Consider the following 276,617-nt stretch of genomic DNA (forward strand, 5'->3'; position numbering starts at 1 on the left):
CTCTTCCAAAGGCCTGTGAAACGCAGTTTCTTTGCAGGCCCGATCTGGCTGAAGTAGGACTTCTGCTCTGGGTGTGCTACTTTGCCCTAGAGCTGAAAGGCACAACGTGCAGGCTTCTTTCCAAAGGGCGAGTTGGGCCCCACAGCATCTTGCTTCCAGCTCTTTGGGAAGCTAAGAAACAACTCGCTCTGCACAGTGCTCTTACAGCCTACCGGGAACATCTCTTCCAAAGGCCTGTGAAACGCAGTTTCTTTGCAGGCCTGATCTGGCTGAAGTAGGACTTCTGCTCTGGGTGTGCTACTTTGCCCTAGAGCTGAAAGGCACAACGTGCAGGCTTCTTTCCAAAGGGCGAGTTGGGCCCCACAGCATCTTGCTTCCAGCTCTTTGGGAAGCTAAGAAACAACTCGCTCTGCACAGTGCTCTTACAGCCTACGGGGAACATCTCTGACAAAGGCCTGTGAAACGCAGTTTCTTTGCAGGCCTGGTCTGGCTGAAGTAGGACTTCTGCTCTGGGTGTGCTACTTTGCCCTAGAGCTGAAAGGCACAACGTGCAGGCTTCTTTCCAAAGGGCGAGTTGGGCCCCACAGCATCTTGCTTCCAGCTCTTTGGGAAGCTAAGAAACAACTCGCTCTGCACAGTGCTCTTACAGCCTAGTGGGAACATCTCTTCCAAAGGCCTGTGAAACGCAGTTTCTTTGCAGGCCTGATCTGGCTGAAGTAGGACTTCTGCTCTGGGTGTGCTACTTTGCCCTAGAGCTGAAAGGCGCAACGTGCAGGCTTCTTTCCAAAGGGCGAGTTGGGCCCCACAGCATCTTGCTTCCAGCTCTTTGGGAAGCTAAGAAACAACTCGCTCTGCACAGTGCTCTTACAGCCTAGTGGGAACATCTCTTCCAAAGGCCTGTGAAACGCAGTTTCTTTGCAGGCCTGATCTGGCTGAAGTAGGACTTCTGCTCTGGGTGTGCTACTTTGCCCTAGAGCTGAAAGGCACAACGTGCAGGCTTCTTTCCAAAGGGCGAGTTGGGCCCCACAGCATCTTGCTTCCAGCTCTTTGGGAAGCTAAGAAACAACTCGCTCTGCACAGTGCTCTTACAGCCTAGTGGGAACATCTCTTCCAAAGGCCTGTGAAACGCAGTTTCTTTGCAGGCCTGATCTGGCTGAAGTAGGACTTCTGCTCTGGGTGTGCTACTTTGCCCTAGAGCTGAAAGGCGCAACTTGCAGGCTTCTTTCCAAAGGGCGAGTTGGGCCCCACAGCATCTTGCTTCCAGCTCTTTGGGAAGCTAAGAAACAACTCGCTCTGCACAGTGCTCTTACAGCCTAGAGGGAACATCTCTTCCAAAGACCTGTGAAACGCAGATTCTTTGCAGGCCCGATCTGGCTGAAGTAGGACTTCTGCTCTGGGTGTGCTACTTTGCCCTAGAGCTGAAAGGCGCAACGTGCAGGCTTCTTTCCAAAGGGCGAGTTGGGCCCCACAGCATCTTGCTTCCAGCTCTTTGGGAAGCTAAGAAACAACTCGCTCTGCACAGTGCTCTTACAGCCTAGTGGGAACATCTCTTCCAAAGGCCTGTGAAACGCAGTTTCTTTGCAGGCCCGATCTGGCTGAAGTAGGACTTCTGCTCTGGGTGTGCTACTTTGCCCTAGAGCTGAAAGGCACAACGTGCAGGCTTCTTTCCAAAGGGCGAGTTGGGCCCCACAGCATCTTGCTTCCAGCTCTTTGGGAAGCTAAGAAACAACTCGCTCTGCACAGTGCTCTTACAGCCTAGTGGGAACATCTCTTCCAAAGGCCTGTGAAACGCAGTTTCTTTGCAGGCCTGATCTGGCTGAAGTAGGACTTCTGCTCTGGGTGTGCTGCTTTGCCCTAGAGCTGAAAGGCACAACGTGCAGGCTTCTTTCCAAAGGGCGAGTTGGGCCCCACAGCATCTTGCTTCCAGCTCTTTGGGAAGCTAAGAAACAACTCGCTCTGCACAGTGCTCTTACAGCCTACGGGGAACATCTCTTCCAAAGGCCTGTGAAACGCAGTTTCTTTGCAGGCCTGATCTGGCTGAAGTAGGACTTCTGCTCTGGGTGTGCTACTTTGCCCTAGAGCTGAAAGGCACAACGTGCAGGCTTCTTTCCAAAGGGCGAGTTGGGCCCCACAGCATCTTGCTTCCAGCTCTTTGGGAAGCTAAGAAACAACTCGCTCTGCACAGTGCTCTTACAGCCTACAGGGAACATCTCTTCCAAAGGCCTGTGAAACGCAGTTTCTTTGCAGGCCTGATCTGGCTGAAGTAGGACTTCTGCTCTGGGTGTGCTACTTTGCCCTAGAGCTGAAAGGCACAACGTGCAGGCTTCTTTCCAAAGGGCGAGTTGGGCCCCACAGCATCTTGCTTCCAGCTCTTTGGGAAGCTAAGAAACAACTCGCTCTGCACAGTGCTCTTACAGCCTAGTGGGAACATCTCTTCCATAGGCCTGTGAAACGCAGTTTCTTTGCAGGCCTGATCTGGCTGAAGTAGGACTTCTGCTCTGGGTGTGCTACTTTGCCCTAGAGCTGAAAGGCACAACGTGCAGGCTTCTTTCCAAAGGGCGAGTTGGGCCCCACAGCATCTTGCTTCCAGCTCTTTGGGAAGCTAAGAAACAACTCGCTCTGCACAGTGCTCTTACAGCCTACGGGGAACATCTCTTCCAAAGGCCTGTGAAACGCAGTTTCTTTGCATGCCTGATCTGGCTGAAGTAGGACTTCTGCTCTGGGTGTGCTACTTTGCCCTAGAGGTGAAAGGCACAACGTGCAGGCATCTTTCCAAAGGGCGAGTTGGGCCCCACAGCATCTTGCTTCCAGCTCTTTGGGAAGCTAAGAAACAACTCGCTCTGCACAGTGCTCTTACAGCCTACCGGGAAGATCTCTTCCAAAGGCCAGTGAAACGCAGTTTCTTTGCAGGTCTGATCTGGCTGAAGTAGGACTTCTGCTCTGGGTGTGCTACTTTGCCCTAGAGCTGAAAGGCACAACGTGCAGGCTTCTTTCCAAAGGGCGAGTTGGGCCCCACAGCATCTTGCTTCCAGCTCTTTGGGAAGCTAAGAAACAACTCGCTCTGCACAGTGCTCTTACAGCCTACGGGGAACATCTCTGACAAAGGCCTGTGAAACGCAGTTTCTTTGCAGGCCTGATCTGGCTGAAGTAGGACTTCTGCTCTGGGTGTGCTACTTTGCCCTAGAGCTGAAAGGCACAACGTGCAGGCTTCTTTCCAAAGGGCGAGTTGGGCCCCACAGCATCTTGCTTCCAGCTCTTTGGGAAGCTAAGAAACAACTCGCTCTGCACAGTGCTCTTACATCCTACGGGGAATATCTCTTCCAAAGGCCTGTGAAACGCAGTTTCTTTGCAGGCCTGATCTGGCTGAAGTAGGACTTCTGCTCTGGGTGTGCTACTTTGCCCTAGAGCTGAAAGGCGCAACTTGCAGGCTTCTTTCCAAAGGGCGAGTTGGGCCCCACAGCATCTTGCTTCCAGCTCTTTGGGAAGCTAAGAAACAACTCGCTCTGCACAGTGCTCTTACAGCCTAGTGGGAACATCTCTTCCAAAGGCCTGTGAAACGCAGTTTCTTTGCAGGTCCGATCTGGCTGAAGTAGGACATCTGCTCTGGGTGTGCTACTTTGCCCTAGAGCTGAAAGGCACAACGTGCAGGCTTCTTTCCAAAGGGCGAGTTGGGCCCCACAGCATCTTGCTTCCAGCTCTTTGGGAAGCTAAGAAACAACTCGCTCTGCACAGTGCTCTTACAGCCTAGTGGGAACATCTCTTCCAAAGGCCTGTGAAACGCAGTTTCTTTGCAGGCCTGATCTGGCTGAAGTAGGACTTCTGCTCTGGGTGTGCTACTTTGCCCTAGAGCTGAAAGGCGCAACTTGCAGGCTTCTTTCCAAAGGGCGAGTTGGGCCCCACAGCATCTTGCTTCCAGCTCTTTGGGAAGCTAAGAAACAACTCGCTCTGCACAGTGCTCTTACAGCCTACGGGGAACATCTCTTCCAAAGGCCTGTGAAACGCAGTTTCTTTGCAGGCCCGATCTGGCTGAAGTAGGACTTCTGCTCTGGGTGTGCTACTTTGCCCTAGAGCTGAAAGGCACAACGTGCAGGCTTCTTTCCAAAGGGCGAGTTGGGCCCCACAGCATCTTGCTTCCAGCTCTTTGGGAAGCTAAGAAACAACTCGCTCTGCACAGTGCTCTTACAGCCTAGTGGGAACATCTCTTCCAAAGGCCTGTGAAACGCAGTTTCTTTGCAGGCCCGATCTGGCTGAAGTAGGACTTCTGCTCTGGGTGTGCTACTTTGCGCTAGAGCTGAAAGGCACAACGTGCAGGCTTCTTTCCAAAGGGCGAGTTGGGCCCCACAGCATCTTGCTTCCAGCTCTTTGGGAAGCTAAGAAACAACTCGCTCTGCACAGTGCTCTTACAGCCTAGTGGGAACATCTCTTCCAAAGGCCTGTGAAACGCAGTTTCTTTGCAGGCCCGATCTGGCTGAAGTAGGACTTCTGCTCTGGGTGTGCTACTTTGCCCTAGAGCTGAAAGGCGCAACGTGCAGGCTTCTTTCCAAAGGGCGAGTTGGGCCCCACAGCATCTTGCTTCCAGCTCTTTGGGAAGCTAAGAAACAACTCGCTCTGCACAGTGCTCTTACAGCCTACGGGGAACATCTCTGACAAAGGCCTGTGAAACGCAGTTTCTTTGCAGGCCTGATCTGGCTGAAGTAGGACTTCTGCTCTGGGTGTGCTACTTTGCCCTAGAGCTGAAAGGCACAACGTGCAGGCTTCTTTCCAAAGGGCGAGTTGGGCCCCACAGCATCTTGCTTCCAGCTCTTTGGGAAGCTAAGAAACAACTCGCTCTGCACAGTGCTCTTAAAGCCTACGGGGAACATCTCTGACAAAGGCCTGTGAAACGCAGTTTCTTTGCAGGCCTGATCTGGCTGAAGTAGGACTTCTGCTCTGGGTGTGCTACTTTGCCCTAGAGCTGAAAGGCACAACGTGCAGGCTTCTTTCCAAAGGGCGAGTTGGGCCCCACAGCATCTTGCTTCCAGCTCTTTGGGAAGCTAAGAAACAACTCGCTCTGCACAGTGCTCTTACAGCCTAGTGGGAACATCTCTTCCAAAGGCCTGTGAAACGCAGTTTCTTTGCAGGCCTGATCTGGCTGAAGTAGGACTTCTGCTCTGGGTGTGCTACTTTGCCCTAGAGCTGAAAGGCACAACGTGCAGGCTTCTTTCCAAAGGGCGAGTTGGGCCCCACAGCATCTTGCTTCCAGCTCTTTGGGAAGCTAAGAAACAACTCGCTCTGCACAGTGCTCTTACAGCCTAGTGGGAACATCTCTTCCAAAGGCCTGTGAAACGCAGTTTCTTTGCAGGCCTGATCTGGCTGAAGTAGGACTTCTGCTCTGGGTGTGCTACTTTGCCCTCGAGCTGAAAGGCGCAACTTGCAGGCTTCTTTCCAAAGGGCGAGTTGGGCCCCACAGCATCTTGCTTCCAGCTCTTTGGGAAGCTAAGAAACAACTCGCTCTGCACAGTGCTCTTACAGCCTAGTGGGAACATCTCTTCCAAAGGCCTGTGAAACGCAGTTTCTTTGCAGGCCCGATCTGGCTGAAGTAGGACTTCTGCTCTGGGTGTGCTACTTTGCCCTAGAGCTGAAAGGCACAACGTGCAGGCTTCTTTCCAAAGGGCGAGTTGGGCCCCACAGCATCTTGCTTCCAGCTCTTTGGGAAGCTAAGAAACAACTCGCTCTGCACAGTGCTCTTACAGCCTACGGGGAACATCTCTGACAAAGGCCTGTGAAACGCAGTTTCTTTGCAGGCCTGATCTGGCTGAAGTAGGACTTCTGCTCTGGGTGTGCTACTTTGCCCTAGAGCTGAAAGGCACAACGTGCAGGCTTCTTTCCAAAGGGCGAGTTGGGCCCCACAGCATCTTGCTTCCAGCTCTTTGGGAAGCTAAGAAACAACTCGCTCTGCACAGTGCTCTTACAGCCTACGGGGAACATCTCTGACAAAGGCCTGTGAAACGCAGTTTCTTTGCAGGCCTGATCTGGCTGAAGTAGGACTTCTGCTCTGGGTGTGCTACTTTGCCCTAGAGCTGAAAGGCACAACGTGCAGGCTTCTTTCCAAAGGGCGAGTTGGGCCCCACAGCATCTTGCTTCCAGCTCTTTGGGAAGCTAAGAAACAACTCGCTCTGCACAGTGCTCTTACAGCCTACGGGGAACATCTCTTCCAAAGGCCTGTGAAACGCAGTTTCTTTGCAGGCCCGATCTGGCTGAAGTAGGATTTCTGCTCTGGGTGTGCTACTTTGCCCTAGAGCTGAAAGGCACAACGTGCAGGCTTCTTTCCAAAGGGCGAGTTGGGCCCCACAGCATCTTGCTTCCAGCTCTTTGGGAAGCTAAGAAACAACTCGCTCTGCACAGTGCTCTTACAGCCTAGTGGGAACATCTCTTCCAAAGGCCTGTGAAACGCACTTTCTTTGCAGGCCCGATCTGGCTGAAGTAGGACTTCTGCTCTGGGTGTGCTACTTTGCCCTAGAGCTGAAAGGCACAACGTGCAGGCTTCTTTCCAAAGGGCGAGTTGGGCCCCACAGAATCTTGCTTCCAGCTCTTTGGGAAGCTAAGAAACAACTCGCTCTGCACAGTGCTCTTACAGCCTACCGGGAACATCTCTTCCAAAGGCCTGTGAAACGCAGTTTCTTTGCAGGCCTGATCTGGCTGAAGTAGGACTTCTGCTCTGGGTGTGCTACTTTGCCCTAGAGCTGAAAGGCACAACGTGCAGGCTTCTTTCCAAAGGGCGAGTTGGGCCCCACAGCATCTTGCTTCCAGCTCTTTGGGAAGCTAAGAAACAACTCGCTCTGCACAGTGCTCTTACAGCCTAGTGGGAACATCTCTTCCAAAGGCCTGTGAAATGCAGTTTCTTTGCAGGCCTGATCTGGCTGAAGTAGGACTTCTGCTCTGGGTGTGCTACTTTGCCCTAGAGCTGAAAGGCACAACGTGCAGGCTTCTTTCCAAAGGGCGAGTTGGGCCCCACAGCATCTTGCTTCCAGCTCTTTGGGAAGCTAAGAAACAACTCGCTCTGCACAGTGCTCTTACAGCCTAGTGGGAACATCTCTTCCAAAGGCCTGTGAAACGCAGTTTCTTTGCAGGCCTGATCTGGCTGAAGTAGGACTTCTGCTCTGGGTGTGCTACTTTGCCCTAGAGCTGAAAGGCGCAACTTGCAGGCTTCTTTCCAAAGGGCGAGTTGGGCCCCACAGCATCTTGCTTCCAGCTCTTTGGGAAGCTAAGAAACAACTCGCTCTGCACAGTGCTCTTACAGCCTACGGGGAACATCTCTTCCAAAGGCCTGTGAAACGCAGTTTCTTTGCAGGCCCGATCTGGCTGAAGTAGGACTTCTGCTCTGGGTGTGCTACTTTGCCCTAGAGCTGAAAGGCACAACGTGCAGGCTTCTTTCCAAAGGGCGAGTTGGGCCCCACAGCATCTTGCTTCCAGCTCTTTGGGAAGCTAAGAAACAACTCGCTCTGCACAGTGCTCTTACAGCCTAGTGGGAACATCTCTTCCAAAGGCCTGTGAAACGCAGTTTCTTTGCAGGCCCGATCTGGCTGAAGTAGGACTTCTGCTCTGGGTGTGCTACTTTGCCCTAGAGCTGAAAGGCACAACGTGCAGACTTCTTTCCAAAGGGCGAGTTGGGCCCCACAGCATCTTGCTTCCAGCTCTTTGGGAAGCTAAGAAACAACTCGCTCTGCACAGTGCTCTTACAGCCTAGTGGGAACATCTCTTCCAAAGGCCTGTGAAACGCAGTTTCTTTGCAGGCCTGATCTGGATGAAGTAGGACTTCTGCTCTGGGTGTGCTACTTTGCCCTAGAGCTGAAAGGCACAACGTGCAGGCTTCTTTCCAAAGGGCGAGTTGGGCCCCACAGCATCTTGCTTCCAGCTCTTTGGGAAGCTAAGAAACAACTCGCTCTGCACAGTGCTCTTACAGCCTAGTGGGAACATCTCTTCCAAAGGCCTGTGAAACGCAGTTTCTTTGCAGGCCTGATCTGGCTGAAGTAGGACTTCTGCTCTGGGTGTGCTACTTTGCCCTAGAGCTGAAAGGCACAACGTGCAGGCTTCTTTCCAAAGGGCGAGTTGGGCCCCACAGCATCTTGCTTCCAGCTCTTTGGGAAGCTAAGAAACAACTCGCTCTGCACAGTGCTCTTACAGCCTACCGGGAACATCTCTTCCAAAGGCCTGTGAAACGCAGTTTCTTTGCAGGCCTGATCTGGCTGAAGTAGGACTTCTGCTCTGGGTGTGCTACTTTGGCCTAGAGCTGAAAGGCACAACGTGCAGGCTTCTTTCCAAAGGGCGAGTTGGGCCCCACAGCATCTTGCTTCCAGCTCTTTGGGAAGCTAAGAAACAACTCGCTCTGCACAGTGATCTTACAGCCTAGTGGGAACATCTCTTCCAAAGGCCTGTGAAACGCAGTTTCTTTGCAGGCCTGATCTGGATGAAGTAGGACTTCTGCTCTGGGTGTGCTACTTTGCCCTAGAGCTGAAAGGCACAACGTGCAGGCTTCTTTCCAAAGGGCGAGTTGGGCCCCACAGCATCTTGCTTCCAGCTCTTTGGGAAGCTAAGAAACAACTCGCTCTGCACAGTGCTCTTACAGCCTAGTGGGAACATCTCTTCCAAAGTCCTGTGAAACGCAGTTTCTTTGCAGGCCTGATCTGGCTGAAGTAGGTCTTCTGCTCTGGGTGTGCTACTTTGCCCTAGAGCTGAAAGGCACAACGTGCAGGCTTCTTTCCAAAGGGCGAGTTGGGCCCCACAGCATCTTGCTTCCAGCTCTTTGGGAAGCTAAGAAACAACTCGCTCTGCACAGTGCTCTTACAGCCTAGTGGTAACATCTCTTCCAAAGGCCTGTGAAACGCAGTTTCTTTGCAGGCCTGATCTGGCTGAAGTAGGACTTCTGCTCTGGGTGTGCTACTTTGCCCTAGAGCTGAAAGGCACAACGTGCAGGCTTCTTTCCAAAGGGCGAGTTGGGCCCCACAGCATCTTGCTTCCAGCTCTTTGGGAAGCTAAGAAACAACTCGCTCTGCACAGTGCTCTTACAGCCTAGTGGGAACATCTCTTCCAAAGGCCTGTGAAACGCAGTTTCTTTGCAGGCCTGATCTGGCTGAAGTAGGACTTCTGCTCTGGGTGTGCTACTTTGCCCTAGAGCTGAAAGGCGCAACGTGCAGGCTTCTTTCCAAAGGGCGAGTTGGGCCCCACAGCATCTTGCTTCCAGCTCTTTGGGAAGCTAAGAAACAACTCGCTCTGCACAGTGCTCTTACAGCCTAGTGGGAACATCTCTTCCAAAGGCCTGTGAAACGCAGTTTCTTTGCAGGACTGATCTGGCTGAAGTAGGACTTCTGCTCTGGGTGTGCTACTTTGCCCTAGAGCTGAAAGGCGCAACTTGCAGGCTTCTTTCCAAAGGGCGAGTTGGGCCCCACAGCATCTTGCTTCCAGCTCTTTGGGAAGCTAAGAAACAACTCGCTCTGCACAGTGCTCTTACAGCCTAGTGGGAACATCTCTTCCAAAGGCCTGTGAAATGCAGTTTCTTTGCAGGCCCGATCTGGCTGAAGTAGGACTTCTGCTCTGGGTGTGCTACTTTGCCCTAGAGCTGAAAGGCACAACGTGCAGGCTTCTTTCCAAAGGGCGAGTTGGGCCCCACAGCATCTTGCTTCCAGCTCTTTGGGAAGCTAAGAAACAACTCGCTCTGCACAGTGCTCTTACAGCCTACCGGGAACATCTCTTCCAAAGGCCTGTGAAACGCAGTTTCTTTGCAGGCCTGATCTGGCTGAAGTAGGACTTCTGCTCTGGGTGTGCTACTTTGCCCTAGAGCTGAAAGGCACAACGTGCAGGCTTCTTTCCAAAGGGCGAGTTGGGCCCCACAGCATCTTGCTTCCAGCTCTTTGGGAAGCTAAGAAACAACTCGCTCTGCACAGTGCTCTTACAGCCTAGTGGGAACATCTCTTCCAAAGGCCTGTGAAACGCAGTTTCTTTGCAGGCCTGATCTGGCTGAAGTAGGACTTCTGCTCTGGGTGTGCTACTTTGCCCTAGAGCTGAAAGGCACAACGTGCAGGCTTCTTTCCAAAGGGCGAGTTGGGCCCCACAGCATCTTGCTTCCAGCTCTTTGGGAAGCTAAGAAACAACTCGCTCTGCACAGTGCTCTTACAGCCTAGTGGGAACATCTCTTCCAAAGGCCTGTGAAACGCAGTTTCTTTGCAGGCCTGATCTGGCTGAAGTAGGACTTCTGCTCTGGGTGTGCTACTTTGCCCTAGAGCTGAAAGGCGCAACTTGCAGGCTTCTTTCCAAAGGGCGAGTTGGGCCCCACAGCATCTTGCTTCCAGCTCTTTGGGAAGCTAAGAAACAACTCGCTCTGCACAGTGCTCTTACAGCCTACGGGGAACATCTCTTCCAAAGGCCTGTGAAACGCAGTTTCTTTGCAGGCCCGATCTGGCTGAAGTAGGACTTCTGCTCTGGGTGTGCTACTTTGCCCTAGAGCTGAAAGGCACAACGTGCAGGCTTCTTTCCAAAGGGCGAGTTGGGCCCCACAGCATCTTGCTTCCAGCTCTTTGGGAAGCTAAGAAACAACTCGCTCTGCACAGTGCTCTTACAGCCTAGTGGGAACATCTCTTCCAAAGGCCTGTGAAACGCAGTTTCTTTGCAGGCCCGATCTGGCTGAAGTAGGACTTCTGCTCTGGGTGTGCTACTTTGCGCTAGAGCTGAAAGGCACAACGTGCAGGCTTCTTTCCAAAGGGCGAGTTGGGCCCCACAGCATCTTGCTTCCAGCTCTTTGGGAAGCTAAGAAACAACTCGCTCTGCACAGTGCTCTTACAGCCTAGTGGGAACATCTCTTCCAAAGGCCTGTGAAACGCAGTTTCTTTGCAGGCCCGATCTGGCTGAAGTAGGACTTCTGCTCTGGGTGTGCTACTTTGCCCTAGAGCTGAAAGGCGCAACGTGCAGGCTTCTTTCCAAAGGGCGAGTTGGGCCCCACAGCATCTTGCTTCCAGCTCTTTGGGAAGCTAAGAAACAACTCGCTCTGCACAGTGCTCTTACAGCCTACGGGGAACATCTCTGACAAAGGCCTGTGAAACGCAGTTTCTTTGCAGGCCTGATCTGGCTGAAGTAGGACTTCTGCTCTGGGTGTGCTACTTTGCCCTAGAGCTGAAAGGCACAACGTGCAGGCTTCTTTCCAAAGGGCGAGTTGGGCCCCACAGCATCTTGCTTCCAGCTCTTTGGGAAGCTAAGAAACAACTCGCTCTGCACAGTGCTCTTACAGCCTACGGGGAACATCTCTGACAAAGGCCTGTGAAACGCAGTTTCTTTGCAGGCCTGATCTGGCTGAAGTAGGACTTCTGCTCTGGGTGTGCTACTTTGCCCTAGAGCTGAAAGGCACAACGTGCAGGCTTCTTTCCAAAGGGCGAGTTGGGCCCCACAGCATCTTGCTTCCAGCTCTTTGGGAAGCTAAGAAACAACTCGCTCTGCACAGTGCTCTTACAGCCTAGTGGGAACATCTCTTCCAAAGGCCTGTGAAACGCAGTTTCTTTGCAGGCCTGATCTGGCTGAAGTAGGACTTCTGCTCTGGGTGTGCTACTTTGCCCTAGAGCTGAAAGGCACAACGTGCAGGCTTCTTTCCAAAGGGCGAGTTGGGCCCCACAGCATCTTGCTTCCAGCTCTTTGGGAAGCTAAGAAACAACTCGCTCTGCACAGTGCTCTTACAGCCTAGTGGGAACATCTCTTCCAAAGGCCTGTGAAACGCAGTTTCTTTGCAGGCCTGATCTGGCTGAAGTAGGACTTCTGCTCTGGGTGTGCTACTTTGCCCTCGAGCTGAAAGGCGCAACTTGCAGGCTTCTTTCCAAAGGGCGAGTTGGGCCCCACAGCATCTTGCTTCCAGCTCTTTGGGAAGCTAAGAAACAACTCGCTCTGCACAGTGCTCTTACAGCCTAGTGGGAACATCTCTTCCAAAGGCCTGTGAAACGCAGTTTCTTTGCAGGCCCGATCTGGCTGAAGTAGGACTTCTGCTCTGGGTGTGCTACTTTGCCCTAGAGCTGAAAGGCACAACGTGCAGGCTTCTTTCCAAAGGGCGAGTTGGGCCCCACAGCATCTTGCTTCCAGCTCTTTGGGAAGCTAAGAAACAACTCGCTCTGCACAGTGCTCTTACAGCCTACGGGGAACATCTCTGACAAAGGCCTGTGAAACGCAGTTTCTTTGCAGGCCTGATCTGGCTGAAGTAGGACTTCTGCTCTGGGTGTGCTACTTTGCCCTAGAGCTGAAAGGCACAACGTGCAGGCTTCTTTCCAAAGGGCGAGTTGGGCCCCACAGCATCTTGCTTCCAGCTCTTTGGGAAGCTAAGAAACAACTCGCTCTGCACAGTGCTCTTACAGCCTACGGGGAACATCTCTGACAAAGGCCTGTGAAACGCAGTTTCTTTGCAGGCCTGATCTGGCTGAAGTAGGACTTCTGCTCTGGGTGTGCTACTTTGCCCTAGAGCTGAAAGGCACAACGTGCAGGCTTCTTTCCAAAGGGCGAGTTGGGCCCCACAGCATCTTGCTTCCAGCTCTTTGGGAAGCTAAGAAACAACTCGCTCTGCACAGTGCTCTTACAGCCTACGGGGAACATCTCTTCCAAAGGCCTGTGAAACGCAGTTTCTTTGCAGGCCCGATCTGGCTGAAGTAGGATTTCTGCTCTGGGTGTGCTACTTTGCCCTAGAGCTGAAAGGCACAACGTGCAGGCTTTTTTCCAAAGGGCGAGTTGGGCCCCACAGCATCTTGCTTCCAGCTCTTTGGGAAGCTAAGAAACAACTCGCTCTGCACAGTGCTCTTACAGCCTAGTGGGAACATCTCTTCCAAAGGCCTGTGAAACGCAGTTTCTTTGCAGGCCCGATCTGGCTGAAGTAGGACTTCTGCTCTGGGTGTGCTACTTTGCCCTAGAGCTTAAAGGCACAACGTGCAGGCTTCTTTCCAAAGGGCGAGTTGGGCCCCACAGAATCTTGCTTCCAGCTCTTTGGGAAGCTAAGAAACAACTCGCTCTGCACAGTGCTCTTACAGCCTACCGGGAACATCTCTTCCAAAGGCCTGTGAAACGCAGTTTCTTTGCAGGCCTGATCTGGCTGAAGTAGGACTTCTGCTCTGGGTGTGCTACTTTGCCCTAGAGCTGAAAGGCACAACGTGCAGGCTTCTTTCCAAAGGGCGAGTTGGGCCCCACAGCATCTTGCTTCCAGCTCTTTGGGAAGCTAAGAAACAACTCGCTCTGCACAGTGCTCTTACAGCCTAGTGGGAACATCTCTTCCAAAGGCCTGTGAAACGCAGTTTCTTTGCAGGCCTGATCTGGCTGAAGTAGGACTTCTGCTCTGGGTGTGCTACTTTGCCCTAGAGCTGAAAGGCACAACGTGCAGGCTTCTTTCCAAAGGGCGAGTTGGGCCCCACAGCATCTTGCTTCCAGCTCTTTGGGAAGCTAAGAAACAACTCGCTCTGCACAGTGCTCTTACAGCCTAGTGGGAACATCTCTTCCAAAGGCCTGTGAAACGCAGTTTCTTTGCAGGCCTGATCTGGCTGAAGTAGGACTTCTGCTCTGGGTGTGCTACTTTGCCCTAGAGCTGAAAGGCGCAACTTGCAGGCTTCTTTCCAAAGGGCGAGTTGGGCCCCACAGCATCTTGCTTCCAGCTCTTTGGGAAGCTAAGAAACAACTCGCTCTGCACAGTGCTCTTACAGCCTACGGGGAACATCTCTTCCAAAGGCCTGTGAAACGCAGTTTCTTTGCAGGCCCGATCTGGCTGAAGTAGGACTTCTGCTCTGGGTGTGCTACTTTGCCCTAGAGCTGAAAGGCACAACGTGCAGGCTTCTTTCCAAAGGGCGAGTTGGGCCCCACAGCATCTTGCTTCCAGCTCTTTGGGAAGCTAAGAAACAACTCGCTCTGCACAGTGCTCTTACAGCCTAGTGGGAACATCTCTTCCAAAGGCCTGTGAAACGCAGTTTCTTTGCAGGCCCGATCTGGCTGAAGTAGGACTTCTGCTCTGGGTGTGCTACTTTGCCCTAGAGCTGAAAGGCACAACGTGCAGACTTCTTTCCAAAGGGCGAGTTGGGCCCCACAGCATCTTGCTTCCAGCTCTTTGGGAAGCTAAGAAACAACTCGCTCTGCACAGTGCTCTTACAGCCTAGTGGGAACATCTCTTCCAAAGGCCTGTGAAACGCAGTTTCTTTGCAGGCCTGATCTGGCTGAAGTAGGACTTCTGCTCTGGGTGTGCTACTTTGCCCTAGAGCTGAAAGGCACAACGTGCAGGCTTCTTTCCAAAGGGCGAGTTGGGCCCCACAGCATCTTGCTTCCAGCTCTTTGGGAAGCTAAGAAACAACTCGCTCTGCACAGTGCTCTTACAGCCTAGTGGGAACATCTCTTCCAAAGGCCTGTGAAACGCAGTTTCTTTGCAGGCCTGATCTGGCTGAAGTAGGACTTCTGCTCTGGGTGTGCTACTTTGCCCTAGAGCTGAAAGGCACAACGTGCAGGCTTCTTTCCAAAGGGCGAGTTGGGCCCCACAGCATCTTGCTTCCAGCTCTTTGGGAAGCTAAGAAACAACTCGCTCTGCACAGTGCTCTTACAGCCTAGTGGGAACATCTCTTCCAAAGGCCTGTGAAACGCAGTTTCTTTGCAGGCCTGATCTGGCTGAAGTAGGACTTCTGCTCTGGGTGTGCTACTTTGCCCTAGAGCTGAAAGGCACAACGTGCAGGCTTCTTTCCAAAGGGCGAGTTGGGCCCCACAGCATCTTGCTTCCAGCTCTTTGGGAAGGTAAGAAACAACTCGCTCTGCACAGTGCTCTTACAGCCTACCAGGAACATCTCTTCCAAAGGCCTGTGAAACGCAGTTTCTTTGCAGGCCTGATCTGGCTGAAGTAGGACTTCTGCTCTGGGTGTGCTACTTTGCCCTAGAGCTGAAAGGCACAACGTGCAGGCTTCTTTCCAAAGGGCGAGTTGGGCCCCACAGCATCTTGCTTCCAGCTCTTTGGGAAGCTAAGAAACAACTCGCTCTGCACAGTGCTCTTACAGCCTACCGGGAACATCTCTTCCAAAGGCCTGTGAAACGCAGTTTCTTTGCAGGCCTGATCTGGCTGAAGTAGGACTTCTGCTCTGGGTGTGCTACTTTGCCCTAGAGCTGAAAGGCACAACGTGCAGGCTTCTTTCCAAAGGGCGAGTTGGGCCCCACAGCATCTTGCTTCCAGCTCTTTGGGAAGCTAAGAAACAACTCGCTCTGCACAGTGCTCTTACAGCCTAGTGGGAACATCTCTTCCAAAGGCCTGTGAAACGCAGTTTCTTTGCAGGCCTGATCTGGCTGAAGTAGGACTTCTGCTCTGGGTGTGCTACTTTGCCCTAGAGCTGAAAGGCACAACGTGCAGGCTTCTTTCCAAAGGGCGAGTTGGGCCCCACAGCATCTTGCTTCCAGCTCTTTGGGAAGCTAAGAAACAACTCGCTCTGCACAGTGCTCTTACAGCCTAGTGGGAACATCTCTTACAAAGGCCTGTGAAACGCAGTTTCTTTGCAGGCCTGATCTGGCTGAAGTAGGACTTCTGCTCTGGGTGTGCTACTTTGCCCTAGAGCTGAAAGGCACAACGTGCAGGCTTCTTTCCAAAGGGCGAGTTGGGCCCCACAGCATCTTGCTTCCAGCTCTTTGGGAAGCTAAGAAACAACTCGCTCTGCACAGTGCTCTTACAGCCTACCAGGAACATCTCTTCCAAAGGCCTGTGAAACGCAGTTTCTTTGCAGGCCTGATCTGGCTGAAGTAGGACTTCTGCTCTGGGTGTGCTACTTTGCCCTAGAGCTGAAAGGCACAACGTGCAGGCTTCTTTCCAAAGGGCGAGTTGGGCCCCACAGCATCTTGCTTCCAGCTCTTTGGGAAGCTAAGAAACAACTCGCTCTGCACAGTGCTCTTACAGCCTAGTGGGAACATCTCTTCCAAAGGCCTGTGAAACGCAGTTTCTTTGCAGGCCTGATCTGGCTGAAGTAGGACTTCTGCTCTGGGTGTGCTACTTTGCCCTAGAGCTGAAAGGCACAACGTGCAGGCTTCTTTCCAAAGGGCGAGTTGGGCCCCACAGCATCTTGCTTCCAGCTCTTTGGGAAGCTAAGAAACAACTCGCTCTGCACAGTGCTCTTACAGCCTAGTGGGAACATCTCTTCCAAAGGCCTGTGAAACGCAGTTTCTTTGCAGGCCTGATCTGGCTGAAGTAGGACTTCTGCTCTGGGTGTGCTACTTTGCCCTAGAGCTGAAAGGCATAACGTGCAGGCTTCTTTCCAAAGGGCGAGTTGGGCCCCACAGCATCTTGCTTCCAGCTCTTTGGGAAGCTAAGAAACAACTCGCTCTGCACAGTGCTCTTACAGCCTACCAGGAACATCTCTTCCAAAGGCCTGTGAAACGCAGTTTCTTTGCAGGCCTGATCTGGCTGAAGTAGGACTTCTGCTCTGGGTGTGCTACTTTGCCCTAGAGCTGAAAGGCACAACGTGCAGGCTTCTTTCCAAAGGGCGAGTTGGGCCCCACAGCATCTTGCTTCCAGCTCTTTGGGAAGCTAAGAAACAACTCGCTCTGCACAGTGCTCTTACAGCCTACCGGGAACATCTCTTCCAAAGGCCTGTGAAACGCAGTTTCTTTGCAGGCCTGATCTGGCTGAAGTAGGACTTCTGCTCTGGGTGTGCTACTTTGGCCTAGAGCTGAAAGGCACAACGTGCAGGCTTCTTTCCAAAGGGCGAGTTGGGCCCCACAGCATCTTGCTTCCAGCTCTTTGGGAAGCTAAGAAACAACTCGCTCTGCACAGTGATCTTACAGCCTAGTGGGAACATCTCTTCCAAAGGCCTGTGAAACGCAGTTTCTTTGCAGGCCTGATCTGGATGAAGTAGGACTTCTGCTCTGGGTGTGCTACTTTGCCCTACAGCTGAAAGGCACAACGTGCAGGCTTCTTTCCAAAGGGCGAGTTGGGCCCCACAGCATCTTGCTTCCAGCTCTTTGGGAAGCTAAGAAACAACTCGCTCTGCACAGTGCTCTTACAGCCTAGTGGGAACATCTCTTCCAAAGTCCTGTGAAACGCAGTTTCTTTGCAGGCCTGATCTGGCTGAAGTAGGTCTTCTGCTCTGGGTGTGCTACTTTGCCCTAGAGCTGAAAGGCACAACGTGCAGGCTTCTTTCCAAAGGGCGAGTTGGGCCCCACAGCATCTTGCTTCCAGCTCTTTGGGAAGCTAAGAAACAACTCGCTCTGCACAGTGCTCTTACAGCCTAGTGGGAACATCTCTTCCAAAGGCCTGTGAAACGCAGTTTCTTTGCAGGCCTGATCTGGCTGAAGTAGGACTTCTGCTCTGGGTGTGCTACTTTGCCCTAGAGCTGAAAGGCACAACGTGCAGGCTTCTTTCCAAAGGGCGAGTTGGGCCCCACAGCATCTTGCTTCCAGCTCTTTGGGAAGCTAAGAAACAACTCGCTCTGCACAGTGCTCTTACAGCCTAGTGGGAACATCTCTTCCAAAGGCCTGTGAAACGCAGTTTCTTTGCAGGCCTGATCTGGCTGAAGTAGGACTTCTGCTCTGGGTGTGCTACTTTGCCCTAGAGCTGAAAGGCGCAACTTGCAGGCTTCTTTCCAAAGGGCGAGTTGGGCCCCACAGCATCTTGCTTCCAGCTCTTTGGGAAGCTAAGAAACAACTCGCTCTGCACAGTGCTCTTACAGCCTAGTGGGAACATCTCTTCCAAAGGCCTGTGAAACGCAGTTTCTTTGCAGGACTGATCTGGCTGAAGTAGGACTTCTGCTCTGGGTGTGCTACTTTGCCCTAGAGCTGAAAGGCGCAACTTGCAGGCTTCTTTCCAAAGGGCGAGTTGGGCCCCACAGCATCTTGCTTCCAGCTCTTTGGGAAGCTAAGAAACAACTCGCTCTGCACAGTGCTCTTACAGCCTAGTGGGAACATCTCTTCCAAAGGCCTGTGAAATGCAGTTTCTTTGCAGGCCCGATCTGGCTGAAGTAGGACTTCTGCTCTGGGTGTGCTACTTTGCCCTAGAGCTGAAAGGCACAACGTGCAGGCTTCTTTCCAAAGGGCGAGTTGGGCCCCACAGCATCTTGCTTCCAGCTCTTTGGGAAGCTAAGAAACAACTCGCTCTGCACAGTGCTCTTACAGCCTACCGGGAACATCTCTTCCAAAGGCCTGTGAAACGCAGTTTCTTTGCAGGCCTGATCTGGCTGAAGTAGGACTTCTGCTCTGGGTGTGCTACTTTGCCCTAGAGCTGAAAGGCACAACGTGCAGGCTTCTTTCCAAAGGGCGAGTTGGGCCCCACAGCATCTTGCTTCCAGCTCTTTGGGAAGCTAAGAAACAACTCGCTCTGCACAGTGCTCTTACAGCCTAGTGGGAACATCTCTTCCAAAGGCCTGTGAAACGCAGTTTCTTTGCAGGCCTGATCTGGCTGAAGTAGGACTTCTGCTCTGGGTGTGCTACTTTGCCCTAGAGCTGAAAGGCACAACGTGCAGGCTTCTTTCCAAAGGGCGAGTTGGGCCCCACAGCATCTTGCTTCCAGCTCTTTGGGAAGCTAAGAAACAACTCGCTCTGCACAGTGCTCTTACAGCCTAGTGGGAACATCTCTTCCAAAGGCCTGTGAAACGCAGTTTCTTTGCAGGCCTGATCTGGCTGAAGTAGGACTTCTGCTCTGGGTGTGCTACTTTGCCCTAGAGCTGAAAGGCGCAACTTGCAGGCTTCTTTCCAAAGGGCGAGTTGGGCCCCACAGCATCTTGCTTCCAGCTCTTTGGGAAGCTAAGAAACAACTCGCTCTGCACAGTGCTCTTACAGCCTAGTGGGAACATCTCTTCCAAAGACCTGTGAAACGCAGTTTCTTTGCAGGCCCGATCTGGCTGAAGTAGGACTTCTGCTCTGGGTGTGCTACTTTGCCCTAGAGCTGAAAGGCGCAACGTGCAGGCTTCTTTCCAAAGGGCGAGTTGGGCCCCACAGCATCTTGCTTCCAGCTCTTTGGGAAGCTAAGAAACAACTCGCTCTGCACAGTGCTCTTACAGCCTAGTGGGAACATCTCTTCCAAAGGCCTGTGAAACGCAGTTTCTTTGCAGGCCCGATCTGGCTGAAGTAGGACTTCTGCTCTGGGTGTGCTACTTTGCCCTAGAGCTGAAAGGCACAACGTGCAGGCTTCTTTCCAAAGGGCGAGTTGGGCCCCACAGCATCTTGCTTCCAGCTCTTTGGGAAGCTAAGAAACAACTCGCTCTGCACAGTGCTCTTACAGCCTAGTGGGAACATCTCTTCCAAAGGCCTGTGAAACGCAGTTTCTTTGCAGGCCCGATCTGGCTGAAGTAGGACTTCTGCTCTGGGTGTGCTACTTTGCCCTAGAGCTGAAAGGCACAACGTGCAGGCTTCTTTCCAAAGGGCGAGTTGGGCCCCACAGCATCTTGCTTCCAGCTCTTTGGGAAGCTAAGAAACAACTCGCTCTGCACAGTGCTCTTACAGCCTACCGGGAACATCTCTTCCAAAGGCCTGTGAAACGCAGTTTCTTTGCAGGCCTGATCTGGCTGAAGTAGGACTTCTGCTCTGGGTGTGCTACTTTGCCCTAGAGCTGAAAGGCACAACGTGCAGGCTTCTTTCCAAAGGGCGAGTTGGGCCCCACAGCATCTTGCTTCCAGCTCTTTGGGAAGCTAAGAAACAACTCGCTCTGCACAGTGCTCTTACAGCCTAGTGGGAACATCTCTTCCAAAGGCCTGTGAAACGCAGTTTCTTTGCAGGCCTGATCTGGCTGAAGTAGGACTTCTGCTCTGGGTGTGCTACTTTGCCCTAGAGCTGAAAGGCACAACGTGCAGGCTTCTTTCCAAAGGGCGAGTTGGGCCCCACAGCATCTTGCTTCCAGGTCTTTGGGAAGGTAAGAAACAACTCGCTCTGCACAGTGCTCTTACAGCCTACCAGGAACATCTCTTCCAAAGGCCTGTGAAACGCAGTTTCTTTGCAGGCCTGATCTGGCTGAAGTAGGACTTCTGCTCTGGGTGTGCTACTTTGCCCTAGAGCTGAAAGGCACAACGTGCAGGCTTCTTTCCAAAGGGCAAGTTGGGCCCCACAGCATCTTGCTTCCAGCTCTTTGGGAAGCTAAGAAACAACTCGCTCTGCACAGTGCTCTTACAGCCTACGGGGAACATCTCTGACAAAGGCCTGTGAAACGCAGTTTCTTTGCAGGCCTGATCTGGCTGAAGTAGGACTTCTGCTCTGGGTGTGCTACTTTGCCCTAGAGCTGAAAGGCACAACGTGCAGGCTTCTTTCCAAAGGGCGAGTTGGGCCCAACAGCATCTTGCTTCCAGCTCTTTGGGAAGCTAAGAAACAACTCGCTCTGCACAGTGCTCTTACAGCCTACGGGGAACATCTCTTCCAAAGGCCTGTGAAACGCAGTTTCTTTGCAGGCCTGATCTGGCTGAAGTAGGACTTCTGCTCTGGGTGTGCTACTTTGCCCTAGAGCTGAAAGGCACAACGTGCAGGCTTCTTTCCAAAGGGCGAGTTGGGCCCCACAGCATCTTGCTTCCAGCTCTTTGGGAAGCTAAGAAACAACTCGCTCTGCACAGTGCTCTTACAGCCTAGTGGGAACATCTCTTCCAAAGGCCTGTGAAACGCAGTTTCTTTGCAGGCCTGATCTGGCTGAAGTAGGACTTCTGCTCTGGGTGTGCTACTTTGCCCTAGAGCTGAAAGGCAAAACGTGCAGGCTTCCTTCCAAAGGGCGAGTTGGGCCCCACAGCATCTTGCTTCCAGCTCTTTGGGAAGCTGAGAAACAACTCGCTCTGCACAGTGCTCTTACAGCCTAGTGGGAACATCTCTTCCAAAGGCCTGTGAAACGCAGTTTCTTTGCAGGCCTGATCTGGCTGAAGTAGGACTTCTGCTCTATGTGTGCTGCTTTGCCCTAGAGCTGAAAGGCACAACGTGCAGCCTTCTTTCCAAAGGGCGAGTTGGGCCCCACAGCATCTTGCTTCCAGCTCTTTGGGAAGCTAAGAAACAACTCGCTCTGCACAGTGCTCTTACAGCCTACGGGGAGCATCTCTTCCAAAGGCCTGTGAAACGCAGTTTCTTTGCAGGCCTGATCTGGCTGAAGTAGGACTTCTGCTCTGGGTGTGCTACTTTGCCCTAGAGCTGAAAGGCACAACGTGCAGGCTTCTTTCCACATGGCGAGTTGGGCCCCACAGCATCTTGCTTCCAGCTCTTTGGGAAGCTAAGAAACAACTCGCTCTGCACAGTGCTCTTACAGCCTACAGGGAACATCTCTTCCAAAGGCCTGTGAAACGCAGTTTCTTTGCAGGCCTGATCTGGCTGAAGTAGGACTTCTGCTCTGGGTGTGCTACTTTGCCCTAGAGCTGAAAGGCACAACGTACAGGCTTCTTTCCAAAGGGCGAGTTGGGCCCCACAGCATCTTGCTTCCAGCTCTTTGGGAAGCTAAGAAACAACTCGCTCTGCACAGTGCTCTTAAAGCCTAGTGGGAACATCTCTTCCATAGGCCTGTGAAACGCAGTTTCTTTGCAGGCCTGATCTGGCTGAAGTAGGACTTCTGCTCTGGGTGTGCTACTTTGCCCTAGAGCTGAAAGGCACAACGTGCAGGCTTCTTTCCAAAGGGCGAGTTGGGCCCCACAGCATCTTGCTTCCAGCTCTTTGGGAAGCTAAGAAACAACTCGCTCTGCACAGTGCTCTTACAGCCTACCGGGAACATCTCTTCCAAAGGCCAGTGAAACGCAGTCTCTTTGCAGGCCTGATCTGGCTGAAGTAGGACTTCTGCTCTGGGTGTGCTACTTTGCCCTAGAGCTGAAAGGCACAACGTGCAGGCTTCTTTCCAAAGGGCGAGTTGGGCCCCACAGCATCTTGCTTCCAGCTCTTTGGGAAGCTAAGAAACAACTCGCTCTGCACAGTGCTCTTACAGCCTACGGGGAACATCTCTGACAAAGGCCTGTGAAACGCAGTTTCTTTGCAGGCCTGATCTGGCTGAAGTAGGACTTCTGCTCTGGGTGTGCTACTTTGCCCTAGAGCTGAAAGGCGCAACTTGCAGGCTTCTTTCCAAAGGGCGAGTTGGGCCCCACAGCATCTTGCTTCCAGCTCTTTGGGAAGCTAAGAAACAACTCGCTCTGCACAGTGCTCTTACAGCCTAGTGGGAACATCTCTTCCAAAGGCCTGTGAAACGCAGTTTCTTTGCAGGCCCGATCTGGCTGAAGTAGGACTTCTGCTCTGGGTGTGCTACTTTGCCCTAGAGCTGAAAGGCACAACGTGCAGGCTTCTTTCCAAAGGGCGAGTTGGGCCCCACAGCATCTTGCTTCCAGCTCTTTGGGAAGCTAAGAAACAACTCGCTCTGCACAGTGCTCTTACAGCCTACGGGGAGCATCTCTTCCAAAGGCCTGTGAAACGCAGTTTCTTTGCAGGCCTGATCTGGCTGAAGTAGGACTTCTGCTCTGGGTGTGCTACTTTGCCCTAGAGCTGAAAGGCACAACGTGCAGGCTTCTTTCCACATGGCGAGTTGGGCCCCACAGCATCTTGCTTCCAGCTCTTTGGGAAGCTAAGAAACAACTCGCTCTGCACAGTGCTCTTACAGCCTACAGGGAACATCTCTTCCAAAGGCCTGTGAAACGCAGTTTCTTTGCAGGCCTGATCTGGCTGAAGTAGGACTTCTGCTCTGGGTGTGCTACTTTGCCCTAGAGCTGAAAGGCACAACGTACAGGCTTCTTTCCAAAGGGCGAGTTGGGCCCCACAGCATCTTGCTTCCAGCTCTTTGGGAAGCTAAGAAACAACTCGCTCTGCACAGTGCTCTTAAAGCCTAGTGGGAACATCTCTTCCATAGGCCTGTGAAACGCAGTTTCTTTGCAGGCCTGATCTGGCTGAAGTAGGACTTCTGCTCTGGGTGTGCTACTTTGCCCTAGAGCTGAAAGGCACAACGTGCAGGCTTCTTTCCAAAGGGCGAGTTGGGCCCCACAGCATCTTGCTTCCAGCTCTTTGGGAAGCTAAGAAACAACTCGCTCTGCACAGTGCTCTTACAGCCTACCGGGAAGATCTCTTCCAAAGGCCAGTGAAACGCAGTTTCTTTGCAGGCCTGATCTGGCTGAAGTAGGACTTCTGCTCTGGGTGTGCTACTTTGCCCTAGAGCTGAAAGGCACAACGTGCAGGCTTCTTTCCAAAGGGCGAGTTGGGCCCCACAGCATCTTGCTTCCAGCTCTTTGGGAAGCTAAGAAACAACTCGCTCTGCACAGTGCTCTTACAGCCTACGGGGAACATCTCTGACAAAGGCCTGTGAAACGCAGTTTCTTTGCAGGCCTGATCTGGCTGAAGTAGGACTTCTGCTCTGGGTGTGCTACTTTGCCCTAGAGCTGAAAGGCGCAACTTGCAGGCTTCTTTCCAAAGGGCGAGTTGGGCCCCACAGCATCTTGCTTCCAGCTCTTTGGGAAGCTAAGAAACAACTCGCTCTGCACAGTGCTCTTACAGCCTAGTGGGAACATCTCTTCCAAAGGCCTGTGAAACGCAGTTTCTTTGCAGGCCCGATCTGGCTGAAGTAGGACTTCTGCTCTGGGTGTGCTACTTTGCCCTAGAGCTGAAAGGCACAACGTGCAGGCTTCTTTCCAAAGGGCGAGTTGGGCCCCACAGCATCTTGCTTCCAGCTCTTTGGGAAGCTAAGAAACAACTCGCTCTGCACAGTGCTCTTACAGCCTAGTGGGAACATCTCTTCCAAAGGCCTGTGAAACGCAGTTTCTTTGCAGGCCCGATCTGGCTGAAGTAGGACTTCTGCTCTGGGTGTGCTAATTTGCCCTAGAGCTGAAAGGCACAACGTGCAGGCTTCTTTCCAAAGGGCGAGTTGGGCCCCACAGCATCTTGCTTCCAGCTCTTTGGGAAGCTAAGAAACAACTCGCTCTGCACAGTGCTCTTACAGCCTACCGGGAACATCTCTTCCAAAGGCCTGTGAAACGCAGTTTCTTTGCAGGCCTGATCTGGCTGAAGTAGGACTTCTGCTCTGGGTGTCCTACTTTGCCCAGAGCTGAAAGGCACAACGTGCAGCCTTCTTTCCAAAGGGCGAGTTGGGCCCCACAGCATCTTGCTTCCAGCTATTTGGGAAGCTAAGAAACAACTCGCTCTGCACAGTGCTCTTACAGCCTAGTGGGAACATCTCTTCCAAAGGCCTGTGAAACGCAGTTTCTTGGCAGGCCTGATCTGGCTGAAGTAGGACTTCTGCTCTGGGTCTGCTACTTTGCCCTACAGGTGAAAGGCACAACGTGCAGGCTCCTTTCCAAAGGGCGAGTTGGGCCCCACAGCATCTTGCTTCCAGCTCTTTGGGAAGCTAAGAAACAACTCGCTCTGCACAGTGCTCTTACAGCCTACCGGGAACATGTCTTCCAAAGGCCTGTGAAACGCAGTTTCTTTGCAGGCCTGATCTGGCTGAAGTAGGACTTCTGCTCTGGGTGTGCTACTTTGCCCTAGAGCTGAAAGGCACAACGTGCAGGCTTCTTTCCAAAGGGCGAGTTGGGCCCCACAGCATCTTGCTTCCAGCTCTTTGGGAAGCTAAGAAACAACTCACTCTGCACAGTGCTCTTACAGCCTAGTGGGAACATCTCTTCCAAAGGCCTGTGAAACGCAGTTTCTTTGCAGGCCCGATCTGGCTGAAGTAGGACTTCTGTTCTGGGTGTGCTACTTTGCCCTAGAGCTGAAAGGCACAACGTGCAGGCTTCTTTCCAAAGGGCGAGTTGGGCCCCACAGCATCTTGCTTCCAGCTCTTTGGGAAGCTAAGAAACAACTCGCTCTGCACAGTGCTCTTACAGCCTAGTGGGAACATCTCTTCCAAAGGCCTGTGAAACGCAGTTTCTTTGCAGGCCCGATCTGGCTGAAGTAGGACTTCTGCTCTGGGTGTGCTACTTTGCCCTAGAGCTGAAAGGCGCAACGTGCAGGCTTCTTTCCAAAGGGCGAGTTGGGCCCCACAGCATCTTGCTTCCAGCTCTTTGGGAAGCTAAGAAACAACTCGCTCTGCACAGTGCTCTTACAGCCTACGGGGAACATCTCTGACAAAGGCCTGTGAAACGCAGTTTCTTTGCAGGCCTGATCTGGCTGAAGTAGGACTTCTGCTCTGGGTGTGCTACTTTGCCCTAGAGTTGAAAGGCACAACGTGCAGGCTTCTTTCCAAAGGGCGAGTTGGGCCCCACAGCATCTTGCTTCCAGCTCTTTGGGAAGCTAAGAAACAACTCGCTCTGCACAGTGCTCTTACAGCCTAGTGGGAACATCTCTTCCAAAGGCCTGTGAAACGCAGTTTCTTTGCAGGACTGATCTGGCTGAAGTAGGACTTCTGCTCTGGGTGTGCTACTTTGCCCTAGAGCTGAAAGGCGCAACTTGCAGGCTCCTTTCCAAAGGGCGAGTTGGGCCCCACAGCATCTTGCTTCCAGCTCTTTGGGAAGCTAAGAAACAACTCGCTCTGCACAGTGCTCTTACAGCCTACGGGGAACATCTCTTCCAAAGGCCTGTGAAACGCAGTTTCTTTGCAGGCCCGATCTGGCTGAAGTAGGACTTCTGCTCTGGGTGTGCTACTTTGCCCTAGAGCTGAAAGGCACAACGTGCAGGCTTCTTTCCAAAGGGCGAGTTGGGCCCCACAGCATCTTGCTTCCAGCTCTTTGGGAAGCTAAGAAACAACTCGCTCTGCACAGTGCTCTTACAGCCTACGGGGAACATCTCTGACAAAGGCCTGTGAAACGCAGTTTCTTTGCAGGCCTGATCTGGCTGAAGTAGGACTTCTGCTCTGGGTGTGCTACTTTGCCCTAGAGCTGAAAGGCACAACGTGCAGGCTTCTTTCCAAAGGGCGAGTTGGGCCCCACAGCATCTTGCTTCCAGCTCTTTGGGAAGCTAAGAAACAACTCGCTCTGCACAGTGCTCTTACAGCCTACGGGGAACATCTCTGACAAAGGCCTGTGAAACGCAGTTTCTTTGCAGGCCTGATCTGGCTGAAGTAGGACTTCTGCTCTGGGTGTGCTACTTTGCCCTAGAGCTGAAAGGCACAACGTGCAGGCTTCTTTCCAAAGGGCGAGTTGGGCCCCACAGCATCTTGCTTCCAGCTCTTTGGGAAGCTAAGAAACAACTCGCTCTGCACAGTGCTCTTACAGCCTACGGGGAACATCTCTTCCAAAGGCCTGTGAAACGCAGTTTCTTTGCAGGCCTGATCTGGCTGAAGTAGGACTTCTGCTCTGGGTGTGCTACTTTGCCCTAGAGCTGAAAGGCACCACGTGCAGGCTTCTTTCCAAAGGGCGAGTTGGGCCCCACAGCATCTTGCTTCCAGCTCTTTGGGAAGCTAAGAAACAACTCGCTCTGCACAGTGCTCTTACAGCCTAGTGGGAACATCTCTTCCAAAGGCCTGTGAAACGCACTTTCTTTGCAGGCCCGATCTGGCTGAAGTAGGACTTCTGCTCTGGGTGTGCTACTTTGCCCTAGAGCTGAAAGGCACAACGTGCAGGCTTCTTTCCAAAGGGCGAGTTGGGCCCCACAGAATCTTGCTTCCAGCTCTTTGGGAAGCTAAGAAACAACTCGCTCTGCACAGTGCTCTTACAGCCTACCGGGAACATCTCTTCCAAAGGCCTGTGAAACGCAGTTTCTTTGCAGGCCTGATCTGGCTGAAGTAGGACTTCTGCTCTGGGTGTGCTACTTTGCCCTAGAGCTGAAAGGCACAACGTGCAGGCTTCTTTCCAAAGGGCGAGTTGGGCCCCACAGCATCTTGCTTCCAGCTCTTTGGGAAGCTAAGAAACAACTCGCTCTGCACAGTGCTCTTACAGCCTAGTGGGAACATCTCTTCCAAAGGCCTGTGAAACGCAGTTTCTTTGCAGGCCTGATCTGGCTGAAGTAGGACTTCTGCTCTGGGTGTGCTACTTTGCCCTAGAGCTGAAAGGCACAACGTGCAGGCTTCTTTCCAAAGGGCGAGTTGGGCCCCACAGCATCTTGCTTCCAGCTCTTTGGGAAGCTAAGAAACAACTCGCTCTGCACAGTGCTCTTACAGCCTAGTGGGAACATCTCTTCCAAAGGCCTGTGAAACGCAGTTTCTTTGCAGGCCTGATCTGGCTGAAGTAGGACTTCTGCTCTGGGTGTGCTACTTTGCCCTAGAGCTGAAAGGCACAACGTGCAGGCTTCTTTCCAAAGGGCGAGTTGGGCCCCACAGCATCTTGCTTCCAGCTCTTTGGGAAGGTAAGAAACAACTCGCTCTGCACAGTGCTCTTACAGCCTACCAGGAACATCTCTTCCAAAAGCCTGTGAAACGCAGTTTCTTTGCAGGCCTGACCTGGCTGAAGTAGGACTTCTGCTCTGGGTGTGCTACTTTGCCCTAGAGCTGAAAGGCACAACGTGCAGGCTTCTTTCCAAAGGGCGAGTTGGGCCCCACAGCATCTTGCTTCCAGCTCTTTGGGAAGCTAAGAAACAACTCGCTCTGCACAGTGCTCTTACAGCATAGTGGGAACATCTCTTCCAAAGGCCTGTGAAACGCAGTTTCTTTGCAGGCCTGATCTGGCTGAAGTAGAACTTCTGCTCTGGGTGTGCTACTTTGCCATAGAGCTGAAAGGCACAACGTGCTGGCTTCTTTCCAAAGGGCGAGTTGAGCCCCACAGCATCTTGCTTCCAGCTCTTTGGGAAGCTAAGAAACAACTCGCTCTGCACAGTGCTCTTACAGCCTAGTGGGAACATCTCTTCCAAAAGCCTGTGAAACGCAGTTTCTTTGCAGGCCTGATCTGGCTGAAGTAGGACTTCTGCTCTGGGTGTGCTACTTTGCCCTAGAGCTGAAAGGCACAACGTGCAGGCTTCTTTCCAAAGGGCGAGTTGGGCCCCACAGCATCTTGCTTCCAGCTCTTTGGGAAGCTAAGAAGCAACTCGCTCTGCACAGTGCTCTTACAGCCTAGTGGGAACATCTCTTCCAAAGGCCTGTGAAACGCAGTTTCTTTGCAGGCCTGATCTGGCTGAAGTAGGACTTCTGCTCTGGGTGTGCTACTTTGCCCTAGAGGTGAAAGGCACAACGTGCAGGCTTCTTTCCAAAGGGCGAGTTGGGCCCCACAGCATCTTGCTTCCAGCTCTTTGGGAAGCTAAGAAACAACTCGCTCTGCACAGTGCTCTTACAGCCTAGTGGGAACATCTCTTCCAAAGGCCTGTGAAACGCAGTTTCTTTGCAGGCCTGATCTGGCTGAAGTAGGACTTCTGCTCTGGGTGTGCTACTTTGCCCTAGAGCTGAAAGGCACAACGTGCAGGCTTCTTTCCAAAGGGCGAGTTGGGCCCCACAGCATCTTGCTTCCAGCTCTTTGGGAAGCTAAGAAACAACTCGCTCTGCACAGTGCTCTTACAGCCTAGTGGGAACATCTCTTCAAAAGGCCTGTGAAACGCAGTTTCTTTGCAGGCCTGATCTGGCTGAAGTAGAACTTCTGCTCTGGGTGTGCTACTTTACCCTAGAGCTGAAAGGCACAACGTGCTGGCTTCTTTCCAAAGGGCGAGTTGGGCCCCACAGCATCTTGCTTCCAGCTCTTTGGGAAGCTAAGAAACAACTCGCTCTGCACAGTGCTCTTACAGCCTAGTGGGAACATCTCTTCCAAAGGCCTGTGAAACGCAGTTTCTTTGCAGGCCTGATCTGGCTGAAGTAGGACTTCTGCTCTGGGTGTGCTACTTTGCCCTAGAGCTGAAAGGCACAACGTGCAGGCTTCTTTCCAAAGGGCGAGTTGGGCCCCACAGCATCTTGCTTCCAGCTCTTTGGGAAGCTAAGAAACAACTCGCTCTGCACAGTGCTCTTACAGCCTAGTGGGAACATCTCTTCCAAAGGCCTGTGAAACGCAGTTTCTTTGCAGGCCTGATCTGGCTGAAGTAGGACTTCTGCTCTGGGTGTGCTACTTTGCCCTAGAGCTGAAAGGCACAACGTGCAGGCTTCTTTCCAAAGGGCGAGTTGGGCCCCACAGCATCTTGCTTCCAGCTCTTTGGGAAGCTAAGAAACAACTCGCTCTGCACAGTGCTCTTACAGCCTAGTGGGAACATCTCTTCCAAAGGCCTGTGAAACGCAGTTTCTTTGCAGGCCTGATCTGGCTGAAGTAGGACTTCTGCTCTGGGTGTGCTACTTTGCCCTAGAGCTGAAAGGCACAACGTGCAGGCTTCTTTCCAAAGGGCGAGTTGGGCCCCACAGCATCTTGCTTCCAGCTCTTTGGGAAGCTAAGAAACAACTCGCTCTGCACAGTGCTCTTACAGCCTAGTGGGAACATCTCTTCCAAAGGCCTGTGAAACGCAGTTTCTTTGCAGGCCCGATCTGGCTGAAGTAGGACTTCTGCTCTGGGTGTGCTACTTTGCCCTAGAGCTGAAAGGCACAACGTGCAGGCTTCTTTCCAAAGGGCGAGTTGGGCCCCACAGCATCTTGCTTCCAGCTCTTTGGGAAGCTAAGAAACAACTCGCTCTGCACAGTGCTCTTACAGCCTAGTGGGAACATCTCTTCCAAAGGCCTGTGAAACGCAGTTTCTTTGCAGGCCCGATCTGGCTGAAGTAGGACTTCTGCTCTGGGTGTGCTACTTTGCCCTAGAGCTGAAAGGCACAACGTGCAGGCTTCTTTCCAAAGGGCGAGTTGGGCCCCACAGCATCTTGCTTCCAGCTCTTTGGGAAGCTAAGAAACAACTCGCTCTGCACAGTGCTCTTACAGCCTAGTGGGAACATCTCTTCCAAAGGCCTGTGAAACGCAGTTTCTTTGCAGGCCCGATCTGGCTGAAGTAGGACTTCTGCTCTGGGTGTGCTACTTTGCCCTAGAGCTGAAAGGCACAACGTGCAGGCTTCTTTCCAAAGGGCGAGTTGGGCCCCACAGCATCTTGCTTCCAGCTCTTTGGGAAGCTAAGAAACAACTCGCTCTGCACAGTGCTATTACAGCCTACCGGGAACATCTCTTCCAAAGGCCTGTGAAACGCAGTTTCTTTGCAGGCCTGATCTGGCTGAAGTAGGACTTCTGCTCTGGGTGTGCTACTTTGCCCTAGAGCTGAAAGGCAAAACGTGCAGGCTTCTTTCCAAAGGGCGAGTTGGGCCCCACAGCATCTTGCTTCCAGCTCTTTGGGAAGCTAAGAAACAACTCGCTCTGCACAGTGCTCTTACAGCCTAGTGGGAACATCTCTTCCAAAGGCCTGTGAAACGCAGTTTCTTTGCAGGACTGATCTGGCTGAAGTAGGACTTCTGCTCTGGGTGTGCTACTTTGCCCTAGAGCTGAAAGGCGCAACTTGCAGGCTTCTTTCCAAAGGGCGAGTTGGGCCCCACAGCATCTTGCTTCCAGCTCTTTGGGAAGCTAAGAAACAACTCGCTCTGCACAGTGCTCTTACAGCCTAGTGGGAACATCTCTTCCAAAGGCCTGTGAAATGCAGTTTCTTTGCAGGCCCGATCTGGCTGAAGTAGGACTTCTGCTCTGGGTGTGCTACTTTGCCCTAGAGCTGAAAGGCACAACGTGCAGGCTTCTTTCCAAAGGGCGAGTTGGGCCCCACAGCATCTTGCTTCCAGCTCTTTGGGAAGCTAAGAAACAACTCGCTCTGCACAGTGCTCTTACAGCCTACCGGGAACATCTCTTCCAAAGGCCTGTGAAACGCAGTTTCTTTGCAGGCCTGATCTGGCTGAAGTAGGACTTCTGCTCTGGGTGTGCTACTTTGCCCTAGAGCTGAAAGGCACAACGTGCAGGCTTCTTTCCAAAGGGCGAGTTGGGCCCCACAGCATCTTGCTTCCAGCTCTTTGGGAAGCTAAGAAACAACTCGCTCTGCACAGTGCTCTTACAGCCTAGTGGGAACATCTCTTCCAAAGGCCTGTGAAACGCAGTTTCTTTGCAGGCCTGATCTGGCTGAAGTAGGACTTCTGCTCTGGGTGTGCTACTTTGCCCTAGAGCTGAAAGGCACAACGTGCAGGCTTCTTTCCAAAGGGCGAGTTGGGCCCCACAGCATCTTGCTTCCAGCTCTTTGGGAAGCTAAGAAACAACTCGCTCTGCACAGTGCTCTTACAGCCTAGTGGGAACATCTCTTCCAAAGGCCTGTGAAACGCAGTTTCTTTGCAGGCCTGATCTGGCTGAAGTAGGACTTCTGCTCTGGGTGTGCTACTTTGCCCTAGAGCTGAAAGGCGCAACTTGCAGGCTTCTTTCCAAAGGGCGAGTTGGGCCCCACAGCATCTTGCTTCCAGCTCTTTGGGAAGCTAAGAAACAACTCGCTCTGCACAGTGCTCTTACAGCCTACGGGGAACATCTCTTCCAAAGGCCTGTGAAACGCAGTTTCTTTGCAGGCCCGATCTGGCTGAAGTAGGACTTCTGCTCTGGGTGTGCTACTTTGCCCTAGAGCTGAAAGGCACAACGTGCAGGCTTCTTTCCAAAGGGCGAGTTGGGCCCCACAGCATCTTGCTTCCAGCTCTTTGGGAAGCTAAGAAACAACTCGCTCTGCACAGTGCTCTTACAGCCTAGTGGGAACATCTCTTCCAAAGGCCTGTGAAACGCAGTTTCTTTGCAGGCCCGATCTGGCTGAAGTAGGACTTCTGCTCTGGGTGTGCTACTTTGCGCTAGAGCTGAAAGGCACAACGTGCAGGCTTCTTTCCAAAGGGCGAGTTGGGCCCCACAGCATCTTGCTTCCAGCTCTTTGGGAAGCTAAGAAACAACTCGCTCTGCACAGTGCTCTTACAGCCTAGTGGGAACATCTCTTCCAAAGGCCTGTGAAACGCAGTTTCTTTGCAGGCCCGATCTGGCTGAAGTAGGACTTCTGCTCTGGGTGTGCTACTTTGCCCTAGAGCTGAAAGGCGCAACGTGCAGGCTTCTTTCCAAAGGGCGAGTTGGGCCCCACAGCATCTTGCTTCCAGCTCTTTGGGAAGCTAAGAAACAACTCGCTCTGCACAGTGCTCTTACAGCCTACGGGGAACATCTCTGACAAAGGCCTGTGAAACGCAGTTTCTTTGCAGGCCTGATCTGGCTGAAGTAGGACTTCTGCTCTGGGTGTGCTACTTTGCCCTAGAGCTGAAAGGCACAACGTGCAGGCTTCTTTCCAAAGGGCGAGTTGGGCCCCACAGCATCTTGCTTCCAGCTCTTTGGGAAGCTAAGAAACAACTCGCTCTGCACAGTGCTCTTACAGCCTACGGGGAACATCTCTGACAAAGGCCTGTGAAACGCAGTTTCTTTGCAGGCCTGATCTGGCTGAAGTAGGACTTCTGCTCTGGGTGTGCTACTTTGCCCTAGAGCTGAAAGGCACAACGTGCAGGCTTCTTTCCAAAGGGCGAGTTGGGCCCCACAGCATCTTGCTTCCAGCTCTTTGGGAAGCTAAGAAACAACTCGCTCTGCACAGTGCTCTTACAGCCTAGTGGGAACATCTCTTCCAAAGGCCTGTGAAACGCAGTTTCTTTGCAGGCCTGATCTGGCTGAAGTAGGACTTCTGCTCTGGGTGTGCTACTTTGCCCTAGAGCTGAAAGGCACAACGTGCAGGCTTCTTTCCAAAGGGCGAGTTGGGACCCACAGCATCTTGCTTCCAGCTCTTTGGGAAGCTAAGAAACAACTCGCTCTGCACAGTGCTCTTACAGCCTAGTGGGAACATCTCTTCCAAAGGCCTGTGAAACGCAGTTTCTTTGCAGGCCTGATCTGGCTGAAGTAGGACTTCTGCTCTGGGTGTGCTACTTTGCCCTCGAGCTGAAAGGCGCAACTTGCAGGCTTCTTTCCAAAGGGCGAGTTGGGCCCCACAGCATCTTGCTTCCAGCTCTTTGGGAAGCTAAGAAACAACTCGCTCTGCACAGTGCTCTTACAGCCTAGTGGGAACATCTCTTCCAAAGGCCTGTGAAACGCAGTTTCTTTGCAGGCCCGATCTGGCTGAAGTAGGACTTCTGCTCTGGGTGTGCTACTTTGCCCTAGAGCTGAAAGGCACAACGTGCAGGCTTCTTTCCAAAGGGCGAGTTGGGCCCCACAGCATCTTGCTTCCAGCTCTTTGGGAAGCTAAGAAACAACTCGCTCTGCACAGTGCTCTTACAGCCTACGGGGAACATCTCTGACAAAGGCCTGTGAAACGCAGTTTCTTTGCAGGCCTGATCTGGCTGAAGTAGGACTTCTGCTCTGGGTGTGCTACTTTGCCCTAGAGCTGAAAGGCACAACGTGCAGGCTTCTTTCCAAAGGGCGAGTTGGGCCCCACAGCATCTTGCTTCCAGCTCTTTGGGAAGCTAAGAAACAACTCGCTCTGCACAGTGCTCTTACAGCCTACGGGGAACATCTCTGACAAAGGCCTGTGAAACGCAGTTTCTTTGCAGGCCTGATCTGGCTGAAGTAGGACTTCTGCTCTGGGTGTGCTACTTTGCCCTAGAGCTGAAAGGCACAACGTGCAGGCTTCTTTCCAAAGGGCGAGTTGGGCCCCACAGCATCTTGCTTCCAGCTCTTTGGGAAGCTAAGAAACAACTCGCTCTGCACAGTGCTCTTACAGCCTACGGGGAACATCTCTTCCAAAGGCCTGTGAAACGCAGTTTCTTTGCAGGCCCGATCTGGCTGAAGTAGGATTTCTGCTCTGGGTGTGCTACTTTGCCCTAGAGCTGAAAGGCACAACGTGCAGGCTTCTTTCCAAAGGGCGAGTTGGGCCCCACAGCATCTTGCTTCCAGCTCTTTGGGAAGCTAAGAAACAACTCGCTCTGCACAGTGCTCTTACAGCCTAGTGGGAACATCTCTTCCAAAGGCCTGTGAAACGCAGTTTCTTTGCAGGCCCGATCTGGCTGAAGTAGGACTTCTGCTCTGGGTGTGCTACTTTGCCCTAGAGCTGAAAGGCACAACGTGCAGGCTTCTTTCCAAAGGGCGAGTTGGGCCCCACAGAATCTTGCTTCCAGCTCTTTGGGAAGCTAAGAAACAACTCGCTCTGCACAGTGCTCTTACAGCCTACCGGGAACATCTCTTCCAAAGGCCTGTGAAACGCAGTTTCTTTGCAGGCCTGATCTGGCTGAAGTAGGACTTCTGCTCTGGGTGTGCTACTTTGCCCTAGAGCTGAAAGGCACAACGTGCAGGCTTCTTTCCAAAGGGCGAGTTGGGCCCCACAGCATCTTGCTTCCAGCTCTTTGGGAAGCTAAGAAACAACTCGCTCTGCACAGTGCTCTTACAGCCTAGTGGGAACATCTCTTCCAAAGGCCTGTGAAACGCAGTTTCTTTGCAGGCCTGATCTGGCTGAAGTAGGACTTCTGCTCTGGGTGTGCTACTTTGCCCTAGAGCTGAAAGGCACAACGTGCAGGCTTCTTTCCAAAGGGCGAGTTGGGCCCCACAGCATCTTGCTTCCAGCTCTTTGGGAAGCTAAGAAACAACTCGCTCTGCACAGTGCTCTTACAGCCTAGTGGGAACATCTCTTCCAAAGGCCTGTGAAACGCAGTTTCTTTGCAGGCCTGATCTGGCTGAAGTAGGACTTCTGCTCTGGGTGTGCTACTTTGCCCTAGAGCTGAAAGGCGCAACTTGCAGGCTTCTTTCCAAAGGGCGAGTTGGGCCCCACAGCATCTTGCTTCCAGCTCTTTGGGAAGCTAAGAAACAACTCGCTCTGCACAGTGCTCTTACAGCCTACGGGGAACATCTCTTCCAAAGGCCTGTGAAACGCAGTTTCTTTGCAGGCCCGATCTGGCTGAAGTAGGACTTCTGCTCTGGGTGTGCTACTTTGCCCTAGAGCTGAAAGGCACAACGTGCAGGCTTCTTTCCAAAGGGCGAGTTGGGCCCCACAGCATCTTGCTTCCAGCTCTTTGGGAAGCTAAGAAACAACTCGCTCTGCACAGTGCTCTTACAGCCTAGTGGGAACATCTCTTCCAAAGGCCTGTGAAACGCAGTTTCTTTGCAGGCCCGATCTGGCTGAAGTAGGACTTCTGCTCTGGGTGTGCTACTTTGCCCTAGAGCTGAAAGGCACAACGTGCAGACTTCTTTCCAAAGGGCGAGTTGGGCCCCACAGCATCTTGCTTCCAGCTCTTTGGGAAGCTAAGAAACAACTCGCTCTGCACAGTGCTCTTACAGCCTAGTGGGAACATCTCTTCCAAAGGCCTGTGAAACGCAGTTTCTTTGCAGGCCTGATCTGGCTGAAGTAGGACTTCTGCTCTGGGTGTGCTACTTTGCCCTAGAGCTGAAAGGCACAACGTGCAGGCTTCTTTCCAAAGGGCGAGTTGGGCCCCACAGCATCTTGCTTCCAGCTCTTTGGGAAGCTAAGAAACAACTCGCTCTGCACAGTGCTCTTACAGCCTAGTGGGAACATCTCTTCCAAAGGCCTGTGAAACGCAGTTTCTTTGCAGGCCTGATCTGGCTGAAGTAGGACTTCTGCTCTGGGTGTGCTACTTTGCCCTAGAGCTGAAAGGCACAACGTGCAGGCTTCTTTCCAAAGGGCGAGTTGGGCCCCACAGCATCTTGCTTCCAGCTCTTTGGGAAGCTAAGAAACAACTCGCTCTGCACAGTGCTCTTACAGCCTAGTGGGAACATCTCTTCCAAAGGCCTGTGAAACGCAGTTTCTTTGCAGGCCTGATCTGGCTGAAGTAGGACTTCTGCTCTGGGTGTGCTACTTTGCCCTAGAGCTGAAAGGCACAACGTGCAGGCTTCTTTCCAAAGGGCGAGTTGGGCCCCACAGCATCTTGCTTCCAGCTCTTTGGGAAGGTAAGAAACAACTCGCTCTGCACAGTGCTCTTACAGCCTACCAGGAACATCTCTTCCAAAGGCCTGTGAAACGCAGTTTCTTTGCAGGCCTGATCTGGCTGAAGTAGGACTTCTGCTCTGGGTGTGCTACTTTGCCCTAGAGCTGAAAGGCACAACGTGCAGGCTTCTTTCCAAAGGGCGAGTTGGGCCCCACAGCATCTTGCTTCCAGCTCTTTGGGAAGCTAAGAAACAACTCGCTCTGCACAGTGCTCTTACAGCCTACCGGGAACATCTCTTCCAAAGGCCTGTGAAACGCAGTTTCTTTGCAGGCCTGATCTGGCTGAAGTAGGACTTCTGCTCTGGGTGTGCTACTTTGCCCTAGAGCTGAAAGGCACAACGTGCAGGCTTCTTTCCAAAGGGCGAGTTGGGCCCCACAGCATCTTGCTTCCAGCTCTTTGGGAAGCTAAGAAACAACTCGCTCTGCACAGTGCTCTTACAGCCTAGTGGGAACATCTCTTCCAAAGGCCTGTGAAACGCAGTTTCTTTGCAGGCCTGATCTGGCTGAAGTAGGACTTCTGCTCTGGGTGTGCTACTTTGCCCTAGAGCTGAAAGGCACAACGTGCAGGCTTCTTTCCAAAGGGCGAGTTGGGCCCCACAGCATCTTGCTTCCAGCTCTTTGGGAAGCTAAGAAACAACTCGCTCTGCACAGTGCTCTTACAGCCTAGTGGGAACATCTCTTACAAAGGCCTGTGAAACGCAGTTTCTTTGCAGGCCTGATCTGGCTGAAGTAGGACTTCTGCTCTGGGTGTGCTACTTTGCCCTAGAGCTGAAAGGCACAACGTGCAGGCTTCTTTCCAAAGGGCGAGTTGGGCCCCACAGCATCTTGCTTCCAGCTCTTTGGGAAGCTAAGAAACAACTCGCTCTGCACAGTGCTCTTACAGCCTACCAGGAACATCTCTTCCAAAGGCCTGTGAAACGCAGTTTCTTTGCAGGCCTGATCTGGCTGAAGTAGGACTTCTGCTCTGGGTGTGCTACTTTGCCCTAGAGCTGAAAGGCACAACGTGCAGGCTTCTTTCCAAAGGGCGAGTTGGGCCCCACAGCATCTTGCTTCCAGCTCTTTGGGAAGCTAAGAAACAACTCGCTCTGCACAGTGCTCTTACAGCCTAGTGGGAACATCTCTTCCAAAGGCCTGTGAAACGCAGTTTCTTTGCAGGCCTGATCTGGCTGAAGTAGGACTTCTGCTCTGGGTGTGCTACTTTGCCCTAGAGCTGAAAGGCACAACGTGCAGGCTTCTTTCCAAAGGGCGAGTTGGGCCCCACAGCATCTTGCTTCCAGCTCTTTGGGAAGCTAAGAAACAACTCGCTCTGCACAGTGCTCTTACAGCCTAGTGGGAACATCTCTTCCAAAGGCCTGTGAAACGCAGTTTCTTTGCAGGCCTGATCTGGCTGAAGTAGGACTTCTGCTCTGGGTGTGCTACTTTGCCCTAGAGCTGAAAGGCATAACGTGCAGGCTTCTTTCCAAAGGGCGAGTTGGGCCCCACAGCATCTTGCTTCCAGCTCTTTGGGAAGCTAAGAAACAACTCGCTCTGCACAGTGCTCTTACAGCCTACCAGGAACATCTCTTCCAAAGGCCTGTGAAACGCAGTTTCTTTGCAGGCCTGATCTGGCTGAAGTAGGACTTCTGCTCTGGGTGTGCTACTTTGCCCTAGAGCTGAAAGGCACAACGTGCAGGCTTCTTTCCAAAGGGCGAGTTGGGCCCCACAGCATCTTGCTTCCAGCTCTTTGGGAAGCTAAGAAACAACTCGCTCTGCACAGTGCTCTTACAGCCTACCGGGAACATCTCTTCCAAAGGCCTGTGAAACGCAGTTTCTTTGCAGGCCTGATCTGGCTGAAGTAGGACTTCTGCTCTGGGTGTGCTACTTTGGCCTAGAGCTGAAAGGCACAACGTGCAGGCTTCTTTCCAAAGGGCGAGTTGGGCCCCACAGCATCTTGCTTCCAGCTCTTTGGGAAGCTAAGAAACAACTCGCTCTGCACAGTGATCTTACAGCCTAGTGGGAACATCTCTTCCAAAGGCCTGTGAAACGCAGTTTCTTTGCAGGCCTGATCTGGATGAAGTAGGACTTCTGCTCTGGGTGTGCTACTTTGCCCTACAGCTGAAAGGCACAACGTGCAGGCTTCTTTCCAAAGGGCGAGTTGGGCCCCACAGCATCTTGCTTCCAGCTCTTTGGGAAGCTAAGAAACAACTCGCTCTGCACAGTGCTCTTACAGCCTAGTGGGAACATCTCTTCCAAAGTCCTGTGAAACGCAGTTTCTTTGCAGGCCTGATCTGGCTGAAGTAGGTCTTCTGCTCTGGGTGTGCTACTTTGCCCTAGAGCTGAAAGGCACAACGTGCAGGCTTCTTTCCAAAGGGCGAGTTGGGCCCCACAGCATCTTGCTTCCAGCTCTTTGGGAAGCTAAGAAACAACTCGCTCTGCACAGTGCTCTTACAGCCTAGTGGGAACATCTCTTCCAAAGGCCTGTGAAACGCAGTTTCTTTGCAGGCCTGATCTGGCTGAAGTAGGACTTCTGCTCTGGGTGTGCTACTTTGCCCTAGAGCTGAAAGGCACAACGTGCAGGCTTCTTTCCAAAGGGCGAGTTGGGCCCCACAGCATCTTGCTTCCAGCTCTTTGGGAAGCTAAGAAACAACTCGCTCTGCACAGTGCTCTTACAGCCTAGTGGGAACATCTCTTCCAAAGGCCTGTGAAACGCAGTTTCTTTGCAGGCCTGATCTGGCTGAAGTAGGACTTCTGCTCTGGGTGTGCTACTTTGCCCTAGAGCTGAAAGGCGCAACGTGCAGGCTTCTTTCCAAAGGGCGAGTTGGGCCCCACAGCATCTTGCTTCCAGCTCTTTGGGAAGCTAAGAAACAACTCGCTCTGCACAGTGCTCTTACAGCCTAGTGGGAACATCTCTTCCAAAGGCCTGTGAAACGCAGTTTCTTTGCAGGACTGATCTGGCTGAAGTAGGACTTCTGCTCTGGGTGTGCTACTTTGCCCTAGAGCTGAAAGGCGCAACTTGCAGGCTTCTTTCCAAAGGGCGAGTTGGGCCCCACAGCATCTTGCTTCCAGCTCTTTGGGAAGCTAAGAAACAACTCGCTCTGCACAGTGCTCTTACAGCCTAGTGGGAACATCTCTTCCAAAGGCCTGTGAAATGCAGTTTCTTTGCAGGCCCGATCTGGCTGAAGTAGGACTTCTGCTCTGGGTGTGCTACTTTGCCCTAGAGCTGAAAGGCACAACGTGCAGGCTTCTTTCCAAAGGGCGAGTTGGGCCCCACAGCATCTTGCTTCCAGCTCTTTGGGAAGCTAAGAAACAACTCGCTCTGCACAGTGCTCTTACAGCCTACCGGGAACATCTCTTCCAAAGGCCTGTGAAACGCAGTTTCTTTGCAGGCCTGATCTGGCTGAAGTAGGACTTCTGCTCTGGGTGTGCTACTTTGCCCTAGAGCTGAAAGGCACAACGTGCAGGCTTCTTTCCAAAGGGCGAGTTGGGCCCCACAGCATCTTGCTTCCAGCTCTTTGGGAAGCTAAGAAACAACTCGCTCTGCACAGTGCTCTTACAGCCTAGTGGGAACATCTCTTCCAAAGGCCTGTGAAACGCAGTTTCTTTGCAGGCCTGATCTGGCTGAAGTAGGACTTCTGCTCTGGGTGTGCTACTTTGCCCTAGAGCTGAAAGGCACAACGTGCAGGCTTCTTTCCAAAGGGCGAGTTGGGCCCCACAGCATCTTGCTTCCAGCTCTTTGGGAAGCTAAGAAACAACTCGCTCTGCACAGTGCTCTTACAGCCTAGTGGGAACATCTCTTCCAAAGGCCTGTGAAACGCAGTTTCTTTGCAGGCCTGATCTGGCTGAAGTAGGACTTCTGCTCTGGGTGTGCTACTTTGCCCTAGAGCTGAAAGGCGCAACTTGCAGGCTTCTTTCCAAAGGGCGAGTTGGGCCCCACAGCATCTTGCTTCCAGCTCTTTGGGAAGCTAAGAAACAACTCGCTCTGCACAGTGCTCTTACAGCCTAGTGGGAACATCTCTTCCAAAGACCTGTGAAACGCAGTTTCTTTGCAGGCCCGATCTGGCTGAAGTAGGACTTCTGCTCTGGGTGTGCTACTTTGCCCTAGAGCTGAAAGGCGCAACGTGCAGGCTTCTTTCCAAAGGGCGAGTTGGGCCCCACAGCATCTTGCTTCCAGCTCTTTGGGAAGCTAAGAAACAACTCGCTCTGCACAGTGCTCTTACAGCCTAGTGGGAACATCTCTTCCAAAGGCCTGTGAAACGCAGTTTCTTTGCAGGCCCGATCTGGCTGAAGTAGGACTTCTGCTCTGGGTGTGCTACTTTGCCCTAGAGCTGAAAGGCACAACGTGCAGGCTTCTTTCCAAAGGGCGAGTTGGGCCCCACAGCATCTTGCTTCCAGCTCTTTGGGAAGCTAAGAAACAACTCGCTCTGCACAGTGCTCTTACAGCCTAGTGGGAACATCTCTTCCAAAGGCCTGTGAAACGCAGTTTCTTTGCAGGCCCGATCTGGCTGAAGTAGGACTTCTGCTCTGGGTGTGCTACTTTGCCCTAGAGCTGAAAGGCACAACGTGCAGGCTTCTTTCCAAAGGGCGAGTTGGGCCCCACAGCATCTTGCTTCCAGCTCTTTGGGAAGCTAAGAAACAACTCGCTCTGCACAGTGCTCTTACAGCCTACCGGGAACATCTCTTCCAAAGGCCTGTGAAACGCAGTTTCTTTGCAGGCCTGATCTGGCTGAAGTAGGACTTCTGCTCTGGGTGTGCTACTTTGCCCTAGAGCTGAAAGGCACAACGTGCAGGCTTCTTTCCAAAGGGCGAGTTGGGCCCCACAGCATCTTGCTTCCAGCTCTTTGGGAAGCTAAGAAACAACTCGCTCTGCACAGTGCTCTTACAGCCTAGTGGGAACATCTCTTCCAAAGGCCTGTGAAACGCAGTTTCTTTGCAGGCCTGATCTGGCTGAAGTAGGACTTCTGCTCTGGGTGTGCTACTTTGCCCTAGAGCTGAAAGGCACAACGTGCAGGCTTCTTTCCAAAGGGCGAGTTGGGCCCCACAGCATCTTGCTTCCAGGTCTTTGGGAAGGTAAGAAACAACTCGCTCTGCACAGTGCTCTTACAGCCTACCAGGAACATCTCTTCCAAAGGCCTGTGAAACGCAGTTTCTTTGCAGGCCTGATCTGGCTGAAGTAGGACTTCTGCTCTGGGTGTGCTACTTTGCCCTAGAGCTGAAAGGCACAACGTGCAGGCTTCTTTCCAAAGGGCAAGTTGGGCCCCACAGCATCTTGCTTCCAGCTCTTTGGGAAGCTAAGAAACAACTCGCTCTGCACAGTGCTCTTACAGCCTACGGGGAACATCTCTGACAAAGGCCTGTGAAACGCAGTTTCTTTGCAGGCCTGATCTGGCTGAAGTAGGACTTCTGCTCTGGGTGTGCTACTTTGCCCTAGAGCTGAAAGGCACAACGTGCAGGCTTCTTTCCAAAGGGCGAGTTGGGCCCAACAGCATCTTGCTTCCAGCTCTTTGGGAAGCTAAGAAACAACTCGCTCTGCACAGTGCTCTTACAGCCTACGGGGAACATCTCTTCCAAAGGCCTGTGAAACGCAGTTTCTTTGCAGGCCTGATCTGGCTGAAGTAGGACTTCTGCTCTGGGTGTGCTACTTTGCCCTAGAGCTGAAAGGCACAACGTGCAGGCTTCTTTCCAAAGGGCGAGTTGGGCCCCACAGCATCTTGCTTCCAGCTCTTTGGGAAGCTAAGAAACAACTCGCTCTGCACAGTGCTCTTACAGCCTAGTGGGAACATCTCTTCCAAAGGCCTGTGAAACGCAGTTTCTTTGCAGGCCTGATCTGGCTGAAGTAGGACTTCTGCTCTGGGTGTGCTACTTTGCCCTAGAGCTGAAAGGCAAAACGTGCAGGCTTCCTTCCAAAGGGCGAGTTGGGCCCCACAGCATCTTGCTTCCAGCTCTTTGGGAAGCTGAGAAACAACTCGCTCTGCACAGTGCTCTTACAGCCTAGTGGGAACATCTCTTCCAAAGGCCTGTGAAACGCAGTTTCTTTGCAGGCCTGATCTGGCTGAAGTAGGACTTCTGCTCTATGTGTGCTGCTTTGCCCTAGAGCTGAAAGGCACAACGTGCAGCCTTCTTTCCAAAGGGCGAGTTGGGCCCCACAGCATCTTGCTTCCAGCTCTTTGGGAAGCTAAGAAACAACTCGCTCTGCACAGTGCTCTTACAGCCTACGGGGAGCATCTCTTCCAAAGGCCTGTGAAACGCAGTTTCTTTGCAGGCCTGATCTGGCTGAAGTAGGACTTCTGCTCTGGGTGTGCTACTTTGCCCTAGAGCTGAAAGGCACAACGTGCAGGCTTCTTTCCACATGGCGAGTTGGGCCCCACAGCATCTTGCTTCCAGCTCTTTGGGAAGCTAAGAAACAACTCGCTCTGCACAGTGCTCTTACAGCCTACAGGGAACATCTCTTCCAAAGGCCTGTGAAACGCAGTTTCTTTGCAGGCCTGATCTGGCTGAAGTAGGACTTCTGCTCTGGGTGTGCTACTTTGCCCTAGAGCTGAAAGGCACAACGTACAGGCTTCTTTCCAAAGGGCGAGTTGGGCCCCACAGCATCTTGCTTCCAGCTCTTTGGGAAGCTAAGAAACAACTCGCTCTGCACAGTGCTCTTAAAGCCTAGTGGGAACATCTCTTCCATAGGCCTGTGAAACGCAGTTTCTTTGCAGGCCTGATCTGGCTGAAGTAGGACTTCTGCTCTGGGTGTGCTACTTTGCCCTAGAGCTGAAAGGCACAACGTGCAGGCTTCTTTCCAAAGGGCGAGTTGGGCCCCACAGCATCTTGCTTCCAGCTCTTTGGGAAGCTAAGAAACAACTCGCTCTGCACAGTGCTCTTACAGCCTACCGGGAACATCTCTTCCAAAGGCCAGTGAAACGCAGTCTCTTTGCAGGCCTGATCTGGCTGAAGTAGGACTTCTGCTCTGGGTGTGCTACTTTGCCCTAGAGCTGAAAGGCACAACGTGCAGGCTTCTTTCCAAAGGGCGAGTTGGGCCCCACAGCATCTTGCTTCCAGCTCTTTGGGAAGCTAAGAAACAACTCGCTCTGCACAGTGCTCTTACAGCCTACGGGGAACATCTCTGACAAAGGCCTGTGAAACGCAGTTTCTTTGCAGGCCTGATCTGGCTGAAGTAGGACTTCTGCTCTGGGTGTGCTACTTTGCCCTAGAGCTGAAAGGCGCAACTTGCAGGCTTCTTTCCAAAGGGCGAGTTGGGCCCCACAGCATCTTGCTTCCAGCTCTTTGGGAAGCTAAGAAACAACTCGCTCTGCACAGTGCTCTTACAGCCTAGTGGGAACATCTCTTCCAAAGGCCTGTGAAACGCAGTTTCTTTGCAGGCCCGATCTGGCTGAAGTAGGACTTCTGCTCTGGGTGTGCTACTTTGCCCTAGAGCTGAAAGGCACAACGTGCAGGCTTCTTTCCAAAGGGCGAGTTGGGCCCCACAGCATCTTGCTTCCAGCTCTTTGGGAAGCTAAGAAACAACTCGCTCTGCACAGTGCTCTTACAGCCTACGGGGAGCATCTCTTCCAAAGGCCTGTGAAACGCAGTTTCTTTGCAGGCCTGATCTGGCTGAAGTAGGACTTCTGCTCTGGGTGTGCTACTTTGCCCTAGAGCTGAAAGGCACAACGTGCAGGCTTCTTTCCACATGGCGAGTTGGGCCCCACAGCATCTTGCTTCCAGCTCTTTGGGAAGCTAAGAAACAACTCGCTCTGCACAGTGCTCTTACAGCCTACAGGGAACATCTCTTCCAAAGGCCTGTGAAACGCAGTTTCTTTGCAGGCCTGATCTGGCTGAAGTAGGACTTCTGCTCTGGGTGTGCTACTTTGCCCTAGAGCTGAAAGGCACAACGTACAGGCTTCTTTCCAAAGGGCGAGTTGGGCCCCACAGCATCTTGCTTCCAGCTCTTTGGGAAGCTAAGAAACAACTCGCTCTGCACAGTGCTCTTAAAGCCTAGTGGGAACATCTCTTCCATAGGCCTGTGAAACGCAGTTTCTTTGCAGGCCTGATCTGGCTGAAGTAGGACTTCTGCTCTGGGTGTGCTACTTTGCCCTAGAGCTGAAAGGCACAACGTGCAGGCTTCTTTCCAAAGGGCGAGTTGGGCCCCACAGCATCTTGCTTCCAGCTCTTTGGGAAGCTAAGAAACAACTCGCTCTGCACAGTGCTCTTACAGCCTACCGGGAAGATCTCTTCCAAAGGCCAGTGAAACGCAGTTTCTTTGCAGGCCTGATCTGGCTGAAGTAGGACTTCTGCTCTGGGTGTGCTACTTTGCCCTAGAGCTGAAAGGCACAACGTGCAGGCTTCTTTCCAAAGGGCGAGTTGGGCCCCACAGCATCTTGCTTCCAGCTCTTTGGGAAGCTAAGAAACAACTCGCTCTGCACAGTGCTCTTACAGCCTACGGGGAACATCTCTGACAAAGGCCTGTGAAACGCAGTTTCTTTGCAGGCCTGATCTGGCTGAAGTAGGACTTCTGCTCTGGGTGTGCTACTTTGCCCTAGAGCTGAAAGGCGCACCTTGCAGGCTTCTTTCCAAAGGGCGAGTTGGGCCCCACAGCATCTTGCTTCCAGCTCTTTGGGAAGCTAAGAAACAACTCGCTCTGCACAGTGCTCTTACAGCCTAGTGGGAACATCTCTTCCAAAGGCCTGTGAAACGCAGTTTCTTTGCAGGCCCGATCTGGCTGAAGTAGGACTTCTGCTCTGGGTGTGCTACTTTGCCCTAGAGCTGAAAGGCACAACGTGCAGGCTTCTTTCCAAAGGGCGAGTTGGGCCCCACAGCATCTTGCTTCCAGCTCTTTGGGAAGCTAAGAAACAACTCGCTCTGCACAGTGCTCTTACAGCCTAGTGGGAACATCTCTTCCAAAGGCCTGTGAAACGCAGTTTCTTTGCAGGCCCGATCTGGCTGAAGTAGGACTTCTGCTCTGGGTGTGCTAATTTGCCCTAGAGCTGAAAGGCACAACGTGCAGGCTTCTTTCCAAAGGGCGAGTTGGGCCCCACAGCATCTTGCTTCCAGCTCTTTGGGAAGCTAAGAAACAACTCGCTCTGCACAGTGCTCTTACAGCCTACCGGGAACATCTCTTCCAAAGGCCTGTGAAACGCAGTTTCTTTGCAGGCCTGATCTGGCTGAAGTAGGACTTCTGCTCTGGGTGTCCTACTTTGCCCAGAGCTGAAAGGCACAACGTGCAGCCTTCTTTCCAAAGGGCGAGTTGGGCCCCACAGCATCTTGCTTCCAGCTATTTGGGAAGCTAAGAAACAACTCGCTCTGCACAGTGCTCTTACAGCCTAGTGGGAACATCTCTTCCAAAGGCCTGTGAAACGCAGTTTCTTGGCAGGCCTGATCTGGCTGAAGTAGGACTTCTGCTCTGGGTCTGCTACTTTGCCCTACAGGTGAAAGGCACAACGTGCAGGCTCCTTTCCAAAGGGCGAGTTGGGCCCCACAGCATCTTGCTTCCAGCTCTTTGGGAAGCTAAGAAACAACTCGCTCTGCACAGTGCTCTTACAGCCTACCGGGAACATGTCTTCCAAAGGCCTGTGAAACGCAGTTTCTTTGCAGGCCTGATCTGGCTGAAGTAGGACTTCTGCTCTGGGTGTGCTACTTTGCCCTAGAGCTGAAAGGCACAACGTGCAGGCTTCTTTCCAAAGGGCGAGTTGGGCCCCACAGCATCTTGCTTCCAGCTCTTTGGGAAGCTAAGAAACAACTCACTCTGCACAGTGCTCTTACAGCCTAGTGGGAACATCTCTTCCAAAGGCCTGTGAAACGCAGTTTCTTTGCAGGCCCGATCTGGCTGAAGTAGGACTTCTGTTCTGGGTGTGCTACTTTGCCCTAGAGCTGAAAGGCACAACGTGCAGGCTTCTTTCCAAAGGGCGAGTTGGGCCCCACAGCATCTTGCTTCCAGCTCTTTGGGAAGCTAAGAAACAACTCGCTCTGCACAGTGCTCTTACAGCCTAGTGGGAACATCTCTTCCAAAGGCCTGTGAAACGCAGTTTCTTTGCAGGCCCGATCTGGCTGAAGTAGGACTTCTGCTCTGGGTGTGCTACTTTGCCCTAGAGCTGAAAGGCGCAACGTGCAGGCTTCTTTCCAAAGGGCGAGTTGGGCCCCACAGCATCTTGCTTCCAGCTCTTTGGGAAGCTAAGAAACAACTCGCTCTGCACAGTGCTCTTACAGCCTACGGGGAACATCTCTGACAAAGGCCTGTGAAACGCAGTTTCTTTGCAGGCCTGATCTGGCTGAAGTAGGACTTCTGCTCTGGGTGTGCTACTTTGCCCTAGAGCTGAAAGGCACAACGTGCAGGCTTCTTTCCAAAGGGCGAGTTGGGCCCCACAGCATCTTGCTTCCAGCTCTTTGGGAAGCTAAGAAACAACTCGCTCTGCACAGTGCTCTTACAGCCTACGGGGAACATCTCTGACAAAGGCCTGTGAAACGCAGTTTCTTTGCAGGCCTGATCTGGCTGAAGTAGGACTTCTGCTCTGGGTGTGCTACTTTGCCCTAGAGCTGAAAGGCACAACGTGCAGGCTTCTTTCCAAAGGGCGAGTTGGGCCCCACAGCATCTTGCTTCCAGCTCTTTGGGAAGCTAAGAAACAACTCGCTCTGCACAGTGCTCTTACAGCCTACGGGGAACATCTCTGACAAAGGCCTGTGAAACGCAGTTTCTTTGCAGGCCTGATCTGGCTGAAGTAGGACTTCTGCTCTGGGTGTGCTACTTTGCCCTAGAGTTGAAAGGCACAACGTGCAGGCTTCTTTCCAAAGGGCGAGTTGGGCCCCACAGCATCTTGCTTCCAGCTCTTTGGGAAGCTAAGAAACAACTCGCTCTGCACAGTGCTCTTACAGCCTAGTGGGAACATCTCTTCCAAAGGCCTGTGAAACGCAGTTTCTTTGCAGGACTGATCTGGCTGAAGTAGGACTTCTGCTCTGGGTGTGCTACTTTGCCCTAGAGCTGAAAGGCGCAACTTGCAGGCTCCTTTCCAAAGGGCGAGTTGGGCCCCACAGCATCTTGCTTCCAGCTCTTTGGGAAGCTAAGAAACAACTCGCTCTGCACAGTGCTCTTACAGCCTACGGGGAACATCTCTTCCAAAGGCCTGTGAAACGCAGTTTCTTTGCAGGCCCGATCTGGCTGAAGTAGGACTTCTGCTCTGGGTGTGCTACTTTGCCCTAGAGCTGAAAGGCACAACGTGCAGGCTTCTTTCCAAAGGGCGAGTTGGGCCCCACAGCATCTTGCTTCCAGCTCTTTGGGAAGCTAAGAAACAACTCGCTCTGCACAGTGCTCTTACAGCCTACGGGGAACATCTCTGACAAAGGCCTGTGAAACGCAGTTTCTTTGCAGGCCTGATCTGGCTGAAGTAGGACTTCTGCTCTGGGTGTGCTACTTTGCCCTAGAGCTGAAAGGCACAACGTGCAGGCTTCTTTCCAAAGGGCGAGTTGGGCCCCACAGCATCTTGCTTCCAGCTCTTTGGGAAGCTAAGAAACAACTCGCTCTGCACAGTGCTCTTACAGCCTACGGGGAACATCTCTGACAAAGGCCTGTGAAACGCAGTTTCTTTGCAGGCCTGATCTGGCTGAAGTAGGACTTCTGCTCTGGGTGTGCTACTTTGCCCTAGAGCTGAAAGGCACAACGTGCAGGCTTCTTTCCAAAGGGCGAGTTGGGCCCCACAGCATCTTGCTTCCAGCTCTTTGGGAAGCTAAGAAACAACTCGCTCTGCACAGTGCTCTTACAGCCTACGGGGAACATCTCTTCCAAAGGCCTGTGAAACGCAGTTTCTTTGCAGGCCTGATCTGGCTGAAGTAGGACTTCTGCTCTGGGTGTGCTACTTTGCCCTAGAGCTGAAAGGCACCACGTGCAGGCTTCTTTCCAAAGGGCGAGTTGGGCCCCACAGCATCTTGCTTCCAGCTCTTTGGGAAGCTAAGAAACAACTCGCTCTGCACAGTGCTCTTACAGCCTAGTGGGAACATCTCTTCCAAAGGCCTGTGAAACGCAGTTTCTTTGCAGGCCCGATCTGGCTGAAGTAGGACTTCTGCTCTGGGTGTGCTACTTTGCCCTAGAGCTGAAAGGCACAACGTGCAGGCTTCTTTCCAAAGGGCGAGTTGGGCCCCACAGAATCTTGCTTCCAGCTCTTTGGGAAGCTAAGAAACAACTCGCTCTGCACAGTGCTCTTACAGCCTACCGGGAACATCTCTTCCAAAGGCCTGTGAAACGCAGTTTCTTTGCAGGCCTGATCTGGCTGAAGTAGGACTTCTGCTCTGGGTGTGCTACTTTGCCCTAGAGCTGAAAGGCACAACGTGCAGGCTTCTTTCCAAAGGGCGAGTTGGGCCCCACAGCATCTTGCTTCCAGCTCTTTGGGAAGCTAAGAAACAACTCGCTCTGCACAGTGCTCTTACAGCCTAGTGGGAACATCTCTTCCAAAGGCCTGTGAAACGCAGTTTCTTTGCAGGCCTGATCTGGCTGAAGTAGGACTTCTGCTCTGGGTGTGCTACTTTGCCCTAGAGCTGAAAGGCACAACGTGCAGGCTTCTTTCCAAAGGGCGAGTTGGGCCCCACAGCATCTTGCTTCCAGCTCTTTGGGAAGCTAAGAAACAACTCGCTCTGCACAGTGCTCTTACAGCCTAGTGGGAACATCTCTTCCAAAGGCCTGTGAAACGCAGTTTCTTTGCAGGCCTGATCTGGCTGAAGTAGGACTTCTGCTCTGGGTGTGCTACTTTGCCCTAGAGCTGAAAGGCACAACGTGCAGGCTTCTTTCCAAAGGGCGAGTTGGGCCCCACAGCATCTTGCTTCCAGCTCTTTGGGAAGGTAAGAAACAACTCGCTCTGCACAGTGCTCTTACAGCCTACCAGGAACATCTCTTCCAAAAGCCTGTGAAACGCAGTTTCTTTGCAGGCCTGACCTGGCTGAAGTAGGACTTCTGCTCTGGGTGTGCTACTTTGCCCTAGAGCTGAAAGGCACAACGTGCAGGCTTCTTTCCAAAGGGCGAGTTGGGCCCCACAGCATCTTGCTTCCAGCTCTTTGGGAAGCTAAGAAACAACTCGCTCTGCACAGTGCTCTTACAGCCTAGTGGGAACATCTCTTCCAAAGGCCTGTGAAACGCAGTTTCTTTGCAGGCCCGATCTGGCTGAAGTAGGACTTCTGCTCTGGGTGTGCTACTTTGCCCTAGAGCTGAAAGGCACAACGTGCAGGCTTCTTTCCAAAGGGCGAGTTGGGCCCCACAGCATCTTGCTTCCAGCTCTTTGGGAAGCTAAGAAACAACTCGCTCTGCACAGTGCTCTTACAGCCTAGTGGGAACATCTCTTCCAAAGGCCTGTGAAACGCAGTTTCTTTGCAGGACTGATCTGGCTGAAGTAGGACTTCTGCTCTGGGTGTGCTACTTTGCCCTAGAGCTGAAAGGCGCAACTTGCAGGCTCCTTTCCAAAGGGCGAGTTGGGCCCCACAGCATCTTGCTTCCAGCTCTTTGGGAAGCTAAGAAACAACTCGCTCTGCACAGTGCTCTTACAGCCTACGGGGAACATCTCTTCCAAAGGCCTGTGAAACGCAGTTTCTTTGCAGGCCCGATCTGGCTGAAGTAGGACTTCTGCTCTGGGTGTGCTACTTTGCCCTAGAGCTGAAAGGCACAACGTGCAGGCTTCTTTCCAAAGGGCGAGTTGGGCCCCACAGCATCTTGCTTCCAGCTCTTTGGGAAGCTAAGAAACAACTCGCTCTGCACAGTGCTCTTACAGCCTACGGGGAACATCTCTGACAAAGGCCTGTGAAACGCAGTTTCTTTGCAGGCCTGATCTGGCTGAAGTAGGACTTCTGCTCTGGGTGTGCTACTTTGCCCTAGAGCTGAAAGGCACAACGTGCAGGCTTCTTTCCAAAGGGCGAGTTGGGCCCCACAGCATCTTGCTTCCAGCTCTTTGGGAAGCTAAGAAACAACTCGCTCTGCACAGTGCTCTTACAGCCTACGGGGAACATCTCTGACAAAGGCCTGTGAAACGCAGTTTCTTTGCAGGCCTGATCTGGCTGAAGTAGGACTTCTGCTCTGGGTGTGCTACTTTGCCCTAGAGCTGAAAGGCACAACGTGCAGGCTTCTTTCCAAAGGGCGAGTTGGGCCCCACAGCATCTTGCTTCCAGCTCTTTGGGAAGCTAAGAAACAACTCGCTCTGCACAGTGCTCTTACAGCCTACGGGGAACATCTCTTCCAAAGGCCTGTGAAACGCAGTTTCTTTGCAGGCCTGATCTGGCTGAAGTAGGACTTCTGCTCTGGGTGTGCTACTTTGCCCTAGAGCTGAAAGGCACCACGTGCAGGCTTCTTTCCAAAGGGCGAGTTGGGCCCCACAGCATCTTGCTTCCAGCTCTTTGGGAAGCTAAGAAACAACTCGCTCTGCACAGTGCTCTTACAGCCTAGTGGGAACATCTCTTCCAAAGGCCTGTGAAACGCAGTTTCTTTGCAGGCCCGATCTGGCTGAAGTAGGACTTCTGCTCTGGGTGTGCTACTTTGCCCTAGAGCTGAAAGGCACAACGTGCAGGCTTCTTTCCAAAGGGCGAGTTGGGCCCCACAGAATCTTGCTTCCAGCTCTTTGGGAAGCTAAGAAACAACTCGCTCTGCACAGTGCTCTTACAGCCTACCGGGAACATCTCTTCCAAAGGCCTGTGAAACGCAGTTTCTTTGCAGGCCTGATCTGGCTGAAGTAGGACTTCTGCTCTGGGTGTGCTACTTTGCCCTAGAGCTGAAAGGCGCAACGTGCAGGCTTCTTTCCAAAGGGCGAGTTGGGCCCCACAGCATCTTGCTTCCAGCTCTTTGGGAAGCTAAGAAACAACTCGCTCTGCACAGTGCTCTTACAGCCTAGTGGGAACATCTCTTCCAAAGGCCTGTGAAACGCAGTTTCTTTGCAGGACTGATCTGGCTGAAGTAGGACTTCTGCTCTGGGTGTGCTACTTTGCCCTAGAGCTGAAAGGCGCAACTTGCAGGCTTCTTTCCAAAGGGCGAGTTGGGCCCCACAGCATCTTGCTTCCAGCTCTTTGGGAAGCTAAGAAACAACTCGCTCTGCACAGTGCTCTTACAGCCTAGTGGGAACATCTCTTCCAAAGGCCTGTGAAATGCAGTTTCTTTGCAGGCCCGATCTGGCTGAAGTAGGACTTCTGCTCTGGGTGTGCTACTTTGCCCTAGAGCTGAAAGGCACAACGTGCAGGCTTCTTTCCAAAGGGCGAGTTGGGCCCCACAGCATCTTGCTTCCAGCTCTTTGGGAAGCTAAGAAACAACTCGCTCTGCACAGTGCTCTTACAGCCTACCGGGAACATCTCTTCCAAAGGCCTGTGAAACGCAGTTTCTTTGCAGGCCTGATCTGGCTGAAGTAGGACTTCTGCTCTGGGTGTGCTACTTTGCCCTAGAGCTGAAAGGCACAACGTGCAGGCTTCTTTCCAAAGGGCGAGTTGGGCCCCACAGCATCTTGCTTCCAGCTCTTTGGGAAGCTAAGAAACAACTCGCTCTGCACAGTGCTCTTACAGCCTAGTGGGAACATCTCTTCCAAAGGCCTGTGAAACGCAGTTTCTTTGCAGGCCTGATCTGGCTGAAGTAGGACTTCTGCTCTGGGTGTGCTACTTTGCCCTAGAGCTGAAAGGCACAACGTGCAGGCTTCTTTCCAAAGGGCGAGTTGGGCCCCACAGCATCTTGCTTCCAGCTCTTTGGGAAGCTAAGAAACAACTCGCTCTGCACAGTGCTCTTACAGCCTAGTGGGAACATCTCTTCCAAAGGCCTGTGAAACGCAGTTTCTTTGCAGGCCTGATCTGGCTGAAGTAGGACTTCTGCTCTGGGTGTGCTACTTTGCCCTAGAGCTGAAAGGCACAACGTGCAGGCTTCTTTCCAAAGGGCGAGTTGGGCCCCACAGCATCTTGCTTCCAGCTCTTTGGGAAGGTAAGAAACAACTCGCTCTGCACAGTGCTCTTACAGCCTACCAGGAACATCTCTTCCAAAAGCCTGTGAAACGCAGTTTCTTTGCAGGCCTGACCTGGCTGAAGTAGGACTTCTGCTCTGGGTGTGCTACTTTGCCCTAGAGCTGAAAGGCACAACGTGCAGGCTTCTTTCCAAAGGGCGAGTTGGGCCCCACAGCATCTTGCTTCCAGCTCTTTGGGAAGCTAAGAAACAACTCGCTCTGCACAGTGCTCTTACAGCCTAGTGGGAACATCTCTTCCAAAGGCCTGTGAAACGCAGTTTCTTTGCAGGCCTGATCTGGCTGAAGTAGAACTTCTGCTCTGGGTGTGCTACTTTGCCATAGAGCTGAAAGGCACAACGTGCTGGCTTCTTTCCAAAGGGCGAGTTGAGCCCCACAGCATCTTGCTTCCAGCTCTTTGGGAAGCTAAGAAACAACTCGCTCTGCACAGTGCTCTTACAGCCTAGTGGGAACATCTCTTCCAAAAGCCTGTGAAACGCAGTTTCTTTGCAGGCCTGATCTGGCTGAAGTAGGACTTCTGCTCTGGGTGTGCTACTTTGCCCTAGAGCTGAAAGGCACAACGTGCAGGCTTCTTTCCAAAGGGCGAGTTGGGCCCCACAGCATCTTGCTTCCAGCTCTTTGGGAAGCTAAGAAGCAACTCGCTCTGCACAGTGCTCTTACAGCCTAGTGGGAACATCTCTTCCAAAGGCCTGTGAAACGCAGTTTCTTTGCAGGCCTGATCTGGCTGAAGTAGGACTTCTGCTCTGGGTGTGCTACTTTGCCCTAGAGGTGAAAGGCACAACGTGCAGGCTTCTTTCCAAAGGGCGAGTTGGGCCCCACAGCATCTTGCTTCCAGCTCTTTGGGAAGCTAAGAAACAACTCGCTCTGCACAGTGCTCTTACAGCCTAGTGGGAACATCTCTTCCAAAGGCCTGTGAAACGCAGTTTCTTTGCAGGCCTGATCTGGCTGAAGTAGGACTTCTGCTCTGGGTGTGCTACTTTGCCCTAGAGCTGAAAGGCACAACGTGCAGGCTTCTTTCCAAAGGGCGAGTTGGGCCCCACAGCATCTTGCTTCCAGCTCTTTGGGAAGCTAAGAAACAACTCGCTCTGCACAGTGCTCTTACAGCCTAGTGGGAACATCTCTTCCAAAGGCCTGTGAAACGCAGTTTCTTTGCAGGCCCGATCTGGCTGAAGTAGGACTTCTGCTCTGGGTGTGCTACTTTGCCCTAGAGCTGAAAGGCACAACGTGCAGGCTTCTTTCCAAAGGGCGAGTTGGGCCCCACAGCATCTTGCTTCCAGCTCTTTGGGAAGCTAAGAAACAACTCGCTCTGCACAGTGCTCTTACAGCCTAGTGGGAACATCTCTTCCAAAGGCCTGTGAAACGCAGTTTCTTTGCAGGCCCGATCTGGCTGAAGTAGGACTTCTGCTCTGGGTGTGCTACTTTGCCCTAGAGCTGAAAGGCACAACGTGCAGGCTTCTTTCCAAAGGGCGAGTTGGGCCCCACAGCATCTTGCTTCCAGCTCTTTGGGAAGCTAAGAAACAACTCGCTCTGCACAGTGCTATTACAGCCTACCGGGAACATCTCTTCCAAAGGCCTGTGAAACGCAGTTTCTTTGCAGGCCTGATCTGGCTGAAGTAGGACTTCTGCTCTGGGTGTGCTACTTTGCCCTAGAGCTGAAAGGCAAAACGTGCAGGCTTCTTTCCAAAGGGCGAGTTGGGCCCCACAGCATCTTGCTTCCAGCTCTTTGGGAAGCTAAGAAACAACTCGCTCTGCACAGTGCTCTTACAGCCTACGGGGAACATCTCTGACAAAGGCCTGTGAAACGCAGTTTCTTTGCAGGCCTGATCTGGCTGAAGTAGGACTTGTGCTCTGGGTGTGCTACTTTGCCCTAGAGCTGAAAGGCACAACGTGCAGGCTTCTTTCCAAAGGGCGAGTTGGGCCCCACAGCATCTTGCTTCCAGCTCTTTGGGAAGCTAAGAAACAACTCGCTCTGCACAGTGCTCTTACAGCCTAGTGGGAACATCTCTTCCAAAGGCCTGTGAAACGCAGTTTCTTTGCAGGCCTGATCTGGCTGAAGTAGGACTTCTGCTCTGGGTGTGCTACTTTGCCCTAGAGCTGAAAGGCGCAACGTGCAGGCTTCTTTCCAAAGGGCGAGTTGGGCCCCACAGCATCTTGCTTCCAGCTCTTTGGGAAGCTAAGAAACAACTCGCTCTGCACAGTGCTCTTACAGCCTAGTGGGAACATCTCTTCCAAAGGCCTGTGAAACGCAGTTTCTTTGCAGGCCTGATCTGGCTGAAGTAGGACTTCTGCTCTGGGTGTGCTACTTTGCCCTAGAGCTGAAAGGCGCAACTTGCAGGCTTCTTTCCAAAGGGCGAGTTGGGCCCCACAGCATCTTGCTTCCAGCTCTTTGGGAAGCTAAGAAACAACTCGCTCTGCACAGTGCTCTTACAGCCTAGTGGGAACATCTCTTCCAAAGGCCTGTGAAATGCAGTTTCTTTGCAGGCCCGATCTGGCTGAAGTAGGACTTCTGCTCTGGGTGTGCTACTTTGCCCTAGAGCTGAAAGGCACAACGTGCAGGCTTCTTTCCAAAGGGCGAGTTGGGCCCCACAGCATCTTGCTTCCAGCTCTTTGGGAAGCTAAGAAACAACTCGCTCTGCACAGTGCTCTTACAGCCTACCGGGAACATCTCTTCCAAAGGCCTGTGAAACGCAGTTTCTTTGCAGGCCTGATCTGGCTGAAGTAGGACTTCTGCTCTGGGTGTGCTACTTTGCCCTAGAGCTGAAAGGCACAACGTGCAGGCTTCTTTCCAAAGGGCGAGTTGGGCCCCACAGCATCTTGCTTCCAGCTCTTTGGGAAGCTAAGAAACAACTCGCTCTGCACAGTGCTCTTACAGCCTACGGGGAACATCTCTGACAAAGGCCTGTGAAACGCAGTTTCTTTGCAGGCCTGATCTGGCTGAAGTAGGACTTCTGCTCTGGGTGTGCTACTTTGCCCTAGAGCTGAAAGGCGCAACTTGCAGGCTTCTTTCCAAAGGGTGAGTTGGGCCCCACAGCATCTTGCTTCCAGCTCTTTGGGAAGCTAAGAAACAACTCGCTCTGCACAGTGCTCTTACAGCCTACGGGGAACATCTCTGACAAAGGCCTGTGAAACGCAGTTTCTTTGCAGGCCTGATCTGGCTGAAGTAGGACTTCTGCTCTGGGTGTGCTACTTTGCCCTAGAGCTGAAAGGCACAACGTGCAGGCTTCTTTCCAAAGGGCGAGTTGGGCCCCACAGCATCTTGCTTCCAGCTCTTTGGGAAGCTAAGAAACAACTCGCTCTGCACAGTGCTCTTACAGCCTAGTGGGAACATCTCTTCCAAAGGCCTGTGAAACGCAGTTTCTTTGCAGGCCTGATCTGGCTGAAGTAGGACTTCTGCTCTGGGTGTGCTACTTTGCCCTAGAGCTGAAAGGCACAACGTGCAGGCTTCTTTCCAAAGGGCGAGTTGGGCCCCACAGCATCTTGCTTCCAGCTCTTTGGGAAGCTAAGAAACAACTCGCTCTGCACAGTGCTCTTACAGCCTACGGGGAACATCTCTTCCAAAGGCCTGTGAAACGCAGTTTCTTTGCAGGCCCGATCTGGCTGAAGTAGGACTTCTGCTCTGGGTGTGCTACTTTGCCCTAGAGCTGAAAGGCACAACGTGCAGGCTTCTTTCCAAAGGGCGAGTTGGGCCCCACAGCATCTTGCTTCCAGCTCTTTGGGAAGCTAAGAAACAACTCGCTCTGCACAGTGCTCTTACAGCCTAGTGGGAACATCTCTTCCAAAGGCCTGTGAAACGCAGTTTCTTTGCAGGCCCGATCTGGCTGAAGTAGGACTTCTGCTCTGGGTGTGCTACTTTGCCCTAGAGCTGAAAGGCACAACGTGCAGGCTTCTTTCCAAAGGGCGAGTTGGGCCCCACAGAATCTTGCTTCCAGCTCTTTGGGAAGCTAAGAAACAACTCGCTCTGCACAGTGCTCTTACAGCCTACCGGGAACATCTCTTCCAAAGGCCTGTGAAACGCAGTTTCTTTGCAGGCCTGATCTGGCTGAAGTAGGACTTCTGCTCTGGGTGTGCTACTTTGCCCTAGAGCTGAAAGGCACAACATGCAGGCTTCTTTCCAAAGGGCGAGTTGGGCCCCACAGCATCTTGCTTCCAGCTCTTTGGGAAGCTAAGAAACAACTCGCTCTGCACAGTGCTCTTACAGCCTAGTGGGAACATCTCTTCCAAAGGCCTGTGAAACGCAGTTTCTTTGCAGGCCTGATCTGGCTGAAGTAGGACTTCTGCTCTGGGTGTGCTACTTTGCCCTAGAGCTGAAAGGCACAACGTGCAGGCTTCTTTCCAAAGGGCGAGTTGGGCCCCACAGCATCTTGCTTCCAGCTCTTTGGGAAGCTAAGAAACAACTCGCTCTGCACAGTGCTCTTACAGCCTAGTGGGAACATCTCTTCCAAAGGCCTGTGAAACGCAGTTTCTTTGCAGGCCTGATCTGGCTGAAGTAGGACTTCTGCTCTGGGTGTGCTACTTTGCCCTAGAGCTGAAAGGCACAACGTGCAGGCTTCTTTCCAAAGGGCGAGTTGGGCCCCACAGCATCTTGCTTCCAGCTCTTTGGGAAGGTAAGAAACAACTCGCTCTGCACAGTGCTCTTACAGCCTACCAGGAACATCTCTTCCAAAAGCCTGTGAAAAGCAGTTTCTTTGCAGGCCTGACCTGGCTGAAGTAGGACTTCTGCTCTGGGTGTGCTACTTTGCCCTAGAGCTGAAAGGCACAACGTGCAGGCTTCTTTCCAAAGGGCGAGTTGGGCCCCACAGCATCTTGCTTCCAGCTCTTTGGGAAGCTAAGAAACAACTCGCTCTGCACAGTGCTCTTACAGCCTAGTGGGAACATCTCTTCCAAAGGCCTGTGAAACGCAGTTTCTTTGCAGGCCTGATCTGGCTGAAGTAGGACTTCTGCTCTGGGTGTGCTACTTTGCCATAGAGCTGAAAGGCACAACGTGCTGGCTTCTTTCCAAAGGGCGAGTTGGGCCCCACAGCATCTTGCTTCCAGCTCTTTGGGAAGCTAAGAAACAACTCGCTCTGCACAGTGCTCTTACAGCCTAGTGGGAACATCTCTTCCAAAAGCCTGTGAAACGCAGTTTCTTTGCAGGCCTGATCTGGCTGAAGTAGGACTTCTGCTCTGGGTGTGCTACTTTGCCCTAGAGCTGAAAGGCACAACGTGCAGGCTTCTTTCCAAAGGGCGAGTTGGGCCCCACAGCATCTTGCTTCCAGCTCTTTGGGAAGCTAAGAAGCAACTCGCTCTGCACAGTGCTCTTACAGCCTAGTGGGAACATCTCTTCCAAAGGCCTGTGAAACGCAGTTTCTTTGCAGGCCTTATCTGGCTGAAGTAGGACTTCTGCTCTGGGTGTGCTACTTTGCCCTAGAGCTGAAAGGCACAACGTGCAGGCTTCTTTCCAAAGGGCGAGTTGGGCCCCACAGCATCTTGCTTCCAGCTCTTTGGGAAGCTAAGAAACAACTCGCTCTGCACAGTGCTCTTACAGCCTAGTGGGAACATCTCTTCCAAAGGCCTGTGAAACGCAGTTTCTTTGCAGGCCTGATCTGGCTGAAGTAGGACTTCTGCTCTGGGTGTGCTACTTTGCCCTAGAGCTGAAAGGCACAACGTGCAGGCTTCTTTCCAAAGGGCGAGTTGGGCCCCACAGCATCTTGCTTCCAGCTCTTTGGGAAGCTAAGAAACAACTCGCTCTGCACAGTGCTCTTACAGCCTAGTGGGAACATCTCTTCCAAAGGCCTGTGAAACGCAGTTTCTTTGCAGGCCTGATCTGGCTGAAGTAGAACTTCTGCTCTGGGTGTGCTACTTTACCCTAGAGCTGAAAGGCACAACGTGCTGGCTTCTTTCCACAGGGCGAGTTGGGCCCCACAGCATCTTGCTTCCAGCTCTTTGGGAAGCTAAGAAACAACTCGCTCTGCACAGTGCTCTTACAGCCTAGTGGGAACATCTCTTCCAAAGGCCTGTGAAACGCAGTTTCTTTGCAGGCCTGATCTGGCTGAAGTAGGACTTCTGCTCTGGGTGTGCTACTTTGCCCTAGAGCTGAAAGGCACAACGTGCAGGCTTCTTTCCAAAGGGCGAGTTGGGCCCCACAGCATCTTGCTTCCAGCTCTTTGGGAAGCTAAGAAACAACTCGCTCTGCACAGTGCTCTTACAGCCTAGTGGGAACATCTCTTCCAAAGGCCTGTGAAACGCAGTTTCTTCGCAGGCCTGATCTGGCTGAAGTAGGACTTCTGCTCTGGGTGTGCTACTTTGCCCTAGAGCTGAAAGGCACAACGTGCAGGCTTCTTTCCAAAGGGCGAGTTGGGCCCCACAGCATCTTGCTTCCAGCTCTTTGGGAAGCTAAGAAACAACTCGCTCTGCACAGTGCTCTTACAGCCTAGTGGGAACATCTCTTCCAAAGGCCTGTGAAACGCAGTTTCTTTGCAGGCCTGATCTGGCTGAAGTAGGACTTCTGCTCTGGGTGTGCTACTTTGCCCTAGAGCTGAAAGGCACAACGTGCAGGCTTCTTTCCAAAGGGCGAGTTGGGCCCCACAGCATCTTGCTTCCAGCTCTTTGGGAAGCTAAGAAACAACTCGCTCTGCACAGTGCTCTTACAGCCTAGTGGGAACATCTCTTCCAAAGGCCTGTGAAACGCAGTTTCTTTGCAGGCCCGATCTGGCTGAAGTAGGACTTCTGCTCTGGGTGTGCTACTTTGCCCTAGAGCTGAAAGGCACAACGTGCAGGCTTCTTTCCAAAGGGCGAGTTGGGCCCCACAGCATCTTGCTTCCAGCTCTTTGGGAAGCTAAGAAACAACTCGCTCTGCACAGTGCTCTTACAGCCTAGTGGGAACATCTCTTCCAAAGGCCTGTGAAACGCAGTTTCTTTGCAGGCCCGATCTGGCTGAAGTAGGACTTCTGCTCTGGGTGTGCTACTTTGCCCTAGAGCTGAAAGGCACAACGTGCAGGCTTCTTTCCAAAGGGCGAGTTGGGCCCCACAGCATCTTGCTTCCAGCTCTTTGGGAAGCTAAGAAACAACTCGCTCTGCACAGTGCTCTTACAGCCTAGTGGGAACATCTCTTCCAAAGGCCTGTGAAACGCAGTTTCTTTGCAGGCCCGATCTGGCTGAAGTAGGACTTCTGCTCTGGGTGTGCTACTTTGCCCTAGAGCTGAAAGGCACAACGTGCAGGCTTCTTTCCAAAGGGCGAGTTGGGCCCCACAGCATCTTGCTTCCAGCTCTTTGGGAAGCTAAGAAACAACTCGCTCTGCACAGTGCTCTTACAGCCTACCGGGAACATCTCTTCCAAAGGCCTGTGAAACGCAGTTTCTTTGCAGGCCTGATCTGGCTGAAGTAGGACTTCTGCTCTGGGTGTGCTACTTTGCCCTAGAGCTGAAAGGCACAACGTGCAGGCTTCTTTCCAAAGGGCGAGTTGGGCCCCACAGCATCTTGCTTCCAGCTCTTTGGGAAGCTAAGAAACAACTCGCTCTGCACAGTGCTCTTACAGCCTACGGGGAACATCTCTGACAAAGGCCTGTGAAACGCAGTTTCTTTGCAGGCCTGGTCTGGCTGAAGTAGGACTTCTGCTCTGGGTGTGCTACTTTGCCCTAGAGCTGAAAGGCACAACGTGCAGGCTTCTTTCCAAAGGGCGAGTTGGGCCCCACAGCATCTTGCTTCCAGCTCTTTGGGAAGCTAAGAAACAACTCGCTCTGCACAGTGCTCTTACAGCCTAGTGGGAACATCTCTTCCAAAGGCCTGTGAAACGCAGTTTCTTTGCAGGCCTGATCTGGCTGAAGTAGGACTTCTGCTCTGGGTGTGCTACTTTGCCCTAGAGCTGAAAGGCGCAACGTGCAGGCTTCTTTCCAAAGGGCGAGTTGGGCCCCACAGCATCTTGCTTCCAGCTCTTTGGGAAGCTAAGAAACAACTCGCTCTGCACAGTGCTCTTACAGCCTAGTGGGAACATCTCTTCCAAAGGCCTGTGAAACGCAGTTTCTTTGCAGGACTGATCTGGCTGAAGTAGGACTTCTGCTCTGGGTGTGCTACTTTGCCCTAGAGCTGAAAGGCGCAACTTGCAGGCTTCTTTCCAAAGGGCGAGTTGGGCCCCACAGCATCTTGCTTCCAGCTCTTTGGGAAGCTAAGAAACAACTCGCTCTGCACAGTGCTCTTACAGCCTAGTGGGAACATCTCTTCCAAAGGCCTGTGAAATGCAGTTTCTTTGCAGGCCCGATCTGGCTGAAGTAGGACTTCTGCTCTGGGTGTGCTACTTTGCCCTAGAGCTGAAAGGCACAACGTGCAGGCTTCTTTCCAAAGGGCGAGTTGGGCCCCACAGCATCTTGCTTCCAGCTCTTTGGGAAGCTAAGAAACAACTCGCTCTGCACAGTGCTCTTACAGCCTACCGGGAACATCTCTTCCAAAGGCCTGTGAAACGCAGTTTCTTTGCAGGCCTGATCTGGCTGAAGTAGGACTTCTGCTCTGGGTGTGCTACTTTGCCCTAGAGCTGAAAGGCACAACGTGCAGGCTTCTTTCCAAAGGGCGAGTTGGGCCCCACAGCATCTTGCTTCCAGCTCTTTGGGAAGCTAAGAAACAACTCGCTCTGCACAGTGCTCTTACAGCCTACGGGGAACATCTCTGACAAAGGCCTGTGAAACGCAGTTTCTTTGCAGGCCTGATCTGGCTGAAGTAGGACTTCTGCTCTGGGTGTGCTACTTTGCCCTAGAGCTGAAAGGCACAACGTGCAGGCTTCTTTCCAAAGGGCGAGTTGGGCCCCACAGCATCTTGCTTCCAGCTCTTTGGGAAGCTAAGAAACAACTCGCTCTGCACAGTGCTCTTACAGCCTAGTGGGAACATCTCTTCCAAAGGCCTGTGAAACGCAGTTTCTTTGCAGGCCTGATCTGGCTGAAGTAGGACTTCTGCTCTGGGTGTGCTACTTTGCCCTAGAGCTGAAAGGCGCAACTTGCAGGCTTCTTTCCAAAGGGCGAGTTGGGCCCCACAGCATCTTGCTTCCAGCTCTTTGGGAAGCTAAGAAACAACTCGCTCTGCACAGTGCTCTTACAGCCTAGTGGGAACATCTCTTCCAAAGACCTGTGAAACGCAGATTCTTTGCAGGCCCGATCTGGCTGAAGTAGGACTTCTGCTCTGGGTGTGCTACTTTGCCCTAGAGCTGAAAGGCGCAACGTGCAGGCTTCTTTCCAAAGGGCGAGTTGGGCCCCACAGCATCTTGCTTCCAGCTCTTTGGGAAGCTAAGAAACAACTCGCTCTGCACAGTGCTCTTACAGCCTAGTGGGAACATCTCTTCCAAAGGCCTGTGAAACGCAGTTTCTTTGCAGGCCCGATCTGGCTGAAGTAGGACTTCTGCTCTGGGTGTGCTACTTTGCCCTAGAGCTGAAAGGCACAACGTGCAGGCTTCTTTCCAAAGGGCGAGTTGGGCCCCACAGCATCTTGCTTCCAGCTCTTTGGGAAGCTAAGAAACAACTCGCTCTGCACAGTGCTCTTACAGCCTAGTGGGAACATCTCTTCCAAAGGCCTGTGAAACGCAGTTTCTTTGCAGGCCCGATCTGGCTGAAGTAGGACTTCTGCTCTGGGTGTGCTACTTTGCCCTAGAGCTGAAAGGCACAACGTGCAGGCTTCTTTCCAAAGGGCGAGTTGGGCCCCACAGCATCTTGCTTCCAGCTCTTTGGGAAGCTAAGAAACAACTCGCTCTGCACAGTGCTCTTACAGCCTACCGGGAACATCTCTTCCAAAGGCCTGTGAAACGCAGTTTCTTTGCAGGCCTGATCTGGCTGAAGTAGGACTTCTGCTCTGGGTGTGCTACTTTGCCCTAGAGCTGAAAGGCAAAACGTGCAGGCTTATTTCCAAAGGGCGAGTTGGGCCCCACAGCATCTTGCTTCCAGCTCTTTGGGAAGCTAAGAAACAACTCGCTCTGCACAGTGCTCTTACAGCCTACGGGGAACATCTCTGACAAAGGCCTGTGAAACGCAGTTTCTTTGCAGGCCTGATCTGGCTGAAGTAGGACTTCTGCTCTGGGTGTGCTACTTTGCCCTAGAGCTGAAAGGCACAACGTGCAGGCTTCTTTCCAAAGGGCGAGTTGGGCCCCACAGCATCTTGCTTCCAGCTCTTTGGGAAGCTAAGAAACAACTCGCTCTGCACAGTGCTCTTACAGCCTAGTGGGAACATCTCTTCCAAAGGCCTGTGAAACGCAGTTTCTTTGCAGGCCTGATCTGGCTGAAGTAGGACTTCTGCTCTGGGTGTGCTACTTTGCCCTAGAGCTGAAAGGCACAACGTGCAGGCTTCTTTCCAAAGGGCGAGTTGGGCCCCACAGCATCTTGCTTCCAGCTCTTTGGGAAGCTAAGAAACAACTCGCTCTGCACAGTGCTCTTACAGCCTAGTGGGAACATCTCTTCCAAAGGCCTGTGAAACGCAGTTTCTTTGCAGGACTGATCTGGCTGAAGTAGGACTTCTGCTCTGGGTGTGCTACTTTGCCCTAGAGCTGAAAGGCGCAACTTGCAGGCTTCTTTCCAAAGGGCGAGTTGGGCCCCACAGCATCTTGCTTCCAGCTCTTTGGGAAGCTAAGAAACAACTCGCTCTGCACAGTGCTCTTACAGCCTAGTGGGAACATCTCTTCCAAAGGCCTGTGAAATGCAGTTTCTTTGCAGGCCCGATCTGGCTGAAGTAGGACTTCTGCTCTGGGTGTGCTACTTTGCCCTAGAGCTGAAAGGCACAACGTGCAGGCTTCTTTCCAAAGGGCGAGTTGGGCCCCACAGCATCTTGCTTCCAGCTCTTTGGGAAGCTAAGAAACAACTCGCTCTGCACAGTGCTCTTACAGCCTACCGGGAACATCTCTTCCAAAGGCCTGTGAAACGCAGTTTCTTTGCAGGCCTGATCTGGCTGAAGTAGGACTTCTGCTCTGGGTGTGCTACTTTGCCCTAGAGCTGAAAGGCACAACGTGCAGGCTTCTTTCCAAAGGGCGAGTTGGGCCCCACAGCATCTTGCTTCCAGCTCTTTGGGAAGCTAAGAAACAACTCGCTCTGCACAGTGCTCTTACAGCCTACGGGGAACATCTCTGACAAAGGCCTGTGAAACGCAGTTTCTTTGCAGGCCTGATCTGGCTGAAGTAGGACTTCTGCTCTGGGTGTGCTACTTTGCCCTAGAGCTGAAAGGCACAACGTGCAGGCTTCTTTCCAAAGGGCGAGTTGGGCCCCACAGCATCTTGCTTCCAGCTCTTTGGGAAGCTAAGAAACAACTCGCTCTGCACAGTGCTCTTACAGCCTAGTGGGAACATCTCTTCCAAAGGCCTGTGAAACGCAGTTTCTTTGCAGGCCTGATCTGGCTGAAGTAGGACTTCTGCTCTGGGTGTGCTACTTTGCCCTAGAGCTGAAAGGCGCAACTTGCAGGCTTCTTTCCAAAGGGCGAGTTGGGCCCCACAGCATCTTGCTTCCAGCTCTTTGGGAAGCTAAGAAACAACTCGCTCTGCACAGTGCTCTTACAGCCTAGTGGGAACATCTCTTCCAAAGACCTGTGAAACGCAGATTCTTTGCAGGCCCGATCTGGCTGAAGTAGGACTTCTGCTCTGGGTGTGCTACTTTGCCCTAGAGCTGAAAGGCGCAACGTGCAGGCTTCTTTCCAAAGGGCGAGTTGGGCCCCACAGCATCTTGCTTCCAGCTCTTTGGGAAGCTAAGAAACAACTCGCTCTGCACAGTGCTCTTACAGCCTAGTGGGAACATCTCTTCCAAAGGCCTGTGAAACGCAGTTTCTTTGCAGGCCCGATCTGGCTGAAGTAGGACTTCTGCTCTGGGTGTGCTACTTTGCCCTAGAGCTGAAAGGCACAACGTGCAGGCTTCTTTCCAAAGGGCGAGTTGGGCCCCACAGCATCTTGCTTCCAGCTCTTTGGGAAGCTAAGAAACAACTCGCTCTGCACAGTGCTCTTACAGCCTAGTGGGAACATCTCTTCCAAAGGCCTGTGAAACGCAGTTTCTTTGCAGGCCCGATCTGGCTGAAGTAGGACTTCTGCTCTGGGTGTGCTACTTTGCCCTAGAGCTGAAAGGCACAACGTGCAGGCTTCTTTCCAAAGGGCGAGTTGGGCCCCACAGCATCTTGCTTCCAGCTCTTTGGGAAGCTAAGAAACAACTCGCTCTGCACAGTGCTCTTACAGCCTACCGGGAACATCTCTTCCAAAGGCCTGTGAAACACAGTTTATTTGCAGGCCTGATCTGGCTGAAGTAGGACTTCTGCTCTGGGTGTGCTACTTTGCCCTAGAGCTGAAAGGCACAACGTGCAGGCTTCTTTCCAAATGGCGAGTTGGGCCCCACAGCATCTTGCTTCCAGCTCTTTGGGAAGCTAAGAAACAACTCGCTCTGCACAGTGCTCTTACAGCCTACCAGGAACATCTCTTCCAAAGGCCTGTGAAACGCAGTTTCTTTGCAGGCCTGATCTGGCTGAAGTAGGACTTCTGCTCTGGGTGTGCTACTTTGCCCTAGAGCTGAAAGGCACAACGTGCAGGCTTCTTTCCAAAGGGCGAGTTGGGCCCCACAGCATCTTGCTTCCAGCTCTTTGGGAAGGTAAGAAACAACTCGCTCTGCACAGTGCTCTTACAGCCTACCAGGAACATCTCTTCCAAAGGCCTGTGAAACGCAGTTTCTTTGCAGGCCTGATCTGGCTGAAGTAGGACTTCTGCTCTGGGTGTGCTACTTTGCCCTAGAGCTGAAAGGCACAACGTGCAGGCTTCTTTCCAAAGGGCGAGTTGGGCCCCACAGCATCTTGCTTCCAGGTCTTTGGGAAGCTAAGAAACAACTCACTCTGCACAGTGCTCTTACAGCCTACCGGGAACATCTCTTCCAAAGGCCTGTGAAACGCAGTTTCTTTGCAGGCCTGATCTGGCTGAAGTAGGACTTCTGCTCTGGGTGTGCTACTTTGCCCTAGAGCTGAAAGGCACAACGTGCAGGCTTCTTTCCAAAGGGCGAGTTGGGCCCCACAGCATCTTGCTTCCAGCTCTTTGGGAAGCTAAGAAACAACTCGCTCTGCACAGTGCTCTTACAGCCTACGGGGAACATCTCTGACAAAGGCCTGTGAAACGCAGTTTCTTTGCAGGCCTGATCTTGCTGAAGTAGGACTTCTGCTCTGGGTGTGCTACTTTGCCCTAGAGCTGAAAGGCACAACGTGCAGGCTTCTTTCCAAAGGGCGAGTTGGGCCCAACAGCATCTTGCTTCCAGCTCTTTGGGAAGCTAAGAAACAACTCGCTCTGCACAGTGCTCTTACAGCCTACGGGGAACATCTCTTCCAAAGGCCTGTGAAACGCAGTTTCTTTGCAGGCCTGATCTGGCTGAAGTAGGACTTCTGCTCTGGGTGTGCTACTTTGCCCTAGAGCTGAAAGGCACAACGTGCAGGCTTCTTTCCAAAGGGCGAGTTGGGCCCCACAGCATCTTGCTTCCAGCTCTTTGGGAAGCTAAGAAACAACTCGCTCTGCACAGTGCTCTTACAGCCTAGTGGGAACATCTCTTCCAAAGGCCTGTGAAACGCAGTTTCTTTGCAGGCCTGATCTGGCTGAAGTAGGACTTCTGCTCTGGGTGTGCTACTTTGATCTAGAGCTGAAAGGCACAACGTGCAGGCTTCTTTCCAAAGGGCGAGTTGGGCCCCACAGCATCTTGCTTCCAGCTCTTTGGGAAGCTAAGAAACAACTCGCTCTGCACAGTGCTCTTACAGCCTAGTGGGAACATCTCTTCCAAAGGCCTGTGAAACGCAGTTTCTTTGCAGGCCTGATCTGGCTGAAGTAGGACTTCTGCTCTTGGTGTGCTACTTTGCCCTAGAGCTGAAAGGCAAAACGTGCAGGCTTCCTTCCAAAGGGCGAGTTGGGCCCCACAGCATCTTGCTTCCAGCTCTTTGGGAAGCTGAGAAACAACTCGCTCTGCACAGTGCTCTTACAGCCTAGTGGGAACATCTCTTCCAAAGGCCTGTGAAACGCAGTTTCTTTGCAGGCCTGATCTGGCTGAAGTAGGACTTCTGCTCTGGGTGTGCTGCTTTGCCCTAGAGCTGAAAGGCACAACGTGCAGGCTTCTTTCCAAAGGGCGAGTTGGGCCCCACAGCATCTTGCTTCCAGCTCTTTGGGAAGCTAAGAAACAACTCGCTCTGCACAGTGCTCTTACAGCCTACGGGGAACATCTCTTCCAAAGGCCTGTGAAACGCAGTTTCTTTGCAGGCCTGATCTGGCTGAAGTAGGACTTCTGCTCTGGGTGTGCTACTTTGCCCTAGAGCTGAAAGGCACAACGTGCAGGCTTCTTTCCAAAGGGCGAGTTGGGCCCCACAGCATCTTGCTTCCAGCTCTTTGGGAAGCTAAGAAACAACTCGCTCTGCACAGTGCTCTTACAGCCTACAGGGAACATCTCTTCCAAAGGCCTGTGAAACGCAGTTTCTTTGCAGGCCTGATCTGGCTGAAGTAGGACTTCTGCTCTGGGTGTGCTACTTTGCCCTAGAGCTGAAAGGCACAACGTGCAGTCTTCTTTCCAAAGGGCGAGTTGGGCCCCACAGCATCTTGCTTCCAGCTCTTTGGGAAGCTAAGAAACAACTCGCTCTGCACAGTGCTCTTACAGCCTAGTGGGAACATCTCTTCCATAGGCCTGTGAAACGCAGTTTCTTTGCAGGCCTGATCTGGCTGAAGTAGGACTTCTGCTCTGGGTGTGCTACTTTGCCCTAGAGCTGAAAGGCACAACGTGCAGGCTTCTTTCCAAAGGGCGAGTTGGGCCCCACAGCATCTTGCTTCCAGCTCTTTGGGAAGCTAAGAAACAACTCGCTCTGCACAGTGCTCTTACAGCCTACGGGGAACATCTCTTCCAAAGGCCTGTGAAACGCAGTTTCTTTGCATGCCTGATCTGGCTGAAGTAGGACTTCTGCTCTGGGTGTGCTACTTTGCCCTAGAGGTGAAAGGCACAACGTGCAGGCATCTTTCCAAAGGGCGAGTTGGGCCCCACAGCATCTTGCTTCCAGCTCTTTGGGAAGCTAAGAAACAACTCGCTCTGCACAGTGCTCTTACAGCCTACCGGGAAGATCTCTTCCAAAGGCCAGTGAAACGCAGTTTCTTTGCAGGCCTGATCTGGCTGAAGTAGGACTTCTGCTCTGGGTGTGCTACTTTGCCCTAGAGCTGAAAGGCACAACGTGCAGGCTTCTTTCCAAAGGGCGAGTTGGGCCCCACAGCATCTTGCTTCCAGCTCTTTGGGAAGCTAAGAAACAACTCGCTCTGCACAGTGCTCTTACAGCCTACGGGGAATATCTCTTCCAAAGGCCTGTGAAACGCAGTTTCTTTGCAGGCCTGATCTGGCTGAAGTAGGACTTCTGCTCTGGGTGTGCTACTTTGCCCTAGAGCTGAAAGGCGCAACTTGCAGGCTTCTTTCCAAAGGGCGAGTTGGGCCCCACAGCATCTTGCTTCCAGCTCTTTGGGAAGCTAAGAAACAACTCGCTCTGCACAGTGCTCTTACAGCCTAGTGGGAACATCTCTTCCAAAGGCCTGTGAAACGCAGTTTCTTTGCAGGTCCGATCTGGCTGAAGTAGGACATCTGCTCTGGGTGTGCTACTTTGCCCTAGAGCTGAAAGGCACAACGTGCAGGCTTCTTTCCAAAGGGCGAGTTGGGCCCCACAGCATCTTGCTTCCAGCTCTTTGGGAAGCTAAGAAACAACTCGCTCTGCACAGTGCTCTTACAGCCTAGTGGGAACATCTCTTCCAAAGGCCTGTGAAACGCAGTTTCTTGGCAGGCCTGATCTGGCTGAAGTAGGACTTCTGCTCTGTGTCTGCTACTTTGCCCTACAGGTGAAAGGCACAACGTGCAGGCTCCTTTCCAAAGGGCGAGTTGGGCCCCACAGCATCTTGCTTCCAGCTCTTTGGGAAGCTAAGAAACAACTCGCTCTGCACAGTGCTCTTACAGCCTAGTGGGAACATCTCTTCCAAAGGCCTGTGAAACGCAGTTTCTTTGCAGGCCCGATCTGGCTGAAGTAGGACTTCTGCTCTGGGTGTGCTACTTTGCCCTAGAGCTGAAAGGCACAACGTGCAGGCTTCTTTCCAAAGGGCGAGTTGGGCCCCACAGCATCTTGCTTCCAGCTCTTTGGGAAGCTAAGAAACAACTCGCTCTGCACAGTGCTCTTACAGCCTACCGGGAACATCTCTTCCAAAGGCCTGTGAAACGCAGTTTCTTTGCAGGCCTGATCTGGCTGAAGTAGGACTTCTGCTCTGGGTGTGCTACTTTGCCCTAGAGCTGAAAGGCACAACGTGCAGGCTTCTTTCCAAAGGGCGAGTTGGGCCCCACAGCATCTTGCTTCCAGCTCTTTGGGAAGCTAAGAAACAACTCGCTCTGCACAGTGCTCTTACAGCCTACCAGGAACATCTCTTCCAAAGGCCTGTGAAACGCAGTTTCTTTGCAGGCCTGATCTGGCTGAAGTAGGACTTCTGCTCTGGGTGTGCTACTTTGCCCTAGAGCTGAAAGGCACAACGTGCAGGCTTCTTTCCAAAGGGCGAGTTGGGCCCCACAGCATCTTGCTTCCAGCTCTTTGGGAAGCTAAGAAACAACTCGCTCTGCACAGTGCTCTTACAGCCTAGTGGGAACATCTCTTCCAAAGGCCTGTGAAACGCAGTTTCTTTGCAGGCCTGATCTGGCTGAAGTAGGACTTCTGCTCTGGGTGTGCTACTTTGCCCTAGAGCTGAAAGGCGCAACTTGCAGGCTTCTTTCCAAAGGGCGAGTTGGGCCCCACAGCATCTTGCTTCCAGCTCTTTGGGAAGCTAAGAAACAACTCGCTCTGCACAGTGCTCTTACAGCCTACGGGGAACATCTCTTCCAAAGGCCTGTGAAACGCAGTTTCTTTGCAGGCCCGATCTGGCTGAAGTAGGACTTCTGCTCTGGGTGTGCTACTTTGCCCTAGAGCTGAAAGGCACAACGTGCAGGCTTCTTTCCAAAGGGCGAGTTGGGCCCCACAGCATCTTGCTTCCAGCTCTTTGGGAAGCTAAGAAACAACTCGCTCTGCACAGTGCTCTTACAGCCTAGTGGGAACATCTCTTCCAAAGGCCTGTGAAACGCAGTTTCTTTGCAGGCCCGATCTGGCTGAAGTAGGACTTCTGCTCTGGGTGTGCTACTTTGCCCTAGAGCTGAAAGGCACAACGTGCAGGCTTCTTTCCAAAGGGCGAGTTGGGCCCCACAGCATCTTGCTTCCAGCTCTTTGGGAAGCTAGCAAACAACTCGCTCTGCACAGTGCTCTTACAGCCTACCGGGAACATCTCTTCCAAAGGCCTGTGAAACGCAGTTTCTTTGCAGGCCTGATCTGGCTGAAGTAGGACTTCTTCTCTGGGTGTGCTACTTTGCCCTAGAGCTGAAAGGCACAACGTGCAGGCTTCTTTCCAAAGGGCGAGTTGGGCCCCACAGCATCTTGCTTCCAGCTCTTTGGGAAGCTAAGAAACAACTCGCTCTGCACAGTGCTCTTACAGCCTAGTGGGAACATCTCTTCCAAAGGCCTGTGAAACGCAGTTTCTTTGCAGGCCTGATCTGGCTGAAGTAGGACTTCTGCTCTGGGTGTGCTACTTTGCCCTAGAGCTGAAAGGCACAACGTGCAGGCTTCTTTCCAAAGGGCGAGTTGGGCCCCACAGCATCTTGCTTCCAGCTCTTTGGGAAGCTAAGAAACAACTCGCTCTGCACAGTGCTCTTACAGCCTACCAGGAACATCTCTTCCAAAGGCCTGTGAAACGCAGTTTCTTTGCAGGCCTGATCTGGCTGAAGTAGGACTTCTGCTCTGGGTGTGCTACTTTGCCCTAGAGCTGAAAGGCACAACGTGCAGGCTTCTTTCCAAAGGGCGAGTTGGGCCCCACAGCATCTTGCTTCCAGCTCTTTGGGAAGCTAAGAAACAACTCGCTCTGCACAGTGCTCTTACAGCCTACCGGGAACATCTCTTCCAAAGGCCTGTGAAACGCAGTTTCTTTGCAGGCCTGATCTGGCTGAAGTAGGACTTCTGCTCTGGGTGTGCTACTTTGCCCTAGAGCTGAAAGGCACAACGTGCAGGCTTCTTTCCAAAGGGCGAGTTGGGCCCCACAGCATCTTGCTTCCAGCTCTTTGGGAAGCTAAGAAACAACTCGCTCTGCACAGTGATCTTACAGCCTAGTGGGAACATCTCTTCCAAAGGCCTGTGAAACGCAGTTTCTTTGCAGGCCTGATCTTGCTGAAGTAGGACTTCTGCTCTGGGTGTGCTACTTTGCCCTACAGCTGAAAGGCACAACGTGCAGGCTTCTTTCCAAAGGGCGAGTTGGGCCCCACAGCATCTTGCTTCCAGCTCTTTGGGAAGCTAAGAAACAACTCGCTCTGCACAGTGCTCTTACAGCCTAGTGGGAACATCTCTTCCAAAGTCCTGTGAAACGCAGTTTCTTTGCAGGCCTGATCTGGCTGAAGTAGGACTTCTGCTCTGGGTGTGCTACTTTGCCCTAGAGCTGAAAGGCACAACGTGCAGGCTTCTTTCCAAAGGGCGAGTTGGGCCCCACAGCATCTTGATTCCAGCTCTTTGGGAAGGTAAGAAACAACTCGCTCTGCACAGTGCTCTTACAGCCTAGTGGGAACATCTCTTCCAAAGGCCTGTGAAACGCAGTTTCTTTGCAGGCCTGATCTGGCTGAAGTAGGACTTCTGCTCTGGGTGTGCTACTTTGCCCTAGAGCTGAAAGGCACAACGTGCAGGCTTCTTTCCAAAGGGCGAGTTGGGCCCCACAGCATCTTGCTTCCAGCTCTTTGGGAAGCTAAGAAACAACTCGCTCTGCACAGTGCTCTTACAGCCTACGGGGAACATCTCTTCCAAAGGCCTGTGAAACGCAGTTTCTTTGCAGGCCTGATCTGGCTGAAGTAGGACTTCTGCTCTGGGTGTGCTACTTTGGCCTAGAGCTGAAAGGCACAACGTGCAGGCTTCTTTCCAAAGGGCGAGTTGGGCCCCACAGCATCTTGCTTCCAGCTCTTTGGGAAGCTAAGAAACAACTCGCTCTGCACAGTGCTCTTACAGCCTAGTGGGAACATCTCTTCCAAAGGCCTGTGAAACGCAGTTTCTTTGCAGGCCTGATCTGGCTGAAGTAGGACTTCTGCTCTGGGTGTGCTACTTTGCCCTAGAGCTGAAAGGCACAACGTGCAGGCTTCTTTCCAAAGGGCGAGTTGGGCCCCACAGCATCTTGCTTCCAGCTCTTTGGGAAGCTAAGAAACAACTCGCTCTGCACAGTGCTCTTACAGCCTAGTGGGAACATCTCTTCCAAAGGCCTGTGAAACGCAGTTTCTTTGCAGGCCTGATCTGGCTGAAGTAGGACTTCTGCTCTGGGTGTGCTACTTTGCCCTAGAGCTGAAAGGCACAACGTGCAGGCTTCTTTCCAAAGGGCGAGTTGGGCCCCACAGCATCTTGCTTCCAGCTCTTTGGGAAGCTAAGAAACAACTCGCTCTGCACAGTGCTCTTACAGCCTAGTGGGAACATCTCTTCCAAAGGCCTGTGAAACGCAGTTTCTTTGCAGGCCCGATCTGGCTGAAGTAGGACTTCTGCTCTGGGTGTGCTACTTTGCCCTAGAGCTGAAAGGCACAACGTGCAGGCTTCTTTCCAAAGGGCGAGTTGGGCCCCACAGCATCTTGCTTCCAGCTCTTTGGGAAGCTAAGAAACAACTCGCTCTGCACAGTGCTCTTACAGCCTACGGGGAACATCTCTGACAAAGGCCTGTGAAACGCAGTTTCTTTGCAGGCCTGATCTGGCTGAAGTAGGACTTCTGCTCTGGGTGTGCTACTTTGCCCTAGAGCTGAAAGGCACAACGTGCAGGCTTCTTTCCAAAGGGCGAGTTGGGCCCCACAGCATCTTGCTTCCAGCTCTTTGGGAAGCTAAGAAACAACTCGCTCTGCACAGTGCTCTTACAGCCTAGTGGGAACATCTCTTCCAAAGGCCTGTGAAACGCAGTTTCTTTGCAGGCCTGATCTGGCTGAAGTAGGACTTCTGCTCTGGGTGTGCTACTTTGCCCTAGAGCTGAAAGGCGCAACGTGCAGGCTTCTTTCCAAAGGGCGAGTTGGGCCCCACAGCATCTTGCTTCCAGCTCTTTGGGAAGCTGAGAAACAACTCGCTCTGCACAGTGCTCTTACAGCCTAGTGGGAACATCTCTTCCAAAGGCCTGTGAAACGCAGTTTCTTTGCAGGACTGATCTGGTTGAGGTAGGACTTCTGCTCTGGGTGTGCTACTTTGCCCTAGAGCTGAAAGGCGCAACGTGCAGGCTTCTTTCCAAAGGGCGAGTTGGGCCCCACAGCATCTTGCTTCCAGCTCTTTGGGAAGCTAAGAAACAACTCGCTCTGCACAGTGCTCTTACAGCCTAGTGGGAACATCTCTTCCAAAGGCCTGTGAAATGCAGTTTCTTTGCAGGCCCGATCTGGCTGAAGTAGGACTTCTGCTCTGGGTGTGCTACTTTGCCCTAGAGCTGAAAGGCACAACGTGCAGGCTTCTTTCCAAAGGGCGAGTTGGGCCCCACAGCATCTTGCTTCCAGCTCTTTGGGAAGCTAAGAAACAACTCGCTCTGCACAGTGCTCTTACAGCCTACCGGGAACATCTCTTCCAAAGGCCTGTGAAACGCAGTTTCTTTGCAGGCCTGATCTGGCTGAAGTAGGACTTCTGCTCTGGGTGTGCTACTTTGCCCTAGAGCTGAAAGGCACAACCTGCAGGCTTCTTTCCAAAGGGCGAGTTGGGCCCCACAGCATCTTGCTTCCAGCTCTTTGGGAAGCTAAGAAACAACTCGCTCTGCACAGTGCTCTTACAGCCTACGGGGAACATCTCTGACAAAGGCCTGTGAAACGCAGTTTCTTTGCAGGCCTGATCTGGCTGAAGTAGGACTTCTGCTCTGGGTGTGCTACTTTGCCCTAGAGCTGAAAGGCACAACGTGCAGGCTTCTTTCCAAAGGGCGAGTTGGGCCCCACAGCATCTTGCTTCCAGCTCTTTGGGAAGCTAAGAAACAACTCGCTCTGCACAGTGCTCTTACAGCCTAGTGGGAACATCTCTTCCAAAGGCCTGTGAAACGCAGTTTCTTTGCAGGCCTGATCTGGCTGAAGTAGGACTTCTGCTCTGGGTGTGCTACTTTGCCCTAGAGCTGAAAGCCGCAACTTGCAGGCTTCTTTCCAAAGGGCGAGTTGGGCCCCACAGCATCTTGCTTCCAGCTCTTTGGGAAGCTAAGAAACAACTCGCTCTGCACAGTGCTCTTACAGCCTAGTGGGAACATCTCTTCCAAAGACCTGTGAAACGCAGTTTCTTTGCACGCCCGATCTGGCTGAAGTAGGACTTCTGCTCTGGGTGTGCTACTTTGCCCTAGAGCTGAAAGGCGCAACGTGCAGGCTTCTTTCCAAAGGGCGAGTTGGGCCCCACAGCATCTTGCTTCCAGCTCTTTGGGAAGGTAAGAAACAACTCGCTCTGTACAGTGCTCTTACAGCCTAGTGGGAACATCTCTTCCAAAGGCCTGTGAAACGCAGTTTCTTTGCAGGCCCGATCTGGCTGAAGTAGGACTTCTGCTCTGGGTGTGCTACTTTGCCCTAGAGCTGAAAGGCACAACGTGCAGGCTTCTTTCCAAAGGGCGAGTTGGGCCCCACAGCATCTTGCTTCCAGCTCTTTGGGAAGCTAAGAAACAACTCGCTCTGCACAGTGCTCTTACAGCCTAGTGGGAACATCTCTTCCAAAGGCCTGTGAAACGCAGTTTCTTTGCAGGCCCGATCTGGCTGAAGTAGGACTTCTGCTCTGGGTGTGCTACTTTGCCCTAGAGCTGAAAGGCACAACGTGCAGGCTTCTTTCCAAAGGGCGAGTTGGGCCCCACAGCATCTTGCTTCCAGCTCTTTGGGAAGCTAAGAAACAACTCGCTCTGCACAGTGCTCTTACAGCCTACCGGGAACATCTCTTCCAAAGGACTGTGAAACGCAGTTTCTTTGCAGGCCTGATCTGGCTGAAGTAGGACTTCTGCTCTGGGTGTGCTACTTTGCCCTAGAGCTGAAAGGCACAACGTGCAGGCTTCTTTCCAAAGGGCGAGTTGGGCCCCACAGCATCTTGCTTCCAGCTCTTTGGGAAGCTAAGAAACAACTCGCTCTGCACAGTGCTCTTACAGCCTAGTGGGAACATCTCTTCCAAAGGCCTGTGAAACGCAGTTTCTTTGCAGGCCTGATCTGGCTGAAGTAGGACTTCTGCTCTGGGTGTGCTACTTTGCCCTAGAGCTGAAAGGCACAACGTGCAGGCTTCTTTCCAAAGGGCGAGTTGGGCCCCACAGCATCTTGCTTCCAGCTCTTTGGGAAGCTAAGAAACAACTCGCTCTGCACAGTGCTCTTACAGCCTACCAGGAACATCTCTTCCAAAGGCCTGTGAAACGCAGTTTCTTTGCAGGCCTGATCTGGCTGAAGTAGGACTTCTGCTCTGGGTGTGCTACTTTGCCCTAGAGCTGAAAGGCACAACGTGCAGGCTTCTTTCCAAAGGGCGAGTTGGGCCCCACAGCATCTTGCTTCCAGCTCTTTGGGAAGCTAAGAAACAACTCGCTCTGCACAGTGCTCTTACAGCCTACCGGGAACATCTCTTCCAAAGGCCTGTGAAACGCAGTTTCTTTGCAGGCCTGATCTGGCTGAAGTAGGACTTCTGCTCTGGGTGTGCTACTTTGCCCTAGAGCTGAAAGGCACAACGTGCAGGCTTCTTTCCAAAGGGCGAGTTGGGCCCCACAGCATCTTGCTTCCAGCTCTTTGGGAAGCTAAGAAACAACTCGCTCTGCACAGTGCTCTTACAGCCTACGGGGAACATCTCTGACAAAGGCCTGTGAAACGCAGTTTCTTTGCAGGCCTGATCTGGCTGAAGTAGGACTTCTGCTCTGGGTGTGCTACTTTGCCCTAGAGCTGAAAGGCACAACGTGCAGGCTTCTTTCCAAAGGGCGAGTTGGGCCCAACAGCATCTTGCTTCCAGCTCTTTGGGAAGCTAAGAAACAACTCGCTCTGCACAGTGCTCTTACAGCCTACCGGGAACATCTCTTCCAAAGGCCTGTGAAACGCAGTTTCTTTGCAGGCCTGATCTGGCTGAAGTAGGACTTCTGCTCTGGGTGTGCTACTTTGCCCTAGAGCTGAAAGGCAAAACGTGCAGGCTTCTTTCCAAAGGGCGAGTTGGGCCCCACAGCATCTTGCTTCCAGCTCTTTGGGAAGCTAAGAAACAACTCGCTCTGCACAGTGCTCTTACAGCCTACGGGGAACATCTCTGACAAAGGCCTGTGAAACGCAGTTTCTTTGCAGGCCTGATCTGGCTGAAGTAGGACTTCTGCTCTGGGTGTGCTACTTTGCCCTAGAGCTGAAAGGCGCAACTTGCAGGCTTCTTTCCAAAGGGCGAGTTGGGCCCCACAGCATCTTGCTTCCAGCTCTTTGGGAAGCTAAGAAACAACTCGCTCTGCACAGTGCTCTTACAGCCTAGTGGGAACATCTCTGACAAAGGCCTGTGAAACGCAGTTTCTTTGCAGGCCCGATCTGGCTGAAGTAGGACTTCTGCTCTAGGTGTGCTACTTTGCCCTAGAGCTGAAAGGCGCAACGTGCAGGCTTCTTTCCAAAGGGCGAGTTGGGCCCCACAGCATCTTGCTTCCAGCTCTTTGGGAAGCTAAGAAACAACTCGCTCTGTACAGTGCTCTTACAGCCTAGTGGGAACATCTCTTCCAAAGGCCTGTGAAACGCAGTTTCTTTGCAGGCCCGATCTGGCTGAAGTAGGACTTCTGCTCTGGGTGTGCTACTTTGCCCTAGAGCTGAAAGGCACAACGTGCAGGCTTCTTTCCAAAGGGCGAGTTGGGCCCCACAGCATCTTGCTTCCAGCTCTTTGGGAAGCTAAGAAACAACTCGCTCTGCACAGTGCTCTTACAGCCTAGTGGGAACATCTCTTCCAAAGGCCTGTGAAACGCAGTTTCTTTGCAGGCCCGATCTGGCTGAAGTAGGACTTCTGCTCTGGGTGTGCTACTTTGCCCTAGAGCTGAAAGGCACAACGTGCAGGCTTCTTTCCAAAGGGCGAGTTGGGCCCCACAGCATCTTGCTTCCAGCTCTTTGGGAAGCTAAGAAACAACTCGCTCTGCACAGTGCTCTTACAGCCTACCGGGAACATCTCTTCCAAAGGACTGTGAAACGCAGTTTCTTTGCAGGCCTGATCTGGCTGAAGTAGGACTTCTGCTCTGGGTGTGCTACTTTGCCCTAGAGCTGAAAGGCACAACGTGCAGGCTTCTTTCCAAAGGGCGAGTTGGGCCCCACAGCATCTTGCTTCCAGCTCTTTGGGAAGCTAAGAAACAACTCGCTCTGCACAGTGCTCTTACAGCCTAGTGGGAACATCTCTTCCAAAGGCCTGTGAAACGCAGTTTCTTTGCAGGCCTGATCTGGCTGAAGTAGGACTTCTGCTCTGGGTGTGCTACTTTGCCCTAGAGCTGAAAGGCACAACGTGCAGGCTTCTTTCCAAAGGGCGAGTTGGGCCCCACAGCATCTTGCTTCCAGCTCTTTGGGAAGGTAAGAAACAACTCGCTCTGCACAGTGCTCTTACAGCCTACCAGGAACATCTCTTCCAAAGGCCTGTGAAACGCAGTTTCTTTGCAGGCCTGATCTGGCTGAAGTAGGACTTCTGCTCTGGGTGTGCTACTTTGCCCTAGAGCTGAAAGGCACAACGTGCAGGCTTCTTTCCAAAGGGCGAGTTGGGCCCCACAGCATCTTGCTTCCAGCTCTTTGGGAAGCTAAGAAACAACTCGCTCTGCACAGTGCTCTTACAGCCTACCGGGAACATCTCTTCCAAAGGCCTGTGAAACGCAGTTTCTTTGCAGGCCTGATCTGGCTGAAGTAGGACTTCTGCTCTGGGTGTGCTACTTTGCCCTAGAGCTGAAAGGCACAACGTGCAGGCTTCTTTCCAAAGGGCGAGTTGGGCCCCACAGCATCTTGCTTCCAGCTCTTTGGGAAGCTAAGAAACAACTCGCTCTGCACAGTGCTCTTACAGCCTACGGGGAACATCTCTGACAAAGGCCTGTGAAACGCAGTTTCTTTGCAGGCCTGATCTGGCTGAAGTAGGACTTCTGCTCTGGGTGTGCTACTTTGCCCTAGAGCTGAAAGGCACAACGTGCAGGCTTCTTTCCAAAGGGCGAGTTGGGCCCCACAGCATCTTGCTTCCAGCTCTTTGGGAAGCTAAGAAACAACTCGCTCTGCACAGTGCTCTTACAGCCTACCGGGAACATCTCTTCCAAAGGCCTGTGAAACGCAGTTTCTTTGCAGGCCTGATCTGGCTGAAGTAGGACTTCTGCTCTGGGTGTGCTACTTTGCCCTAGAGCTGAAAGGCAAAACGTGCAGGCTTCTTTCCAAAGGGCGAGTTGGGCCCCACAGCATCTTGCTTCCAGCTCTTTGGGAAGCTAAGAAACAACTCGCTCTGCACAGTGCTCTTACAGCCTACGGGGAACATCTCTGACAAAGGCCTGTGAAACGCAGTTTCTTTGCAGGCCTGATCTGGCTGAAGTAGTACTTCTGCTCTGGGTGTGCTACTTTGCCCTAGAGCTGAAAGGCACAACGTGCAGGCTTCTTTCCAAAGGGCGAGTTGGGCCCCACAGCATCTTGCTTCCAGCTCTTTGGGAAGCTAAGAAACAACTCGCTCTGCACAGTGCTCTTACAGCCTAGTGGGAACATCTCTTCCAAAGGCCTGTGAAACGCAGTTTCTTTGCAGGCCTGATCTGGCTGAAGTAGGACTTCTGCTCTGGGTGTGCTACTTTGCCCTAGAGCTGAAAGGCGCAACGTGCAGGCTTCTTTCCAAAGGGCGAGTTGGGCCCCACAGCATCTTGCTTCCAGCTCTTTGGGAAGCTAAGAAACAACTCGCTCTGCACAGTGCTCTTACAGCCTAGTGGGAACATCTCTTCCAAAGGCCTGTGAAACGCAGTTTCTTTGCAGGACTGATCTGGCTGAAGTAGGACTTCTGCTCTGGGTGTGCTACTTTGCCCTAGAGCTGAAAGGCGCAACTTGCAGGCTTCTTTCCAAAGGGCGAGTTGGGCCCCACAGCATCTTGCTTCCAGCTCTTTGGGAAGCTAAGAAACAACTCGCTCTGCACAGTGCTCTTACAGCCTAGTGGGAACATCTCTTCCAAAGGCCTGTGAAATGCAGTTCCTTTGCAGGCCCGATCTGGCTGAAGTAGGACTTCTGCTCTGGGTGTGCTACTTTGCCCTAGAGCTGAAAGGCACAACGTGCAGGCTTCTTTCCAAAGGGCGAGTTGGGCCCCACAGCATCTTGCTTCCAGCTCTTTGGGAAGCTAAGAAACAACTCGCTCTGCACAGTGCTCTTACAGCCTACCGGGAACATCTCTTCCAAAGGCCTGTGAAACGCAGTTTCTTTGCAGGCCTGATCTGGCTGAAGTAGGACTTCTGCTCTGGGTGTGCTACTTTGCCCTAGAGCTGAAAGGCACAACGTGCAGGCTTCTTTCCAAAGGGCGAGTTGGGCCCCACAGCATCTTGCTTCCAGCTCTTTGGGAAGCTAAGAAACAACTCGCTCTGCACAGTGCTCTTACAGCCTACCGGGAAGATCTCTGAGAAAGGCCTGTGAAACGCAGTTTCTTTGCAGGCCTGATCTGGCTGAAGTAGGACTTCTGCTCTGGGTGTGCTACTTTGCCCTAGAGCTGAAAGGCACAACGTGCAGGCTTCTTTCCAAAGGGCGAGTTGGGCCCCACAGCATCTTGCTTCCAGCTCTTTGGGAAGCTAAGAAACAACTCGCTCTGCACAGTGCTCTTACAGCCTAGTGGGAACATCTCTTCCAAAGGCCTGTGAAACGCAGTTTCTTTGCAGGCCTGATCTGGCTGAAGTAGGACTTCTGCTCTGGGTGTGCTACTTTGCCCTAGAGCTGAAAGGCGCAACTTGCAGTCTTCTTTCCAAAGGGCGAGTTGGGCCCCACAGCATCTTGCTTCCAGCTCTTTGGGAAGCTAAGAAACAACTCGCTCTGCACAGTGCTCTTACAGCCTAGTGGGAACATCTCTTCCAAAGACCTGTGAAACGCAGTTTCTTTGCAGGCCCGATCTGGCTGAAGTAGGACTTCTGCTCTGGGTGTGCTACTTTGCCCTAGAGCTGAAAGGCGCAACGTGCAGGCTTCTTTCCAAAGGGCGAGTTGGGCCCCACAGCATCTTGCTTCCAGCTCTTTGGGAAGCTAAGAAACAACTCGCTCTGCACAGTGCTCTTACAGCCTAGTGGGAACATCTCTTCCAAAGGCCTGTGAAACGCAGTTTCTTTGCAGGCCCGATCTGGCTGAAGTAGGACTTCTGCTCTGGGTGTGCTACTTTGCCCTAGAGCTGAAAGGCACAACGTGCAGGCTTCTTTCCAAAGGGCGAGTTGGGCCCCACAGCATCTTGCTTCCAGCTCTTTGGGAAGGTAAGAAACAACTCGCTCTGCACAGTGCTCTTACAGCCTACCAGGAACATCTCTTCCAAAGGCCTGTGAAACGCAGTTTCTTTGCAGGCCTGATCTGGCTGAAGTAGGACTTCTGCTCTGGGTGTGCTACTTTGCCCTAGAGCTGAAAGGCACAACGTGCAGGCTTCTTTCCAAAGGGCGAGTTGGGCCCCACAGCATCTTGCTTCCAGCTCTTTGGGAAGCTAAGAAACAACTCGCTCTGCACAGTGCTCTTACAGCCTACCGGGAACATCTCTTCCAAAGGCCTGTGAAACGCAGTTTCTTTGCAGGCCTGATCTGGCTGAAGTAGGACTTCTGCTCTGGGTGTGCTACTTTGCCCTAGAGCTGAAAGGCACAACGTGCAGGCTTCTTTCCAAAGGGCGAGTTGGGCCCCACAGCATCTTGCTTCCAGCTCTTTGGGAAGCTAAGAAACAACTCGCTCTGCACAGTGCTCTTACAGCCTACGGGGAACATCTCTGACAAAGGCCTGTGAAACGCAGTTTCTTTGCAGGCCTGATCTGGCTGAAGTAGGACTTCTGCTCTGGGTGTGCTACTTTGCCCTAGAGCTGAAAGGCACAACGTGCAGGCTTCTTTCCAAAGGGCGAGTTGGGCCCAACAGCATCTTGCTTCCAGCTCTTTGGGAAGCTAAGAAACAACTCGCTCTGCACAGTGCTCTTACAGCCTACCGGGAACATCTCTTCCAAAGGCCTGTGAAACGCAGTTTCTTTGCAGGCCTGATCTGGCTGAAGTAGGACTTCTGCTCTGGGTGTGCTACTTTGCCCTAGAGCTGAAAGGCACAACGTGCAGGCTTCTTTCCAAAGGGCGAGTTGGGCCCCACAGCATCTTGCTTCCAGCTCTTTGGGAAGCTAAGAAACAACTCGCTCTGCACAGTGCTCTTACAGCCTAGTGGGAACATCTCTTCCAAAGGCCTGTGAAACGCAGTTTCTTTGCAGGCCTGATCTGGCTGAAGTAGGACTTCTGCTCTGGGTGTGCTACTTTGCCCTAGAGCTGAAAGGCGCAACGTGCAGGCTTCTTTCCAAAGGGCGAGTTGGGCCCCACAGCATCTTGCTTCCAGCTCTTTGGGAAGCTAAGAAACAACTCGCTCTGCACAGTGCTCTTACAGCCTAGTGGGAACATCTCTTCCAAAGGCCTGTGAAACGCAGTTTCTTTGCAGGACTGATCTGGCTGAAGTAGGACTTCTGCTCTGGGTGTGCTACTTTGCCCTAGAGCTGAAAGGCGCAACTTGCAGGCTTCTTTCCAAAGGGCGAGTTGGGCCCCACAGCATCTTGCTTCCAGCTCTTTGGGAAGCTAAGAAACAACTCGCTCTGCACAGTGCTCTTACAGCCTAGTGGGAACATCTCTTCCAAAGGCCTGTGAAATGCAGTTCCTTTGCAGGCCCGATCTGGCTGAAGTAGGACTTCTGCTCTGGGTGTGCTACTTTGCCCTAGAGCTGAAAGGCACAACGTGCAGGCTTCTTTCCAAAGGGCGAGTTGGGCCCCACAGCATCTTGCTTCCAGCTCTTTGGGAAGCTAAGAAACAACTCGCTCTGCACAGTGCTCTTACAGCCTACGGGGAACATCTCTGACAAAGGCCTGTGAAACGCAGTTTCTTTGCAGGCCTGGTCTGGCTGAAGTAGGACTTCTGCTCTGGGTGTGCTACTTTGCCCTAGAGCTGAAAGGCACAACGTGCAGGCTTCTTTCCAAAGGGCGAGTTGGGCCCCACAGCATCTTGCTTCCAGCTCTTTGGGAAGCTAAGAAACAACTCGCTCTGCACAGTGCTCTTACAGCCTACCGGGAAGATCTCTGACAAAGGCCTGTGAAACGCAGTTTCTTTGCAGGCCTGATCTGGCTGAAGTAGGACTTCTGCTCTGGGTGTGCTACTTTGCCCTAGAGCTGAAAGGCACAACGTGCAGGCTTCTTTCCAAAGGGCGAGTTGGGCCCCACAGCATCTTGCTTCCAGCTCTTTGGGAAGCTAAGAAACAACTCGCTCTGCACAGTGCTCTTACAGCCTAGTGGGAACATCTCTTCCAAAGGCCTGTGAAACGCAGTTTCTTTGCAGGCCTGATCTGGCTGAAGTAGGACTTCTGCTCTGGGTGTGCTACTTTGCCCTAGAGCTGAAAGGCGCAACTTGCAGGCTTCTTTCCAAAGGGCGAGTTGGGCCCCACAGCATCTTGCTTCCAGCTCTTTGGGAAGCTAAGAAACAACTCGCTCTGCACAGTGCTCTTACAGCCTAGTGGGAACATCTCTTCCAAAGACCTGTGAAACGCAGTTTCTTTGCAGGCCCGATCTGGCTGAAGTAGGACTTCTGCTCTGGGTGTGCTACTTTGCCCTAGAGCTGAAAGGCACAACGTGCAGGCTTCTTTCCAAAGGGCGAGTTGGGCCCCACAGCATCTTGCTTCCAGCTCTTTGGGAAGCTAAGAAACAACTCGCTCTGCACAGTGCTCTTACAGCCTAGTGGGAACATCTCTTCCAAAGGCCTGTGAAACGCAGTTTCTTTGCAGGCCCGATCTGGCTGAAGTAGGACTTCTGCTCTGGGTGTGCTACTTTGCCCTAGAGCTGAAAGGCACAACGTGCAGGCTTCTTTCCAAAGGGCGAGTTGGGCCCCACAGCATCTTGCTTCCAGCTCTTTGGGAAGCTAAGAAACAACTCGCTCTGCACAGTGCTCTTACAGCCTAGTGGGAACATCTCTTCCAAAGGCCTGTGAAACGCAGTTTCTTTGCAGGCCCGATCTGGCTGAAGTAGGACTTCTGCTCTGGGTGTGCTACTTTGCCCTAGAGCTGAAAGGCACAACGTGCAGGCTTCTTTCCAAAGGGCGAGTTGGGCCCCACAGCATCTTGCTTCCAGCTCTTTGGGAAGCTAAGAAACAACTCGCTCTGCACAGTGCTCTTACAGCCTACCGGGAACATCTCTTCCAAAGGCCTGTGAAACGCAGTTTCTTTGCAGGCCTGATCTGGCTGAAGTAGGACTTCTGCTCTGGGTGTGCTACTTTGCCCTAGAGCTGAAAGGCACAACGTGCAGGCTTCTTTCCAAAGGGCGAGTTGGGCCCCACAGCATCTTGCTTCCAGCTCTTTGGGAAGCTAAGAAACAACTCGCTCTGCACAGTGCTCTTACAGCCTAGTGGGAACATCTCTTCCAAAGGCCTGTGAAACGCAGTTTCTTTGCAGGCCTGATCTGGCTGAAGTAGGACTTCTGCTCTGGGTGTGCTACTTTGCCCTAGAGCTGAAAGGCACAACGTGAAGGCTTCTTTCCAAAGGGCGAGTTGGGCCCCACAGCATCTTGCTTCCAGCTCTTTGGGAAGGTAAGAAACAACTAGCTCTGCACAGTGCTCTTACAGCCTACCAGGAACATCTCTTCCAAAGGCCTGTGAAACGCAGTTTCTTTGCAGGCCTGATCTGGCTGAAGTAGGACTTCTGCTCTGGGTGTGCTACTTTGCCCTAGAGCTGAAAGGCACAACGTGCAGGCTTCTTTCCAAAGGGCGAGTTGGGCCCCACAGCATCTTGCTTCCAGCTCTTTGGGAAGCTAAGAAACAACTCGCTCTGCACAGTGCTCTTACAGCCTACCGGGAACATCTCTTCCAAAGGCCTGTGAAACGCAGTTTGTTTGCAGGCCTGATCTGGCTGAAGTAGGACTTCTGCTCTGGGTGTGCTACTTTGCCCTAGAGCTGAAAGGCACAACGTGCAGGCTTCTTTCCAAAGGGCGAGTTGGGCCCCACAGCATCTTGCTTCCAGCCCTTTGGGAAGCTAAGAAACAACTCGCTCTGCACAGTGCTCTTACAGCCTACGGGGAACATCTCTTCCAAAGGCCTGTGAAACGCAGTTTCTTTGCAGGCCTGATCTGGCTGAAGTAGGACTTCTGCTCTGGGTGTGCTACTTTGCCCTAGAGCTGAAAGGCAAAACGTGCAGGCTTCCTTCCAAAGGGCGAGTTGGGCCCCACAGCATCTTGCTTCCAGCTCTTTGGGAAGCTGAGAAACAACTCGCTCTGCACAGTGCTCTTACAGCCTAGTGGGAACATCTCTTCCAAGGCCTGTGAAACGCAGTTTCTTTGCAGGCCTGATCTGGCTGAAGTAGGACTTCTGCTCTGGGTGTGCTGCTTTGCCCTAGAGCTGAAAGGCACAACGTGCAGCCTTCTTTCCAAAGGGCGAGTTGGGCCCCACATCATCTTGCTTCCAGCTCTTTGGGAAGCTAAGAAACAACTCGCTCTGCACAGTGCTCTTACAGCCTACCGGGAACATCTCTTCCAAAGGCCTGTGAAACGCAGTTTCTTTGCAGGCCTGATCTGGCTGAAGTAGGACTTCTGCTCTGGGTGTGCTACTTTGCCCTAGAGCTGAAAGGCACAACGTGCAGGCTTCTTTCCAAAGGGCGAGTTGGGCCCCACAGCATCTTGCTTCCAGCTATTTGGGAAGCTAAGAAACAACTCGCTCTGCACAGTGCTCTTACAGCCTACCGGGAACATCTCTTCCAAAGGCCTGTGAAACGCAGTTTCTTTGCAGGCCTGATCTGGCTGAAGTAGGACTTCTGCTCTGGGTGTGCTACTTTGCCCTAGAGCTGAAAGGCACAACGTGCAGGCTTCTTTCCACATGGCGAGTTGGGCCCCACAGCATCTTGCTTCCAGCTCTTTGGGAAGCTAAGAAACAACTCGCTCTGCACAGTGCTCTTACAGCCTAGTGGGAACATCTCTTCCAAAGGCCTGTGAAACGCAGTTTCTTTGCAGGCCTGATCTGGCTGAAGTAGGACTTCTGCTCTGGGTGTGCTACTTTGCCCTAGAGCTGAAAGGCGCAACTTGCAGGCTTCTTTCCAAAGGGCGAGTTGGGCCCCACAGCATCTTGCTTCCAGCTCTTTGGGAAGCTAAGAAACAACTCGCTCTGCACAGTGCTCTTACAGCATACGGGGAACATCTCTTCCAAAGGCCTGTGAAACGCAGTTTCTTTGCAGGCCCGATCTGGCTGAAGTAGGACTTCTGCTCTGGGTGTGCTACTTTGCCCTAGAGCTGAAAGGCACAACGTGCAGGCTTCTTTCCAAAGGGCGAGTTGGGCCCCACAGCATCTTGCTTCCAGCTCTTTGGGAAGCTAAGAAACAACTCGCTCTGCACAGTGCTCTTACAGCCTAGAGGGAACATCTCTTCCAAAGGCCTGTGAAACGCAGTTTCTTTGCAGGCCCGATCTGGCTGAAGTAGGACTTCTGCTCTGGGTGTGCTACTTTGTCCTAGAGCTGAAAGGCACAACGTGCAGGCTTCTTTCCAAAGGGCGAGTTGGGCCCCACAGCATCTTGCTTCCAGCTCTTTGGGAAGCTAAGAAACAACTCGCTCTGCACAGTGCTCTTACAGCCTAGTGGGAACATCTCTTCCATAGGCCTGTGAAACGCAGTTTCTTTGCAGGCCTGATCTGGCTGAAGTAGGACTTCTGCTCTGGGTGTGCTACTTTGCCCTAGAGCTGAAAGGCACAACGTGCAGGCTTCTTTCCAAAGGGCGAGTTGGGCCCCACAGCATCTTGCTTCCAGCTCTTTGGGAAGCTAAGAAACAACTCGCTCTGCACAGTGCTCTTACAGCCTACGGGGAACATCTCTTCCAAAGGCCTGTGAAACGCAGTTTCTTTGCATGCCTGATCTGGCTGAAGTAGGACTTCTGCTCTGGGTGTGCTACTTTGCCCTAGAGCTGAAAGGCACAACGTGCAGGCTTCTTTCCAAAGGGCGAGTTGGGCCCCACAGCATCTTGCTTCCAGCTCTTTGGGAAGCTAAGAAACAACTCGCTCTGCACAGTGCTCTTACAGCCTACCGGGAAGATCTCTTCCAAAGGCCAGTGAAACGCAGTTTCTTTGCAGGCCTGATCTGGCTGAAGTAGGACTTCTGCTCTGGGTGTGCTACTTTGCCCTAGAGCTGAAAGGCACAACGTGCAGGCTTCTTTCCAAAGGGCGAGTTGGGCCCCACAGCATCTTGCTTCCAGCTCTTTGGGAAGCTAAGAAACAACTCGCTCTGCACAGTGCTCTTACAGCCTACGGGGAACATCTCTGACAAAGGCCTGTGAAACGCAGTTTCTTTGCAGGCCTGATCTGGCTGAAGTAGGACTTCTGCTCTGGGTGTGCTACTTTGCCCTAGAGCTGAAAGGCACAACGTGCAGGCTTCTTTCCAAAGGGCGAGTTGGGCCCCACAGCATCTTGCTTCCAGCTCTTTGGGAAGCTAAGAAACAACTCGCTCTGCACAGTGCTCTTACAGCCTACGGGGAATATCTCTTCCAAAGGCCTGTGAAACGCAGTTTCTTTGCAGGCCTGATCTGGCTGAAGTAGGACTTCTGCTCTGGGTGTGCTACTTTGCCCTAGAGCTGAAAGTCGCAACTTGCAGGCTTCTTTCCAAAGGGCGAGTTGGGCCCCACAGCATCTTGCTTCCAGCTCTTTGGGAAGCTAAGAAACAACTCGCTCTGCACAGTGCTCTTACAGCCTAGTGGGAACATCTCTTCCAAAGGCCTGTGAAACGCAGTTTCTTTGCAGGCCCGATCTGGCTGAAGTAGGACTTCTGCTCTGGGTGTGCTACTTTGCCCTAGAGCTGAAAGGCACAACGTGCAGGCTTCTTTCCAAAGGGCGAGTTGGGCCCCACAGCATCTTGCTTCCAGCTCTTTGGGAAGCTAAGAAACAACTCGCTCTGCACAGTGCTCTTACAGCCTAGTGGGAACATCTCTTCCAAAGGCCTGTGAAACGCAGTTTCTTTGCAGGCCCGATCTGGCTGAAGTAGGACTTCTGCTCTGGGTGTGCTACTTTGCCCTAGAGCTGAAAGGCACAACGTGCAGGCTTCTTTCCAAAGGGCGAGTTGGGCCCCACAGCATCTTGCTTCCAGCTCTTTGGGAAGCTAAGAAACAACTCGCTCTGCACAGTGCTCTTACAGCCCACCGGGAACATCTCTTCCAAAGGCCTGTGAAACGCAGTTTCTTTGCAGGCCTGATCTGGCTGAAGTAGGACTTCTGCTCTGGGTGTGCTACTTTGCCCTAGAGCTGAAAGGCACAACGTGCAGGCTTCTTTCCAAAGGGCGAGTTGGGCCCCACAGCATCTTGCTTCCAGCTCTTTGGGAAGCTAAGAAACAACTCGCTCTGCACAGTGCTCTTACAGCCTAGTGGGAACATCTCTTCCAAAGGCCTGTGAAACGCAGTTTCTTGGCAGGCCTGATCTGGCTGAAGTAGGACTTCTGCTCTGGGTCTGCTACTTTGCCCTACAGGTGAAAGGCACAACGTGCAGGCTCCTTTCCAAATGGCGAGTTGGGCCCCACAGCATCTTGCTTCCAGCTCTTTGGGAAGCTAAGAAACAACTCGCTCTGCACAGTGCTCTTACAGCCTACCGGGAACATGTCTTCCAAAGGCCTGTGAAACGCAGTTTCTTTGCAGGCCTGATCTGGCTGAAGTAGGACTTCTGCTCTGGGTGTGCTACTTTGCCCTAGAGCTGAAAGGCACAACGTGCAGGCTTCTTTCCAAAGGGCGAGTTGGGCCCCACAGCATCTTGCTTCCAGCTCTTTGGGAAGCTAAGAAACAACTCGCTCTGCACAGTGCTCTTACAGCCTAGTGGGAACATCTCTTCCAAAGGCCTGTGAAACGCAGTTTCTTTGCAGGCCCGATCTGGCTGAAGTAGGACTTCTGCTCTGGGTGTGCTACTTTGCCCTAGAGCTGAAAGGCACAACGTGCAGGCTTCTTTCCAAAGGGCGAGTTGGGCCCCACAGCATCTTGCTTCCAGCTCTTTGGGAAGCTAAGAAACAACTCGCTCTGCACAGTGCTCTTACAGCCTACCGGGAACATCTCTTCCAAAGGCCTGTGAAACGCAGTTTCTTTGCAGGCCTGATCTGGCTGAAGTAGGACTTCTGCTCTGGGTGTGCTACTTTGCCCTAGAGCTGAAAGGCACAACGTGCAGGCTTCTTTCCAAAGGGCGAGTTGGGCCCCACAGCATCTTGCTTCCAGCTCTTTGGGAAGCTAAGAAACAACTCGCTCTGCACAGTGCTCTTACAGCCTACGGGGAACATCTCTGACAAAGGCCTGTGAAACGCAGTTTCTTTGCAGGCCTGATCTGGCTGAAGTAGGACTTCTGCTCTGGGTGTGCTACTTTGCCCTAGAGCTGAAAGGCACAACGTGCAGGCTTCTTTCCAAAGGGCGAGTAGGGCCCCACAGCATCTTGCTTCCAGCTCTTTGGGAAGCTAAGAAACAACTCGCTCTGCACAGTGCTCTTACAGCCTAGTGGGAACATCTCTTCCAAAGGCCTGTGAAACGCAGTTTCTTTGCAGGCCTGATCTGGCTGAAGTAGGACTTCTGCTCTGGGTGTGCTACTTTGCCCTAGAGCTGAAAGGCACAACGTGCAGGCTTCTTTCCAAAGGGCGAGTTGGGCCCCACAGCATCTTGCTTCCAGCTCTTTGGGAAGCTAAGAAACAACTCGCTCTGCACAGTGCTCTTACAGCCTAGTGGGAACATCTCTTCCAAAGGCCTGTGAAACGCAGTTTCTTTGCAGGCCTGATCTGGCTGAAGTAGGACTTCTGCTCTGGGTGTGCTACTTTGCCCTAGAGCTGAAAGGCGCAACTTGCAGGCTTCTTTCCAAAGGGCGAGTTGGGCCCCACAGCATCTTGCTTCCAGCTCTTTGGGAAGCTAAGAAACAACTCGCTCTGCACAGTGCTCTTACAGCCTACGGGGAACATCTCTTCCAAAGGCCTGTGAAACGCAGTTTCTTTGCAGGCCCGATCTGGCTGAAGTAGGACTTCTGCTCTGGGTGTGCTACTTTGCCCTAGAGCTGAAAGGCACAACGTGCAGGCTTCTTTCCAAAGGGCGAGTTGGGCCCCACAGCATCTTGCTTCCAGCTCTTTGGGAAGCTAAGAAACAACTCGCTCTGCACAGTGCTCTTACAGCCTACGGGGAACATCTCTGACAAAGGCCTGTGAAACGCAGTTTCTTTGCAGGCCTGATCTGGCTGAAGTAGGACTTCTGCTCTGGGTGTGCTACTTTGCCCTAGAGCTGAAAGGCACAACGTGCAGGCTTCTTTCCAAAGGGCGAGTTGGGCCCCACAGCATCTTGCTTCCAGCTCTTTGGGAAGCTAAGAAACAACTCGCTCTGCACAGTGCTCTTACAGCCTAGTGGGAACATCTCTGACAAAGGCCTGTGAAACGCAGTTTCTTTGCAGGCCTGATCTGGCTGAAGTAGGACTTCTGCTCTGGGTGTGCTACTTTGCCCTAGAGCTGAAAGGCACAACGTGCAGGCTTCTTTCCAAAGGGCGAGTTGGGCCCCACAGCATCTTGCTTCCAGCTCTTTGGGAAGCTAAGAAACAACTCGCTCTGCACAGTGCTCTTACAGCCTAGTGGGAACATCTCTTCCAAAGGCCTGTGAAACGCAGTTTCTTTGCAGGCCTGATCTGGCTGAAGTAGGACTTCTGCTCTGGGTCTGCTACTTTGCCCTACAGGTGAAAGGCACAACGTGCAGGCTCCTTTCCAAAGGGCGAGTTGGGCCCCACAGCATCTTGCTTCCAGCTCTTTGGGAAGCTAAGAAACAACTCGCTCTGCACAGTGCTCTTACAGCCTACCGGGAACATGTCTTCCAAAGGCCTGTGAAACGCAGTTTCTTTGCAGGCCCGATCTGGCTGAAGTAGGACTTCTGCTCTGGGTGTGCTACTTTGCCCTAGAGCTGAAAGGCACAACGTGCAGGCTTCTTTCCAAAGGGCGAGTTGGGCCCCACAGCATCTTGCTTCCAGCTCTTTGGGAAGCTAAGAAACAACTCGCTCTGCACAGTGCTCTTACAGCCTAGTGGGAACATCTCTTCCAAAGGCCTGTGAAACGCACTTTCTTTGCAGGCCTGATCTGGCTGAAGTAGGACTTCTGCTCTGGGTGTGCTACTTTGCCCTAGAGCTGAAAGGCACAACGTGCAGGATTCTTTCCAAAGGGCGAGTTGGGCCCCACAGCATCTTGCTTCCAGCTCTTTGGGAAGCTAAGAAACAACTCGCTCTGCACAGTGCTCTTACAGCCTAGTGGGAACATCTCTTCCAAAGGCCTGTGAAACGCAGTTTCTTTGCAGGCCTGATCTGGCTGAAGTAGGACTTCTGCTCTGGGTGTGCTACTTTGCCCTAGAGCTGAAAGGCACAACGTGCAGTCTTCTTTCCAAAGGGCGAAATGGGCCCCACAGCATCTTGCTTCCAGCTCTTTGGGAAGCTAAGAAACAACTCGCTCTGCACAGTGCTCTTACAGCCTAGTGGGAACATCTCTTCCAAAGGCCAGTGAAACGCAGTTTCTTTGCAGGCCTGATCTAGCTGAAGTAGGACTTCTGCTCTGGGTGTGCTACTTTGCCCTAGAGCTGAAAGGCACAACGTGCAGGCTTCTTTCCAAAGGGCGAGTTGGGCCCCACAGCATCTTGCTTCCAGCTCTTTGGCAAGCTAAGAAACAACTCGCTCTGCACAGTGCTCTTACAGCCTAGTGGGAACATCTCCTCCAAAGGCCTGTGAAACGGAGTTTCTTTGCAGGCCCGATCTGGCTGAAGTAGGACTTCTGCTCTGGGTGTGCTACTTTGCCCTAGAGCTGAAAGGCGCAACTTGCAGGCTTCTTTCCAAAGGGCGAGTTGGGCCCCACAGCATCTTGCTTCCAGCTCTTTGGGAAGCTAAGAAACAACTCGCTCTGCACAGTGCTCTTACAGCCTAGTGGGAACATCTCTTCCAAAGGCCTGTGAAACGCAGTTTCTTTGCAGGCCCGATCTGGCTGAAGTAGGACTTCTGCTCTGGGTGTGCTACTTTGCCCTAGAGCTGAAAGGCACAACGTGCAGGCTTCTTTCCAAAGGGCGAGTTGGGCCCCACAGCATCTTGCTTCCAGCTCTTTGGGAAGCTAAGAAACAACTCGCTCTGCACAGTGCTCTTACAGCCTACCGGGAACATCTCTTCCAAAGGCCTGTGAAACGCAGTTTCTTTGCAGGACCGATCTGGCTGAAGTAGGACTTCTGTTCTGGGTGTGCTACTTTGCCCTAGAGCTGAAAGGCACAACGTGCAGGCTTCTTTCCAAAGGGCGAGTTGGGCCCCACAGCATCTTGCTTCCAGCTCTTTGCTAAGAAACAACTCGCTCTGCACAGTGCTCTTACAGCCTAGTGGGAACATCTCTTCCAAAGGCCTGTGAAACGCAGTTTCTTTGCAGGCCCGATCTGGCTGAAGTAGGACTTCTGCTCTGGGTGTGCTACTTTGCCCTAGAGCTGAAAGGCACAACGTGCAGGCTTCTTTCCAAAGGGCGAGTTGGGCCCCACAGCATCTTGCTTCCAGCTCTTTGGGAAGCTAAGAAACAACTCGCTCTGCACAGTGCTCTTACAGCCTACGGGGAACATCTCTTCCAAAGGCCTGTGAAACGCAGTTTCTTTGCAGGCCTGATCTGGCTGAAGTAGCACTTCTGCTCTGGGTGTGCTACTTTGCCCTAGAGCTGAAAGGCACAACGTGCAGGCTTCTTTCCAAAGGGCGAGTTGGGCCCCACAGCATCTTGCTTCCAGCTCTTTGGGAAGCTAAGAAACAACTCGCTCTGCACACTGCTCTTACAGCCTACGGGGAACATCTCTTCCAAAGGCCTGTGAAACGCAGTTTCTTTGCAGGCCTGATCTGGCTGAAGTAGGACTTCTGCTCTGGGTGTGCTACTTTGCCCTAGAGCTGAAAGGCGCAACGTGCAGGCTTCTTTCCAAAGGGCGATTTGGGCCCCACAGCATCTTGCTTCCAGCTCTTTGGGAAGCTAAGAAACAACTCGCTCTGCACAGTGCTCTTACAGCCTACCGGGAACATCTCTTCCAAAGGCCTGTGAAACGCAGTTTCTTTGCAGGCCTGATCTGGCTGAAGTAGCACTTCTGCTCTGGGTGTGCTACTTTGCCCTAGAGCTGAAAGGCACAACGTGCAGGCTTCTTTCCAAAGGGCGAGTTGGGCCCCACAGCATCTTGCTTCCAGCTCTTTGGGAAGCTAAGAAACAACTCGCTCTGCACAGTGCTCTTACAGCCTAGTGGGAACATCTCCTCCAAAGGCCTGTGAAACGGAGTTTCTTTGCAGGCCCGATCTGGCTGAAGTAGGACTTCTGCTCTGGGTGTGCTACTTTGCCCTAGAGCTGAAAGGCGCAACTTGCAGGCTTCTTTCCAAAGGGCGAGTTGGGCCCCACAGCATCTTGCTTCCAGCTCTTTGGGAAGCTAAGAAACAACTCGCTCTGCACAGTGCTCTTACAGCCTAGTGGGAACATCTCTTCCAAAGGCCTGTGAAACGCAGTTTCTTTGCAGGCCCGATCTGGCTGAAGTAGGACTTCTGCTCTGGGTGTGCTACTTTGCCCTAGAGCTGAAAGGCACAACGTGCAGGCTTCTTTCCAAAGGGCGAGTTGGGCCCCACAGCATCTTGCTTCCAGCTCTTTGGGAAGCTAAGAAACAACTCGCTCTGCACAGTGCTCTTACAGCCTAGAGGGAACATCTCTTCCAAAGGCCTGTGAAACGCAGTTTCTTTGCAGGACCGATCTGGCTGAAGTAGGACTTCTGTTCTGGGTGTGCTACTTTGCCCTAGAGCTGAAAGGCACAACGTGCAGGCTTCTTTCCAAAGGGCGAGTTGGGCCCCACAGCATCTTGCTTCCAGCTCTTTGCTAAGAAACAACTCGCTCTGCACAGTGCTCTTACAGCCTAGTGGGAACATCTCTTCCAAAGGCCTGTGAAACGCAGTTTCTTTGCAGGCCCGATCTGGCTGAAGTAGGACTTCTGCTCTGGGTGTGCTACTTTGCCCTAGAGCTGAAAGGCACAACGTGCAGGCTTCTTTCCAAAGGGCGAGTTGGGCCCCACAGCATCTTGCTTCCAGCTCTTTGGGAAGCTAAGAAACAACTCGCTCTGCACAGTGCTCTTACAGCCTACGGGGAACATCTCTTCCAAAGGCCTGTGAAACGCAGTTTCTTTGCAGGCCTGATCTGGCTGAAGTAGCACTTCTGCTCTGGGTGTGCTACTTTGCCCTAGAGCTGAAAGGCACAACGTGCAGGCTTCTTTCCAAAGGGCGAGTTGGGCCCCACAGCATCTTGCTTCCAGCTCTTTGGGAAGCTAAGAAACAACTCGCTCTGCACAGTGCTCTTACAGCCTACCGGGAACATCTCTTCCAAAGGCCTGTGAAACGCAGTTTCTTTGCAGGCCTGATCTGGCTGAAGTAGGACTTCTGCTCTGGGTGTGCTACTTTGCCCTAGAGCTGAAAGGCGCAACGTGCAGGCTTCTTTCCAAAGGGCGATTTGGGCCCCACAGCATCTTGCTTCCAGCTCTTTGGGAAGCTAAGAAACAACTCGCTCTGCACAGTGCTCTTACAGCCTACCGGGAACATCTCTTCCAAAGGCCTGTGAAACGCAGTTTCTTTGCAGGCCTGATCTGGCTGAAGTAGCACTTCTGCTCTGGGTGTGCTACTTTGCCCTAGAGCTGAAAGGCACAACGTGCAGGCTTCTTTCCAAAGGGCGAGTTGGGCCCCACAGCATCTTGCTTCCAGCTCTTTGGGAAGCTAAGAAACAACTCGCTCTGCACAGTGCTCTTACAGCCTAGTGGGAACATCTCTTCCAAAGGCCTGTGAAACGCAGTTTCTTTGCAGGCCTGATCTGGCTGAAGTAGGACTTCTGCTCTGGGTGTGCTACTTTGCCCTAGAGCTGAAAGGCGCAACTTGCAGGCTTCTTTCCAAAGGGCGAGTTGGGCCCCACAGCATCTTGCTTCCAGCTCTTTGGGAAGCTAAGAAACAACTCGCTCTGCACAGTGCTCTTACAGCCTAGTGGGAACATCTCTTCCAAAGGCCTGTGAAACGCAGTTTCATTGCAGGCCCGATCTGGCTGAAGTAGGACTTCTGCTCTGGGTGTGCTTCTTTGCCCTAGAGCTGAAAGGCACAACGTGCAGGCTTCTTTCCAAAGGGCGAGTTGGGCCCCACAGCATCTTGCTTCCAGCTCTTTGGGAAGCTAAGAAACAACTCGCTCTGCACAGTGCTCTTACAGCCTAGCGGGAACATCTCTTCCAAAGGCCTGTGAAACGCAGTTTCTTTGCAGGCCTGATCTGGCTGAAGTAGGACTTCTGCTCTGGGTGTGCTACTTTGCCCTAGAGCTGAAAGGCACAACGTGCAGGCTTCTTTCCAAAGGGCGAGTTGGGCCCCACAGCATCTTGCTTCCAGCTCTTTGGGAAGCTAAGAAACAACTCGCTCTGCACAGTGCTCTTACAGCCTACCGGGAACATCTCTTCCAAAGGCCTGTGAAACGCAGTTTCTTTGCAGGCCCAATCTGGCTGAAGTAGGACTTCTGCTCTGGGTGTGCTACTTTGCCCTAGAGCTGAAAGGCACAACGTGCAGGCTTCTTTCCAAAGGGCGAGTTGGGCCCCACAGCATCTTGCTTCCAGCTCTTTGGGAAGCTAAGAAACAACTCGCTCTGCACAGTGCTCTTACAGCCTAGTGGGAACATCTCTTCCAAAGGCCTGTGAAACGCAGTTTCTTTGCAGGCCTGATCTGGCTGAAGTAGGACTTCTGCTCTGGGTGTGCTACTTTGCCCTAGAGCTGAAAGGCACAACGTGCAGGCTTCTTTCCAAAGGGCGAGTTGGGCCCCACAGCATCTTGCTTCCAGCTCTTTGGGAAGCTAAGAAACAACTCGCTCTGCACAGTGCTCTTACAGCCTACGGGGAACATCTCTTCCAAAGGCCTGTGAAACGCAGTTTCTTTGCAGGCCTGATCTGGCTGAAGTAGCACTTCTGCTCTGGGTGTGCTACTTTGCCCTAGAGCTGAAAGGCACAACGTGCAGGCTTCTTTCCAAAGGGCGAGTTGGGCCCCACAGCATCTTGCTTCCAGCTCTTTGGGAAGCTAAGAAACAACTCGCTCTGCACAGTGCTCTTACAGCCTAGTGGGAACATCTCTTCCAAAGGCCTGTGAAACGCAGTTTCTTTGCAGGCCTGATCTGGCTGAAGTAGGACTTCTGCTCTGGGTGTGCTACTTTGCCCTAGAGCTGAAAGGCGCAACTTGCAGGCTTCTTTCCAAAGGGCGAGTTGGGCCCCACAGCATCTTGCTTCCAGCTCTTTGGGAAGCTAAGAAACAACTCGCTCTGCACAGTGCTCTTACAGCCTAGTGGGAACATCTCTTCCAAAGGCCTGTGAAACGCAGTTTCTTTGCAGGCCCGATCTGGCTGAAGTAGGACTTCTGCTCTGGGTGTGCTACTTTGCCCTAGAGCTGAAAGGCACGACGTGCAGGCTTCTTTCCAGAGGGCGAGTTGGGCCCCACAGCATCTTGCTTCCAGCTCTTTGGGAAGCTAAGAAACAACTCGCTCTGCACAGTGCTCTTACAGCCTAGTGGGAACATCTCTTCCAAAGGCCTGTGAAACGCAGTTTCTTTGCAGGCCCGATCTGGCTGAAGTAGGACTTCTGCTCTGGGTGTGCTACTTTGCCCTAGAGCTGAAAGGCACAACGTGCAGGCTTCTTTCCAAAGGGCGAGTTGGGCCCCACAGCATCTTGCTTCCAGCTCTTTGGGAAGCTAAGAAACAACTCGCTCTGCACAGTGCTCTTACAGCCTACCGGGAACATCTCTTCCAAAGGCCTGTGAAACGCAGTTTCTTTGCAGGCCTGATCTGGCTGAAGTAGGACTTCTGCTCTGGGTGTGCTACTTTGCCCTAGAGCTGAAAGGCACAACGTGCAGGCTTCTTTCCAAAGGGCGAGTTGGGCCCCACAGCATCTTGCTTCCAGCTCTTTGGGAAGCTAAGAAACAACTCGCTCTGCACAGTGCTCTTACAGCCTAGTGGGAACATCTCTTCCAAAGGCCTGTGAAACGCAGTTTCTTTGCAGGCCTGATCTGGCTGAAGTAGGACTTCTGCTCTGGGTGTGCTACTTTGCCCTAGAGCTGAAAGGCGCAACGTGCAGGCTTCTTTCCAAAGGGCGAGTTGGGCCCCACAGCATCTTGCTTCCAGCTCTTTGGGAAGCTAAGAAACAACTCGCTCTGCACAGTGCTCTTACAGCCTAGTGGGAACATCTCTTCCAAAGGCCTGTGAAATGCAGTTTCTTTGCAGGCCTGATCTGGCTGAAGTATTACTTCTGCTCTGGGTGTGCTACTTTGCCCTAGAGCTGAAAGGCGCAACTTGCAGGCTTCTTTCCAAAGGGCGAGATGGGCCCCACAGCATCTTGCTTCCAGCTCTTTGGGAAGCTAAGAAACAACTCGCTCTGCACAGTGCTCTTACAGCCTAGTGGGAACATCTCTTCCAAAGGCCTGTGAAACGCAGTTTCATTGCAGGCCCGATCTGGCTGAAGTAGGACTTCTGCTCTGGGTGTGCTACTTTGCCCTAGAGCTGAAAGGCACAACGTGCAGGCTTCTTTCCAAAGGGCGAGTTGGGCCCCACAGCATCTTGCTTCCAGCTCTTTGGGAAGCTAAGAAACAACTCGCTCTGCACAGTGCTCTTACAGCCTAGTGGGAACATCTCTTCCAAAGGCCTGTGAAACGCAGTTTCTTTGCAGGCCTGATCTGGCTGAAGTAGGACTTCTGCTCTGGGTGTGCTACTTTGCCCTAGAGCTGAAAGGCGCAACTTGCAGGCTTCTTTCCAAAGGGCGAGATGGGCCCCACAGCATCTTGCTTCCAGCTCTTTGGGAAGCTAAGAAACAACTCGCTCTGCACAGTGCTCTTACAGCCTACCGGGAACATCTCTTCCAAAGGCCTGTGAAACGCAGTTTCTTTGCAGGCCTGATCTGGCTGAAGTAGGACTTCTGCTCTGGGTGTGCTACTTTGCCCTAGAGCTGAAAGGCGCAACGTGCAGGCTTCTTTCCAAAGGGCGAGTTGGGCCCCACAGCATCTTGCTTCCAGCTCTTTGGGAAGCTAAGAAACAACTCGCTCTGCACAGTGCTCTTACAGCCTAGTGGGAACATCTCTTCCAAAGGCCTGTGAAACGCAGTTTCTTTGCAGGCCTGATCTGGCTGAAGTATTACTTCTGCTCTGGGTGTGCTACTTTGCCCTAGAGCTGAAAGGCGCAACTTGCAGGCTTCTTTCCAAAGGGCGAGATGGGCCCCACAGCATCTTGCTTCCAGCTCTTTGGGAAGCTAAGAAACAACTCGCTCTGCACAGTGCTCTTACAGCCTAGTGGGAACATCTCTTCCAAAGGCCTGTGAAACGCAGTTTCATTGCAGGCCCGATCTGGCTGAAGTAGGACTTCTGCTCTGGGTGTGCTACTTTGCCCTAGAGCTGAAAGGCACAACGTGCAGGCTTCTTTCCAAAGGGCGAGTTGGGCCCCACAGCATCTTGCTTCCAGCTCTTTGGGAAGCTAAGAAACAACTCGCTCTGCACAGTGCTCTTACAGCCTACCGGGAACATCTCTTCCAAAGGCCTGTGAAACGCAGTTTCTTTGCAGGCCTGATCTGGCTGAAGTAGGACTTCTGCTCTGGGTGTGCTACTTTGCCCTAGAGCTGAAAGGCACAACGTGCAGGCTTCTTTCCAAAGGGCGAGTTGGGCCCCACAGCATCTTGCTTCCAGCTCTTTGGGAAGCTAAGAAACAACTCGCTCTGCACAGTGCTCTTACAGCCTACCGGGAACATCTCTTCCAAAGGCCTGTGAAACGCAGTTTCTTTGCAGGCCCGATCTGGCTGAAGTAGGACTTCTGCTCTGGGTGTGCTACTTTGCCCTAGAGCTGAAAGGCACAACGTGCAGGCTTCTTTCCAAAGGGCGAGTTGGGCCCCACAGCATCTTGCTTCCAGCTCTTTGGGAAGCTAAGAAACAACTCGCTCTGCACAGTGCTCTTACAGCCTAGTGGGAACATCTCTTCCAAAGGCCTGTGAAACGCAGTTTCTTTGCAGGCCTGATCTGGCTGAAGTAGGACTTCTGCTCTGGGTGTGCTACTTTGCCCTAGAGCTGAAAGGCACAACGTGCAGGCTTCTTTCCAAAGGGCGAGTTGGGCCCCACAGCATCTTGCTTCCAGCTCTTTGGGAAGCTAAGAAACAACTCGCTCTGCACAGTGCTCTTACAGCCTACGGGGAACATCTCTTCCAAAGGCCTGTGAAACGCAGTTTCTTTGCAGGCCTGATCTGGCTGAAGTAGCACTTCTGCTCTGGGTGTGCTACTTTGCCCTAGAGCTGAAAGGCACAACGTGCAGGCTTCTTTCCAAAGGGCGAGTTGGGCCCCACAGCATCTTGCTTCCAGCTCTTTGGGAAGCTAAGAAACAACTCGCTCTGCACAGTGCTCTTACAGCCTAGTGGGAACATCTCTTCCAAAGGCCTGTGAAACGCAGTTTCTTTGCAGGCCTGATCTGGCTGAAGTAGGACTTCTGCTCTGGGTGTGCTACTTTGCCCTAGAGCTGAAAGGCGCAACTTGCAGGCTTCTTTCCAAAGGGCGAGTTGGGCCCCACAGCATCTTGCTTCCAGCTCTTTGGGAAGCTAAGAAACAACTCGCTCTGCACAGTGCTCTTACAGCCTAGTGGGAACATCTCTTCCAAAGGCCTGTGAAACGCAGTTTCTTTGCAGGCCCGATCTGGCTGAAGTAGCACTTCTGCTCTGGGTGTGCTACTTTGCCCTAGAGCTGAAAGGCACAACGTGCAGGCTTCTTTCCAAAGGGCGAGTTGGGCCCCACAGCATCTTGCTTCCAGCTCTTTGGGAAGCTAAGAAACAACTCGCTCTGCACAGTGCTCTTACAGCCTAGTGGGAACATCTCTTCCAAAGGCCTGTGAAACGCAGTTTCTTTGCAGGCCTGATCTGGCTGAAGTAGGACTTCTGCTCTGGGTGTGCTACTTTGCCCTAGAGCTGAAAGGCGCAACTTGCAGGCTTCTTTCCAAAGGGCGAGTTGGGCCCCACAGCATCTTGCTTCCAGCTCTTTGGGAAGCTAAGAAACAACTCGCTCTGCACAGTGCTCTTACAGCCTAGTGGGAACATCTCTTCCAAAGGCCTGTGAAACGCAGTTTCTTTGCAGGCCCGATCTGGCTGAAGTAGGACTTCTGCTCTGGGTGTGCTACTTTGCCCTAGAGCTGAAAGGCACGACGTGCAGGCTTCTTTCCAGAGGGCGAGTTGGGCCCCACAGCATCTTGCTTCCAGCTCTTTGGGAAGCTAAGAAACAACTCGCTCTGCACAGTGCTCTTACAGCCTAGTGGGAACATCTCTTCCAAAGGCCTGTGAAACGCAGTTTCTTTGCAGGCCCGATCTGGCTGAAGTAGGACTTCTGCTCTGGGTGTGCTACTTTGCCCTAGAGCTGAAAGGCACAACGTGCAGGCTTCTTTCCAAAGGGCGAGTTGGGCCCCACAGCATCTTGCTTCCAGCTCTTTGGGAAGCTAAGAAACAACTCGCTCTGCACAGTGCTCTTACAGCCTACCGGGAACATCTCTTCCAAAGGCCTGTGAAACGCAGTTTCTTTGCAGGCCTGATCTGGCTGAAGTAGGACTTCTGCTCTGGGTGTGCTACTTTGCCCTAGAGCTGAAAGGCACAACGTGCAGGCTTCTTTCCAAAGGGCGAGTTGGGCCCCACAGCATCTTGCTTCCAGCTCTTTGGGAAGCTAAGAAACAACTCGCTCTGCACAGTGCTCTTACAGCCTAGTGGGAACATCTCTTCCAAAGGCCTGTGAAACGCAGTTTCTTTGCAGGCCTGATCTGGCTGAAGTAGGACTTCTGCTCTGGGTGTGCTACTTTGCCCTAGAGCTGAAAGGCGCAACGTGCAGGCTTCTTTCCAAAGGGCGAGTTGGGCCCCACAGCATCTTGCTTCCAGCTCTTTGGGAAGCTAAGAAACAACTCGCTCTGCACAGTGCTCTTACAGCCTAGTGGGAACATCTCTTCCAAAGGCCTGTGAAATGCAGTTTCTTTGCAGGCCTGATCTGGCTGAAGTATTACTTCTGCTCTGGGTGTGCTACTTTGCCCTAGAGCTGAAAGGCGCAACTTGCAGGCTTCTTTCCAAAGGGCGAGATGGGCCCCACAGCATCTTGCTTCCAGCTCTTTGGGAAGCTAAGAAACAACTCGCTCTGCACAGTGCTCTTACAGCCTAGTGGGAACATCTCTTCCAAAGGCCTGTGAAACGCAGTTTCATTGCAGGCCCGATCTGGCTGAAGTAGGACTTCTGCTCTGGGTGTGCTACTTTGCCCTAGAGCTGAAAGGCACAACGTGCAGGCTTCTTTCCAAAGGGCGAGTTGGGCCCCACAGCATCTTGCTTCCAGCTCTTTGGGAAGCTAAGAAACAACTCGCTCTGCACAGTGCTCTTACAGCCTAGTGGGAACATCTCTTCCAAAGGCCTGTGAAACGCAGTTTCTTTGCAGGCCTGATCTGGCTGAAGTAGGACTTCTGCTCTGGGTGTGCTACTTTGCCCTAGAGCTGAAAGGCACAACGTGCAGGCTTCTTTCCAAAGGGCGAGTTGGGCCCCACAGCATCTTGCTTCCAGCTCTTTGGGAAGCTAAGAAACAACTCGCTCTGCACAGTGCTCTTACAGCCTACCGGGAACATCTCTTCCAAAGGCCTGTGAAACGCAGTTTCTTTGCAGGCCCAATCTGGCTGAAGTAGGACTTCTGCTCTGGGTGTGCTACTTTGCCCTAGAGCTGAAAGGCACAACGTGCAGGCTTCTTTCCAAAGGGCGAGTTGGGCCCCACAGCATCTTGCTTCCAGCTCTTTGGGAAGCTAAGAAACAACTCGCTCTGCACAGTGCTCTTACAGCCTAGTGGGAACATCTCTTCCAAAGGCCTGTGAAACGCAGTTTCTTTGCAGGCCTGATCTGGCTGAAGTAGGACTTCTGCTCTGGGTGTGCTACTTTGCCCTAGAGCTGAAAGGCACAACGTGCAGGCTTCTTTCCAAAGGGCGAGTTGGGACCCACAGCATCTTGCTTCCAGCTCTTTGGGAAGCTAAGAAACAACTCGCTCTGCACAGTGCTCTTACAGCCTACGGGGAACATCTCTTCCAAAGGCCTGTGAAACGCAGTTTCTTTGCAGGCCTGATCTGGCTGAAGTAGCACTTCTGCTCTGGGTGTGCTACTTTGCCCTAGAGCTGAAAGGCACAACGTGCAGGCTTCTTTCCAAAGGGCGAGTTGGGCCCCACAGCATCTTGCTTCCAGCTCTTTGGGAAGCTAAGAAACAACTCGCTCTGCACAGTGCTCTTACAGCCTAGTGGGAACATCTCTTCCAAAGGCCTGTGAAACGCAGTTTCTTTGCAGGCCTGATCTGGCTGAAGTAGGACTTCTGCTCTGGGTGTGCTACTTTGCCCTAGAGCTGAAAGGCGCAACTTGCAGGCTTCTTTCCAAAGGGCGAGTTGGGCCCCACAGCATCTTGCTTCCAGCTCTTTGGGAAGCTAAGAAACAACTCGCTCTGCACAGTGCTCTTACAGCCTAGTGGGAACATCTCTTCCAAAGGCCTGTGAAACGCAGTTTCTTTGCAGGCCCGATCTGGCTGAAGTAGGACTTCTGCTCTGGGTGTGCTACTTTGCCCTAGAGCTGAAAGGCACAACGTGCAGGCTTCTTTCCAAAGGGCGAGTTGGGCCCCACAGCATCTTGCTTCCAGCACTTTGGGAAGCTAAGAAACAACTCGCTCTGCACAGTGCTCTTACAGCCTAGTGGGAACATCTCTTCCAAAGGCCTGTGAAACGCAGTTTCTTTGCAGGCCTGATCTGGCTGAAGTAGGACTTCTGCTCTGGGTGTGCTACTTTGCCCTAGAGCTGAAAGGCACAACGTGCAGGCTTCTTTCCAAAGGGCGAGTTGGGCCCCACAGCATCTTGCTTCCAGCTCTTTGGGAAGCTAAGAAACAACTCGCTCTGCACAGTGCTCTTACAGCCTACCGGGAACATCTCTTCCAAAGGCCTGTGAAACGCAGTTTCTTTGCAGGCCTGATCTGGCTGAAGTAGGACTTCTGCTCTGGGTGTGCTACTTTGCCCTAGAGCTGAAAGGCACAACGTGCAGGCTTCTTTCCAAAGGGCGAGTTGGGCCCCACAGCATCTTGCTTCCAGCTCTTTGGGAAGCTAAGAAACAACTCGCTCTGCACAGTGCTCTTACAGCCTAGTGGGAACATCTCTTCCAAAGGCCTGTGAAACGCAGTTTCTTTGCAGGCCCGATCTGGCTGAAGTAGGACTTCTGCTCTGGGTGTGCTACTTTGCCCTAGAGCTGAAAGGCACAACGTGCAGGCTTCTTTCCAAAGGGCGAGTTGGGCCCCACAGCATCTTGCTTCCAGCTCTTTGGGAAGCTAAGAAACAACTCGCTCTGCACAGTGCTCTTACAGCCTACCGGGAACATCTCTTCCAAAGGCCAGTGAAACGCAGTTTCTTTGCAGGCCTGATCTGGCTGAAGTAGGACTTCTGCTCTGGGTGTGCTACTTTGCCCTAGAGCTGAAAGGCACAACGTGCAGGCTTCTTTCCAAAGGGCGAGTTGGGCCCCACAGCATCTTGCTTCCAGCTCTTTGGGAAGCTAAGAAACAACTCGCTCTGCACAGTGCTCTTACAGCCTACGGGGAACATCTCTGACAAAGGCCTGTGAAACGCAGTTTCTTTGCAGGCCTGATCTGGCTGAAGTAGGACTTCTGCTCTGGGTGTGCTACTTTGCCCTAGAGCTGAAAGGCACAACGTGCAGGCTTCTTTCCAAAGGGCGAGTTGGGCCCCACAGCATCTTGCTTCCAGCTCTTTGGGAAGCTAAGAAACAACTCGCTCTGCACAGTGCTCGTACAGCCTAGTGGGAACATCTCTTCCAAAGGCCTGTGAAACGCAGTTTCTTTGCAGGCCTGATCTGGCTGAAGTAGGACTTCTGCTCTGGGTGTGCTACTTTGCCCTAGAGCTGAAAGGCACAACGTGCAGGCTTCTTTCCAAAGGGCGAGTTGGGCCCCACAGCATCTTGCTTCCAGCTCTTTGGGAAGCTAAGAAATAACTCGCTCTGCACAGTGCTCTTACAGCCTACCGGGAACATCTCTTCCAAAGGCCTGTGAAACGCAGTTTCTTTGCAGGCCTGATCTGGCTGAAGTAGGACTTCTGCTCTGGGTGTGCTACTTTGCCCTAGAGCTGAAAGGCACAACGTGCAGGCTTCTTTCCAAAGGGCGAGTTGGGCCCCACAGCATCTTGCTTCCAGCTCTTTGGGAAGCTAAGAAACAACTCGCTCTGCACAGTGCTCTTACAGCCTAGTGGGAACATCTCTTCCAAAGGCCTGTGAAACGCAGTTTCTTTGCAGGCCTGATCTGGCTGAAGTAGGACTTCTGCTCTGGGTGTGCTACTTTGCCCTAGAGGTGAAAGGCACAACGTGCAGGCTTCTTTCCAAAGGGCGAGTTGGGCCCCACAGCATCTTGCTTCCAGCTCTTTGGGAAGCTAAGAAACAACTCGCTCTGCACAGTGCTCTTACAGCCTACCGGGAAGATCTCTTCCAAAGGCCAGTGAAACGCAGTTTCTTTGCAGGCCTGATCTGGCTGAAGTAGGACTTCTGATCTGGGTGTGCTACTTTGCCCTAGAGCTGAAAGGCACAACGTGCAGGCTTCTTTCCAAAGGGCGAGTTGGGCCCCAGAGCATCTTGCTTCCAGCTCTTTGGGAAGCTAAGAAACAACTCGCTCTGCACAGTGCTCTTACAGCCTAGTGGGAACATCTCTTCCAAAGGCCTGTGAAACGCAGTTTCTTTGCAGGCCCGATCTGGCTGAAGTAGGACTTCTGCTCTGGGTGTGCTACTTTGCCCTAGAGCTGAAAGGCGCAACTTGCAGGCTTCTTTCCAAAGGGCGAGTTGGGCCCCACAGCATCTTGCTTCCAGCTCTTTGGGAAGCTAAGAAACAACTCGCTCTGCACAGTGCTCTTACAGCCTAGTGGGAACATCTCTTCCAAAGGCCTGTGAAACGCAGTTTCTTTTGCAGGCCTGATCTGGCTGAAGTAGGACTTCTGCTCTGGGTGTGCTACTTTGCCCTAGAGCTGAAAGGCACGACGTGCAGGCTTCTTTCCAAAGGGCGAGTTGGGCCCCACAGCATCTTGCTTCCAGCTCTTTGGGAAGCTAAGAAACAACTCGCTCTGCACAGTGCTCTTACAGCCTAGTGGGAACATCTCTTCCAAAGGCCTGTGAAACACAGTTTCTTTGCAGGCCCGATCTGGCTGAAGTAGGACTTCTGCTCTGGGTGTGCTACTTTGCCCTAGAGCTGAAAGGCACAACGTGCAGGCTTCTTTCCAAAGGGCGAGTTGGGCCCCACAGCATCTTGCTTCCAGCTCTTTGGGAAGCTAAGAAACAACTCGCTCTGCACAGTGCTCTTACAGCCTACCGGGAACATCTCTGACAAAGGCCTGTGAAACGCAGTTTCTTTGCAGGCCTGATCTGGCTGAAGTAGGACTTCTGCTCTGGGTGTGCTACTTTGCCCTAGAGCTGAAAGGCACAACGTGCAGGCTTCTTTCCAAAGGGCGAGTTGGGCCCCACAGCATCTTGCTTCCAGCACTTTGGGAAGCTAAGAAACAACTCGCTCTGCACAGTGCTCTTACAGCCTAGTGGGAACATCTCTTCCAAAGGCCTGTGAAACGCAGTTTCTTTGCAGGCCTGATCTGGCTGAAGTAGGACTTCTGCTCTGGGTGTGCTACTTTGCCCTAGAGCTGAAAGGCACAACGTGCAGGCTTCTTTTCAAAGGGCGAGTTGGGCCCCGCAGCATCTTGCTTCCAGCTCTTTGGGAAGCTAAGAAACAACTCGCTCTGCACAGTGCTCTTACAGCCTACCGGGAACATCTCTTCCAAAGGCCTGTGAAACGCAGTTTCTTTGCAGGCCTGATCTGGCTGAAGTAGGACTTCTGCTCTGGGTGTGCTACTTTGCCCTAGAGCTGAAAGGCACAACGTGCAGGCTTCTTTCCAAAGGGCGAGTTGGGCCCCACAGTATCTTGCTTCCAGCTCTTTGGGAAGCTAAGAAACAACTCGCTCTGCACAGTGCTCTTACAGCCTACGGGGAACACCTCTGACAAAGGCCTGTGAAACGCAGTTTCTTTGCAGGCCTGATCTGGCTGAAGTAGGACTTCTGCTCTGGGTGTGCTACTTTGGCCTAGAGCTGAAAGGCACAACGTGCAGGCTTCTTTCCAAAGGGCGAGTTGGGCCCCACAGCATCTTGCTTCCAGCTCTTTGGGAAGCTAAGAAACAACTCGCTCTGCACAGTGCTCTTACAGCCTACCGGGAACATCTCTTCCAAAGGCCTGTGAAACGCAGTTTCTTTGCAGGCCTGATCTGGCTGAAGTAGGACTTCTGCTCTGGGTGTGCTACTTTGCCCTAGAGCTGAAAGGCACAACGTGCAGGCTTCTTTCCAAAGGGCGAGTTGGGCCCCACAGCATCTTGCTTCCAGCTCTTTGGGAAGCTAAGAAACAACTCGCTCTGCACAGTGCTCTTACAGCCTACCGGGAACATCTCTTCCAAAGGCCTGTGAAACGCAGTTTCTTTGCAGGCCTGATCTGGCTGAAGTAGGACTTCTGCTCTGGGTGTGCTACTTTGCCCTAGAGCTGAAAGGCACAACGTGCAGGCTTCTTTCCAAAGGGCGAGTTGGGCCCCACAGCATCTTGCTTCCAGCTCTTTGGGAAGCTAAGAAACAACTCGCTCTGCACAGTGCTCTTACAGCCTACCGGGAACATCTCTTCCAAAGGCCTGTGAAACGCAGTTTCTTTGCAGGCCTGATCTGGCTGAAGTAGGACTTCTGCTCTGGGTGTGCTGCTTTGCCCTAGAGCTGAAAGGCACAACGTGCAGGCTTCTTTCCAAAGGGCGAGTAGGGCCCCACAGCATCTTGCTTCCAGCTCTTTGGGAAGCTAAGAAACAACTCGCTCTGCACAGTGCTCTTACAGCCTACCGGGAACATCTCTTGCAAAGGCCTGTGAAACGCAGTTTCTTTGCAGGCCTGATCTGGCTGAAGTAGGACTTCTGCTCTGGGTGTGCTACTTTGCCCTAGAGCTGAAAGGCACAACGTGCAGGCTTCTTTCCAAAGGGCGAGTTGGGCCCCACAGCATCTTGCTTCCAGCTCTTTGGGAAGCTAAGAAACAACTCGCTCTGCACAGTGCTCTTACAGCCTATTGGGAACATCTCTGACAAAGGCCTGTGAAACGCAGTTTCTTTGCAGGCCTGATCTGGCTGAAGTAGGACTTCTGCTCTGGGTGTGCTACTTTGCCCTAGAGCTGAAAGGCACAACGTGCAGGCTTCTTTCCAAAGGGCGAGTTGGGCCCCACAGCATCTTGCTTCCAGCTCTTTGGGAAGCTAAGAAACAACTCGCTCTGCACAGTGCTCTTACAGCCTACCGGGAACATCTCTTCCAAAGGCCTGTGAAACGCAGTTTCTTTGCAGGCCTGATCTGGCTGAAGTAGGACTTCTGCTCTGGGTGTGCTACTTTGCCCTAGAGCTGAAAGGCACAACGTGCAGGCTTCTTTCCAAAGGGCGAGTTGGGCCCCACAGCATCTTGCTTCCAGCTCTTTGGGAAGCTAAGAAACAACTCGCTCTGCACAGTGCTCTTACAGCCTAGTGGGAACATCTCTTCCAAAGGCCTGTGAAACGCAGTTTCTTTGCAGGCCTGATCTGGCTGAAGTAGGACTTCTGCTCTGGGTGTGCTACTTTGCCCTAGAGCTGAAAGGCACAACGTGCAGGCTTCTTTCCAAAGGGCGAGTTGGGCCCCACAGCATCTTGCTTCCAGCTCTTTGGGAAGCTAAGAAACACCTCGCTCTGCACAGTGCTCTTACAGCCTACGGGGAACAACTCTTCCAAAGGCCTGTGAAACGCAGTTTCTTTGCAGGCCTGATCTGGCTGAAGTAGGACTTCTGCTCTGGGTGTGCTACTTTGCCCTAGAGCTGAAAGGCACAACGTGCAGGCTTCTTTCCAAAGGGCGAGTTGGGCCCCACAGCATCTTGCTTCCAGCTCTTTGGGAAGCTAAGAAACAACTCGCTCTGCACAGTGCTCTTAGAGCCTAGTGGGAACATCTCTTCCAAAGGCCTGTGAAACGCAGTTTCTTTGCAGGCCTGATCTGGCTGAAGTAGGACTTCTGCTCTGGGTGTGCTACTTTGCCCTAGAGCTGAAAGGCACAACGTGCAGGCTTCTTTCCAAAGGGCGAGTTGGGCCCCACAGCATCTTGCTTCCAGCTCTTTGGGAAGCTAAGAAACAACTCGCTCTGCACAGTGCTCTTACAGCCTAGTGGGAACATCTCTTCCAAAGGCCTGTGAAACGCAGTTTCTTTGCAGGCCTGATCTGGCTGAAGTAGGACTTCTGCTCTGGGTGTGCTACTTTGCCCTAGAGCTGAAAGGCACAACGTGCAGGCTTCTTTCCAAAGGGCGAGTTGGGCCCCACAGCATCTTGCTTCCAGCTCTTTGGGAAGCTAAGAAACAACTCGCTCTGCACAGTGCTCTTACAGCCTAGTGGGAACATCTCTTCCAAAGGCCTGTGAAACGCAGTTTCTTTGCAGGCCTGATCTGGCTGAAGTAGGACTTCTGCTCTGGGTGTGCTACTTTGCCCTAGAGCTGAAAGGCAAAACGTGCAGGCTTCTTTCCAAAGGGCGAGTTGGGCCCCACAGCATCTTGCTTCCAGCTCTTTGGGAAGCTGAGAAACAACTCGCTCTGCACAGTGCTCTTACAGCCTAGTGGGAACATCTCTTCCAAAGGCCTGTGAAACGCAGTTTCTTTGCAGGCCTGATCTGGCTGAAGTAGGACTTCTGCTCTGGGTGTGCTGCTTTGCCCTAGAGCTGAAAGGCACAACGTGCAGGCTTCTTTCCAAAGAGCGAGTTGGGCCCCACAGCATCTTGCTTCCAGCTCTTTGGGAAGCTAAGAAACAACTCGCTCTGCACAGTGCTCTTACAGCCTACGGGGAACATCTCTTCCAAAGGCCTGTGAAACGCAGTTTCTTTGCAGGCCTGATCTGGCTGAAGTAGGACTTCTGCTCTGGGTGTGCTACTTTGCCCTAGAGCTGAAAGGCACAACGTGCAGGCTTCTTTCCAAAGGGCGAGTTGGGCCCCACAGCATCTTGCTTCCAGCTCTTTGGGAAGCTAAGAAACAACTCGCTCTGCACAGTGCTCTTACAGCCTACGGGGAACATCTCTGACAAAGGCCTGTGAAACGCAGTTTCTTTGCAGGCCTGATCTGGCTGAAGTAGGACTTCTGCTGTGGGTGTGCTACTTTGCCCTAGAGCTGAAAGGCACAACGTGCAGGCTTCTTTCCAAAGGGCGAGTTGGGCCCCACAGCATCTTGCTTCCAGCTCTTTGGGAAGCTAAGAAATAACTCGCTCTGCACAGTGCTCTTACAGCCTACCGGGAACATCTCTTCCAAAGGCCTGTGAAACGCAGTTTCTTTGCAGGCCTGATCTGGCTGAAGTAGGACTTCTGCTCTGGGTGTGCTACTTTGCCCTAGAGCTGAAAGGCACAACGTGCAGGCTTCTTTCCAAAGGGCGAGTTGGGCCCCACAGCATCTTGCTTCCAGCTCTTTGGGAAGCTAAGAAACAACTCGCTCTGCACAGTGCTCTTACAGCCTACCGGGAACATCTCTGACAAAGGCCTGTGAAACGCAGTTTCTTTGCAGGCCTGATCTGGCTGAAGTAGGACTTCTGCTCTGGGTGTGCTACTTTGCCCTAGAGCTGAAAGGCACAACGTGCAGGCTTCTTTCCAAAGGGCGAGTTGGGCCCCACAGCATCTTGCTTCCAGCACTTTGGGAAGCTAAGAAACAACTCGCTCTGCACAGTGCTCTTACAGCCTAGTGGGAACATCTCTTCCAAAGGCCTGTGAAACGCAGTTTCTTTGCAGGCCTGATCTGGCTGAAGTAGGACTTCTGCTCTGGGTGTGCTACTTTGCCCTAGAGCTGAAAGGCACAACGTGCAGGCTTCTTTCCAAAGGGCGAGTTGGGCCCCGCAGCATCTTGCTTCCAGCTCTTTGGGAAGCTAAGAAACAACTCGCTCTGCACAGTGCTCTTACAGCCTACCGGGAACATCTCTTCCAAAGGCCTGTGAAACGCAGTTTCTTTGCAGGCCTGATCTGGCTGAAGTAGGACTTCTGCTCTGGGTGTGCTACTTTGCCCTAGAGCTGAAAGGCACAACGTGCAGGCTTCTTTCCAAAGGGCGAGTTGGGCCCCACAGCATCTTGCTTCCAGCTCTTTGGGAAGCTAAGAAACAACTCGCTCTGCACAGTGCTCTTACAGCCTACGGGGAACATCTCTGACAAAGGCCTGTGAAACGCAGTTTCTTTGCAGGCCTGATCTGGCTGAAGTAGGACTTCTGCTCTGGGTGTGCTACTTTGGCCTAGAGCTGAAAGGCACAACGTGCAGGCTTCTTTCCAAAGGGCGAGTTGGGCCCCACAGCATCTTGCTTCCAGCTCTTTGGGAAGCTAAGAAACAACTCGCTCTGCACAGTGCTCTTACAGCCTACCGGGAACATCTCTTCCAAAGGCCTGTGAAACGCAGTTTCTTTGCAGGCCTGATCTGGCTGAAGTAGGACTTCTGCTCTGGGTGTGCTACTTTGCCCTAGAGCTGAAAGGCACAACGTGCAGGCTTCTTTCCAAAGGGCGAGTTGGGCCCCACAGCATCTTGCTTCCAGCTCTTTGGGAAGCTAAGAAACAACTCGCTCTGCACAGTGCTCTTACAGCCTACCGGGAACATCTCTTCCAAAGGCCTGTGAAACGCAGTTTCTTTGCAGGCCTGATCTGGCTGAAGTAGGACTTCTGCTCTGGGTGTGCTACTTTGCCCTAGAGCTGAAAGGCACAACGTGCAGGCTTCTTTCCAAAGGGCGAGTTGGGCCCCACAGCATCTTGCTTCCAGCTCTTTGGGAAGCTAAGAAACAACTCGCTCTGCACAGTGCTCTTACAGCCTACCGGGAACATCTCTTCCAAAGGCCTGTGAAACGCAGTTTCTTTGCAGGCCTGATCTGGCTGAAGTAGGACTTCTGCTCTGGGTGTGCTGCTTTGCCCTAGAGCTGAAAGGCACAACGTGCAGGCTTCTTTCCAAAGGGCGAGTAGGGCCCCACAGCATCTTGCTTCCAGCTCTTTGGGAAGCTAAGAAACAACTCGCTCTGCACAGTGCTCTTACAGCCTACCGGGAACATCTCTTGCAAAGGCCTGTGAAACGCAGTTTCTTTGCAGGCCTGATCTGGCTGAAGTAGGACTTCTGCTCTGGGTGTGCTACTTTGCCCTAGAGCTGAAAGGCACAACGTGCAGGCTTCTTTCCAAAGGGCGAGTTGGGCCCCACAGCATCTTGCTTCCAGCTCTTTGGGAAGCTAAGAAACAACTCGCTCTGCACAGTGCTCTTACAGCCTATTGGGAACATCTCTGACAAAGGCCTGTGAAACGCAGTTTCTTTGCAGGCCTGATCTGGCTGAAGTAGGACTTCTGCTCTGGGTGTGCTACTTTGCCCTAGAGCTGAAAGGCACAACGTGCAGGCTTCTTTCCAAAGGGCGAGTTGGGCCCCACAGCATCTTGCTTCCAGCTCTTTGGGAAGCTAAGAAACAACTCGCTCTGCACAGTGCTCTTACAGCCTACCGGGAAGATCTCTTCCAAAGGGCAGTGAAACGCAGTTTCTTTGCAGGCCTGATCTGGCTGAAGTAGGACTTCTGCTCTGGGTGTGCTACTTTGCCCTAGAGCTGAAAGGCACAACGTGCAGGCTTCTTTCCAAAGGGCGAGTTGGGCCCCACAGCATCTTGCTTCCAGCTCTTTGGGAAGCTAAGAAACAACTCGCTCTGCACAGTGCTCTTACAGCCTAGTGGGAACATCTCTTCCAAAGGCCTGTGAAACGCAGTTTCTTTGCAGGCCTGATCTGGCTGAAGTAGGACTTCTGCTCTGGGTGTGCTACTTTGCCCTAGAGCTGAAAGGCACAACGTGCAGGCTTCTTTCCAAAGGGCGAGTTGGGCCCCACAGCATCTTGCTTCCAGCTCTTTGGGAAGCTAAGAAACAACTCGCTCTGCACAGTGCTCTTACAGCCTAGTGGGAACATCTCTTCAAAAGGCCTGAGAAACGCAGTTTCTTTGCAGGCCTGATCTGGCTGAAGTAGGACTTCTGCTCTGGGTGTGCTACTTTGCCCTAGAGCTGAAAGGCACAACGTGCAGGCTTCTTTCCAAAGGGCGAGTTGGGCCCCACAGCATCTTGCTTCCAGCTCTTTGGGAAGCTAAGAAACACCTCGCTCTGCACAGTGCTCTTACAGCCTACGGGGAACATCTCTTCCAAAGGCCTGTGAAACGCAGTTTCTTTGCAGGCCTGATCTGGCTGAAGTAGGACTTCTGCTCTGGGTGTGCTACTTTGCCCTAGAGCTGAAAGGCACAACGTGCAGGCTTCTTTCCAAAGGGCGAGTTGGGCCCCACAGCATCTTGCTTCCAGCTCTTTGGGAAGCTAAGAAACAACTCGCTCTGCACAGTGCTCTTACAGCCTTCCGGGAACATCTCTTCCAAAGGCCTGTGAAACGCAGTTTCTTTGCAGGCCTGATCTGGCTGAAGTAGGACTTCTGCTCTGGGTGTGCTACTTTGCCCTAGAGCTGAAAGGCACAACGTGCAGGCTTCTTTCCAAAGGGCGAGTTGGGCCCCACAGCATCTTGCTTCCAGCTCTTTGGGAAGCTAAGAAACAACTCGCTCTGCACAGTGCTCTTACAGCCTAGTGGGAACATCTCTTCCAAAGGCCTGAGAAACGCAGTTTCTTTGCAGGCCTGATCTGGCTGAAGTAGGACTTCTGCTCTGGGTGTGCTACTTTGCCCTAGAGCTGAAAGGCACAACGTGCAGGCTTCTTTCCAAAGGGCGAGTTGGGCCCCACAGCATCTTGCTTCCAGCTCTTTGGGAAGCTAAGAAACAACTCGCTCTGCACAGTGCTCTTACAGCCTAGTGGGAACATCTCTTCCAAAGGCCTGTGAAACGCAGTTTCTTTGCAGGCCTGATCTGGCTGAAGTAGGACTTCTGCTCTGGGTGTGCTACTTTGCCCTAGAGCTGAAAGGCAAAACGTGCAGGCTTCTTTCCAAAGGGCGAGTTGGGCCCCACAGCATCTTGCTTCCAGCTCTTTGGGAAGCTGAGAAACAACTCGCTCTGCACAGTGCTCTTACAGCCTAGTGGGAACATCTCTTCCAAAGGCCTGTGAAACGCAGTTTCTTTGCAGGCCTGATCTGGCTGAAGTAGGACTTCTGCTCTGGGTGTGCTACTTTGCCCTAGAGCTGAAAGGCACAACGTGCAGGCTTCTTTCCAAAGAGCGAGTTGGGCCCCACAGCATCTTGCTTCCAGCTCTTTGGGAAGCTAAGAAACAACTCGTTCTGCACAGTGCTCTTACAGCCTACGGGGAACATCTCTTCCAAAGGCCTGTGAAACGCAGTTTCTTTGCAGGCCTGATCTGGCTGAAGTAGGACTTCTGCTCTGGGTGTGCTACTTTGCCCTAGAGCTGAAAGGCACAACGTGCAGGCTTCTTTCCAAAGGGCGAGTTGGGCCCCACAGCATCTTGCTTCCAGCTCTTTGGGAAGCTAAGAAACAACTCGCTCTGCACAGTGCTCTTACAGCCTACGGGGAACATCTCTGACAAAGGCCTGTGAAACGCAGTTTCTTTGCAGGCCTGATCTGGCTGAAGTAGGACTTCTGCTGTGGGTGTGCTACTTTGCCCTAGAGCTGAAAGGCACAACGTGCAGGCTTCTTTCCAAAGGGCGAGTTGGGCCCCACAGCATCTTGCTTCCAGCTCTTTGGGAAGCTAAGAAACAACTCGCTCTGCACAGTGCTCTTACAGCCTAGTGGGAACATCTCTTCCAAAGGCCTGTGAAACGCAGTTTCTTTGCAGGCCCGATCTGGCTGAAGTAGGACTTCTGCTCTGGGTGTGCTACTTTGCCCTAGAGCTGAAAGGCACAACGTGCAGGCTTCTTTCCAAAGGGCGAGTTGGGCCCCACAGCATCTTGCTTCCAGCTCTTTGGGAAGCTAAGAAATAACTCGCTCTGCACAGTGCTCTTACAGCCTACCGGGAACATGTCTTCCAAAGGCCTGTGAAACGCAGTTTCTTTGCAGGCCTGATCTGGCTGAAGTAGGACTTCTGCTCTGGGTGTGCTACTTTGCCCTAGAGCTGAAAGGCACAACCTGCAGGCTTCTTTCCAAAGGGCGAGTTGGGCCCCACAGCATCTTGCTTCCAGCTCTTTGGGAAGCTAAGAAACAACTCGCTCTGCACAGTGCTCTTACAGCCTAGTGGGAACATCTCTTCCAAAGGCCTGTGAAACGCAGTTTCTTTGCAGGCCTGATCTGGCTGAAGTAGGACTTCTGCTCTGGGTGTGCTACTTTGCCCTAGAGCTGAAAGGCAAAACGTGCAGGCTTCTTTCCAAAGGGCGAGTTGGGCCCCACAGCATCTTGCTTCCAGCTCTTTGGGAAGCTGAGAAACAACTCGCTCTGCACAGTGCTCTTACAGCCTAGTGGGAACATCTCTTCCAAAGGCCTGTGAAACGCAGTTTCTTTGCAGGCCTGATCTGGCTGAAGTAGGACTTCTGCTCTGGGTGTGCTGCTTTGCCCTAGAGCTGAAAGGCACAACGTGCAGGCTTCTTTCCAAAGAGCGAGTTGGGCCCCACAGCATCTTGCTTCCAGCTCTTTGGGAAGCTAAGAAACAACTCGTTCTGCACAGTGCTCTTACAGCCTACGGGGAACATCTCTTCCAAAGGCCTGTGAAACGCAGTTTCTTTGCAGGCCTGATCTGGCTGAAGTAGGACTTCTGCTCTGGGTGTGCTACTTTGCCCTAGAGCTGAAAGGCACAACGTGCAGGCTTCTTTCCAAAGGGCGAGTTGGGCCCCACAGCATCTTGCTTCCAGCTCTTTGGGAAGCTAAGAAACAACTCGCTCTGCACAGTGCTCTTACAGCCTACGGGGAACATCTCTGACAAAGGCCTGTGAAACGCAGTTTCTTTGCAGGCCTGATCTGGCTGAAGTAGGACTTCTGCTGTGGGTGTGCTACTTTGCCCTAGAGCTGAAAGGCACAACGTGCAGGCTTCTTTCCAAAGGGCGAGTTGGGCCCCACAGCATCTTGCTTCCAGCTCTTTGGGAAGCTAAGAAACAACTCGCTCTGCACAGTGCTCTTACAGCCTAGTGGGAACATCTCTTCCAAAGGCCTGTGAAACGCAGTTTCTTTGCAGGCCCGATCTGGCTGAAGTAGGACTTCTGCTCTGGGTGTGCTACTTTGCCCTAGAGCTGAAAGGCACAACGTGCAGGCTTCTTTCCAAAGGGCGAGTTGGGCCCCACAGCATCTTGCTTCCAGCTCTTTGGGAAGCTAAGAAATAACTCGCTCTGCACAGTGCTCTTACAGCCTACCGGGAACATGTCTTCCAAAGGCCTGTGAAACGCAGTTTCTTTGCAGGCCTGATCTGGCTGAAGTAGGACTTCTGCTCTGGGTGTGCTACTTTGCCCTAGAGCTGAAAGGCACAACGTGCAGGCTTCTTTCCAAAGGGCGAGTTGGGCCCCACAGCATCTTGCTTCCAGCTCTTTGGGAAGCTAAGAAACAACTCGCTCTGCACAGTGCTCTTACAGCCTAGTGGGAACATCTCTTCCAAAGGCCTGTGAAACGCAGTTTCTTTGCAGGCCTGATCTGGCTGAAGTAGGACTTCTCCTCTGGGTGTGCTACTTTGCCCTAGAGCTGAAAGGCAAAACGTGCAGGCTTCTTTCCAAAGGGCGAGTTGGGCCCCACAGCATCTTGCTTCCAGCTCTTTGGGAAGCTGAGAAACAACTCGCTCTGCACAGTGCTCTTACAGCCTAGTGGGAACATCTCTTCCAAAGGCCTGTGAAACGCAGTTTCTTTGCAGGCCTGATCTGGCTGAAGTAGGACTTCTGCTCTGGGTGTGCTGCTTTGCCCTAGAGCTGAAAGGCACAACTTGCAGGCTTCTTTCCAAAGGGCGAGTTGGGCCCCACAGCATCTTGCTTCCAGCTCTTTGGGAAGCTGAGAAACAACTCGCTCTGCACAGTGCTCTTACAGCCTAGTGGGAACATCTCTTCCAAAGGCCTGTGAAACGCAGTTTCTTTGCAGGCCTGATCTGGCTGAAGTAGGACTTCTGCTCTGGGTGTGCTACTTTGCCCTAGAGCTGAAAGGCACAACGTGCAGGCTTCTTTCCAAAGGGCGAGTTGGGCCCCACAGCATCTTGCTTCCAGCTCTTTGGGAAGCTAAGAAACAACTCGCTCTGCACAGTGCTCTTACAGCCTAGTGGGAACATCTCTTCCAAAGGCCTGTGAAACGCAGTTTCTTTGCAGGCCCGATCTGGCTGAAGTAGGACTTCTGCTCTGGGTGTGCTACTTTGCCCTAGAGCTGAAAGGCACAACGTGCAGGCTTCTTTCCAAAGGGCGAGTTGGGCCCCACAGCATCTTGCTTCCAGCTCTTTGGGAAGCTAAGAAACAACTCGCTCTGCACAGTGCTCTTACAGCCTACCGGGAACATCTCTTCCAAAGGCCTGTGAAACGCAGTTTCTTTGCAGGCCTGATCTGGCTGAAGTAGGACTTCTGCTCTGGGTGTGCTACTTTGCCCTAGAGCTGAAAGGCACAACGTGCAGGCTTCTTTCCAAAGGGCGAGTTGGGCCCCACAGCATCTTGCTTCCAGCTCTTTGGGAAGCTAAGAAACAACTCGCTCTGCCCAGTGCTCTTACAGCCTAGTGGGAACATCTCTTCCAAAGGCCTGTGAAACGCAGTTTCTTTGCAGGCCTGATCTGGCTGAAGTAGGACTTCTGCTCTGGGTGTGCTGCTTTGCCCTAGAGCTGAAAGGCACAACGTGCTGGCTTCTTTCCAAAGGGCGAGTTGGGCCCCACAGCATCTTGCTTCCAGCTCTTTGGGAAGCTAAGAAACAACTCGCTCTGCACAGTGCTCTTACAGCCTACCGGGAACATCTCTTCCAAAGGCCTGTGAAACGCAGTTTCTTTGCAGGCCTGATCTGGCTGAAGTAGGACTTCTGCTCTGGGTGTGCTACTTTGCCCTAGAGCTGAAAGGCACAACGTGCAGGCTTCTTTCCAAAGGGCGAGTTGGGCCCCACAGCATCTTGCTTCCAGCTCTTTGGGAAGCTGAGAAACAACTCGCTCTGCACAGTGCTCTTACAGCCTAGTGGGAACATCTCTTCCAAAGGCCTGTGAAACGCAGTTTCTTTGCAGGCCTGATCTGGCTGAAGTAGGACTTCTGCTCTGGGTGTGCTACTTTGCCCTAGAGCTGAAAGGCACAACGTGCAGGCTTCTTTCCAAAGGGCGAGTTGGGACCCACAGCATCTTGCTTCCAGCTCTTTGGGAAGCTAAGAAACAACTCGCTCTGCACAGTGCTCTTACAGCCTACGGGGAACATCTCTTCCAAAGGCCTGTGAAACGCAGTTTCTTTGCAGGCCTGATCTGGCTGAAGTAGGACTTCTGCTCTGGGTGTGCTACTTTGCCCTAGAGCTGAAAGGCACAACGTGCAGGCTTCTTTCCAAAGGGCGAGTTGGGCCCCACAGCATCTTGCTTCCAGCTCTTTGGGAAGCTAAGAAACAACTCGCTCTGCACAGTGCTCTTACAGCCTAGTGGGAACATCTCTTCCAAAGGCCTGTGAAACGCAGTTTCTTTGCAGGCCTGATCTGGCTGAAGTAGGACTTCTGCTCTGGGTGTGCTACTTTGCCCTAGAGCTGAAAGGCACAACGTGCAGGCTTCTTTCCAAAGGGCGAGTTGGGCCCCACAGCATCTTGCTTCCAGCTCTTTGGGAAGCTAAGAAACAATTCGCTCTGCACAGTGCTCTTACAGCCTACCGGGAACATCTCTTCCAAAGGCCTGTGAAACGCAGTTTCTTTGCAGGCCTGATCTGGCTGAAGTAGGACTTCTGCTCTGGGTGTGCTACTTTGCCCTAGAGCTGAAAGGCAAAACGTGCAGGCTTCTTTCCAAAGGGCGAGTTGGGCCCCACAGCATCTTGCTTCCAGCTCTTTGGGAAGCTAAGAAACAACTCGCTCTGCACAGTGCTCTTACAGCCTACCGGGCACATCTCTTCCAAAGGCCTGTGAAACGCAGTTTCTTTGCAGGCCTGATCTGGCTGAAGTAGGACTTCTGCTCTGGGTGTGCTACTTTGCCCTAGAGCTGAAAGGCACAACGTGCAGGCTTCTTTCCAAAGGGCGAGTTGGGCCCCACAGCATCTTGCTTCCAGCTCTTTGGGAAGCTAAGAAACAACTCGCTCTGCACAGTGCTCTTACAGCCTACCGGGCACATCTCTTCCAAAGGCCTGTGAAACGCATTTTCTTTGCAGGCCTGATCTGGCTGAAGTAGGACTTCTGCTCTGGGTGTGCTACTTTGCCCTAGAGCTGAAAGGCACAACGTGCAGGCTTCTTTCCAAAGGGCGAGTTGGGCCCCACAGCATCTTGCTTCCAGCTCTTTGGGAAGCTAAGAAACAACTCGCTCTGCACAGTGCTCTTACAGCCTACCGGGAACATCTCTTCCAAAGGCCTGTGAAACGCAGTTTCTTTGCAGGCCTGATCTGGCTGAAGTAGGACTTCTGCTCTGGGTGTGCTACTTTGCCCTAGAGCTGAAAGGCAAAACGTGCAGGCTTCTTTCCAAAGGGCGAGTTGGGCCCCACAGCATCTTGCTTCCAGCTCTTTGGGAAGCTAAGAAACAACTCGCTCTGCACAGTGCTCTTACAGCCTACGGGGAACATCTCTTCCAAAGGCCTGTGAAACGCAGTTTCTTTGCAGGCCTGATCTGGCTGAAGTAGGACTTCTGCTCTGGGTGTGCTACTTTGCCCTAGAGCTGAAAGGCACAACGTGCAGGCTTCTTTCCAAAGGGCGAGTTGGGCCCCACAGCATCTTGCTTCCAGCTCTTTGGGAAGCTAAGAAACAACTCGCTCTGCACAGTGCTCTTACAGCCTACCGGGAACATCTCTTCCAAAGGCCTGTGAAACGCAGTTTCTTTGCAGGCCTGATCTGGCTGAAGTAGGACTTCTGCTCTGGGTGTGCTACTTTGCCCTAGAGCTGAAAGGCAAAACGTGCAGGCTTCTTTCCAAAGGGCGAGTTGGGCCCCACAGCATCTTGCTTCCAGCTCTTTGGGAAGCTAAGAAACAACTCGCTCTGCACAGTGCTCTTACAGCCTAGTGGGAACATCTCTTCCAAAGGCCTGTGAAATGCAGTTTCTTTGCAGGCCTGATCTGGCTGAAGTAGGACTTCTGCTCTGGGTGTGCTACTTTGCTCTAGAGCTGAAAGGCACAACGTGCAGGCTTCTTTCCAAAGGGCGAGTTGGGCCCCACAGCATCTTGCTTCCAGCTCTTTGGGAAGCTAAGAAACAACTCGCTCTGCACAGTGCTCTTACAGCCTAGTGGGAACATCTCTTCCAAAGGCCTGTGAAACGCAGTTTCTTTGCAGGCCTGATCTGGCTGAAGTAGGACTTCTGCTCTTGGTGTGCTACTTTGCCCTAGAGCTGAAAGGCACAACGTGCGGGCTTCTTTCCAAAGGGCGAGTTGGGCCCCACAGCATCTTGCTTCCAGCTCTTTGGGAAGCTAAGAAACAACTCGCTCTGCACAGTGCTCTTACAGCCTAGTGGGAACATCTCTTCCAAAGGCCTGTGAAACGCAGTTTCTTTGCAGGCCTGATCTGGCTGAAGTAGGACTTCTGCTCTGGGTGTGCTACTTTGCCCTAGAGCTGAAAGGCACAACGTGCAGGCTTCTTTCCAAAGGGCGAGTTGGGCCCCACAGCATCTTGCTTCCAGCTCTTTGGGAAGCTAAGAAACAACTCGCTCTGCACAGTGCTCTTACAGCCTAGTGGGAACATCTCTTCCAAAGGCCTGTGAAACGCAGTTTCTTTGCAGGCCTGATCTGGCTGAAGTAGGACTTCTGCTCTGGGTGTGCTACTTTGCCCTGGAGCTGAAAGGCAAAACGTGCAGGCTTCTTTCCAAAGGGCGAGGTGGGCCCCACAGTATCTTGCTTCCAGCTCCTTGGGAAGCTAAGAAACAACTCGCTCTGCACAGTGCTCTTACAGCCTAGTGGGAACATCTCTTCCAAAGGCCTGTGAAACGCAGTTTCTTTGCAGGCCTGATCTGGCTGAAGTAGGACTTCTGCTCTGGGTCTGCTACTTTGCCCTACAGGTGAAAGGCACAACGTGCAGGCTCCTTTCCAAAGGGCGAGTTGGGCCCCACAGCATCTTGCTTCCAGCTCTTTGGGAAGCTGAGAAACAACTCGCTCTGCACAGTGCTCTTACAGCCTAGTGGGAACATCTCTTCCAAAGGCCTGTGAAACGCAGTTTCTTTGCAGGCCTGATCTGGCTGAAGTAGGACTTCTGCTCTGGGTGTGCTGCTTTGCCCTAGAGCTGAAAGGCACAACGTGCAGGCTTCTTTCCAAAGGGTGAGTTGGGCCCCACAGCATCTTGCTTCCAGCTCTTTGGGAAGCTAAGAAACAACTCGCTCTGCACAGTGCTCTTACAACCTACGGGGAACATCTCTTCCAAAGGCCTGTGAAACGCAGTTTCTTTGCAGGCCTGATCTGGCTGAAGTAGGACTTCTGCTCTGGGTGTGCTACTTTGCCCTAGAGCTGAAAGGCACAACGTGCAGGCTTCTTTCCAAAGGGCGAGTTGGGCCCCACAGCATCTTGCTTCCAGCTCTTTGGGAAGCTAAGAAACAACTCGCTCTGCACAGTGCTCTTACAGCCTACCGGGAACATCTCTTCCAAAGGCCTGTGAAACGCAGTTTCTTTGCAGGCCTGATCTGGCTGAAGTAGGACTTCTGCTCTGGGTGTGCTACTTTGCCCTAGAGGTGAAAGGCACAACGTGCAGGCTTCTTTCCAAAGGGCGAGTTGGGCCCCACAGCATCTTGCTTCCAGCTCTTTGGGAAGCTAAGAAACAACTCGCTCTGCACAGTGCTCTTACAGCCTACCGGGAACATCTCTTCCAAAGGCCAGTGAATCGCAGTTTCTTTGCAGGCCTGATCTGGCTGAAGTAGGACTTCTGCTCTGGGTGTGCTACTTTGCCCTAGAGCTGAAAGGCCCAACGTGCAGGCTTCTTTCCAAATGGGGAGTTGGGCCCCACAGCATCTTGCTTCCAGCTCTTTGGGAAGCTAAGAAACAACTCGCTCTGCACAGTGCTCTTACAGCCTAGTGGGAACATCTCTTCCAAAGGCCTGTGAAACGCAGTTTCTTTGCAGGCCTGATCTGGCTGAAGTAGGACTTCTGCTCTGGGTGTGCTACTTTGCCCTAGAGCTGAAAGGCGCAACATGCAGGCTTCTTTCCAAAGGGCGAGTTGGGCCCCACAGCATCTTGCTTCCAGCTCTTTGGGAAGCTAAGAAACAACTCGCTCTGCACAGTGCTCTTACAGCCTAGTGGGAACATCTCTTCCAAAGGCCTGTGAAACGCAGTTTCTTTGCAGGCCCGATCTGGCTGAAGTATGACTTCTGCTCTGGGTGTGCTGCTTTGCCCTAGAGCTGAAAGGCACAACGTGCAGGCTTCTTTCCAAAGGGCAGGTTGGGCCCCACAGCATCTTGCTTCCAGCTCTTTGGGAAGCTAAGAAACAACTCGCTCTGCACAGTGCTCTTACAGCCTAGTGGGAACATCTCTTCCAAAGGCCTGTGAAACGCAGTTTCTTTGCAGGCCTGATCTGGCTGAAGTAGGACTTCTGCTCTGGGTGTGCTGCTTTGCCCTAGAGCTGAAAGGCACAAGGTGCAGGCTTCTTTCCAAAGGGCGAGTTGGGCCCCACAGCATCTTGCTTCCAGCTCTTTGGGAAGCTAAGAAACAACTCGCTCTGCACAGTGCTCTTACAGCCTAGTGGGAACATCTCTTCCAAAGGCCTGTGAAACGCAGTTTCTTGGCAGGCCTGATCTGGCTGAAGTAGGACTTCTGCTCTGGGTCTGCTACTTTGCCCTACAGGTGAAAGGCACAACGTGCAGGCTCCTTTCCAAAGGGCGAGTTGGGCCCCACAGCATCTTGCTTCCAGCTCTTTGGGAAGCTAAGAAACAACTCGCTCTGCACAGTGCTCTTACAGCCTACCGGGAACATGTCTTCCAAAGGACTGTGAAACGCAGTTTCTTTGCAGGCCTGATCTGGCTGAAGTAGGACTTCTGCTCTGGGTGTGCTACTTTGCCCTAGAGCTGAAAGGCAAAACGTGCAGGCTTCTTTCCAAAGGGCGAGTTGGGCCCCACAGCATCTTGCTTCCAGCTCTTTGGGAAGCTGAGAAACAACTCGCTCTGCACAGTGCTCTTACAGCCTAGTGGGAACATCTCTTCCAAAGGCCTGTGAAACGCAGTTTCTTTGCAGGCCTGATCTGGCTGAAGTAGGACTTCTGCTCTGGGTGTGCTGCTTTGCCCTAGAGCTGAAAGGCACAACGTGCAGGCTTCTTTCCAAAGGGCGAGTTGGGCCCCACAGCATCTTGCTTCCAGATCTTTGGGAAGCTAAGAATGAACTCGCTGTGCACAGTGCTCTTACAGCCTACGGGGAACATCTCTTCCAAAGGCCTGTGAAACGCAGTTTCTTTGCAGGCCTGATCTGGCTGAAGTAGGACTTCTGCTCTGGGTGTGCTACTTTGCCCTAGAGCTGAAAGGCACAACGTGCAGGCTTCTTTCCAAAGGGCGAGTTGGGCCCCACAGCATCTTGCTTCCAGCTCTTTGGGAAGCTAAGAAACAACTCGCTCTGCACAGTGCTCTTACAGCCTACCGGGAACATCTCTTCCAAAGGCCTGTGAAACGCAGTTTCTTTGCAGGCCTGATCTGGCTGAAGTAGGACTTCTGCTCTGGGTGTGCTACTTTGCCCTAGAGGTGAAAGGCACAACGTGCAGGCTTCTTTCCAAAGGGCGAGTTGGGCCCCACAGCATCTTGCTTCCAGCTCTTTGGGAAGCTAAGAAACAACTCGCTCTGCGCAGTGCTCTTACAGCCTACCGGGAAGATCTCTTCCAAAGGCCAGTGAAACGCAGTTTCTTTGCAGGCCTGATCTGGCTGAAGTAGGACTTCTGCTCTGGGTGTGCTACTTTGCCCTAGAGCTGAAAGGCACAACGTGCAGGCTTCTTTCCAAAGGGCGAGTTGGGCCCCACAGCATCTTGCTTCCAGCTCTTTGGGAAGATGAGAAACAACTCGCTCTGCACAGTGCTCTTACAGCCTAGTGGGAACATCTCTTCCAAAGGCCTGTGAAACGCAGTTTCTTTGCAGGCCTGATCTGGCTGAAGTAGGACTTCTGCTCTTGGTGTGCTACTTTGCCCTAGAGCTGAAAGGCAAAACGTGCAGGCTTCCTTCCAAAGGGCGAGTTGGGCCCCACAGCATCTTGCTTCCAGCTCTTTGGGAAGCTGAGAAACAACTCGCTCTGCACAGTGCTCTTACAGCCTAGTGGGAACATCTCTTCCAAAGGCCTGTGAAACGCAGTTTCTTTGCAGGCCTGATCTGGCTGAAGTAGGACTTCTGCTCTGGGTGTGCTGCTTTGCCCTAGAGCTGAAAGGCACAACGTGCAGGCTTCTTTCCAAAGGGCGAGTTGGGCCCCACAGCATCTTGCTTCCAGCTCTTTGGGAAGCTAAGAAACAACTCGCTCTGCACAGTGCTCTTACAGCCTACGGGGAACATCTCTTCCAAAGGCCTGTGAAACGCAGTTTCTTTGCAGGCCTGATCTGGCTGAAGTAGGACTTCTGCTCTGGGTGTGCTACTTTGCCCTAGAGCTGAAAGGCACAACGTGCAGGCTTCTTTCCAAAGGGCGAGTTGGGCCCCACAGCATCTTGCTTCCAGCTCTTTGGGAAGCTAAGAAACAACTCGCTCTGCACAGTGCTCTTACAGCCTACAGGGAACATCTCTTCCAAAGGCCTGTGAAACGCAGTTTCTTTGCAGGCCTGATCTGGCTGAAGTAGGACTTCTGCTCTGGGTGTGCTACTTTGCCCTAGAGCTGAAAGGCACAACGTGCAGGCTTCTTTCCAAAGGGCGAGTTGGGCCCCACAGCATCTTGCTTCCAGCTCTTTGGGAAGCTAAGAAACAACTCGCTCTGCACAGTGCTCTTACAGCCTAGTGGGAACATCTCTTCCATAGGCCTGTGAAACGCAGTTTCTTTGCAGGCCTGATCTGGCTGAAGTAGGACTTCTGCTCTGGGTGTGCTACTTTGCCCTAGAGTTGAAAGGCACAACGTGCAGGCTTCTTTCCAAAGGGCGAGTTGGGCCCCACAGCATCTTGCTTCCAGCTCTTTGGGAAGCTAAGAAACAACTCGCTCTGCACAGTGCTCTTACAGCCTACGGGGAACATCTCTTCCAAAGGCCTGTGAAACGCAGTTTCTTTGCATGCCTGATCTGGCTGAAGTAGGACTTCTGCTCTGGGTGTGCTACTTTGCCCTAGAGGTGAAAGGCACAACGTGCAGGCATCTTTCCAAAGGGCGAGTTGGGCCCCACAGCATCTTGCTTCCAGCTCTTTGGGAAGCTAAGAAACAACTCGCTCTGCACAGTGCTCTTACAGCCTACCGGGAAGATCTCTTCCAAAGGCCAGTGAAACGCAGTTTCTTTGCAGGCCTGATCTGGCTGAAGTAGGACTTCTGCTCTGGGTGTGCTACTTTGCCCTAGAGCTGAAAGGCACAACGTGCAGGCTTCTTTCCAAAGGGCGAGTTGGGCCCCACAGCATCTTGCTTCCAGCTCTTTGGGAAGCTAAGAAACAACTCGCTCTGCACAGTGCTCTTACAGCCTACGGGGAACATCTCTGACAAAGGCCTGTGAAACGCAGTTTCTTTGCAGGCCTGATCTGGCTGAAGTAGGACTTCTGCTCTGGGTGTGCTACTTTGCCCTAGAGCTGAAAGGCACAACGTGCAGGCTTCTTTCCAAAGGGCGAGTTGGGCCCCACAGCATCTTGCTTCCAGCTCTTTGGGAAGCTAAGAAACAACTCGCTCTGCACAGTGCTCTTACAGCCTACCGGGAACATCTCTTCCAAAGGCCTGTGAAACGCAGTTTCTTGGCAGGCCTGATCTGGCTGAAGTAGGACTTCTGCTCTGGGTCTGCTACTTTGCCCTACAGGTGAAAGGCACAACGTGCAGGCTCCTTTCCAAAGGGCGAGTTGCGCCCCACAGCATCTTGCTTCCAGCTCTTTGGGAAGCTAAGAAACAACTCGCTCTGCACAGTGCTCTTACAGCCTAGTGGGAACATCTCTTCCAAAGGCCTGTGAAACGCAGTTTCTTTGCAGGTCCGATCTGGCTGAAGTAGGACATCTGCTCTGGGTGTGCTACTTTGCCCTAGAGCTGAAAGGCACAACGTGCAGGCTTCTTTCCAAAGGGCGAGTTGGGCCCCACAGCATGTTGCTTCCAGCTCTTTGGGAAGCTAAGAAACAACTCGCTCTGCACAGTGCTCTTACAGCCTACCGGGAACATCTCTTCCAAAGGCCTGTGAAACGCAGTTTCTTTGCAGGCCTGATCTGGCTGAAGTAGGACTTCTGCTCTGGGTGTGCTACTTTGCCCTAGAGCTGAAAGGCACAACGTGCAGGCTTCTTTCCAAAGGGCGAGTTGGGCCCCACAGCATCTTGCTTCCAGCTCTTTGGGAAGCTAAGAAACAACTCGCTCTTCACAGTGCTCTTACAGCCTAGTGGGAACATGTCTTCCAAAGGCCTGTGAAACGCAGTTTCTTTGCAGGCCTGATCTGGCTGAAGTAGGACTTCTGCTCTGGGTGTGCTACTTTGCCCTAGAGCTGAAAGGCACAACGTGCAGGCTTCTTTCCAAAGGGCGAGTTGGGCCCCACAGCATCTTGCTTCCAGCACTTTGGGAAGCTAAGAAACAACTCGCTCTGCACAGTGCTCTTACAGCCTAGTGGGAACATCTCTTCCAAAGGCCTGTGAAACGCAGTTTCTTTGCAGGCCTGATCTGGCTGAAGTAGGACTTCTGCTCTGGGTGTGCTACTTTGCCCTAGAGCTGAAAGGCGCAACTTGCAGGCTTCTTTCCAAAGGGCGAGTTGGGCCCCACAGCATCTTGCTTCCAGCTCTTTGGGAAGCTAAGAAACAACTCGCTCTGCACAGTGCTCTTACAGCCTACGGGGAACATCTCTTCCAAAGGCCTGTGAAACGCAGTTTCTTTGCAGGCCCGATCTGGCTGAAGTAGGACTTCTGCTCTGGGTGTGCTACTTTGCCCTAGAGCTGAAAGGCACAACGTGCAGGCTTCTTTCCAAAGGGCGAGTTGGGCCCCACAGCATCTTGCTTCCAGCTCTTTGGGAAGCTAAGAAACAACTCGCTCTGCACAGTGCTCTTACAGCCTAGTGGGAACATCTCTTCCAAAGGCCTGTGAAACGCAGTTTCTTTGCAGGCCCGATCTGGCTGAAGTAGGACTTCTGCTCTGGGTGTGCTACTTTGCCCTAGAGCTGAAAGGCACAACGTTCAGGCTTCTTTCCAAAGGGCGAGTTGGGCCCCACAGCATCTTGCTTCCAGCTCTTTGGGAAGCTAGCAAACAACTCGCTCTGCACAGTGCTCTTACAGCCTACCGGGAACATCTCTTCCAAAGGCCTGTGAACGGCAGTTTCTTTGCAGGCCTGATCTGGCTGAAGTAGGACTTCTGCTCTGGGTGTGCTACTTTGCCCTAGAGCTGAAAGGCACAACGTGCAGTCTTCTTTCCAAAGGGCGAGTTGGGCCCCACAGCATCTTGCTTCCAGCTCTTTGGGAAGCTAAGAAACAACTCGCTCTGCACAGTGCTCTTACAGCCTAGTGGGAACATCTCTTCCAAAGGCCTGTGAAACGCAGTTTCTTTGCAGGCCTGATCTGGCTGAAGTAGAACTTCTGCTCTGGGTGTGCTACTTTGCCCTAGAGCTGAAAGGCACAACGTGCTGGCTTCTTTCCAAAGGGCGAGTTGGGCCCCACAGCATCTTGCTTCCAGCTCTTTGGGAAGCTAAGAAACAACTCGCTCTGCACAGTGCTCTTACAGCCTAGTGGGAACATCTCTTCCAAAGGCCTGTGAAACGCAGTTTCTTTGCAGGCCTGATCTGGCTGAAGTAGGACTTCTGCTCTGGGTGTGCTACTTTGCCCTAGAGCTGAAAGGCACAACGTGCAGGCTTCTTTCCAAAGGGCGAGTTGGGCCCCACAGCATCTTGCTTCCAGCTCTTTGGGAAGCTAAGAAACAACTCGCTCTGCACAGTGCTCTTACAGCCTAGTGGGAACATCTCTTCCAAAGGCCTGTGAAACGCAGTTTCTTTGCAGGCCTGATCTGGCTGAAGTAGGACTTCTGCTCTGGGTGTGCTACTTTGCCCTAGAGCTGAAAGGCACAACGTGCAGGCTTCTTTCCAAAGGGCGAGTTGGGCCCCACAGCATCTTGCTTCCAGCTCTTTGGGAAGCTAAGAAACAACTCGCTCTGCACAGTGCTCTTACAGCCTACGGGGAACATCTCTGACAAAGGCCTGTGAAACGCAGTTTCTTTGCAGGCCTGATCTGGCTGAAGTAGGACTTCTGCTCTGGGTGTGCTACTTTGCCCTAGAGCTGAAAGGCACAACGTGCAGGCTTCTTTCCAAAGGGCGAGTTGGGCCCCACAGCATCTTGCTTCCAGCTCTTTGGGAAGCTAAGAAACAACTCGCTCTGCACAGTGCTCTTACAGCCTAGTGGGAACATCTCTTCCAAAGGCCTGTGAAACGCAGTTTCTTTGCAGGCCTGATCTGGCTGAAGTAGGACTTCTGCTCTGGGTGTGCTACTTTGCCCTAGAGCTGAAAGGCGCAACGTGCAGGCTTCTTTCCAAAGGGCGAGTTGGGCCCCACAGCATCTTGCTTCCAGCTCTTTGGGAAGCTGAGAAACAACTCGCTCTGCACAGTGCTCTTACAGCCTAGTGGGAACATCTCTTCCAAAGGCCTGTGAAACGCAGTTTCTTTGCAGGACTGATCTGGTTGAGGTAGGACTTCTGCTCTGGGTGTGCTACTTTGCCCTAGAGCTGAAAGGCGCAACGTGCAGGCTTCTTTCCAAAGGGCGAGTTGGGCCCCACAGCATCTTGCTTCCAGTTCTTTGGGAAGCTAAGAAACAACTCGCTCTGCACAGTGCTCTTACAGCCTAGTGGGAACATCTCTTCCAAAGGCCTGTGAAATGCAGTTTCTTTGCAGGCCCGATCTGGCTGAAGTAGGACTTCTGCTCTGGGTGTGCTACTTTGCCCTAGAGCTGAAAGGCACAACGTGCAGGCTTCTTTCCAAAGGGCGAGTTGGGCCCCACAGCATCTTGCTTCCAGCTCTTTGGGAAGCTAAGAAACAACTCGCTCTGCACAGTGCTCTTACAGCCTACCGGGAACATCTCTTCCAAAGGCCTGTGAAACGCAGTTTCTTTGCAGGCCTGATCTGGCTGAAGTAGGACTTCTGCTCTGGGTGTGCTACTTTGCCCTAGAGCTGAAAGGCACAACGTGCAGGCTTCTTTCCAAAGGGCGAGTTGGGCCCCACAGCATCTTGCTTCCAGCTCTTTGGGAAGCTAAGAAACAACTCGCTCTGCACAGTGCTCTTACAGCCTAGTGGGAACATCTCTTCCAAAGGCCTGTGAAACGCAGTTTCTTTGCAGGCCTGATCTGGCTGAAGTAGGACTTCTGCTCTGGGTGTGCTACTTTGCCCTAGAGCTGAAAGCCGCAACTTGCAGGCTTCTTTCCAAAGGGCGAGTTGGGCCCCACAGCATCTTGCTTCCAGCTCTTTGGGAAGCTAAGAAACAACTCGCTCTGCACAGTGCTCTTACAGCCTAGTGGGAACATCTCTTCCAAAGACCTGTGAAACGCAGTTTCTTTGCAGGCCCGATCTGGCTGAAGTAGGACTTCTGCTCTGGGTGTGCTACTTTGCCCTAGAGCTGAAAGGCGCAACGTGCAGGCTTCTTTCCAAAGGGCGAGTTGGGCCCCACAGCATCTTGCTTCCAGCTCTTTGGGAAGCTAAGAAACAACTCGCTCTGTACAGTGCTCTTACAGCCTAGTGGGAACATCTCTTCCAAAGGCCTGTGAAACGCAGTTTCTTTGCAGGCCCGATCTGGCTGAAGTAGGACTTCTGCTCTGTGTGTGCTACTTTGCCCTAGAGCTGAAAGGCACAACGTGCAGGCTTCTTTCCAAAGGGCGAGTTGGGCCCCACAGCATCTTGCTTCCAGCTCTTTGGGAAGCTAAGAAACAACTCGCTCTGCACAGTGCTCTTACAGCCTAGTGGGAACATCTCTTCCAAAGGCCTGTGAAACGCAGTTTCTTTGCAGGCCCGATCTGGCTGAAGTAGGACTTCTGCTCTGGGTGTGCTACTTTGCCCTAGAGCTGAAAGGCACAACGTGCAGGCTTCTTTCCAAAGGGCGAGTTGGGCCCCACAGCATCTTGCTTCCAGCTCTTTGGGAAGCTAAGAAACAACTCGCTCTGCACAGTGCTCTTACAGCCTACCGGGAACATCTCTTCCAAAGGACTGTGAAACGCAGTTTCTTTGCAGGCCTGATCTGGCTGAAGTAGGACTTCTGCTCTGGGTGTGCTACTTTGCCCTATAGCTGAAAGGCACAACGTGCAGGCTTCTTTCCAAAGGGCGAGTTGGGCCCCACAGCATCTTGCTTCCAGCTCTTTGGGAAGCTAAGAAACAACTCGCTCTGCACAGTGCTCTTACAGCCTAGTGGGAACATCTCTTCCAAAGGCCTGTGAAACGCAGTTTCTTTGCAGGCCTGATCTGGCTGAAGTAGGACTTCTGCTCTGGGTGTGCTACTTTGCCCTAGAGCTGAAAGGCACAACGTGCAGGCTTCTTTCCAAAGGGCGAGTTGGGCCCCACAGCATCTTGCTTCCAGCTCTTTGGGAAGGTAAGAAACAACTCGCTCTGCACAGTGCTCTTACAGCCTACCAGGAACATCTCTTCCAAAGGCCTGTGAAACGCAGTTTCTTTGCAGGCCTGATCTGGCTGAAGTAGGACTTCTGCTCTGGGTGTGCTACTTTGCCCTAGAGCTGAAAGGCACAACGTGCAGGCTTCTTTCCAAAGGGCGAGTTGGGCCCCACAGCATCTTGCTTCCAGCTCTTTGGGAAGCTAAGAAACAACTCGCTCTGCACAGTGCTCTTACAGCCTACCGGGAACATCTCTTCCAAAGGCCTGTGAAACGCAGTTTCTTTGCAGGCCTGATCTGGCTGAAGTAGGACTTCTGCTCTGGGTGTGCTACTTTGCCCTAGAGCTGAAAGGCACAACGTGCAGGCTTCTTTCCAAAGGGCGAGTTGGGCCCCACAGCATCTTGCTTCCAGCTCTTTGGGAAGCTAAGAAACAACTCGCTCTGCACAGTGCTCTTACAGCCTACGGGGAACATCTCTGACAAAGGCCTGTGAAACGCAGTTTCTTTGCAGGCCTGATCTGGCTGAAGTAGGACTTCTGCTCTGGGTGTGCTACTTTGCCCTAGAGCTGAAAGGCACAACGTGCAGGCTTCTTTCCAAAGGGCGAGTTGGGCCCAACAGCATCTTGCTTCCAGCTCTTTGGGAAGCTAAGAAACAACTCGCTCTGCACAGTGCTCTTACAGCCTACCGGGAACATCTCTTCCAAAGGCCTGTGAAACGCAGTTTCTTTGCAGGCCTGATCTGGCTGAAGTAGGACTTCTGCTCTGGGTGTGCTACTTTGCCCTAGAGCTGAAAGGCAAAACGTGCAGGCTTCTTTCCAAAGGGCGAGTTGGGCCCCACAGCATCTTGCTTCCAGCTCTTTGGGAAGCTAAGAAACAACTCGCTCTGCACAGTGCTCTTACAGCCTACGGGGAACATCTCTGACAAAGGCCTGTGAAACGCAGTTTCTTTGCAGGCCTGATCTGGCTGAAGTAGGACTTCTGCTCTGGGTGTGCTACTTTGCCCTAGAGCTGAAAGCCGCAACTTGCAGGCTTCTTTCCAAAGGGCGAGTTGGGCCCCACAGCATCTTGCTTCCAGCTCTTTGGGAAGCTAAGAAACAACTCGCTCTGCACAGTGCTCTTACAGCCTAGTGGGAACATCTCTTCCAAAGACCTGTGAAACGCAGTTTCTTTGCAGGCCCGATCTGGCTGAAGTAGGACTTCTGCTCTAGGTGTGCTACTTTGCCCTAGAGCTGAAAGGCGCAACGTGCAGGCTTCTTTCCAAAGGGCGAGTTGGGCCCCACAGCATCTTGCTTCCAGCTCTTTGGGAAGCTGAGAAACAACTCGCTCTGTACAGTGCTCTTACAGCCTAGTGGGAACATCTCTTCCAAAGGCCTGTGAAACGCAGTTTCTTTGCAGGCCCGATCTGGCTGAAGTAGGACTTCTGCTCTGGGTGTGCTACTTTGCCCTAGAGCTGAAAGGCACAACGTGCAGGCTTCTTTCCAAAGGGCGAGTTGGGCCCCACAGCATCTTGCTTCCAGCTCTTTGGGAAGCTAAGAAACAACTCGCTCTGCACAGTGCTCTTACAGCCTAGTGGGAACATCTCTTCCAAAGGCCTGTGAAACGCAGTTTCTTTGCAGGCCCGATCTGGCTGAAGTAGGACTTCTGCTCTGGGTGTGCTACTTTGCCCTAGAGCTGAAAGGCACAACGTGCAGGCTTCTTTCCAAAGGGCGAGTTGGGCCCCACAGCATCTTGCTTCCAGCTCTTTGGGAAGCTAAGAAACAACTCGCTCTGCACAGTGCTCTTACAGCCTACCGGGAACATCTCTTCCAAAGGACTGTGAAACGCAGTTTCTTTGCAGGCCTGATCTGGCTGAAGTAGGACTTCTGCTCTGGGTGTGCTACTTTGCCCTAGAGCTGAAAGGCACAACGTGCAGGCTTCTTTCCAAAGGGCGAGTTGGGCCCCACAGCATCTTGCTTCCAGCTCTTTGGGAAGCTAAGAAACAACTCGCTCTGCACAGTGCTCTTACAGCCTAGTGGGAACATCTCTTCCAAAGGCCTGTGAAACGCAGTTTCTTTGCAGGCCTGATCTGGCTGAAGTAGGACTTCTGCTCTGGGTGTGCTACTTTGCCCTAGAGCTGAAAGGCACAACGTGCAGGCTTCTTTCCAAAGGGCGAGTTGGGCCCCACAGCATCTTGCTTCCAGCTCTTTGGGAAGGTAAGAAACAACTCGCTCTGCACAGTGCTCTTACAGCCTACCAGGAACATCTCTTCCAAAGGCCTGTGAAACGCAGTTTCTTTGCAGGCCTGATCTGGCTGAAGTAGGACTTCTGCTCTGGGTGTGCTACTTTGCCCTAGAGCTGAAAGGCACAACGTGCAGGCTTCTTTCCAAAGGGCGAGTTGGGCCCCACAGCATCTTGCTTCCAGCTCTTTGGGAAGCTAAGAAACAACTCGCTCTGCACAGTGCTCTTACAGCCTACCGGGAACATCTCTTCCAAAGGCCTGTGAAACGCAGTTTCTTTGCAGGCCTGATCTGGCTGAAGTAGGACTTCTGCTCTGGGTGTGCTACTTTGCCCTAGAGCTGAAAGGCACAACGTGCAGGCTTCTTTCAAAAGGGCGAGTTGGGCCCCACAGCATCTTGCTTCCAGCTCTTTGGGAAGCTAAGAAACAACTCGCTCTGCACAGTGCTCTTACAGCCTACGGGGAACATCTCTGACAAAGGCCTGTGAAACGCAGTTTCTTTGCAGGCCTGATCTGGCTGAAGTAGGACTTCTGCTCTGGGTGTGCTACTTTGCCCTAGAGCTGAAAGGCACAACGTGCAGGCTTCTTTCCAAAGGGCGAGTTGGGCCCAACAGCATCTTGCTTCCAGCTCTTTGGGAAGCTAAGAAACAACTCGCTCTGCACAGTGCTCTTACAGCCTACCGGGAACATCTCTTCCAAAGGCCTGTGAAACGCAGTTTCTTTGCAGGCCTGATCTGGCTGAAGTAGGACTTCTGCTCTGGGTGTGCTACTTTGCCCTAGAGCTGAAAGGCAAAACGTGCAGGCTTCTTTCCAAAGGGCGAGTTGGGCCCCACAGCATCTTGCTTCCAGCTCTTTGGGAAGCTAAGAAACAACTCGCTCTGCACAGTGCTCTTACAGCCTACGGGGAACATCTCTGACAAAGGCCTGTGAAACGCAGTTTCTTTGCAGGCCTGATCTGGCTGAAGTAGGACTTCTGCTCTGGGTGTGCTGCTTTGCCCTAGAGCTGAAAGGCACAACGTGCAGGCTTCTTTCCAAAGGGCGAGTTGGGCCCCACAGCATCTTGCTTCCAGCTCTTTGGGAAGCTAAGAAACAACTCGCTCTGCACAGTGCTCTTACAGCCTAGTGGGAACATCTCTTCCAAAGGCCTGTGAAACGCAGTTTCTTTGCAGGCCTGATCTGGCTGAAGTAGGACTTCTGCTCTGGGTGTGCTACTTTGCCCTAGAGCTGAAAGGCGCAACGTGCAGGCTTCTTTCCAAAGGGCGAGTTGGGCCCCACAGCATCTTGCTTCCAGCTCTTTGGGAAGCTAAGAAACAACTCGCTCTGCACAGTGCTCTTACAGCCTAGTGGGAACATCTCTTCCAAAGGCCTGTGAAACGCAGTTTCTTTGCAGGCCTGATCTGGCTGAAGTAGGACTTCTGCTCTGGGTGTGCTACTTTGCCCTAGAGCTGAAAGGCGCAACTTGCAGGCTTCTTTCCAAAGGGCGAGTTGGGCCCCACAGCATCTTGCTTCCAGCTCTTTGGGAAGCTAAGAAACAACTCGCTCTGCACAGTGCTCTTACAGCCTAGTGGGAACATCTCTTCCAAAGACCTGTGAAACGCAGTTTCTTTGCAGGCCCGATCTGGCTGAAGTAGGACTTCTGCTCTGGGTGTGCTACTTTGCCCTAGAGCTGAAAGGCGCAACGTGCAGGCTTCTTTCCAAAGGGCGAGTTGGGCCCCACAGCATCTTGCTTCCAGCTCTTTGGGAAGCTAAGAAACAACTCGCTCTGCACAGTGCTCTTACAGCCTAGTGGGAACATCTCTTCCAAAGGCCTGTGAAACGCAGTTTCTTTGCAGGCCCGATCTGGCTGAAGTAGGACTTCTGCTCTGGGTGTGCTACTTTGCCCTAGAGCTGAAAGGCACAACGTGCAGGCTTCTTTCCAAAGGGCGAGTTGGGCCCCACAGCATCTTGCTTCCAGCTCTTTGGGAAGGTAAGAAACAACTCGCTCTGCACAGTGCTCTTACAGCCTACCAGGAACATCTCTTCCAAAGGCCTGTGAAACGCAGTTTCTTTGCAGGCCTGATCTGGCTGAAGTAGGACTTCTGCTCTGGGTGTGCTACTTTGCCCTAGAGCTGAAAGGCACAACGTGCAGGCTTCTTTCCAAAGGGCGAGTTGGGCCCCACAGCATCTTGCTTCCAGCTCTTTGGGAAGCTAAGAAACAACTCGCTCTGCACAGTGCTCTTACAGCCTACCGGGAAGATCTCTTCCAAAGGCCTGTGAAACGCAGTTTCTTTGCAGGCCTGATCTGGCTGAAGTAGGACTTCTGCTCTGGGTGTGCTACTTTGCCCTAGAGCTGAAAGGCACAACGTGCAGGCTTCTTTCCAAAGGGCGAGTTGGGCCCCACAGCATCTTGCTTCCAGCTCTTTGGGAAGCTAAGAAACAACTCGCTCTGCACAGTGCTCTTACAGCCTACGGGGAACATCTCTGACAAAGGCCTGTGAAACGCAGTTTCTTTGCAGGCCTGATCTGGCTGAAGTAGGACTTCTGCTCTGGGTGTGCTACTTTGCCCTAGAGCTGAAAGGCACAACGTGCAGGCTTCTTTCCAAAGGGCGAGTTGGGCCCCACAGCATCTTGCTTCCAGCTCTTTGGGAAGCTAAGAAACAACTCGCTCTGCACAGTGCTCTTACAGCCTACCGGGAACATCTCTTCCAAAGGCCTGTGAAACGCAGTTTCTTTGCAGGCCTGATCTGGCTGAAGTAGGACTTCTGCTCTGGGTGTGCTACTTTGCCCTAGAGCTGAAAGGCACAACGTGCAGGCTTCTTTCCAAAGGGCGAGTTGGGCCCCACAGCATCTTGCTTCCAGCTCTTTGGGAAGCTAAGAAACAACTCGCTCTGCACAGTGCTCTTACAGCCTAGTGGGAACATCTCTTCCAAAGGCCTGTGAAACGCAGTTTCTTTGCAGGCCTGATCTGGCTGAAGTAGGACTTCTGCTCTGGGTGTGCTACTTTGCCCTAGAGCTGAAAGGCGCAACGTGCAGGCTTCTTTCCAAAGGGCGAGTTGGGCCCCACAGCATCTTGCTTCCAGCTCTTTGGGAAGCTAAGAAACAACTCGCTCTGCACAGTGCTCTTACAGCCTAGTGGGAACATCTCTTCCAAAGGCCTGTGAAACGCAGTTTCTTTGCAGGACTGATCTGGCTGAAGTAGGACTTCTGCTCTGGGTGTGCTACTTTGCCCTAGAGCTGAAAGGCACAACGTGCAGGCTTCTTTCCAATGGGCGAGTTGGGCCCCACAGCATCTTGCTTCCAGCTCTTTGGGAAGCTAAGAAACAACTCGCTCTGCACAGTGCTCTTACAGCCTAGTGGGAACATCTCTTCCAAAGGCCTGTGAAATGCAGTTCCTTTGCAGGCCCGATCTGGCTGAAGTAGGACTTCTGCTCTGGGTGTGCTACTTTGCCCTAGAGCTGAAAGGCACAACGTGCAGGCTTCTTTCCAAAGGGCGAGTTGGGCCCCACAGCATCTTGCTTCCAGCTCTTTGGGAAGCTAAGAAACAACTCGCTCTGCACAGTGCTCTTACAGCCTACCGGGAACATCTCTTCCAAAGGCCTGTGAAACGCAGTTTCTTTGCAGGCCTGATCTGGCTGAAGTAGGACTTCTGCTCTGGGTGTGCTACTTTGCCCTAGAGCTGAAAGGCACAACGTGCAGGCTTCTTTCCAAAGGGCGAGTTGGGCCCCACAGCATCTTGCTTCCAGCTCTTTGGGAAGCTAAGAAACAACTCGCTCTGCACAGTGCTCTTACAGCCTACCGGGAAGATCTCTGACAAAGGCCTGTGAAACGCAGTTTCTTTGCAGGCCTGATCTGGCTGAAGTAGGACTTCTGCTCTGGGTGTGCTACTTTGCCCTAGAGCTGAAAGGCACAACGTGCAGGCTTCTTTCCAAAGGGCGAGTTGGGCCCCACAGCATCTTGCTTCCAGCTCTTTGGGAAGCTAAGAAACAACTCGCTCTGCACAGTGCTCTTACAGCCTAGTGGGAACATCTCTTCCAAAGGCCTGTGAAACGCAGTTTCTTTGCAGGCCTGATCTGGCTGAAGTAGGACTTCTGCTCTGGGTGTGCTACTTTGCCCTAGAGCTGAAAGGCGCAACTTGCAGGCTTCTTTCCAAAGGGCGAGTTGAGCCCCACAGCATCTTGCTTCCAGCTCTTTGGGAAGCTAAGAAACAACTCGCTCTGCACAGTGCTCTTACAGCCTAGTGGGAACATCTCTTCCAAAGACCTGTGAAACGCAGTTTCTTTGCAGGCCCGATCTGGCTGAAGTAGGACTTCTGCTCTGGGTGTGCTACTTTGCCCTAGAGCTGAAAGGCGCAACGTGCAGGCTTCTTTCCAAAGGGCGAGTTGGGCCCCACAGCATCTTGCTTCCAGCTCTTTGGGAAGCTAAGAAACAACTCGCTCTGCACAGTGCTCTTACAGCCTAGTGGGAACATCTCTTCCAAAGGCCTGTGAAACGCAGTTTCTTTGCAGGCCCGATCTGGCTGAAGTAGGACTTCTGCTCTGGGTGTGCTACTTTGCCCTAGAGCTGAAAGGCACAACGTGCAGGCTTCTTTCCAAAGGGCGAGTTGGGCCCCACAGCATCTTGCTTCCAGCTCTTTGGGAAGCTAAGAAACAACTCGCTCTGCACAGTGCTCTTACAGCCTAGTGGGAACATCTCTTCCAAAGGCCTGTGAAACGCAGTTTCTTTGCAGGCCCGATCTGGCTGAAGTAGGACTTCTGCTCTGGGTGTGCTACTTTGCCCTAGAGCTGAAAGGCACAACGTGCAGGCTTCTTTCCAAAGGGCGAGTTGGGCCCCACAGCATCTTGCTTCCAGCTCTTTGGGAAGCTAAGAAACAACTCGCTCTGCACAGTGCTCTTACAGCCTACCGGGAACATCTCTTCCAAAGGCCTGTGAAACGCAGTTTCTTTGCAGGCCTGATCTGGCTGAAGTAGGACTTCTGCTCTGGGTGTGCTACTTTGCCCTAGAGGTGAAAGGCACAACGTGCAGGCTTCTTTCCAAAGGGCGAGTTGGGCCCCACAGCATCTTGCTTCCAGCTCTTTGGGAAGCTAAGAAACAACTCGCTCTGCACAGTGCTCTTACAGCCTAGTGGGAACATCTCTTCCAAAGGCCTGTGAAACGCAGTTTCTTTGCAGGCCTGATCTGGCTGAAGTAGGACTTCTGCTCTGGGTGTGCTACTTTGCCCTAGAGCTGAAAGGCACAACGTGAAGGCTTCTTTCCAAAGGGCGAGTTGGGCCCCACAGCATCTTGCTTCCAGCTCTTTGGGAAGCTAAGAAACAACTCGCTCTGCACAGTGCTCTTACAGCCTACCAGGAACATCTCTTCCAAAGGCCTGTGAAACGCAGTTTCTTTGCAGGCCTGATCTGGCTGAAGTAGGACTTCTGCTCTGGGTGTGCTACTTTGCCCTAGAGCTGAAAGGCACAACGTGCAGGCTTCTTTCCAAAGGGCGAGTTGGGCCCCACAGCATCTTGCTTCCAGCTCTTTGGGAAGCTAAGAAACAACTCGCTCTGCACAGTGCTCTTACAGCCTACCGGGAACATCTCTTCCAAAGGCCTGTGAAACGCAGTTTGTTTGCAGGCCTGATCTGGCTGAAGTAGGACTTCTGCTCTGGGTGTGCTACTTTGCCCTAGAGCTGAAAGGCACAACGTGCAGGCTTCTTTCCAAAGGGCGAGTTGGGCCCCAAAGCATCTTGCTTCCAGCCCTTTGGGAAGCTAAGAAACAACTCGCTCTGCACAGTGCTCTTACAGCCTACGGGGAACATCTCTTCCAAAGGCCTGTGAAACGCAGTTTCTTTGCAGGCCTGATCTGGCTGAAGTAGGACTTCTGCTCTGGGTGTGCTACTTTGCCCTAGAGCTGAAAGGCACAACGTGCAGGCTTCTTTCCAAAGGGCGAGTTGGGCCCCACAGCATCTTGCTTCCAGCTCTTTGGGAAGCTAAGAAACAACTCGCTCTGCACAGTGCTCTTACAGCCTATTGGGAACATCTCTGACAAAGGCCTGTGAAACGCAGTTTCTTTGCAGGCCTGATCTGGCTGAAGTAGGACTTCTGCTCTGGGTGTGCTACTTTGCCCTAGAGCTGAAAGGCACAACGTGCAGGCTTCTTTCCAAAGGGCGAGTTGGGCCCCACAGCATCTTGCTTCCAGCTCTTTGGGAAGCTAAGAAACAACTCGCTCTGCACAGTGCTCTTACAGCCTACCGGGAACATCTCTTCCAAAGGCCTGTGAAACGCAGTTTCTTTGCAGGCCTGATCTGGCTGAAGTAGGACTTCTGCTCTGGGTGTGCTACTTTGCCCTAGAGCTGAAAGGCACAACGTGCAGGCTTCTTTCCAAAGGGCGAGTTGGGCCCCACAGCATCTTGCTTCCAGCTCTTTGGGAAGCTAAGAAACAACTCGCTCTGCACAGTGCTCTTACAGCCTAGTGGGAACATCTCTTCCAAAGGCCTGTGAAACGCAGTTTCTTTGCAGGCCTGATCTGGCTGAAGTAGGACTTCTGCTCTGGGTGTGCTACTTTGCCCTAGAGCTGAAAGGCACAACGTGCAGGCTTCTTTCCAAAGGGCGAGTTGGGCCCCACAGCATCTTGCTTCCAGCTCTTTGGGAAGCTAAGAAACACCTCGCTCTGCACAGTGCTCTTACAGCCTACGGGGAACAACTCTTCCAAAGGCCTGTGAAACGCAGTTTCTTTGCAGGCCTGATCTGGCTGAAGTAGGACTTCTGCTCTGGGTGTGCTACTTTGCCCTAGAGCTGAAAGGCACAACGTGCAGGCTTCTTTCCAAAGGGCGAGTTGGGCCCCACAGCATCTTGCTTCCAGCTCTTTGGGAAGCTAAGAAACAACTCGCTCTGCACAGTGCTCTTAGAGCCTAGTGGGAACATCTCTTCCAAAGGCCTGTGAAACGCAGTTTCTTTGCAGGCCTGATCTGGCTGAAGTAGGACTTCTGCTCTGGGTGTGCTACTTTGCCCTAGAGCTGAAAGGCACAACGTGCAGGCTTCTTTCCAAAGGGCGAGTTGGGCCCCACAGCATCTTGCTTCCAGCTCTTTGGGAAGCTAAGAAACAACTCGCTCTGCACAGTGCTCTTACAGCCTAGTGGGAACATCTCTTCCAAAGGCCTGTGAAACGCAGTTTCTTTGCAGGCCTGATCTGGCTGAAGTAGGACTTCTGCTCTGGGTGTGCTACTTTGCCCTAGAGCTGAAAGGCACAACGTGCAGGCTTCTTTCCAAAGGGCGAGTTGGGCCCCACAGCATCTTGCTTCCAGCTCTTTGGGAAGCTAAGAAACAACTCGCTCTGCACAGTGCTCTTACAGCCTAGTGGGAACATCTCTTCCAAAGGCCTGTGAAACGCAGTTTCTTTGCAGGCCTGATCTGGCTGAAGTAGGACTTCTGCTCTGGGTGTGCTACTTTGCCCTAGAGCTGAAAGGCAAAACGTGCAGGCTTCTTTCCAAAGGGCGAGTTGGGCCCCACAGCATCTTGCTTCCAGCTCTTTGGGAAGCTGAGAAACAACTCGCTCTGCACAGTGCTCTTACAGCCTAGTGGGAACATCTCTTCCAAAGGCCTGTGAAACGCAGTTTCTTTGCAGGCCTGATCTGGCTGAAGTAGGACTTCTGCTCTGGGTGTGCTGCTTTGCCCTAGAGCTGAAAGGCACAACGTGCAGGCTTCTTTCCAAAGAGCGAGTTGGGCCCCACAGCATCTTGCTTCCAGCTCTTTGGGAAGCTAAGAAACAACTCGCTCTGCACAGTGCTCTTACAGCCTACGGGGAACATCTCTTCCAAAGGCCTGTGAAACGCAGTTTCTTTGCAGGCCTGATCTGGCTGAAGTAGGACTTCTGCTCTGGGTGTGCTACTTTGCCCTAGAGCTGAAAGGCACAACGTGCAGGCTTCTTTCCAAAGGGCGAGTTGGGCCCCACAGCATCTTGCTTCCAGCTCTTTGGGAAGCTAAGAAACAACTCGCTCTGCACAGTGCTCTTACAGCCTACGGGGAACATCTCTGACAAAGGCCTGTGAAACGCAGTTTCTTTGCAGGCCTGATCTGGCTGAGGTAGGACTTCTGCTGTGGGTGTGCTACTTTGCCCTAGAGCTGAAAGGCACAACGTGCAGGCTTCTTTCCAAAGGGCGAGTTGGGCCCCACAGCATCTTGCTTCCAGCTCTTTGGGAAGCTAAGAAATAACTCGCTCTGCACAGTGCTCTTACAGCCTACCGGGAACATCTCTTCCAAAGGCCTGTGAAACGCAGTTTCTTTGCAGGCCTGATCTGGCTGAAGTAGGACTTCTGCTCTGGGTGTGCTACTTTGCCCTAGAGCTGAAAGGCACAACGTGCAGGCTTCTTTCCAAAGGGCGAGTTGGGCCCCACAGCATCTTGCTTCCAGCTCTTTGGGAAGCTAAGAAACAACTCGCTCTGCACAGTGCTCTTACAGCCTACCGGGAACATCTCTGACAAAGGCCTGTGAAACGCAGTTTCTTTGCAGGCCTGATCTGGCTGAAGTAGGACTTCTGCTCTGGGTGTGCTACTTTGCCCTAGAGCTGAAAGGCACAACGTGCAGGCTTCTTTCCAAAGGGCGAGTTGGGCCCCACAGCATCTTGCTTCCAGCACTTTGGGAAGCTAAGAAACAACTCGCTCTGCACAGTGCTCTTACAGCCTAGTGGGAACATCTCTTCCAAAGGCCTGTGAAACGCAGTTTCTTTGCAGGCCTGATCTGGCTGAAGTAGGACTTCTGCTCTGGGTGTGCTACTTTGCCCTAGAGCTGAAAGGCACAACGTGCAGGCTTCTTTCCAAAGGGCGAGTTGGGCCCCGCAGCATCTTGCTTCCAGCTCTTTGGGAAGCTAAGAAACAACTCGCTCTGCACAGTGCTCTTACAGCCTACCGGGAACATCTCTTCCAAAGGCCTGTGAAACGCAGTTTCTTTGCAGGCCTGATCTGGCTGAAGTAGGACTTCTGCTCTGGGTGTGCTACTTTGCCCTAGAGCTGAAAGGCACAACGTGCAGGCTTCTTTCCAAAGGGCGAGTTGGGCCCCACAGCATCTTGCTTCCAGCTCTTTGGGAAGCTAAGAAACAACTCGCTCTGCACAGTGCTCTTACAGCCTACGGGGAACATCTCTGACAAAGGCCTGTGAAACGCAGTTTCTTTGCAGGCCTGATCTGGCTGAAGTAGGACTTCTGCTCTGGGTGTGCTACTTTGGCCTAGAGCTGAAAGGCACAACGTGCAGGCTTCTTTCCAAAGGGCGAGTTGGGACCCACAGCATCTTGCTTCCAGCTCTTTGGGAAGCTAAGAAACAACTCGCTCTGCACAGTGCTCTTACAGCCTACCGGGAACATCTCTTCCAAAGGCCTGTGAAACGCAGTTTCTTTGCAGGCCTGATCTGGCTGAAGTAGGACTTCTGCTCTGGGTGTGCTACTTTGCCCTAGAGCTGAAAGGCACAACGTGCAGGCTTCTTTCCAAAGGGCGAGTTGGGCCCCACAGCATCTTGCTTCCAGCTCTTTGGGAAGCTAAGAAACAACTCGCTCTGCACAGTGCTCTTACAGCCTACCGGGAACATCTCTTCCAAAGGCCTGTGAAACGCAGTTTCTTTGCAGGCCTGATCTGGCTGAAGTAGGACTTCTGCTCTGGGTGTGCTACTTTGCCCTAGAGCTGAAAGGCACAACGTGCAGGCTTCTTTCCAAAGGGCGAGTTGGGCCCCACAGCATCTTGCTTCCAGCTCTTTGGGAAGCTAAGAAACAACTCGCTCTGCACAGTGCTCTTACAGCCTACCGGGAACATCTCTTCCAAAGGCCTGTGAAACGCAGTTTCTTTGCAGGCCTGATCTGGCTGAAGTAGGACTTCTGCTCTGGGTGTGCTGCTTTGCCCTAGAGCTGAAAGGCACAACGTGCAGGCTTCTTTCCAAAGGGCGAGTAGGGCCCCACAGCATCTTGCTTCCAGCTCTTTGGGAAGCTAAGAAACAACTCGCTCTGCACAGTGCTCTTACAGCCTACCGGGAACATCTCTTGCAAAGGCCTGTGAAACGCAGTTTCTTTGCAGGCCTGATCTGGCTGAAGTAGGACTTCTGCTCTGGGTGTGCTACTTTGCCCTAGAGCTGAAAGGCACAACGTGCAGGCTTCTTTCCAAAGGGCGAGTTGGGCCCCACAGCATCTTGCTTCCAGCTCTTTGGGAAGCTAAGAAACAACTCGCTCTGCACAGTGCTCTTACAGCCTATTGGGAACATCTCTGACAAAGGCCTGTGAAACGCAGTTTCTTTGCAGGCCTGATCTGGCTGAAGTAGGACTTCTGCTCTGGGTGTGCTACTTTGCCCTAGAGCTGAAAGGCACAACGTGCAGGCTTCTTTCCAAAGGGCGAGTTGGGCCCCACAGCATCTTGCTTCCAGCTCTTTGGGAAGCTAAGAAACAACTCGCTCTGCACAGTGCTCTTACAGCCTACCGGGAAGATCTCTTCCAAAGGGCAGTGAAACGCAGTTTCTTTGCAGGCCTGATCTGGCTGAAGTAGGACTTCTGCTCTGGGTGTGCTACTTTGCCCTAGAGCTGAAAGGCACAACGTGCAGGCTTCTTTCCAAAGGGCGAGTTGGGCCCCACAGCATCTTGCTTCCAGCTCTTTGGGAAGCTAAGAAACAACTCGCTCTGCACAGTGCTCTTACAGCCTAGTGGGAACATCTCTTCCAAAGGCCTGTGAAACGCAGTTTCTTTGCAGGCCTGATCTGGCTGAAGTAGGACTTCTGCTCTGGGTGTGCTACTTTGCCCTAGAGCTGAAAGGCACAACGTGCAGGCTTCTTTCCAAAGGGCGAGTTGGGCCCCACAGCATCTTGCTTCCAGCTCTTTGGGAAGCTAAGAAACAACTCGCTCTGCACAGTGCTCTTACAGCCTAGTGGGAACATCTCTTCAAAAGGCCTGAGAAACGCAGTTTCTTTGCAGGCCTGATCTGGCTGAAGTAGGACTTCTGCTCTGGGTGTGCTACTTTGCCCTAGAGCTGAAAGGCACAACGTGCAGGCTTCTTTCCAAAGGGCGAGTTGGGCCCCACAGCATCTTGCTTCCAGCTCTTTGGGAAGCTAAGAAACACCTCGCTCTGCACAGTGCTCTTACAGCCTACGGGGAACATCTCTTCCAAAGGCCTGTGAAACGCAGTTTCTTTGCAGGCCTGATCTGGCTGAAGTAGGACTTCTGCTCTGGGTGTGCTACTTTGCCCTAGAGCTGAAAGGCACAACGTGCAGGCTTCTTTCCAAAGGGCGAGTTGGGCCCCACAGCATCTTGCTTCCAGCTCTTTGGGAAGCTAAGAAACAACTCGCTCTGCACAGTGCTCTTACAGCCTTCCGGGAACATCTCTTCCAAAGGCCTGTGAAACGCAGTTTCTTTGCAGGCCTGATCTGGCTGAAGTAGGACTTCTGCTCTGGGTGTGCTACTTTGCCCTAGAGCTGAAAGGCACAACGTGCAGGCTTCTTTCCAAAGGGCGAGTTGGGCCCCACAGCATCTTGCTTCCAGCTCTTTGGGAAGCTAAGAAACAACTCGCTCTGCACAGTGCTCTTACAGCCTAGTGGGAACATCTCTTCCAAAGGCCTGAGAAACGCAGTTTCTTTGCAGGCCTGATCTGGCTGAAGTAGGACTTCTGCTCTGGGTGTGCTACTTTGCCCTAGAGCTGAAAGGCACAACGTGCAGGCTTCTTTCCAAAGGGCGAGTTGGGCCCCACAGCATCTTGCTTCCAGCTCTTTGGGAAGCTAAGAAACAACTCGCTCTGCACAGTGCTCTTACAGCCTAGTGGGAACATCTCTTCCAAAGGCCTGTGAAACGCAGTTTCTTTGCAGGCCTGATCTGGCTGAAGTAGGACTTCTGCTCTGGGTGTGCTACTTTGCCCTAGAGCTGAAAGGCAAAACGTGCAGGCTTCTTTCCAAAGGGCGAGTTGGGCCCCACAGCATCTTGCTTCCAGCTCTTTGGGAAGCTGAGAAACAACTCGCTCTGCACAGTGCTCTTACAGCCTAGTGGGAACATCTCTTCCAAAGGCCTGTGAAACGCAGTTTCTTTGCAGGCCTGATCTGGCTGAAGTAGGACTTCTGCTCTGGGTGTGCTACTTTGCCCTAGAGCTGAAAGGCACAACGTGCAGGCTTCTTTCCAAAGAGCGAGTTGGGCCCCACAGCATCTTGCTTCCAGCTCTTTGGGAAGCTAAGAAACAACTCGTTCTGCACAGTGCTCTTACAGCCTACGGGGAACATCTCTTCCAAAGGCCTGTGAAACGCAGTTTCTTTGCAGGCCTGATCTGGCTGAAGTAGGACTTCTGCTCTGGGTGTGCTACTTTGCCCTAGAGCTGAAAGGCACAACGTGCAGGCTTCTTTCCAAAGGGCGAGTTGGGCCCCACAGCATCTTGCTTCCAGCTCTTTGGGAAGCTAAGAAACAACTCGCTCTGCACAGTGCTCTTACAGCCTACGGGGAACATCTCTGACAAAGGCCTGTGAAACGCAGTTTCTTTGCAGGCCTGATCTGGCTGAAGTAGGACTTCTGCTGTGGGTGTGCTACTTTGCCCTAGAGCTGAAAGGCACAACGTGCAGGCTTCTTTCCAAAGGGCGAGTTGGGCCCCACAGCATCTTGCTTCCAGCTCTTTGGGAAGCTAAGAAACAACTCGCTCTGCACAGTGCTCTTACAGCCTAGTGGGAACATCTCTTCCAAAGGCCTGTGAAACGCAGTTTCTTTGCAGGCCCGATCTGGCTGAAGTAGGACTTCTGCTCTGGGTGTGCTACTTTGCCCTAGAGCTGAAAGGCACAACGTGCAGGCTTCTTTCCAAAGGGCGAGTTGGGCCCCACAGCATCTTGCTTCCAGCTCTTTGGGAAGCTAAGAAATAACTCGCTCTGCACAGTGCTCTTACAGCCTACCGGGAACATGTCTTCCAAAGGCCTGTGAAACGCAGTTTCTTTGCAGGCCTGATCTGGCTGAAGTAGGACTTCTGCTCTGGGTGTGCTACTTTGCCCTAGAGCTGAAAGGCACAACCTGCAGGCTTCTTTCCAAAGGGCGAGTTGGGCCCCACAGCATCTTGCTTCCAGCTCTTTGGGAAGCTAAGAAACAACTCGCTCTGCACAGTGCTCTTACAGCCTAGTGGGAACATCTCTTCCAAAGGCCTGTGAAACGCAGTTTCTTTGCAGGCCTGATCTGGCTGAAGTAGGACTTCTGCTCTGGGTGTGCTACTTTGCCCTAGAGCTGAAAGGCAAAACGTGCAGGCTTCTTTCCAAAGGGCGAGTTGGGCCCCACAGCATCTTGCTTCCAGCTCTTTGGGAAGCTGAGAAACAACTCGCTCTGCACAGTGCTCTTACAGCCTAGTGGGAACATCTCTTCCAAAGGCCTGTGAAACGCAGTTTCTTTGCAGGCCTGATCTGGCTGAAGTAGGACTTCTGCTCTGGGTGTGCTGCTTTGCCCTAGAGCTGAAAGGCACAACGTGCAGGCTTCTTTCCAAAGAGCGAGTTGGGCCCCACAGCATCTTGCTTCCAGCTCTTTGGGAAGCTAAGAAACAACTCGTTCTGCACAGTGCTCTTACAGCCTACGGGGAACATCTCTTCCAAAGGCCTGTGAAACGCAGTTTCTTTGCAGGCCTGATCTGGCTGAAGTAGGACTTCTGCTCTGGGTGTGCTACTTTGCCCTAGAGCTGAAAGGCACAACGTGCAGGCTTCTTTCCAAAGGGCGAGTTGGGCCCCACAGCATCTTGCTTCCAGCTCTTTGGGAAGCTAAGAAACAACTCGCTCTGCACAGTGCTCTTACAGCCTACGGGGAACATCTCTGACAAAGGCCTGTGAAACGCAGTTTCTTTGCAGGCCTGATCTGGCTGAAGTAGGACTTCTGCTGTGGGTGTGCTACTTTGCCCTAGAGCTGAAAGGCACAACGTGCAGGCTTCTTTCCAAAGGGCGAGTTGGGCCCCACAGCATCTTGCTTCCAGCTCTTTGGGAAGCTAAGAAACAACTCGCTCTGCACAGTGCTCTTACAGCCTAGTGGGAACATCTCTTCCAAAGGCCTGTGAAACGCAGTTTCTTTGCAGGCCCGATCTGGCTGAAGTAGGACTTCTGCTCTGGGTGTGCTACTTTGCCCTAGAGCTGAAAGGCACAACGTGCAGGCTTCTTTCCAAAGGGCGAGTTGGGCCCCACAGCATCTTGCTTCCAGCTCTTTGGGAAGCTAAGAAATAACTCGCTCTGCACAGTGCTCTTACAGCCTACCGGGAACATGTCTTCCAAAGGCCTGTGAAACGCAGTTTCTTTGCAGGCCTGATCTGGCTGAAGTAGGACTTCTGCTCTGGGTGTGCTACTTTGCCCTAGAGCTGAAAGGCACAACGTGCAGGCTTCTTTCCAAAGGGCGAGTTGGGCCCCACAGCATCTTGCTTCCAGCTCTTTGGGAAGCTAAGAAACAACTCGCTCTGCACAGTGCTCTTACAGCCTAGTGGGAACATCTCTTCCAAAGGCCTGTGAAACGCAGTTTCTTTGCAGGCCTGATCTGGCTGAAGTAGGACTTCTCCTCTGGGTGTGCTACTTTGCCCTAGAGCTGAAAGGCAAAACGTGCAGGCTTCTTTCCAAAGGGCGAGTTGGGCCCCACAGCATCTTGCTTCCAGCTCTTTGGGAAGCTGAGAAACAACTCGCTCTGCACAGTGCTCTTACAGCCTAGTGGGAACATCTCTTCCAAAGGCCTGTGAAACGCAGTTTCTTTGCAGGCCTGATCTGGCTGAAGTAGGACTTCTGCTCTGGGTGTGCTGCTTTGCCCTAGAGCTGAAAGGCACAACTTGCAGGCTTCTTTCCAAAGGGCGAGTTGGGCCCCACAGCATCTTGCTTCCAGCTCTTTGGGAAGCTGAGAAACAACTCGCTCTGCACAGTGCTCTTACAGCCTAGTGGGAACATCTCTTCCAAAGGCCTGTGAAACGCAGTTTCTTTGCAGGCCTGATCTGGCTGAAGTAGGACTTCTGCTCTGGGTGTGCTACTTTGCCCTAGAGCTGAAAGGCACAACGTGCAGGCTTCTTTCCAAAGGGCGAGTTGGGCCCCACAGCATCTTGCTTCCAGCTCTTTGGGAAGCTAAGAAACAACTCGCTCTGCACAGTGCTCTTACAGCCTAGTGGGAACATCTCTTCCAAAGGCCTGTGAAACGCAGTTTCTTTGCAGGCCCGATCTGGCTGAAGTAGGACTTCTGCTCTGGGTGTGCTACTTTGCCCTAGAGCTGAAAGGCACAACGTGCAGGCTTCTTTCCAAAGGGCGAGTTGGGCCCCACAGCATCTTGCTTCCAGCTCTTTGGGAAGCTAAGAAACAACTCGCTCTGCACAGTGCTCTTACAGCCTACCGGGAACATCTCTTCCAAAGGCCTGTGAAACGCAGTTTCTTTGCAGGCCTGATCTGGCTGAAGTAGGACTTCTGCTCTGGGTGTGCTACTTTGCCCTAGAGCTGAAAGGCACAACGTGCAGGCTTCTTTCCAAAGGGCGAGTTGGGCCCCACAGCATCTTGCTTCCAGCTCTTTGGGAAGCTAAGAAACAACTCGCTCTGCCCAGTGCTCTTACAGCCTAGTGGGAACATCTCTTCCAAAGGCCTGTGAAACGCAGTTTCTTTGCAGGCCTGATCTGGCTGAAGTAGGACTTCTGCTCTGGGTGTGCTGCTTTGCCCTAGAGCTGAAAGGCACAACGTGCTGGCTTCTTTCCAAAGGGCGAGTTGGGCCCCACAGCATCTTGCTTCCAGCTCTTTGGGAAGCTAAGAAACAACTCGCTCTGCACAGTGCTCTTACAGCCTACCGGGAACATCTCTTCCAAAGGCCTGTGAAACGCAGTTTCTTTGCAGGCCTGATCTGGCTGAAGTAGGACTTCTGCTCTGGGTGTGCTACTTTGCCCTAGAGCTGAAAGGCACAACGTGCAGGCTTCTTTCCAAAGGGCGAGTTGGGCCCCACAGCATCTTGCTTCCAGCTCTTTGGGAAGCTGAGAAACAACTCGCTCTGCACAGTGCTCTTACAGCCTAGTGGGAACATCTCTTCCAAAGGCCTGTGAAACGCAGTTTCTTTGCAGGCCTGATCTGGCTGAAGTAGGACTTCTGCTCTGGGTGTGCTACTTTGCCCTAGAGCTGAAAGGCACAACGTGCAGGCTTCTTTCCAAAGGGCGAGTTGGGACCCACAGCATCTTGCTTCCAGCTCTTTGGGAAGCTAAGAAACAACTCGCTCTGCACAGTGCTCTTACAGCCTACGGGGAACATCTCTTCCAAAGGCCTGTGAAACGCAGTTTCTTTGCAGGCCTGATCTGGCTGAAGTAGGACTTCTGCTCTGGGTGTGCTACTTTGCCCTAGAGCTGAAAGGCACAACGTGCAGGCTTCTTTCCAAAGGGCGAGTTGGGCCCCACAGCATCTTGCTTCCAGCTCTTTGGGAAGCTAAGAAACAACTCGCTCTGCACAGTGCTCTTACAGCCTAGTGGGAACATCTCTTCCAAAGGCCTGTGAAACGCAGTTTCTTTGCAGGCCTGATCTGGCTGAAGTAGGACTTCTGCTCTGGGTGTGCTACTTTGCCCTAGAGCTGAAAGGCACAACGTGCAGGCTTCTTTCCAAAGGGCGAGTTGGGCCCCACAGCATCTTGCTTCCAGCTCTTTGGGAAGCTAAGAAACAATTCGCTCTGCACAGTGCTCTTACAGCCTACCGGGAACATCTCTTCCAAAGGCCTGTGAAACGCAGTTTCTTTGCAGGCCTGATCTGGCTGAAGTAGGACTTCTGCTCTGGGTGTGCTACTTTGCCCTAGAGCTGAAAGGCACAACGTGCAGGCTTCTTTCCAAAGGGCGAGTTGGGCCCCACAGCATCTTGCTTCCAGCTCTTTGGGAAGCTAAGAAACAACTCGCTCTGCACAGTGCTCTTACAGCCTACCGGGCACATCTCTTCCAAAGGCCTGTGAAACGCAGTTTCTTTGCAGGCCTGATCTGGCTGAAGTAGGACTTCTGCTCTGGGTGTGCTACTTTGCCCTAGAGCTGAAAGGCACAACGTGCAGGCTTCTTTCCAAAGGGCGAGTTGGGCCCCACAGCATCTTGCTTCCAGCTCTTTGGGAAGCTAAGAAACAACTCGCTCTGCACAGTGCTCTTACAGCCTACCGGGCACATCTCTTCCAAAGGCCTGTGAAACGCATTTTCTTTGCAGGCCTGATCTGGCTGAAGTAGGACTTCTGCTCTGGGTGTGCTACTTTGCCCTAGAGCTGAAAGGCACAACGTGCAGGCTTCTTTCCAAAGGGCGAGTTGGGCCCCACAGCATCTTGCTTCCAGCTCTTTGGGAAGCTAAGAAACAACTCGCTCTGCACAGTGCTCTTACAGCCTACCGGGAACATCTCTTCCAAAGGCCTGTGAAACGCAGTTTCTTTGCAGGCCTGATCTGGCTGAAGTAGGACTTCTGCTCTGGGTGTGCTACTTTGCCCTAGAGCTGAAAGGCAAAACGTGCAGGCTTCTTTCCAAAGGGCGAGTTGGGCCCCACAGCATCTTGCTTCCAGCTCTTTGGGAAGCTAAGAAACAACTCGCTCTGCACAGTGCTCTTACAGCCTACGGGGAACATCTCTTCCAAAGGCCTGTGAAACGCAGTTTCTTTGCAGGCCTGATCTGGCTGAAGTAGGACTTCTGCTCTGGGTGTGCTACTTTGCCCTAGAGCTGAAAGGCACAACGTGCAGGCTTCTTTCCAAAGGGCGAGTTGGGCCCCACAGCATCTTGCTTCCAGCTCTTTGGGAAGCTAAGAAACAACTCGCTCTGCACAGTGCTCTTACAGCCTACCGGGAACATCTCTTCCAAAGGCCTGTGAAACGCAGTTTCTTTGCAGGCCTGATCTGGCTGAAGTAGGACTTCTGCTCTGGGTGTGCTACTTTGCCCTAGAGCTGAAAGGCAAAACGTGCAGGCTTCTTTCCAAAGGGCGAGTTGGGCCCCACAGCATCTTGCTTCCAGCTCTTTGGGAAGCTAAGAAACAACTCGCTCTGCACAGTGCTCTTACAGCCTAGTGGGAACATCTCTTCCAAAGGCCTGTGAAATGCAGTTTCTTTGCAGGCCTGATCTGGCTGAAGTAGGACTTCTGCTCTGGGTGTGCTACTTTGCTCTAGAGCTGAAAGGCACAACGTGCAGGCTTCTTTCCAAAGGGCGAGTTGGGCCCCACAGCATCTTGCTTCCAGCTCTTTGGGAAGCTAAGAAACAACTCGCTCTGCACAGTGCTCTTACAGCCTAGTGGGAACATCTCTTCCAAAGGCCTGTGAAACGCAGTTTCTTTGCAGGCCTGATCTGGCTGAAGTAGGACTTCTGCTCTTGGTGTGCTACTTTGCCCTAGAGCTGAAAGGCACAACGTGCGGGCTTCTTTCCAAAGGGCGAGTTGGGCCCCACAGCATCTTGCTTCCAGCTCTTTGGGAAGCTAAGAAACAACTCGCTCTGCACAGTGCTCTTACAGCCTAGTGGGAACATCTCTTCCAAAGGCCTGTGAAACGCAGTTTCTTTGCAGGCCTGATCTGGCTGAAGTAGGACTTCTGCTCTGGGTGTGCTACTTTGCCCTAGAGCTGAAAGGCACAACGTGCAGGCTTCTTTCCAAAGGGCGAGTTGGGCCCCACAGCATCTTGCTTCCAGCTCTTTGGGAAGCTAAGAAACAACTCGCTCTGCACAGTGCTCTTACAGCCTAGTGGGAACATCTCTTCCAAAGGCCTGTGAAACGCAGTTTCTTTGCAGGCCTGATCTGGCTGAAGTAGGACTTCTGCTCTGGGTGTGCTACTTTGCCCTGGAGCTGAAAGGCAAAACGTGCAGGCTTCTTTCCAAAGGGCGAGGTGGGCCCCACAGTATCTTGCTTCCAGCTCCTTGGGAAGCTAAGAAACAACTCGCTCTGCACAGTGCTCTTACAGCCTAGTGGGAACATCTCTTCCAAAGGCCTGTGAAACGCAGTTTCTTTGCAGGCCTGATCTGGCTGAAGTAGGACTTCTGCTCTGGGTCTGCTACTTTGCCCTACAGGTGAAAGGCACAACGTGCAGGCTCCTTTCCAAAGGGCGAGTTGGGCCCCACAGCATCTTGCTTCCAGCTCTTTGGGAAGCTGAGAAACAACTCGCTCTGCACAGTGCTCTTACAGCCTAGTGGGAACATCTCTTCCAAAGGCCTGTGAAACGCAGTTTCTTTGCAGGCCTGATCTGGCTGAAGTAGGACTTCTGCTCTGGGTGTGCTGCTTTGCCCTAGAGCTGAAAGGCACAACGTGCAGGCTTCTTTCCAAAGGGTGAGTTGGGCCCCACAGCATCTTGCTTCCAGCTCTTTGGGAAGCTAAGAAACAACTCGCTCTGCACAGTGCTCTTACAACCTACGGGGAACATCTCTTCCAAAGGCCTGTGAAACGCAGTTTCTTTGCAGGCCTGATCTGGCTGAAGTAGGACTTCTGCTCTGGGTGTGCTACTTTGCCCTAGAGCTGAAAGGCACAACGTGCAGGCTTCTTTCCAAAGGGCGAGTTGGGCCCCACAGCATCTTGCTTCCAGCTCTTTGGGAAGCTAAGAAACAACTCGCTCTGCACAGTGCTCTTACAGCCTACCGGGAACATCTCTTCCAAAGGCCTGTGAAACGCAGTTTCTTTGCAGGCCTGATCTGGCTGAAGTAGGACTTCTGCTCTGGGTGTGCTACTTTGCCCTAGAGGTGAAAGGCACAACGTGCAGGCTTCTTTCCAAAGGGCGAGTTGGGCCCCACAGCATCTTGCTTCCAGCTCTTTGGGAAGCTAAGAAACAACTCGCTCTGCACAGTGCTCTTACAGCCTACCGGGAACATCTCTTCCAAAGGCCAGTGAATCGCAGTTTCTTTGCAGGCCTGATCTGGCTGAAGTAGGACTTCTGCTCTGGGTGTGCTACTTTGCCCTAGAGCTGAAAGGCCCAACGTGCAGGCTTCTTTCCAAATGGGGAGTTGGGCCCCACAGCATCTTGCTTCCAGCTCTTTGGGAAGCTAAGAAACAACTCGCTCTGCACAGTGCTCTTACAGCCTAGTGGGAACATCTCTTCCAAAGGCCTGTGAAACGCAGTTTCTTTGCAGGCCTGATCTGGCTGAAGTAGGACTTCTGCTCTGGGTGTGCTACTTTGCCCTAGAGCTGAAAGGCGCAACATGCAGGCTTCTTTCCAAAGGGCGAGTTGGGCCCCACAGCATCTTGCTTCCAGCTCTTTGGGAAGCTAAGAAACAACTCGCTCTGCACAGTGCTCTTACAGCCTAGTGGGAACATCTCTTCCAAAGGCCTGTGAAACGCAGTTTCTTTGCAGGCCCGATCTGGCTGAAGTATGACTTCTGCTCTGGGTGTGCTGCTTTGCCCTAGAGCTGAAAGGCACAACGTGCAGGCTTCTTTCCAAAGGGCAGGTTGGGCCCCACAGCATCTTGCTTCCAGCTCTTTGGGAAGCTAAGAAACAACTCGCTCTGCACAGTGCTCTTACAGCCTAGTGGGAACATCTCTTCCAAAGGCCTGTGAAACGCAGTTTCTTTGCAGGCCTGATCTGGCTGAAGTAGGACTTCTGCTCTGGGTGTGCTGCTTTGCCCTAGAGCTGAAAGGCACAAGGTGCAGGCTTCTTTCCAAAGGGCGAGTTGGGCCCCACAGCATCTTGCTTCCAGCTCTTTGGGAAGCTAAGAAACAACTCGCTCTGCACAGTGCTCTTACAGCCTAGTGGGAACATCTCTTCCAAAGGCCTGTGAAACGCAGTTTCTTGGCAGGCCTGATCTGGCTGAAGTAGGACTTCTGCTCTGGGTCTGCTACTTTGCCCTACAGGTGAAAGGCACAACGTGCAGGCTCCTTTCCAAAGGGCGAGTTGGGCCCCACAGCATCTTGCTTCCAGCTCTTTGGGAAGCTAAGAAACAACTCGCTCTGCACAGTGCTCTTACAGCCTACCGGGAACATGTCTTCCAAAGGACTGTGAAACGCAGTTTCTTTGCAGGCCTGATCTGGCTGAAGTAGGACTTCTGCTCTGGGTGTGCTACTTTGCCCTAGAGCTGAAAGGCAAAACGTGCAGGCTTCTTTCCAAAGGGCGAGTTGGGCCCCACAGCATCTTGCTTCCAGCTCTTTGGGAAGCTGAGAAACAACTCGCTCTGCACAGTGCTCTTACAGCCTAGTGGGAACATCTCTTCCAAAGGCCTGTGAAACGCAGTTTCTTTGCAGGCCTGATCTGGCTGAAGTAGGACTTCTGCTCTGGGTGTGCTGCTTTGCCCTAGAGCTGAAAGGCACAACGTGCAGGCTTCTTTCCAAAGGGCGAGTTGGGCCCCACAGCATCTTGCTTCCAGATCTTTGGGAAGCTAAGAATGAACTCGCTGTGCACAGTGCTCTTACAGCCTACGGGGAACATCTCTTCCAAAGGCCTGTGAAACGCAGTTTCTTTGCAGGCCTGATCTGGCTGAAGTAGGACTTCTGCTCTGGGTGTGCTACTTTGCCCTAGAGCTGAAAGGCACAACGTGCAGGCTTCTTTCCAAAGGGCGAGTTGGGCCCCACAGCATCTTGCTTCCAGCTCTTTGGGAAGCTAAGAAACAACTCGCTCTGCACAGTGCTCTTACAGCCTACCGGGAACATCTCTTCCAAAGGCCTGTGAAACGCAGTTTCTTTGCAGGCCTGATCTGGCTGAAGTAGGACTTCTGCTCTGGGTGTGCTACTTTGCCCTAGAGGTGAAAGGCACAACGTGCAGGCTTCTTTCCAAAGGGCGAGTTGGGCCCCACAGCATCTTGCTTCCAGCTCTTTGGGAAGCTAAGAAACAACTCGCTCTGCGCAGTGCTCTTACAGCCTACCGGGAAGATCTCTTCCAAAGGCCAGTGAAACGCAGTTTCTTTGCAGGCCTGATCTGGCTGAAGTAGGACTTCTGCTCTGGGTGTGCTACTTTGCCCTAGAGCTGAAAGGCACAACGTGCAGGCTTCTTTCCAAAGGGCGAGTTGGGCCCCACAGCATCTTGCTTCCAGCTCTTTGGGAAGATGAGAAACAACTCGCTCTGCACAGTGCTCTTACAGCCTAGTGGGAACATCTCTTCCAAAGGCCTGTGAAACGCAGTTTCTTTGCAGGCCTGATCTGGCTGAAGTAGGACTTCTGCTCTTGGTGTGCTACTTTGCCCTAGAGCTGAAAGGCAAAACGTGCAGGCTTCCTTCCAAAGGGCGAGTTGGGCCCCACAGCATCTTGCTTCCAGCTCTTTGGGAAGCTGAGAAACAACTCGCTCTGCACAGTGCTCTTACAGCCTAGTGGGAACATCTCTTCCAAAGGCCTGTGAAACGCAGTTTCTTTGCAGGCCTGATCTGGCTGAAGTAGGACTTCTGCTCTGGGTGTGCTGCTTTGCCCTAGAGCTGAAAGGCACAACGTGCAGGCTTCTTTCCAAAGGGCGAGTTGGGCCCCACAGCATCTTGCTTCCAGCTCTTTGGGAAGCTAAGAAACAACTCGCTCTGCACAGTGCTCTTACAGCCTACGGGGAACATCTCTTCCAAAGGCCTGTGAAACGCAGTTTCTTTGCAGGCCTGATCTGGCTGAAGTAGGACTTCTGCTCTGGGTGTGCTACTTTGCCCTAGAGCTGAAAGGCACAACGTGCAGGCTTCTTTCCAAAGGGCGAGTTGGGCCCCACAGCATCTTGCTTCCAGCTCTTTGGGAAGCTAAGAAACAACTCGCTCTGCACAGTGCTCTTACAGCCTACAGGGAACATCTCTTCCAAAGGCCTGTGAAACGCAGTTTCTTTGCAGGCCTGATCTGGCTGAAGTAGGACTTCTGCTCTGGGTGTGCTACTTTGCCCTAGAGCTGAAAGGCACAACGTGCAGGCTTCTTTCCAAAGGGCGAGTTGGGCCCCACAGCATCTTGCTTCCAGCTCTTTGGGAAGCTAAGAAACAACTCGCTCTGCACAGTGCTCTTACAGCCTAGTGGGAACATCTCTTCCATAGGCCTGTGAAACGCAGTTTCTTTGCAGGCCTGATCTGGCTGAAGTAGGACTTCTGCTCTGGGTGTGCTACTTTGCCCTAGAGTTGAAAGGCACAACGTGCAGGCTTCTTTCCAAAGGGCGAGTTGGGCCCCACAGCATCTTGCTTCCAGCTCTTTGGGAAGCTAAGAAACAACTCGCTCTGCACAGTGCTCTTACAGCCTACGGGGAACATCTCTTCCAAAGGCCTGTGAAACGCAGTTTCTTTGCATGCCTGATCTGGCTGAAGTAGGACTTCTGCTCTGGGTGTGCTACTTTGCCCTAGAGGTGAAAGGCACAACGTGCAGGCATCTTTCCAAAGGGCGAGTTGGGCCCCACAGCATCTTGCTTCCAGCTCTTTGGGAAGCTAAGAAACAACTCGCTCTGCACAGTGCTCTTACAGCCTACCGGGAAGATCTCTTCCAAAGGCCAGTGAAACGCAGTTTCTTTGCAGGCCTGATCTGGCTGAAGTAGGACTTCTGCTCTGGGTGTGCTACTTTGCCCTAGAGCTGAAAGGCACAACGTGCAGGCTTCTTTCCAAAGGGCGAGTTGGGCCCCACAGCATCTTGCTTCCAGCTCTTTGGGAAGCTAAGAAACAACTCGCTCTGCACAGTGCTCTTACAGCCTACGGGGAACATCTCTGACAAAGGCCTGTGAAACGCAGTTTCTTTGCAGGCCTGATCTGGCTGAAGTAGGACTTCTGCTCTGGGTGTGCTACTTTGCCCTAGAGCTGAAAGGCACAACGTGCAGGCTTCTTTCCAAAGGGCGAGTTGGGCCCCACAGCATCTTGCTTCCAGCTCTTTGGGAAGCTAAGAAACAACTCGCTCTGCACAGTGCTCTTACAGCCTACCGGGAACATCTCTTCCAAAGGCCTGTGAAACGCAGTTTCTTGGCAGGCCTGATCTGGCTGAAGTAGGACTTCTGCTCTGGGTCTGCTACTTTGCCCTACAGGTGAAAGGCACAACGTGCAGGCTCCTTTCCAAAGGGCGAGTTGCGCCCCACAGCATCTTGCTTCCAGCTCTTTGGGAAGCTAAGAAACAACTCGCTCTGCACAGTGCTCTTACAGCCTAGTGGGAACATCTCTTCCAAAGGCCTGTGAAACGCAGTTTCTTTGCAGGTCCGATCTGGCTGAAGTAGGACATCTGCTCTGGGTGTGCTACTTTGCCCTAGAGCTGAAAGGCACAACGTGCAGGCTTCTTTCCAAAGGGCGAGTTGGGCCCCACAGCATGTTGCTTCCAGCTCTTTGGGAAGCTAAGAAACAACTCGCTCTGCACAGTGCTCTTACAGCCTACCGGGAACATCTCTTCCAAAGGCCTGTGAAACGCAGTTTCTTTGCAGGCCTGATCTGGCTGAAGTAGGACTTCTGCTCTGGGTGTGCTACTTTGCCCTAGAGCTGAAAGGCACAACGTGCAGGCTTCTTTCCAAAGGGCGAGTTGGGCCCCACAGCATCTTGCTTCCAGCTCTTTGGGAAGCTAAGAAACAACTCGCTCTTCACAGTGCTCTTACAGCCTAGTGGGAACATGTCTTCCAAAGGCCTGTGAAACGCAGTTTCTTTGCAGGCCTGATCTGGCTGAAGTAGGACTTCTGCTCTGGGTGTGCTACTTTGCCCTAGAGCTGAAAGGCACAACGTGCAGGCTTCTTTCCAAAGGGCGAGTTGGGCCCCACAGCATCTTGCTTCCAGCACTTTGGGAAGCTAAGAAACAACTCGCTCTGCACAGTGCTCTTACAGCCTAGTGGGAACATCTCTTCCAAAGGCCTGTGAAACGCAGTTTCTTTGCAGGCCTGATCTGGCTGAAGTAGGACTTCTGCTCTGGGTGTGCTACTTTGCCCTAGAGCTGAAAGGCGCAACTTGCAGGCTTCTTTCCAAAGGGCGAGTTGGGCCCCACAGCATCTTGCTTCCAGCTCTTTGGGAAGCTAAGAAACAACTCGCTCTGCACAGTGCTCTTACAGCCTACGGGGAACATCTCTTCCAAAGGCCTGTGAAACGCAGTTTCTTTGCAGGCCCGATCTGGCTGAAGTAGGACTTCTGCTCTGGGTGTGCTACTTTGCCCTAGAGCTGAAAGGCACAACGTGCAGGCTTCTTTCCAAAGGGCGAGTTGGGCCCCACAGCATCTTGCTTCCAGCTCTTTGGGAAGCTAAGAAACAACTCGCTCTGCACAGTGCTCTTACAGCCTAGTGGGAACATCTCTTCCAAAGGCCTGTGAAACGCAGTTTCTTTGCAGGCCCGATCTGGCTGAAGTAGGACTTCTGCTCTGGGTGTGCTACTTTGCCCTAGAGCTGAAAGGCACAACGTTCAGGCTTCTTTCCAAAGGGCGAGTTGGGCCCCACAGCATCTTGCTTCCAGCTCTTTGGGAAGCTAGCAAACAACTCGCTCTGCACAGTGCTCTTACAGCCTACCGGGAACATCTCTTCCAAAGGCCTGTGAACGGCAGTTTCTTTGCAGGCCTGATCTGGCTGAAGTAGGACTTCTGCTCTGGGTGTGCTACTTTGCCCTAGAGCTGAAAGGCACAACGTGCAGTCTTCTTTCCAAAGGGCGAGTTGGGCCCCACAGCATCTTGCTTCCAGCTCTTTGGGAAGCTAAGAAACAACTCGCTCTGCACAGTGCTCTTACAGCCTAGTGGGAACATCTCTTCCAAAGGCCTGTGAAACGCAGTTTCTTTGCAGGCCTGATCTGGCTGAAGTAGAACTTCTGCTCTGGGTGTGCTACTTTGCCCTAGAGCTGAAAGGCACAACGTGCTGGCTTCTTTCCAAAGGGCGAGTTGGGCCCCACAGCATCTTGCTTCCAGCTCTTTGGGAAGCTAAGAAACAACTCGCTCTGCACAGTGCTCTTACAGCCTAGTGGGAACATCTCTTCCAAAGGCCTGTGAAACGCAGTTTCTTTGCAGGCCTGATCTGGCTGAAGTAGGACTTCTGCTCTGGGTGTGCTACTTTGCCCTAGAGCTGAAAGGCACAACGTGCAGGCTTCTTTCCAAAGGGCGAGTTGGGCCCCACAGCATCTTGCTTCCAGCTCTTTGGGAAGCTAAGAAACAACTCGCTCTGCACAGTGCTCTTACAGCCTAGTGGGAACATCTCTTCCAAAGGCCTGTGAAACGCAGTTTCTTTGCAGGCCTGATCTGGCTGAAGTAGGACTTCTGCTCTGGGTGTGCTACTTTGCCCTAGAGCTGAAAGGCACAACGTGCAGGCTTCTTTCCAAAGGGCGAGTTGGGCCCCACAGCATCTTGCTTCCAGCTCTTTGGGAAGCTAAGAAACAACTCGCTCTGCACAGTGCTCTTACAGCCTACGGGGAACATCTCTGACAAAGGCCTGTGAAACGCAGTTTCTTTGCAGGCCTGATCTGGCTGAAGTAGGACTTCTGCTCTGGGTGTGCTACTTTGCCCTAGAGCTGAAAGGCACAACGTGCAGGCTTCTTTCCAAAGGGCGAGTTGGGCCCCACAGCATCTTGCTTCCAGCTCTTTGGGAAGCTAAGAAACAACTCGCTCTGCACAGTGCTCTTACAGCCTAGTGGGAACATCTCTTCCAAAGGCCTGTGAAACGCAGTTTCTTTGCAGGCCTGATCTGGCTGAAGTAGGACTTCTGCTCTGGGTGTGCTACTTTGCCCTAGAGCTGAAAGGCGCAACGTGCAGGCTTCTTTCCAAAGGGCGAGTTGGGCCCCACAGCATCTTGCTTCCAGCTCTTTGGGAAGCTGAGAAACAACTCGCTCTGCACAGTGCTCTTACAGCCTAGTGGGAACATCTCTTCCAAAGGCCTGTGAAACGCAGTTTCTTTGCAGGACTGATCTGGTTGAGGTAGGACTTCTGCTCTGGGTGTGCTACTTTGCCCTAGAGCTGAAAGGCGCAACGTGCAGGCTTCTTTCCAAAGGGCGAGTTGGGCCCCACAGCATCTTGCTTCCAGCTCTTTGGGAAGCTAAGAAACAACTCGCTCTGCACAGTGCTCTTACAGCCTAGTGGGAACATCTCTTCCAAAGGCCTGTGAAATGCAGTTTCTTTGCAGGCCCGATCTGGCTGAAGTAGGACTTCTGCTCTGGGTGTGCTACTTTGCCCTAGAGCTGAAAGGCACAACGTGCAGGCTTCTTTCCAAAGGGCGAGTTGGGCCCCACAGCATCTTGCTTCCAGCTCTTTGGGAAGCTAAGAAACAACTCGCTCTGCACAGTGCTCTTACAGCCTACCGGGAACATCTCTTCCAAAGGCCTGTGAAACGCAGTTTCTTTGCAGGCCTGATCTGGCTGAAGTAGGACTTCTGCTCTGGGTGTGCTACTTTGCCCTAGAGCTGAAAGGCACAACGTGCAGGCTTCTTTCCAAAGGGCGAGTTGGGCCCCACAGCATCTTGCTTCCAGCTCTTTGGGAAGCTAAGAAACAACTCGCTCTGCACAGTGCTCTTACAGCCTAGTGGGAACATCTCTTCCAAAGGCCTGTGAAACGCAGTTTCTTTGCAGGCCTGATCTGGCTGAAGTAGGACTTCTGCTCTGGGTGTGCTACTTTGCCCTAGAGCTGAAAGCCGCAACTTGCAGGCTTCTTTCCAAAGGGCGAGTTGGGCCCCACAGCATCTTGCTTCCAGCTCTTTGGGAAGCTAAGAAACAACTCGCTCTGCACAGTGCTCTTACAGCCTAGTGGGAACATCTCTTCCAAAGACCTGTGAAACGCAGTTTCTTTGCAGGCCCGATCTGGCTGAAGTAGGACTTCTGCTCTGGGTGTGCTACTTTGCCCTAGAGCTGAAAGGCGCAACGTGCAGGCTTCTTTCCAAAGGGCGAGTTGGGCCCCACAGCATCTTGCTTCCAGCTCTTTGGGAAGCTAAGAAACAACTCGCTCTGTACAGTGCTCTTACAGCCTAGTGGGAACATCTCTTCCAAAGGCCTGTGAAACGCAGTTTCTTTGCAGGCCCGATCTGGCTGAAGTAGGACTTCTGCTCTGTGTGTGCTACTTTGCCCTAGAGCTGAAAGGCACAACGTGCAGGCTTCTTTCCAAAGGGCGAGTTGGGCCCCACAGCATCTTGCTTCCAGCTCTTTGGGAAGCTAAGAAACAACTCGCTCTGCACAGTGCTCTTACAGCCTAGTGGGAACATCTCTTCCAAAGGCCTGTGAAACGCAGTTTCTTTGCAGGCCCGATCTGGCTGAAGTAGGACTTCTGCTCTGGGTGTGCTACTTTGCCCTAGAGCTGAAAGGCACAACGTGCAGGCTTCTTTCCAAAGGGCGAGTTGGGCCCCACAGCATCTTGCTTCCAGCTCTTTGGGAAGCTAAGAAACAACTCGCTCTGCACAGTGCTCTTACAGCCTACCGGGAACATCTCTTCCAAAGGACTGTGAAACGCAGTTTCTTTGCAGGCCTGATCTGGCTGAAGTAGGACTTCTGCTCTGGGTGTGCTACTTTGCCCTATAGCTGAAAGGCACAACGTGCAGGCTTCTTTCCAAAGGGCGAGTTGGGCCCCACAGCATCTTGCTTCCAGCTCTTTGGGAAGCTAAGAAACAACTCGCTCTGCACAGTGCTCTTACAGCCTAGTGGGAACATCTCTTCCAAAGGCCTGTGAAACGCAGTTTCTTTGCAGGCCTGATCTGGCTGAAGTAGGACTTCTGCTCTGGGTGTGCTACTTTGCCCTAGAGCTGAAAGGCACAACGTGCAGGCTTCTTTCCAAAGGGCGAGTTGGGCCCCACAGCATCTTGCTTCCAGCTCTTTGGGAAGGTAAGAAACAACTCGCTCTGCACAGTGCTCTTACAGCCTACCAGGAACATCTCTTCCAAAGGCCTGTGAAACGCAGTTTCTTTGCAGGCCTGATCTGGCTGAAGTAGGACTTCTGCTCTGGGTGTGCTACTTTGCCCTAGAGCTGAAAGGCACAACGTGCAGGCTTCTTTCCAAAGGGCGAGTTGGGCCCCACAGCATCTTGCTTCCAGCTCTTTGGGAAGCTAAGAAACAACTCGCTCTGCACAGTGCTCTTACAGCCTACCGGGAACATCTCTTCCAAAGGCCTGTGAAACGCAGTTTCTTTGCAGGCCTGATCTGGCTGAAGTAGGACTTCTGCTCTGGGTGTGCTACTTTGCCCTAGAGCTGAAAGGCACAACGTGCAGGCTTCTTTCCAAAGGGCGAGTTGGGCCCCACAGCATCTTGCTTCCAGCTCTTTGGGAAGCTAAGAAACAACTCGCTCTGCACAGTGCTCTTACAGCCTACGGGGAACATCTCTGACAAAGGCCTGTGAAACGCAGTTTCTTTGCAGGCCTGATCTGGCTGAAGTAGGACTTCTGCTCTGGGTGTGCTACTTTGCCCTAGAGCTGAAAGGCACAACGTGCAGGCTTCTTTCCAAAGGGCGAGTTGGGCCCAACAGCATCTTGCTTCCAGCTCTTTGGGAAGCTAAGAAACAACTCGCTCTGCACAGTGCTCTTACAGCCTACCGGGAACATCTCTTCCAAAGGCCTGTGAAACGCAGTTTCTTTGCAGGCCTGATCTGGCTGAAGTAGGACTTCTGCTCTGGGTGTGCTACTTTGCCCTAGAGCTGAAAGGCAAAACGTGCAGGCTTCTTTCCAAAGGGCGAGTTGGGCCCCACAGCATCTTGCTTCCAGCTCTTTGGGAAGCTAAGAAACAACTCGCTCTGCACAGTGCTCTTACAGCCTACGGGGAACATCTCTGACAAAGGCCTGTGAAACGCAGTTTCTTTGCAGGCCTGATCTGGCTGAAGTAGGACTTCTGCTCTGGGTGTGCTACTTTGCCCTAGAGCTGAAAGCTGCAACTTGCAGGCTTCTTTCCAAAGGGCGAGTTGGGCCCCACAGCATCTTGCTTCCAGCTCTTTGGGAAGCTAAGAAACAACTCGCTCTGCACAGTGCTCTTACAGCCTAGTGGGAACATCTCTTCCAAAGACCTGTGAAACGCAGTTTCTTTGCAGGCCCGATCTGGCTGAAGTAGGACTTCTGCTCTAGGTGTGCTACTTTGCCCTAGAGCTGAAAGGCGCAACGTGCAGGCTTCTTTCCAAAGGGCGAGTTGGGCCCCACAGCATCTTGCTTCCAGCTCTTTGGGAAGCTGAGAAACAACTCGCTCTGTACAGTGCTCTTACAGCCTAGTGGGAACATCTCTTCCAAAGGCCTGTGAAACGCAGTTTCTTTGCAGGCCCGATCTGGCTGAAGTAGGACTTCTGCTCTGGGTGTGCTACTTTGCCCTAGAGCTGAAAGGCACAACGTGCAGGCTTCTTTCCAAAGGGCGAGTTGGGCCCCACAGCATCTTGCTTCCAGCTCTTTGGGAAGCTAAGAAACAACTCGCTCTGCACAGTGCTCTTACAGCCTAGTGGGAACATCTCTTCCAAAGGCCTGTGAAACGCAGTTTCTTTGCAGGCCCGATCTGGCTGAAGTAGGACTTCTGCTCTGGGTGTGCTACTTTGCCCTAGAGCTGAAAGGCACAACGTGCAGGCTTCTTTCCAAAGGGCGAGTTGGGCCCCACAGCATCTTGCTTCCAGCTCTTTGGGAAGCTAAGAAACAACTCGCTCTGCACAGTGCTCTTACAGCCTACCGGGAACATCTCTTCCAAAGGACTGTGAAACGCAGTTTCTTTGCAGGCCTGATCTGGCTGAAGTAGGACTTCTGCTCTGGGTGTGCTACTTTGCCCTAGAGCTGAAAGGCACAACGTGCAGGCTTCTTTCCAAAGGGCGAGTTGGGCCCCACAGCATCTTGCTTCCAGCTCTTTGGGAAGCTAAGAAACAACTCGCTCTGCACAGTGCTCTTACAGCCTAGTGGGAACATCTCTTCCAAAGGCCTGTGAAACGCAGTTTCTTTGCAGGCCTGATCTGGCTGAAGTAGGACTTCTGCTCTGGGTGTGCTACTTTGCCCTAGAGCTGAAAGGCACAACGTGCAGGCTTCTTTCCAAAGGGCGAGTTGGGCCCCACAGCATCTTGCTTCCAGCTCTTTGGGAAGGTAAGAAACAACTCGCTCTGCACAGTGCTCTTACAGCCTACCAGGAACATCTCTTCCAAAGGCCTGTGAAACGCAGTTTCTTTGCAGGCCTGATCTGGCTGAAGTAGGACTTCTGCTCTGGGTGTGCTACTTTGCCCTAGAGCTGAAAGGCACAACGTGCAGGCTTCTTTCCAAAGGGCGAGTTGGGCCCCACAGCATCTTGCTTCCAGCTCTTTGGGAAGCTAAGAAACAACTCGCTCTGCACAGTGCTCTTACAGCCTACCGGGAACATCTCTTCCAAAGGCCTGTGAAACGCAGTTTCTTTGCAGGCCTGATCTGGCTGAAGTAGGACTTCTGCTCTGGGTGTGCTACTTTGCCCTAGAGCTGAAAGGCACAACGTGCAGGCTTCTTTCAAAAGGGCGAGTTGGGCCCCACAGCATCTTGCTTCCAGCTCTTTGGGAAGCTAAGAAACAACTCGCTCTGCACAGTGCTCTTACAGCCTACGGGGAACATCTCTGACAAAGGCCTGTGAAACGCAGTTTCTTTGCAGGCCTGATCTGGCTGAAGTAGGACTTCTGCTCTGGGTGTGCTACTTTGCCCTAGAGCTGAAAGGCACAACGTGCAGGCTTCTTTCCAAAGGGCGAGTTGGGCCCAACAGCATCTTGCTTCCAGCTCTTTGGGAAGCTAAGAAACAACTCGCTCTGCACAGTGCTCTTACAGCCTACCGGGAACATCTCTTCCAAAGGCCTGTGAAACGCAGTTTCTTTGCAGGCCTGATCTGGCTGAAGTAGGACTTCTGCTCTGGGTGTGCTACTTTGCCCTAGAGCTGAAAGGCAAAACGTGCAGGCTTCTTTCCAAAGGGCGAGTTGGGCCCCACAGCATCTTGCTTCCAGCTCTTTGGGAAGCTAAGAAACAACTCGCTCTGCACAGTGCTCTTACAGCCTACGGGGAACATCTCTGACAAAGGCCTGTGAAACGCAGTTTCTTTGCAGGCCTGATCTGGCTGAAGTAGGACTTCTGCTCTGGGTGTGCTACTTTGCCCTAGAGCTGAAAGGCACAACGTGCAGGCTTCTTTCCAAAGGGCGAGTTGGGCCCCACAGCATCTTGCTTCCAGCTCTTTGGGAAGCTAAGAAACAACTCGCTCTGCACAGTGCTCTTACAGCCTAGTGGGAACATCTCTTCCAAAGGCCTGTGAAACGCAGTTTCTTTGCAGGCCTGATCTGGCTGAAGTAGGACTTCTGCTCTGGGTGTGCTACTTTGCCCTAGAGCTGAAAGGCGCAACGTGCAGGCTTCTTTCCAAAGGGCGAGTTGGGCCCCACAGCATCTTGCTTCCAGCTCTTTGGGAAGCTAAGAAACAACTCGCTCTGCACAGTGCTCTTACAGCCTAGTGGGAACATCTCTTCCAAAGGCCTGTGAAACGCAGTTTCTTTGCAGGACTGATCTGGCTGAAGTAGGACTTCTGCTCTGGGTGTGCTACTTTGCCCTAGAGCTGAAAGGCGCAACTTGCAGGCTTCTTTCCAAAGGGCGAGTTGGGCCCCACAGCATCTTGCTTCCAGCTCTTTGGGAAGCTAAGAAACAACTCGCTCTGCACAGTGCTCTTACAGCCTAGTGGGAACATCTCTTCCAAAGGCCTGTGAAATGCAGTTCCTTTGCAGGCCCGATCTGGCTGAAGTAGGACTTCTGCTCTGGGTGTGCTACTTTGCCCTAGAGCTGAAAGGCACAACGTGCAGGCTTCTTTCCAAAGGGCGAGTTGGGCCCCACAGCATCTTGCTTCCAGCTCTTTGGGAAGCTAAGAAACAACTCGCTCTGCACAGTGCTCTTACAGCCTACCGGGAACATCTCTTCCAAAGGCCTGTGAAACGCAGTTTCTTTGCAGGCCTGATCTGGCTGAAGTAGGACTTCTGCTCTGGGTGTGCTACTTTGCCCTAGAGCTGAAAGGCACAACGTGCAGGCTTCTTTCCAAAGGGCGAGTTGGGCCCCACAGCATCTTGCTTCCAGCTCTTTGGGAAGCTAAGAAACAACTCGCTCTGCACAGTGCTCTTACAGCCTACCGGGAAGATCTCTGACAAAGGCCTGTGAAACGCAGTTTCTTTGCAGGCCTGATCTGGCTGAAGTAGGACTTCTGCTCTGGGTGTGCTACTTTGCCCTAGAGCTGAAAGGCACAACGTGCAGGCTTCTTTCCAAAGGGCGAGTTGGGCCCCACAGCATCTTGCTTCCAGCTCTTTGGGAAGCTAAGAAACAACTCGCTCTGCACAGTGCTCTTACAGCCTAGTGGGAACATCTCTTCCAAAGGCCTGTGAAACGCAGTTTCTTTGCAGGCCTGATCTGGCTGAAGTAGGACTTCTGCTCTGGGTGTGCTACTTTGCCCTAGAGCTGAAAGGCGCAACTTGCAGGCTTCTTTCCAAAGGGCGAGTTGGGCCCCACAGCATCTTGCTTCCAGCTCTTTGGGAAGCTAAGAAACAACTCGCTCTGCACAGTGCTCTTACAGCCTAGTGGGAACATCTCTTCCAAAGACCTGTGAAACGCAGTTTCTTTGCAGGCCCGATCTGGCTGAAGTAGGACTTCTGCTCTGGGTGTGCTACTTTGCCCTAGAGCTGAAAGGCGCAACGTGCAGGCTTCTTTCCAAAGGGCGAGTTGGGCCCCACAGCATCTTGCTTCCAGCTCTTTGGGAAGCTAAGAAACAACTCGCTCTGCACAGTGCTCTTACAGCCTAGTGGGAACATCTCTTCCAAAGGCCTGTGAAACGCAGTTTCTTTGCAGGCCCGATCTGGCTGAAGTAGGACTTCTGCTCTGGGTGTGCTACTTTGCCCTAGAGCTGAAAGGCACAACGTGCAGGCTTCTTTCCAAAGGGCGAGTTGGGCCCCACAGCATCTTGCTTCCAGCTCTTTGGGAAGGTAAGAAACAACTCGCTCTGCACAGTGCTCTTACAGCCTACCAGGAACATCTCTTCCAAAGGCCTGTGAAACGCAGTTTCTTTGCAGGCCTGATCTGGCTGAAGTAGGACTTCTGCTCTGGGTGTGCTACTTTGCCCTAGAGCTGAAAGGCACAACGTGCAGGCTTCTTTCCAAAGGGCGAGTTGGGCCCCACAGCATCTTGCTTCCAGCTCTTTGGGAAGCTAAGAAACAACTCGCTCTGCACAGTGCTCTTACAGCCTACCGGGAAGATCTCTTCCAAAGGCCTGTGAAACGCAGTTTCTTTGCAGGCCTGATCTGGCTGAAGTAGGACTTCTGCTCTGGGTGTGCTACTTTGCCCTAGAGCTGAAAGGCACAACGTGCAGGCTTCTTTCCAAAGGGCGAGTTGGGCCCCACAGCATCTTGCTTCCAGCTCTTTGGGAAGCTAAGAAACAACTCGCTCTGCACAGTGCTCTTACAGCCTACGGGGAACATCTCTGACAAAGGCCTGTGAAACGCAGTTTCTTTGCAGGCCTGATCTGGCTGAAGTAGGACTTCTGCTCTGGGTGTGCTACTTTGCCCTAGAGCTGAAAGGCACAACGTGCAGGCTTCTTTCCAAAGGGCGAGTTGGGCCCCACAGCATCTTGCTTCCAGCTCTTTGGGAAGCTAAGAAACAACTCGCTCTGCACAGTGCTCTTACAGCCTACCGGGAACATCTCTTCCAAAGGCCTGTGAAACGCAGTTTCTTTGCAGGCCTGATCTGGCTGAAGTAGGACTTCTGCTCTGGGTGTGCTACTTTGCCCTAGAGCTGAAAGGCACAACGTGCAGGCTTCTTTCCAAAGGGCGAGTTGGGCCCCACAGCATCTTGCTTCCAGCTCTTTGGGAAGCTAAGAAACAACTCGCTCTGCACAGTGCTCTTACAGCCTAGTGGGAACATCTCTTCCAAAGGCCTGTGAAACGCAGTTTCTTTGCAGGCCTGATCTGGCTGAAGTAGGACTTCTGCTCTGGGTGTGCTACTTTGCCCTAGAGCTGAAAGGCGCAACGTGCAGGCTTCTTTCCAAAGGGCGAGTTGGGCCCCACAGCATCTTGCTTCCAGCTCTTTGGGAAGCTAAGAAACAACTCGCTCTGCACAGTGCTCTTACAGCCTAGTGGGAACATCTCTTCCAAAGGCCTGTGAAACGCAGTTTCTTTGCAGGACTGATCTGGCTGAAGTAGGACTTCTGCTCTGGGTGTGCTACTTTGCCCTAGAGCTGAAAGGCACAACGTGCAGGCTTCTTTCCAATGGGCGAGTTGGGCCCCACAGCATCTTGCTTCCAGCTCTTTGGGAAGCTAAGAAACAACTCGCTCTGCACAGTGCTCTTACAGCCTAGTGGGAACATCTCTTCCAAAGGCCTGTGAAATGCAGTTCCTTTGCAGGCCCGATCTGGCTGAAGTAGGACTTCTGCTCTGGGTGTGCTACTTTGCCCTAGAGCTGAAAGGCACAACGTGCAGGCTTCTTTCCAAAGGGCGAGTTGGGCCCCACAGCATCTTGCTTCCAGCTCTTTGGGAAGCTAAGAAACAACTCGCTCTGCACAGTGCTCTTACAGCCTACCGGGAACATCTCTTCCAAAGGCCTGTGAAACGCAGTTTCTTTGCAGGCCTGATCTGGCTGAAGTAGGACTTCTGCTCTGGGTGTGCTACTTTGCCCTAGAGCTGAAAGGCACAACGTGCAGGCTTCTTTCCAAAGGGCGAGTTGGGCCCCACAGCATCTTGCTTCCAGCTCTTTGGGAAGCTAAGAAACAACTCGCTCTGCACAGTGCTCTTACAGCCTACCGGGAAGATCTCTGACAAAGGCCTGTGAAACGCAGTTTCTTTGCAGGCCTGATCTGGCTGAAGTAGGACTTCTGCTCTGGGTGTGCTACTTTGCCCTAGAGCTGAAAGGCACAACGTGCAGGCTTCTTTCCAAAGGGCGAGTTGGGCCCCACAGCATCTTGCTTCCAGCTCTTTGGGAAGCTAAGAAACAACTCGCTCTGCACAGTGCTCTTACAGCCTAGTGGGAACATCTCTTCCAAAGGCCTGTGAAACGCAGTTTCTTTGCAGGCCTGATCTGGCTGAAGTAGGACTTCTGCTCTGGGTGTGCTACTTTGCCCTAGAGCTGAAAGGCGCAACTTGCAGGCTTCTTTCCAAAGGGCGAGTTGAGCCCCACAGCATCTTGCTTCCAGCTCTTTGGGAAGCTAAGAAACAACTCGCTCTGCACAGTGCTCTTACAGCCTAGTGGGAACATCTCTTCCAAAGACCTGTGAAACGCAGTTTCTTTGCAGGCCCGATCTGGCTGAAGTAGGACTTCTGCTCTGGGTGTGCTACTTTGCCCTAGAGCTGAAAGGCGCAACGTGCAGGCTTCTTTCCAAAGGGCGAGTTGGGCCCCACAGCATCTTGCTTCCAGCTCTTTGGGAAGCTAAGAAACAACTCGCTCTGCACAGTGCTCTTACAGCCTAGTGGGAACATCTCTTCCAAAGGCCTGTGAAACGCAGTTTCTTTGCAGGCCCGATCTGGCTGAAGTAGGACTTCTGCTCTGGGTGTGCTACTTTGCCCTAGAGCTGAAAGGCACAACGTGCAGGCTTCTTTCCAAAGGGCGAGTTGGGCCCCACAGCATCTTGCTTCCAGCTCTTTGGGAAGCTAAGAAACAACTCGCTCTGCACAGTGCTCTTACAGCCTAGTGGGAACATCTCTTCCAAAGGCCTGTGAAACGCAGTTTCTTTGCAGGCCCGATCTGGCTGAAGTAGGACTTCTGCTCTGGGTGTGCTACTTTGCCCTAGAGCTGAAAGGCACAACGTGCAGGCTTCTTTCCAAAGGGCGAGTTGGGCCCCACAGCATCTTGCTTCCAGCTCTTTGGGAAGCTAAGAAACAACTCGCTCTGCACAGTGCTCTTACAGCCTACCGGGAACATCTCTTCCAAAGGCCTGTGAAACGCAGTTTCTTTGCAGGCCTGATCTGGCTGAAGTAGGACTTCTGCTCTGGGTGTGCTACTTTGCCCTAGAGGTGAAAGGCACAACGTGCAGGCTTCTTTCCAAAGGGCGAGTTGGGCCCCACAGCATCTTGCTTCCAGCTCTTTGGGAAGCTAAGAAACAACTCGCTCTGCACAGTGCTCTTACAGCCTAGTGGGAACATCTCTTCCAAAGGCCTGTGAAACGCAGTTTCTTTGCAGGCCTGATCTGGCTGAAGTAGGACTTCTGCTCTGGGTGTGCTACTTTGCCCTAGAGCTGAAAGGCACAACGTGAAGGCTTCTTTCCAAAGGGCGAGTTGGGCCCCACAGCATCTTGCTTCCAGCTCTTTGGGAAGCTAAGAAACAACTCGCTCTGCACAGTGCTCTTACAGCCTACCAGGAACATCTCTTCCAAAGGCCTGTGAAACGCAGTTTCTTTGCAGGCCTGATCTGGCTGAAGTAGGACTTCTGCTCTGGGTGTGCTACTTTGCCCTAGAGCTGAAAGGCACAACGTGCAGGCTTCTTTCCAAAGGGCGAGTTGGGCCCCACAGCATCTTGCTTCCAGCTCTTTGGGAAGCTAAGAAACAACTCGCTCTGCACAGTGCTCTTACAGCCTACCGGGAACATCTCTTCCAAAGGCCTGTGAAACGCAGTTTGTTTGCAGGCCTGATCTGGCTGAAGTAGGACTTCTGCTCTGGGTGTGCTACTTTGCCCTAGAGCTGAAAGGCACAACGTGCAGGCTTCTTTCCAAAGGGCGAGTTGGGCCCCAAAGCATCTTGCTTCCAGCCCTTTGGGAAGCTAAGAAACAACTCGCTCTGCACAGTGCTCTTACAGCCTACGGGGAACATCTCTTCCAAAGGCCTGTGAAACGCAGTTTCTTTGCAGGCCTGATCTGGCTGAAGTAGGACTTCTGCTCTGGGTGTGCTACTTTGCCCTAGAGCTGAAAGGCAAAACGTGCAGGCTTCCTTCCAAAGGGCGAGTTGGGCCCCACAGCATCTTGCTTCCAGCTCTTTGGGAAGCTGAGAAACAACTCGCTCTGCACAGTGCTCTTACAGCCTAGTGGGAACATCTCTTCCAAGGCCTGTGAAACGCAGTTTCTTTGCAGGCCTGATCTGGCTGAAGTAGGACTTCTGCTCTGGGTGTGCTGCTTTGCCCTAGAGCTGAAAGGCACAACGTGCAGCCTTCTTTCCAAAGGGCGAGTTGGGCCCCACATCATCTTGCTTTCAGCTCTTTGGGAAGCTAAGAAACAACTCGCTCTGCACAGTGCTCTTACAGCCTACCGGGAACATCTCTTCCAAAGGCCTGTGAAACGCAGTTTCTTTGCAGGCCTGATCTGGCTGAAGTAGGACTTCTGCTCTGGGTGTGCTACTTTGCCCTAGAGCTGAAAGGCACAACGTGCAGGCTTCTTTCCAAAGGGCGAGTTGGGCCCCACAGCATCTTGCTTCCAGCTCTTTGGGAAGCTAAGAAACAACTCGCTCTGCACAGTGCTCTTACAGCCTACCGGGAACAACTCTTCCAAAGGCCTGTGAAACGCAGTTTCTTTGCAGGCCTGATCTGGCTGAAGTAGGACTTCTGCTCTGGGTGTGCTACTTTGCCCTAGAGCTGAAAGGCACAACGTGCAGGCTTCTTTCCAAAGGGCGAGTTGGGCCCCACAGCATCTTGCTTCCAGCTCTTTGGGAAGCTAAGAAACAACTCGCTCTGCACAGTGCTCTTACAGCCTAGTGGGAACATCTCTTCCATAGGCCTGTGAAACGCAGTTTCTTTGCAGGCCTGATCTGGCTGAAGTAGGACTTCTGCTCTGGGTGTGCTACTTTGCCCTAGAGCTGAAAGGCACAACGTGCAGGCTTCTTTCCAAAGGGCGAGTTGGGCCCCACAGCATCTTGCTTCCAGCTCTTTGGGAAGCTAAGAAACAACTCGCTCTGCACAGTGCTCTTACAGCCTAGTGGGAACATCTCTTCCAAAGGCCTGTGAAACGCAGTTTCTTTGCAGGCCCGATCTGGCTGAAGTAGGACTTCTGCTCTGGGTGTGCTACTTTGCCCTAGAGCTGAAAGGCACAACGTGCAGGCTTCTTTCCAAAGGGCGAGTTGGGCCCCACAGCATCTTGCTTCCAGCTCTTTGGGAAGCTAAGAAACAACTCGCTCTGCACAGTGCTCTTACAGCCTAGTGGGAACATCTCTTCCAAAGGCCTGTGAAACGCAGTTTCTTTGCAGGCCCGATCTGGCTGAAGTAGGACTTCTGCTCTGGGTGTGCTACTTTGCCCTAGAGCTGAAAGGCACAACGTGCAGGCTTCTTTCCAAAGGGCGAGTTGGGCCCCACAGCATCTTGCTTCCAGCTATTTGGGAAGCTAAGAAACAACTCGCTCTGCACAGTGCTCTTACAGCCTACCGGGAACATCTCTTCCAAAGGCCTGTGAAACGCAGTTTCTTTGCAGGCCTGATCTGGCTGAAGTAGGACTTCTGCTCTGGGTGTGCTACTTTGCCCTAGAGCTGAAAGGCACAACGTGCAGGCTTCTTTCCAAAGGGCGAGTTGGGCCCCACAGCATCTTGCTTCCAGCTCTTTGGGAAGCTAAGAAACAACTCGCTCTGCACAGTGCTCTTACAGCCTAGTGGGAACATCTCTTCCAAAGGCCTGTGAAACGCAGTTTCTTTGCAGGCCTGATCTGGCTGAAGTAGGACTTCTGCTCTGGGTGTGCTACTTTGCCCTAGAGCTGAAAGGCGCAACTTGCAGGCTTCTTTCCAAAGGGCGAGTTGGGCCCCACAGCATCTTGCTTCCAGCTCTTTGGGAAGCTAAGAAACAACTCGCTCTGCACAGTGCTCTTACAGCCTACGGGGAACATCTCTTCCAAAGGCCTGTGAAACGCAGTTTCTTTGCAGGCCCGATCTGGCTGAAGTAGGACTTCTGCTCTGGGTGTGCTACTTTGCCCTAGAGGTGAAAGGCACAACGTGCAGGCTTCTTTCCAAAGGGCGAGTTGGGCCCCACAGCATCTTGCTTCCAGCTCTTTGGGAAGCTAAGAAACAACTCGCTCTGCACAGTGCTCTTACAGCCTAGAGGGAACATCTCTTCCAAAGGCCTGTGAAACGCAGTTTCTTTGCAGGCCCGATCTGGCTGAAGTAGGACTTCTGCTCTGGGTGTGCTACTTTGCCCTAGAGCTGAAAGGCACAACGTGCAGGCTTCTTTCCAAAGGGCGAGTTGGGCCCCACAGCATCTTGCTTCCAGCTCTTTGGGAAGCTAAGAAACAACTCGCTCTGCACAGTGCTCTTACAGCCTAGTGGGAACATCTCTTCCATAGGCCTGTGAAACGCAGTTTCTTTGCAGGCCTGATCTGGCTGAAGTAGGACTTCTGCTCTGGGTGTGCTACTTTGCCCTAGAGCTGAAAGGCACAACGTGCAGGCTTCTTTCCAAAGGGCGAGTTGGGCCCCACAGCATCTTGCTTCCAGCTCTTTGGGAAGCTAAGAAACAACTCGCTCTGCACAGTGCTCTTACAGCCTACGGGGAACATCTCTTCCAAAGGCCTGTGAAACGCAGTTTCTTTGCATGCCTGATCTGGCTGAAGTAGTACTTCTGCTCTGGGTGTGCTACTTTGCCCTAGAGGTGAAAGGCACAACGTGCAGGCTTCTTTCCAAAGGGCGAGTTGGGCCCCACAGCATCTTGCTTCCAGCTCTTTGGGAAGCTAAGAAACAACTCGCTCTGCACAGTGCTCTTACAGCCTACCGGGAAGATCTCTTCCAAAGGCCAGTGAAACGCAGTTTCTTTGCAGGCCTGATCTGGCTGAAGTAGGACTTCTGCTCTGGGTGTGCTACTTTGCCCTAGAGCTGAAAGGCACAACGTGCAGGCTTCTTTCCAAAGGGCGAGTTGGGCCCCACAGCATCTTGCTTCCAGCTCTTTGGGAAGCTAAGAAACAACTCGCTCTGCACAGTGCTCTTACAGCCTAGTGGGAACATCTCTTCCAAAGGCCTGTGAAACGCAGTTTCTTTGCAGGCCTGATCTGGCTGAAGTAGGACTTCTGCTCTGGGTGTGCTACTTTGCCCTAGAGCTGAAAGGCACAACGTGCAGGCTTCTTTACAAAGGGCGAGTTGGGCCCCACAGCATCTTGCTTCCAGCTCTTTGGGAAGCTAAGAAACAACTCGCTCTGCACAGTGCTCTTACAGCCTACGGGGAATATCTCTTCCAAAGGCCTGTGAAACGCAGTTTCTTTGCAGGCCTGATCTGGCTGAAGTAGGACTTCTGCTCTGGGTGTGCTACTTTGCCATAGAGCTGAAAGGCGCAACTTGCAGGCTTCTTTCCAAAGGGCGAGTTGGGCCCCACAGCATCTTGCTTCCAGCTCTTTGGGAAGCTAAGAAACAACTCGCTCTGCACAGTGCTCTTACAGCCTAGTGGGAACATCTCTTCCAAAGGCCTGTGAAACGCAGTTTCTTTGCAGGCCCGATCTGGCTGAAGTAGGACTTCTGCTCTGGGTGTGCTACTTTGCCCTAGAGCTGAAAGGCACAACGTGCAGGCTTCTTTCCAAAGGGCGAGTTGGGCCCCACAGCATCTTGCTTCCAGCTCTTTGGGAAGCTAAGAAACAACTCGCTCTGCACAGTGCTCTTACAGCCTAGTGGGAACATCTCTTCCAAAGGCCTGTGAAACGCAGTTTCTTTGCAGGCCCGATCTGGCTGAAGTAGGACTTCTGCTCTGGGTGTGCTACTTTGCCCTAGAGCTTAAAGGCACAACGTGCAGGCTTCTTTCCAAAGGGCGAGTTGGGCCCCACAGCATCTTGCTTCCAGCTCTTTGGGAAGCTAAGAAACAACTCGCTCTGCACAGTGCTCTTACAGCCCACCGGGAACATCTCTTCCAAAGGCCTGTGAAACGCAGTTTCTTTGCAGGCCTGATCTGGCTGAAGTAGGACTTCTGCTCTGGGTGTGCTACTTTGCCCTAGAGCTGAAAGGCACAACGTGCAGGCTTCTTTCCAAAGGGCGAGTTGGGCCCCACAGCATCTTGCTTCCAGCTCTTTGGGAAGCTAAGAAACAACTCGCTCTGCACAGTGCTCTTACAGCCTAGTGGGAACATCTCTTCCAAAGGCCTGTGAAACGCAGTTTCTTGGCAGGCCTGATCTGGCTGAAGTAGGACTTCTGCTCTGGGTCTGCTACTTTGCCCTACAGGTGAAAGGCACAACGTGCAGGCTCCTTTCCAAATGGCGAGTTGGGCCCCACAGCATCTTGCTTCCAGCTCTTTGGGAAGCTAAGAAACAACTCGCTCTGCACAGTGCTCTTACAGCCTACCGGGAACATGTCTTCCAAAGGCCTGTGAAACGCAGTTTCTTTGCAGGCCTGATCTGGCTGAAGTAGGACTTCTGCTCTGGGTGTGCTACTTTGCCCTAGAGCTGAAAGGCACAACGTGCAGGCTTCTTTCCAAAGGGCGAGTTGGGCCCCACAGCATCTTGCTTCCAGCTCTTTGGGAAGCTAAGAAACAACTCGCTCTGCACAGTGCTCTTACAGCCTAGTGGGAACATCTCTTCCAAAGGCCTGTGAAACGCAGTTTCTTTGCAGGCCCGATCTGGCTGAAGTAGGACTTCTGCTCTGGGTGTGCTACTTTGCCCTAGAGCTGAAAGGCACAACGTGCAGGCTTCTTTCCAAAGGGCGAGTTGGGCCCCACAGCATCTTGCTTCCAGCTCTTTGGGAAGCTAAGAAACAACTCGCTCTGCACAGTGCTCTTACAGCCTACCGGGAACATGTCTTCCAAAGGCCTGTGAAACGCAGTTTCTTTGCAGGCCTGATCTGGCTGAAGTAGGACTTCTGCTCTGGGTGTGCTACTTTGCCCTAGAGCTGAAAGGCACAACGTGCAGGCTTCTTTCCAAAGGGCGAGTTGGGCCCCACAGCATCTTGCTTCCAGCTCTTTGGGAAGCTAAGAAACAACTCGCTCTGCACAGTGCTCTTACAGCCTACGGGGAACATCTCTGACAAAGGCCTGTGAAACGCAGTTTCTTTGCAGGCCTGATCTGGCTGAAGTAGGACTTCTGCTCTGGGTGTGCTACTTTGCCCTAGAGCTGAAAGGCACAACGTGCAGGCTTCTTTCCAAAGGGCGAGTTGGGCCCCACAGCATCTTGCTTCCAGCTCTTTGGGAAGCTAAGAAACAACTCGCTCTGCACAGTGCTCTTACAGCCTAGTGGGAACATCTCTTCCAAAGGCCTGTGAAACGCAGTTTCTTTGCAGGCCTGATCTGGCTGAAGTAGGACTTCTGCTCTGGGTGTGCTACTTTGCCCTAGAGCTGAAAGGCACAACGTGCAGGCTTCTTTCCAAAGGGCGAGTTGGGCCCCACAGCATCTTGCTTCCAGCTCTTTGGGAAGCTAAGAAACAACTCGCTCTGCACAGTGCTCTTACAGCCTAGTGGGAACATCTCTTCCAAAGGCCTGTGAAACGCAGTTTCTTTGCAGGCCTGATCTGGCTGAAGTAGGACTTCTGCTCTGGGTGTGCTACTTTGCCCTAGAGCTGAAAGGCGCAACTTGCAGGCTTCTTTCCAAAGGGCGAGTTGGGCCCCACAGCATCTTGCTTCCAGCTCTTTGGGAAGCTAAGAAACAACTCGCTCTGCACAGTGCTCTTACAGCCTAGTGGGAACATCTCTTCCAAAGGCCTGTGAAACGCAGTTTCTTTGCAGGCCCGATCTGGCTGAAGTAGGACTTCAGCTCTGGGTGTGCTACTTTGCCCTAGAGCTGAAAGGCACAACGTGCAGGCTTCTTTCCAAAGGGCGAGTTGGGCCCCACAGCATCTTGCTTCCAGCTCTTTGGGAAGCTAAGAAACAACTCGCTCTGCACAGTGCTCTTACAGCCTAGTGGGAACATCTCTTCCAAAGGCCTGTGAAACGCAGTTTCTTTGCAGGCCTGATCTGGCTGAAGTAGGACTTCTGCTCTGGGTGTGCTACTTTGCCCTAGAGCTGAAAGGCACAACGTGCAGGCTTCTTTCCAAAGGGCGAGTTGGGCCCCACAGCATCTTGCTTCCAGCTCTTTGGGAAGCTAAGAAACAACTCGCTCTGCACAGTGCTCTTACAGCCTACGGGGAACATCTCTGACAAAGGCCTGTGAAACGCAGTTTCTTTGCAGGCCTGATCTGGCTGAAGTAGGACTTCTGCTCTGGGTGTGCTACTTTGCCCTAGAGCTGAAAGGCACAACGTGCAGGCTTCTTTCCAAAGGGCGAGTTGGGCCCCACAGCATCTTGCTTCCAGCTCTTTGGGAAGCTAAGAAACAACTCGCTCTGCACAGTGCTCTTACAGCCTAGTGGGAACATCTCTTCCAAAGGCCTGTGAAACGCAGTTTCTTTGCAGGCCTGATCTGGCTGAAGTAGGACTTCTGCTCTGGGTGTGCTACTTTGCCCTAGAGCTGAAAGGCGCAACTTGCAGGCTTCTTTCCAAAGGGCGAGTTGGGCCCCACAGCATCTTGCTTCCAGCTCTTTGGGAAGCTAAGAAACAACTCGCTCTGCACAGTGCTCTTACAGCCTACGGGGAACATCTCTTCCAAAGGCCTGTGAAACGCAGTTTCTTTGCAGGCCCGATCTGGCTGAAGTAGGACTTCTGCTCTGGGTGTGCTACTTTGCCCTAGAGCTGAAAGGCACAACGTGCAGGCTTCTTTCCAAAGGGCGAGTTGGGCCCCACAGCATCTTGCTTCCAGCTCTTTGGGAAGCTAAGAAACAACTCGCTCTGCACAGTGCTCTTACAGCCTACGGGGAACATCTCTTCCAAAGGCCTGTGAAACGCAGTTTCTTTGCAGGCCTGATCTGGCTGAAGTAGGACTTCTGCTCTGGGTGTGCTACTTTGCCCTAGAGCTGAAAGGCGCAACGTGCAGGCTTCTTTCCAAAGGGCGAGTTGGGCCCCACAGCATCTTGCTTCCAGCTCTTTGGGAAGCTAAGAAACAACTCGCTCTGCACAGTGCTCTTACAGCCTACGGGGAACATCTCTTCCAAAGGCCTGTGAAACGCAGTTTCTTTGCAGGCCTGATCTGGCTGAAGTAGGACTTCTGCTCTGGGTGTGCTACTTTGCCCTAGAGCTGAAAGGCGCAACGTGCAGGCTTCTTTCCAAAGGGCGATTTGGGCCCCACAGCATCTTGCTTCCAGCTCTTTGGGAAGCTAAGAAACAACTCGCTCTGCACAGTGCTCTTACAGCCTACCGGGAACATCTCTTCCAAAGGCCTGTGAAACGCAGTTTCTTTGCAGGCCTGATCTGGCTGAAGTAGCACTTCTGCTCTGGGTGTGCTACTTTGCCCTAGAGCTGAAAGGCACAACGTGCAGGCTTCTTTCCAAAGGGCGAGTTGGGCCCCACAGCATCTTGCTTCCAGCTCTTTGGGAAGCTAAGAAACAACTCGCTCTGCACAGTGCTCTTACAGCCTAGTGGGAACATCTCTTCCAAAGGCCTGTGAAACGCAGTTTCTTTGCAGGCCTGATCTGGCTGAAGTAGGACTTCTGCTCTGGGTGTGCTACTTTGCCCTAGAGCTGAAAGGCGCAACTTGCAGGCTTCTTTCCAAAGGGCGAGTTGGGCCCCACAGCATCTTGCTTCCAGCTCTTTGGGAAGCTAAGAAACAACTCGCTCTGCACAGTGCTCTTACAGCCTAGTGGGAACATCTCTTCCAAAGGCCTGTGAAACGCAGTTTCTTTGCAGGCCCGATCTGGCTGAAGTAGGACTTCTGCTCTGGGTGTGCTACTTTGCCCTAGAGCTGAAAGGCACGACGTGCAGGCTTCTTTCCAGAGGGCGAGTTGGGCCCCACAGCATCTTGCTTCCAGCTCTTTGGGAAGCTAAGAAACAACTCGCTCTGCACAGTGCTCTTACAGCCTAGTGGGAACATCTCTTCCAAAGGCCTGTGAAACGCAGTTTCTTTGCAGGCCCGATCTGGCTGAAGTAGGACTTCTGCTCTGGGTGTGCTACTTTGCCCTAGAGCTGAAAGGCACAACGTGCAGGCTTCTTTCCAAAGGGCGAGTTGGGCCCCACAGCATCTTGCTTCCAGCTCTTTGGGAAGCTAAGAAACAACTCGCTCTGCACAGTGCTCTTACAGCCTACCGGGAACATCTCTTCCAAAGGCCTGTGAAACGCAGTTTCTTTGCAGGCCTGATCTGGCTGAAGTAGGACTTCTGCTCTGGGTGTGCTACTTTGCCCTAGAGCTGAAAGGCACAACGTGCAGGCTTCTTTCCAAAGGGCGAGTTGGGCCCCACAGCATCTTGCTTCCAGCTCTTTGGGAAGCTAAGAAACAACTCGCTCTGCACAGTGCTCTTACAGCCTAGTGGGAACATCTCTTCCAAAGGCCTGTGAAACGCAGTTTCTTTGCAGGCCTGATCTGGCTGAAGTAGGACTTCTGCTCTGGGTGTGCTACTTTGCCCTAGAGCTGAAAGGCGCAACGTGCAGGCTTCTTTCCAAAGGGCGAGTTGGGCCCCACAGCATCTTGCTTCCAGCTCTTTGGGAAGCTAAGAAACAACTCGCTCTGCACAGTGCTCTTACAGCCTAGTGGGAACATCTCTTCCAAAGGCCTGTGAAATGCAGTTTCTTTGCAGGCCTGATCTGGCTGAAGTATTACTTCTGCTCTGGGTGTGCTACTTTGCCCTAGAGCTGAAAGGCGCAACTTGCAGGCTTCTTTCCAAAGGGCGAGATGGGCCCCACAGCATCTTGCTTCCAGCTCTTTGGGAAGCTAAGAAACAACTCGCTCTGCACAGTGCTCTTACAGCCTAGTGGGAACATCTCTTCCAAAGGCCTGTGAAACGCAGTTTCATTGCAGGCCCGATCTGGCTGAAGTAGGACTTCTGCTCTGGGTGTGCTACTTTGCCCTAGAGCTGAAAGGCACAACGTGCAGGCTTCTTTCCAAAGGGCGAGTTGGGCCCCACAGCATCTTGCTTCCAGCTCTTTGGGAAGCTAAGAAACAACTCGCTCTGCACAGTGCTCTTACAGCCTAGTGGGAACATCTCTTCCAAAGGCCTGTGAAACGCAGTTTCTTTGCAGGCCTGATCTGGCTGAAGTAGGACTTCTGCTCTGGGTGTGCTACTTTGCCCTAGAGCTGAAAGGCACAACGTGCAGGCTTCTTTCCAAAGGGCGAGTTGGGCCCCACAGCATCTTGCTTCCAGCTCTTTGGGAAGCTAAGAAACAACTCGCTCTGCACAGTGCTCTTACAGCCTACCGGGAACATCTCTTCCAAAGGCCTGTGAAACGCAGTTTCTTTGCAGGCCCAATCTGGCTGAAGTAGGACTTCTGCTCTGGGTGTGCTACTTTGCCCTAGAGCTGAAAGGCACAACGTGCAGGCTTCTTTCCAAAGGGCGAGTTGGGCCCCACAGCATCTTGCTTCCAGCTCTTTGGGAAGCTAAGAAACAACTCGCTCTGCACAGTGCTCTTACAGCCTAGTGGGAACATCTCTTCCAAAGGCCTGTGAAACGCAGTTTCTTTGCAGGCCTGATCTGGCTGAAGTAGGACTTCTGCTCTGGGTGTGCTACTTTGCCCTAGAGCTGAAAGGCACAACGTGCAGGCTTCTTTCCAAAGGGCGAGTTGGGCCCCACAGCATCTTGCTTCCAGCTCTTTGGGAAGCTAAGAAACAACTCGCTCTGCACAGTGCTCTTACAGCCTACCGGGAACATCTCTTCCAAAGGCCTGTGAAACGCAGTTTATTTGCAGGCCTGATCTGGCTGAAGTAGGACTTCTGCTCTGGGTGTGCTACTTTGCCCTAGAGCTGAAAGGCACAACGTGCAGGCTTCTTTCCAAAGGGCGAGTTGGGCCCCACAGCATCTTGCTTCCAGCTCTTTGGGAAGCTAAGAAACAACTCGCTCTGCACAGTGCTCTTACAGCCTAGTGGGAACATCTCTTCCAAAGGCCTGTGAAACGCAGTTTCTTTGCAGGCCCGATCTGGCTGAAGTAGGACTTCTGCTCTGGGTGTGCTACTTTGCCCTAGAGCTGAAAGGCACAACGTGCAGGCTTCTTTCCAAAGGGCGAGTTGGGCCCCACAGCATCTTGCTTCCAGCTCTTTGGGAAGCTAAGAAACAACTCGCTCTGCACAGTGCTCTTACAGCCTAGTGGGAACATCTCTTCCAAAGGCCTGTGAAACGCAGTTTCTTTGCAGGCCTGATCTGGCTGAAGTAGGACTTCTGCTCTGGGTGTGCTACTTTGCCCTAGAGCTGAAAGGCACAACGTGCAGGCTTCTTTCCAAAGGGCGAGTTGGGCCCCACAGCATCTTGCTTCCAGCTCTTTGGGAAGCTAAGAAACAACTCGCTCTGCACAGTGCTCTTACAGCCTAGTGGGAACATCTCTTCCAAAGGCCTGTGAAACGCAGTTTCATTGCAGGCCCGATCTGGCTGAAGTAGGACTTCTGCTCTGGGTGTGCTACTTTGCCCTAGAGCTGAAAGGCACAACGTGCAGGCTTCTTTCCAAAGGGCGAGTTGGGCCCCACAGCATCTTGCTTCCAGCTCTTTGGGAAGCTAAGAAACAACTCGCTCTGCACAGTGCTCTTACAGCCTAGTGGGAACATCTCTTCCAAAGGCCTGTGAAACGCAGTTTCTTTGCAGGCCTGATCTGGCTGAAGTAGGACTTCTGCTCTGGGTGTGCTACTTTGCCCTAGAGCTGAAAGGCACAACGTGCAGGCTTCTTTCCAAAGGGCGAGTTGGGCCCCACAGCATCTTGCTTCCAGCTCTTTGGGAAGCTAAGAAACAACTCGCTCTGCACAGTGCTCTTACAGCCTACCGGGAACATCTCTTCCAAAGGCCTGTGAAACGCAGTTTCTTTGCAGGCCCAATCTGGCTGAAGTAGGACTTCTGCTCTGGGTGTGCTACTTTGCCCTAGAGCTGAAAGGCACAACGTGCAGGCTTCTTTCCAAAGGGCGAGTTGGGCCCCACAGCATCTTGCTTCCAGCTCTTTGGGAAGCTAAGAAACAACTCGCTCTGCACAGTGCTCTTACAGCCTAGTGGGAACATCTCTTCCAAAGGCCTGTGAAACGCAGTTTCTTTGCAGGCCTGATCTGGCTGAAGTAGGACTTCTGCTCTGGGTGTGCTACTTTGCCCTAGAGCTGAAAGGCACAACGTGCAGGCTTCTTTCCAAAGGGCGAGTTGGGCCCCACAGCATCTTGCTTCCAGCTCTTTGGGAAGCTAAGAAACAACTCGCTCTGCACAGTGCTCTTACAGCCTACGGGGAACATCTCTTCCAAAGGCCTGTGAAACGCAGTTTCTTTGCAGGCCTGATCTGGCTGAAGTAGCACTTCTGCTCTGGGTGTGCTACTTTGCCCTAGAGCTGAAAGGCACAACGTGCAGGCTTCTTTCCAAAGGGCGAGTTGGGCCCCACAGCATCTTGCTTCCAGCTCTTTGGGAAGCTAAGAAACAACTCGCTCTGCACAGTGCTCTTACAGCCTAGTGGGAACATCTCTTCCAAAGGCCTGTGAAACGCAGTTTCTTTGCAGGCCCGAACTGGCTGAAGTAGGACTTCTGCTCTGGGTGTGCTACTTTGCCCTAGAGCTGAAAGGCACAACGTGCAGGCTTCTTTCCAAAGGGCGAGTTGGGCCCCACAGCATCTTGCTTCCAGCTCTTTGGGAAGCTAAGAAACAACTCGCTCTGCACAGTGCTCTTACAGCCTAGTGGGAACATCTCTTCCAAAGGCCTGTGAAACGCAGTTTCTTTGCAGGCCTGATCTGGCTGAAGTAGGACTTCTGCTCTGGGTGTGCTACTTTGCCCTAGAGCTGAAAGGCACAACGTGCAGGCTTCTTTCCAAAGGGCGAGTTGGGCCCCACAGCATCTTGCTTCCAGCTCTTTGGGAAGCTAAGAAACAACTCGCTCTGCACAGTGCTCTTACAGCCTAGTGGGAACATCTCTTCCAAAGGCCTGTGAAACGCAGTTTCATTGCAGGCCCGATCTGGCTGAAGTAGGACTTCTGCTCTGGGTGTGCTACTTTGCCCTAGAGCTGAAAGGCACAACGTGCAGGCTTCTTTCCAAAGGGCGAGTTGGGCCCCACAGCATCTTGCTTCCAGCTCTTTGGGAAGCTAAGAAACAACTCGCTCTGCACAGTGCTCTTACAGCCTAGTGGGAACATCTCTTCCAAAGGCCTGTGAAACGCAGTTTCTTTGCAGGCCTGATCTGGCTGAAGTAGGACTTCTGCTCTGGGTGTGCTACTTTGCCCTAGAGCTGAAAGGCACAACGTGCAGGCTTCTTTCCAAAGGGCGAGTTGGGCCCCACAGCATCTTGCTTCCAGCTCTTTGGGAAGCTAAGAAACAACTCGCTCTGCACAGTGCTCTTACAGCCTACCGGGAACATCTCTTCCAAAGGCCTGTGAAACGCAGTTTCTTTGCAGGCCCAATCTGGCTGAAGTAGGACTTCTGCTCTGGGTGTGCTACTTTGCCCTAGAGCTGAAAGGCACAACGTGCAGGCTTCTTTCCAAAGGGCGAGTTGGGCCCCACAGCATCTTGCTTCCAGCTCTTTGGGAAGCTAAGAAACAACTCGCTCTGCACAGTGCTCTTACAGCCTAGTGGGAACATCTCTTCCAAAGGCCTGTGAAACGCAGTTTCTTTGCAGGCCTGATCTGGCTGAAGTAGGACTTCTGCTCTGGGTGTGCTACTTTGCCCTAGAGCTGAAAGGCACAACGTGCAGGCTTCTTTCCAAAGGGCGAGTTGGGCCCCACAGCATCTTGCTTCCAGCTCTTTGGGAAGCTAAGAAACAACTCGCTCTGCACAGTGCTCATACAGCCTACGGGGAACATCTCTTCCAAAGGCCTGTGAAACGCAGTTTCTTTGCAGGCCTGATCTGGCTGAAGTAGCACTTCTGCTCTGGGTGTGCTACTTTGCCCTAGAGCTGAAAGGCACAACGTGCAGGCTTCTTTCCAAAGGGCGAGTTGGGCCCCACAGCATCTTGCTTCCAGCTCTTTGGGAAGCTAAGAAACAACTCGCTCTGCACAGTGCTCTTACAGCCTAGTGGGAACATCTCTTCCAAAGGCCTGTGAAACGCAGTTTCTTTGCAGGCCTGATCTGGCTGAAGTAGGACTTCTGCTCTGGGTGTGCTACTTTGCCCTAGAGCTGAAAGGCGCAACTTGCAGGCTTCTTTCCAAAGGGCGAGTTGGGCCCCACAGCATCTTGCTTCCAGCTCTTTGGGAAGCTAAGAAACAACTCGCTCTGCACAGTGCTCTTACAGCCTAGTGGGAACATGTCTTCCAAAGGCCTGTGAAACGCAGTTTCTTTGCAGGACTGATCTGGCTGAAGTAGGACTTCTGCTCTGGGTGTGCTACTTTGCCCTAGAGCTGAAAGGCACAACGTGCAGGCTTCTTTCCAAAGGGCGAGTTGGGCCCCACAGCATCTTGCTTCCAGCTCTTTGGGAAGCTAAGAAACAACTCGCTCTGCACAGTGCTCTTACAGCCTACCGGGAACATCTCTTCCAAAGGCCTGTGAAACGCAGTTTCTTTGCAGGACTGATCTGGCTGAAGTAGGACTTCTGCTCTGGGTGTGCTACTTTGCCCTAGAGCTGAAAGGCACAACGTGCAGGCTTCTTTCCAAAGGGCGAGTTGGGCCCCACAGCATCTTGCTTCCAGCTCTTTGGGAAGCTAAGAAACAACTCGCTCTGCACAGTGCTCTTACAGCCTACCGGGAACATCTCTTCCAAAGGCCTGTGAAACGCAGTTTCTTTGCAGGCCTGATCTGGCTGAAGTAGGACTTCTGCTCTGGGTGTGCTACTTTGCCCTAGAGCTGAAAGGCACAACGTGCAGGCTTCTTTCCAAAGGGCGAGTTGGGCCCCACAGCATCTTGCTTCCAGCTCTTTGGGAAGCTAAGAAACAACTCGCTCTGCACAGTGCTCTTACAGCCTAGTGGGCACATCTCTTCCAAAGGCCTGTGAAACGCAGTTTCTTTGCAGGCCTGATCTGGCTGAAGTAGGACTTCTGCTCTGGGTGTGCTACTTTGCCCTAGAGCTGAAAGGCACAACGTGCAGGCTTCTTTCCAAAGGGCGAGTTGGGCCCCACAGCATCTTGCTTCCAGCTCTTTGGGAAGCTAAGAAACAACTCGCTCTGCACAGTGCTCTTACAGCCTAGTGGGAACATCTCTTCCAAAGGCCTGTGAAACGCAGTTTCTTTGCAGGCCTGATCTGGCTGAAGTAGGACTTCTGCTCTGGGTGTGCTACTTTGCCCTAGAGCTGAAAGGCACAACGTGCAGGCTTCTTTCCAAAGGGCGAGTTGGGCCCCACAGCATCTTGCTTCCAGCTCTTTGGGAAGCTAAGAAATAACTCGCTCTGCACAGTGCTCTTACAGCCTACCGGGAACATCTCTTCCAAAGGCCTGTGAAACGCAGTTTCTTTGCAGGCCTGATCTGGCTGAAGTAGGACTTCTGCTCTGGGTGTGCTACTTTGCCCTAGAGCTGAAAGGCACAACGTGCAGGCTTCTTTCCAAAGGGCGAGTTGGGCCCCACAGCATCTTGCTTCCAGCTCTTTGGGAAGCTAAGAAACAACTCGCTCTGCACAGTGCTCTTACAGCCTAGTGGGAACATCTCTTCCAAAGGCCTGTGAAACGCAGTTTCTTTGCAGGCCCGATCTGGCTGAAGTAGGACTTCTGCTCTGGGTGCGCTACTTTGCCCTAGAGCTGAAAGGCACAACGTGCAGGCTTCTTTCCAAAGGGCGAGTTGGGCCCCACAGCATCTTGCTTCCAGCTCTTTGGGAAGCTAAGAAACAACTCGCTCTGCACAGTGCTCTTACAGCCTACCGGGAACATCTCTTCCAAAGGCCTGTGAAACGCAGTTTCTTTGCAGGCCTGATCTGGCTGAAGTAGGACTTCTGCTCTGGGTGTGCTACTTTGCCCTAGAGCTGAAAGGCACAACGTGCAGGCTTCTTTCCAAAGGGCGAGTTGGGCCCCACAGCATCTTGCTTCCAGCTCTTTGGGAAGCTAAGAAACAACTCGCTCTGCACAGTGCTCTTACAGCCTACGGGGAACATCTCTGACAAAGGCCTGTGAAACGCAGTTTCTTTGCAGGCCTGATCTGGCTGAAGTAGGACTTCTGCTCTGGGTGTGCTACTTTGCCCTAGAGCTGAAAGGCACAACGTGCAGGCTTCTTTCCAAAGGGCGAGTTGGGCCCCACAGCATCTTGCTTCCAGCTCTTTGGGAAGCTAAGAAACAACTCGCTCTGCACAGTGCTCTTACAGCCTACCGGGAACATCTCTTCCAAAGGCCTGTGAAACGCAGTTTCTTTGCAGGCCTGATCTGGCTGAAGTAGGACTTCTGCTCTGGGTGTGCTACTTTGCCCTAGAGCTGAAAGGCACAACGTGCAGGCTTCTTTCCAAAGGGCGAGTTGGGCCCCACAGCATCTTGCTTCCAGCTCTTTGGGAAGCTAAGAAACAACTCGCTCTGCACAGTGCTCTTACAGCCTAGTGGGAACATGTCTTCCAAAGGCCTGTGAAACGCAGTTTCTTTGCAGGACTGATCTGGCTGAAGTAGGACTTCTGCTCTGGGTGTGCTACTTTGCCCTAGAGCTGAAAGGCACAACGTGCAGGCTTCTTTCCAAAGGGCGAGTTGGGCCCCACAGCATCTTGCTTCCAGCTCTTTGGGAAGCTAAGAAACAACTCGCTCTGCACAGTGCTCTTACAGCCTACCGGGAACATCTCTTCCAAAGGCCTGTGAAACGCAGTTTCTTTGCAGGACTGATCTGGCTGAAGTAGGACTTCTGCTCTGGGTGTGCTACTTTGCCCTAGAGCTGAAAGGCACAACGTGCAGGCTTCTTTCCAAAGGGCGAGTTGGGCCCCACAGCATCTTGCTTCCAGCTCTTTGGGAAGCTAAGAAACAACTCGCTCTGCACAGTGCTCTTACAGCCTACCGGGAACATCTCTTCCAAAGGCCTGTGAAACGCAGTTTCTTTGCAGGCCTGATCTGGCTGAAGTAGGACTTCTGCTCTGGGTGTGCTACTTTGCCCTAGAGCTGAAAGGCACAACGTGCAGGCTTCTTTCCAAAGGGCGAGTTGGGCCCCACAGCATCTTGCTTCCAGCTCTTTGGGAAGCTAAGAAACAACTCGCTCTGCACAGTGCTCTTACAGCCTATTGGGCACATCTCTTCCAAAGGCCTGTGAAACGCAGTTTCTTTGCAGGCCTGATCTGGCTGAAGTAGGACTTCTGCTCTGGGTGTGCTACTTTGCCCTAGAGCTGAAAGGCACAACGTGCAGGCTTCTTTCCAAAGGGCGAGTTGGGCCCCACAGCATCTTGCTTCCAGCTCTTTGGGAAGCTAAGAAACAACTCGCTCTGCACAGTGCTCTTACAGCCTACCGGGAACATCTCTTCCAAAGGCCTGTGAAACGGAGTTTCTTTGCAGGCCTGATCTGGCTGAAGTAGGACTTCTGCTCTGGGTGTGCTACTTTGCCCTAGAGCTGAAAGGCAAAACGTGCAGGCTTCTTTCCAAAGGGCGAGTTGGGCCCCACAGCATCTTGCTTCCAGCTCTTTGGGAAGCTGAGAAACAACTCGCTCTGCACAGTGCTCTTACAGCCTAGTGGGAACATCTCTTCCAAAGGCCTGTGAAACGCAGTTTCTTTGCAGGCCTGATCTGGCTGAAGTAGGACTTCTGCTCTGGGTGTGCTACTTTGCCCTAGAGCTGAAAGGCACAACGTGCAGGCTTCTTTCCAAAGGGCGAGTTGGGCCCCACAGCATCTTGCTTCCAGCTCTTTGGGAAGCTAAGAAACAACTCGCTCTGCACAGTGCTCTTACAGCCTAGTGGGAACATCTCTTCCAAAGGCCTGTGAAACGCAGTTTCTTTGCAGGCCTGATCTGGCTGAAGTAGGACTTCTGCTCTGGGTGTGCTACTTTGCCCTAGAGCTGAAAGGCACAACGTGCAGGCTTCTTTCCAAAGGGCGAGTTGGGCCCCACAGCATCTTGCTTCCAGCTCTTTGGGAAGCTAAGAAACAACTCGCTCTGCACAGTGCTCTTACAGCCTACGGGGAACATCTCTGACAAAGGCCTGTGAAACGCAGTTTCTTTGCAGGCCTGATCTGGCTGAAGTAGGACTTCTGCTCTGGGTGTGCTACTTTGCCCTAGAGCTGAAAGGCACAACGTGCAGGCTTCTTTCCAAAGGGCGAGTTGGGCCCCACAGCATCTTGCTTCCAGCTCTTTGGGAAGCTAAGAAACAACTCGCTCTGCACAGTGCTCTTACAGCCTAGTGGGAACATCTCTTCCAAAGGCCTGTGAAACGCAGTTTCTTTGCAGGCCTGATCTGGCTGAAGTAGGACTTCTGCTCTGGGTGTGCTACTTTGCCCTAGAGCTGAAAGGCACAACGTGCAGGCTTCTTTCCAAAGGGCGAGTTGGGCCCCACAGCATCTTGCTTCCAGCTCTTTGGGAAGCTAAGAAATAACTCGCTCTGCACAGTGCTCTTACAGCCTACCGGGAACATCTCTTCCAAAGGCCTGTGAAACGCAGTTTCTTTGCAGGCCTGATCTGGCTGAAGTAGGACTTCTGCTCTGGGTGTGCTACTTTGCCCTAGAGCTGAAAGGCACAACGTGCAGGCTTCTTTCCAAAGGGCGAGTTGGGCCCCGCAGCATCTTGCTTCCAGCTCTTTGGGAAGCTAAGAAACAACTCGCTCTGCACAGTGCTCTTACAGCCTAGTGGGAACATCTCTTCCAAAGGCCTGTGAAATGCAGTTTCTTTGCAGGCCTGATCTGGCTGAAGTAGGACTTCTGCTCTGGGTGTGCTACTTTGCTCTAGAGCTGAAAGGCACAACGTGCAGGCTTCTTTCCAAAGGGCGAGTTGGGCCCCACAGCATCTTGCTTCCAGCTCTTTGGGAAGCTAAGAAACAACTCGCTCTGCACAGTGCTCTTACAGCCTAGTGGGAACATCTCTTCCAAAGGCCTGTGAAACACAGTTTCTTTGCAGGCCCGATCTGGCTGAAGTAGGACTTCTGCTCTGGGTGTGCTACTTTGCCCTAGAGCTGAAAGGCACAACGTGCAGGCTTCTTTCCAAAGGGCGAGTTGGGCCCCACAGCATCTTGCTTCCAGCTCTTTGGGAAGCTAAGAAACAACTCGCTCTGCACAGTGCTCTTACAGCCTAGTGGGAACATCTCTTCCAAAGGCCTGTGAAACGCAGTTTCTTTGCAGGCCTGATCTGGCTGAAGTAGGACTTCTGCTCTGGGTGTGCTACTTTGCCCTAGAGCTGAAAGGCGCAACGTGCAGGCTTCTTTCCAAAGGGCGATTTGGGCCCCACAGCATCTTGCTTCCAGCTCTTTGGGAAGCTAAGAAACAACTCGCTCTGCACAGTGCTCTTACAGCCTAGTGGGAACATCTCTTCCAAAGGCCTGTGAAACGCAGTTTCTTTGCAGGCCCGATCTGGCTGAAGTAGGACTTCTGCTCTGGGTGTGCTACTTTGCCCTAGAGCTGAAAGGCACGACGTGCAGGCTTCTTTCCAGAGGGCGAGTTGGGCCCCACAGCATCTTGCTTCCAGCTCTTTGGGAAGCTAAGAAACAACTCGCTCTGCACAGTGCTCTTACAGCCTAGTGGGAACATCTCTTCCAAAGGCCTGTGAAACGCAGTTTCTTTGCAGGCCCGATCTGGCTGAAGTAGGACTTCTGCTCTGGGTGTGCTACTTTGCCCTAGAGCTGAAAGGCACAACGTGCAGGCTTCTTTCCAAAGGGCGAGTTGGGCCCCACAGCATCTTGCTTCCAGCTCTTTGGGAAGCTAAGAAACAACTCGCTCTGCACAGTGCTCTTACAGCCTACCGGGAACATCTCTTCCAAAGGCCTGTGAAACGCAGTTTCTTTGCAGGCCTGATCTGGCTGAAGTAGGACTTCTGCTCTGGGTGTGCTACTTTGCCCTAGAGCTGAAAGGCACAACGTGCAGGCTTCTTTCCAAAGGGCGAGTTGGGCCCCACAGCATCTTGCTTCCAGCTCTTTGGGAAGCTAAGAAACAACTCGCTCTGCACAGTGCTCTTACAGCCTAGTGGGAACATCTCTTCCAAAGGCCTGTGAAACGCAGTTTCTTTGCAGGCCTGATCTGGCTGAAGTAGGACTTCTGCTCTGGGTGTGCTACTTTGCCCTAGAGCTGAAAGGCGCAACGTGCAGGCTTCTTTCCAAAGGGCGAGTTGGGCCCCACAGCATCTTGCTTCCAGCTCTTTGGGAAGCTAAGAAACAACTCGCTCTGCACAGTGCTCTTACAGCCTAGTGGGAACATCTCTTCCAAAGGCCTGTGAAATGCAGTTTCTTTGCAGGCCTGATCTGGCTGAAGTATTACTTCTGCTCTGGGTGTGCTACTTTGCCCTAGAGCTGAAAGGCGCAACTTGCAGGCTTCTTTCCAAAGGGCGAGATGGGCCCCACAGCATCTTGCTTCCAGCTCTTTGGGAAGCTAAGAAACAACTCGCTCTGCACAGTGCTCTTACAGCCTAGTGGGAAGATCTCTTCCAAAGGCCTGTGAAACGCAGTTTCATTGCAGGCCCGATCTGGCTGAAGTAGGACTTCTGCTCTGGGTGTGCTACTTTGCCCTAGAGCTGAAAGGCACAACGTGCAGGCTTCTTTCCAAAGGGCGAGTTGGGCCCCACAGCATCTTGCTTCCAGCTCTTTGGGAAGCTAAGAAACAACTCGCTCTGCACAGTGCTCTTACAGCCTACCGGGAACATCTCTTCCAAAGGCCTGTGAAACGCAGTTTCTTTGCAGGCCCAATCTGGCTGAAGTAGGACTTCTGCTCTGGGTGTGCTACTTTGCCCTAGAGCTGAAAGGCACAACGTGCAGGCTTCTTTCCAAAGGGCGAGTTGGGCCCCACAGCATCTTGCTTCCAGCTCTTTGGGAAGCTAAGAAACAACTCGCTCTGCACAGTGCTCTTACAGCCTAGTGGGAACATCTCTTCCAAAGGCCTGTGAAACGCAGTTTCTTTGCAGGCCTGATCTGGCTGAAGTAGGACTTCTGCTCTGGGTGTGCTACTTTGCCCTAGAGCTGAAAGGCACAACGTGCAGGCTTCTTTCCAAAGGGCGAGTTGGGCCCCACAGCATCTTGCTTCCAGCTCTTTGGGAAGCTAAGAAACAACTCGCTCTGCACAGTGCTCTTACAGCCTACGGGGAACATCTCTTCCAAAGGCCTGTGAAACGCAGTTTCTTTGCAGGCCTGATCTGGCTGAAGTAGCACTTCTGCTCTGGGTGTGCTACTTTGCCATAGAGCTGAAAGGCACAACGTGCAGGCTTCTTTCCAAAGGGCGAGTTGGGCCCCACAGCATCTTGCTTCCAGCTCTTTGGGAAGCTAAGAAACAACTCGCTCTGCACAGTGCTCTTACAGCCTAGTGGGAACATCTCTTCCAAAGGCCTGTGAAACGCAGTTTCTTTGCAGGCCTGATCTGGCTGAAGTAGGACTTCTGCTCTGGGTGTGCTACTTTGCCCTAGAGCTGAAAGGCGCAACTTGCAGGCTTCTTTCCAAAGGGCGAGTTGGGCCCCACAGCATCTTGCTTCCAGCTCTTTGGGAAGCTAAGAAACAACTCGCTCTGCACAGTGCTCTTACAGCCTAGTGGGAACATCTCTTCCAAAGGCCTGTGAAACGCAGTTTCTTTGCAGGCCCGATCTGGCTGAAGTAGGACTTCTGCTCTGGGTGTGCTACTTTGCCCTAGAGCTGAAAGGCACAACGTGCAGGCTTCTTTCCAAAGGGCGAGTTGGGCCCCACAGCATCTTGCTTCCAGCTCTTTGGGAAGCTAAGAAACAACTCGCTCTGCACAGTGCTCTTACAGCCTAGTGGGAACATCTCTTCCAAAGGCCTGTGAAACGCAGTTTCTTTGCAGGCCTGATCTGGCTGAAGTAGGACTTCTGCTCTGGGTGTGCTACTTTGCCCTAGAGCTGAAAGGCACAACGTGCAGGCTTCTTTCCAAAGGGCGAGTTGGGCCCCACAGCATCTTGCTTCCAGCTCTTTGGGAAGCTAAGAAATAACTCGCTCTGCACAGTGCTCTTACAGCCTACCGGGAACATCTCTTCCAAAGGCCTGTGAAACGCAGTTTATTTGCAGGCCTGATCTGGCTGAAGTAGGACTTCTGCTCTGGGTGTGCTACTTTGCCCTAGAGCTGAAAGGCACAACGTGCAGGCTTCTTTCCAAAGGGCGAGTTGGGCCCCACAGCATCTTGCTTCCAGCTCTTTGGGAAGCTAAGAAACAACTCGCTCTGCACAGTGCTCTTACAGCCTAGTGGGAACATCTCTTCCAAAGGCCTGTGAAACGCAGTTTCTTTGCAGGCCCGATCTGGCTGAAGTAGGACTTCTGCTCTGGGTGTGCTACTTTGCCCTAGAGCTGAAAGGCACAACGTGCAGGCTTCTTTCGAAAGGGCGAGTTGGGCCCCACAGCATCTTGCTTCCAGCTCTTTGGGAAGCTAAGAAACAACTCGCTCTGCACAGTGCTCTTACAGCCTAGTGGGAACATCTCTTCCAAAGGCCTGTGAAACGCAGTTTCTTTGCAGGCCTGATCTGGCTGAAGTAGGACTTCTGCTCTGGGTGTGCTACTTTGCCCTAGAGCTGAAAGGCACAACGTGCAGGCTTCTTTCCAAAGGGCGAGTTGGGCCCCACAGCATCTTGCTTCCAGCTCTTTGGGAAGCTAAGAAACAACTCGCTCTGCACAGTGCTCTTACAGCCTAGTGGGAACATCTCTTCCAAAGGCCTGTGAAACGCAGTTTCATTGCAGGCCCGATCTGGCTGAAGTAGGACTTCTGCTCTGGGTGTGCTACTTTGCCCTAGAGCTGAAAGGCACAACGTGCAGGCTTCTTTCCAAAGGGCGAGTTGGGCCCCACAGCATCTTGCTTCCAGCTCTTTGGGAAGCTAAGAAACAACTCGCTCTGCACAGTGCTCTTACAGCCTAGTGGGAACATCTCTTCCAAAGGCCTGTGAAACGCAGTTTCTTTGCAGGCCTGATCTGGCTGAAGTAGGACTTCTGCTCTGGGTGTGCTACTTTGCCCTAGAGCTGAAAGGCACAACGTGCAGGCTTCTTTCCAAAGGGCGAGTTGGGCCCCACAGCATCTTGCTTCCAGCTCTTTGGGAAGCTAAGAAACAACTCGCTCTGCACAGTGCTCTTACAGCCTAGTGGGAACATCTCTTCCAAAGGCCTGTGAAACGCAGTTTCTTTGCAGGCCTGATCTGGCTGAAGTAGGACTTCTGCTCTGGGTGTGCTACTTTGCCCTAGAGGTGAAAGGCACAACGTGCAGGCTTCTTTCCAAAGGGCGAGTTGGGCCCCACAGCATCTTGCTTCCAGCTCTTTGGGAAGCTAAGAAACAACTCGCTCTGCACAGTGCTCTTACAGCCTACCGGGAAGATCTCTTCCAAAGGCCAGTGAAACGCAGTTTCTTTGCAGGCCTGATCTGGCTGAAGTAGGACTTCTGATCTGGGTGTGCTACTTTGCCCTAGAGCTGAAAGGCACAACGTGCAGGCTTCTTTCCAAAGGGCGAGTTGGGCCCCACAGCATCTTGCTTCCAGCTCTTTGGGAAGCTAAGAAACAACTCGCTCTGCACAGTGCTCTTACAGCCTAGTGGGAACATCTCTTCCAAAGGCCTGTGAAACGCAGTTTCTTTGCAGGCCCGATCTGGCTGAAGTAGGACTTCTGCTCTGGGTGTGCTACTTTGCCCTAGAGCTGAAAGGCGCAACTTGCAGGCTTCTTTCCAAAGGGCGAGTTGGGCCCCACAGCATCTTGCTTCCAGCTCTTTGGGAAGCTAAGAAACAACTCGCTCTGCACAGTGCTCTTACAGCCTAGTGGGAACATCTCTTCCAAAGGCCTGTGAAACGCAGTTTCTTTGCAGGCCTGATCTGGCTGAAGTAGGACTTCTGCTCTGGGTGTGCTACTTTGCCCTAGAGCTGAAAGGCACGACGTGCAGGCTTCTTTCCAAAGGGCGAGTTGGGCCCCACAGCATCTTGCTTCCAGCTCTTTGGGAAGCTAAGAAATAACTCGCTCTGCACAGTGCTCTTACAGCCTACCGGGAACATCTCTTCGAAAGGCCTGTGAAACGCAGTTTCTTTGCAGGCCTGATCTGGCTGAAGTAGGACTTCTGCTCTGGGTGTGCTACTTTGCCCTAGAGCTGAAAGGCACAACGTGCAGGCTTCTTTCCAAAGGGCGAGTTGGGCCCCACAGCATCTTGCTTCCAGCTCTTTGGGAAGCTAAGAAACAACTCGCTCTGCACAGTGCTCTTACAGCCTACCAGGAACATCTCTGACAAAGGCCTGTGAAACGCAGTTTCTTTGCAGGCCTGATCTGGCTGAAGTAGGACTTCTGCTCTGGGTGTGCTACTTTGCCCTAGAGCTGAAAGGCACAACGTGCAGGCTTCTTTCCAAAGGGCGAGTTGGGCCCCACAGCATCTTGCTTCCAGCACTTTGGGAAGCTAAGAAACAACTCGCTCTGCACAGTGCTCTTACAGCCTAGTGGGAACATCTCTTCCAAAGGCCTGTGAAACGCAGTTTCTTTGCAGGCCTGATCTGGCTGAAGTAGGACTTCTGCTCTGGGTGTGCTACTTTGCCCTAGAGCTGAAAGGCACAACGTGCAGGCTTCTTTCCAAAGGGCGAGTTGGGCCCCGCAGCATCTTGCTTCCAGCTCTTTGGGAAGCTAAGAAACAACTCGCTCTGCACAGTGCTCTTACAGCCTACCGGGAACATCTCTTCCAAAGGCCTGTGAAACGCAGTTTCTTTGCAGGCCTGATCTGGCTGAAGTAGGACTTCTGCTCTGGGTGTGCTACTTTGCCCTAGAGCTGAAAGGCACAACGTGCAGGCTTCTTTCCAAAGGGCGAGTTGGGCCCCACAGTATCTTGCTTCCAGCTCTTTGGGAAGCTAAGAAACAACTCGCTCTGCACAGTGCTCTTACAGCCTACGGGGAACATCTCTGAAAAAGGCCTGTGAAACGCAGTTTCTTTGCAGGCCTGATCTGGCTGAAGTAGGACTTCTGCTCTGGGTGTGCTACTTTGGCCTAGAGCTGAAAGGCACAACGTGCAGGCTTCTTTCCAAAGGGCGAGTTGGGCCCCACAGCATCTTGCTTCCAGCTCTTTGGGAAGCTAAGAAACAACTCGCTCTGCACAGTGCTCTTACAGCCTACCGGGAACATCTCTTCCAAAGGCCTGTGAAACGCAGTTTCTTTGCAGGCCTGATCTGGCTGAAGTAGGACTTCTGCTCTGGGTGTGCTACTTTGCCCTAGAGCTGAAAGGCACAACGTGCAGGCTTCTTTCCAAAGGGCGAGTTGGGCCCCACAGCATCTTGCTTCCAGCTCTTTGGGAAGCTAAGAAACAACTCGCTCTGCACAGTGCTCTTACAGCCTACCGGGAACATCTCTTCCAAAGGCCTGTGAAACGCAGTTTCTTTGCAGGCCTGATCTGGCTGAAGTAGGACTTCTGCTCTGGGTGTGCTACTTTGCCCTAGAGCTGAAAGGCACAACGTGCAGGCTTCTTTCCAAAGGGCGAGTTGGGCCCCACAGCATCTTGCTTCCAGCTCTTTGGGAAGCTAAGAAACAACTCGCTCTGCACAGTGCTCTTACAGCCTACCGGGAACATCTCTTCCAAAGGCCTGTGAAACGCAGTTTCTTTGCAGGCCTGATCTGGCTGAAGTAGGACTTCTGCTCTGGGTGTGCTGCTTTGCCCTAGAGCTGAAAGGCACAACGTGCAGGCTTCTTTCCAAAGGGCGAGTAGGGCCCCACAGCATCTTGCTTCCAGCTCTTTGGGAATCTAAGAAACAACTCGCTCTGCACAGTGCTCTTACAGCCTACCGGGAACATCTCTTGCAAAGGCCTGTGAAACGCAGTTTCTTTGCAGGCCTGATCTGGCTGAAGTAGGACTTCTGCTCTGGGTGTGCTACTTTGCCCTAGAGCTGAAAGGCACAACGTGCAGGCTTCTTTCCAAAGGGCGAGTTGGGCCCCACAGCATCTTGCTTCCAGCTCTTTGGGAAGCTAAGAAACAACTCGCTCTGCACAGTGCTCTTACAGCCTATTGGGAACATCTCTGACAAAGGCCTGTGAAACGCAGTTTCTTTGCAGGCCTGATCTGGCTGAAGTAGGACTTCTGCTCTGGGTGTGCTACTTTGCCCTAGAGCTGAAAGGCACAACGTGCAGGCTTCTTTCCAAAGGGCGAGTTGGGCCCCACAGCATCTTGCTTCCAGCTCTTTGGGAAGCTAAGAAACAACTCGCTCTGCACAGTGCTCTTACAGCCTAGTGGGAGCATCTCTTCCAAAGGCCTGTGAAACGCAGTTTCTTTGCAGGCCTGATCTGGCTGAAGTAGGACTTCTGCTCTGGGTGTGCTACTTTGCCCTAGAGCTGAAAGGCACAACGTGCAGGCTTCTTTCCAAAGGGCGAGTTGGGCCCCACAGCATCTTGCTTCCAGCTCTTTGGGAAGCTAAGAAACAACTCGCTCTGCACAGTGCTCTTACAGCCTACCGGGAACATCTCTTCCAAAGGCCTGTGAAACGCAGTTTCTTTGCAGGCCTGATCTGGCTGAAGTAGGACTTCTGCTCTGGGTGTGCTACTTTGCCCTAGAGCTGAAAGGCACAACGTGCAGGCTTCTTTCCATAGGGCGAGTTGGGCCCCACAGCATCTTGCTTCCAGCTCTTTGGGAAGCTAAGAAACAACTCGCTCTGCACAGTGCTCTTACAGCCTAGTGGGAACATGTCTTCCAAAGGCCTGTGAAACGCAGTTTCTTTGCAGGCCTGATCTGGCTGAAGTAGGACTTCTGCTCTGGGTGTGCTACTTTGCCCTAGAGCTGAAAGGCACAACGTGCAGGCTTCTTTCCAAAGGGCGAGTTGGGCCCCACAGCATCTTGCTTCCAGCTCTTTGGGAAGCTAAGAAACACCTCGCTCTGCACAGTGCTCTTACAGCCTACGGGGAACATCTCTGACAAAGGCCTGTGAAACGCAGTTTCTTTGCAGGCCTGATCTGGCTGAAGTAGGACTTCTGCTCTGGGTGTGCTACTTTGCCCTAGAGCTGAAAGGCACAACGTGCAGGCTTCTTTCCAAAGGGCGAGTTGGGCCCCACAGCATCTTGCTTCCAGCTCTTTGGGAAGCTAAGAAACAACTCGCTCTGCACAGTGCTCTTACAGCCTAGTGGGAACATCTCTTCCAAAGGCCTGTGAAACGCAGTTTCTTTGCAGGCCTGATCTGGCTGAAGTAGGACTTCTGCTCTGGGTGTGCTACTTTGCCCTAGAGCTGAAAGGCACAACGTGCAGGCTTCTTTCCAAAGGGCGAGTTGGGCCCCACAGCATCTTGCTTCCAGCTCTTTGGGAAGCTAAGAAACAACTCGCTCTGCACAGTGCTCTTACAGCCTAGTGGGAACATCTCTTCCAAAGGCCTGTGAAACGCAGTTTCTTTGCAGGCCTGATCTGGCTGAAGTAGGACTTCTGCTCTGGGTGTGCTACTTTGCCCTAGAGCTGAAAGGCACAACGTGCAGGCTTCTTTCCAAAGGGCGAGTTGGGCCCCACAGCATCTTGCTTCCAGCTCTTTGGGAAGCTAAGAAACAACTCGCTCTGCACAGTGCTCTTACAGCCTAGTGGGAACATCTCTTCCAAAGGCCTGTGAAACGCAGTTTCTTTGCAGGCCTGATCTGGCTGAAGTAGGACTTCTGCTCTGGGTGTGCTACTTTGCCCTAGAGCTGAAAGGCAAAACGTGCAGGCTTCTTTCCAAAGGGCGAGTTGGGCCCCACAGCATCTTGCTTCCAGCTCTTTGGGAAGCTGAGAAACAACTCGCTCTGCACAGTGCTCTTACAGCCTAGTGGGAACATCTCTTCCAAAGGCCTGTGAAACGCAGTTTCTTTGCAGGCCTGATCTGGCTGAAGTAGGACTTCTGCTCTGGGTGTGCTGCTTTGCCCTAGAGCTGAAAGGCACAACGTGCAGGCTTCTTTCCAAAGAGCGAGTTGGGCCCCACAGCATCTTGCTTCCAGCTCTTTGGGAAGCTAAGAAACAACTCGTTCTGCACAGTGCTCTTACAGCCTACGGGGAACATCTCTTCCAAAGGCCTGTGAAACGCAGTTTCTTTGCAGGCCTGATCTGGCTGAAGTAGGACTTCTGCTCTGGGTGTGCTACTTTGCCCTAGAGCTGAAAGGCACAACGTGCAGGCTTCTTTCCAAAGGGCGAGTTGGGCCCCACAGCATCTTGCTTCCAGCTCTTTGGGAAGCTAAGAAACAACTCGCTCTGCACAGTGCTCTTACAGCCTACGGGGAACATCTCTGACAAAGGCCTGTGAAACGCAGTTTCTTTGCAGGCCTGATCTGGCTGAAGTAGGACTTCTGCTGTGGGTGTGCTACTTTGTCCTAGAGCTGAAAGGCACAACGTGCAGGCTTCTTTCCAAAGGGCGAGTTGGGCCCCACAGCATCTTGCTTCCAGCTCTTTGGGAAGCTAAGAAACAACTCGCTCTGCACAGTGCTCTTACAGCCTAGTGGGAACATCTCTTCCAAAGGCCTGTGAAACGCAGTTTCTTTGCAGGCCCGATCTGGCTGAAGTAGGACTTCTGCTCTGGGTGTGCTACTTTGCCCTAGAGCTGAAAGGCACAACGTGCAGGCTTCTTTCCAAAGGGCGAGTTGGGCCCCACAGCATCTTGCTTCCAGCTCTTTGGGAAGCTAAGAAATAACTCGCTCTGCACAGTGCTCTTACAGCCTACCGGGAACATGTCTTCCAAAGGCCTGTGAAACGCAGTTTCTTTGCAGGCCTGATCTGGCTGAAGTAGGACTTCTGCTCTGGGTGTGCTACTTTGCCCTAGAGCTGAAAGGCACAACGTGCAGGCTTCTTTCCAAAGGGCGAGTTGGGCCCCACAGCATCTTGCTTCCAGCTCTTTGGGAAGCTAAGAAACAACTCGCTCTGCACAGTGCTCTTACAGCCTAGTTGGAACATCTCTTCCAAAGGCCTGTGAAACGCAGTTTCTTTGCAGGCCTGATCTGGCTGAAGTAGGACTTCTGCTCTGGGTGTGCTACTTTGCCCTAGAGCTGAAAGGCACAACGTGCAGGCTTCTTTCCAAAGGGCGAGTTGGGCCCCACAGCATCTTGCTTCCAGCTCTTTGGGAAGCTGAGAAACAACTCGCTCTGCACAGTGCTATTACAGCCTAGTGGGAACATCTCTTCCAAAGGCCTGTGAAACGCAGTTTCTTTGCAGGCCTGATCTGGCTGAAGTAGGACTTCTGCTCTGGGTGTGCTGCTTTGCCCTAGAGCTGAAAGGCACAACTTGCAGGCTTCTTTCCAAAGGGCGAGTTGGGCCCCACAGCATCTTGCTTCCAGCTCTTTGGGAAGCTGAGAAACAACTCGCTCTGCACAGTGCTCTTACAGCCTAGTGGGAACATCTCTTCCAAAGGCCTGTGAAACGCAGTTTCTTTGCAGGCCTGATCTGGCTGAAGTAGGACTTCTGCTCTGGGTGTGCTACTTTGCCCTAGTGCTGAAAGGCACAACGTGCAGGCTTCTTTCCAAAGGGCGAGTTGGGCCCCACAGCATCTTGCTTCCAGCTCTTTGGGAAGCTAAGAAACACCTCGCTCTGCACAGTGCTCTTACAGCCTAGTGGGAACATCTCTTCCAAAGGCCTGTGAAATGCAGTTTCTTTGCAGGCCCGATCTGGCTGAAGTAGGACTTCTGCTCTGGGTGTGCTACTTTGCCCTAGAGCTGAAAGGCACAACGTGCAGGCTTCTTTCCAAAGGGCGAGTTGGGCCCCACAGCATCTTGCTTCCAGCTCTTTGGGAAGCTAAGAAACAACTCGCTCTGCACAGTGCTCTTACAGCCTACCGGGAACATCTCTTCCAAAGGCCTGTGAAACGCAGTTTCTTTGCAGGCCTGATCTGGCTGAAGTAGGACTTCTGCTCTGGGTGTGCTACTTTGCCCTAGAGCTGAAAGGCACAACGTGCAGGCTTCTTTCCAAAGGGCGAGTTGGGCCCCACAGCATCTTGCTTCCAGCTCTTTGGGAAGCTAAGAAACAACTCGCTCTGCACAGTGCTCTTACAGCCTAGTGGGAACATCTCTTCCAAAGGCCTGTGAAACGCAGTTTCTTTGCAGGCCTGATCTGGCTGAAGTAGGACTTCTGCTCTGGGTGTGCTACTTTGCCCTAGAGCTGAAAGGCACAACGTGCAGGCTTCTTTCCAAAGGGCGAGTTGGGCCCCACAGCATCTTGCTTCCAGCTCTTTGGGAAGCTAAGAAACAACTCGCTCTGCACAGTGCTCTTACAGCCTAGTGGGAACATCTCTTCCAAAGGCCTGTGAAATGCAGTTTCTTTGCAGGCCTGATCTGGCTGAAGTAGGACTTCTGCTCTGGGTGTGCTACTTTGCTCTAGAGCTGAAAGGCACAACGTGCAGGCTTCTTTCCAAAGGGCGAGTTGGGCCCCACAGCATCTTGCTTCCAGCTCTTTGGGAAGCTAAGAAACAACTCGCTCTGCCCAGTGCTCTTACAGCCTAGTGGGAACATCTCTTCCAAAGGCCTGTGAAACGCAGTTTCTTTGAAGGCCTGATCTGGCTGAAGTAGGACTTCTGCTCTGGGTGTGCTACTTTGCCCTAGAGCTGAAAGGCACAACGTGCTGGCTTCTTTCCAAAGGGCGAGTTGGGCCCCACAGCATCTTGCTTCCAGCTCTTTGGGAAGCTGAGAAACAACTCGCTCTGCACAGTGCTCTTACAGCCTAGTGGGAACATCTCTTCCAAAGGCCTGTGAAACGCAGTTTCTTTGCAGGCCTGATCTGGCTGAAGTAGGACTTCTGCTCTGGGTGTGCTACTTTGCCCTAGAGCTGAAAGGCATAACGTGCAGGCTTCTTTCCAAATGGCGAGTTGGGCCCCACAGCATCTTGCTTCCAGCTCTTTGGCAAGCTAAGAAACAACTCGCTCTGCACAGTGCTCTTACAGCCTAGTGGGAACATCTCTTCCAAAGGCCTGTGAAATGCAGTTTCTTTGCAGGCCTGATCTGGCTGAAGTAGGACTTCTGCTCTGGGTGTGCTACTTTGCTCTAGAGCTGAAAGTCACAACGTGCAGGCTTCTTTCCAAAGGGCGAGTTGGGCCCCACAGCATCTTGCTTCCAGCTCTTTGGGAAGCTAAGAAACAACTCGCTCTGCCCAGTGCTCTTACAGCCTAGTGGGAACATCTCTTCCAAAGGCCTGTGAAACGCAGTTTCTTTGCAGGCCTGATCTGGCTGAAGTAGGACTTCTGCTCTTGGTGTGCTGCTTTGCCCTAGAGCTGAAAGGCACAACGTGCTGGCTTCTTTCCAAAGGGCGAGTTGGGCCCCACAGCATCTTGCTTCCAGCTCTTTGGGAAGCTAAGAAACAACTCGCTCTGCACAGTGCTCTTACAGCCTACCGGGAACATCTCTTCCAAAGGCCTGTGAAACGCAGTTTCTTTGCAGGCCTGATCTGGCTGAAGTAGGACTTCTGCTCTGGGTGTGCTACTTTGCCCTAGAGCTGAAAGGCACAACGTGCAGGCTTCTTTCCAAAGGGCGAGTTGGGCCCCACAGCATCTTGCTTCCAGCTCTTTGGGAAGCTGAGAAACAACTCGCTCTGCACAGTGCTCTTACAGCCTAGTGGGAACATCTCTTCCAAAGGCCTGTGAAACGCAGTTTCTTTGCAGGCCTGATCTGGCTGAAGTAGGACTTCTGCTCTGGGTGTGCTACTTTGCCCTAGAGCTGAAAGGCACAACGTGCAGGCTTCTTTCCAAAGGGCGAGTTGGGCCCCACAGCATCTTGCTTCCAGCTCTTTGGGAAGCTAAGAAACAACTCGCTCTGCACAGTGCTCTTACAGCCTAGTGGGAACATCTCTTCCAAAGGCCTGTGAAACGCAGTTTCTTTGCAGGCCTGATCTGGCTGAAGTAGGACTTCTGCTCTGGGTGTGCTACTTTGCCCTAGAGCTGAAAGGCACAACGTGCAGGCTTCTTTCCAAAGGGCGAGTTGGGCCCCACAGCATCTTGCTTCCAGCTCTTTGGGAAGCTAAGAAACAACTCGCTCTGCACAGTGCTCTTACAGCCTAGTGGGAACATCTCTTCCAAAGGCCTGTGAAACGCAGTTTCTTGGCAGGCCTGATCTGGCTGAAGTAGGACTTCTGCTCTGGGTGTGCTACTTTGCCCTAGAGCTGAAAGGCACAACGTGCAGGCTTCTTTCCAAAGGGCGAGTTGGGCCCCACAGCATCTTGCTTCCAGCTCTTTGGGAAGCTAAGAAACAATTCGCTCTGCACAGTGCTCTTACAGCCTACCGGGAACATCTCTTCCAAAGGCCTGTGAAACGCAGTTTCTTTGCAGGCCTGATCTGGCTGAAGTAGGACTTCTGCTCTGGGTGTGCTACTTTGCCCTAGAGCTGAAAGGCAAAACGTGCAGGCTTCTTTCCAAAGGGCGAGTTGGGCCCCACAGCATCTTGCTTCCAGCTCTTTGGGAAGCTAAGAAACAACTCGCTCTGCACAGCGCTCTTACAGCCTACGGGGAACATCTCTGACAAAGGCCTGTGAAACGCAGTTTCTTTGCAGGCCTGATCTGGCTGAAGTAGGACTTCTGCTCTGGGTGTGCTACTTTGCCCTAGAGCTGAAAGGCACAACGTGCAGGCTTCTTTCCAAAGGGCGAGTTGGGCCCCACAGCATCTTGCTTCCAGCTCTTTGGCAAGCTAAGAAACAACTCGCTCTGCACAGTGCTCTTACAGCCTAGTGGGAACATCTCTTCCAAAGGCCTGTGAAATGCAGTTTCTTTGCAGGCCTGATCTGGCTGAAGTAGGACTTCTGCTCTGGGTGTGCTACTTTGCTCTAGAGCTGAAAGGCACAACGTGCAGGCTTCTTTCCAAAGGGCGAGTTGGGCCCCACAGCATCTTGCTTCCAGCTCTTTGGGAAGCTAAGAAACAACTCGCTCTGCCCAGTGCTCTTACAGCCTAGTGGGAACATCTCTTCCAAAGGCCTGTGAAACGCAGTTTCTTTGCAGGCCTGATGTGGCTGAAGTAGGACTTCTGCTCTTGGTGTGCTACTTTGCCCTAGAGCTGAAAGGCACAACGTGCTGGCTTCTTTCCAAAGGGCGAGTTGGGCCCCACAGCATCTTGCTTCCAGCTCTTTGGGAAGCTGAGAAACAACTCGCTCTGCACAGTGCTCTTACAGCCTACGGGGAACATCTCTTCCAAAGGCCTGTGAAACGCAGTTTCTTTGCAGGCCTGATCTGGCTGAAGTAGGACTTCTGCTCTGGGTGTGCTACTTTGCCCTAGAGCTGAAAGGCACAACGTGCAGGCTTCTTTCCAATTGGCGAGTTGGGCCCCACAGCATCTTGCTTCCAGCTCTTTGGGAAGCTAAGAAACAACTCGCTCTGCACAGTGCTCTTACAGCCTAGTGGGAACATCTCTTCCAAAGGCCTGTGAAACGCAGTTTCTTTGCAGGCCTGATCTGGCTGAAGTAGGACTTCTGCTCTTGGTGTGCTACTTTGCCCTAGAGCTGAAAGGCACAACGTGCTGGCTTCTTTCCAAAGGGCGAGTTGGGCCCCACAGCATCTTGCTTCCAGCTCTTTGGGAAGCTAAGAAACAACTCGCTCTGCACAGTGCTCTTACAGCCTACCGGGAACATCTCTTCCAAAGGCCTGTGAAACGCAGTTTCTTTGCAGGCCTGATCTGGCTGAAGTAGGACTTCTGCTCTGGGTGTGCTACTTTGCCCTAGAGCTGAAAGGCACAACGTGCAGGCTTCTTTCCAAAGGGCGAGTTGGGCCCCACAGCATCTTGCTTCCAGCTCTTTGGGAAGCTGAGAAACAACTCGCTCTGCACAGTGCTCTTACAGCCTAGCGGGAACATCTCTTCCAAAGGCCTGTGAAACGCAGTTTCTTTGCAGGCCTGATCTGGCTGAAGTAGGACTTCTGCTCTGGGTGTGCTACTTTGCCCTAGAGCTGAAAGGCACAACGTGCAGGCTTCTTTCCAAAGGGCGAGTTGGGCCCCACAGCATCTTGCTTCCAGCTCTTTGGGAAGCTAAGAAACAACTCGCTCTGCACAGTGCTCTTACAGCCTAGTGGGAACATCTCTTCCAAAGGCCTGTGAAACGCAGTTTCTTTGCAGGCCTGATCTGGCTGAAGTAGGACTTCTGCTCTGGGTGTGCTACTTTGCCCTAGAGCTGAAAGGCACAACGTGCAGGCTTCTTTCCAAAGGGCGAGTTGGGCCCCACAGCATCTTGCTTCCAGCTCTTTGGGAAGCTAAGAAACAACTCGCTCTGCACAGTGCTCTTACAGCCTACCGGGAACATCTCTTCCAAAGGCCTGTGAAACGCAGTTTCTTTGCAGGCCTGATCTGGCTGAAGTAGGACTTCTGCTCTGGGTGTGCTACTTTGCCCTAGAGCTGAAAGGCAAAACGTGCAGGCTTCTTTCCAAAGGGCGAGTTGGGCCCCACAGCATCTTGCTTCCAGCTCTTTGGGAAGCTAAGAAACAACTCGCTCTGCACAGTGCTCTTACAGCCTACGGGGAACATCTCTTCCAAAGGCCTGTGAAACGCAGTTTCTTTGCAGGCCTGATCTGGCTGAAGTAGGACTTCTGCTCTGGGTGTGCTACTTTGCCCTAGAGCTGAAAGGCACAACGTGCAGGCTTCTTTCCAAAGGGCGAGTTGGGCCCCACAGCATCTTGCTTCCAGCTCTTTGGGAAGCTAAGAAACAACTCGCTCTGCACAGTGCTCTTACAGCCTACCGGAAACATCTCTTCCAAAGGCCTGTGAAACGCAGTTTCTTTGCAGGCCTGATCTGGCTGAAGTAGGACTTCTGCTCTGGGTGTGCTACTTTGCCCTAGAGCTGAAAGGCAAAACGTGCAGGCTTCTTTCCAAAGGGCGAGTTGGGCCCCACAGCATCTTGCTTCCAGCTCTTTGGGAAGCTAAGAAACAACTCGCTCTGCACAGTGCTCTTACAGCCTAGTGGGAACATCTCTTCCAAAGGCCTGTGAAATGCAGTTTCTTTGCAGGCCTGATCTGGCTGAAGTAGGACTTCTGCTCTGGGTGTGCTACTTTGCTCTAGAGCTGAAAGGCACAACGTGCAGGCTTCTTTCCAAAGGGCGAGTTGGGCCCCACAGCATCTTGCTTCCAGCTCTTTGGGAAGCTAAGAAACAACTCGCTCTGCACAGTGCTCTTACAGCCTAGTGGGAACATCTCTTCCAAAGGCCTGTGAAACGCAGTTTCTTTGCAGGCCTGATCTGGCTGAAGTAGGACTTCTGCTCTTGGTGTGCTACTTTGCCCTAGAGCTGAAAGGCACAACGTGCGGGCTTCTTTCCAAAGGGCGAGTTGGGCCCCACAGCATCTTGCTTCCAGCTCTTTGGGAAGCTAAGAAACAACTCTCTCTGCACAGTGCTCTTACAGCCTAGTGGGAACATCTCTTCCAAAGGCCTGTGAAACGTAGTTTCTTTGCAGGCCTGATCTGGCTGAAGTAGGACTTCTGCTCTGGGTGTGCTACTTTGCCCTAGAGCTGAAAGGCACAACGTGCAGGCTTCTTTCCAAAGGGCGAGTTGGGCCCCACAGCATCTTGCTTCCAGCTCTTTGGGAAGCTAAGAAACAACTCGCTCTGCACAGTGCTCTTACAGCCTAGTGGGAACATCTCTTCCAAAGGCCTGTGAAACGCAGTTTCTTTGCAGGCCTGATCTGGCTGAAGTAGGACTTCTGCTCTGGGTGTGCTACTTTGCCCTGGAGCTGAAAGGCAAAACGTGCAGGCTTCTTTCCAAAGGGCGAGGTGGGCCCCACAGTATCTTGCTTCCAGCTCTTTGGGAAGCTAAGAAACAACTCGCTCTGCACAGTGCTCTTACAGCCTAGTGGGAACATCTCTTCCAAAGGCCTGTGAAACGCAGTTTCTTTGCAGGCCTGATCTGGCTGAAGTAGGACTTCTGCTCTGGGTCTGCTTCTTTGCCCTACAGGTGAAAGGCACAACGTGCAGGCTCCTTTCCAAAGGGCGAGTTGGGCCCCACAGCATCTTGCTTCCAGCTCTTTGGGAAGCTGAGAAACAACTCGCTATGCACAGTGCTCTTACAGCCTAGTGGGAACATCTCTTCCAAAGGCCTGTGAAACGCAGTTTCTTTGCAGGCCTGATCTGGCTGAAGTAGGACTTCTGCTCTGGGTGTGCTGCTTTGCCCTAGAGCTGAAAGGCACAACGTGCAGGCTTCTTTCCAAAGGGCGAGTTGGGCCCCACAGCATCTTGCTTCCAGCTCTTTGGGAAGCTAAGAAACAACTCGCTCTGCACAGTGCTCTTACAACCTACGGGGAACATCTCTTCCAAAGGCCTGTGAAACGCAGTTTCTTTGCAGGCCTGATCTGGCTGAAGTAGGACTTCTGCTCTGGGTGTGCTACTTTGCCCTAGAGCTGAAAGGCACAACGTGCAGGCTTCTTTCCAAAGGGCGAGTTGGGCCCCACAGCATCTTGCTTCCAGCTCTTTGGGAAGCTAAGAAACAACTCGCTCTGCACAGTGCTCTTACAGCCCACCGGGAACATCTCTTCCAAAGGCCTGTGAAACGCAGTTTCTTTGCAGGCCTGATCTGGCTGAAGTAGGACTTCTGCTCTGGGTGTGCTACTTTGCCCTAGAGGTGAAAGGCACAACGTGCAGGCTTCTTTCCAAAGGGCGAGTTGGGCCCCACAGCATCTTGCTTCCAGCTCTTTGGGAAGCTAAGAAACAACTCGCTCTGCACAGTGCTCTTACAGCCTACCGGGAACATCTCTTCCAAAGGCCAGTGAATCGCAGTTTCTTTGCAGGCCTGATCTGGCTGAAGTAGGACTTCTGCTCTGGGTGTGCTACTTTGCCCTAGAGCTGAAAGGCCCAACGTGCAGGCTTCTTTCCAAATGGGGAGTTGGGCCCCACAGCATCTTGCTTCCAGCTCTTTGGGAAGCTAAGAAACAACTCGCTCTGCACAGTGCTCTTACAGCCTAGTGGGAACATCTCTTCCAAAGGCCTGTGAAACGCAGTTTCTTTGCAGGCCTGATCTGGCTGAAGTAGGACTTCTGCTCTGGGTGTGCTACTTTGCCCTAGAGCTGAAAGGCGCAACTTGCAGGCTTCTTTCCAAAGGGCGAGTTGGGCCCCACAGCATCTTGCTTCCAGCTCTTTGGGAAGCTAAGAAACAACTCGCTCTGCACAGTGCTCTTACACCCTAGTGGGAACATCTCTTCCAAAGGCCTGTGAAACGCAGTTTCTTTGCAGGCCCGATCTGGCTGAAGTAGGACTTCTGCTCTGGGTGTGCTGCTTTGCCCTAGAGCTGAAAGGCACAACGTGCAGGCTTCTTTCCAAAGGGCAGGTTGGGCCCCACAGCATCTTGCTTCCAGCTCTTTGGGAAGCTAAGAAACAACTCGCTCTGCACAGTGCTCTTACAGCCTAGTGGGAACATCTCTTCCAAAGGCCTGTGAAACGCAGTTTCTTTGCAGGCCTGATCTGGCTGAAGTAGGACTTCTGCTCTGGGTGTGCTACTTTGCCCTAGAGCTGAAAGGCACAAGGTGCAGGCTTCTTTCCAAAGGGCGAGTTGGGCCCCACAGCATCTTGCTTCCAGCTCTTTGGGAAGCTAAGAAACAACTCGCTCTGCACAGTGCTCTTACAGCCTAGTGGGAACATCTCTTCCAAAGGCCTGTGAAACGCAGTTTCTTTGCAGGCCTGATCTGGCTGAAGTAGGACTTCTGCTCTGGGTGTGCTACTTTGCTCTAGAGCTGAAAGGCACAACGTGCAGGCTTCTTTCCAAAGGGCGAGTTGGGCCCCACAGCATCTTGCTTCCAGCTCTTTGGGAAGCTAAGAAACAACTCGCTCTGCACAGTGCTCTTACAGCCTAGTGGGAACATCTCTTCCAAAGGCCTGTGAAACGCAGTTTCTTGGCAGGCCTGATCTGGCTGAAGTAGGACTTCTGCTCTGGGTCTGCTACTTTGCCCTACAGGTGAAAGGCACAACGTGCAGGCTCCTTTCCAAAGGGCGAGTTGGGCCCCACAGCATCTTGCTTCCAGCTCTTTGGGAAGCTAAGAAACAACTCGCTCTGCACAGTGCTCTTACAGCCTTCCGGGAACATGTCTTCCAAAGGACTGTGAAACGCAGTTTCTTTGCAGGCCTGATCTGGCTGAAGTAGGACTTCTGCTCTGGGTGTGCTACTTTGCCCTAGAGCTGAAAGGCAAAACGTGCAGGCTTCTTTACAAAGGGCGAGTTGGGCCCCACAGCATCTTGCTTCCAGCTCTTTGGGAAGCTGAGAAACAACTCGCTCTGCACAGTGCTCTTACAGCCTACCGGGAAGATCTCTTCCAAAGGCCTGTGAAACGCAGTTTCTTTGCAGGCCTGATCTGGCTGAAGTAGGACTTCTGCTCTGGGTGTGCTGCTTTGCCCTAGAGCTGAAAGGCACAACGTGCAGGCTTCTTTCCAAAGGGCGAGTTGGGCCCCACAGCATCTTGCTTCCAGCTCTTTGGGAAGCTAAGAAACAACTCGCTGTGCACAGTGCTCTTACAGCCTACGGGGAACATCTCTTCCAAAGGCCTGTGAAACGCAGTTTCTTTGCAGGCCTGATCTGGCTGAAGTAGGACTTCTGCTCTGGGTGTGCTACTTTGCCCTAGAGCTGAAAGGCACAACGTGCAGGCTTCTTTCCAAAGGGCGAGTTGGGCCCCACAGCATCTTGCTTCCAGCTCTTTGGGAAGCTAAGAAACAACTCGCTCTGCACAGTGCTCTTACAGCCTAGTGGGAACATCTCTTCCAAAGGCCTGTGAAACGCAGTTTCTTTGCAGGCCTGATCTGGCTGAAGTAGGACTTCTGCTCTGGGTGTGCTACTTTGCCCTAGAGGTGAAAGGCACAACGTGCAGGCTTCTTTCCAAAGGGCGAGTTGGGCCCCACAGCATCTTGCTTCCAGCTCTTTGGGAAGCTAAGAAACAACTCGCTCTGCACAGTGCTCTTACAGCCTACCGGGAAGATCTCTTCGAAAGGCCAGTGAAACGCAGTTTCTTTGCAGGCCTGATCTGGCTGAAGTAGGACTTCTGCTCTGGGTGTGCTACTTTGCCCTAGAGCTGAAAGGCACAACGTGCAGGCTTCTTTCCAAATGGCGAGTTGGGCCCCACAGCATCTTGCTTCCAGCTCTTTGGCAAGCTAAGAAACAACTCGCTCTGCACAGTGCTCTTACAGCCTAGTGGGAACATCTCTTCCAAAGGCCTGTGAAACGCAGTTTCTTTGCAGGCCTGATCTGGCTGAAGTAGGACTTCTGCTCTGGGTGTGCTACTTAGCCCTAGAGCTGAAAGGCGCAACTTGCAGGCTTCTTTCCAAAGGGCGAGTTGGGCCCCACAGCATCTTGCTTCCAGCTCTTTGGGAAGCTAAGAAACAACTCGCTCTGCACAGTGCTCTTACAGCCTAGTGGGAACATCTCTTCCAAAGGCCTGTGAAACGCAGTTTCTTTGCAGGCCTGATCTGGCTGAAGTAGGACTTCTGCTCTGGGTGTGCTGCTTTGCCCTACAGCTGAAAGGCACAACGTGCAGGCTTCTTTCCAAAGGGCAGGTTGGGCCCACAGCATCTTGCTTCCAGCTCTTTGGGAAGCTAAGAAACAACTCGCTCTGCACAGTGCTCTTACAGCCTAGTGGGAACATCTCTTCCAAAGGCCTGTGAAACGCAGTTTCTTTGCAGGCCTGATCTGGCTGAAGTAGGACTTCTGCTCTGGGTGTGCTACTTTGCCCTAGAGCTGAAAGGCACAAGGTGCAGGCTTCTTTCCAAAGGGCGAGTTGGGCCCCACAGCATCTTGCTTCCAGCTCTTTGGGAAGCTAAGAAACAACTCGCTCTGCACAGTGCTCTTACAGCCCACCGGGAACATCTCTTCCAAAGGCCTGTGAAACGCAGTTTCTTTGCAGGCCTGATCTGGCTGAAGTAGGACTTCTGCTCTGGGTGTGCTACTTTGCCCTAGAGCTGAAAGGCACAACGTGCAGGCTTCTTTCCAAAGGGCGAGTTGGGCCCCACAGCATCTTGCTTCCAGCTCTTTGGGAAGCTAAGAAACAACTCGCTCTGCACAGTGCTCTTACAGCCTAGTGGGAACATCTCTTCCAAAGGCCTGTGAAACGCAGTTTCTTTGCAGGCCTGATCTGGCTGAAGTAGGACTTCTGCTCTGGGTGTGCTACTTTGCCCTAGAGCTGAAAGGCACAACGTGCAGGCTTCTTTCCAAAGGGCGAGTTGGGCCCCACAGCATCTTGCTTCCAGCTCTTTGGGAAGCTAAGAAACAACTCGCTCTGCACAGTGCTCTTACAGCCTAGTGGGAACATCTCTTCCAAAGGCCTGTGAAACGCAGTTTCTTGGCAGGCCTGATCTGGCTGAAGTAGGACTTCTGCTCTGGGTCTGGTACTTTGCCCTACAGGTGAAAGGCACAACGTGCAGGCTCCTTTCCAAAGGGCGAGTTGGGCCCCACAGCATCTTGCTTCCAGCTCTTTGGGAAGCTAAGAAACAACTCGCTCTGCACAGTGCTCTTACAGCCTACCGGGAACATGTCTTCCAAAGGACTGTGAAACGCAGTTTCTTTGCAGGCCTGATCTGGCTGAAGTAGGACTTCTGCTCTGGGTGTGCTACTTTGCCCTAGAGCTGAAAGGCAAAACGTGCAGGCTTCTTTCCAAAGGGCGAGTTGGGCCCCACAGCATCTTGCTTCCAGCTCTTTGGGAAGCTGAGAAACAACTCGCTCTGCACAGTGCTCTTACAGCCTAGTGGGAACATCTCTTCCAAAGGCCTGTGAAACGCAGTTTCTTTGCAGGCCTGATCTGGCTGAAGTAGGACTTCTGCTCTGGGTGTGCTGCTTTGCCCTAGAGCTGAAAGGCACAACGTGCAGGCTTCTTTCCAAAGGGCGAGTTGGGCCCCACAGCATCTTGCTTCCAGATCTTTGGGAAGCTAAGAAAGAACTCGCTGTGCACAGTGCTCTTACACCCTACGGGGAACATCTCTTCCAAAGGCCTGTGAAACGCAGTTTCTTTGCAGGCCTGATCTGGCTGAAGTAGGACTTCTGCTCTGGGTGTGCTACTTTGCCCTAGAGCTGAAAGGCACAACGTGCAGGCTTCTTTCCAAAGGGCGAGTTGGGCCCCACAGCATCTTGCTTCCAGCTCTTTGGGAAGCTAAGAAACAACTCGCTCTGCACAGTGCTCTTACAGCCTACCGGGAACATCTCTTCCAAAGGCCTGTGAAACGCAGTTTCTTTGCAGGCCTGATCTGGCTGAAGTAGGACTTCTGCTCTGGGTGTGCTACTTTGCCCTAGAGCTGAAAGGCACAACGTGCAGGCTTCTTTCCAAAGGGCGAGTTGGGCCCCACAGCATCTTGCTTCCAGCTCTTTGGGAAGCTAAGAAACAACTCGCTCTGCACAGTGCTCTTACAGCCTACCGGGAAGATCTCTTCCAAAGGCCAGTGAAACGCAGTTTCTTTGCAGGCCTGATCTGGCTGAAGTAGGACTTCTGCTCTGGGTGTGCTACTTTGCCCTAGAGCTGAAAGGCACAACGTGCAGGCTTCTTTCCAAATGGCGAGTTGGGCCCCACAGCATCTTGCTTCCAGCTCTTTGGCAAGCTAAGAAACAACTCGCTCTGCACAGTGCTCTTACAGCCTAGAGGGAACATCTCTTCCAAAGGCCTGTGAAACGCAGTTTCTTTGCAGGCCTGATCTGGCTGAAGTAGGACTTCTGCTCTGGGTGTGCTACTTTGCCCTAGAGCTGAAAGGCGCAACTTGCAGGCTTCTTTCCAAAGGGCGAGTTGGGCCCCACAGCATCTTGCTTCCAGCTCTTTGGGAAGCTAAGAAACAACTCGCTCTGCACAGTGCTCTTACAGCCTACCGGGAACATCTCTTCCAAAGGCCTGTGAAACGCAGTTTCTTTGCAGGCCCGATCTGGCTGAAGTAGGACTTCTGCTCTGGGTGTGCTACTTTGCCCTAGAGCTGAAAGGCACAACGTGCAGGCTTCTTTCCAAAGGGCGAGTTGGGCCCCACAGCATCTTGCTTCCAGCTCTTTGGGAAGCTAAGAAACAACTCGCTCTGCACAGTGCTCTTACAGCCTAGTGGGAACATCTCTTCCAAAGGCCTGTGAAACGCAGTTTCTTTGCAGGCCCGATCTGGCTGAAGTAGGACTTCTGCTCTGGGTGTGCTACTTTGCCCTAGAGCTGAAAGGCACAACGTGCAGGCTTCTTTCCAAAGGGCGAGTTGGGCCCCACAGCATCTTGCTTCCAGCTCTTTGGGAAGCTAAGAAACAACTCGCTCTGCACAGTGCTCTTACAGCCTACCGGGAACATCTCTTCCAAAGGCCTGTGAAACGCAGTTTCTTTGCAGGCCTGATCTGGCTGAAGTAGGACTTCTGCTCTGGGTGTGCTACTTTGCCCTAGAGCTGAAAGGCGCAACGTGCAGGCTTCTTTCCAAAGGGCGAGTTGGGCCCCACAGCATCTTGCTTCCAGCTCTTTGGGAAGCTAAGAAACAACTCGCTCTGCACAGTGCTCTTACAGCCTAGTGGGAACATCTCTTCCAAAGGCCTGTGAAACGCAGTTTCTTTGCAGGCCTGATCTGGCTGAAGTAGGACTTCTGCTCTGGGTGTGCTACTTTGCCCTAGAGCTGAATGGCGCAACTTGCAGGCTTCTTTCCAAAGGGCGAGTTGGGCCCCACAGCATCTTGCTTCCAGCTCTTTGGGAAGCTAAGAAACAACTCGCTCTGCACAGTGCTCTTACAGCCTAGTGGGAACATCTCTTCCAAAGGCCTGTGAAACGCAGTTTCTTTGCAGGCCCGATCTGGCTGAAGTAGGACTTCTGCTCTGGGTGTGCTACTTTGCCCTAGAGCTGAAAGGCACAACGTGCAGGCTTCTTTCCAAAGGGCGAGTTGGGCCCCACAGCATCTTGCTTCCAGCTCTTTGGGAAGCTAAGAAACAACTCGCTCTGCACAGTGCTCTTACAGCCTAGTGGGAACATCTCTTCCAAAGGCCTGTGAAACGCAGTTTCTTTGCAGGCCCGATCTGGCTGAAGTAGGACTTCTGCTCTGGGTGTGCTACTTTGCCCTAGAGCTGAAAGGCACAACGTGCAGGCTTCTTTCCAAAGGGCGAGTTGGGCCCCACAGCATCTTGCTTCCAGCTCTTTGGGAAGCTAAGAAACAACTCGCTCTGCACAGTGCTCTTACAGCCTACCGGGAACATCTCTTCCAAAGGCCTGTGAAACGCAGTTTCTTTGCAGGCCTGATCTTGCTGAAGTAGGACTTCTGCTCTGGGTGTGCTACTTTGCCCTAGAGCTGAAAGGCACAACGTGCAGGCTTCTTTCCAAAGGGCGAGTTGGGCCCCACAGCATCTTGCTTCCAGCTCTTTGGGAAGCTAAGAAACAACTCGCTCTGCACACTGCTCTTACAGCCTACGGGGAACATCTCTTCCAAAGGCCTGTGAAACGCAGTTTCTTTGCAGGCCTGATCTGGCTGAAGTAGGACTTCTGCTCTGGGTGTGCTACTTTGCCCTAGAGCTGAAAGGCACAACGTGTAGGCTTCTTTCCAAAGGGCGAGTTGGGCCCCACAGCATCTTGCTTCCAGCTCTTTGGGAAGCTAAGAAACAACTCGCTCTGCACAGTTCTCTTACAGCCTAGTGGGAACATCTCTTCCAAAGGCCTGTGAAACACAGTTTCTTTGCAGGCCTGATCTGGCTGAAGTAGGACTTCTGCTCTGGGTGTGCTACTTTGCCCTAGAGCTGAAGGCACAACGTGCAGGCTTCTTTCCAAAGGGCGAGTTGGGCCCCACAGCATCTTGCTTCCAGCTCTTTGGGAAGCTAAGAAACAACTCGCTCTGCACAGTGCTCTTACAGCCTAGTGGTAACATCTCTTCCAAAGGCCTGTGAAACGCAGTTTCTTTGCAGGCCCGATCTGGCTGAAGTAGGACTTCTGCTCTGGGTGTGCTACTTTGCCCTAGAGCTGAAAGGCACAACGTGCAGGCTTCTTTCCAAAGGGCGAGTTGGGCCCCACAGCATCATGCTTCCAGCTCTTTGGGAAGCTAAGAAACAACTCGCTCTGCACAGTGCTCTTACAGCCTAGTGGGAACATCTCTTCCAAAGGCCTGTGAAACGCAGTTTCTTTGCAGGCCCAATCTGGCTGAAGTAGGACTTCTGCTCTGGGTGTGCTACTTTGCCCTAGAGCTGAAAGGCACAACGTGCAGGCTTCTTTCCAAAGGGCGAGTTGGGCCCCACAGCATCTTGCTTCCAGCTCTTTGGGAAGCTAAGAAACAACTCGCTCTGCACAGTGCTCTTACAGCCTACCGGGAACATCTCTTCCAAAGGCCTGTGAAACGCAGTTTCTTTGCAGGCCTGATCTGGCTGAAGTAGGACTTCTGCTCTGGGTGTGCTACTTTGCCCTAGAGCTGAAAGGCACAACGTGCGGGCTTCTTTCCAAAGGGCGAGTTGGGCCCCACAGCATCTTGCTTCCAGCTCTTTGGGAAGCTAAGAAACAACTCTCTCTGCACAGTGCTCTTACAGCCTAGTGGGAACATCTCTTCCAAAGGCCTGTGAAACGTAGTTTCTTTGCAGGCCTGATCTGGCTGAAGTAGGACTTCTGCTCTGGGTGTGCTACTTTGCCCTAGAGCTGAAAGGCACAACGTGCAGGCTTCTTTCCAAAGGGCGAGTTGGGCCCCACAGCATCTTGCTTCCAGCTCTTTGGGAAGCTAAGAAACAACTCGCTCTGCACAGTGCTCTTACAGCCTAGTGGGAACATCTCTTCCAAAGGCCTGTGAAACGCAGTTTCTTTGCAGGCCTGATCTGGCTGAAGTAGGACTTCTGCTCTGGGTGTGCTACTTTGCCCTGGAGCTGAAAGGCAAAACGTGCAGGCTTCTTTCCAAAGGGCGAGGTGGGCCCCACAGTATCTTGCTTCCAGCTCTTTGGGAAGCTAAGAAACAACTCGCTCTGCACAGTGCTCTTACAGCCTAGTGGGAACATCTCTTCCAAAGGCCTGTGAAACGCAGTTTCTTTGCAGGCCTGATCTGGCTGAAGTAGGACTTCTGCTCTGGGTCTGCTTCTTTGCCCTACAGGTGAAAGGCACAACGTGCAGGCTCCTTTCCAAAGGGCGAGTTGGGCCCCACAGCATCTTGCTTCCAGCTCTTTGGGAAGCTGAGAAACAACTCGCTCTGCACAGTGCTCTTACAGCCTAGTGGGAACATCTCTTCCAAAGGCCTGTGAAACGCAGTTTCTTTGCAGGCCTGATCTGGCTGAAGTAGGACTTCTGCTCTGGGTGTGCTGCTTTGCCCTAGAGCTGAAAGGCACAACGTGCAGGCTTCTTTCCAAAGGGCGAGTTGGGCCCCACAGCATCTTGCTTCCAGCTCTTTGGGAAGCTAAGAAACAACTCGCTCTGCACAGTGCTCTTACAACCTACGGGGAACATCTCTTCCAAAGGCCTGTGAAACGCAGTTTCTTTGCAGGCCTGATCTGGCTGAAGTAGGACTTCTGCTCTGGGTGTGCTACTTTGCCCTAGAGCTGAAAGGCACAACGTGCAGGCTTCTTTCCAAAGGGCGAGTTGGGCCCCACAGCATCTTGCTTCCAGCTCTTTGGGAAGCTAAGAAACAACTCGCTCTGCACAGTGCTCTTACAGCCCACCGGGAACATCTCTTCCAAAGGCCTGTGAAACGCAGTTTCTTTGCAGGCCTGATCTGGCTGAAGTAGGACTTCTGCTCTGGGTGTGCTACTTTGCCCTAGAGGTGAAAGGCACAACGTGCAGGCTTCTTTCCAAAGGGCGAGTTGGGCCCCACAGCATCTTGCTTCCAGCTCTTTGGGAAGCTAAGAAACAACTCGCTCTGCACAGTGCTCTTACAGCCTACCGGGAACATCTCTTCCAAAGGCCAGTGAATCGCAGTTTCTTTGCAGGCCTGATCTGGCTGAAGTAGGACTTCTGCTCTGGGTGTGCTACTTTGCCCTAGAGCTGAAAGGCCCAACGTGCAGGCTTCTTTCCAAATGGGGAGTTGGGCCCCACAGCATCTTGCTTCCAGCTCTTTGGGAAGCTAAGAAACAACTCGCTCTGCACAGTGCTCTTACAGCCTAGTGGGAACATCTCTTCCAAAGGCCTGTGAAACGCAGTTTCTTTGCAGGCCTGATCTGGCTGAAGTAGGACTTCTGCTCTGGGTGTGCTACTTTGCCCTAGAGCTGAAAGGCGCAACTTGCAGGCTTCTTTCCAAAGGGCGAGTTGGGCCCCACAGCATCTTGCTTCCAGCTCTTTGGGAAGCTAAGAAACAACTCGCTCTGCACAGTGCTCTTACACCCTAGTGGGAACATCTCTTCCAAAGGCCTGTGAAACGCAGTTTCTTTGCAGGCCCGATCTGGCTGAAGTAGGACTTCTGCTCTGGGTGTGCTGCTTTGCCCTAGAGCTGAAAGGCACAACGTGCAGGCTTCTTTCCAAAGGGCAGGTTGGGCCCCACAGCATCTTGCTTCCAGCTCTTTGGGAAGCTAAGAAACAACTCGCTCTGCACAGTGCTCTTACAGCCTAGTGGGAACATCTCTTCCAAAGGCCTGTGAAACGCAGTTTCTTTGCAGGCCTGATCTGGCTGAAGTAGGACTTCTGCTCTGGGTGTGCTACTTTGCCCTAGAGCTGAAAGGCACAAGGTGCAGGCTTCTTTCCAAAGGGCGAGTTGGGCCCCACAGCATCTTGCTTCCAGCTCTTTGGGAAGCTAAGAAACAACTCGCTCTGCACAGTGCTCTTACAGCCTAGTGGGAACATCTCTTCCAAAGGCCTGTGAAACGCAGTTTCTTTGCAGGCCTGATCTGGCTGAAGTAGGACTTCTGCTCTGGGTGTGCTACTTTGCTCTAGAGCTGAAAGGCACAACGTGCAGGCTTCTTTCCAAAGGGCGAGTTGGGCCCCACAGCATCTTGCTTCCAGCTCTTTGGGAAGCTAAGAAACAACTCGCTCTGCACAGTGCTCTTACAGCCTAGTGGGAACATCTCTTCCAAAGGCCTGTGAAACGCAGTTTCTTGGCAGGCCTGATCTGGCTGAAGTAGGACTTCTGCTCTGGGTCTGCTACTTTGCCCTACAGGTGAAAGGCACAACGTGCAGGCTCCTTTCCAAAGGGCGAGTTGGGCCCCACAGCATCTTGCTTCCAGCTCTTTGGGAAGCTAAGAAACAACTCGCTCTGCACAGTGCTCTTACAGCCTTCCGGGAACATGTCTTCCAAAGGACTGTGAAACGCAGTTTCTTTGCAGGCCTGATCTGGCTGAAGTAGGACTTCTGCTCTGGGTGTGCTACTTTGCCCTAGAGCTGAAAGGCAAAACGTGCAGGCTTCTTTACAAAGGGCGAGTTGGGCCCCACAGCATCTTGCTTCCAGCTCTTTGGGAAGCTGAGAAACAACTCGCTCTGCACAGTGCTCTTACAGCCTACCGGGAAGATCTCTTCCAAAGGCCTGTGAAACGCAGTTTCTTTGCAGGCCTGATCTGGCTGAAGTAGGACTTCTGCTCTGGGTGTGCTGCTTTGCCCTAGAGCTGAAAGGCACAACGTGCAGGCTTCTTTCCAAAGGGCGAGTTGGGCCCCACAGCATCTTGCTTCCAGCTCTTTGGGAAGCTAAGAAACAACTCGCTGTGCACAGTGCTCTTACAGCCTACGGGGAACATCTCTTCCAAAGGCCTGTGAAACGCAGTTTCTTTGCAGGCCTGATCTGGCTGAAGTAGGACTTCTGCTCTGGGTGTGCTACTTTGCCCTAGAGCTGAAAGGCACAACGTGCAGGCTTCTTTCCAAAGGGCGAGTTGGGCCCCACAGCATCTTGCTTCCAGCTCTTTGGGAAGCTAAGAAACAACTCGCTCTGCACAGTGCTCTTACAGCCTAGTGGGAACATCTCTTCCAAAGGCCTGTGAAACGCAGTTTCTTTGCAGGCCTGATCTGGCTGAAGTAGGACTTCTGCTCTGGGTGTGCTACTTTGCCCTAGAGGTGAAAGGCACAACGTGCAGGCTTCTTTCCAAAGGGCGAGTTGGGCCCCACAGCATCTTGCTTCCAGCTCTTTGGGAAGCTAAGAAACAACTCGCTCTGCACAGTGCTCTTACAGCCTACCGGGAAGATCTCTTCGAAAGGCCAGTGAAACGCAGTTTCTTTGCAGGCCTGATCTGGCTGAAGTAGGACTTCTGCTCTGGGTGTGCTACTTTGCCCTAGAGCTGAAAGGCACAACGTGCAGGCTTCTTTCCAAATGGCGAGTTGGGCCCCACAGCATCTTGCTTCCAGCTCTTTGGCAAGCTAAGAAACAACTCGCTCTGCACAGTGCTCTTACAGCCTAGTGGGAACATCTCTTCCAAAGGCCTGTGAAACGCAGTTTCTTTGCAGGCCTGATCTGGCTGAAGTAGGACTTCTGCTCTGGGTGTGCTACTTAGCCCTAGAGCTGAAAGGCGCAACTTGCAGGCTTCTTTCCAAAGGGCGAGTTGGGCCCCACAGCATCTTGCTTCCAGCTCTTTGGGAAGCTAAGAAACAACTCGCTCTGCACAGTGCTCTTACAGCCTAGTGGGAACATCTCTTCCAAAGGCCTGTGAAACGCAGTTTCTTTGCAGGCCTGATCTGGCTGAAGTAGGACTTCTGCTCTGGGTGTGCTGCTTTGCCCTACAGCTGAAAGGCACAACGTGCAGGCTTCTTTCCAAAGGGCAGGTTGGGCCCACAGCATCTTGCTTCCAGCTCTTTGGGAAGCTAAGAAACAACTCGCTCTGCACAGTGCTCTTACAGCCTAGTGGGAACATCTCTTCCAAAGGCCTGTGAAACGCAGTTTCTTTGCAGGCCTGATCTGGCTGAAGTAGGACTTCTGCTCTGGGTGTGCTACTTTGCCCTAGAGCTGAAAGGCACAAGGTGCAGGCTTCTTTCCAAAGGGCGAGTTGGGCCCCACAGCATCTTGCTTCCAGCTCTTTGGGAAGCTAAGAAACAACTCGCTCTGCACAGTGCTCTTACAGCCCACCGGGAACATCTCTTCCAAAGGCCTGTGAAACGCAGTTTCTTTGCAGGCCTGATCTGGCTGAAGTAGGACTTCTGCTCTGGGTGTGCTACTTTGCCCTAGAGCTGAAAGGCACAACGTGCAGGCTTCTTTCCAAAGGGCGAGTTGGGCCCCACAGCATCTTGCTTCCAGCTCTTTGGGAAGCTAAGAAACAACTCGCTCTGCACAGTGCTCTTACAGCCTAGTGGGAACATCTCTTCCAAAGGCCTGTGAAACGCAGTTTCTTTGCAGGCCTGATCTGGCTGAAGTAGGACTTCTGCTCTGGGTGTGCTACTTTGCCCTAGAGCTGAAAGGCACAACGTGCAGGCTTCTTTCCAAAGGGCGAGTTGGGCCCCACAGCATCTTGCTTCCAGCTCTTTGGGAAGCTAAGAAACAACTCGCTCTGCACAGTGCTCTTACAGCCTAGTGGGAACATCTCTTCCAAAGGCCTGTGAAACGCAGTTTCTTGGCAGGCCTGATCTGGCTGAAGTAGGACTTCTGCTCTGGGTCTGGTACTTTGCCCTACAGGTGAAAGGCACAACGTGCAGGCTCCTTTCCAAAGGGCGAGTTGGGCCCCACAGCATCTTGCTTCCAGCTCTTTGGGAAGCTAAGAAACAACTCGCTCTGCACAGTGCTCTTACAGCCTACCGGGAACATGTCTTCCAAAGGACTGTGAAACGCAGTTTCTTTGCAGGCCTGATCTGGCTGAAGTAGGACTTCTGCTCTGGGTGTGCTACTTTGCCCTAGAGCTGAAAGGCAAAACGTGCAGGCTTCTTTCCAAAGGGCGAGTTGGGCCCCACAGCATCTTGCTTCCAGCTCTTTGGGAAGCTGAGAAACAACTCGCTCTGCACAGTGCTCTTACAGCCTAGTGGGAACATCTCTTCCAAAGGCCTGTGAAACGCAGTTTCTTTGCAGGCCTGATCTGGCTGAAGTAGGACTTCTGCTCTGGGTGTGCTGCTTTGCCCTAGAGCTGAAAGGCACAACGTGCAGGCTTCTTTCCAAAGGGCGAGTTGGGCCCCACAGCATCTTGCTTCCAGATCTTTGGGAAGCTAAGAAAGAACTCGCTGTGCACAGTGCTCTTACACCCTACGGGGAACATCTCTTCCAAAGGCCTGTGAAACGCAGTTTCTTTGCAGGCCTGATCTGGCTGAAGTAGGACTTCTGCTCTGGGTGTGCTACTTTGCCCTAGAGCTGAAAGGCACAACGTGCAGGCTTCTTTCCAAAGGGCGAGTTGGGCCCCACAGCATCTTGCTTCCAGCTCTTTGGGAAGCTAAGAAACAACTCGCTCTGCACAGTGCTCTTACAGCCTACCGGGAACATCTCTTCCAAAGGCCTGTGAAACGCAGTTTCTTTGCAGGCCTGATCTGGCTGAAGTAGGACTTCTGCTCTGGGTGTGCTACTTTGCCCTAGAGGTGAAAGGCACAACGTGCAGGCTTCTTTCCAAAGGGCGAGTTGGGCCCCACAGCATCTTGCTTCCAGCTCTTTGGGAAGCTAAGAAACAACTCGCTCTGCACAGTGCTCTTACAGCCTACCGGGAAGATCTCTTCCAAAGGCCAGTGAAACGCAGTTTCTTTGCAGGCCTGATCTGGCTGAAGTAGGACTTCTGCTCTGGGTGTGCTACTTTGCCCTAGAGCTGAAAGGCACAACGTGCAGGCTTCTTTCCAAATGGCGAGTTGGGCCCCACAGCATCTTGCTTCCAGCTCTTTGGCAAGCTAAGAAACAACTCGCTCTGCACAGTGCTCTTACAGCCTAGAGGGAACATCTCTTCCAAAGGCCTGTGAAACGCAGTTTCTTTGCAGGCCTGATCTGGCTGAAGTAGGACTTCTGCTCTGGGTGTGCTACTTTGCCCTAGAGCTGAAAGGCGCAACTTGCAGGCTTCTTTCCAAAGGGCGAGTTGGGCCCCACAGCATCTTGCTTCCAGCTCTTTGGGAAGCTAAGAAACAACTCGCTCTGCACAGTGCTCTTACAGCCTACCGGGAACATCTCTTCCAAAGGCCTGTGAAACGCAGTTTCTTTGCAGGCCCGATCTGGCTGAAGTAGGACTTCTGCTCTGGGTGTGCTACTTTGCCCTAGAGCTGAAAGGCACAACGTGCAGGCTTCTTTCCAAAGGGCGAGTTGGGCCCCACAGCATCTTGCTTCCAGCTCTTTGGGAAGCTAAGAAACAACTCGCTCTGCACAGTGCTCTTACAGCCTAGTGGGAACATCTCTTCCAAAGGCCTGTGAAACGCAGTTTCTTTGCAGGCCCGATCTGGCTGAAGTAGGACTTCTGCTCTGGGTGTGCTACTTTGCCCTAGAGCTGAAAGGCACAACGTGCAGGCTTCTTTCCAAAGGGCGAGTTGGGCCCCACAGCATCTTGCTTCCAGCTCTTTGGGAAGCTAAGAAACAACTCGCTCTGCACAGTGCTCTTACAGCCTACCGGGAACATCTCTTCCAAAGGCCTGTGAAACGCAGTTTCTTTGCAGGCCTGATCTGGCTGAAGTAGGACTTCTGCTCTGGGTGTGCTACTTTGCCCTAGAGCTGAAAGGCGCAACGTGCAGGCTTCTTTCCAAAGGGCGAGTTGGGCCCCACAGCATCTTGCTTCCAGCTCTTTGGGAAGCTAAGAAACAACTCGCTCTGCACAGTGCTCTTACAGCCTAGTGGGAACATCTCTTCCAAAGGCCTGTGAAACGCAGTTTCTTTGCAGGCCTGATCTGGCTGAAGTAGGACTTCTGCTCTGGGTGTGCTACTTTGCCCTAGAGCTGAATGGCGCAACTTGCAGGCTTCTTTCCAAAGGGCGAGTTGGGCCCCACAGCATCTTGCTTCCAGCTCTTTGGGAAGCTAAGAAACAACTCGCTCTGCACAGTGCTCTTACAGCCTAGTGGGAACATCTCTTCCAAAGGCCTGTGAAACGCAGTTTCTTTGCAGGCCCGATCTGGCTGAAGTAGGACTTCTGCTCTGGGTGTGCTACTTTGCCCTAGAGCTGAAAGGCACAACGTGCAGGCTTCTTTCCAAAGGGCGAGTTGGGCCCCACAGCATCTTGCTTCCAGCTCTTTGGGAAGCTAAGAAACAACTCGCTCTGCACAGTGCTCTTACAGCCTAGTGGGAACATCTCTTCCAAAGGCCTGTGAAACGCAGTTTCTTTGCAGGCCCGATCTGGCTGAAGTAGGACTTCTGCTCTGGGTGTGCTACTTTGCCCTAGAGCTGAAAGGCACAACGTGCAGGCTTCTTTCCAAAGGGCGAGTTGGGCCCCACAGCATCTTGCTTCCAGCTCTTTGGGAAGCTAAGAAACAACTCGCTCTGCACAGTGCTCTTACAGCCTACCGGGAACATCTCTTCCAAAGGCCTGTGAAACGCAGTTTCTTTGCAGGCCTGATCTTGCTGAAGTAGGACTTCTGCTCTGGGTGTGCTACTTTGCCCTAGAGCTGAAAGGCACAACGTGCAGGCTTCTTTCCAAAGGGCGAGTTGGGCCCCACAGCATCTTGCTTCCAGCTCTTTGGGAAGCTAAGAAACAACTCGCTCTGCACACTGCTCTTACAGCCTACGGGGAACATCTCTTCCAAAGGCCTGTGAAACGCAGTTTCTTTGCAGGCCTGATCTGGCTGAAGTAGGACTTCTGCTCTGGGTGTGCTACTTTGCCCTAGAGCTGAAAGGCACAACGTGTAGGCTTCTTTCCAAAGGGCGAGTTGGGCCCCACAGCATCTTGCTTCCAGCTCTTTGGGAAGCTAAGAAACAACTCGCTCTGCACAGTTCTCTTACAGCCTAGTGGGAACATCTCTTCCAAAGGCCTGTGAAACACAGTTTCTTTGCAGGCCTGATCTGGCTGAAGTAGGACTTCTGCTCTGGGTGTGCTACTTTGCCCTAGAGCTGAAGGCACAACGTGCAGGCTTCTTTCCAAAGGGCGAGTTGGGCCCCACAGCATCTTGCTTCCAGCTCTTTGGGAAGCTAAGAAACAACTCGCTCTGCACAGTGCTCTTACAGCCTAGTGGTAACATCTCTTCCAAAGGCCTGTGAAACGCAGTTTCTTTGCAGGCCCGATCTGGCTGAAGTAGGACTTCTGCTCTGGGTGTGCTACTTTGCCCTAGAGCTGAAAGGCACAACGTGCAGGCTTCTTTCCAAAGGGCGAGTTGGGCCCCACAGCATCATGCTTCCAGCTCTTTGGGAAGCTAAGAAACAACTCGCTCTGCACAGTGCTCTTACAGCCTAGTGGGAACATCTCTTCCAAAGGCCTGTGAAACGCAGTTTCTTTGCAGGCCCAATCTGGCTGAAGTAGGACTTCTGCTCTGGGTGTGCTACTTTGCCCTAGAGCTGAAAGGCACAACGTGCAGGCTTCTTTCCAAAGGGCGAGTTGGGCCCCACAGCATCTTGCTTCCAGCTCTTTGGGAAGCTAAGAAACAACTCGCTCTGCACAGTGCTCTTACAGCCTACCGGGAACATCTCTTCCAAAGGCCTGTGAAACGCAGTTTCTTTGCAGGCCTGATCTGGCTGAAGTAGGACTTCTGCTCTGGGTGTGCTACTTTGCCCTAGAGCTGAAAGGCACAACGTGCAGGCTTCTTTCCAAAGGGCGAGTTGGGCCCCACAGCATCTTGCTTCCAGCTCTTTGGGAAGCTAAGAAACAACTCGCTCTGCACAGTGCTCTTACAGCCTAGTGGGAACATCTCTTCCAAAGGCCTGTGAAACGCAGTTTCTTTGCAGGCCCGATCTGGCTGAAGTAGGACTTCTGCTCTGGGTGTGCTACTTTGCCCTAGAGCTGAAAGGCACAACGTGCAGGCTTCTTTCCAAAGGGCGAGTTGGGCCCCACAGCATCTTGCTTCCAGCTCTTTGGGAAGCTAAGAAACAACTCGCTCTCACAGTGCTCTTACAGCCTACCGGGAACATCTCTTCCAAAGGCCTGTGAAACGCAGTTTCTTTGCAGGCCTGATCTGGCTGAAGTAGGACTTCTGCTCTGGGTGTGCTACTTTGCCCTAGAGCTGAAAGGCGCAACGTGCAGGCTTCTTTCCAAAGGGCGAGTTGGGCCCCACAGCATCTTGCTTCCAGCTCTTTGGGAAGCTAAGAAACAACTCGCTCTGCACAGTGCTCTTACAGCCTAGTGGGAACATCTCTTCCAAAGGCCTGTGAAACGCAGTTTCTTTGCAGGCCTGATCTGGCTGAAGTAGGACTTCTGCTCTGGGTGTGCTACTTTGCCCTAGAGCTGAAAGGCGCAACTTGCAGGCTTCTTTCCAAAGGGCGAGTTGGGCCCCACAGCATCTTGCTTCCAGCTCTTTGGGAAGCTAAGAAACAACTCGCTCTGCACAGTGCTCTTACAGCCTAGTGGGAACATCTCTTCCAAAGGCCTGTGAAACGCAGTTTCTTTGCAGGCCCGATCTGGCTGAAGTAGGACTTCTGCTCTGGGTGTGCTACTTTGCCCTAGAGCTGAAAGGCACAACGTGCAGGCTTCTTTCCAAAGGGCGAGTTGGGCCCCACAGCATCTTGCTTCCAGCTCTTTGGGAAGCTAAGAAACAACTCGCTCTGCACAGTGCTCTTACAGCCTAGTGGGAACATCTCTTCCAAAGGCCTGTGAAACGCAGTTTCTTTGCAGGCCCGATCTGGCTGAAGTAGGACTTCTGCTCTGGGTGTGCTACTTTGCCCTAGAGCTGAAAGGCACAACGTGCAGGCTTCTTTCCAAAGGGCGAGTTGGGCCCCACAGCATCTTGCTTCCAGCTCTTTGGGAAGCTAAGAAACAACTCGCTCTGCACAGTGCTCTTACAGCCTACCGGGAACATCTCTTCCAAAGGCCTGTGAAACGCAGTTTCTTTGCAGGCCTGATCTTGCTGAAGTAGGACTTCTGCTCTGGGTGTGCTACTTTGCCCTAGAGCTGAAAGGCACAACGTGCAGGCTTCTTTCCAAAGGGCGAGTTGGGCCCCACAGCATCTTGCTTCCAGCTCTTTGGGAAGCTAAGAAACAACTCGCTCTGCACACTGCTCTTACAGCCTACGGGGAACATCTCTTCCAAAGGCCTGTGAAACGCAGTTTCTTTGCAGGCCTGATCTGGCTGAAGTAGGACTTCTGCTCTGGGTGTGCTACTTTGCCCTAGAGCTGAAAGGCACAACGTGTAGGCTTCTTTCCAAAGGGCGAGTTGGGCCCCACAGCATCTTGCTTCCAGCTCTTTGGGAAGCTAAGAAACAACTCGCTCTGCACAGTGCTCTTACAGCCTAGTGGGAACATCTCTTCCAAAGGCCTGTGAAACACAGTTTCTTTGCAGGCCTGATCTGGCTGAAGTAGGACTTCTGCTCTGGGTGTGCTACTTTGCCCTAGAGCTGAAGGCACAACTTGCAGGCTTCTTTCCAAAGGGCGAGTTGGGCCCCACAGCATCTTGCTTCCAGCTCTTTGGGAAGCTAAGAAACAACTCGCTCTGCACAGTGCTCTTACAGCCTAGTGGTAACATCTCTTCCAAAGGCCTGTGAAACGCAGTTTCTTTGCAGGCCCGATCTGGCTGAAGTAGGACTTCTGCTCTGGGTGTGCTACTTTGCCCTAGAGCTGAAAGGCACAACGTGCAGGCTTCTTTCCAAAGGGCGAGTTGGGCCCCACAGCATCTTGCTTCCAGCTCTTTGGGAAGCTAAGAAACAACTCGCTCTGCACAGTGCTCTTACAGCCTAGTGGGAACATCTCTTCCAAAGGCCTGTGAAACGCAGTTTCTTTGCAGGCCCAATCTGGCTGAAGTAGGACTTCTGCTCTGGGTGTGCTACTTTGCCCTAGAGCTGAAAGGCACAACGTGCAGGCTTCTTTCCAAAGGGCGAGTTGGGCCCCACAGCATCTTGCTTCCAGCTCTTTGGGAAGCTAAGAAACAACTCGCTCTGCACAGTGCTCTTACAGCCTACCGGGAACATCTCTTCCAAAGGCCTGTGAAACGCAGTTTCTTTGCAGGCCTGATCTGGCTGAAGTAGGACTTCTGCTCTGGGTGTGCTACTTTGCCCTAGAGCTGAAAGGCACAACGTGCAGGCTTCTTTCCAAAGGGCGAGTTGGGCCCCACAGCATCTTGCTTCCAGCTCTTTGGGAAGTTAAGAAACAACTCGCTCTGCACAGTGCTCTTACAGCCTACGGGGAACATCTCTGACAAAGGCCTGTGAAACGCAGTTTCTTTGCAGGCCTGATCTGGCTGAAGTAGGACTTCTGCTCTGGGTGTGCTACTTTGCCCTAGAGCTGAAAGGCACAACGTGCAGGCTTCTGTCCAAAGGGCGAGTTGGGCCCCACAGCATCTTGCTTCCAGCTCTTTGGGAAGCTAAGAAACAACTCGCTCTGCACAGTGCTCTTACAGCCTAGTGGGAACATCTCTTCCAAAGGCCTGTGAAACGCAGTTTCTTGGCAGGCCTGATCTGGCTGAAGTAGGACTTCTGCTCTGGGTGTGCTACTTTGCCCTAGAGCTGAAAGGCACAACGTGCAGGCTTCTTTCCAAAGGGCGAGTTGGGCCCCACAGCATCTTGCTTCCAGCTCTTTGGGAAGCTAAGAAACAACTCGCTCTGCACAGTGCTCTTACAGCCTAGTGGGAACATCTCTTCCAAAGGCCTGTGAAACGCAGTTTCTTGGCAGGCCTGATCTGGCTGAAGTAGGACTTCTGCTCTGGGTCTGCTACTTTGCCCTACAGGTGAAAGGCACAACGTGCAGGCTCCTTTCCAAAGGGCGAGTTGGGCCCCACAGCATCTTGCTTCCAGCTCTTTGGGAAGCTAAGAAACAACTCGCTCTGCACAGTGCTCTTACAGCCTACCGGGAACATCTCTTCCAAAGGCCTGTGAAACGCAGTTTCTTTGCAGGCCTGATCTGGCTGAAGTAGGACTTCTGCTCTGGGTGTGCTACTTTGCCCTAGAGCTGAAAGGCACAACGTGCAGGCTTCTTTCCAAAGGGCGAGTTGGGCCCCACAGCATCTTGCTTCCAGCTCTTTGGGAAGCTAAGAAACAACTCGCTCTGCACAGTGCTCTTACAGCCTAGTGGGAACATCTCTTCCAAAGGCCTGTGAAACGCAGTTTCTTTGCAGGCCTGATCTGGCTGAAGTAGGACTTCTGCTCTGGGTGTGCTACTTTGCCCTAGAGCTGAAAGGCACAACGTGCAGGATTCTTTCCAAAGGGCGAGTTGGGCCCCACAGCATCTTGCTTCCAGCTCTTTGGGAAGCTAAGAAACAACTCGCTCTGCACAGTGCTCTTACAGCCTACCGGGAACATCTCTTCCAAAGGCCTGTGAAACGCAGTTTCTTTGCAGGCCTGATCTGGCTGAAGTAGGACTTCTGCTCTGGGTGTGCTACTTTGCCCTAGAGCTGAAAGGCACAACGTGCAGTCTTCTTTCCAAAGGGCGAATTGGGCCCCACAGCATCTTGCTTCCAGCTCTTTGGGAAGCTAAGAAACAACTCGCTCTGCACAGTGCTCTTACAGCCTACCGGGAAGATCTCTTCCAAAGGCCAGTGAAACGCAGTTTCTTTGCAGGCCTGATCTGGCTGAAGTAGGACTTCTGCTCTGGGTGTGCTACTTTGCCCTAGAGCTGAAAGGCACAACGTGCAGGCTTCTTTCCAAAGGGCGAGTTGGGCCCCACAGCATCTTGCTTCCAGCTCTTTGGGAAGCTAAGAAACAACTCGCTCTGCACAGTGCTCTTACAGCCTAGTGGGAACATCTCTTCCAAAGGCCTGTGAAACGCAGTTTCTTTGCAGGCCTGATCTGGCTGAAGTAGGACTTCTGCTCTGGGTGTGCTACTTTGCCCTAGAGCTGAAAGGCGCAACTTGCAGGCTTCTTTCCAAAGGGCGAGTTGGGCCCCACAGCATCTTGCTTCCAGCTCTTTGGGAAGCTAAGAAACAACTCGCTCTGCACAGTGCTCTTACAGCCTAGTGGGAACATCTCTTCCAAAGGCCTGTGAAACGCAGTTTCTTTGCAGGCCCGATCTGGCTGAAGTAGGACTTCTGCTCTGGGTGTGCTACTTTGCCCTAGAGCTGAAAGGCACAACGTGCAGGCTTCTTTCCAAAGGGCGAGTTGGGCCCCACAGCATCTTGCTTCCAGCTCTTTGGGAAGCTAAGAAACAACTCGCTCTGCACAGTGCTCTTACAGCCTAGTGGGAACATCTCTTCCAAAGGCCTGTGAAACGCAGTTTCTTTGCAGGACCGATCTGGCTGAAGTAGGACTTCTGTTCTGGGTGTGCTACTTTGCCCTAGAGCTGAAAGGCACAACGTGCAGGCTTCTTTCCAAAGGGCGAGTTGGGCCCCACAGCATCTTGCTTCCAGCTCTTTGGGAAGCTAAGAAACAACTCGCTCTGCACAGTGCTCTTACAGCCTAGTGGGAACATCTCTTCCAAAGGCCTGTGAAACGCAGTTTCTTTGCAGGCCCGATCTGGCTGAAGTAGGACTTCTGCTCTGGGTGTGCTACTTTGCCCTAGAGCTGAAAGGCACAACGTGCAGGCTTCTTTCCAAAGGGCGAGTTGGGCCCCACAGCATCTTGCTTCCAGCTCTTTGGGAAGCTAAGAAACAACTCGCTCTGCACAGTGCTCTTACAGCCTACGGGGAACATCTCTTCCAAAGGCCTGTGAAACGCAGTTTCTTTGCAGGCCTGATCTGGCTGAAGTAGGACTTCTGCTCTGGGTGTGCTACTTTGCCCTAGAGCTGAAAGGCACAACGTGCAGGCTTCTTTCCAAAGGGCGAGTTGGGCCCCACAGCATCTTGCTTCCAGCTCTTTGGGAAGCTAAGAAACAACTCGCTCTGCACAGTGCTCTTACAGCCTAGTGGGAACATCTCTTCCAAAGGCCTGTGAAACGCAGTTTCTTTGCAGGCCTGATCTGGCTGAAGTAGGACTTCTGCTCTGGGTGTGCTACTTTGCCCTAGAGCTGAAAGGCGCAACGTGCAGGCTTCTTTCCAAAGGGCGATTTGGGCCCCACAGCATCTTGCTTCCAGCTCTTTGGGAAGCTAAGAAACAACTCGCTCTGCACAGTGCTCTTACAGCCTAGTGGGAACATCTCTTCCAAAGGCCTGTGAAACGCAGTTTCTTTGCAGGCCTGATCTGGCTGAAGTAGCACTTCTGCTCTGGGTGTGCTACTTTGCCCTAGAGCTGAAAGGCGCAACTTGCAGGCTTCTTTCCAAAGGGCGAGTTGGGCCCCACAGCATCTTGCTTCCAGCTCTTTGGGAAGCTAAGAAACAACTCGCTCTGCACAGTGCTCTTACAGCCTAGTGGGAACATCTCTTCCAAAGGCCTGTGAAACGCAGTTTCTTTGCAGGCCCGATCTGGCTGAAGTAGGACTTCTGCTCTGGGTGTGCTACTTTGCCCTAGAGCTGAAAGGCACGACGTGCAGGCTTCTTTCCAAAGGGCGAGTTGGGCCCCACAGCATCTTGCTTCCAGCTCTTTGGGAAGCTAAGAAACAACTCGCTCTGCACAGTGCTCTTACAGCCTAGTGGGAACATGTCTTCCAAAGGCCTGTGAAACGCAGTTTCTTTGCAGGCCCGATCTGGCTGAAGTAGGACTTCTGCTCTGGGTGTGCTACTTTGCCCTAGAGCTGAAAGGCACAACGTGCAGGCTTCTTTCCAAAGGGCGAGTTGGGCCCCACAGCATCTTGCTTCCAGCTCTTTGGGAAGCTAAGAAACAACTCGCTCTGCACAGTGCTCTTACAGCCTAGTGGGAACATCTCTTCCAAAGGCCTGTGAAACGCAGTTTCTTTGCAGGCCCGATCTGGCTGAAGTAGGACTTCTGCTCTGGGCGTGCTACTTTGCCCTAGAGCTGAAAGGCACAACGTGCAGGCTTCTTTCCAAAGGGCGAGTTGGGCCCCACAGCATCTTGCTTCCAGCTCTTTGGGAAGCTAAGAAACAACTCGCTCTGCACAGTGCTCTTACAGCCTAGTGGGAACATCTCTTCCAAAGGCCTGTGAAACGCAGTTTCTTTGCAGGACCGATCTGGCTGAAGTAGGACTTCTGCTCTGGGTGTGCTACTTTGCCCTAGAGCTGAAAGGCACAACGTGCAGGCTTCTTTCCAAAGGGCGAGTTGGGCCCCACAGCATCTTGCTTCCAGCTCTTTGGGAAGCTAAGAAACAACTCGCTCTGCACAGTGCTCTTACAGCCTAGTGGGAACATCTCTTCCAAAGGCCTGTGAAACGCAGTTTCTTTGCAGGCCCGATCTGGCTGAAGTAGGACTTCTGCTCTGGGTGTGCTACTTTGCCCTAGAGCTGAAAGGCACAACGTGCAGGCTTCTTTCCAAAGGGCGAGTTGGGCCCCACAGCATCTTGCTTCCAGCTCTTTGGGAAGCTAAGAAACAACTCGCTCTGCACAGTGCTCTTACAGCCTAGTGGGAACATCTCTTCCAAAGGCCTGTGAAACGCAGTTTCTTTGCAGGCCCGATCTGGCTGAAGTAGGACTTCTGCTCTGGGTGTGCTACTTTGCCCTAGAGCTGAAAGGCACAACGTGCAGGCTTCTTTCCAAAGGGCGAGTTGGGCCCCACAGCATCTTGCTTCCAGCTATTTGGGAAGCTAAGAAACAACTCGCTCTGCACAGTGCTCTTACAGCCTACCGGGAACATCTCTTCCAAAGGCCTGTGAAACGCAGTTTCTTTGCAGGCCTGATCTGGCTGAAGTAGGACTTCTGCTCTGGGTGTGCTACTTTGCCCTAGAGCTGAAAGGCACAACGTGCAGGCTTCTTTCCAAAGGGCGAGTTGGGCCCCACAGCATCTTGCTTCCAGCTCTTTGGGAAGCTAAGAAACAACTCGCTCTGCACAGTGCTCTTACAGCCTAGTGGGAACATCTCTTCCAAAGGCCTGTGAAACGCAGTTTCTTTGCAGGCCTGATCTGGCTGAAGTAGGACTTCTGCTCTGGGTGTGCTACTTTGCCCTAGAGCTGAAAGGCGCAACGTGCAGGCTTCTTTCCAAAGGGCGAGTTGGGCCCCACAGCATCTTGCTTCCAGCTCTTTGGGAAGCTAAGAAACAACTCGCTCTGCACAGTGCTCTTACAGCCTAGTGGGAACATCTCTTCCAAAGGCCTGTGAAATGCAGTTTCTTTGCAGGCCTGATCTGGCTGAAGTATTACTTCTGCTCTGGGTGTGCTACTTTGCCCTAGAGCTGAAAGGCGCAACTTGCAGGCTTCTTTCCAAAGGGCGAGATGGGCCCCACAGCATCTTGCTTCCAGCTCTTTGGGAAGCTAAGAAACAACTCGCTCTGCACAGTGCTCTTACAGCCTAGTGGGAACATCTCTTCCAAAGGCCTGTGAAACGCAGTTTCATTGCAGGCCCGATCTGGCTGAAGTAGGACTTCTGCTCTGGGTGTGCTACTTTGCCCTAGAGCTGAAAGGCACAACGTGCAGGCTTCTTTCCAAAGGGCGAGTTGGGCCCCACAGCATCTTGCTTCCAGTCTTTGGGAAGCTAAGAAACAACTCGCTCTGCACAGTGCTCTTACAGCCTAGTGGGAACATCTCTTCCAAAGGCCTGTGAAACGCAGTTTCTTTGCAGGCCTGATCTGGCTGAAGTAGGACTTCTGCTCTGGGTGTGCTACTTTGCCCTAGAGCTGAAAGGCACAACGTGCAGGCTTCTTTCCAAAGGGCGAGTTGGGCCCCACAGCATCTTGCTTTCAGCTCTTTGGGAAGCTAAGAAACAACGCGCTCTGCACAGTGCTCTTACAGCCTACCGGGAACATCTCTTCCAAAGGCCTGTGAAACGCAGTTTCTTTGCAGGCCCAATCTGGCTGAAGTAGGACTTCTGCTCTGGGTGTGCTACTTTGCCCTAGAGCTGAAAGGCACAACGTGCAGGCTTCTTTCCAAAGGGCGAGTTGGGCCCCACAGCATCTTGCTTCCAGCTCTTTGGGAAGCTAAGAAACAACTCGCTCTGCACAGTGCTCTTACAGCCTAGTGGGAACATCTCTTCCAAAGGCCTGTGAAACGCAGTTTCTTTGCAGGCCTGATCTGGCTGAAGTAGGACTTCTGCTCTGGGTGTGCTACTTTGCCCTAGAGCTGAAAGGCACAACGTGCAGGCTTCTTTCCAAAGGGCGAGTTGGGCCCCACAGCATCTTGCTTCCAGCTCTTTGGGAAGCTAAGAAACAACTCGCTCTGCACAGTGCTCTTACAGCCTACCGGGAACATCTCTTCCAAAGGCCTGTGAAACGCAGTTTCTTTGCAGGCCTGATCTGGCTGAAGTAGGACTTCTGCTCTGGGTGTGCTACTTTGCCCTAGAGCTGAAAGGCACAACGTGCGGGCTTCTTTCCAAAGGGCGAGTTGGGCCCCACAGCATCTTGCTTCCAGCTCTTTGGGAAGCTAAGAAACAACTCGCTCTGCACAGTGCTCTTACAGCCTACCGGGAACATCTCTTCCAAAGGCCTGTGAAACGCAGTTTCTTTGCAGGCCCGATCTGGCTGAAGTAGGACTTCTGCTCTGGGTGTGCTACTTTGCCCTAGAGCTGAAAGGCACAACGTGCAGGCTTCTTTCCAAAGGGCGAGTTGGGCCCCACAGCATCTTGCTTCCAGCTCTTTGGGAAGCTAAGAAACAACTCGCTCTGCACAGTGCTCTTACAGCCTACGGGGAACATCTCTTCCAAAGGCCTGTGAAACGCAGTTTCTTTGCAGGCCTGATCTGGCTGAAGTAGGACTTCTGCTCTGGGTGTGCTACTTTGCCCTAGAGCTGAAAGGCACAACGTGCAGGCTTCTTTCCAAAGGGCGAGTTGGGCCCCACAGCATCTTGCTTCCAGCTCTTTGGGAAGCTAAGAAACAACTCGCTCTGCACAGTGCTCTTACAGCCTACCGGGAACATCTCTTCCAAAGGCCTGTGAAACGCAGTTTCTTTGCAGGCCTGATCTGGCTGAAGTAGGACTTCTGCTCTGGGTGTGCTACTTTGCCCTAGAGCTGAAAGGCGCAACGTGCAGGCTTCTTTCCAAAGGGCGAGTTGGGCCCCACAGCATCTTGCTTCCAGCTCTTTGGGAAGCTAAGAAACAACTCGCTCTGCACAGTGCTCTTACAGCCTAGTGGGAACATCTCTTCCAAAGGCCTGTGAAACGCAGTTTCTTTGCAGGCCTGATCTGGCTGAAGTAGGACTTCTGCTCTGGGTGTGCTACTTTGCCCTAGAGCTGAAAGGCACAACGTGCAGGCTTCTTTCCAAAGGGCGAGTTGGGCCCCACAGCATCTTGCTTCCAGCTCTTTGGGAAGCTAAGAAACAACTCGCTCTGCACAGTGCTCTTACAGCCTACGGGGAACATCTCTTCCAAAGGCCTGTGAAACGCAGTTTCTTTGCAGGCCTGATCTGGCTGAAGTAGGACTTCTGCTCTGGGTGTGCTACTTTGCCCTAGAGCTGAAAGGCACAACGTGCAGGCTTCTTTCCAAAGGGCGAGTTGGGCCCCACAGCATCTTGCTTCCAGCTCTTTGGGAAGCTAAGAAACAACTCGCTGTGCACAGTGCTCTTACAGCCTACGGGGAACATCTCTTCCAAAGGCCTGTGAAACGCAGTTTCTTTGCAGGCCTGATCTGGCTGAAGTAGGACTTCTGCTCTGGGTGTGCTACTTTGCCCTAGAGGTGAAAGGCACAATGTGCAGCCTCCTTTCCAAATGGCGAGTTGGGCCCCACAGCATCTTGCTTCCAGCTCTTTGGGAAGCTAAGAAACAACTCGCTCTGCACAGTGCTCTTACAGCCTAGTGGGAACATCTCTTCCAAAGGCCTGTGAAACGCAGTTTCTTTTCAGGCCTGATCTGGCTGAAGTAGGACTTCTGCTCTGGGTGTGCTACTTTGCCATAGAGCTGAAAGGCACAACGTGCAGGCTTCTTTCCAAAGGGCGAGTTGGGCCCCACAGCATCTTGCTTCCAGCTCTTTGGGAAGCTAAGAAACAACTCGCTCTGCACAGTGCTCTTACAGCCTAGTGGGAACATGTCTTCCAAAGGCCTGTGAAACGCAGTTTCTTTGCAGGCCTGATCTGGCTGAAGTAGGACTTCTGCTCTGGGTGTGCTACTTTGCCCTAGAGCTGAAAGGCACAACGTGCAGGCTTCTTTCCAAAGGGCGAGTTGGGCCCCACAGCATCTTGCTTCCAGCTCTTTGGGAAGCTAAGAAACAACTCGCTCTGCACAGTGCTCTTACAGCCTAGTGGGAACATCTCTTCCAAAGGCCTGTGAAACGCAGTTTCTTTGCAGGCCTGATCTGGCTTAAGTAGGACTTCTGCTCTGGGTGTGCTACTTTGCCCTAGAGCTGAAAGGCACAACGTGCAGGCTTCTTTCCAAAGGGCGATTTGGGCCCAACAGCATCTTGCTTCCAGCTCTTTGGGAAGCTAAGAAACAACTCGCTCTGCACAGTGCTCTTACAGCCTACGGGGAACATCTCTTCCAAAGGCCTGTGAAACGCAGTTTCTTTGCAGGCCTGATCTGGCTGAAGTAGGACTTCTGCTCTGGGTGTGCTACTTTGCCCTAGAGCTGAAAGGCACAACGTGCAGGCTTCTTTCCAAAGGGCGAGTTGGGCCCCACAGCATCTTGCTTCCAGCTCTTTGGGAAGCTAAGAAACAACTCGCTCTGCCTAGTGCTCTTACAGCCTAGTGGGAAGATCTCTTCCAAAGGCCTGTGAAACGCAGTTTCTTTGCAGGCCTGATCTGGCTGAAGTAGGACTTCTGCTCTTGGTGTGCTACTTTGCCCTAGAGCTGAAAGGCACAACGTGCTGGCTTCTTTCCAAAGGGCGAGTTGGGCCCCACAGCATCTTGCTTCCAGCTCTTTGGGAAGCTAAGAAACAACTCGCTCTGCACAGTGCTCTTACAGCCTACCGGGAACATCTCTTCCAAAGGCCTGTGAAACGCAGTTTCTTTGCAGGCCTGATCTGGCTGAAGTAGGACTTCTGCTCTGGGTGTGCTACTTTGCCCTAGAGCTGAAAGGCACAACGTGCAGGCTTCTTTCCAAAGGGCGAGTTGGGCCCCACAGCATCTTGCTTCCAGCTCTTTGGGAAGCAAAGAAACAACTCGCTCTGCACAGTGCTCTTACAGCCTAGTGGGAACATCTCTTCCAAAGGCCTGTGAAACGCAGTTTCTTTGCAGGCCTGATCTGGCTGAAGTAGGACTTCTGCTCTGGGTGTGCTACTTTGCCCTAGAGCTGAAAGGCACAACGTGCAGGCTTCTTTCCAAAGGGCGAGTTGGGCCCCACAGCATCTTGCTTCCAGCTCTTTGGGAAGCTAAGAAACAACTCGCTCTGCACAGTGCTCTTACAGCCTACCGGGAACATCTCTTCCAAAGGCCTGTGAAACGCAGTTTCTTTGCAGGCCCGATCTGGCTGAAGTAGGACTTCTGCTCTGGGTGTGCTACTTTGCCCTAGAGCTGAAAGGCACAACGTGCAGGCTTCTTTCCAAAGGGCGAGTTGGGCCCCACAGCATCTTGCTTCCAGCTCTTTGGGAAGCTAAGAAACAACTCGCTCTGCACAGTGCTCTTACAGCCTACGGGGAACATCTCTTCCAAAGGCCTGTGAAACGCAGTTTCTTTGCAGGCCTGATCTGGCTGAAGTAGGACTTCTGCTCTGGTTGTGCTACTTTGCCCTAGAGCTGAAAGGCACAACGTGCAGGCTTCTTTCCAAAGGGCGAGTTGGGCCCCACAGCATCTTGCTTCCAGCTCTTTGGGAAGCTAAGAAACAACTCGCTCTGCACAGTGCTCTTACAGCCTACCGGGAACATCTCTTCCAAAGGCCTGTGAAACGCAGTTTCTTTGCAGGCCTGATCTGGCTGAAGTAGGACTTCTGCTCTGGGTGTGCTACTTTGCCCTAGAGCTGAAAGGCGCAACGTGCAGGCTTCTTTCCAAAGGGCGAGTTGGGCCCCACAGCATCTTGCTTCCAGCTCTTTGGGAAGCTAAGAAACAACTCGCTCTGCACAGTGCTCTTACAGCCTAGTGGGAACATCTCTTCCAAAGGCCTGTGAAACGCAGTTTCTTTGCAGGCCTGATCTGGCTGAAGTAGGACTTCTGCTCTGGGTGTGCTACTTTGCCCTAGAGCTGAAAGGCACAACGTGCAGGCTTCTTTCCAAAGGGCGAGTTGGGCCCCACAGCATCTTGCTTCCAGCTCTTTGGGAAGCTAAGAAACAACTCGCTCTGCACAGTGCTCTTACAGCCTACGGGGAACATCTCTTCCAAAGGCCTGTGAAACGCAGTTTCTTTGCAGGCCTGATCTGGCTGAAGTAGGACTTCTGCTCTGGGTGTGCTACTTTGCCCTAGAGCTGAAAGGCACAACGTGCAGGCTTCTTTCCAAAGGGCGAGTTGGGCCCCACAGCATCTTGCTTCCAGCTCTTTGGGAAGCTAAGAAACAACTCGCTGTGCACAGTGCTCTTACAGCCTACGGGGAACATCTCTTCCAAAGGCCTGTGAAACGCAGTTTCTTTGCAGGCCTGATCTGGCTGAAGTAGGACTTCTGCTCTGGGTGTGCTACTTTGCCCTAGAGGTGAAAGGCACAACGTGCAGCCTCCTTTCCAAATGGCGAGTTGGGCCCCACAGCATCTTGCTTCCAGCTCTTTGGGAAGCTAAGAAACAACTCGCTCTGCACAGTGCTCTTACAGCCTAGTGGGAACATCTCTTCCAAAGGCCTGTGAAACGCAGTTTCTTTTCAGGCCTGATCTGGCTGAAGGAGGACTTCTGCTCTGGGTGTGCTACTTTGCCCTAGAGCTGAAAGGCACAACGTGCAGGCTTCTTTCCAAAGGGCGAGTTGGGCCCCACAGCATCTTGCTTCCAGCTCTTTGGGAAGCTAAGAAACAACTCGCTCTGCACAGTGCTCTTACAGCCTAGTGGGAACATGTCTTCCAAAGGCCTGTGAAACGCAGTTTCTTTGCAGGCCTGATCTGGCTGAAGTAGGACTTCTGCTCTGGGTGTGCTACTTTGCCCTAGAGCTGAAAGGCACAACGTGCAGGCTTCTTTCCAAAGGGCGAGTTGGGCCCCACAGCATCTTGCTTCCAGCTCTTTGGGAAGCTAAGAAACAACTCGCTCTGCACAGTGCTCTTACAGCCTAGTGGGAACATCTCTTCCAAAGGCCTGTGAAACGCAGTTTCTTTGCAGGCCTGATCTGGCTGAAGTAGGACTTCTGCTCTGGGTGTGCTACTTTGCCCTAGAGCTGAAAGGCACAACGTGCAGGCTTCTTTCCAAAGGGCGATTTGGGCCCAACAGCATCTTGCTTCCAGCTCTTTGGGAAGCTAAGAAACAACTCGCTGTGCACAGTGCTCTTACAGCCTACGGGGAACATCTCTTCCAAAGGCCTGTGAAACGCAGTTTCTTTGCAGGCCTGATCTGGCTGAAGTAGGACTTCTGCTCTGGGTGTGGTACTTTGCCCTAGAGCTGAAAGGCACAACGTGCAGGCTTCTTTCCAAAGGGCGAGTTGGGCCCCACAGCATCTTGCTTCCAGCTCTTTGGGAAGCTAAGAAACAACTCGCTCTGCCTAGTGCTCTTACAGCCTAGTGGGAACATCTCTTCCAAAGGCCTGTGAAACGCAGTTTCTTTGCAGGCCTGATCTGGCTGAAGTAGGACTTCTGCTCTTGGTGTGCTACTTTGCCCTAGAGCTGAAAGGCACAACGTGCTGGCTTCTTTCCAAAGGGCGAGTTGGGCCCCACAGCATCTTGCTTCCAGCTCTTTGGGAAGCTAAGAAACAACTCGCTCTGCACAGTGCTCTTACAGCCTACCGGGAACATCTCTTCCAAAGGCCTGTGAAACGCAGTTTCTTTGCAGGCCTGATCTGGCTGAAGTAGGACTTCTGCTCTGGGTGTGCTACTTTGCCCTAGAGGTGAAAGGCACAACGTGCAGGCTTCTTTCCAAAGGGCGAGTTGGGCCCCACAGCATCTTGCTTCCAGCTCTTTGGGAAGCTGAGAAACAACTCGCTCTGCACAGTGCTCTTACAGCCTAGTGGGAACATCTCTTCCAAAGGCCTGTGAAACGCAGTTTCTTTGCAGGCCTGATCTGGCTGAAGTAGGACTTCTGCTCTGGGTGTGCTACTTTGCCCTAGAGCTGAAAGGCACAACGTGCAGTCTTCTTTCCAAAGGGCGAGTTGGGCCCCACAGCATCTTGCTTCCAGCTCTTTGGGAAGCTAAGAAACAACTCGCTCTGCACAGTGCTCTTACAGCCTAGTGGGAACATCTCTTCCAAAGGCCTGTGAAACGCAGTTTCTTTGCAGGCCTGATCTGGCTGAAGTAGGACTTCTGCTCTGGGTGTGCTACTTTGCCCTAGAGCTGAAAGGCACAAGGTGCAGGCTTCTTTCCAAAGGGCGAGTTGGGCCCCACAGCATCTTGCTTCCAGCTCTTTGGGAAGCTGAGAAACAACTCGCTCTGCACAGTGCTCTTACAGCCTAGTGGGAACATCTCTTCCAAAGGCCTGTGAAACGCAGTTTCTTTGCAGGCATGATCTGAATGAAGTAGGACTTCTGCTCTGGGTGTGCTGCTTTGCCCTAGAGCTGAAAGGCACAACGTGCAGGCTTCTTTCCAAAGGGCGAGTTGGGCCCCACAGCATCTTGCTTCCAGCTCTTTGGGAAGCTAAGAAACAACTCGCTCTGCACAGTGCTCTTACAGCCTACGGGGAAGATCTCTTCCAAAGGCCAGTGAAACGCAGTTTCTTTGCAGGCCTGATCTGGCTGAAGTAGGACTTCTGCTCTGGGTGTGCTACTTTGCCCTAGAGCTGAAAGGCACAACGTGCAGGCTTCTTTCCAAAGGGCGAGTTGGGCCCCACAGCATCTTGCTTCCAGCTCTTTGGGAAGCTAAGAAACAACTCGCTCTGCACAGTGCTCTTACAGCCTACCGGGAACATCTCTTCCAAAGGCCTGTGAAACGCAGTTTCTTTGCAGGCCTGATCTGGCTGAAGTAGGACTTCTGCTCTGGGTGTGCTACTTTGCCCTAGAGGTGAAAGGCACAACGTGCAGGCTTCTTTCCAAAGGGCGAGTTGGGCCCCACAGCATCTTGCTTCCAGCTCTTTGGGAAGCTAAGAAACAACTCGCTCTGCACAGTGCTCTTACAGCCTACCGGGAACATCTCTTCCAAAGGCCTGTGAAACGCAGTTTCTTTGCAGGCCTGATCTGGCTGAAGTAGGACTTCTGCTCTGGGTGTGCTACTTTGCCCTAGAGCTGAAAGGCACAACGTGCAGGCTTCTTTCCAAAGGGCGAGTTGGGCCCCACAGCATCTTGCTTCCAGCTCTTTGGGAAGCTAAGAAACAACTCGCTCTGCACAGTGCTCTTACAGCCTACCGGGAACATCTCTTCCAAAGGCCTGTGAAACGCAGTTTCTTTGCAGGCCTGATCTGGCTGAAGTAGGACTTCTGCTCTGGGTGTGCTACTTTGCCCTAGAGCTGAAAGGCACAACGTGCAGGCTTCTTTCCAAAGGGCGCGTTAGGCCCCACAGCATCTTGCTTCCAGCTCTTTGGGAAGCTAAGAAACAACTCGCTCTGCACAGTGCTCTTACAGCCTACGGGGAACATCTCTGACAAAGGCCTGTGAAACGCAGTTTCTTTGCAGGCCTGATCTGGATGAAGTAGGACTTCTGCTCTGGTTGTGCTACTTTGCCCTAGAGCTGAAAGGCACAACGTGCAGGCTTCTTTCCAAAGGGCGAGTTGGGCCCCACAGCATCTTGCTTCCAGCTCTTTGGGAAGCTAAGAAACAACTCGCTCTGCACAGTGCTCTTACAGCCTACGGGGAACATCTCTGACAAAGGCCTGTGAAACGCAGTTTCTTTGCAGGCCTGATCTGGCTGAAGTAGGACTTCTGCTCTGGGTGTGCTACTTTGCCCTAGAGCTGAAAGGCGCAACGTGCAGGCTTCTTTCCAAAGGGCGAGTTGGGCCCCACAGCATCTTGCTTCCAGCTCTTTGGGAAGCTAAGAAACAACTCGCTCTGCACAGTGCTCTTACAGCCTACGGGGAACATCTCTTTCAAAGGCCTGTGAAACGCAGTTTCTTTGCAGGCCTGATCTGGCTGAAGTAGGACTTCTGCTCTGGGTGTGCTACTTTGCCCTAGAGCTGAAAGGCACAACGTGCAGGCTTCTGTCCAAAGGGTGAGTTGGGCCCCACAGCATCTTGCTTCCAGCTCTTTGGGAAGCTAAGAAACAACTCGCTCTGCACAGTGCTCTTACAGCCTAGTGGGAACATCTCTTCCAAAGGCCTGTGAAACGCAGTTTCTTTGCAGGCCTGATCTGGCTGAAGTAGGACTTCTGCTCTGGGTGTGCTACTTTGCCCTAGAGTTGAAAGGCACAACGTGCAGGCTTCTTTCCAAAGGGCGAGTTGGGCCCCACAGCATCTTGCTTCCAGCTCTTTGGGAAGCTAAGAAACAACTCGCTCTGCACAGTGCTCTTACAGCCTAGTGGGAACATCTCTTCCAAAGGCCTGTGAAACGCAGTTTCTTTGCAGGCCTGATCTGGCTGAAGTAGGACTTCTGCTCTGGGTGTGCTACTTTGCCCTAGAGCTGAAAGGCACAACGTGCAGGCTTCTTTCCAAAGGGCGAGTTGGGCCCCACAGCATCTTGCTTCCAGCTCTTTGGGAAGCTAAGAAACAACTCGCTCTGCACAGTGCTCTTACAGCCTACCGGGAACATCTCTTCCAAAGGCCTGTGAAACGCAGTTTCTTTGCAGGCCTGATCTGGCTGAAGTAGGACTTCTGCTCTGGGTGTGCTACTTTGCCCTAGAGCTGAAAGGCACAACGTGCAGGCTTCTTTCCAAAGGGCGAGTTGGGCCCCACAGCATCTTGCTTCCAGCTCTTTGGGAAGCTAAGAAACAACTCGCTCTGCACAGTGCTCTTACAGCCTACGGGGAACATCTCTGACAAAGGCCTGTGAAACGCAGTTTCTTTGCAGGCCTGATCTGGCTGAAGTAGGACTTCTGCTCTGGGTGTGCTACTTTGCCCTAGAGCTGAAAGGCACAACGTGCAGGCTTCTGTCCAAAGGGCGAGTTGGGCCCCACAGCATCTTGCTTCCAGCTCTTTGGGAAGCTAAGAAACAACTCGCTCTGCACAGTGCTCTTACAGCCTAGTGGGAACATCTCTTCCAAAGACCTGTGAAACGCAGTTTCTTTGCAGGCCTGATCTGGCTGAAGTAGGACTTCTGCTCTGGGTGTGCTACTTTGCCCTAGAGCTGAAAGGCACAACGTGCAGGCTTCTTTCCAAAGGGCGAGTTGGGCCCCACAGCATCTTGCTTCCAGCTCTTTGGGAAGCTAAGAAACAACTCGCTCTGCACAGTGCTCTTACAGCCTTGTGGGAACATCTCTTCCAAAGGCCTGTGAAACGCAGTTTCTTTGCAGGCCTGATCTGGCTGAAGTAGGACTTCTGCTCTGGGTGTGCTACTTTGCCCTAGAGCTGAAAGGCACAACGTGCAGGCTTCTTTCCAAAGGGCGAGTTGGGCCCCACAGCATCTTGCTTCCAGCTCTTTGGGAAGCTAAGAAACAACTCGCTCTGCACAGTGCTCTTACAGCCTACCGGGAACATCTCTTCCAAAGGCCTGTGAAACGCAGTTTCTTTGCAGGCCTGATCTGGCTGAAGTAGGACTTCTGCTCTGGGTGTGCTACTTTGCCCTAGAGCTGAAAGGCACAACGTGCAGGCTTCTTTCCAAAGGGCGAGTTGGGCCCGACAGCATCTTGCTTCCAGCTCTTTGGGAAGCTAAGAAACAACTCGCTCTGCACAGTGCTCTTACAGCCTACGGGGAACATCTCTTCCAAAGGCCTGTGAAACGCAGTTTCTTTGCAGGCCTGATCTGGCTGAAGTAGGACTTCTGCTCTGGTTGTGCTACTTTGCCCTAGAGCTGAAAGGCACAACGTGCAGGCTTCTTTCCAAAGGGCGAGTTGGGCCCCACAGCATCTTGCTTCCAGCTCTTTGGGAAGCTAAGAAACAACTCGCTCTGCACAGTGCTCTTACAGCCTACCGGGAACATCTCTTCCAAAGGCCTGTGAAACGCAGTTTCTTTGCAGGCCTGATCTGGCTGAAGTAGGACTTCTGCTCTGGGTGTGCTACTTTGCCCTAGAGCTGAAAGGCGCAACGTGCAGGCTTCTTTCCAAAGGGCGAGTTGGGCCCCACAGCATCTTGCTTCCAGCTCTTTGGGAAGCTAAGAAACAACTCGCTCTGCACAGTGCTCTTACAGCCTAGTGGGAACATCTCTTCCAAAGGCCTGTGAAACGCAGTTTCTTTGCAGGCCTGATCTGGCTGAAGTAGGACTTCTGCTCTGGGTGTGCTACTTTGCCCTAGAGCTGAAAGGCACAACGTGCAGGCTTCTTTCCAAAGGGCGAGTTGGGCCCCACAGCATCTTGCTTCCAGCTCTTTGGGAAGCTAAGAAACAACTCGCTCTGCACAGTGCTCTTACAGCCTACGGGGAACATCTCTTCCAAAGGCCTGTGAAACGCAGTTTCTTTGCAGGCCTGATCTGGCTGAAGTAGGACTTCTGCTCTGGGTGTGCTACTTTGCCCTAGAGCTGAAAGGCACAACGTGCAGGCTTCTTTCCAAAGGGCGAGTTGGGCCCCACAGCATCTTGCTTCCAGCTCTTTGGGAAGCTAAGAAACAACTCGCTGTGCACAGTGCTCTTACAGCCTACGGGGAACATCTCTTCCAAAGGCCTGTGAAACGCAGTTTCTTTGCAGGCCTGATCTGGCTGAAGTAGGACTTCTGCTCTGGGTGTGCTACTTTGCCCTAGAGCTGAAGGGCACAACGTGCAGGCTTCTTTCCAAAGGGCGAGTTGGGCCCCACAGCATCTTGCTTCCAGCTCTTTGGGAAGCTAAGAAACAACTCGCTCTGCACAGTGCTCTTACAGCCTAGTGGGAACATCTCTTCCAAAGGCCTGCGAAACGCAGTTGCTTTGCAGGCCTGATCTGGCTGAAGTAGGACTTCTGCTCTGGGTGTGCTACTTTGCCCTAGAGCTGAAAGGCACAACGTGCAGGCTTCTTTCCAAAGGGCGAGTTGGGCCCCACAGCATCTTGCTTCCAGCTCTTTGGGAAGCTAAGAAACAACTCGCTCTGCACAGTGCTCTTACAGCCTACCGGGAACATGTCTTCCAAAGGCCTGTGAAACGCAGTTTCTTTGCAGGCCTGATCTGGCTGAAGTAGGACTTCTGCTCTGGGTGTGCTACTTTGCCCTAGAGCTGAAAGTCACAACGTGCAGGCTTCTTTCCAAAGGGCGAGTTGGGCCCCACAGCATCTTGCTTCCAGCTCTTTGGGAAGCTAAGAAACAACTCGCTCTGCACAGTGCTCTTACAGCCTACCGGGAACATCTCTTCCAAAGGCCTGTGAAACGCAGTTTCTTTGCAGGCCTGATCTGGCTGAAGTAGGACTTCTGCTCTGGGTGTGCTACTTTGCCCTAGAGCTGAAAGGCACAACGTGCAGGCTTCTTTCCAAAGGGCGATTTGGGCCCAACAGCATCTTGCTTCCAGCTCTTTGGGAAGCTAAGAAACAACTCGCTCTGCACAGTGCTCTTACAGCCTACGGGGAACATCTCTTCCAAAGGCCTGTGAAACGCAGTTTCTTTGCAGGCCTGATCTGGCTGAAGTAGGACTTCTGCTCTGGGTGTGCTACTTTGCCCTAGAGCTGAAAGGCACAACGTGCAGGCTTCTTTCCAAAGGGCGAGTTGGGCCCCACAGCATCTTGCTTCCAGCTCTTTGGGAAGCTAAGAAACAACTCGCTCTGCACAGTGCTCTTACAGCCTAGTGGGAACATCTCTTCCAAAGGCCTGTGAAACGCAGTTTCTTTGCAGGCCTGATCTGGCTGAAGTAGGACTTCTGCTCTGGGTGTGCTACTTTGCCCTAGAGCTGAAAGGCACAACGTGCTGGCTTCTTTCCAAAGGGCGAGTTGGGCCCGACAGCATCTTGCTTCCAGCTCTTTGGGAAGCTAAGAAACAACTCGCTCTGCACAGTGCTCTTACAGCCTACCGGGAACATCTCTTCCAAAGGCCTGTGAAACGCAGTTTCTTTGCAGGCCTGATCTGGCTGAAGTAGGACTTCTGCTCTGGGTGTGCTACTTTGCCCTAGAGCTGAAAGGCACAACGTGCAGGCTTCTTTCCAAAGGGCGAGTTGGGCCCCACAGCATCTTGCTTCCAGCTCTTTGGGAAGCTGAGAAACAACTCGCTCTGCACAGTGCTCTTACAGCCTAGTGGGAACATCTCTTCCAAAGGCCTGTGAAACGCAGTTTCTTTGCAGGCCTGATCTGGCTGAAGTAGGACTTCTGCTCTGGGTGTGCTACTTTGCCCTAGAGCTGAAAGGCACAACGTGCAGTCTTCTTTCCAAAGGGCGAGTTGGGCCCCACAGCATCTTGCTTCCAGCTCTTTGGGAAGCTAAGAAACAACTCGCTCTGCACAGTGCTCTTACAGCCTAGTGGGAACATCTCTTCCAAAGGCCTGTGAAACGCAGTTTCTTTGCAGGCCTGATCTGGCTGAAGTAGGACTTCTGCTCTGGGTGTGCTACTTTGCCCTAGAGCTGAAAGGCGCAACGTGCAGGCTTCTTTCCAAAGGGCGAGTTGGGCCCCACAGCATCTTGCTTCCAGCTCTTTGGGAAGCTAAGAAACAACTCGCTCTGCACAGTGCTCTTACAGCCTACTGGGAACATCTCTTTCAAAGGCCTGTGAAACGCAGTTTCTTTGCAGGCCTGATCTGGCTGAAGTAGGACTTCTGCTCTGGGTGTGCTACTTTGCCCTAGAGCTGAAAGGCACAACGTGCAGGCTTCTGTCCAAAGGGCGAGTTGGGCCCCACAGCATCTTGCTTCCAGCTCTTTGGGAAGCTAAGAAACAACTCGCTCTGCACAGTGCTCGTACAGCCTAGTGGGAACATCTCTTCCAAAGGCCTGTGAAACGCAGTTTCTTTGCAGGCCTGATCTGGCTGAAGTAGGACTTCTGCTCTGGGTGTGCTACTTTGCCCTAGAGCTGAAAGGCACAACGTGCAGGCTTCTTTCCAAAGGGCGAGTTGGGCCCCACACCATCTTGCTTCCAGCTCTTTGGGAAGCTAAGAAACAACTCGCTCTGCACAGTGCTCTTACAGCCTAGTGGGAACATCTCTTCCAAAGGCCTGTGAAACGCAGTTTCTTGGCAGGCCTGATCTGGCTGAAGTAGGACTTCTGCTCTGGGTCTGCTACTTTGCCGTACAGGTGAAAGGCACAACGTGCAGGCTCCTTTCCAAAGGGCGAGTTGGGCCCCACAGCATCTTGCTTCCAGCTCTTTGGGAAGCTAAGAAACAACTCGCTCTGCACAGTGCTCTTACAGCCTACCGGGAACATGTCTTCCAAAAGCCTGTGAAACGCAGTTTCTTTGCAGGCCTGATCTGGCTGAAGTAGGACTTCTGCTCTGGGTGTGCTACTTTGCCCTAGAGCTGAAAGGCACAACGTGCAGGCTTCTTTCCAAAGGGCGAGTTGGGCCCCACAGCATCTTGCTTCCAGCTCTTTGGGAAGCTAAGAAACAACTCGCTCTGCACAGTGCTCTTACAGCCTAGTGGGAACATCTCTTCCAAAGGCCGGTGAAACGCAGTTTCTTTACAGGCCCGATCTGGCTGAAGTAGGACTTCTGCTCTGGGTGTGCTACTTTGCCCTAGAGCTGAAAGGCACAACGTGCAGGCTTCTTTCCAAAGGGCGAGTTGGGCCCCACAGCATCTTGCTTCCAGCTCTTTGGGAAGCTAAGAAACAACTCGCTCTGCACAGTGCTCTTACAGCCTAGTGGGAACATCTCTTCCAAAGGCCTGTGAAACGCAGTTTCTTTGCAGGCCTGATCTGGCTGAACTAGGACTTCTGCTCTGGGTGTGCTACTTTGCCCTAGAGCTGAAAGGCAAAACGTGCAGGCTTCTTTCCAAAGGGCGAGTTGGGCCCCACAGCATCTTGCTTCCAGCTCTTTGGGAAGCTGAGACACAACTCGCTCTGCACAGTGCTCTTACAGCCTAGTGGGAACATCTCTTCCAAAGGCCTGTGAAATGCAGTTTCTTTGCAGGCCTGATCTGGCTGAAGTAGGACTTCTGCTCTGGGTGTGCTGCTTTGCCCTAGAGCTGAAAGGCACAACGTGCAGGCTTCTTTCCAAAGGGCGAGTTGGGCCCCACAGCATCTTGCTTCCAGCTCTTTGGGAAGCTAAGAAACAACTCGCTCTGCACAGTGCTCTTACAGCCTACGGGGAAGATCTCTTCCAAAGGCCAGTGAAACGCAGTTTCTTTGCAGGCCTGATCTGGCTGAAGTAGGACTTCTGCTCTGGGTGTGCTACTTTGCCCTAGAGCTGAAAGGCACAACGTGCAGGCTTCTTTCCAAAGGGCGAGTTGGGCCCCACAGCATCTTGCTTCCAGCTCTTTGGGAAGCTAAGAAACAACTCGCTCTGCACAGTGCTCTTACAGCCTACCGGGAACATGTCTTCCAAAGGCCTGTGAAACGCAGTTTCTTTGCAGGCCTGATCTGCCTGAAGTAGGACTTCTGCTCTGGGTGTGCTACTTTGCCCTAGAGGTGAAAGGCACAACGTGCAGGCTTCTTTCCAAAGGGCGAGTTGGGCCCCACAGCATCTTGCTTCCAGCTCTTTGGGAAGCTAAGAAACAACTCGCTCTGCACAGTGCTCTTACAGCCTACCGGGAAGATCTCTTCCAAAGGCCAGTGAAACGCAGTTTCTTTGCAGGCCTGATCTGGCTGAAGTAGGACTTCTGCTCTGGGTGTGCTACTTTGCCCTAGAGCTGAAAGGCACAACGTGCAGGCTTCTTTCCAAATGGCGAGTTGGGCCCCACAGCATCTTGCTTCCAGCTTTTTGGCAAGCTAAGAAACAACTCGCTCTGCACAGTGCTCTTACAGCCTAGTGGGAACATCTCTTCCAAAGGCCTGTGAAACGCAGTTTCTTTGCAGGCCTGATCTGGCTGAAGTAGGACTTCTGCTCTGGGTGTGCTACTTTGCCCTAGAGCTGAAAGGCGCAACTTGCAGGCTTCTTTCCAAAGGGCAAGTTGGGCCCCACAGCATCTTGCTTCCAGCTCTTTGGGAAGCTAAGAAACAACTCGCTCTGCACAGTGCTCTTACAGCCTAGTGGGAACATCTCTTCCAAAGGCCTGTGAAACGCAGTTTCTTTGGAGGCCCGATCTGGCTGAAGTAGGACTTCTGCTCTGGGTGTGCTACTTTGCCCTAGAGCTGAAAGGCACAACGTGCAGGCTTCTTTCCAAAGGGCGAGTTGGGCCCCACAGCATCTTGCTTCCAGCTCTTTGGGAAGCTAAGAAACAACTCGCTCTGCACAGTGCTCTTACAGCCTAGTGGGAACATCTCTTCCAAAGGCCTGTGAAACGCAGTTTCTTTGCAGGCCTGATCTGGCTGAAGTAGGACTTCTGCTCTGGGTGTGCTACTTTGCCCTAGAGCTGAAAGGCACAACGTGCAGGCTTCTTTCCAAAGGGCGAGTTGGGCCCAACAGCATCTTGCTTCCAGCTCTTTGGGAAGCTAAGAAACAACTCGCTCTGCACAGTGCTCTTACAGCCTAGTGGGAACATCTCTTCCAAAGGCCTGTGAAACGCAGTTTCTTTGCAGGCCTGATCTGGCTGAAGTAGGACTTCTGCTCTGGGTGTGCTACTTTGCCCTAGAGCTGAAAGGCACAACGTGCAGGCTTCTTTCCAAAGGGCGAGTTGGGCCCCACAGCATCTTGCTTCCAGCTCTTTGGGAAGCTAAGAAACAACTCGCTCTGCACAGTGCTCTTACAGCCTACGGCGAAGATCTCTTCCAAAGGCCTGTGAAACGCAGTTTCTTTGCAGGCCTGATCTGGCTGAAGTAGGACTTCTGCTCTGGGTGTGCTACTTTGCCCTAGAGCTGAAAGGCACAACGTGCAGGCTTCTTTCCAAAGGGCGAGTTGGGCCCCACAGCATCTTGCTTCCAGCTCTTTGGGAAGCTAAGAAACAACTCGCTCTGCACAGTGCTCTTACAGCCTACCGGGAACATCTCTTCCAAAGGCCTGTGAAACGCAGTTTCTTTGCAGGCCTGATCTGGCTGAAGTAGGACTTCTGCTCTGGGTGTGCTACTTTGCCCTAGAGCTGAAAGGCACAACGTGCAGGCTTCTTTCCAAAGGGCGAGTTGGGCCCCACAGCATCTTGCTTCCAGCTCTTTGGGAAGCTAAGAAACAACTCGCTCTGCACAGTGCTCTTACAGCCTACGGGGAACATCTCTTCCAAAGGCCTGTGAAACGCAGTTTCTTTGCAGGCCTGATCTGGCTGAAGTAGGACTTCTGCTCTGGTTGTGCTACTTTGCCCAAGAGCTAAAAGGCACAACGTGCAGGCTTCTTTCCAAAGGGCGAGTTGGGCCCCACAGCATCTTGCTTCCAGCTCTTTGGGAAGCTAAGAAACAACTCGCTCTGCACAGTGCTCTTACAGCCTACCGGGAACATCTCTTCCAAAGGCCTGTGAAACGCAGTTTCTTTGCAGGCCTGATCTGGCTGAAGTAGGACTTCTGCTCTGGGTGTGCTACTTTGCCCTAGAGCTGAAAGGCGCAACGTGCAGGCTTCTTTCCAAAGGGCGAGTTGGGCCCCACAGCATCTTGCTTCCAGCTCTTTGGGAAGCTAAGAAACAACTCGCTCTGCACAGTGCTCTTACAGCCTAGTGGGAACATCTCTTCCAAAGGCCTGTGAAACGCAGTTTCTTTGCAGGCCTGATCTGGCTGAAGTAGGACTTCTGCTCTGGGTGTGCTACTTTGCCCTAGAGCTGAAAGGCACAACGTGCAGGCTTCTTTCCAAAGGGCGAGTTGGGCCCCACAGCATCTTGCTTCCAGCTCTTTGGGAAGCTAAGAAACAACTCGCTCTGCACAGTGCTCTTACAGCCTATGGGGAACATCTCTTCCAAAGGCCTGTGAAACGCAGTTTCTTTGCAGGCCTGATCTGGCTGAAGTAGGACTTCTGCTCTGGGTGTGCTACTTTGCCCTAGAGCTGAAAGGCACAACGTGCAGGCTTCTTTCCAAAGGGCGAGTTGGGCCCCACAGCATCTTGCTTCCAGCACTTTGGGAAGCTAAGAAACAACTCGCTGTGCACAGTGCTCTTACAGCCTACGGGGAACATCTCTTCCAAAGGCCTGTGAAACGCAGTTTCTTTGCAGGCCTGATCTGGCTGAAGTAGGACTTCTGCTCTGGGTGTGCTACTTTGCCCTAGAGGTGAAAGGCACAACGTGCAGCCTCCTTTCCAAAGGGCGAGTTGGGCCCCACAGCATCTTGCTTCCAGCTCTTTGGGTGCTAAGAAACAACTCGCTCTGCACAGTGCTCTTACAGCCTAGTGGGAACATCTCTTCCAAAGGCCTGTGAAACGCAGTTTCTTTGCAGGCCTGATCTGGCTGAAGTAGGACTTCTGCTCTGGGTGTGCTACTTTGCCCTAGAGCTGAAAGGCACAACGTGCAGGCTTCTTTCCAAAGGGCGAGTTGGGCCCCACAGCATCTTGCTTCCAGCTCTTTGGGAAGCTAAGAAACAACTCGCTCTGCACAGTGCTCTTACAGCCTAGTGGGAACATGTCTTCCAAAGGCCTGTGAAACGCAGTTTCTTTGCAGGCCTGATCTGGCTGAAGTAGGACTTCTGCTCTGGGTGTGCTACTTTGCCCTAGAGCTGAAAGGCACAACGTGCAGGCTTCTTTCCAAAGGGCGAGTTGGGCCCCACAGCATCTTGCTTCCAGCTCTTTGGGAAGCTAAGAAACAACTCGCTCTGCACAGTGCTCTTACAGCCTACGGGGAACATCTCTTCCAAAGGCCTGTGAAACGCAGTTTCTTTGCAGGCCTGATCTGGCTGAAGTAGGACTTCTGCTCTGGGTGTGCTACTTTGCCCTAGAGCTGAAAGGCACAAGGTGCAGGCTTCTTTCCAAAGGGCGAGTTGGGCCCCACAGCATCTTGCTTCCAGCTCTTTGGGAAGCTGAGAAACAACTCGCTCTGCACAGTGCTCTTACAGCCTAGTGGGAACATGTCTTCCAAAGGCCTGTGAAACGCAGATTCTTTGCAGGCCTGATCTGGCTGAAGTAGGACTTCTGCTCTGGGTGTGCTACTTTGCCCTAGAGCTGAAAGGCACAACGTGCAGGCTTCTTTCCAAAGGGCGAGTTGGGCCCCACAGCATCTTGCTTCCAGCTCTTTGGGAAGCTAAGAAACAACTCGCTCTGCACAGTGCTCTTACAGCCTAGTGGGAACATCTCTTCCAAAGGCCTGTGAAACGCAGTTTCTTTGCAGGCCTGATCTGGCTGAAGTAGGACTTCTGCTCTGGGTGTGCTACTTTGCCCTAGAGCTGAAAGGCAAAACGTGCAGGCTTCTTTCCAAAGGGCGAGTTGGGCCCCACAGCATCTTGCTTCCAGCTCTTTGGGAAGCTGAGAAACAACTCGCTCTGCACAGTGCTCTTACAGCCTACCGGGAACATCTCTTCCAAAGGCCTGTGAAACGCAGTTTCCTTGCAGGCCTGATCTGAATGAAGTAGGACTTCTGCTCTGGGTGTGCTGCTTTGCCCTAGAGCTGAAAGGCACAACGTGCAGGCTTCTTTCCAAAGGGCGAGTTGGGCCCCACAGCATCTTGCTTCCAGCTCTTTGGGAAGCTAAGAAACAACTCGCTCTGCACAGTGCTCTTACAGCCTACGGGGAAGATCTCTTCCAAAGGCCAGTGAAACGCAGTTTCTTTGCAGGCCTGATCTGGCTGAAGTAGGACTTCTGCTCTGGGTGTGCTACTTTGCCCTAGAGCTGAAAGGCACAACGTGCAGGCTTCTTTCCAAAGGGCGAGTTGGGCCCCACAGCATCTTGCTTCCAGCTCTTTGGGAAGCTAAGAAACAACTCGCTCTGCACAGTGCTCTTACAGCCTACCGGGAACATCTCTTCCAAAGGCCTGTGAAACGCAGTTTCTTTGCAGGCCTGATCTGGCTGAAGTAGGACTTCTGCTCTGGGTGTGCTACTTTGCCCTAGAGGTGAAAGGCACAACGTGCAGGCTTCTTTCCAAAGGGCGAGTTGGGCCCCACAGCATCTTGCTTCCAGCTCTTTGGGAAGCTAAGAAACAACTCGCTCTGCACAGTGCTCTTACAGCCTACCGGGAACATGTCTTCCAAAGGCCTGTGAAACGCAGTTTCTTTGCAGGCCTGATCTGGCTGAAGTAGGACTTCTGCTCTGGGTGTGCTACTTTGCCCTAGAGCTGAAAGGCACAACGTGCAGGCTTCTTTCCAAAGGGCGAGTTGGGCCCCACAGCATCTTGCTTCCAGCTCTTTGGGAAGCTAAGAAACAAGTCGCTCTGCACAGTGCTCTTACAGCCTAGTGGGAACATCTCTTCCAAAGGCCTGTGAAACGCAGTTTCTTTGCAGGCCCGATCTGGCTGAAGTAGGACTTCTGCTCTGGGTGTGCTACTTTGCCCTAGAGCTGAAAGGCACAACGTGCAGGCTTCTTTCCAAAGGGCGAGTTGGGCCCCACAGCATCTTGCTTCCAGCTCTTTGGGAAGCTAAGAAACAACTCGCTCTGCACAGTGCTCTTACAGCCTACAGGGAACATCTCTTCCAAAGGCCTGTGAAACGCAGTTTCTTTGCAGGCCTGATCTGGCTGAAGTAGGACTTCTGCTCTGGGTGTGCTACTTTGCCCTAGAGCTGAAAGGCAAAACGTGCAGGCTTCTTTCCAAAGGGCGAGTTGGGCCCCACAGCATCTTGCTTCCAGCTCTTTGGGAAGCTGAGACACAACTCGCTCTGCACAGTGCTCTTAGAGCCTAGTGGGAACATCTCTTCCAAAGGCCTGTGAAACGCAGTTTCTTTGCAGGCCTGATCTGGCTGAAGTAGGACTTCTGCTCTGGGTGTGCTGCTTTGCCCTAGAGCTGAAAGGCACAACGTGCAGGCTTCTTTCCAAAGGGCGAGTTGGGCCCCACAGCATCTTGCTTCCAGCTCTTTGGGAAGCTAAGAAACAACTCGCTCTGCACAGTGCTCTTACAGCCTACGGGGAAGATCTCTTCCAAAGGCCAGTGAAACGCAGTTTCTTTGCAGGCCTGATCAGGCTGAAGTAGGACTTCTTCTCTGGGTGTGCTACTTTGCCCTAGAGCTGAAAGGCACAACGTGCAGGCTTCTTTCCATAGGGCGAGTTGGGCCCCACAGCATCTTGCTTCCAGCTCTTTGGGAAGCTAAGAAACAACTCGCTCTGCACAGTGCTCTTACAGCCTACCGGGAACATCTCTTCCAAAGGCCTGTGAAACGCAGTTTCTTTGCAGGCCTGATCTGGCTGAAGTAGGACTTCTGCTCTGGTTGTGCTACTTTGCCCTAGAGCTGAAAGGCACAACGTGCAGGCTTCTTTCCAAAGGGCGAGTTGGGCCCCACAGCATCTTGCTTCCAGCTCTTTGGGAAGCTAAGAAACAACTCGCTCTGCACAGTGCTCTTACAGCCTACCGGGAACATCTCTTCCAAAGGCCTGTGAAACGCAGTTTCTTTGCAGGCCTGATCTGGCTGAAGTAGGACTTCTGCTCTGGGTGTGCTGCTTTGCCCTAGAGCTGAAAGGCGCAACGTGCAGGCTTCTTTCCAAAGGGCGAGTTGGGCCCCACAGCATCTTGCTTCCAGCTCTTTGGGAAGCTAAGAAACAACTCGCTCTGCACAGTGCTCTTACAGCCTACGGGGAACATCTCTTTTAAAGGCCTGTGAAACGCAGTTTCTTTGCAGGCCTGATCTGGCTGAAGTAGGACTTCTGCTCTGGGTGTGCTACTTTGCCCTAGAGCTGAAAGGCACAACGTGCAGGCTTCTTTCCAAAGGGCGAGTTGGGCCCCACAGCATCTTGCTTCCAGCTCTTTGGGAAGCTAAGAAACAACTCGCTCTGCACAGTGCTCTTACAGCCTAGTGGGAACATCTCTTCCAAAGGCCTGTGAAACGCAGTTTCTTTGCAAGCCAGATCGGCTGAAGTAGGACTTCTGCTCTGGGTGTGCTACTTTGCCCTAGAGCTGAAAGGCACAACGTGCAGGCTTCTTTCCAAAGGGCGAGTTGGGCCCCACAGCATCTTGCTTCCAGCTCTTTGGGAAGCTAAGAAACAACTCGCTCTGCACAGTGCTCTTACAGCCTAGTGGGAACATCTCTTCCAAAGGCCTGTGAAACGCAGTTTCTTTGCAGGCCCGATCTGGCTGAAGTAGGACTTCTGCTCTGGGTGTGCTACTTTGCCCTAGAGCTGAAAGGCACAACGTGCAGGCTTCTTTCCAAAGGGCGAGTTGGGCCCCACAGCATCTTGCTTCCAGCTCTTTGGGAAGCTAAGAAACAACTCGCTCTGCACAGTGCTCTTACAGGCTACCGGCAACATCTCTTCCAAAGGCCTGTGAAACGCAGTTTCTTTGCAGGCCTGATCTGGCTGAAGTAGGACTTCTGCTCTGGGTGTGCTACTTTGCCCTAGAGCTGAAAGGCGCAACGTGCAGGCTTCTTTCCAAAGGGCGAGTTGGGCCCCACAGCATCTTGCTTCCAGCTCTTTGGGAAGCTAAGAAACAACTCGCTCTGCACAGTGCTCTTACAGCCTACGGGGAACATCTCTTTCAAAGGCCTGTGAAACGCAGTTTCTTTGCAGGCCTGATCTGGCTGAAGTAGGACTTCTGCTCTGGGTGTGCTACTTTGCCCTAGAGCTGAAAGGCACAACGTGCAGGCTTCTTTCCAAAGGGCGAGTTGGGCCCCACAGCATCTTGCTTCCAGCTCTTTGGGAAGCTAAGAAACAACTCGCTCTGCACAGTGCTCTTACAGCCTAGTGGGAACATCTCTTCCAAAGGCCTGTGAAACGCAGTTTCTTTGCAGGCCTGATCTGGCTGAAGTAGGACTTCTGCTCTGGGTGTGCTACTTTGCCCTAGAGCTGAAAGGCGCAACTTGCAGGCTTCTTTCCAAAGGGCGAGTTGGGCCCCACAGCATCTTGCTTCCAGCTCTTTGGGAAGCTAAGAAACAACTCGCTCTGCACAGTGCTCTTACAGCCTAGTGGGAACATCTCTTCCAAAGGCCTGTGAAACGCAGTTTCTTTGCAGGCCTGATCTGGCTGAAGTAGGACTTCTGCTCTGGGTGTGCTACTTTGCCCTAGAGCTGAAAGGCACAACGTGCAGGCTTCTTTCCAAAGGGCGAGTTGGGCCCCACAGCATCTTGCTTCCAGCTCTTTGGGAAGCTAAGAAACAACTCGCTCTGCACAGTGCTCTTACAGCCTACGGGGAACATCTCTGACAAAGGCCTGTGAAACGCAGTTTCTTTGCAGGCCTGATCTGGCTGAAGTAGGACTTCTGCTCTGGGTGTGCTACTTTGCCCTAGAGCTGAAAGGCACAACGTGCAGGCTTCTTTCCAAAGGGCGAGTTGGGCCCCACAGCATCTTGCTTCCAGCTCTTTGGGAAGCTAAGAAACAACTCGCTCTGCACAGTGCTCTTACAGCCTAGTGGGAACATCTCTTCCAAAGGCCTGTGAAACGCAGTTTCTTTGCAGGCCTGATCTGGCTGAAGTAGGACTTCTGCTCTGGGTGTGCTACTTTGCCCTAGAGCTGAAAGGCACAACGTGCAGGCTTCTTTCCAAAGGGCGAGTTGGGCCCCACAGCATCTTGCTTCCAGCTCTTTGGGAAGCTAAGAAACAACTCGCTCTGCACAGTGCTCTTACAGCCTAGTGGGAACATCTCTTCCAAAGGCCTGTGAAACGCAGTTTCTTTGCAGGCCTGATCTGGCTGAAGTAGGACTTCTGCTCTGGGTGTGCTACTTTGCCCTAGAGCTGAAAGGCACAAGGTGCAGGCTTCTTTCCAAAGGGCGAGTTGGGCCCCACAGCATCTTGCTTCCAGCTCTTTGGGAAGCTAAGAAACAACTCGCTCTGCACAGTGCTCTTACAGCCTACGGGGAAGATCTCTTCCAAAGGCCAGTGAAACGCAGTTTCTTTGCAGGCCTGATCTGGCTGAAGTAGGACTTCTGCTCTGGGTGTGCTACTTTGCCCTAGAGCTGAAAGGCACAACGTGCAGGCTTCTTTCCAAAGGGCGAGTTGGGCCCCACAGCATCTTGCTTCCAGCTCTTTGGGAAGCTAAGAAACAACTCGCTCTGCACAGTGCTCTTACAGCCTACCGGGAACATCTCTTCCAAAGGCCTGTGAAACGCAGTTTCTTTGCAGGCCTGATCTGGCTGAAGTAGGACTTCTGCTCTGGGTGTGCTACTTTGCCCTAGAGCTGAAAGGCACAACGTGCAGGCTTCTTTCCAAAGGGCGAGTTGGGCCCCACAGCATCTTGCTTCCAGCTCTTTGGGAAGCTAAGAAACAACTCGCTCTGCACAGTGCTCTTACAGCCTACCGGGAACATCTCTTCCAAAGGCCTGTGAAACGCAGTTTCTTTGCAGGCCTGATCTGGCTGAAGTAGGACTTCTGCTCTGGGTGTGCTACTTTGCCCTAGAGCTGAAAGGCACAACGTGCAGGCTTCTTTCCAAAGGGCGAGTTGGGCCCCACAGCATCTTGCTTCCAGCTCTTTGGGAAGCTAAGAAACAACTCGCTCTGCACAGTGCTCTTACAGCCTACCGGGAAGATCTCTTCCAAAGGCCAGTGAAACGCAGTTTCTTTGCAGGCCTGATCTGGCTGAAGTAGGACTTCTGCTCTGGGTGTGCTACTTTGCCCTAGAGCTGAAAGGCACAACGTGCAGGCTTCTTTCTAAATGGCGAGTTGGGCCCCACAGCATCTTGCTTCCAGCTTTTTGGCAAGCTAAGAAACAACTCGCTCTGCACAGTGCTCTTACAGCCTAGTGGGAACATCTCTTCCAAAGGCCAGTGAAACGCAGTTTCTTTGCAGGCCTGATCTGGCTGAAGTAGGACTTCTGCTCTGGGTGTGCTACTTTGCCCTAGAGCTGAAAGGCGCAACTTGCAGGCTTCTTTCCAAAGGGCGAGTTGGGCCCCACAGCATCTTGCTTCCAGCTCTTTGGGAAGCTAAGAAACAACTCGCTCTGCACAGTGCTCTTACAGCCTACGGGGAACATCTCTTCCAAAGGCCTGTGAAACGCAGTTTCTTTGCAGGCCCGATCTGGCTGAAGTAGGACTTCTGCTCTGGGTGTGCTACTTTGCCCTAGAGCTGAAAGGCACAACGTGCAGGCTTCTTTCCAAAGGGCGAGTTGGGCCCCACAGCATCTTGCTTCCACCTCTTTGGGAAGCTAAGAAACAACTCGCTCTGCACAGTGCTCTTACAGCCTAGTGGGAACATCTCTTCCAAAGGCCTGTGAAACGCAGTTTCTTTGCAGGCCTGATCTGGCTGAAGTAGGACTTCTGCTCTGGGTGTGCTACTTTGCCCTAGAGCTGAAAGGCGCAACTTGCAGGCTTCTTTCCAAAGGGCGAGTTGGGCCCCACAGCATCTTGCTTCCAGCTCTTTGGGAAGCTAAGAAACAACTCGCTCTGCACAGTGCTCTTACAGCCTACCGGGAACATCTCTTCCAAAGGCCTGTGAAACGCAGTTTGTTTGCAGGCCCGATCTGGCTGAAGTAGGACTTCTGCTCTGGGTGTGCTACTTTGTCCTAGAGCTGAAAGGCAGAACGTGCAGGCTTCTTTCCAAAGGGCGAGTTGGGCCCCACAGCATCTTGCTTCCAGCTCTTTGGGAAGCTAAGAAACAACTCGCTCTGCACAGTGCTCTTACAGCCTAGTGGGAACATCTCTTCCAAAGGCCTGTGAAACGCAGTTTCTTTGCTGGCCCGATCTGGCTGAAGTAGGACTTCTGCTCTGGGTGTGCTACTTTGCCCTAGAGCTGAAAGGCACAACGTGCAGGCTTCTTTCCAAAGGGCGAGTTGGGCCCCACAGCATCTTGCTTCCAGCTCTTTGGGAAGCTAAGAAACAACTCGCTCTGCACAGTGCTCTTACAGCCTACCGGGAACATCTCTTCCAAAGGCCTGTGAAACGCAGTTTCTTTGCAGGCCTGATCTGGCTGAAGTAGGACTTCTGCTCCGGGTGTGCTACTTTGCCCTAGAGCTGAAAGGCACAACGTGCAGGCTTCTTTCCAAAGGGCGAGTTGGGCCCCACAGCATCTTGCTTCCAGCTCTTTGGGAAGCTAAGAAACAACTCGCTCTGCACAGTGCTCTTACAGCCTACGGGGAACATCTCTGACAAAGGCCTGTGAAACGCAGTTTCTTTGCAGGCCTGATCTGGCTGAAGTAGGACTTCTGCTCTGGGTGTGCTACTTTGCCCTAGAGCTGAAAGGCACAACGTGCAGGCTTCTTTCCAAAGGGCGAGTTGGGCCCCACAGCATCTTGCTTCCAGCTCTTTGGGAAGCTAAGAAACAACTCGCTCTGCACAGTGCTCTTACAGCCTAGTGGGAACATCTCTTCCAAAGGCCTGTGAAACGCAGTTTCTTTGCAGGCCCGATCTGGCTGAAGTAGGACTTCTGCTCTGGGTGTGCTACTTTGCCCTAGAGCTGAAAGGCACAACGTGCAGGCTTCTTTCCAAAGGGCGAGTTGGGCCCCACAGCATCTTGCTTCCAGCTCTTTGGGAAGCTAAGAAACAACTCGCTCTGCACAGTGCTCTTACAGCCTAGTGGGAACATCTCTTCCAAAGGCCTGTGAAACGCAGTTTCTTTGCAGGCCTGATCTGGCTGAAGTAGGACTTCTGCTCTGGGTGTGCTACTTTGCCCTAGAGCTGAAAGGCACAACGTGCAGGCTTCTTTCCAAAGGGCGAGTTGGGCCCCACAGCATCTTGCTTCCAGCTCTTTGGGAAGCTAAGAAACAACTCGCTCTGCACAGTGCTCTTACAGCCTACCGGGAAGATCTCTTCCAAAGGCCAGTGAAACGCAGTTTCTTTGCAGGCCTGATCTGGCTGAAGTAGGACTTCTGCTCTGGGTGTGCTACTTTGCCCTAGAGCTGAAAGGCACAACGTGCAGGCTTCTTTCCAAATGGCGAGTTGGGCCCCACAGCATCTTGCTTCCAGCTTTTTGGCAAGCTAAGAAACAACTCGCTCTGCACAGTGCTCTTACAGCCTAGTGGGAACATCTCTTCCAAAGGCCTGTGAAACGCAGTTTCTTTGCAGGCCTGATCTGGCTGAAGTAGGACTTCGGCTCTGGGTGTGCTACTTTGCCCTAGAGCTGAAAGGCACAACGTGCAGGCTTCTTTCCAAAGGGCGAGTTGGGCCCCACAGCATCTTGCTTCCAGCTCTTTGGGAAGCTAAGAAACAACTCGCTCTGCACAGTGCTCTTACAGCCTTCCGGGAACATGTCTTCCAAAGGCCTGTGAAACGCAGTTTCTTTGCAGGCCTGATCTGGCTGAAGTAGGACTTCTGCTCTGGGTGTGCTACTTTGCCCTAGAGCTGAAAGGCACAACGTGCAGGCTTCTTTCCAAAGGGCGAGTTGGGCCCCACAGCATCTTGCTTCCAGCTCTTTGGGAAGCCAAGAAACAACTCGCTCTGCACAGTGCTCTTACAGCCTACCGGGAACATCTCTTCCAAAGGCCTGTGAAACGCAGTTTCTTTGCAGGCCTGATCTGGCTGAAGTAGGACTTCTGCTCTGGGTGTGCTACTTTGCCCTAGAGCTGAAAGGCACAACGTGCAGGCTTCTTTCCAAAGGGCGAGTTGGGCCCCACAGCATCTTGCTTCCAGCTCTTTGGGAAGCTAAGAAACAACTCGCTCTGCACAGTGCTCTTACAGCCTTCCGGGAACATGTCTTCCAAAGGCCTGCGAAACGCAGTTTCTTTGCAGGCCTGATCTGGCTGAAGTAGGACTTCTGCTCTGGGTGTGCTACTTTGCCCTAGAGCTGAAAGGCACAACGTGCAGGCTTCTTTCCAAAGGGCGAGTTGGGCCCCACAGCATCTTGCTTCCAGCTCTTTGGGAAGCTAAGAAACAACTCGCTCTGCACAGTGCTCTTACAGCCTACCGGGAACATCTCTTCCAAAGGCCAGTGAAACGCAGTTTCTTTGCAGGCCTGATCTGGCTGAAGTAGGACTTCTGCTCTGGGTGTGCTACTTTGCCCTAGAGCTGAAAGGCAGAACGTGCAGGCTTCTTTCCAAAGGGCGAGTTGGGCCCCACAGCATCTTGCTTCCAGCTCTTTGGGAAGCTAAGAAACAACTCGCTCTGCACAGTGCTCTTACAGCCTACTGGGAACATCTCTTCCAAAGGCCTGTGAAACGCAGTTTCTTTGCAGGCCTGATCTGGCTGAAGTAGGACTTCTGCTCTGGGTGTGCTACTTTGCCCTAGAGCTGAAAGGCACAACGTGCAGGCTTCTTTCCAAAGGGTGAGTTGGGCCCCACAGCATCTTGCTTCCAGCTCTTTGGGAAGCTAAGAAACAACTCGCTCTGCACAGTGCTCTTACAGCCTAGTGGGAACATCTCTTCCAAAGGCCTGTGAAACGCAGTTTCTTTGCAGGCCTGATCTGGCTGAAGTAGGATTTCTGCTCTGGGTGTGCTACTTTGCCCTAGAGCTGAAAGGCACAACGTGCAGGCTTCTTTCCAAAGGGCGAGTTGGGCCCCACATCATCTTGCTTCCAGCTCTTTGGGAAGCTAAGAAACAACTCGCTCTGCACAGTGCTCTTACAGCCTAGTGGGAACATCTCTTCCAAAGGCCTGTGAAACGCAGTTTCTTTGCAGGCCTGATCTGGCTGAAGTAGGACTTCTGCTCTGGGTGTGCTACTTTGCCCTAGAGCTGAAAGGCGCAACTTGCAGGCTTCTTTCCAAAGGGCGAGTTGGGCCCCACAGCATCTTGCTTCCAGCTCTTTGGGAAGCTAAGAAACAACTCGCTCTGCACAGTGCTCTTACAGCCTACCGGGAACATCTCTTCCAAAGGCCTGTGAAACGCAGTTTCTTTGCAGGCCCGATCTGGCTGAAGTAGGACTTCTGCTCTGGGTGTGCTACTTTGTCCTAGAGCTGAAAGGCAGAACGTGCAGGCTTCTTTCCAAAGGGCGAGTTGGGCCCCACAGCATCTTGCTTCCAGCTCTTTGGGAAGCTAAGAAACAACTCGCTCTGCACAGTGCTCTTACAGCCTAGTGGGAACATCTCTTCCAAAGGCCTGTGAAACGCAGTTTCTTTGCTGGCCCGATCTGGCTGAAGTAGGACTTCTGCTCTGGGTGTGCTACTTTGCCCTAGAGCTGAAAGGCACAACGTGCAGGCTTCTTTCCAAAGGGCGAGTTGGGCCCCACAGCATCTTGCTTCCAGCTCTTTGGGAAGCTAAGAAACAACTCGCTCTGCACAGTGCTCTTACAGCCTACCGGGAACATCTCTTCCAAAGGCCTGTGAAACGCAGTTTCTTTGCAGGCCTGATCTGGCTGAAGTAGGACTTCTGCTCCGGGTGTGCTACTTTGCCCTAGAGCTGAAAGGCACAACGTGCAGGCTTCTTTCCAAAGGGCGAGTTGGGCCCCACAGCATCTTGCTTCCAGCTCTTTGGGAAGCTAAGAAACAACTCGCTCTGCACAGTGCTCTTACAGCCTACGGGGAACATCTCTGACAAAGGCCTGTGAAACGCAGTTTCTTTGCAGGCCTGATCTGGCTGAAGTAGGACTTCTGCTCTGGGTGTGCTACTTTGCCCTAGAGCTGAAAGGCACAACGTGCAGGCTTCTTTCCAAAGGGCGAGTTGGGCCCCACAGCATCTTGCTTCCAGCTCTTTGGGAAGCTAAGAAACAACTCGCTCTGCACAGTGCTCTTACAGCCTAGTGGGAACATCTCTTCCAAAGGCCTGTGAAACGCAGTTTCTTTGCAGGCCCGATCTGGCTGAAGTAGGACTTCTGCTCTGGGTGTGCTACTTTGCCCTAGAGCTGAAAGGCACAACGTGCAGGCTTCTTTCCAAAGGGCGAGTTGGGCCCCACAGCATCTTGCTTCCAGCTCTTTGGGAAGCTAAGAAACAACTCGCTCTGCACAGTGCTCTTACAGCCTAGTGGGAACATCTCTTCCAAAGGCCTGTGAAACGCAGTTTCTTTGCAGGCCTGATCTGGCTGAAGTAGGACTTCTGCTCTGGGTGTGCTACTTTGCCCTAGAGCTGAAAGGCACAACGTGCAGGCTTCTTTCCAAAGGGCGAGTTGGGCCCCACAGCATCTTGCTTCCAGCTCTTTGGGAAGCTGAGAAACAACTCGCTCTGCACAGTGCTCTTACAGCCTAGTGGGAACATCTCTTCCAAAGGCCTGTGAAACGCAGTTTCTTTGCAGGCCTGATCTGGCTGAAGTAGGACTTCTGCTCTGGGTGTGCTACTTTGCCCTAGAGGTGAAAGGCACAACGTGCAGGCTTCTTTCCAAAGGGTGAGTTGGGCCCCACAGCATCTTGCTTCCAGCTCTTTGGGAAGCTAAGAAACAACTCGCTCTGCACAGTGCTCTTACAGCCTACCGGGAAGATCTCTTCCAAAGGCCAGTGAAACGCAGTTTCTTTGCAGGCCTGATCTGGCTGAAGTAGGACTTCTGCTCTGGGTGTGCTACTTTGCCCTAGAGCTGAAAGGCACAACGTGCAGGCTTCTTTCCAAATGGCGAGTTGGGCCCCACAGCATCTTGCTTCCAGCTTTTTGGCAAGCTAAGAAACAACTCGCTCTGCACAGTGCTCTTACAGCCTAGTGGGAACATCTCTTCCAAAGGCCTGTGAAACGCAGTTTCTTTGCAGGCCTGATCTGGCTGAAGTAGGACTTCGGCTCTGGGTGTGCTACTTTGCCCTAGAGCTGAAAGGCACAACGTGCAGGCTTCTTTCCAAAGGGCGAGTTGGGCCCCACAGCATCTTGCTTCCAGCTCTTTGGGAAGCTAAGAAACAACTCGCTCTGCACAGTGCTCTTACAGCCTTCCGGGAACATGTCTTCCAAAGGCCTGTGAAACGCAGTTTCTTTGCAGGCCTGATCTGGCTGAAGTAGGACTTCTGCTCTGGGTGTGCTACTTTGCCCTAGAGCTGAAAGGCACAACGTGCAGGCTTCTTTCCAAAGGGCGAGTTGGGCCCCACAGCATCTTGCTTCCAGCTCTTTGGGAAGCCAAGAAACAACTCGCTCTGCACAGTGCTCATACAGCCTACCGGGAACATCTCTTCCAAAGGCCTGTGAAACGCAGTTTCTTTGCAGGCCTGATCTGGCTGAAGTAGGACTTCTGCTCTGGGTGTGCTACTTTGCCCTAGAGCTGAAAGGCACAACGTGCAGGCTTCTTTCCAAAGGGCGAGTTGGGCCCCACAGCATCTTGCTTCCAGCTCTTTGGGAAGCTAAGAAACAACTCGCTCTGCACAGTGCTCTTACAGCCTTCCGGGAACATGTCTTCCAAAGGCCTGCGAAACGCAGTTTCTTTGCAGGCCTGATCTGGCTGAAGTAGGACTTCTGCTCTGGGTGTGCTACTTTGCCCTAGAGCTGAAAGGCACAACGTGCAGGCTTCTTTCCAAAGGGCGAGTTGGGCCCCACAGCATCTTGCTTCCAGCTCTTTGGGAAGCTAAGAAACAACTCGCTCTGCACAGTGCTCTTACAGCCTACCGGGAACATCTCTTCCAAAGGCCAGTGAAACGCAGTTTCTTTGCAGGCCTGATCTGGCTGAAGTAGGACTTCTGCTCTGGGTGTGCTACTTTGCCCTAGAGCTGAAAGGCAGAACGTGCAGGCTTCTTTCCAAAGGGCGAGTTGGGCCCCACAGCATCTTGCTTCCAGCTCTTTGGGAAGCTAAGAAACAACTCGCTCTGCACAGTGCTCTTACAGCCTACTGGGAACATCTCTTCCAAAGGCCTGTGAAATGCAGTTTCTTTGCAGGCCTGATCTGGCTGAAGTAGGACTTCTGCTCTGGGTGTGCTACTTTGCCCTAGAGCTGAAAGGCACAACGTGCAGGCTTCTTTCCAAAGGGTGAGTTGGGCCCCACAGCATCTTGCTTCCAGCTCTTTGGGAAGCTAAGAAACAACTCGCTCTGCACAGTGCTCTTACAGCCTAGTGGGAACATCTCTTCCAAAGGCCTGTGAAACGCAGTTTCTTTGCAGGCCTGATCTGGCTGAAGTAGGATTTCTGCTCTGGGTGTGCTACTTTGCCCTAGAGCTGAAAGGCACAACGTGCAGGCTTCTTTCCAAAGGGCGAGTTGGGCCCCACATCATCTTGCTTCCAGCTCTTTGGGAAGCTAAGAAACAACTCGCTCTGCACAGTGCTCTTACAGCCTTCCGGGAACATCTCTTCTAAAGGCCTGTGAAACGCAGTTTCTTTGCAGGCCTGATCTGGCTGAAGTAGGACTTCTGCTCTGGGTGTGCTACTTTGCCCTAGAGCTGAAAGGCACAACGTGCAGGCTTCTTTCCAAAGGGCGAGTTGGGCCCCACAGCATCTTGCTTCCAGCTCTTTGGGAAGCTAAGAAACAACTCGCTCTGCACAGTGCTCTTACAGCCTACCGGGAACATCTCTTCCAAAGGCCTGTGAAGCGCAGTTTCTTTGCAGGCCTGATCTGGCTGAAGTAGGACTTCGGCTCTGGGTGTGCTACTTTGCCCTAGAGCTGAAAGGCACAACGTGCAGGCTTCTTTCCAAAGGGCGAGTTGGGCCCCACAGCATCTTGCTTCCAGCTCTTTGGGAAGCTAAGAAACAACTCGCTCTGCACAGTGCTCTTACAGCCTTCCGGGAACATGTCTTCCAAAGGCCTGTGAAACGCAGTTTCTTTGCAGGCCTGATCTGGCTGAAGTAGGACTTCTGCTCTGGGTGTGCTACTTTGCCCTAGAGCTGAAAGGCACAACGTGCAGGCTTCTTTCCAAAGGGCGAGTTGGGCCCCACAGCATCTTGCTTCCAGCTCTTTGGGAAGCTAAGAAACAACTAGCTCTGCACAGTGCTCTTACAGCCTACCGGGAACATCTCTTCCAAAGGCCAGTGAAACGCAGTTTCTTTGCAGGCCTGATCTGGCTGAAGTAGGACTTCTGCTCTAAGTGCTACTTTGCCCTAGAGCTGAAAGGCAGAACGTGCAGGCTTCTTTCCAAAGGGCGAGTTGGGCCCCACAGCATCTTGCTTCCAGCTTTTTGGGAAGCTAAGAAACAACTCGCTCTGCACAGTGCTCTTACAGCCTACCGGGAACATCTCTTCCAAAGGCCTGTGAAACGCAGTTTCTTTGCAGGCCTGATCTGGCTGAAGTAGGACTTCGGCTCTGGGTGTGCTACTTTGCCCTAGAGCTGAAAGGCACAACGTGCAGGCTTCTTTCCAAAGGGCGAGTTGGGCCCCACAGCATATTGCTTCCAGCTCTTTGGGAAGCTAAGAAACAACTCGCTCTGCACAGTGCTCTTACAGCCTTCCGGGAACATGTCTTCCAAAGTCCTGTGAAACGCAGTTTCTTTGCAGGCCTGATCTGGCTGAAGTAGGACTTCTGCTCTGGGTGTGCTACTTTGCCCTAGAGCTGAAAGGCACAACGTGCAGGCTTCTTTCCAAAGGGCGAGTTGGGCCCCACAGCATCTTGCTTCCAGCTCTTTGGGAAGCTAAGAAACAACTCGCTCTGCACAGTGCTCTTACAGCCTACCGGGAACATCTCTTCCAAAGGCCAGTGAAACGCAGTTTCTTTGCAGGCCTGATCTGGCTGAAGTAGGACTTCTGCTCTGGGTGTGCTACTTTGCCCTAGAGCTGAAAGGCAGAACGTGCAGGCTTCTTTCCAAAGGGCGAGTTGGGCCCGACAGCATCTTGCTTCCAGCTCTTTGGGAAGCTAAGAAACAACTCGCTCTGCACAGTGCTCTTACAGCCTACTGGGAACATCTCTTCCAAAGGCCTGTGAAATGCAGTTTCTTTGCAGGCCTGATCTGGCTGAAGTAGGACTTCTGCTCTGGGTGTGCTACTTTGCCCTAGAGCTGAAAGGCACAACGTGCAGGCTTCTTTCCAAAGGGCGAGTTGGGCCCCACAGCATCTTGCTTCCAGCTCTTTGGGAAGCTAAGAAACAACTCGCTCTGCACAGTGCTCTTACAGCCTAGTGGGAACATCTCTTCCAAAGGCCTGTGAAACGCAGTTTCTTTGCAGGCCTGATCTGGCTGAAGTAGGACTTCTGCTCTGGGTGTGCTACTTTGCCCTAGAGCTGAAAGGCACAACGTGCAGGCTTCTTTCCAAAGGGCGAGTTGGGCCCCACAGCATCTTGCTTCCAGCTCTTTGGGAAGCTAAGAAACAACTCGCTCTGCACAGTGCTCTTACAGCCTACCGGGAACATGTCTTCCAAAGGCCTGTGAAACGCAGTTTCTTTGCAGGCCTGATCTGGCTGAAGTAGGACTTCTGCTCTGGGTGTGCTACTTTGCCCTAGAGCTGAAAGTCACAACGTGCAGGCTTCTTTCCAAAGGGCGAGTTGGGCCCCACAGCATCTTGCTTCCAGCTCTTTGGTAAGCTAAGAAACAACTCGCTCTGCACAGTGCTCTTACAGCCAACCGGGAACATGTCTTCCAAAGGCCTGTGAAACGCAGTTTCTTTGCAGGCCTGATCTGGCTGAAGTAGGACTTCTGCTCTGGGTGTGCTACTTTGCCCTAGAGCTGAAAGGCACAACGTGCAGGCTTCTTTCCAAAGGGCGAGTTGGGCCCCACAGCATCTTGCTTCCAGCTCTTTGGGAAGCTAAGAAACAACTCGCTCTGCACAGTGCTCTTACAGCCTTCCGGAACATGTCTTCCAAAGGCCTGTGAAACGCAATTTCTTTGCAGGCCTGATCCGGCTGAAGTAGGACTTCTGCTCTGGGTGTGCTACTTTGCCCTAGAGCTGAAAGGCACAACGTGCAGGCTTCTTTCCAAAGGGCGAGTTGGGCCCCACAGCATCTTGCTTCCAGCTCTTTGGGAAGCTAAGAAACAACTCGCTCTGCACAGTGCTTTTACAGCCTAGTGGGAACATCTCTTCCAAAGGCCTGTGAAACGCAGTTTCTTTGCAGGCCTGATCTGGCTGAAGTAGGACTTCTGCTCTGGGTGTGCTACTTTGCCCTAGAGCTGAAAGGCACAACGTGCAGGCTTCTTTCCAAAGGGCGAGTTGGGCCCCACAGCATCTTGCTTCCAGCTCTTTGGGAAGCTAAGAAACAACTCGCTCTGCACAGTGCTCTTACAGCCTACGGGGAACATCTCTTCCAAAGGCCTGTGAAACGCAGTTTCTTTGCAGGCCTGATCTGGCTGAAGTAGGACTTCTGCTCTGGGTGTGCTACTTTGCCCTAGAGCTGAAAGGCACAACGTGCAGGCTTCTTTCCAAAGGGCGAGTTGGGCCCCACAGCATCTTGCTTCCAGCTCTTTGGGAAGCTAAGAAACAACTCGCTCTGCACAGTGCTCTTACAGCCTACGGGGAACATCTCTTCCAAAGGCCTGTGAAACGCAGTTTCTTTGCAGGCCTGATCTGGCTGAAGTAGGACTTCTGCTCTGGTTGTGCTACTTTGCCCAAGAGCTAAAAGGCACAACGTGCAGGCTTCTTTCCAAAGGGCGAGTTGGGCCCCACAGCATCTTGCTTCCAGCTCTTTGGGAAGCTAAGAAACAACTCGCTCTGCACAGTGCTCTTACAGCCTACCGGGAACATCTCTTCCAAAGGCCTGTGAAACGCAGTTTCTTTGCAGGCCTGATCTGGCTGAAGTAGGACTTCTGCTCTGGGTGTGCTACTTTGCCCTAGAGCTGAAAGGCGCAACGTGCAGGCTTCTTTCCAAAGGGCGAGTTGGGCCCCACAGCATCTTGCTTCCAGCTCTTTGGGAAGCTAAGAAACAACTCGCTCTGCACAGTGCTCTTACAGCCTAGTGGGAACATCTCTTCCAAAGGCCTGTGAAACGCAGTTTCTTTGCAGGCCTGATCTGGCTGAAGTAGGACTTCTGCTCTGGGTGTGCTACTTTGCCCTAGAGCTGAAAGGCACAACGTGCAGGCTTCTTTCCAAAGGGCGAGTTGGGCCCCACAGCATCTTGCTTCCAGCTCTTTGGGAAGCTAAGAAACAACTCGCTCTGCACAGTGCTCTTACAGCCTATGGGGAACATCTCTTCCAAAGGCCTGTGAAACGCAGTTTCTTTGCAGGCCTGATCTGGCTGAAGTAGGACTTCTGCTCTGGGTGTGCTACTTTGCCCTAGAGCTGAAAGGCACAACGTGCAGGCTTCTTTCCAAAGGGCGAGTTGGGCCCCACAGCATCTTGCTTCCAGCACTTTGGGAAGCTAAGAAACAACTCGCTGTGCACAGTGCTCTTACAGCCTACGGGGAACATCTCTTCCAAAGGCCTGTGAAACGCAGTTTCTTTGCAGGCCTGATCTGGCTGAAGTAGGACTTCTGCTCTGGGTGTGCTACTTTGCCCTAGAGGTGAAAGGCACAACGTGCAGCCTCCTTTCCAAAGGGCGAGTTGGGCCCCACAGCATCTTGCTTCCAGCTCTTTGGGTGCTAAGAAACAACTCGCTCTGCACAGTGCTCTTACAGCCTAGTGGGAACATCTCTTCCAAAGGCCTGTGAAACGCAGTTTCTTTGCAGGCCTGATCTGGCTGAAGTAGGACTTCTGCTCTGGGTGTGCTACTTTGCCCTAGAGCTGAAAGGCACAACGTGCAGGCTTCTTTCCAAAGGGCGAGTTGGGCCCCACAGCATCTTGCTTCCAGCTCTTTGGGAAGCTAAGAAACAACTCGCTCTGCACAGTGCTCTTACAGCCTAGTGGGAACATGTCTTCCAAAGGCCTGTGAAACGCAGTTTCTTTGCAGGCCTGATCTGGCTGAAGTAGGACTTCTGCTCTGGGTGTGCTACTTTGCCCTAGAGCTGAAAGGCACAACGTGCAGGCTTCTTTCCAAAGGGCGAGTTGGGCCCCACAGCATCTTGCTTCCAGCTCTTTGGGAAGCTAAGAAACAACTCGCTCTGCACAGTGCTCTTACAGCCTACGGGGAACATCTCTTCCAAAGGCCTGTGAAACGCAGTTTCTTTGCAGGCCTGATCTGGCTGAAGTAGGACTTCTGCTCTGGGTGTGCTACTTTGCCCTAGAGCTGAAAGGCACAAGGTGCAGGCTTCTTTCCAAAGGGCGAGTTGGGCCCCACAGCATCTTGCTTCCAGCTCTTTGGGAAGCTGAGAAACAACTCGCTCTGCACAGTGCTCTTACAGCCTAGTGGGAACATGTCTTCCAAAGGCCTGTGAAACGCAGATTCTTTGCAGGCCTGATCTGGCTGAAGTAGGACTTCTGCTCTGGGTGTGCTACTTTGCCCTAGAGCTGAAAGGCACAACGTGCAGGCTTCTTTCCAAAGGGCGAGTTGGGCCCCACAGCATCTTGCTTCCAGCTCTTTGGGAAGCTAAGAAACAACTCGCTCTGCACAGTGCTCTTACAGCCTAGTGGGAACATCTCTTCCAAAGGCCTGTGAAACGCAGTTTCTTTGCAGGCCTGATCTGGCTGAAGTAGGACTTCTGCTCTGGGTGTGCTACTTTGCCCTAGAGCTGAAAGGCAAAACGTGCAGGCTTCTTTCCAAAGGGCGAGTTGGGCCCCACAGCATCTTGCTTCCAGCTCTTTGGGAAGCTGAGAAACAACTCGCTCTGCACAGTGCTCTTACAGCCTACCGGGAACATCTCTTCCAAAGGCCTGTGAAACGCAGTTTCCTTGCAGGCCTGATCTGAATGAAGTAGGACTTCTGCTCTGGGTGTGCTGCTTTGCCCTAGAGCTGAAAGGCACAACGTGCAGGCTTCTTTCCAAAGGGCGAGTTGGGCCCCACAGCATCTTGCTTCCAGCTCTTTGGGAAGCTAAGAAACAACTCGCTCTGCACAGTGCTCTTACAGCCTACGGGGAAGATCTCTTCCAAAGGCCAGTGAAACGCAGTTTCTTTGCAGGCCTGATCTGGCTGAAGTAGGACTTCTGCTCTGGGTGTGCTACTTTGCCCTAGAGCTGAAAGGCACAACGTGCAGGCTTCTTTCCAAAGGGCGAGTTGGGCCCCACAGCATCTTGCTTCCAGCTCTTTGGGAAGCTAAGAAACAACTCGCTCTGCACAGTGCTCTTACAGCCTACCGGGAACATCTCTTCCAAAGGCCTGTGAAACGCAGTTTCTTTGCAGGCCTGATCTGGCTGAAGTAGGACTTCTGCTCTGGGTGTGCTACTTTGCCCTAGAGGTGAAAGGCACAACGTGCAGGCTTCTTTCCAAAGGGCGAGTTGGGCCCCACAGCATCTTGCTTCCAGCTCTTTGGGAAGCTAAGAAACAACTCGCTCTGCACAGTGCTCTTACAGCCTACCGGGAACATGTCTTCCAAAGGCCTGTGAAACGCAGTTTCTTTGCAGGCCTGATCTGGCTGAAGTAGGACTTCTGCTCTGGGTGTGCTACTTTGCCCTAGAGCTGAAAGGCACAACGTGCAGGCTTCTTTCCAAAGGGCGAGTTGGGCCCCACAGCATCTTGCTTCCAGCTCTTTGGGAAGCTAAGAAACAAGTCGCTCTGCACAGTGCTCTTACAGCCTAGTGGGAACATCTCTTCCAAAGGCCTGTGAAACGCAGTTTCTTTGCAGGCCCGATCTGGCTGAAGTAGGACTTCTGCTCTGGGTGTGCTACTTTGCCCTAGAGCTGAAAGGCACAACGTGCAGGCTTCTTTCCAAAGGGCGAGTTGGGCCCCACAGCATCTTGCTTCCAGCTCTTTGGGAAGCTAAGAAACAACTCGCTCTGCACAGTGCTCTTACAGCCTACAGGGAACATCTCTTCCAAAGGCCTGTGAAACGCAGTTTCTTTGCAGGCCTGATCTGGCTGAAGTAGGACTTCTGCTCTGGGTGTGCTACTTTGCCCTAGAGCTGAAAGGCAAAACGTGCAGGCTTCTTTCCAAAGGGCGAGTTGGGCCCCACAGCATCTTGCTTCCAGCTCTTTGGGAAGCTGAGACACAACTCGCTCTGCACAGTGCTCTTAGAGCCTAGTGGGAACATCTCTTCCAAAGGCCTGTGAAACGCAGTTTCTTTGCAGGCCTGATCTGGCTGAAGTAGGACTTCTGCTCTGGGTGTGCTGCTTTGCCCTAGAGCTGAAAGGCACAACGTGCAGGCTTCTTTCCAAAGGGCGAGTTGGGCCCCACAGCATCTTGCTTCCAGCTCTTTGGGAAGCTAAGAAACAACTCGCTCTGCACAGTGCTCTTACAGCCTACGGGGAAGATCTCTTCCAAAGGCCAGTGAAACGCAGTTTCTTTGCAGGCCTGATCAGGCTGAAGTAGGACTTCTTCTCTGGGTGTGCTACTTTGCCCTAGAGCTGAAAGGCACAACGTGCAGGCTTCTTTCCATAGGGCGAGTTGGGCCCCACAGCATCTTGCTTCCAGCTCTTTGGGAAGCTAAGAAACAACTCGCTCTGCACAGTGCTCTTACAGCCTACCGGGAACATCTCTTCCAAAGGCCTGTGAAACGCAGTTTCTTTGCAGGCCTGATCTGGCTGAAGTAGGACTTCTGCTCTGGTTGTGCTACTTTGCCCTAGAGCTGAAAGGCACAACGTGCAGGCTTCTTTCCAAAGGGCGAGTTGGGCCCCACAGCATCTTGCTTCCAGCTCTTTGGGAAGCTAAGAAACAACTCGCTCTGCACAGTGCTCTTACAGCCTACCGGGAACATCTCTTCCAAAGGCCTGTGAAACGCAGTTTCTTTGCAGGCCTGATCTGGCTGAAGTAGGACTTCTGCTCTGGGTGTGCTGCTTTGCCCTAGAGCTGAAAGGCGCAACGTGCAGGCTTCTTTCCAAAGGGCGAGTTGGGCCCCACAGCATCTTGCTTCCAGCTCTTTGGGAAGCTAAGAAACAACTCGCTCTGCACAGTGCTCTTACAGCCTACGGGGAACATCTCTTTTAAAGGCCTGTGAAACGCAGTTTCTTTGCAGGCCTGATCTGGCTGAAGTAGGACTTCTGCTCTGGGTGTGCTACTTTGCCCTAGAGCTGAAAGGCACAACGTGCAGGCTTCTTTCCAAAGGGCGAGTTGGGCCCCACAGCATCTTGCTTCCAGCTCTTTGGGAAGCTAAGAAACAACTCGCTCTGCACAGTGCTCTTACAGCCTAGTGGGAACATCTCTTCCAAAGGCCTGTGAAACGCAGTTTCTTTGCAAGCCAGATCGGCTGAAGTAGGACTTCTGCTCTGGGTGTGCTACTTTGCCCTAGAGCTGAAAGGCACAACGTGCAGGCTTCTTTCCAAAGGGCGAGTTGGGCCCCACAGCATCTTGCTTCCAGCTCTTTGGGAAGCTAAGAAACAACTCGCTCTGCACAGTGCTCTTACAGCCTAGTGGGAACATCTCTTCCAAAGGCCTGTGAAACGCAGTTTCTTTGCAGGCCCGATCTGGCTGAAGTAGGACTTCTGCTCTGGGTGTGCTACTTTGCCCTAGAGCTGAAAGGCACAACGTGCAGGCTTCTTTCCAAAGGGCGAGTTGGGCCCCACAGCATCTTGCTTCCAGCTCTTTGGGAAGCTAAGAAACAACTCGCTCTGCACAGTGCTCTTACAGGCTACCGGCAACATCTCTTCCAAAGGCCTGTGAAACGCAGTTTCTTTGCAGGCCTGATCTGGCTGAAGTAGGACTTCTGCTCTGGGTGTGCTACTTTGCCCTAGAGCTGAAAGGCGCAACGTGCAGGCTTCTTTCCAAAGGGCGAGTTGGGCCCCACAGCATCTTGCTTCCAGCTCTTTGGGAAGCTAAGAAACAACTCGCTCTGCACAGTGCTCTTACAGCCTACGGGGAACATCTCTTTCAAAGGCCTGTGAAACGCAGTTTCTTTGCAGGCCTGATCTGGCTGAAGTAGGACTTCTGCTCTGGGTGTGCTACTTTGCCCTAGAGCTGAAAGGCACAACGTGCAGGCTTCTTTCCAAAGGGCGAGTTGGGCCCCACAGCATCTTGCTTCCAGCTCTTTGGGAAGCTAAGAAACAACTCGCTCTGCACAGTGCTCTTACAGCCTAGTGGGAACATCTCTTCCAAAGGCCTGTGAAACGCAGTTTCTTTGCAGGCCTGATCTGGCTGAAGTAGGACTTCTGCTCTGGGTGTGCTACTTTGCCCTAGAGCTGAAAGGCGCAACTTGCAGGCTTCTTTCCAAAGGGCGAGTTGGGCCCCACAGCATCTTGCTTCCAGCTCTTTGGGAAGCTAAGAAACAACTCGCTCTGCACAGTGCTCTTACAGCCTAGTGGGAACATCTCTTCCAAAGGCCTGTGAAACGCAGTTTCTTTGCAGGCCTGATCTGGCTGAAGTAGGACTTCTGCTCTGGGTGTGCTACTTTGCCCTAGAGCTGAAAGGCACAACGTGCAGGCTTCTTTCCAAAGGGCGAGTTGGGCCCCACAGCATCTTGCTTCCAGCTCTTTGGGAAGCTAAGAAACAACTCGCTCTGCACAGTGCTCTTACAGCCTACGGGGAACATCTCTGACAAAGGCCTGTGAAACGCAGTTTCTTTGCAGGCCTGATCTGGCTGAAGTAGGACTTCTGCTCTGGGTGTGCTACTTTGCCCTAGAGCTGAAAGGCACAACGTGCAGGCTTCTTTCCAAAGGGCGAGTTGGGCCCCACAGCATCTTGCTTCCAGCTCTTTGGGAAGCTAAGAAACAACTCGCTCTGCACAGTGCTCTTACAGCCTAGTGGGAACATCTCTTCCAAAGGCCTGTGAAACGCAGTTTCTTTGCAGGCCTGATCTGGCTGAAGTAGGACTTCTGCTCTGGGTGTGCTACTTTGCCCTAGAGCTGAAAGGCACAACGTGCAGGCTTCTTTCCAAAGGGCGAGTTGGGCCCCACAGCATCTTGCTTCCAGCTCTTTGGGAAGCTAAGAAACAACTCGCTCTGCACAGTGCTCTTACAGCCTAGTGGGAACATCTCTTCCAAAGGCCTGTGAAACGCAGTTTCTTTGCAGGCCTGATCTGGCTGAAGTAGGACTTCTGCTCTGGGTGTGCTACTTTGCCCTAGAGCTGAAAGGCACAAGGTGCAGGCTTCTTTCCAAAGGGCGAGTTGGGCCCCACAGCATCTTGCTTCCAGCTCTTTGGGAAGCTAAGAAACAACTCGCTCTGCACAGTGCTCTTACAGCCTACGGGGAAGATCTCTTCCAAAGGCCAGTGAAACGCAGTTTCTTTGCAGGCCTGATCTGGCTGAAGTAGGACTTCTGCTCTGGGTGTGCTACTTTGCCCTAGAGCTGAAAGGCACAACGTGCAGGCTTCTTTCCAAAGGGCGAGTTGGGCCCCACAGCATCTTGCTTCCAGCTCTTTGGGAAGCTAAGAAACAACTCGCTCTGCACAGTGCTCTTACAGCCTACCGGGAACATCTCTTCCAAAGGCCTGTGAAACGCAGTTTCTTTGCAGGCCTGATCTGGCTGAAGTAGGACTTCTGCTCTGGGTGTGCTACTTTGCCCTAGAGCTGAAAGGCACAACGTGCAGGCTTCTTTCCAAAGGGCGAGTTGGGCCCCACAGCATCTTGCTTCCAGCTCTTTGGGAAGCTAAGAAACAACTCGCTCTGCACAGTGCTCTTACAGCCTACCGGGAACATCTCTTCCAAAGGCCTGTGAAACGCAGTTTCTTTGCAGGCCTGATCTGGCTGAAGTAGGACTTCTGCTCTGGGTGTGCTACTTTGCCCTAGAGCTGAAAGGCACAACGTGCAGGCTTCTTTCCAAAGGGCGAGTTGGGCCCCACAGCATCTTGCTTCCAGCTCTTTGGGAAGCTAAGAAACAACTCGCTCTGCACAGTGCTCTTACAGCCTACCGGGAAGATCTCTTCCAAAGGCCAGTGAAACGCAGTTTCTTTGCAGGCCTGATCTAGCTGAAGTAGGACTTCTGCTCTGGGTGTGCTACTTTGCCCTAGAGCTGAAAGGCACAACGTGCAGGCTTCTTTCTAAATGGCGAGTTGGGCCCCACAGCATCTTGCTTCCAGCTTTTTGGCAAGCTAAGAAACAACTCGCTCTGCACAGTGCTCTTACAGCCTAGTGGGAACATCTCTTCCAAAGGCCAGTGAAACGCAGTTTCTTTGCAGGCCTGATCTGGCTGAAGTAGGACTTCTGCTCTGGGTGTGCTACTTTGCCCTAGAGCTGAAAGGCGCAACTTGCAGGCTTCTTTCCAAAGGGCGAGTTGGGCCCCACAGCATCTTGCTTCCAGCTCTTTTGGAAGCTAAGAAACAACTCGCTCTGCACAGTGCTCTTACAGCCTACGGGGAACATCTCTTCCAAAGGCCTGTGAAACGCAGTTTCTTTGCAGGCCCGATCTGGCTGAAGTAGGACTTCTGCTCTGGGTGTGCTACTTTGCCCTAGAGCTGAAAGGCACAACGTGCAGGCTTCTTTCCAAAGGGCGAGTTGGGCCCCACAGCATCTTGCTTCCACCTCTTTGGGAAGCTAAGAAACAACTCGCTCTGCACAGTGCTCTTACAGCCTAGTGGGAACATCTCTTCCAAAGGCCTGTGAAACGCAGTTTCTTTGCAGGCCTGATCTGGCTGAAGTAGGACTTCTGCTCTGGGTGTGCTACTTTGCCCTAGAGCTGAAAGGCGCAACTTGCAGGCTTCTTTCCAAAGGGCGAGTTGGGCCCCACAGCATCTTGCTTCCAGCTCTTTGGGAAGCTAAGAAACAACTCGCTCTGCACAGTGCTCTTACAGCCTACCGGGAACATCTCTTCCAAAGGCCTGTGAAACGCAGTTTGTTTGCAGGCCCGATCTGGCTGAAGTAGGACTTCTGCTCTGGGTGTGCTACTTTGTCCTAGAGCTGAAAGGCAGAACGTGCAGGCTTCTTTCCAAAGGGCGAGTTGGGCCCCACAGCATCTTGCTTCCAGCTCTTTGGGAAGCTAAGAAACAACTCGCTCTGCACAGTGCTCTTACAGCCTAGTGGGAACATCTCTTCCAAAGGCCTGTGAAACGCAGTTTCTTTGCTGGCCCGATCTGGCTGAAGTAGGACTTCTGCTCTGGGTGTGCTACTTTGCCCTAGAGCTGAAAGGCACAACGTGCAGGCTTCTTTCCAAAGGGCGAGTTGGGCCCCACAGCATCTTGCTTCCAGCTCTTTGGGAAGCTAAGAAACAACTCGCTCTGCACAGTGCTCTTACAGCCTACCGGGAACATCTCTTCCAAAGGCCTGTGAAACGCAGTTTCTTTGCAGGCCTGATCTGGCTGAAGTAGGACTTCTGCTCCGGGTGTGCTACTTTGCCCTAGAGCTGAAAGGCACAACGTGCAGGCTTCTTTCCAAAGGGCGAGTTGGGCCCCACAGCATCTTGCTTCCAGCTCTTTGGGAAGCTAAGAAACAACTCGCTCTGCACAGTGCTCTTACAGCCTACGGGGAACATCTCTGACAAAGGCCTGTGAAACGCAGTTTCTTTGCAGGCCTGATCTGGCTGAAGTAGGACTTCTGCTCTGGGTGTGCTACTTTGCCCTAGAGCTGAAAGGCACAACGTGCAGGCTTCTTTCCAAAGGGCGAGTTGGGCCCCACAGCATCTTGCTTCCAGCTCTTTGGGAAGCTAAGAAACAACTCGCTCTGCACAGTGCTCTTACAGCCTAGTGGGAACATCTCTTCCAAAGGCCTGTGAAACGCAGTTTCTTTGCAGGCCCGATCTGGCTGAAGTAGGACTTCTGCTCTGGGTGTGCTACTTTGCCCTAGAGCTGAAAGGCACAACGTGCAGGCTTCTTTCCAAAGGGCGAGTTGGGCCCCACAGCATCTTGCTTCCAGCTCTTTGGGAAGCTAAGAAACAACTCGCTCTGCACAGTGCTCTTACAGCCTAGTGGGAACATCTCTTCCAAAGGCCTGTGAAACGCAGTTTCTTTGCAGGCCTGATCTGGCTGAAGTAGGACTTCTGCTCTGGGTGTGCTACTTTGCCCTAGAGCTGAAAGGCACAACGTGCAGGCTTCTTTCCAAAGGGCGAGTTGGGCCCCACAGCATCTTGCTTCCAGCTCTTTGGGAAGCTAAGAAACAACTCGCTCTGCACAGTGCTCTTACAGCCTACCGGGAAGATCTCTTCCAAAGGCCAGTGAAACGCAGTTTCTTTGCAGGCCTGATCTGGCTGAAGTAGGACTTCTGCTCTGGGTGTGCTACTTTGCCCTAGAGCTGAAAGGCACAACGTGCAGGCTTCTTTCCAAATGGCGAGTTGGGCCCCACAGCATCTTGCTTCCAGCTTTTTGGCAAGCTAAGAAACAACTCGCTCTGCACAGTGCTCTTACAGCCTAGTGGGAACATCTCTTCCAAAGGCCTGTGAAACGCAGTTTCTTTGCAGGCCTGATCTGGCTGAAGTAGGACTTCGGCTCTGGGTGTGCTACTTTGCCCTAGAGCTGAAAGGCACAACGTGCAGGCTTCTTTCCAAAGGGCGAGTTGGGCCCCACAGCATCTTGCTTCCAGCTCTTTGGGAAGCTAAGAAACAACTCGCTCTGCACAGTGCTCTTACAGCCTTCCGGGAACATGTCTTCCAAAGGCCTGTGAAACGCAGTTTCTTTGCAGGCCTGATCTGGCTGAAGTAGGACTTCTGCTCTGGGTGTGCTACTTTGCCCTAGAGCTGAAAGGCACAACGTGCAGGCTTCTTTCCAAAGGGCGAGTTGGGCCCCACAGCATCTTGCTTCCAGCTCTTTGGGAAGCCAAGAAACAACTCGCTCTGCACAGTGCTCTTACAGCCTACCGGGAACATCTCTTCCAAAGGCCTGTGAAACGCAGTTTCTTTGCAGGCCTGATCTGGCTGAAGTAGGACTTCTGCTCTGGGTGTGCTACTTTGCCCTAGAGCTGAAAGGCACAACGTGCAGGCTTCTTTCCAAAGGGCGAGTTGGGCCCCACAGCATCTTGCTTCCAGCTCTTTGGGAAGCTAAGAAACAACTCGCTCTGCACAGTGCTCTTACAGCCTTCCGGGAACATGTCTTCCAAAGGCCTGCGAAACGCAGTTTCTTTGCAGGCCTGATCTGGCTGAAGTAGGACTTCTGCTCTGGGTGTGCTACTTTGCCCTAGAGCTGAAAGGCACAACGTGCAGGCTTCTTTCCAAAGGGCGAGTTGGGCCCCACAGCATCTTGCTTCCAGCTCTTTGGGAAGCTAAGAAACAACTCGCTCTGCACAGTGCTCTTACAGCCTACCGGGAACATCTCTTCCAAAGGCCAGTGAAACGCAGTTTCTTTGCAGGCCTGATCTGGCTGAAGTAGGACTTCTGCTCTGGGTGTGCTACTTTGCCCTAGAGCTGAAAGGCAGAACGTGCAGGCTTCTTTCCAAAGGGCGAGTTGGGCCCCACAGCATCTTGCTTCCAGCTCTTTGGGAAGCTAAGAAACAACTCGCTCTGCACAGTGCTCTTACAGCCTACTGGGAACATCTCTTCCAAAGGCCTGTGAAACGCAGTTTCTTTGCAGGCCTGATCTGGCTGAAGTAGGACTTCTGCTCTGGGTGTGCTACTTTGCCCTAGAGCTGAAAGGCACAACGTGCAGGCTTCTTTCCAAAGGGTGAGTTGGGCCCCACAGCATCTTGCTTCCAGCTCTTTGGGAAGCTAAGAAACAACTCGCTCTGCACAGTGCTCTTACAGCCTAGTGGGAACATCTCTTCCAAAGGCCTGTGAAACGCAGTTTCTTTGCAGGCCTGATCTGGCTGAAGTAGGATTTCTGCTCTGGGTGTGCTACTTTGCCCTAGAGCTGAAAGGCACAACGTGCAGGCTTCTTTCCAAAGGGCGAGTTGGGCCCCACATCATCTTGCTTCCAGCTCTTTGGGAAGCTAAGAAACAACTCGCTCTGCACAGTGCTCTTACAGCCTAGTGGGAACATCTCTTCCAAAGGCCTGTGAAACGCAGTTTCTTTGCAGGCCTGATCTGGCTGAAGTAGGACTTCTGCTCTGGGTGTGCTACTTTGCCCTAGAGCTGAAAGGCGCAACTTGCAGGCTTCTTTCCAAAGGGCGAGTTGGGCCCCACAGCATCTTGCTTCCAGCTCTTTGGGAAGCTAAGAAACAACTCGCTCTGCACAGTGCTCTTACAGCCTACCGGGAACATCTCTTCCAAAGGCCTGTGAAACGCAGTTTCTTTGCAGGCCCGATCTGGCTGAAGTAGGACTTCTGCTCTGGGTGTGCTACTTTGTCCTAGAGCTGAAAGGCAGAACGTGCAGGCTTCTTTCCAAAGGGCGAGTTGGGCCCCACAGCATCTTGCTTCCAGCTCTTTGGGAAGCTAAGAAACAACTCGCTCTGCACAGTGCTCTTACAGCCTAGTGGGAACATCTCTTCCAAAGGCCTGTGAAACGCAGTTTCTTTGCTGGCCCGATCTGGCTGAAGTAGGACTTCTGCTCTGGGTGTGCTACTTTGCCCTAGAGCTGAAAGGCACAACGTGCAGGCTTCTTTCCAAAGGGCGAGTTGGGCCCCACAGCATCTTGCTTCCAGCTCTTTGGGAAGCTAAGAAACAACTCGCTCTGCACAGTGCTCTTACAGCCTACCGGGAACATCTCTTCCAAAGGCCTGTGAAACGCAGTTTCTTTGCAGGCCTGATCTGGCTGAAGTAGGACTTCTGCTCCGGGTGTGCTACTTTGCCCTAGAGCTGAAAGGCACAACGTGCAGGCTTCTTTCCAAAGGGCGAGTTGGGCCCCACAGCATCTTGCTTCCAGCTCTTTGGGAAGCTAAGAAACAACTCGCTCTGCACAGTGCTCTTACAGCCTACGGGGAACATCTCTGACAAAGGCCTGTGAAACGCAGTTTCTTTGCAGGCCTGATCTGGCTGAAGTAGGACTTCTGCTCTGGGTGTGCTACTTTGCCCTAGAGCTGAAAGGCACAACGTGCAGGCTTCTTTCCAAAGGGCGAGTTGGGCCCCACAGCATCTTGCTTCCAGCTCTTTGGGAAGCTAAGAAACAACTCGCTCTGCACAGTGCTCTTACAGCCTAGTGGGAACATCTCTTCCAAAGGCCTGTGAAACGCAGTTTCTTTGCAGGCCCGATCTGGCTGAAGTAGGACTTCTGCTCTGGGTGTGCTACTTTGCCCTAGAGCTGAAAGGCACAACGTGCAGGCTTCTTTCCAAAGGGCGAGTTGGGCCCCACAGCATCTTGCTTCCAGCTCTTTGGGAAGCTAAGAAACAACTCGCTCTGCACAGTGCTCTTACAGCCTAGTGGGAACATCTCTTCCAAAGGCCTGTGAAACGCAGTTTCTTTGCAGGCCTGATCTGGCTGAAGTAGGACTTCTGCTCTGGGTGTGCTACTTTGCCCTAGAGCTGAAAGGCACAACGTGCAGGCTTCTTTCCAAAGGGCGAGTTGGGCCCCACAGCATCTTGCTTCCAGCTCTTTGGGAAGCTGAGAAACAACTCGCTCTGCACAGTGCTCTTACAGCCTAGTGGGAACATCTCTTCCAAAGGCCTGTGAAACGCAGTTTCTTTGCAGGCCTGATCTGGCTGAAGTAGGACTTCTGCTCTGGGTGTGCTACTTTGCCCTAGAGGTGAAAGGCACAACGTGCAGGCTTCTTTCCAAAGGGTGAGTTGGGCCCCACAGCATCTTGCTTCCAGCTCTTTGGGAAGCTAAGAAACAACTCGCTCTGCACAGTGCTCTTACAGCCTACCGGGAAGATCTCTTCCAAAGGCCAGTGAAACGCAGTTTCTTTGCAGGCCTGATCTGGCTGAAGTAGGACTTCTGCTCTGGGTGTGCTACTTTGCCCTAGAGCTGAAAGGCACAACGTGCAGGCTTCTTTCCAAATGGCGAGTTGGGCCCCACAGCATCTTGCTTCCAGCTTTTTGGCAAGCTAAGAAACAACTCGCTCTGCACAGTGCTCTTACAGCCTAGTGGGAACATCTCTTCCAAAGGCCTGTGAAACGCAGTTTCTTTGCAGGCCTGATCTGGCTGAAGTAGGACTTCGGCTCTGGGTGTGCTACTTTGCCCTAGAGCTGAAAGGCACAACGTGCAGGCTTCTTTCCAAAGGGCGAGTTGGGCCCCACAGCATCTTGCTTCCAGCTCTTTGGGAAGCTAAGAAACAACTCGCTCTGCACAGTGCTCTTACAGCCTTCCGGGAACATGTCTTCCAAAGGCCTGTGAAACGCAGTTTCTTTGCAGGCCTGATCTGGCTGAAGTAGGACTTCTGCTCTGGGTGTGCTACTTTGCCCTAGAGCTGAAAGGCACAACGTGCAGGCTTCTTTCCAAAGGGCGAGTTGGGCCCCACAGCATCTTGCTTCCAGCTCTTTGGGAAGCCAAGAAACAACTCGCTCTGCACAGTGCTCTTACAGCCTACCGGGAACATCTCTTCCAAAGGCCTGTGAAACGCAGTTTCTTTGCAGGCCTGATCTGGCTGAAGTAGGACTTCTGCTCTGGGTGTGCTACTTTGCCCTAGAGCTGAAAGGCACAACGTGCAGGCTTCTTTCCAAAGGGCGAGTTGGGCCCCACAGCATCTTGCTTCCAGCTCTTTGGGAAGCTAAGAAACAACTCGCTCTGCACAGTGCTCTTACAGCCTTCCGGGAACATGTCTTCCAAAGGCCTGCGAAACGCAGTTTCTTTGCAGGCCTGATCTGGCTGAAGTAGGACTTCTGCTCTGGGTGTGCTACTTTGCCCTAGAGCTGAAAGGCACAACGTGCAGGCTTCTTTCCAAAGGGCGAGTTGGGCCCCACAGCATCTTGCTTCCAGCTCTTTGGGAAGCTAAGAAACAACTCGCTCTGCACAGTGCTCTTACAGCCTACCGGGAACATCTCTTCCAAAGGCCAGTGAAACGCAGTTTCTTTGCAGGCCTGATCTGGCTGAAGTAGGACTTCTGCTCTGGGTGTGCTACTTTGCCCTAGAGCTGAAAGGCAGAACGTGCAGGCTTCTTTCCAAAGGGCGAGTTGGGCCCCACAGCATCTTGCTTCCCGCTCTTTGGGAAGCTAAGAAACAACTCGCTCTGCACAGTGCTCTTACAGCCTACTGGGAACATCTCTTCCAAAGGCCTGTGAAATGCAGTTTCTTTGCAGGCCTGATCTGGCTGAAGTAGGACTTCTGCTCTGGGTGTGCTACTTTGCCCTAGAGCTGAAAGGCACAACGTGCAGGCTTCTTTCCAAAGGGTGAGTTGGGCCCCACAGCATCTTGCTTCCAGCTCTTTGGGAAGCTAAGAAACAACTCGCTCTGCACAGTGCTCTTACAGCCTAGTGGGAACATCTCTTCCAAAGGCCTGTGAAACGCAGTTTCTTTGCAGGCCTGATCTGGCTGAAGTAGGATTTCTGCTCTGGGTGTGCTACTTTGCCCTAGAGCTGAAAGGCACAACGTGCAGGCTTCTTTCCAAAGGGCGAGTTGGGCCCCACATCATCTTGCTTCCAGCTCTTTGGGAAGCTAAGAAACAACTCGCTCTGCACAGTGCTCTTACAGCCTTCCGGGAACATCTCTTCTAAAGGCCTGTGAAACGCAGTTTCTTTGCAGGCCTGATCTGGCTGAAGTAGGACTTCTGCTCTGGGTGTGCTACTTTGCCCTAGAGCTGAAAGGCACAACGTGCAGGCTTCTTTCCAAAGGGCGAGTTGGGCCCCACAGCATCTTGCTTCCAGCTCTTTGGGAAGCTAAGAAACAACTCGCTCTGCACAGTGCTCTTACAGCCTACCGGGAACATCTCTTCCAAAGGCCTGTGAAGCGCAGTTTCTTTGCAGGCCTGATCTGGCTGAAGTAGGACTTCGGCTCTGGGTGTGCTACTTTGCCCTAGAGCTGAAAGGCACAACGTGCAGGCTTCTTTCCAAAGGGCGAGTTGGGCCCCACAGCATCTTGCTTCCAGCTCTTTGGGAAGCT

The sequence above is a fragment of the Equus caballus genome, chromosome 14, assembly GCF_041296265.1.
Source record: "Equus caballus isolate H_3958 breed thoroughbred chromosome 14, TB-T2T, whole genome shotgun sequence".
Classification (NCBI taxonomy): domain Eukaryota; kingdom Metazoa; phylum Chordata; class Mammalia; order Perissodactyla; family Equidae; genus Equus; species Equus caballus.